Genomic DNA, 288,358 nt, shown 5'->3' on the forward strand with positions numbered 1-288,358 from the left:
AGTAGACCTGGACACATGGGAATCTGAGTAGGAGGGGACAAGCAGGGTTAGTGCCATGCAGTGTCTGCAAGCTCAGAGGCACATGTGACTGCTCAGGAATAACTGGGGGATGCTTTAAAGGAGATTCATTTCCAGCGATGCAGATCGCTGGTGGGCTCCCAGGCTATCATCATTTGAGTGCAAAATGGAAATGTGACCTCATTTTCTACTCATAGCCTCGTGAGGGCTGGGAATGCTGGGTTATACCTGGGGGGGGGGGGGGGGAGGGCATGAGTTGGCAATCAGAGTTAGATATAAAAGTGAACCGGGTAAATCAATCTTCAAAGTCATGGAGAGGGTCAAGAAGTCTTTAGTATATGCACCCCAAATTCTGCAACTACTTTCCTACTTTTCTTTCCTTAAATTAGCTTTCCCCTCAAACATCAGCATATTGGATTTGCTTCAAAAACTATATTCTTTTTTTCCCAGTTTTGTTTAATTACTAGGATTGTATTATTTTTTCATTGCAACTAATTGGTGTTTTGAAGATATTATTGCTGGAATGGTGTTTTGTGGGTCACCTTAGGAACTTTAAGTTCTTTGTGTGCAATCAGGTGTTTTTGCAAAGTGACCCCTGGAAGTTTTTGGAACATCCCTTGTTTATAAGTCAGAAACTGCTCAACAGTCAGGTTCGTTGCTTTTTTGTTTATTTGCTTTAGCACTGGTATCTACAATGAGTGGAATGATCTCAGTCAATTGATTTACTGTGGCCCAGAAAATTCTGCTTTTGGAGAAGAGAAAGTCAGGGAAGGGAGGGGCATGAAAGGATGGCTGAAGGCGACCCTTGTCCGTTTGGGACAACAGCATCCATCTTCCCCAGAAAAGTGGTTGTTGGAGGGTAGCCATGCTAAAGACCATTCATTCTGACCTATGGTGTCTGGTGGATTAAGAGCATTTCATGTCCCTTCAACATTTAGAGATTATCTCTTCCAGTGGTTCCAACCTGTCTCAAACCAACTTAATGGAAAAATAGCAAATGAACAAACTGTGCACGTGTGTGTGTGTGTGTGTGTGTGTGTGTGTGTGTGTGTACGCATTGGGGAGGCAGGCGGGATGGTCTAATTAACAATCTTTGAAAGTCTACTATGGCTGAAGTACTGCTGGACGACCTAGAAGTGGGAGGGGGAGGGGATACTTACAAAGGTAAGTCAAACTTGACCCCTACCTTCCAGACACTAAAAAATCCAGAGGGGGAAATGAACATGAATAGAAACAAGTTCATAAAGGATGTTCTTAGTAACACCTGAGGTCACTTTCACACCTGAGATTTTATTATTCTACTTATCCATTCACCAAATATGTATTCAGGTCACCTAAGGAAAATTGAAAGAGGGCCATGGGCAGAACAGAGAAGGTTGATTACTTCCAAATGTGGGGCAATAGAAGGTTATATGCAGATGGCATCTAAGCTGAATCTTAAATGGTGACTAGACATTTGGGAGGTAAATTTGTGGGAACAAGGGCAATGCAAGGAAAGGGTAGGGTATCGGTAAAGGCATGGACCAATTGGTGATTTAGTGTCCCTAAAGCATAAGTGGGGTTTGTGGTAGTTTCAAAACGTGTCTAACAATTCTTTGAAGCCCCTGCCACAAAGGGTGGGATCTAATTCCCCTCTCCTTGATTATAACAGTCTTTTAACCAATAGAATGCATTGGAAGTGATGATGCGTGACTTACAAAGCCAGACTAGAAAGTTCTATCAAACAGCATTGCTTGTATATTAAATGGTAAAAATGGGACTACCGTTTGGGAAGCTGGATCACCAAAATGACAAATGGTCCCCACAACACCCCCATTTTACAACTGTAAAAATAGGGTCATATGTGTAATGAGCGGTGGAACTTGGCTATGAGCCCTCTGGTCTGTCTGAGTCCAAAAAACACCCTCTTTCCACCACACAACATTCGCTTTTTATATATACAGTTAGTTTGTGCCTGAATGGATTTGCTCTTTGAAAACTTTGATCTACATATACTTGTAAATTTTTTTAAAAAAACCTTTTTAACTTTACAAGTATAATCGAGGTAGCCTTCCTTTAAATAAAGAATTCAGTGTAAGCATTAACATTCACTTGTACACAATTATGTTGTACCCAGCTTTTCAGGATTTGCTGATTATGCACATGCAGTTGTACCAGTAACGTGAACAATGTCATGGCCAAGAATCCCTCTCTGGAAATCGCCCAGAAATGCCTCATTGTTGCTCTTTACTCCAAATGTTCTTGTAGCCAGATTTACTTCTTTTTTCCCCCCCTCTGCTTCCTACATACAGAAGAGAAGCATAAACAGCTTCATAGTTTAGGAAAGTTGGCAGCATTTCATTCTTCTTGCTTTCTGGAAGGCACAGCCATCCCAGTACCTGGTCCAAGCACCCTTCTAGAGGAATGGCGTGTGGAATGTGATTACAAATACGTTGGGCACTTAGTTGATATAATGCTTGTTGATGTGTCGTTATGGAAATTAGATAATTACACCAATAGGTAATACTGTGCATGTGACACTGCATGTGTATGTGTGCGTGCACAGAAGCCACGAAATGCGTTCTGGTTTCTATTCTTGACCTGCCAATTCAGTGAGTCACTCAATATCCCTTGGGTTACCCGAAGCTTCAGTGCCCTAATAGACTGTGGGAGCTAAAAAAGAAACACACACACATTTTCTCCCGCCTTCTAAGTTCTTTTAGCTAAGCTAATAATCAAATCAACAGAGACAGGTTAACAGAAGAAAATCAAAATTTTAATCCTAAGACTAAGGTGAACATCCTAAGAGTTCCTTCCTGAAGCAGATTTTTCTGTCTGAATTTCTTGGGCAGGAAAAGGGGGAGGGTGGAATGTTCTTTTAAAGTCTTGTTTCTTAATGAACAGCTTAAAATCAATATCCCCCCCAAAGGAAGCTTCAGGGTGGCAAAAAAATAAACTTGATTCCCTTAAATACCTCATACTAGGACCCTGAGGAACTCAGCTAAAAGCTACACTATAGGCATCTGAATATTCAGGGCCCTCACTTTTTCATTCTCAAAAGTCACTATAATTAAAGTCCTACGTCACTTTGGGAAAGAATGCCTTTTCAGTTTATCACCAAAGGGAGGAAACCCTTAGAAGTCGCAGGTTGGGCAAAACGTGTTTTAAAAATGCAAGTAAATGCCCTACATGTTGACGTTTTAAGAACTGAGCTTGAGAGGAACTACTTAAAAAGTAAAGATCAGTGTTTTCCCACCCAGGATAAATAATGCTGACATACCATAGAATTTTAAATTAAATTACCTTTTTAAAATAAGGACCTTTTGCAAATGTATTCCTTCCTGTAATTTATATGAAAAGCTCCTTTTGTTTTCATGACTTTTAAAGATATGAATAAAAGAGAGATGGGAAATTTATTTATTGTGCAGTGTGAATGGTCCACCACCACTAAGGTATATTTAGGAGGACACACAATGATAAAAGTGGTGTGATTGTATTGGCACCGTGAAATTATATTAGTGACATCTGAATGAACACATTCTTACTGGAAAAGAAATAAGCCATTTGCATTTATATAAACGAAACCAGAAACTTCTCCCAACTTGCCTCCTAAACCGTTTGGAGAGTAATGTTTTCATCCATTTCTATGCATTTCATATGTATAAAATACATTATTTGTGCTCTCAAGAACAAGTTCTCTCTCAAGTTACAAATGGAATCACCACATAATCATTGTTCTAACTCACGTTTTTTATGTTGAAGATGCTATCTGAAGATACATTTCTTAATCTTTTCCTTTATGTCTTCTAAGTTGTGCCCTTTATTTTAGAAGTTCTTCCCCCTCTGGTTTTCCAACTGATGTTTAAAGTGAAGATCAAAATATTCAACCATGATTGAGCTATGAAGGCATTTAGAAAAGGACTGCCTGATGGCCCAGAGGTGGGGTAAAGAGCATGACAGTGTTGGCCAGGGCTCTGAATCATTTCTTTGGCTTCTCCTAAATGCTCCGTTGAGCATTGGTTCTGCTTGGCCCCTCCCACTTCCTGCCCAGAGTTGTCTCCACTGCTGCTGGTCCTCACTCTTTTTTGCTTTCTAGGGGACAACAGTGGTTTCCAGGTAAGTGGAGGGGACCCATGGAGGGTGAGGGGAAGGCACCAAGAATGTTTTTTTCTTTTAGTATGTGAGGGGTCAGGGTCTGGAGCTATGTCCTAGGTGTGAGGATACAAACAATTGGAATGAGAAATAACCTCCAATTTGATACTAATTCAATTCGGTGGAGTCAAAGAAAAACTAGTTTTGGTGCTTTGGAAACTCGATCAAGCATCAACATTTTGATTAACTTCAAAACTGGTAATGATCCAATTCTGCCTGATATTCAAGACAAAAAGAAGAAAATGACAAAATCTGCCAAAAAGGTGTGGTTACATTTTGTACATTCAATGACCAGTTTTCTAGTTTGTGCATTAGCCAAATTATTTTTATTCCTTTCACTTTATATTGCCCTTTCCTCCCCTTACTGAATTTTAACCTTTCCTAGCACCTTTAGATGAACAGGGGAGAAAAAGAGAGATGAGGTCCCATTTAACCAATTCTCCTACTTACAGTGGAGTCATATCTTATGTGAGGGGTTCGGTTCTAAAAGAACAATGTAAGGTCAAAATTATGTGCAATCAAAGTTATCCTTGATAGTTCCTTCAATGGGCCATGAGACCTGGGATACACCCCCGTGTTTTTGCCTACAGCATTGAAACAGATGTATGTTTCTTCAACTAGATAAAATAATTGCTTTGCATTTGGGGACAGGTTAAGGGAAAATAATTACCTGTAAACACTAGGCTCATAATCTGTGTGGTGAGATCAGGACCAGCTACGTCATTTGTGAGGTCCAGTGCAAAATGCAAATGTGGGGCTCCTTGTTAAAAATTACGAATGTCAAGATTGCGCCAGCAGAGCATTAAGAAGAACCAACACAGGATTCTTCCGAGCGTAGGGTCTGGTGCAACTTTACAGGTTGTACATCCAGGAAGCCAGTCCTGGGTAAGCAGCTTGGGACATAATGAGAAACTGAGATCAACTCAGGAAGAGAAGCCTCAAAACTCCCATACAGAGAATAGGGGCAACGTCACTGCCAGTGTTTAAAGTATTCTCTGTGCTCCACACACCCTGTCCCATCTGAGTAGTATGGTTAAACTTACATTATGCTAGATCAGCACACGGCTGCAGCTCCATTATGCAAGTTAAATGCTCGAGAGGCTGCAAATCCATATTAACACTGCAGTGTTGGATTCTCTTATATTTTCTCAAGGATTCATTGTCATTTAAAACTCAGATGTGTAAAAAGAAAATTCCTATTTACTTTTCTTTACTAAGCAAACATTTTTGACCTGTCCTTAATTACTTGCCAAAAGCAAGAGATCAAGTTTAGTCTATTGTGTGGTTATAGGAGAAAACAGACTGCATTACCATGAGTTCTCTAAGTGGTCCTCCCCCCAAAAAAGGTTAGGAAAATTAGGTGTGATAATACCTTCTTAAAGTAAAAAGCTAATTATTTTACTTCCTAAAGAGGTTGCCTTTTCAGACATTGTTTTCCCCCAGAAGGTCTTGAAACATAATCTGAGCAATGAGGATTTTATTCTCTGACTGCCTGAGCTCTCCATGCAAGAATGTGATACAGGCTCATTTTTTTTTTTTAAAGGAACTCCCCAATACTTTGCAGCACTACATTTTTTCAAAGTGCTTTTATATCTAAGTCAGGCTGAGGGCAGTTGGTCAGGTAACTGACCAAAAGGTTTCCAGATAGCAAGCTATTTAATGTCGAACTAACAGAAGTTCGTGTTTCCAGGATATTTTCTCTCCCTGGCTCGGGTCTCTGATGTTGCCCAACCTCTCCCACCTCAAGGTTCTCAACCCAAAACATGTTGAAACTTGACTCACCTGATTTGACAAAAATTGCTTCCTTGTGGTCTTGAGGGTTACTTATTTGGGCTTTAAAAGAAGTGCCATGCCCAGGGCCAGGCAGTTGGTCACGCAGGAAGACTGGTCAGCTCTCTTGACTCATGCTCACCTGCTCCAAGTTATGTAATAGAGCAAAAACAATATTTAAGCTCCCACAAAGCTAAACAAAGGAAGCAAAACTGAACGTGTCATTGTCACAGTGTCCAGAAGTTTGAAGGGTATTTTTGGTTAATCTTTCTATTGTGGGGATATTAGGGTGTTGATAGTCGTTGTTGTGTGGTGTTAATTTGGCAAGAATTGAAATTGGAGGCGTCTATTATCCTGACTGCTGATTCCAGCAACCTGTATAAACAAGCGCATGAAAGAACCTGGGTGGCAACGGCATTTTCTCTTTAATCTCTTGATTTGTATCAAGTTGTATATTTTTAGAGAAGGGAGGAGAGAATGGCATCAGGAGACACCAATACAGCTTTCTGCAGATCACCAGAGAAGTTTGTTCAGAGTGGTTTGTCAAATAGTTTCAATAACTAACACTAATGGAGTGCTTACTCTCTACAGCCCTAACCACTTGACATGCTTTATTTCATTTTCTCCTCACAATAACCCAATGAGACAGTTATCATTGTTATCCCCACTGACCAAGATCGCCTGGGTAGTAAATATCAGAGCCAGGGTTTGAATCCTAGACGAGTCCTTATTGTAACACTGAATTATTCCATCTAGGACAGTGGTCGGCAAACTCATTCGTCAACAGAGCCAAATATCAACAGTACAACGATTGAAATTTCTTTTGAGAGCCAAATTTTTTAAACTTAAACAATATAGGTAGGTACATTGTTATTAACTTAATTAGGGTACTCCTAAGCTGGCCTTAGCTAAAAACGTCCTCAATCTGATTGAGATACGTTCGCTGAGGTCGACCCCTTCCAACTCTCCCATCCACACTCGTCTTGTATGCTTGTTTCATCTGTCTCCTTTCCGCAAACCGACTTCTGTGCATGGGCCACGAAGATTCAGTCTCATGGTACGTGCTCGCCCGCATATGGTATTTTGTGGAAGGGCCACACTCAAGGGGCCAAAGAGCCGCATGTGGCTAGTGAGCCCCGGTTTGCTGACCACTGATCTAGGATAACTGGCTCTCTACCCTCCTTTAAAATGTTGCCTGTCTGGTTTGTTTCTAGAACCCATTTTGCCTCCACGACCCAGATACGATTTCAGCACTAAATAAAAATACTTTAGCCTATATAAAATTCATTTACATCCCTGCATGAAACTATCTCCTAAATAACACCAGCTTATACCTGGCAGAAGACAGAGTGGTTTTCATGTGTGTGTGAGATAGGGGGGTGGGGGGCGGGGGGAGGGTGTTTCTGAACACCCTGAAGCATGCCCACAAGAGCTGAGCAGCTGCCCTGCCTGCACAGAGCCCATGCTGGCCCTGCTTATTTACATTAACCAGTGTCGAAACGTCTCCCGGACATAGAACTAGGTGCTGCCAAAAACCCTAGAGGAAGTAAGATGCTTTATCTTTTGCCTGCACACAAGTGTACTCTTCAGAGAGAGCCCGGGTGGGTGTGACTCCCAGGAGCTAATCGTCTAGTCCAGCCATATGCAAATCTGGACCCGTGTTTATGTGGAGGTGCAGACACAAACGTGGGTGACACTGTTGGTTGCTGACGTGCGTGGAAACACACTAGCCACGTAGGCATTTGGGCTGTCTCTGTGTCCACGGTGTGACAGCGAGCACCTAATCTGGATCGTCCCGTCTAAATGAGGGGTGTCTGGGTAGTAAAAGTCCCACCCACTGGCAGCAATGTCCGCACGCCGGTGCGCACCCGGGGCTGCTAAGGGGGTCAGTCCAGCGCTTCTACCAGCCGATCGGCCTGTGCCCTCGCCGCGGCCCCAGCTCCCCCGCTCCGCCCCCAGTTCAGCGCACCCATCTCGGCCCCGCCCCTTAGGCCCTGACAGGCCCCGCCCCCGGCGCAGGCCGCTCTCGGCAGCACTGCTGCCCCAGTTCCGTAAACACTTTTCTCCCCGCCCCTCGGAGCCCCCGGACTGCACCACTCCTAGGACGCGGGGGGGGATGGCGTTCCCTCATGCATCAAAAACACCTTCAGTCCAAGCTCTCCTCAGCTACTTTCGTCCGAACGTGCGCGAACGTGTCCTGTAGTTGGAGATCTGTCAGAGTCCTGCTGGCGGAGCCGGGAGTGCCCTGGATTCCCCTCTCCCCCGTGCTGTTTCCCCCCTACTCTCAGTTCTGTTATGGTCACGCCGTGGCTGCCTCGTTAGAGTCCGTCCCGGCCCTTTAAATACCGCGTGGGGGGTGGGGTCGGGGAGGCTGGGGGTGGTTGGACTGGCGAGTTTTCCGGTGCTTGTGCCGTGCTGGGTGCGGGGACACCCGGAGACCCTCGACTCGGGCTCACTCAGTCGCCCTTCTCCTCCGCCGTCTCCGCGCCGGCCGGGTGCGTATCCAGCCCGGGGGAGGGTCGCCGGCTCCGAGGTGCTGGGCCCAGGCCGGCGGAGGGGGGACATGTTGGCGTGGGGCAGCCCGGAGCTTTTTGCCCCGCGTTAGAACTCAGTCCTGGGCCGCCAGGGCCAGGCGCGATAAAGCCCGGTTTCTTGCTGCCCCGAGTCCTCTTGTTTGACCTCGAACCGCCGTCCCTCGTGGGAGCGGGGCGCGGGCGCCGAGGAGCCCCGACGGGTGTCCGGGTGGTCGCGGGCGTCGGGCCCCGGAGGCGGCCGGGTCGCTGCGGCTGGGCCGCTGTGTACATCTAGCTGGGCCCGAGCCAGCGACCGCCCTGCCAGCCGCTTCCCACCATCTGGGCTCCGGGAAGGGACACCCTCTCGCCTGCGACCCCCGGCCCGGCTGGAGCGAGCGAACCGAGCCGCGGTGAGGGCCAGGCGGGGCCCGCAGTGTCTGTTTAGGGTTTGTTGCCGGGGTTTCCCTGGCACTCGGCTCGTCCTCCGCCGTCCCCTCCCCCAAGGGTTTGTTTTGACAGGAAACGTGCTGCCGGGGGACGTGTGTGTGATGGGGGTGGGGGGTGTTTTGGGGGGGTGGGTGTGGGGCAGCCTGTGCACACTCCAGTGCGCCCCTCGAGGTTACCCTCCTTAGGGGAAAGAGGCGGAGTGCCGTTCAGGCCCGGAGTCCGAGCCCTGGCCCCTCCTGGATGGCGTGTGCTTCCCAAAGCTGCCCCTCTGGTGGCACCTCCGGGGTTAACAGTGGTGATTGGAGATGGCACGCGGACAGACGTGGTTATGTGTTTTCTTTGGTATTAGGAAAAGCTGTTCCCTCAAATGAGCGATTTCACAGTGATATAAAGTTTCCTTTGCAACTGGATGTGTTTAAATGCAAAAACCTGGTGAGGATAAAGAGAAGTGATGGATAAATGAATGCATGGGGGAGGGTGGCAACGTGGAACCGTGTGTAGAGCGGTACCCCAATGACTGAAGGTTGGGAAATATTGCCTTGGATGGCTGCCCTGTTGCTTTTATTTTGAAGAAACGAGACAAATTGTCCTTGTCCCCAGTGGGCCCACCAGTCCCCCAAGATCCCCGTGGTCTCGTGATCTCCAGCCCAGAGACCTTGCCCTTTGCTACCTGCCAGCCATAATGAGGTTATGGCCGTGTTTGCCACTTCAGGAGGCTCCCTGCCTTTCTTTTCCTCTTGCCTCCAGGGATTTCATACAGCACCCTGGCAGCCCACAGAGGTGGCCTGACTTGAAGTGGCCCAGGGCTAAAGATACCCAGTCATGTGTGGAAGCGGCTTCCTTGCCATTGGGGGAGGAGGGGGGGAGGAAGAGGGGAGGGAGGAGGAGGGGAGGGCCCCAGAGGGCACAGGTACCAAAACTAGGCAGGGGGGGGTGGGAGGAGCAGGGTTTTCAAGGATGAAAAGTGCCTAGAAATCCTCCTCCCTGATGCTGTCATGTTGTGCGTAGTGTGAACATCTGCTGTTTTAGACAATGACTGGCTTGTTGTCTTTTATCTGGCTCTGTGTTGTCTCTAATTTGGTGAAGACGGGTATTCTCTATCAGCGGTTCTCAACCTGTGGGTCGCGGCCCCTTTGGCGGTCGAACGACCCTTTCACAGGGGTCGCCATCCTGCATATCAGATATTCACATTACGATTCATAACAGTAGCAACATTACAGTTATGAAGTAGCAACGAAAATAATGTTATGGTTGGGTCACAACATGAGGAACTGCGCTAAAGGGCCGGAAGGTTGAGAACCACTGCTAGCTGACTGGAGCAAGCACCTATCCCTCCGCTCCGTGGTTTTTGCTTTGCTGAGGATGGATACTTTTTAGAGCCGCTCTTTGGAATTGGTCCAAAAGCAGCATTTTGCAGAAGATGGAGATTTTCCACACCATCTGCAACTTTACTCTCTGACGCCTTCCCCTTTACTACACATATGTGGATGTTTGTCCTGGCACCTGACCTTGATTGGGTCTTCAAAGATGATACCCACTAGATGTTTCTTGAAATTTCTCTTTTCTATGACAACCTTAGGTGGATGGGTTTCATTCCTCAGGGCACGGCTGGATAATCTGAACAATTCACTTCAAAATCTTGTTGGCTTCCACTCGTTGAAAGCAGTTAACCCTTTTGATATTTGCATTTTAACTAGGGATTTTGCAGTGCTTAAAGAATGATTCCCTAATAGAGGATTTTTGGTCAGTCTAGTGGGGAGGTTAGAGTTATTTTGGACAATAGAGGCATTCAGTGATGCCCTTCACCACATAGCACTTGAGCAGCCACCCTGGGGTAAGGTCAGCTTGCTACCACATGTGCACATGTTCACGTGCTGATAGGTAGATCGATTTGGCAGGATGGGAGTGGAAAGAATGAGCAGCACACCTGATTTTCTCCAGCTGTCCTAGAGTGATGGAAGCATGGGCTTTAGGGATCCACTACCTGGATTTGAGTTGTGCTGCTGCTGCTGTGAACCCTTGGGCAGGTCATTTAACCTCTCTGAGCCTTAGGTGCTTATGTATAAAACTAGAGGCCAGGTGCACGAAATTTGTGCAGTGTGTGTGTGTGTGTGTGTGTGTGTGTGTGTGTGTGTGTCTTCCTCAGCCCAGCCTGCACTCTCTTGCAGTCCTGGAGCCCCGTGATAGATCAATAGATGCTGTGCAAGGGAGGCCCCACCCACCCATCTCAGCACCACCTGCTGGGTACTCTGGGCCTCCCCCTGGTGGGGGCTCCGCGATCCATCCCTCCTGCAGAGGGAGGCCCTGTCCACCCGCTGCAGCACCCCAGCTGGTGGCCTGGGCCTCCCTCTGCAGGGCAATCGATCACAGAGCCCCCTGACCCATTGCCCTGCAGAGGGTGGCCTGGGCCTCCCTCTTTGGGGTGATCGTGGACTCTCCCCTCCCATGGATCACCCTACCGGCCAGTGGCCTGGGCCTCCCTCTGCAGGGCGATTGTGGGGCGGTGGCGGGCTCCCCGACCAATTGCATCTGCCTTGGCTGGCCTGACACCAGTGCCTGTCATAGTGTGGTCACCCGGACAGTCGTTCTGCTGTTTGGCCAATTGGTTGATTTCCATATTACCCTTTTATTATTATAGATGGGGATAATAGAAGTACCTTGGCTACAATAAAGATTCAAGGAGATAAAACATTTCAAGCACTTTTCATGGGGGCTGGGTCAAAATAAGCACTTAATAACCATTAGCCTTAATTGTTATTATTTGCTACCAATGAGTATTGAATTATTGGTGCCTTATAAATTCAACACATTTCTAAGGCACTGGGAATTGAGAGTGGAGATAGCTTCTTCCTGCAAGCTGCTTAAAATGTAGTGGGGAAACAGAAATGCAGAAACAACTATAGTACTTTCAGTGACCACATAATGAGAATATGAGTGAGTGAGGCCAAAGAGAAGGAAACCCCAAGGTGTCTTGTGAATAGAGGCGTGGCTCAATTTGTTCTTCAATGATACTCATTGAGCTCTCTATCTGTCCTAGGACGGCTAATTTAGATGGATTGAGTGGGATATCAGGGAAACTGACTTTGAAGTTGTAACATTTAGTTTTAAATCTGAATGACAAGGGACCAATCCTGTGCTCAGGGAGAAGAGCATCCCAGGAGGAGAGAAAAGCAGGTGCAAGTGCTCTAAAGTAGGAAGTTTGGCTTGTCCGAGGAACCTAAAGGAGACCATTGTGTTTGGAGCAGGAAGGGTTAGCCGGGCAGTGGTACCAGGACGAGGTGGGCAGAGGCCGGATCACAGATGGATTGTAAACCACCGCCAGGAGACTTCTTAGGAAAAGGAAAACCATATGGCAAGGACTCTTAAAAAGGATGATTTATTTTTCCTCTCTGTAAGGGCTCTGGCCTATTTCCTGTTTTATTCTCTGCCACTTTTCAAGAAGGACATTGGGACAAGTTTGACTGTATAGAAGGACTTTTGTAGTAGAGTGGTATCTAAGCTATCACAGTGGTGGGAACAATCAAAATCTAAAATCTGCAGGAGATTGGACTGTTTTGAATTAGAGTTGAAGTTTCAGTTTAGTACTTTTTTCTTCTTTTTAACCTTTTGCTCAGAAATAATTTCAAACTTATAGAAAAAGTTGCGAGAATAATACAAGGAACTCCCTATTGCCTACCTTTTACTTATATTCACCTATTAACATTTTGCTCCATATGTTTTGTTTCTCTTTCTCTCATTTGAATAATTTGAGAGGAAGTTGCATACATTATGTCCTTTTATTCCTAAATACATACTCACAGTACATTTATCAACTTCTGTGAATTTAATGCTGTGATACAGAGGTAGATTCAAGGATTATAAGAATGTTCTCAATTGATCCAATAATGTCTTCCCCCAACCCCCACTCCAACCCCCTCTGGTGCAGGATCCAGTCTAGGATCATCTGTTGCACTCACTGTAAAGTATCTTTTCATCTAGAACATATTCTATCCTTTCTTTGTTTTTATGACATTGACATTTTCGTAATTCATAACTTTTTTTAGTAAGAATAAAATAATAATAGATAATCTATTACTAGGAGCTTAAGTACTTGACTATTGACGTTATCTTCACGACAATTAAAACCTGTCTTCCCTCCATCTGTTACGAAACATGGGACGTTATAACCCCTTCAGGTTCCTCTACCCATTCCTTCCTCCCTAAAATATCAGTGGTCATTCTGCCATTCGTTCATCCATCTATTCATTCAACAAGAAATACTTAAGTGTCTGCTACGTCCCAGTCTTTGGCCTTGGAAGGAATGATAGAATATTGCATTTATTATTATTAAATATGGGACACTTGCAATAAAAAACGTGATCCTCTTTGAATAGTGACCCACTGTAGTATTGGGAGCTTTGCTTAGAGTGATCTTCTGTTTTCACCTTTGACTTTACCTTTGGCCCGTGAGTAAATTCTGCAGGCTTGAGATGCATTGTTCCAGAAAAGTTGTGTGGTTTGCTTGTGAGTTGCAGTGTTGAAGGTCTAAGTTTCTGGGTATGAGAAGCACCGCCTTTCTCAAAAAGAATCAGCCTGGTTTTATTATCACTTGTTCTAAGAGAGGATCCAAAATAGTTTTCAAAGCAATCTAATTACCCTCAGTGTTTTTGTTTGAGTCAAGTAGCACTGTCCCCAGATGACTTACATGGAAACCCAAGACCAAGAAAAGTAAGAACAGATGTGAAGGAACTTAGTACAGAAGACCATTTACACCAGGACAGCCCCTTGCTTTTTTTTTTTTTTTTTGCTTTTGTGCAGGAGTTCTGTCCTAGGTTAACTACCAGCCTTCTTTATCTGTAAGGCAGGAGTAGGGAACGTCTGACCCACGGGTTGTGTATGGCCAAGAAATCATTTGGTCTGGCCCTGCCAAGGCATTAGGGGTGAGTTAATTGAATGTTTGACTAAATATAGCAGGCTTATTTTTAAGTTGATAATTTTGTGTGGCCCCTGACTGATGTTATGAATATCCAAGGGGCCCTTGGCAGGAAAATGGCTCCCCACCCCTCCTGTAGGGGGACATGCTTTTATCATCCTGGGATAAAACTGTTCTTCCCTCTAGAGTTTTTAATGTCTAAAATAATGATAATAACAACAACGAAAAGTAAATAATACTAATAATAGCAAACATCTGTATCCTGTTTACACTGTGTCAGACACGGTTCCAAAATCTCTCCATACATTGACTAAATGAAATCTCACACCAACTCTATGAGCTAGGTAGTATTAGCATGCCTACATGAGGAAACAGGCAATTTCCTAATAAAGTAATGATGGACATTTTGGCTTCAAAGAAAAGTTTCTGCTTAGATCCACGAAAGCCAGTGTCAGAGGAGGCTTCTGCCAAATAAACAGTTTTTTTAAATTGTCTGTTCCATTCCCTATGCCAGGAACTCTACCTTCAGTGAAATGTTGGAAGAAAGCATAGTTGCATGTTATTAACTCTGTCTGCCATGAGCACATTTAATTTCTCAGAACTTCTAGTGATGCCTCATGGAACTCTGGGTTTATAGCATTTTAGCAATTCCTCACTGAAAGGGAACTTATACCTGGTCAACCCCCTCAGAAAAACGAGGTGAAGAGAGCAGATGTGATGTGCGGAAAGTCACACAGGAAATTAATGACAGACCAGGCCTCATATCCTCAACTTGCAACTTCTTAGATCTTTTATTTTTTAAACTTTTTGTCCATTTATTTATTTTTAAATCAATAGTTATTTGATTTTTAGAGAGAAAGGGAGAGAGAGAAACATTGATGTGAGAGGGCAATGTCAATCGGCTTCCTCCTGCAAGCCATGCCCCCCACTGGGGGATTGAGCCTGTAATCTGGGCATGTGCCCTGATCAGGATTCAAACCAGCAACCCTTTGGTGCACAGAACGACACCCAACTAACTGAGCCACACCAGCCAGGGCTAGGTCTTTACTTTTTTAAATCTTTGTACTTTGCTGCCTTGTCAAACACAATTTATAAACCTATGAAGTGTGCTGTTCAGCTGGAATAGAAAAAAAAATGGAACATTCATAAATGCTAATGGATGAATCTATGGTTAAATAAATCCAGTGGATTAATATATGAATGAACCTACTTATAAATTCCAGTGGATGGAAGCTTTTATTCACCTTTACTTGGAAAAAACAGCCAAAGTGAAGAGAAATAAGAGCAGGCCAATACATGGCACAATTGTTACAGTGGAATGACTTGGGGGGAGGAGAGTGAAACAAAGTTTAAAATATTCAAATAAGAGTGTGATAAGGACCAGGGAATGTTAAGTCTTAAACCTAGTAAGGTAGCTTTTGGTGTAGGTTCTCTATTCTAGTGCTTGAACTTCGGCAGCACCAGGCCTGTAAATGTGTCCTGATATCAGTTTGCAAATGTTCTGGTTGAAGCTGCACCACATGGGATTCAGTGACTCCAATTCAGCTGACGCTGAATGAATACTTGTGACATACTTGGCCCTGGCATGGACGAGCCACAGTCCCTGCCTTATTAAGGAGAGTTGGAAGTAGCCATGGGAGGAAAACCACTGTACGAGGGACTAAGCATTCTCATGGAGATACGGGAAGATGTATAAAGAAGAGTGCCCTTGGTCTGGTCAGGGAGTAGAGGGAGGGCTTCCTGGAGGAGGTAGCATTTTCAAGAAATGCCATCAATGAGAAGTAGAATATTGGCAAAGAGCAACGCTAGAGGGAAGGGAAGCATTCATTCCCTTTAGGATCTGGGGTTTGGTGGAAGTGAAAGGATTAGGCAGACGCTTTTCTTTTATCCTCCCTGCCCCTGCCCAGCAGATGGGAGTTAAAGCTCAAGTTGAATCTAATTGGCACGGGGTAAAGGAGGATGCAGGGGTTCGGGGCCATTTTATAACCTGTGTTCCTGGTGGTTGGCCTTGGGACTCCAGGATAAGGTGAATATCTCTACCTGGTAGCTTCCTGGCAGCTACACTCAACTTCTTGCCCTTGGGTCTGCAGAGGCCACCTCCGAGTTGGTAGTTTTCTGTTTTCGAAAGTGGTGGGCCCAGCCAGGGTGCATTTCTGAGTGGCAGGTCTAAAGAAGTTTATTTAGGTGAGGTCAGGTGCAAATGCCTTTGGGCTTTTGACCCTTAACAAGTCCCTTTCAGGCCCATCCTTGTCTCTACTACCCAAGAAATGAAAAGTGGCACTATTTCTCTCAACAAAGGCTAGATTCCCCGTAAGTCCCAACCCCGCCTGCCTCTCCTCTCTCATGTTTCCTCAGCAGTGCCTTGTTTTGCCTTTTCTTGTCTTCTAGCATCTGGCACACACAGTTTCAGTCACTGGACTTGAGAGCCATGAGAACAGGACCCTGTCTGTTTTGTTCACTATTATTTTTCCCAGTGCCTGGTACACAGTAGGCACTCAATAAATATGCACGGAATCATTGAAGAAACTGTGCAGGTATTTCTAGACATACTATGTGTAGTTGTGGTTTCACATTCTGGCAGCTTTGAAAGCCCTGTGTACCTCATTTTGTGAGCTGGTTCAGGTTTAAAGACGCTCGGTGACCCCGTACTATCACCATTGTCCACTTAGGATTTGAGATGCCTTTCTCCTCGAGCCCAGGTTTCCCCTCGGTGTCAGCTGCCACCACTCTCATATGAAGGCCAGCTTTCTCACGGGCCTGGCTCAGGCTCCTGGGCTGACGCCTGGGCATCCCGTGTGCCCAGGATCTCCTTTCTAGGGGGTGGCTGGGCCCAGCTGCCCTGCCCTGGGAGGCACGGAATGTAGAGTCCAGGGACTAGTTTTAGGGCAGAGTAAGTCCTCTTGTTCCTCAGAGTCTGTTCCCCCAGCTTGTGAATCAGGGTTTGTGCTTATTTGTCCATTGGGTGGTAGTGGGTACTTTGTACATTGTCAAGTACCAGGCCTGACTCTTCACATCCTGGCAGTTCATGGGAAAATGGAGAAGAACATAATGACTGGGCAGTTGGAGATTTTAATTAGCCTTCTCCTTTCCCCAGGAGGCTCACAGACAAGGAATGAGGCTGATTGCAAAAATATTTTATTTCAAACAAAGACATAGGAACAATAGCAATAGCTAACAGCTGAGTGTTGTACTAAGAACTTTCTTTTCCTCACCCGAGAATATGTTTTATTGATATTTTAGAGAGGAAGGGAAAGGGGTGGGGAGAAGAGAGAAAGAGAATCATTGACCAGCTGCCTTTCGTATGTGCCCTGCCCGGGGGATAGAACCCACAACCTAGGTATGTGCCCTGATCGGAAATCAAACCCTCAACCTTTTGGGTGTATGGGATGATGCTCTAACCAACAGAGCCAACCACCCGGCCAGGGTCAGAGCACTTTCGCATGAGTCCTATTTCATCCTCAAGTAATCCTACGATTAGTCTTTCAGCCCAGTTTTACTGATGAGGTAGGTAGTTCAGTGCCTTCCTCAAGGCCACGTGACAAAAGACTGAAGGAGCTTCAAACCGAGGCAGTGTGACCTCGGAGCCCCAGACTCTTACTCCTGCCTCCCCATGATTTGGCAGCCCAGGCGCAGAGATTGTGTTCTGCACTCTGTGCTTTAAGGACCCGTGGTTACTGAGCGTCCACAGCCACACCAAGATGTCTTGAGTGAGCTCACACCTGTGGCTGTGGTTCCCTCTTCCGGAAGGCAGCCTTGAAGGCCTAGTGATAGCCTGGCTGGGGTGCTATGGGAAGCAGGGGCCGTCTTCTGGGCGCCTTTCCAACACTGTGACACCTGCGACACGGAGGCAGCACGGGTGAAGTACCACAGACTACTGACACAGGGCCTGTTTGTCTGTGCAGGTACCATCTCTTTACCCCACACTCAAGTGACACAAAATGCCCTTCAATGGTGGCGAGAAGCGGTGTGTGGGTGAGGACCAGCAGAGCGACTCAGATTCTTCCCGGTTTTCCGAAAGCATGGCTTCGCTCAGTGACTATGAGTGCTCCAGGCAGAGCTTCACAAGCGACTCCTCCAGCAAATCCAGCTCTCCTGCCTGTAAGCTGACGGTGCGGGAGGGAGTGGCAGGGGTGGGGGGTGGGGAGGGGGGCGCGCAGGGAGGGAAGGGTCTAGACCTGTGTGGTTCTAAAACTAAGAAAGGCTTGAGATCAGAGGGTACACTTCCCTTCTTTCTAGATCTACCGGAATAGCACTGCGGGGGCCCTGCGGCTACCTTTTGCAGACTCTCGGGAATAAATAGCCACGCAAGTTTACAACCTGCCCATTTTTTCTTTTCATCTCTGTCTCTGGTCTGCTTTGGTTCAGGTTTAAAGATGCTCAGTGAACCCGTACTAGCACAATTGTTTGACTATAAATCCACCCCACCTGTCTTTCTCAGTAGTGGAAACCCAGTCCTTGACATGACTTCTTGGACCACATTCAAGGATAAATTCAAATTGGTCTTTTCTGATCATTTCTGATTTACATGAAAGAAAAGTTGGCCCAATTCGAGGGTCATGGAGGAAGTGAAACAATCTGAAGAGTTTCCTGCTGATTTCAAAAACTGTTGTGCAAATCACCCCAGAAAAGTGCCCATGAGGAGAATTACTACACTTGGAGGGTGAGAAAGCATGAAAAGAGTGGCCTCGCCCCTGGACACAGACAATAGGGTGGTGCAGGCCTGGAGGGGGAGGGCAGGCTACAGGGGTCAATGGGGGAAAAGGGGAACATATATAATACTTTTAACAATAAAGATTTTTTAAAAAGAAAAGAAAAACAGAGTGGCCCTGCTGAAGGGAGACATCTTTTCCCTCCCCCTTTTTTGTGTGTGGGAGCTAGAGATGTATAAACAGGTGTGTTTGTCTTTTTTTTTTTTTTTTTTTAGTTGGCATTTTGTATAGAAAATAGAACACTTTAGCTGACAAAGCAAATGCAGAAAAAAGCAACTAATGTTTAATATGATCAGATGCCCACTTCAAAAAAATTAGTTCATTTGTATTTATTTTCAATTTGTGCATTCTCATTTTTAAAAATTGGAGAGTTGATAAGTATAGAGAAAAAACATTGCCTATGATATCATCTGAAGATAACAGCTGGAAGTGCTCAGTCATATCTTCATTCTTCACATAGACATTTCATTTGAATTATAACTAAAGCATTTACTCATGATAATCTATTGTTAAAACATAGTTTTTATGACTACTACTTTATCAAGTGAATATGATTATATTTATTTAACCATTGATTTATCATTGGACATTTAGTTCATTGGTTTTTTGTTTTGTTTTGCTATTATAGTGTTTTATGAATACCTTGGTGGTGCATAAAGCCTTTTCAGGAATTCTTTCGATATAATTGGATTATTGGACCAAAGGGTACAGACATTTTTAAGGAGATTTCTTTTGTTTGTTTTTTTAATCCTTACCTGAGGATATTTTTCTATTGATTTTTAGAGAGAGTGGAAGAGAGAGGGAAAGACAGAGAGAAGTATCGATGTGAGAGAAACACATCCATTGGTTGCTTCCTGCATGCTCCCCAACCAGGGCCTGGGCCAGGGAGGAGCCTGTAACCAATGTACGTGCCCTTGACTGGAATCAAACCAGGGGCCCTTAGGTTAGCAAGCCGACGCTCTAACCACTTAGCCAAAATGGCTAGGCCTTAAAGAGATTTCTTACTGGGACAGAGAATTGGCAAGATAATTTGCTAGCAGCCACCCAGTTTTCTGTGCTTTTTCATACTCTTTATACTATATTCAGGGTTGATGCCTCTAAAAGGGTACCTAGGAATCCTGAAGAAGGGTTTTACTAATTCTGTATATCACCATTCCCTCTTCTTCCTCTTCCGGCTCCTCCTCATCCTCTTCTTCTTAATATTATCTTAGGTAGCAAAATATTGCTAGTCAGTACTGTTATTTGAGGTAGTGATTTTTAGTTAATAGGAGCTAAGAGTTCCAACAGTGAGTTCAAAAGGGCCTGATTTATTAGGTAATTTTTAAAGAACAATCTTTAGAAATAAATAGATTGATTATTTACTACTTCTTTCTGAGGAGTACATTAAGAAGCTTATCAGATTTATTTTAATTATCTACATTTATTGAGTTCTTTTTTTACCAGAATTACCTTATTTAATTATCCCAAATCAGCCCTATGAGGAGGTCAGTTATGCCCCAGTGATGTCAAATAATAACTACCAATTGGCAAAATTTAGAACCAAACCTAAGCATTTTGCTATACTGCCTATATTTTTAGAAATTATAGCTTTAAAGTCAGTTATTTCATATTAAGTCTGCTTAAATTAATGAGAGTTATGAATTACAAAATAAAAAGTAGTCATCAATTTCCTGTATATTATATGTAATAAATACAGATATAGGCACAAATATGAGATGATTTAATTTAAAATTTAACTTAGCCTATATTAATAAGATTACCCCCAAAACATTGAAAATTTATCAATGCAGTAACTGAAGCTATCAAAGGAGTTCTTAAATTTTTGAAATCTTAAATATTAAGCAGGGGAATCCACCTAGTTTAGTATATAGTCTCCTTACTTATAAAACCCTGAAAATATATGTTGGAATAACTTACACTCTAGTTGCATCAGGAAGCTTCACTGGATGACAGCTTCTCTTCCACAACATTCACTGGTCTTTGCTTTTCTCTCAGCAGCAAGCCCTCCCAGGGTTGTAACGTTTGACGAAGTGATGGGTGCAGCAAGGAACTTAGAAAACATGACTCTTGTTCACGAAATTGCTGTAAATGAGAACTTTCAGTTGAAAAAAGATGCCCTCCCTGAGAACAGGTAACCTAGAGATGTTTGTTGTGCATAAACTGTACTGCAGATTGTGTGTGTGTGTGTGTGTGTGTGTGTGTGTGTGTGTGTGTGTATGCATGCATGCATACACATATTCACACTGATTCCTGGAAATTCTTGTATAAGGTTGAATGGGAGTAAACATTATCTGGTTCTCTAACAAAGCCCTATACTTGAATTGGAAACCATTCCTCTGGGTACATGTTACCCATAATCTTTAGAACTCAGCTTTTATGTCACTTCCTGGGTGAAGCTTTTCCTGACTTTCCTGAGCCCATTAGACTACATGATATCCCCTTGTTAAAGTCTCCTGTAGCCCCCTCTACCTCCCTGTTGTTGAGATACCTTATAATATTATGTTCAATGCCTGTCTTTCTCACTGAACCCAAAGCACCATTAGTGGAGGAACTATGTCTGTATGTTTGCTCTGTCCCTATTACCTAGCAGAGTACCTGACATAATACACGCACAAGAAATATATGTGGATCGACTTATTAAAAACTGATGTTTACATTGTGAAAAATAAGGAAATGCGGTTGAGTTGCCAACGTGCTAAGAAGAGACGTCCCCGAAGCCTCTGGATGAGGGAATGACAACTGCATAGGCGCCTGTCTTCAACCTCACGACAAGCCGCCTTCAGTTACAGACACACCCTTATACCCTCTCTCACGCTGTCTGGCTTCAGTGGCCGGGCCAACGAGGAGAAAGGCTTGTGGCCATGACTACAGATAAACCATCTTTAGAGGCAAAGTTGGCTCATGGGGAATGGCACTGAGCCTTCAACCTCACAGTGCCATTTATAAACCCAGAGGCATTCTCTCTATCACTTAAGCCAACATATTTTATTCCATTCAGAATTTTTTTGTTTGTTTTAAAGTAGGACAGTAGTAAACACGTTTTTAAAATATAAAATGTGGATCACATTCTTCCTGCTCCTGGGGATGTTGTTCCTAATAATTCTTAATATTGTTTAAGATAACTGGCCAAAGTAGGTGTGTCCGTTTGGTTTTCTGTGGTAGTCGCACTTCATCATGGTTGTTTATACCAGCCCTAGGTGAGGGGTGTAGAGACTGGTAAGTAGTTCTAGGGCAGGGAAATATGTGTTGTTCTCAGAGCTGTTGCAAAGTGGTGTCGTTCAGGAGGGATGTGTATTTTAGTGTGCACCTATTTTAGGACATGGACATAAGGGGTGAAGCAAGGCAGCCATCTATTCTATTGTGAGCTTTTCCTAGGAAGCTCCTATTTCAGCAGTTTGGTCTGGCTAACTTTAAATGGGACATGGAAGCTGAAATTGGCAGGCTTTCAAGTATATGTCTCCTTGGGGCCAATCTGTTCTGTTCTGTGCCACGAAATCTCAGCTGTTGAGGAAAGAGCAACTTTGCCATCTCATCCCAAAAATCTAGAACAAGTCTAAGAATCTGTGTAAAAGAGTAGCTAGGTAAATTCCGACATCTTCTTAGGCAAGAATTTTATGAACTTATTGAAAGCTATAGGAAGGAAGCATTTTAAAAGTCTAGGAGAAACACGACAGAATATTTAATGATGAAACAAGTATGTAATATTGTACAGTTTGGGTGCTCTGTTAAAACAACACATAAAAAAATGGAAATAGTGGGATGATGGCCAATTTTTATTCTCTGCTTTTCTCCATTTTCTAAGATTTCTACTATGAATATATTCCTTTTATAAACAGGGAAAACGATGCTCGTTTTAAAAAATAGTCCATTTCATTCCTATAGCTTGGCCAGCCGAGTGAAGCGCATCGTTCACCAGGCCTACTGGGATGTCTTGGAGTCGGAACTGAATGCTGACCCTCCTGAGTATGACCACGCTATCAAACTGTTTGAAGAAATCAGAGAGGCAGGTTGACATTGTCTGTATTAATTAGTAATTGTTTCCCCCCCAAAGACTATTTTCATGTACTCCAAAGAGTATTAGAGACTCTTCTTTAAAAACTGAGCAAGTTCAGTCACTGGGAGGGACTTTTCCTGCACCTCCTAGAGTAGGTTGGAAGCTGGGAAAAGAGGCAGTGGAGGGAACTCGGGGTGATGCTTATGCACAGAGTAGTGGTTTAGACCACAGACTCTAGAGTTAGATAGTTCTAGTTTGGTTATGGCCTCTCCCTCTTTACGTCTTATTTCCTGAGTCCTTTCAGGGTAATTGTAAGGACTAAATACGGTGACAGTTACAGTTTTAGCCAACATTAACAAGACACTAGCTCTGTGCCAAGCAGTAGACTGTTCGTTTATCCTTACCATAACACTGTGGTAGTTACACCTGTCATTTCATGTAAAGAAACCAAGTTCCCTCACTTGCCCAGGGTCACACAGCTTTGAGGGGTAGAAACTGAGGCACTCTGGCTCAGAGTGCTCCTGCAATGTGCTATGTGTATAAGTACTGTGTCTGCATGTACTGAATATGTTATACTAATGGAGCCCATGGGGAGGATTCCATTTGCCCTTCTTCAATGGATTCTTTTGGAGCTACAATCTGCAACTTGTTCTTTCTTTGCACAGATTATCTATAAACCTTTGGAAGTTATTTCAGTAACATTGCTTCCTTACTAGTTGCTTTCATTCTGAGAGAATCAATAATTTCCCATGAAAAGCAGGGGCAGGGAATGGGGGGGGGGACTTTAATTCAGAAGATAGATCTTTCTTTTTAGGGTTGAGACACTGGAGTGGTCTGATCCACCACCCAGTTCCTATAAACTTCTGTGGCATCCAGGGCATTAAAATATGGGGTGGGAGCTTGGTCATCTGGACATCGAGATAAAAAAGTGGCAACCTTTACTCGTGTAATGATGCTGCTAATTTCTCTTTCCTTTCCCTGTGTAGATTCTTCTCTCTTTTCTGATTCCTGGTAGTGGAAACCGGCTTCGCAACCAGATCTGTGAAGTTTTGGACACGGACCTCATTAGACAACAGGCTGAGCACAGTGCTGTTGACATCCAAGGCCTGGCCAACTATATCATCAGCACAATGGGAAAGCTGTGTGCTCCCGTGCGAGATGACGATATCAGAAAGTTAAAGGCCACTGGCAACATTGTGGAGCTGCTGAGGTTAGCACTTGTGCTGCTTGCCTTTTCTTAGAGTACCTCTGAGGTCACACAAAGGGGAAGTGTGGGGATTGAGGGACACAGAGTAATAACTGGCCTCTCAGAGGACTCCTTGGCCGTAGGACAACAAACAAACAAGAATTTAAGTCATTTGCTGTGTACATAGAGTTTTCAGATGGAATGATCTAACAGGCTTGTTAGTTGGCATATGTTGGGCATTAGGGATGCAGTGATGAAAAAGAGACAATCCCTGACCCCAAGGAGTTTACAGTTGAATGGGGAGACAGACCTTGAATAGGAATTACAATTGTGGTAAGTGTTGTGGAAGGGGAAGTAGAAGGGTTAATAGAGACCCTAGCAGGGATGTAGTCAAGGATCTAAAAAGGTCTCTTTATTAGGGTATTGTTCACTGTTGTGACACATAACCATGAATTCTCAGTGACTTAACCAATACAAATTTGTTTCTACTTCATGTCACAATCCAAGTCAGGGGTTTTTTTTTGGTCAGGAAACCTTCCACATGCCATTCGGTAACTCAGGTTCCTTCTTGTGTTGGCTCCACCCTTGCCCAGGTCCTCAGAGTCCTTTACATTCAGCTGGTAAATGGGAAGGAGATCATGGGGAAGGTGTATCCAGTGTTTAACCATCTCGGCCCACAAGTGACACCTTCTAGTATGGACTAACTAGTATCATGGTCCCACCTAGATTAAAGGAGGCCTGAGAAATGTGGTTGCCGTCTAGAAACACATCTCCCAGCCACAAATCCACACTGTGGATCTAACCATCCTGCCACAGCTTCCCCAAGGAAGTGAGAATCTAATCTGGCTTTGCAGATAATAGCTTCTTTGTGAGCCCAGAGGAAGGAGGAGTCTGCATCACTTTTTGCGATTGAGGGGAACTTTTCTTTGTGTGTGTGTATGAATATGGCCACGTTGATATGTAAGTTTTATATTATAGTACTAGAGGCCCAGTGCATGAAATTCGTGCACGGGGGCGGGGTTGGTTCCCTCAGCCCAGCCTGCACCCTCTCCAATTCAGGACCCCTCGGGGGTGTCCGACTGCCGGTTTAGGCCCGATCCCGGGGATCGGGCCTAAACCGGCAGTCGGACATCCCTCTCACAATCCAGGACTGCTGGCTCCTAACTGCTCACCTGCCTGTCTGCCTAATCACCCCTAACTGCCCCTGCCTGCTGGCCTGATTGCCCCAACAGCCCCCTGCTGCTGGCCTGGTCGCTCCCAACAGCCCCCTCTTGCCGGCCTGGTCACCCCTCACTGCCCCCCCACCCCCCGCCAGCCTGGTCGCCCCCAGCTGCCCCCCTGCCAGCCTGGTTGCCCGCAACTGCCCCCCCTGCTGGCCTAGTCACCCCACGCCCCCTGCTGTTCAATCATTCGGTCATTCCTCACTAACCCCCCTGCCGGCCTGGTCGCCCCATGCAGCCTGTTGTTCGGTTGTTACTGTTACTATGACGGCATCCCGGACAATTTGTGTATTTCTCTATTATTAGTACAGATTGGAAAGGTAGAAGAAGGAAAACTGCATGTAGCAGGTAACTTTATGACCTTGGGTGATAAGCTCTCGAAGTCACTTTTCCCCACCTGTAAAATGGGTTTCATGTATCCTTGGAGTTGTGCTCAGCTCTAGCGAATTGCAATTCTTCAGATGTAGATTCTTTGCTTCTAATTCTCTTATCATGTGTAATATCAAATCTGTGGTGTTCATCTTGGTCATTTATTGAACACACACTGGGTGCCACTGTCCCCTACATTTTACATTCATTATCTCATTGACTCTTCACAACATCCCTTTAAGGTTGATCTTGTCCTGTCCTTTCAAAGGTGAGGAAACAGGCTCAAAGAGATTAACCTGTGCCTGGCCACAGAGCTGAATTTGAGCACCAGGCTACCCAACTCTAAAAGGAACAATTTTTTTCCCTATACCCCATTCCTCCATCCTTTCTTTTCTTTTTTCTTAACCCCTTAGGAATAGAAACCATATACACTACATTTAGACTCCTTAACATTTCAGGGGTTTTCAAATGAAAATTTCTTCTTGAACCCTTTTTGTCTCATTGTTAAAACTCATCGTATATACTTCTTAGTGTGTTTCTGTCAGTTCAGGACTGGATGTAGTGGCTCAGCTGGAAGTATTATATTTGCTAAAGCAGTACTCTTGAGAGCTATTAAGAATACATTTGGAATGCATGTCTAATGCCTTCTATGAAAAATGACTTTGCCAAATGGCAATTGGAATTTAAAAACCATTTTGGGGATGTTTATTTTTCTCCAGTCTGGAAAATAGGTAAAAGTTAATGAATTTCAGGTTAATTTCTTAATCACCTCTCTAATTATTTTAACTCTAAAATTTTTAGGCAAATATTCCATGTTCTGGACCTCATGAATATGGACATGGCCAATTTTCTAATTAGGAGTTTTAGACCACATTTTCAACGCCAATTGGTGGATTATGAGAGAACTAAGTTCCAGGAAATTTTAGAAGAAACTCCAAGTAAGTACAAGATAATTGTATATTTACATTGAAATTAAGTGAAAATATGATATTTTATTTTTGACATCTTAAGAAGTGTCACTAAAGAATTTTGGCCTTTCTGTTAAACTTTTTTTTTTTTACTCTTAAAATTAACATCACAAATGTATAGCTGTGTACTATGTCCCAGGAACTGTGCCAAGCACTATTAATTTCTTAATGCATGAAAAACAGTATTTATTGAGCAACTGCTATATCCCACACACTGCTTAGGTGCTGTGGGCATTGCAGTGAACAAAACAATAAAGTTGTGACCACCAAGGAGCAGATATTCTAGTAGGCAAACTTATATTATCAGCTTTGTTGTTAAGTGCTATGAAGAAAAATAAGATAAAAGGGCAGACAGGAATGGTGCAGGAATGAGGGTGAGGAGTGTTTGTATTTGTGGGTTTTTTTAGGTGAAGTGGACTGGGAAGGTCTCTCTCACAAGTAGCATTTCAACAGAGTTTGCCAAGGAATGAGAAAGAGGAATGTATAGATGTGAAGGAAGAATATTCCAGGCAGAAGTAGCTGCAAACACAAAGGTCTTGAAGCAGAAATGTGTTTGTGACGTTGGACAAACATAGGCAGACAGTGTGGCTAGCATAGAGTAGGCAAGGAGAGAGTGGTTGAAGATGAGGACAAGAGGTAAACAGTTCATATAGAGCCTTGTTAGGAAATGAGAGGAATTTAGATTTCATGCCACGAGTGATGGGAAGTCCTTGGAGAGTTTTGAGCAGAGAAACATCTAATTTTCATTTTTAAAGAATACTCTGGCTCTCGGGTAAAGAATAGATTATATGGAGCAAAGAGGGAAGCCAGGGTACCAGTTATGTTGTATTGCAGTTGCCCAGGCAAGAAATGATGGTGGCTTGGTCAGGTGGTAGTGGTGGAAGCAGTAAGAAGAGGTCATATTCTGGATGTATTTTGGAATGGAGTAACAAGATTTTATGAAAGTTGGATGAGGGGGAAAAAGAGAGGAGTTGAGGATGACTTTAAGGTTTTCACCTGAGCACCTGGCTGAATAGTGATACATGTTAGTGAGATGGGGGAGATAAAGGGAAAGAAGGTTGGGGGAAGCTATGGAATCATGTTCAGTTTTAGATAACATAATCTCTGAGATCTTGTTTGACATCAACATGGAGATTTCACGTGGGCGTTTAGATACGAGATTAGAGTATTGGAGAATGGGGATATATGTTTGGGAACCCTCAGTATATTTATGGTAGATGAAGCCACGTAACTAGATAACATATATAAAAGCTTACCACATTCTAAGCTCTTCACCTGTGTAACTAATTTAATCTTCACAGTAACTTTAGGAAATCACTCCCTATTTTATGGATGAGGAAACTGAGGCACAGGGAGGTTAAACCACTTGCCTCCATAATACAGCTTGTACATTATAGAGCTGGGACTCGCCTAGGCCCATGGTCGGCAAACCGCGGCTCACGAGCCACATGTGGCTCTTTGGCCCCTTGAGTGTGGCTCTTCTACAAAATACCACATGCGGGCGCGCACATACAGTGTGATTGAAACTTCGTGGCCCATGCACAGAAGTTGGTATTTTGTGGAAGAGCCGGTATTTTGTGGAAGAGCCACACTCAAGGGGCCAAAGAGCCACATGTGGCTCGCGTGCCGCGGTTTGCCGACCATGGGCCTTGGCAGTCTGGCTTCACGGCCCCTGCTCTTATCCACAGTATTACACTGGATGGGATGACCTAGGGAGTGAGTGTAGATACAGAAGGGGCCTGACCTGGGACTCTAAAGCATTTGGAGCTGAAGAGAAGGATCTAGCAATTGAAACTGCAGGAGTAGCCAGAGTTAATGAATGCCAGGAGAGAGTGGTGTCCCATAAGACATGTGAAGAAAATGTTCAGAAGAGGAAGAAGTTAGCAGCTGTGATAAGTGCTGCCAAGTAGTCAAGAAAGATGAAAGCCACAGCTTGACCACTGGATATGACTACATGAGGATCCTTGGTAACCTTGATAAATTTGATGGGAGCAGTCAGTGAACTAGTGGGCCTTAAAACTGGACTAGAGGGGGTCAAGAAAGAACGGGAGTCAAAGAGGTATTACTTTGGATCCACACAGTTACTCAAGGAGGTAGATACTATTATACCCTCATTTCACAGGCAAGGAACTGATAACTTCACAGCTGGCAAGAGACGGGCTAACTGGTTCTCTCATTGGCAAACCCATCTCTGGACCTTAATTCACCACAGTCTAAGGCTGAGTTAGGGGGTTCACCCAGCTCATTCCACCCCTTGTGGACTGAGCTTTTCTGTCAAGATAGTCAATATGATAGCATTACGTACACAAAGCCAAGCAGGAGCCACTTGTAAACATTCAGGAAAGAGAGCATGTGTCATGGAGGGCCACAGGAGGAATAATCGAACAGCTGGGCACTTCTGCTTGACAACAAGGAGACTCAGGTGGGCCATGAGCTCTGCCCTGTTGATAGTCAGTCAGGGATTTTGGTTAAGCTCTGTAGGGCCAAGCAGGATCCATGGGAGGGAAGTAGCAGCCAGAACTATTTTAACATTGGAATGAGCCGCTCTTTTATATTAGTAGTCTATGTTATCTACATTTTATTTGAGCACTTATTAAGTGCCATGTCCTTACACTATGCCAAACACTACATTTATTAACCCATTCAAGCTCATAATAGCTGGTACTATTATCATACACTGTTTACAAAGGAAGAAATTGAGGTTAAGGTGCTTAACCCTAAGTGACTGCTAGTAAGTGGTAAAGCCTGGATAACCCAGTTATGTTTCTGCCCCAGTGCATGTGCATTCAACCACTGCAACACTGCCTCTCTCCCAACATGGTATTGAATGTCTTTGGGGGATTGGCAGAGGGCGCTCTGGCATCGGGGGGTATATAAGACTAGGTGACTTCTCAGGACCCTTCTGCATCAAAAGGCTATGACTTCAGGGCTATGTTGCTTTAGTTTCAAAGCGAGAGAAGGATCAAGGGAACTAGAACCCCACATAGAACCTGAATCTGAAACCTGAGCAATAGTTTGTTCTTAGCAGTGTTTTCCTGAGACTTAGTGGTTGGTTTTGTTTGTGTGCCTGTGTATGTGTGTATGTACACATATGTATAAATGTCTCCACGTTTTGAATAAAAATAGCTTGGAATTTTGAGCAAGTTCCTTAATATAGGGTTAAATTACGGTTTTGTTCATCTCAAATGGTTTATTTCTCTCCTTAAAACCTTGGCTTAGCGACCTGTAATTCACTTGCACCTTTCACATTGACTTGGATATTTTCAGAGGTTTAAGAATAGAATAAATCCTATTGTGCATATAGGTCATTATTGCCCAGGCTCCAGATATGTTCCCAGACAAGTCAAGAGTCCAGGAAGCAGAGTGTATGTCAGGTGTTAATTATATCCTTAACTGACTGCCAAAAGTCGGCCACTGTGCCCTAATATCAAAATAAGAGCCTCACAGTATCACACAGAAAGACAAAAGTGTTGGATTTTTGTGTGTACATGATTTTTATAAAATAATTTTTGGAAAATTCATATAGATAAGGACTGAGTTTCTGAATTGACTCCAAAAAGTTTTTACTTTGCCGATTTTATATATACATCTGCCTTACTTAAAATACACCCAAAAGATTTCACTTATATGAGGAATCTAAGAAAAAACAAAGTAAATGAGCAAACCAAACAGAAACAAACTCATAGAGAACATTTTGACAGTTGCCAGGTGGGAGGGGTATTGGGGGTATGAATGAAAAAGCATGGCTCAGTGGTTGATCATCAACCTATGAACCAGAAGGTCACAGTTTGATGCCTGGGTGCAGGCTCAATCTCCAGTAGGGGGCGTGCACGAGGACTCCGATCAATGATTCTCTCTCATCATTGATGTTTCTATCTCTCTCCCTCTCCCTTCCTCTCTGAAATCAATACGAATATTTTTTTTAAAGGGGGGAAGGACTAAGAAGTATAAATTGGGCCCTTGCCAGTTGGTTGGGGCATTGTTCCATACACCAAAAGGTTGCGTATTCAATTCCTGGTCAGGGCACATACCTACATTTCAGGTTCAATCCCTGGTCAGGGTGCATACAAGAGGCAACTGAGAAATGTTTTTCTATTTCTCTCCTTTCCTCTCTCTCTAAAATCAATAAAAACATATCCTTAGGTGAGGATTGAAAAAAAAGAGAAGTACAAATTGGTAGTTACAAGTAGTCATGGGCGTGTAAAGTATAGCATAGGGAATATAGTTAATAATATTGTAATAACTACAGCATGGGGCAAAAGTAGGTTTACAGTTGTTCATATGGAAAATAATATGATTAATAAATAATATAAGAATAAACTCTGTGTTTCATGTACTCAGAACTGTAATCTTACTTTTGCCTCACCCTGTATGTATGGTGTCAGATGGGCACTAAATTTATCATATGATCACGTCATAAGTTATATAAATATCTAATCACTATGTTGTAAAAATAGTTCATATGTGATTTTATTTTTATAAAACTGTAGACAAAGCGAATTGATATGACAGAAAGCAGATCAGTATGTTTGGGGATGGTGAGGGTGGATGGGAGGGAAGGAGAAGTGGTGATGATTAGAAAGACCACTAGGAATCTTTTGGGGGTGATGCATATGTTCATGGTTGTGTATATGTATACATGTATCAAAACATAAAATTGTGCACTTTAAGTATGTGCAGTTTATTGAATGTCAGTTATATATGTATTGTATGTAAAGGTATTTAAAATAAAGGAAAGAATGGGATAGGATAAAAATGAAATAAAACACACCAAAGAAAGCCTTTGGCAATGATTGGGTGCATGTATTAAGCATCAAAAAGATAACCAGATTAGATCCAAAAACTAAATTACCTGTGGAAAGGGTAATAAATTACCCCAGAGGGGGCCATGCCACAAGTAATTTTTAAGATACTCAGAAAGAAAAAGGTTTTACTTATTTAGATATTTTACATTTGATAAAAGGTTCTCATGAACTTCAAGTGCTTTTTTAAAAAACTCTATGAGACAAATATTTTTTTAAAACACATTATTATACTGCATTGTGATTGTCTTTGCCTGGAATACAGGGATTTCAGGATATATTTATTTTAAAATGGGCGAAGTGATGCTTAGCCATGACCTGCCCAAAGCCAGAGTCACACAGCGAATAAGTAGTGTGTAAACAAAGCCAGGCCTCCCATAGCCAAGCCAAGATTAAACCAAGCTGCTGCTTTGGCAACTTTGATTATTCAGTTTTGTGTTAGATCAGCTGGGTTATATCGCATCCAGCAGAAACCAACTTTGGCTGAATTAACAAAAAAAGGAAGTGAATGGAAAGATGGAGGCTAAAGCTAAAATACCTACTTTGTCCAGCGGGTGTGACTCAGTGGTTGAGCATCGACCTATGAACCAGGAGGTCACAGTTCCATTCTTGGTCAGGGCACATGCCTGGGTTGCAGGCTCAATCCCTGGGGCATGCAGGAGGTAGCTGATCAATTATTCTCTTTCATCATTTATGTTTCTACTAGAGGCTCAGTGCACGAAATTCATGCACTGGGGTGTGGGGGGAGGGGTCCCTCAGCCTGGCCTTCACCCTCTCGCAGTCTGGTATCCCTCAGGGGATGTCCACCGGCCGGCTTGTGGCTGGATGGCCTTTTGCTACTGCACGGCCTGCTGCTTGAGCTTCAGCAGCTGCTGCACGTGCACAGGTTGGGCCACTACGATCTGTCCTGCGAGCACCATCGAGTGGGTGAGTCAAGTGCAGAGGCAGGCTCACCCTAGTTCCCTGTGCTTCCCTGAGTCACTGAGTTGTTCAGACTGACTGACTGCCTTCTACAGAGAATGGCACTGGGATCGGGCCGAAGCCGGCAGTTGGACATCCCTTTGGCAGTCTGGGACCCCTCGGGGGATGTAGCGGTGTGCCAAACAGCAGGCGGCCAGGGATGAGCTCGAATCAGGGCCAAGCGTCGCTGGCTCTCATCCTGGCCCGCTGTGCCTGCTGCCCAGTAGTGCTGCCGCGGAGAAGTCGGGAGAGGCTCCTGCCATGGCAGCTGCACTCGTCAACCATGAGCCTGGCTTCTGGCTGAGTGGCGCTCCCCCTGTGGGAGCGCACTGACCACCAGGGGAAAGCTCCTTCATTGAGCGTCTGTCCCGTGGTGGTCAGTGTGCATCATAGCGACCAGTCGTTCTGGTCATTCTGCCATAACAGTCGCTTAGGCTTTTATTATAGAGATATCTCTCTCCCTCTCCCTTCCTCTCTGAAATCAATAAAAATAAAAATAAAAAAAATACCTACCCTGAGCAAGGCCAGAAACCAGGAGTGTGTCAGGAATCTGGGTTGGAAAAAAAAACAAAGGAAGACTCCTGGGCTCCATAGTCAGAATGGTTTATGTGTACTTCAAAACAGGTCATCCTTGAATGCTATAGTCACCATTCAGAGTCCAGGTAAAAGACTGATGGGCATCTGGCTCAGTCCAACTGCTGGTCAAGGGCCTCTTAATTGATAGTCACAAAAGAAAGGCTGGAGCAAAAGACAATGGTTTCTCAAGGAAAATAAGTACCAAAAGAAGGGAGATGAGGTGTTGCTAGGCATAAAAAAGCAAATATCATGGATAAGTGCTCTTAGGCCCCCACTGCTCCTGGTAAATTCTTAGGACAACACACCTATAAAGTCATTGTCTGCTCTTGTGTTTCTATCTCCGAGTAGAATAGGCGCTTCTTGAGTGCAGAGACTGTATTTACTCATCTCTGATTCTCCAGCACCAGTGCGATACCTGGCCTGTAGAGGTGCTCAGTTACCATGGAATAAATGAGTGGATAGAGAGGATTTATTACTGTCCACATGAAAGACCTAGGGTACAGGTGCCTCGTGGAGTTAACCTTGCTTTTAGAGCCACATAGAGCAGTGTACCAGGTTATGAAGTGCAGTCTCAGCCGATCCCTTAAAAAAACCCGATGTTTCACTCTAAACTCATGTTCTTTCTGCTTTACTAGTTGTACTCAATGCTGGCTACATAATAGGATCACTCGGGGTGTTTGAACAGAGATGGCTGTGCCCCATCTCAGATTGATTAAATCAGAATCTCTAGGAGCTGTGCCCAGAGGTTTTTTTTTTCCTTTTTAAAGCTCCCCAGATGATTCTAAAATCAGCAAGGATTGAGAACCACTATGCTACACTCTTGCTTTTGTTTGAACTAACTAAATGGCCTTTTAAATGTGTCAGCTGTAAATGATTACGCTTGCAGTATAAATGTTTATTATGGCCACATTGTAATTATATCCATGATGATTTCTGCACATACTCTCTGTTGGATATTCTTTTAAATAAAAGACTGCAAGTACTTTGCATCATTATAAACAGAACTAGAAAAAACAAGAACAACATTTGCCAACTGAGGAGAAACAAAATTGTGAAATGCTGGGGGTGGTGTTCCCTTAGTGTGGCAAACAGAGCTGCTGATAAATTACCCCTATTTAAGTGCTGGGTCTGAGGAAGAATTTCAGGGTGACTATTCTTTAGTTCGTTCTCTGGCTTTTTTAAAAATCTGCACTTGTGTTCAGTCTACATTTTTTTAGCAATTGCCACCTGATAAATTCTACCAAATACATAGTTTTATAAGAAACGAGGATGTGAAGAAAAGGAAACCCTCATACACTGCTGGTGGGAATGCAGACTGGTGCAGCCACTGTGGAAAACAGTATGGAATTTCCTCAAAAAATAAAAAATGGATCTCCCATTTGGCCCAGTGATCCCACTTCTGGGAATATATCCTAAGAAGTCAGAAAGAATATATGCACCCCTATGTTCATAGCAATGCAATTTACAATAGCTAAGATTTGGAAGCAGCCCGAGTGCCCATCAGCAGATGAGTGGATAAAAAAGCTGTGGTACATCTACACAGTGGAATACCACACAGCTATAAAAAAGAAAGAACTACTATTTGCAACAGCATGGATGGACCTGGAGAGTATTATGCTAAGCGAACTAAGCCAGTTAGAGAAAGAATAAGTATCACATGATCTCACTCATATGTGGAATCTAATGAACAGAATAAACTGATGAATAAAATAGGACCAGAGACATAGAAGCATGGAACAGACTGATGAATTTCAGAGGGAAGGGAGGTGGGGTGGGAAGAGAGTGATTAACAGGGGAACTTATTTGCATATATGCATAACCCGTGGACACAGACAATAGAGTGGTGAAGGCCTGGGAGGGGCTGGAACAGGGTGGAAGGGGTCAATGGAAAAAACAACAACCACAAACAAAGGGGACATCTATAATACTTTCAACAGTAAAGATTAATTAGAGGGGGGGGGGGGGAGAGAGAGAGAGAGAATATAAAAAGCAACTTGTTTCCAGTGGGGAACCTTAGTACTGGGTGGAAGTAAAATAAAGTGTGCACGCCAGCATGCATGTGCATTTTGGGAAAGACAGCTCTACTCAGACACTCAGAGGTGTCCAGGACCCCAACATGTTTAATAATGCTTTTCTTTTAAACACCTTCTCTGCACAAAACTCAAGGTCGTGTGTGAGCTGGTATGTCTCCTCATCCAGTGCCATGTGCTACCACTCTCTTTCCCTTAGTTCTTTATGAACCAGCCATAACAGATTTGCTTGTAGCATCCAGAAGGTGCCATATTCTCTCACTTTTTTGGGTTTTGTATGGGCTGTTCTCCCGGCCTGGGGTGACAGCCCTTTCCTCTGTCTGCTGTGTGTCTTCAGTGTCACAGCTCTTTCTCTTAGTCTCTGCTCTGGACATCCTCTGCTCCCTCCACTCCCACTGTGCCTTCTAGTCTTTATATTCTGCTGTAATTGTTGGTGTGCAGGTCTGTCTCCCCGTCTGGACTGTAAGCTCCTTGAGGGCCCTGCACCTAACACAGCATCTGTCTGAAGAATGCACGAATGCAGCGATCCATCAGCTGTAGGACAAATGTGTGGCCTTTTCACTTGTAGGTGCTCTTGATAAAACTACCAAGTGGATAAAAGAATCTGTAAATGAAGAATTACTTTCTGTTTCTGAGACCGGTTTAACTCCTGCGGCCGGAACCAGCTCCAAGCCACACCTGAGCCCTACACTGGTGCTAAATAACAGTTATTTGAAACTGTTGCAGTGGGATTATCAGAAAAAAGAATTTCCAGAGGTGAGTGATTTTTTTCTTCCCTCAAGTTTTCCATTATTTTCATTCCTAAGTGCTAACTATGAATCAGCTAGTCTGTCTGTGTTGCCAGGTGGTTTAATGACTTCGCTGAAATCAGATAAAAATGGGAGTGTGGATGTGATACTGCTTATTTTACATTTTCGTGGTATTGAGCTTCCCTTTCTATTTTTCCATTTTAAATAAATATGCTAGACACTGATCACAGATGAAGCACGTCTTCAGGAACTGACAGAAAAGCTGAATCAATTGAAAATTATTGCCTGCCTGTCCCTCATTACCAACAATATGTTGGGTGCTATCACAGAAGGCCTCCCTGAGCTGGCAGACCGGTTAAAGAGGGTCTCGGCTGTTCTGCTGGAAGGCATGAATAAAGAGTAAGTTCCACGTGTTTTTCTCTGTTCCCCCTGTGTTAGGCTCTGCATGCATTTCAGAGAATGTGAGTAACCTTGGACATTTGGATGTGACATTCAGAACTGTGTTTTAGAGAAGCTTATCTCATACATTTTTCTAGAATTTTTTAAAAAATATATTTTTATTGATTTCAGAGAGGGAGAGAGAGAGATAGAAACATCAATGATGAGGGAGAATCACTGATTGGCTGCCTCCTGCACACCCCCTACTAGGGATCGAGCCTGCAACCCAGGCATATGCCCTGACAGGGAATCAAACTGTGACCTCCTGGTTCATAGGTCAGTGCTCAACCACTGAGCCATGCCTGCCGGGCTAGAATTTCTTTTAATATCTCTGAAGGCTTAAGTGTCCTTTCATAGGAAGGGAGAGGTCTTTTCCATGACAAATGCCAGGGTGAGTGTAGTATTTCCACTGAGGATGGGTGTGTGCAAAAGCCCTTCTTTGATGGAGCTGTGGAAAAAAAACAAACAAAAGCCAGAAATCCACCTAGCTCAGTCTTCAGGATGCCCTGTCAAAGAGGCTTTCCAGATTAAGTAGTTCTGACACCTATCATTTTTCTATAATGAAATGTTTACCAACTTTACTGATCCCGCGAGCTACGAAGCCTTGAGAAGTAGTGACCTCTCTGTCCTTTGGAGATGTTACACAGGTTCACTGAAGGTTTTGTTTTGTGAAATTCATTTCCCAGTATCAACCTTCACTGAATAGTAGAATCCCATTGAGATTTTGCAGTTAGGTCATCCTGCTGGGAATCTGGTCCAAGTCAGAAAACTGCTGATCTTAGTCGGTGGCCACCTTTCCACGGGTCCTATATGGGTTAAGCGCCTCCTGCTGGTGGCTTCCCTTTGAGGTGTTTTCAGGGACACGAACTCTCCCTCTCATTGAAGGGAACGAGATGCACCTGTTCCCATATTCCTGCGCATTACTCAGAGAGCACATAAATTACCTGGTAAAATCCTAGAATATTAAGAGCCAAAAGGAGCCTGAGTGGTTAAAAAATCCAACGTTCTCATTTTGAACAGAAGCCCAAGGTTTTGCGCTCGGCTGCACAGCAAGAAAAGAGCAAAGCAAGGCCTGAGCCCTGGTCCAACTGTCTCAAGGCCCTGCCCTTTCTACTGATTTCTTTTTTAAATTGTTTTGAATATTTTTTAATATTATAAAATATTATAAAAGATACTAGAGAGTTATTGGCATAGTCATTCTCTATAAGAATAAATTCTGAACAAACCAAATCTTAAATATTAAAATTATTATTAAGGTTAAAAATACATTGTGGGTGGTTTTTTTTGAGTCTATGTTTTTTATTTTTCAATTACAGTTTACATTCAATATCATTTTGTATTACTTTCAGGTGTATAACGTAGTGGTTAGAAAATCATATACCTTACAGAGTGTTCCCCCAATACTTCCTTTCCACTGGTTTTTATGCTCCCTGACAGGCTCATTTATTTCATACGCAGGAACCAAGACCTATAATGAAAAGAAACCTCTGTTTTTGCCGTTGTTCTTACCTCAGCCCGTCCCCACACTGGGTACTCATTATTGTCCAGAAAAATTTTAAACCTTTACTGAACCCCCAATGCTGCTTATGTGTTAATATAAAACTACTAAGAGGACAGGTGTTTTTTTATCTGAATCTAGATTTTTAAGGCCTAGTTCTGCGATTGACTTATGTACGTACCCTTGAACAAGTTCCTGAATCACCCTGAGCCTTATTTCCCTTTTTTCAAAAAGGGGATAATATTTGTGCCTGTCTTAGAATTGTGAGAACTCAAGATAATTCATGTGAAATATTTCTACAGGTGTCTGGCATATAGCAAGTGCTTGTTAAAAGTTAACTCTTAATAACTATTTAGTTGTTAAATCATTCTCTTTATAGTTCTGATATCTGTTTGTTTTATTATTTTGTTTAATCCCCCCCCCCCACCTGTATTAGGAAATGATTGAAGTCAATTCTCAATTATCCTCGTTATGAATGGGTATTTACATCCACAATACTAAAAAAAACAAATGATTTCAATAGTCAGTAGACCCAGACGTCATTTATGTTTAGTTAGATGATGCATTTTGAAAACTAGCAAGAATTTTGCCTTCTTCATTGTGAATAGGAAGTCATGGCTTATGCTGAAATTTTTTTTCCTTTAGCCTAAGAACTCATGATTAAAAGCAGGAGGGAGTTAGGTAAAAGTCATAAGGTAAAAATTTTGCCATAAATAATTTAACTTTGGGGTGTGGAAGGGAGAAGGAAAAAGAGATAGAAACAGCAATGATGAATCATCGATAGGCTGCCTCCTGCACACCCCCTACTGGGGATCAAGCCTGCACCCTGGACATGCGTCCTGACTGGCATTTGAACTGTGACCTCCTGGTTCATGGGTCAACACTCAACCACACTGGCCAGGCTCTTATTGTTGTTGATGATGGCAATAATGATAAACAGTCTTTTATTATTATTATTATTGAGCATTTACTATGTGTCTGACAATCTGCCAAGCGCTAATATAATCTCATAGCAAGTTTAGCATTAGAGTCAGGATTTGAACCAGGTCTGTGTGACACCACATCTTATACTATAACGACATACATTGCCTCCTATCATTGGGTCTCTCATCCTTTAATTCCTGTTTTGAACAGGATTATTTTAAAGACCCTTTCTGGATAGTGAGATGCAGTTTTCAGTCATTATTCATAGACCCAACAAATGCACTTTCTAATTACCTTTTTCCTTACCTATTAAATAACCAACTGCTAATTACTTTGTACAATTTTTCTGAACTCTATATATTTGCATTATTGATCAGTTGCTTGAAAGTAGCAATGAGAAGGAGCTTCTTATCTTGGGTCATGATAAGTCAAGAGTTTTAGGTAATTTGCCTTTTATGGAATTGACCACTAAATCTCTTCATTTCTTGTTTTGATTGGTGTTATAGGTTTACAGCTCAGGCATAGATAAAGGAATTGATTTTACCTCATTTTCCAATCTAAAAAAAAAAAAAATCTATGAATGAAATCCACTCAGACCAAAGGTTTATTTTAAGAATTGGTATTTTCTTTCCTTTTCTAATAGCTCTGCATGAAAATAGGATTGCAGACTTATTTTCAAGGACCTCATTTTTCTGCCTGTGCTTTCCTATGTAAACACTATGCATAGAATTAAGTGGTTTTAAGCATGTAAAAACTTTAATTACAAAGGGTTGGTGATTGGGAAGAGTTACTATTTTTTTAGTTCATTCTAATAGATGTAACTATTGTTTTATATAAGAAAAAAATGGGTAAATGTTTGAAATTAGTTGGTATATTTTATTTTTATTGACTTCAGCGAGGAAGAAAGAGGGAAAGATAGAAACAGCAATAATGAGAGAGAATTATTGATCAGCTGCCTCCTGCATGCCCCACACGAGGGATCTTGCCTGTAACCCAGGCATGTGCCCTGATGGAGAATCTAACCGTGGCCTTCTGGCTCATAGGTTGATACTCAACCACTGAGCAATACCAGCGGGGCATTTTGGTATATTTTATTTTTATTTTATTTTATTTTTAAAAATATATTTTATTGATTTTTTACAGGGAGGAAGGGAGAGGGATAGAGAGTTAGAAACATTGATGAGAGAGAAACATTGATCAGCTGCCTCCTGCACACCCCCTACTGGGAATGTGCCCACAACCAAGGTACATGCCCTTGACCGGAATCGAACCTGGGACCCTTCAGTCCACAGGCTGACGCTCTATCTACTGAGCCAAACCGGTTAGGGCTATATTGGTATATTTTAAAAAACAACAACAATAAACTGGGGGACAAAAACTGTCTCTGATGGGATTTTGTTTTCTGTTTTGTAGGACCTTTAACTTGAAGGAAGTCCTGAATTCTGTTGGTGTTCAGACATGTGCTGAGGTTAACAAGACCCTGGTGGAGAGAGGCTTACCCACTTTAAATGCGGAGGTTCAGGCTAATCTTGTAGGTCAATTTTCAAGCATTGAAAAGGAAGACAATCCTATCCGGTCTCTGATTGGTGGGTCCTCATATTGTTATCATTTTCTTCTTCAATTCCACTTTGCTTTAACTTGCTGGTTTTGACTAATGTTAACTGTCAGTCAACATTTAGTTTTTAAACAATCTACCTGCTCCTTTTGGAGAATAAATATTGAAAATATGAAGCTAGTATTAATATTTTAAAAGGTTTGGGACTTGCTGCTTCTTCTGTGTGTATATGTAGTGGAGTGAGAGATGTTTCAGGGCCTTCTATCTTACTATCCAGACAGTAGATTTTTTTTTTTTTAAATATATTTTATTGATTTTCACAGAAAGGAAGGGAGAGATAGAGAGTTAGAAACATCGATGAGAGAGAAACATCGATCAGCTGCCTCCTGCACATCCCCCAATGGGGACGTGTCCGCAACCCAGGTACATGCCCTTGACCGGAATCGAACCTGGGACCCTTCAGTCCGCAGGCCGACGCTCTGTCCACTGAGCCAAACCGGTTCCGGCAGACAGTAGATTTTTATGAGGAAAATAACAAAATGCTGCCAAGTAATGTTAAAATCTAGAGTCTAGATCCACGTGACAGTCCAATCCAACTGACAGTATGTTCACAGAAAGTAGACATCAGTTGTGCGTGAGCTAGCCTCGGCCAACCAAAACCCCTCTCCTGGTCAGACATAAGGAGACAAAGAATGAGAACGCTATGGAACTGGGGGGCATATGGGTGGGCTTTTGTTGTACTTGCTTGCTAAGAACGTGAATATCTGGGTGTCAAGCTGTGTTGGTAAGTTGGGAAAATGGGGGATGTATCATTAGGACATTTCTGTTGCTCGTGACTGAGAATCTAAACTAGCTTAAGCAAAAAGAGAATGTATTTTCTCATGTAACTGAAATGATGAGAAGTAGGGCTGGCTGCAGGTATAGCTTAACCAAAGCTCAAACTGTGCCCCCAGCATTAGTTTCCCCACTTCCAGCCCTCGGCACTGCCTTCCTCTGGGCTGGCTGCCTCACAGGTCGTCTCTTCCCACACAGTGAGACAGCTTCAGCTCAAGCCTACATCTTCCCATGTTTATTTTTATTTTATTTATTTATTTTTGTTAATCCTCACCCGAGGATATTTTTGCCATTGCTTTTTAGAGAAAGTGGAAGATGGAGGTTGGGGAGGGAGGGAAGAGATGGAGAGAGAGAGAAACATCGATGGGAGAGAGACACATCAATTGGGTGCCAACTGGGGCCTGGTATGGAACCTGTAACCCTCTTTTTTCCACCCCTCTCTCCCCAGTCCAACTTTCCTGTTCTTTTAAAAATTTAAGCATTTTTTTAAACCTCATTCAAAGTATTGTTGCCTTGACTGGGAATCGAACCCGCCACCCTTTGGTGCATGGGCTGACACTCTAACTACTGAGCCACACCAGCCAGGGCTCTTCCCCTGTTTAAAACAAGGAGTTGGCTTCCCTGGTAGCTCATTGTCTCCAGGTGGCTGGACTGTGGGTCATGTCCCATTCTTGAATCAGTCTTGGTAGCCAGAGGGGAAGGAACTTAGGGTCCAAGACATGTGTTCACCATGGAGCCAGGGTGAGTCACTTTAGCTATAACACCTGGCCTGAGAATAGGGGACAGATGGTTTCCCCCCAAACAAAATCGGGTGCTGTGGTCAAAAGAAGAGGGAGCAGGTGATGTGAGGCACAAAGCAAGTGTCTCCTATCGAGAGTGAGAAATAAAGACTAGAAGGAAGAAGGGAGTGTAGAATAGAACACAGTAACATTCTGGGACTAATCTGCAAGTTTTTGAAATACAACATTGACTTCCCTAAGAATACAAATAATTATTTATTTGAGGCTCTCAAATAGTTTCTCTCATCCTTATCCCTGGAGACATGGAATGCTCGGGATCTAGGCCACACAGGCCACTTAAAAGCTCGAGGCCTCAGCCCTCCCCCAGAAAAGAGCAGTCTGGTGTGCAGCACTGCAGGCTGCTGGAGGGGGCAGTTGATCACAGTAACAGGCTCAGCATGACTACAGCGGCCTGTGGCTGAGCCCTCTGCTGCATAACCTTCACTGGTGACAAGTCTGTCCGCACAGCCCGTTATCTCTAGCTGAAGAGTTGATCCCTGGGAGTTGGTGTTCCTCAGAGGAAGAGGGGCAGACACTGCAGTCTCTGCCACATGTCGCGTGTCCCCCACAGGTGTGCAGGCCTCAGGACGGGGTGCATGTTTGTGCACTGCTGTATCCTTTGTACCACGCTGGGCGCATAGATGACACTTAGTAAATATTGGTGGAGAGGGCGAAGGCAGCGGAGACTGAGTGGTTAAGCGACTCTCCCCCAAGGTCACATAACTAGCTGGTTGCAGGGCAGGGAGTCTTACTGAGCCTGTCTGACTCTGGAGCTCATGTTCTTCACTGCTCTGGTTGGAGCCGAAGCCCTGCTGCTTGTTGGCAGGGTGGCCGGAGCATCCAAGTGTCCTCTGCGCCCTTGCTTAAATAAGGGAGGTACTTGCAATGCCATAAGAGAGGGGGAAGCTGGTAAAGCAACTTTTTTCCACCCCTCTCTCCCAGTCCAACTTTCCTGGTCTTTTAAAAATTTAAGCATTTTTTTTAAACCTCATTCAAAGTATTGTTGCCTAGCAACTTGAATGACTCACTTGAGCGGCTCTCTTGTGACTCTAGAAGCCAAGAGCACGCCTTTGGCAGGGACTCGGTTTGGCTGCTCCTAACTGGACAAATGCTTCTGTCATTTTAGTCTTGACCTAAAAACTGACTCGTCCACAGAGGAGACAGAACCACTTCTCAGCATAAATAACAGTTTTGAAAGAGTTTTATCCTTTAAGCAATCTTATGGGAAACTGTTTGGACCATATCTGTGATGACAATAGACCTGGGCTCTGGAGAGTCAGGCGACCAGTCGAACGGGATCTTTGGTACACGATTGATTCGTAACGTCCTGCCCACAGAGGAGTTAGGAGAAGCGAAGCACTTAGAGGACATAAACGGGCTTGGCCAGCATTAGCCATGTTCTCCTCCCCTGTGCACAGAGCCCACCGTGGTCTGCTGCTTCTGTTCCTAGTTGGTGTGCTGTTTATTTACAAGGCAATTACAACTCCTACTGTGTTCTCAGACTTTTAAAAAGATAATTAGAAAAGCTTTCTTTCAAGCTAATGTTTAAAAAACGCATACCCAAAGCAGGTACATATTATTTGTAGCTTACCTACTGTGTAGATTATTTGCATGCTTGTAGCCATCTGCATTTAAAAAAATAATTTTCAATTGTACGGGTTGTGCATACATGAGTAATTTCTTCTTGTTGACAAATTATGGGGAAGGCCCAAGTTACCTGTGACTGCCTTTTCCAGCCCCCATTCCTCCCTGACTCCCCTTGTCTTCAGTTTGGCATTGATCTTTATAGACCTTTTTCACTCCATTCTTACTTCAGTTCAGTCAGCATTTGCGACCTGCCTGCCACATGCCAGACCAGGGATATAAAGATAAAAAAGAGTAGCCCTCGCCCTCAGAGAGCTCACCTAAGCAGGGAGAGAGACACATATAACAGAAAACAATGATGTGGTGTGATAATCTGACAGGTGTTAGGGAAAGCCACAGAATGAGATAACTTTAGGCTTGGAATTGAAGGTTGCTTTTGACTTGGGGCAGAGGTCAGATGGAAGAACATTCTAGTAAGAGGAAGCAATTCTGGCTAAGACATGGACATGGGATATTGGGAACTTTGAGTTCTAGGACAGATCTGGCTAGCATGTGTGACTTTTGGGAGAAGCATTCAGAGATACGAATTTCATTAATGCCATAGTTGTCTGCATTTGATGGAGTTTATTCTCCTTAGTTCACCTTTTTTGTGAGATTTCTGTTTCCAAGGCCAAAGAAAGCTCTGGGAGCAGCATGAGCCATAGCAGGTCCGGTTTGTCCAGTGCAATTTTCCCAATACTTATACAGCCCGATTTATTTGTGCATTTGCTTGCCTTTGTGAAATAGTCTCAAATGTGGATCGTTGAAGCAGTGGGGTGCAAAGGGCGAAGAAGATGGCAAATTGGAGTGCCAGTTGGGGTGGCACTTCTTCAGTGCCTTCAGATTGTTGGCCACATGTTGGGTGAACATGTGATTTTTTTGTCGAAACCAGGACACTTTCGAGAGTGCTCTTTTTAATTATGCCAAGACAATAGGTGTAAACTTCAACTGTCCTGGGAAAACCTGGATGTGTGGTCACCCTTGCCATGTGGTAATTTGGGCCCCTAAGTTAACCAGATCTTTAGATTTTTTCAAGAGGAACCAGAAATTTAGATTTCTATTTGAATTCCCCTGACCTTAAGTGGTTTATTTTTTAAAAGCACTATGTGGACCGAACTGTCAGTGCCAGTTTACAAAGTCTGTTTTAGTGTACATAACTAAAATGATAAGCATTAAATATTGAGTTTTTGTAAAAGATTCCCTGCCTTACCCCCGAAGTGGTCTGCATTTTAATAAGTTAGCTATTGCCACACAACAAGTCACCCTCAGACTCCATAGCTTAAACAAAAAAGTAAATATTTAGTACTACTCACCAGTCTTTGGATCAACAGGGTAGTTCTTTTGGTCTTGCTGGACCCACACATGCATATATGGTCAGCTATGGCTTGGAAAGGTAGCCCTGCTGATGTTGGCTGGGCTCTCTCAAGTGTTTGAGAGTTAGTTGGCTCCAGGTTGATCTAGGATGGCCTCAGATAGAAGAGCTGCAGTCTTTCGTTAGGCCCAGGCTTGTTCAGGTGGTAGGTAGAGAAAGCAGATGCGAACCTGGCCTCTTCAGGCCTCTGCATGGAACTAACATACCAGCACTTATGCTGTGCTCTCTATTAGCCAAAGGAAGTCATAAGGTCAGCCACAATTCAAGACCTAGGGAAACAGACTCCAACCTGTAATGGGAAGAGCTGCAAATCTACCTTGTAAAGGGCATGGATATAGGCAGGGTAAAGAATTGGGAATAATGTTAAAACCCACCTACCATAATTACTATTCTCATGTTTTAAAAATTACATGCTTTAGTAATGGGACAGATAAAGATAATCTTCTTTTCTCCCAGATAAACGAATCCAGCTGTACTTGAAGAGCCTACTTGGTCTTCCAAGCCCTCAAAAATGCCTGCCTCCCATGCCCGGAGGTCTTGCTGTCATTCAGCAGGAGCTGGAAGTGCTCGGCTGTCAATATGCTAACATCGTGAATCTCAACAAACAAGTGTATGGACCATTTTATGCAAATATACTTCGAAAGCTGCTCTTTGGTGAGGAAGCCACAGGGAAGACAGATACTTCATCTTCTGCTAACTAAAGAGGAGCTGACGTTGGACAAGAGATTGGAAATCCATACTTCAGTATGGAGTCTGTTTCCATCAGAGGCATTACAGATGCGGCACATTCTCAGTCCTGTTGGTGGTGCAGTGTTAGCCCAAACCTGTATAACCCAGTAACGTTAGGATTGCAGGAGACACGCACACCATATACACTCTACTCGTGCATCATTTTCAAGTTCAAAAGAGAAGTTTCTCATGATCAGAAAGCAATTTGTAATTAATTATATTACCCACATAATACTTGTGTTTTCTTAAACATTTATATCTGGTTTATTCATTCAACACTTAAGGAGTTGTATTGCCTCACTTGTCGCTATCAAACCTAATGATTTTTAATATTGGTACAACTTAAAGGTTTGAAAGTTGTGATAATAACCAAGGGGATTGATGTTCTGAATACATGATGTAAGCATAATTGTATTTGAAATGTACAATGAAAAAAAAATAAATCAAAAAAGATGTACAAGGAAATTTTATTAATGTGTAATAGAAACTTACATAGTAAGTCCTAAAATTCCTCAAATGTGCCAGTTCACATTTTATAATACCAACTGTCAGTATTTGTGTAGAATTTAAATTTATTAAATATATTTTAAAGCTATATGCAAATTTTAGATAAAACCTCCATTGTTCACTTAGTGAAATTAGAAGCCAATCCCTTCTAAGATTGGTTTGTTCTGGAGGTTGGTTTGTTCTTGCAATTTATCCTGCCCTCTGAGAGAAACGATTTTTGCACAAATCTCTTAGTGAATGTCTTTGCATTTCTCAGGCCATTGGTAAGGTTTGTATACGATTTTAACATTTTTACATAAGGCAGGAATGGTTTGATTTGGTTTACCTGTAAGAAGAAGGGAAGTTTAACAATAAAAAGCAATGCCAGGAGATTCCCATTCTCATGAAGGAGAAGTAGTTGAACTTTGGATGTTTTAACCACATTGCTCCCTAGCAAATGCCTTGTGTGCTGATTAGATACATACCCTGCTATGACCTAGGTGCTCTTCTAGGAATCGTTATCATTTGACATTCTTGAGCATGAAACAATTTGGCCAAGTCGGCACTGGTTGTCATTAGAGAAAGCTGCTTGTCCTGGAATTGCATACTTTTTTGAAGTGTTCAGGGAAACATTTCAGTTTAGGCGGACTCAGTCGAGAAAAGTGCTTTATTTGCTAAAATACGTTTTTGATTTTTTTTCCCCCCCTAAGGACTCAGTAGCTTGCTGGGGAAGAGTGGGTATGACGTGGGTATGACTCACCCCTTTTGCCTCACCTCCACCAGGATGGTGCTGCTCCTTTATTTGACAAAGTTCTAGGAAATGATTGTGTGAATAAATTATCTCCAATCTTCACATTTTGGAGGGATCTGCCAAAATCTGAGGAAATTTTGAAAGTCAGTTTTTTCTCTCACCATGACCAATACAGAAATCAGCCAGTCTGTCCATTTCGGCGGGGTTTATAAGTGGAAACCTGCCGAAGAGCACGTCACTGGTCTTACCATGCCCTCTCCCTGTACTTCCACTCTGCCCGCGCTTTCCTATGCTCAGAAACCGTACGGTGCTGAAGATTTCGTTTTCATTTTCTCTTAAATTGAAGTCGTTTCAACTGTGTTCACTTTGGGGCATGGGCAGCAGCGGAGGTCTAATATAGCAACGTAATGTATTGTGTGATTTTTGTTGTTATTGCTGAGGTGAACTGTATACTTATCAGAAAGACCAGGTGCACTTTTTAATTATCGGGTTGGAATCCAGCTGGTGTTCTTATATACTTGATTATACTGCGATTGCCAGCAGGAAAACAATGTGCAAACATTTTTTAAAAATGTATTTTAAATGAAGGGCATTCTGCTTTTTTTTTTTTTTAAGTGGCAAAGTAAATCTCAATGTCTCAAGTCTGGATTTAGGCAACTACATTTATTAGGATTTTTGTATCATATCTCTTAGCATGTTGTTTATTTGGTTTTTTACCTAAATGTTTACTTCTGCTTTTAAGGTTTTCTTACCATGGTCTTGTTTTGTAATGTCAATTTTATTAAACACCATCATACATTTTCATTCTTCTGCTAAGACATGTATTGTGTGCACTGTTAAATTTTAAACATTAAACATTATTTCAACATAGCTAGTGTCTGTTTGTCTTCTAAACCAACTTTGGGGAGCTCAGGGCTAGAACACTGTACAGTCTTTTTTGTATTTGTTCTAGAGATCCTTCTGCTGATCTTCGGACCCTTACAGACACCAGATCATATTCAGTCAGTCAGTCAGTCAGTCAACAAACACCTATGAGCATTTTCTATGTGCCAAGAAGTATCCTAGGTGTAGTGATAGATGACTAGACAGACACTGTCCTCAAGGAGTTTATTACTGCCCAGCCGGTGTGGCTCAGTGGTTGAGCATCGACCTATTAACCAGGAGGTCACGGTTCGATTCCCAGTCCGGGCACATGCTGGGCTCTATCCCCAGCAGGGGGAGTGCAGGAAGTAGTGTTTCTATCTGTCCCTCTCCCTCTTTGAAATATTTAAAATATTTTAAAAATTAAAAAAGTTTATTACTAGGAAAGATGAAATTGTGAATAATTACAATAAAGTGTAACAAAGGCTATGAAACAGCTACACACAGTGCTAGAGGAAAAATCATCAAACTATTTCCTGGAGGTCATTCCTGAGCTAGAACATGAAAGAGAGCAGGAACCTGCCATGGAGCCAAGCATGAGAAAAGCGCAACAGGCCACGTGCACAGTGAATACAATGGCGTGGAGAAGGGGCGAGCCCAGGGGCCGGTGAACGGTAGAAGAGTGAAACAAGAAAGGCAAACAGGCTCTGGGGTGTCATGCTAAAATGTGTGGGTTTTGTCCTAAGATAAAGAATCACTGAATCTTCTGAACCAGGAGAAGGTTACCAACAAATGACTGTTTTGGAGAGAGTGCCCTGGCAAAGAACACTTGCTGCTGGTGCTGGAATAGTCCTGGGTTGTGTGCATATGCATACATGTACTTACACATGAGCACAGAGTACAGGCAGGAGAAGCAGACGCTGGCTCACCGAGGCAGACGGGGTTTACTGGGTAGGTTCTGAGCACCTCACAGAATCTACTTGACCTGGGGAATCAGGCTTGGGAAATGGGTAAGAACCAAGGCAATGCAAGCGGCAGGACGCCAGCCAGACTGGATCCGGTGTGTGGCTTCGGAGATTGCATTCTCAACTGTCCTTGCTTCTTGCTTAAGAGTTAGCATCCCAAATATCAACATTCAGTTGGAAGGAACTAAGTCAAGTAAGTGCCCAGACTCTGATTTGCAGGGGATGGAATGAGGGAGTAGCTGATCCTTAGACTCCCGTGGTCCCGACAAAGTCACCCAACTAGGGATTTCTCCTAAGTTGGAAGGGGATCGTGAGGAGCAGAAAGAGAAAAACAAGTCCGTTACAATGTACATTCGTAAGGTCTTTAAAATTTGAAAGTAGGAAATGTGTGAGACCGCCTAGTCCAGCATTGCCTCTGAGAATGACACCAAAAGATGATTCAAGGAAGGGCATAATCACAAGAAGTCAGCCTTTATTGCTGAACAAAGGCTCCCAAGTCATGGTGGCCTCAGTATAGCCTTATTTCTCCAGTTATAGTTCAAAGCAGGGGGTATGTTGCTTGGGGGTTGGGGTTAATCATTCAGCCAAAGACCCACTTCCACCCACCTTGTGACTCAGCTGAACCCTACATCTTCAGAGTCTTCTCCCTTCACTCGGTAGATGGGGAAAGAAAAAAATTGCCCACTTCCACACATGGCCCATTCCAGAACCCAATCCCATGGCCTCATCTAACTGCAAGGGAGGCAGGAAAATGTGCCCAGGAGAAAGAGGCTGACATGAATACTCGCAAGCATCCAGCTTCTTGAAGATGCCCCATGAACCTTCTTTTCATGAAAATAAGTTTATAATCGTGTGTCTGTTCTGATCTTCCAGTAGCTCCCCAGAGCACTATGTTGAGATGATTCTGAAGCCAGCCCCAGGACAAGCAGTAGAGAATTCTGGGTCCGGTTGGTAAAGTATGCCACGGGCATGGGGAACGCCACCTCTTGTGCAACATGTTTTTATTTCTCATTTGACCTTTTTGAAACTGGAGTTAAGCCTGTTCTACCTCTGAGGATGTTAAGATACAGAATTTTCCACTCCTTTAGTAAAAGTAGCATGGGACTGGGAGTCACAAGATCTGAGGTGGAATTCACTTTCGCTAGTTAACAGCTATGTGAACTCCAGCCAGTCTTTTATCTCCCTTAACCTCCCAGATGGAAGCTGCCTACCTTACACCTGCCTAACCTACTGCCCGCCTACCTCACAGAGATATGGTGAGAATCAAAAGAGATAATGTACTTGCAACTGTCTGCAAATCCTGAAGCACAATGCAGCCAGAATGCGTTATAATAACTGTAATTTATCAGTCCTAAATCTCTTTCAAGCTTCACGAGGTTTTAGTCTAGTGAGATGCAACGATTAAGTACTTACGTACACAAGAACAAAAATTGTCGTATCTCATCAGAACAATGGCTCATTAAGCTCAATATTGGCATTGGCAGAGAAACTCAAGGGTATGTGGAAGGCTGCGGTGATTGTCCTTGATGTCAACTTCAAAGGATAAGTGACAAAACCCAACATGTTCTGACTTCCTTTCATGAATCAAACGTGACTTTATCCTCCATGATTTAATCGAACGTTTGAGAAGTAGCTTTGTATTATCCACTTGTTCCCTCTTGTTCTGTTTTTGAAGTGAAGCTTTATCTTTTCGTTTCTAAGCTTACTATGTTAGCCTCTTTCGGATTTCAAAGGAAGGGACCTAGGGATTGGGTGGGAGGCTTTAGGAAAAAGAAAGGAAACCCAGGAATCTGTCCCAACAGCTGCGCTGGCAGACTTGGTGGAGAACCTGAATATAACTTTTCCCCTTCAGAATAGAATAAAATAGTAACAGCCACCAAGCACTTACCATATGGCAAGGACTACCCTAAGCACTTGATAGAAATGGTCTCATATATCTGCGTAATAGGCAGGCTCTCTCATTTTTCCATTTGTGCAAAATGAGACTGAGAGAGGCTAAGGCAGTCATCCAAGGTCACAGAGCTGTTAAGTATATTGGAACTTAAAGAGGTGACCCCTGGAATGCATGCTCTTAACTATTTGCTACATTGGTTTCCTTAGGTCACCAAAGGAAAATTTCTTTCTTTTTCTTTTTTTTTTTTTTTTTTTTTTGCTGTTGTTAATCCTCACCCGTAAATATTTTTCCATTGATTTTTAGAGAGAGTGGAAGAGAGGTGGAGAGACACAGAGAGAGAAACATCGATGTGAGAGGGACCCATCGATTGGTTGCCTCCAGCACACTCCCTGACCAGGGCCCGGGATCGAGCCTGCAACCCAGGTACTTGCCCTTGACCAGAATCAAACCCAGGACCCTTCAGTCTGTGGGCCAATGCTCTATCCACTGAGCCAAACCAGCTAGGGCAGAAAATTTACTTCTTATTGTCATGTTGCTACCAAATGCTGACTTGATATTTATTTCTCTGCTCCTGCTTTCTGTTGCTGCTCTCTCTTTTGGTTCATCTTCATGAAAAAGTCCCAGGAGAGAGAATGTGATTGGGTCTACCTGCCACTATTCAGTATGGACAGCCCCTGTCCTACTGCCCCTCAATGGGTAGGGGACCTCATGACAAACCACCTCAGCTCCCTTACGGGACTGTCTTTGGCAGATTCCTGGTCCCACTGCTTTGGGCAGGATGACAACGTCACAGGAGGCAAAGCAAGGCTTTTTGGAGCAAGGCCTGTGGGTATGGCAGGCAGCTGGAGGTGTTTGGACCACCCAGTCTTACTCAAAATGCAGAATGTTCTCTGCTTGCCGTAGAGCAGCGGTTCTCAACCTGTGGGTCGCAACCCCTTTGGCGGTCGAACGACCCTTTCACAGGGGTCGCCTAAGACCATCCTGCATATCAAATATTTACATTATGATTCATTACAGTAGCAATATTACAGTTATGAAGTAGCAACGAAAATAATTTTATGGTTGGGTCACAACATGAGGAACTGTATTTAAAGGGCCAGAAGGTTGAGAACCACTGCCGTAGAGGCTTCTGATTGTATTCCTCCTCACCTTGCTGCCTGTGAAATGACCGACTTCAAGGACCCCCCCGCCCCCCGCCCCCCGCCCTTGTCTGTCACACTGAAGAGCCCTTATCCGTTCTCCAACATTGTTCTGGTCTTCTCTAGTTCTATTATGAATTTATTCGGCTACAGAATCAAGTCCATACAGATTTTCCCAGCCTGAATGCACAGAGCTTTTGAAGAGAGGATAACTTTTTTCTTTTGTTTCTAGTCTCTGCCTTTTGCAGCCTCTCAGAAGGTCTACCTTTAACGTGGCATAAAAGCCACTAATGGTTCAGTCCCAGTGGATTTTTGCTAGCGTCATCCATAAATACAGCCCTTGGCAGCTCTACGGGAGAACCATACTCCATCACCAGGATGCGGCATTCTGTCATCGAAAGCCCCCCGCCGTTGCTCAGGCTGCTTTTCTCTGCTTGAAACGTCTCCCACCACCTCCTTTCAGCATGGCTAAAAGCACGGGCTCTGACATCAGATAATTATAAATCCCTACTCTGCTTGGCAAATTTCTTAACCCTATGAGCGTTTAGTCTCCTCACCTGTCAAGTGGCGATCATCCTACTTATCCCCCAGGCGTCCATCATTCAGTCAGAGCATGCATGCAGAGTGGGGGTTCCAATGTCTGGCCAAGAGTAAACACTCAGGAAACGGACGCTCTCTCCAATGTCTCAGGGCCCAGCCTGGACACCTCTGTTTTCCCCTTTCCTTTATTCTCTTTTAACCAATGTCGCTGCTCTTCCCCCTGACGTCATTGGTCACTTTCTCACCTGGCTACCCAAACACTTGACACATAAGGGATGGAGTAGTCCAAGATACCAACCACTTTCCCTTGGCATTTCCCTTTCCCGAATTGCTCAGCCCTCTATTCAAACCACCACTCATTTTGTACCAATACCTCAGGAAATGGATGTGGCAGCAGAAGACACAGAAGTCAGGAGACTGTTCCTGGCTTTTTGGTTTCTGATTTTTCTGGATTTTTTCCCCTTAGGACAGGGGTCCTCAAACTTTTTAAACAGGGGGCCAGTTCACTGTCCCTCAGACCGTTGGAGGGCCGGACTATAGTTTTAAAAAAAAAACTAGTTGGCTGCTAAGCAACAGGCAGCGGCGGCAAAAACACCCGGCGGGCCGGATAAATATTTTCGGCAGGCCGCATGTGGCCCGCGGGCCGTAGTTTGAGGACCCCTGCCTTAGGAGATCAGAAAGAAGTCATGGATTTCCTCTGGGGGTGCCAATGCCAATACCTCGGGGCCCAGCCAGATATCATAAAGCAGTTGTGTTGGGGTCCAACCCCAGCAGGTCCAGGGGTTCCCAAAGGTGTGGATGGAGTCGGCGAAGAAGGAATGACACAGAGACAGTGTTCAGTTGATCAGCAGCCTAGCCAGGTTCTCTAGCCAGGTTATCTAGCCAGGTTCTCTAGCTAGGTTATCTAGCCAGGATCTCCAGCCAGGTTCTGTGGTTTTTGTTTGTTTGTTTGTTTCTTTTTCAATTTGCATATTAGCCTTTTATTATATAGTATGTCTTATGTATGAATTAGAATTTTGGCAAAATAAAAATATCCTCACATGAGGTTTATACAACAAACAACAATTAATTACTTAAATTAAAACAAAGATACAATTTATGTTAGAATGGGATATAATAGCAAGTTCACTGAAGTCAGATTTGCATGAAATCAAAACATTCTTCTTCACTCCTGGCTCTCTGCCTCCCTGGCCAGCCTGTCTTCCCTCAAAGCCGCAGCCAGTCTCTCTCTTGCTTTCCTCACTCTGAGATTCTGTCTCTGGATGTCTCCACGGGTGACCAGTCGCCTGCACAGAAGCTGTGGGCCCCAGAGACCTGCTCCTGGGATCATCTCTACCTCATGTAACAATTGTGCTGCGCTGGGCTGGGGACTGGTGTGCAGAGACCCAGGACCAGCACGGCCCAGGGATTCGCCCGCACTTCCTGGTGCAGTTATTCTCATCACATTTGTCACATCCAAAGTATTTAGAAGTTCCCCTTCACTGCTGCAGGCCTGGAGCCCCTGCAGTCTCCTGTAGGCACTCATCTGCTGGGGCTTCTCCAAGGTCTCCTCCTGTTGCCTGTGCCTGACCACATTGTCAGGATGGGCAGTCACCTTGGTGACTGCACTTTTGAAAATGCAGCTGGTCAGCCTCATTGGATGTTCAGTCCGTTTCCGACGTCTCCGCTTGCTCATGGCTGAAACCAGTTGTCTCTTCTTCGCTAAAGTGTGGGGCATCAAGTTTCTCTGGAGCTTTCCCAGAGAAGGCTGGTTTGTCTTCATGATTGATCCAGGCTCCCCCATGGCTGCTGAGCTGTGTTGCTGGCCCACTCCTGACACGCGCACAGCCTGTGGCTTGCTCAAAACTGCCCAGGTTCTATGTTTTATTGTCTTGTTACATCTGTATTTATACCAGTTGATTTTAATCCTGTCAATTTCTATTCCAAAGGTTAGGGCGTTTCTTATCTCCATTCCAGGGGGTAAAGATTATGTGGCTTAATCGTAGTTAAAGTGATTAATTACCGGCCTGGCACTTAGTTAAGGGGTTTTATTCCCTCCCTAACTTCAGGGAAAAATCCCTACCTGGGGAAAAAATCTTTCTCAGAGAGGTGATCTTGGTTAAAACATATAGCGCCAGGAAGGGGAGCAAACATATTAAGAACAGTATGCCATATACGCCAGGTCCCTTGAAACATATGCTGTGCAGATGTTTCTTCCCTGAAGCGACTGTGTCAAGCAGCAAGGATGGACCGGCTTCCGGCACAGTGGTTCTCAACCTTCCTAATGCCGAGACCCTTTAATACAGTTCCTCATGTTGTGGTGACCCCCAACCATAAAATTATTTTCGTTGCTACTTCATAACTGTAATTTTGCTACTGTTATGAATTGTAATGTAAATATCTGATATGCAGGATGTATTTTCATTGGTACAAATTGAACATAATTAAAACATAGTGACTAATCACAAAAACAATATGTAATTATATATATGTTTTCCGATTGTCTTAGGCGACCCCTGTGAAAGGGTCATTCGACCCCCAAAGGGGTCGCGACCCACAGGTTGAGAACCACTGTCATAAAGGATTATGGTAGCTGTGGTCTAAGGGCTAACACTGCTCAGTGTCAGCCAACTATTGCCATGAAGGACTCTGGGACCATGTCCACCACACCCTCCTCTTTTCAAGAGAAAAAAAAAATTAGGATTTAAAAAAATGTGAAATTTAGTGTTGAATTTTTAAATCATTCACTGCATGTTTTTCTTTCAAATTACTGTTTCCACACAAATTTCTTGAGGAACAAACAGTGGGTTAGAACACAACAAAGACAGACAAGATGGCCCCTGTCCCAGAAGCCCCCTGCCTGAAGGAGAGCTAGACGTGAACAGAGGATATGGTATCGATACGTCTCACATTAGAGAGTGATTCTCAAAGTGTGATCACCTGGGAACTGATGAGAAATGCCTATCTGTAGGCCAGAGACCAAACCTACCAAGTCAGAAAGCCAAGGTTGTTTTAACAAGCTCTCCAGGTGAGGCGGGCTAATGGTAGAAGCCAAGGGAAAGCCAACACATCTGAGACAACCATGACATCTCTGCTACCAAGAAAATCACTTTACAGTCCCTTCCAGTCTAGATTCCACATAGGTTGCTCTCTGCGAATTCACAAGGATGACAGAAAAGTGTGTATGTCTCTAAGTGAAGTGTAACATCCTCAGGAGCAGAAGCTGATTCTTCCAGATGTCAGTCGGCCCCATACTTAGAAGATACAGGCATTAAAATTTACTTGAAGTCGCTAATTCAGAAATTAGCCTGGTGTGAGGCCTATACATTCATGAGAAAATGGCAAATGCATACTTAACAAATTTTTGTAATTTACTGTAGTAAAACATACATAAAACTTACCATGTCAAGTGTACAGTTCAGTGGCTATGAGTATATCCACATGGTGGTGCAACCATCGCCATCGCCCATCTCCAGAACTTTTGCATCTTCCTAAAAGGAAACTCCTCACACATTAAACAACTGTTGGTATCTTTGGCTTCGTTTTTCCCAGTGGGATATTTTTTTCTTATTGATTTGCATGAGTTCATTTTTTTTTTGATCCTCACCCAAGGATATGATTTTACTGATTTTAGAGAGGAAAGAGGGAGAGGGTGAGGGAAAGGGAGAGAGGAAGGGAGGGGGAGAGAGAGGGAGAGGAAGAGAGAGACAGAGAGCATATCAATGTGAGAGAGAAACATCATCAGCTGCCTTCCCTACGAGCTGGGTGTGCATGGAATGATGCTCCAACCAACTGGGACACTTGGCCAGAGCATGAGTTCATTTTAAATTAGGGAAACCAAGCCTTTGTCTTTTATCAACTTGTGTTTGTTTAAAAAAAACCAAACAATTCTTATTCATGGTGATTTTTAAAAATCTGTTCAGAAAACTTAAAGTTTTTAATGGAATCATGAAACTACGATGAGAATTATATTGCCAAGTCTATGAATATTTTCCCTTTATAATTTCTGACTGTGTTGCCACCCTCGAAGGCCCTCATCACCACAATGTTATGCATATATTCACTTGCATTTTCTTCTAATGTTTTGTTAACATTTAATCTATATAGGATTTACTTTTTTTTCTAAATGGCTAATCAACTGTTCTAACATCATTTATTAGATAACTCATTTTCCCCCTACTGATTTAAAATGTTATCTCTTCATACTCAAGTTCCCTATGTGCTGATATTTATTCCTGGACCTTATATCCAGACCTTTTACAATTTAACAGTCTTAATTACCGTTCTGTTGTACTCTACTCTTAAGTGAGTTAATACCTCCTCATTTTATGGTCATTTTAATAGTTGTATAATATTCTATCACATGCACGCATTATATTTTTTTAACCAATCCCGTCCCCTACTACTAGGCATTTGGTAAATTCCCTATTTTTCCATAATTTACAACGTGTCGTTGTGGATTAAATTACGTAAGTTCCCTGCCTCGGTGGCTCACGTTTCGCAAATTATCCGTTTGCCCCTTTCTCTGAATTATTTTTAAAATTACAACCAATATGCTCTATTGGTCTCAATTACTGGGTAACTGGCAATGAACCAGTCCTGTGGGGTTTAGGATTACCCGGCGAGACCTCCGAGCGACACTAGGGGGCGCAGTTTCCCAGCTTCGCTTCAGCCACATCCGGGTGCCACCTCAGGTTCAGGCTGGGAGCAGGCGGAACCTTTCTGTCGCGCCTTCCATCAACCTGCGCGGCGGGGACGGTTTAGGCCACGCGCACCGCTCCCCACGGGTGCAGCAGCTTGCTTCAGCCGGCGGAGGCTGGCGTGTGGGGCTCCTGTTGGCTTCTTCTTTCGCCGTGAGCAGCATGGACGTGCTTGCGGAGGAATTTGGGAACCTGACCCCGGAGCAGCTAGCTGCGCCAATACCAACTGTAGAGGTAAAGGCCGGGCACACGCGGAACGGAAGGGGCCGGCAGGCGTCCCCAGGAGGCGGTACCCTGAGAGCACTGGAGGGTCGGGGCGGGTCGGAGCTTCTGCGGATGCTCAGCACTTCGCGCATGCTCACTCCTCTGCACTGGGGGTCGTGCTTCCGAGTCGGTCGCTCGCGCCGGCTCCGCTCTCCCGTTTATCTCCCGCGCTGGGCCCTTTCCAGCGCTCGTGTGTTGGGGGAAGATTGGTCCTGGCGCCCACCTGTGGGGGACATACTCCATCTTCGCGGGCTTACAGAGGACACTGAGGCCCGGGAGTGTAGGCCCCTTTCGTGAGGTCCCACAGCTGCCTGTGGTGGTTAAACCAAATCGTCTCCATGCCAGGCCAAGGAACCTTGCCCTTTCAACCTGGAATTCAAAGTCGGACTGCAGGAGTATTTTAAACGCCCCGAAAATTCACTCCGAATTTCGCCTAGGTGTTTCTTGGGAAGTAGCCCCGTAGCTTTCGTTATATGATCAGAAATGAAGGTTAACTGCCCTGGAGTGGCAGCTGCCTCATGAAGTTCAGCTGTTGACATCATTTTATTTTCTAGAAAGGCACTATATATATATATATTAGAAGCCCGTTGCACGAAGATTCGTGCAATAGGCCTTCCTTCCCCTGGCTGCCAGCACCTGTTTTCCGCCGGGACCCAGGCCTTTGGTCCGGCCGCATACGGGAAGCCAAGCCTCTTCAGTGTTCAGTCCTCTTCAGTCTTTGCTCTGCTCCTGTGTATGCAAATTAACCCGCTATCTTTGTTGGGTTAATTTGCATACTCATCCTGATTGGCTGGTGGGTGTAGTGGAGTGATGGCCAATTTGCATGTTTCTCTTTTATTAGTGTAGATATAACCCCTCCAGGCGTCAGAATCATCCATGGTGTGGAGTGGGGAAATCCAGAGAAATGAGGCTTGGAACGATAGCAGGGTGATTTTGGGCGGAGAGAACCGGACACCTGAAAGGCTTTGAAGAACTGAAACAAGCACTAGAGTGGAGGGGAGGAGAGATACGAAGATGCAGGATGGGCACAGCTCCAGGTTATGAGAAGTTTTCTCAGACTTCTCACCTGAAGAAGCAATGAGATGCTGTCGGAGGGTTTAAGCAGGAAAGTGGCATGATGGGCGAACGCTTGGATTATAAAAACCTCTTTATAATCATTTGGCTGATGAATGAGATCGGATGATGATTATCAGCCCCTCAGATCCGGTCAGTGAGAGCCTGCAGGAAACACTGCTGGTCGCTAACCAGGCAATACTGGATTTTCACTCTTGAAGAGTTCGTAGGAAGAGCCAGCATTTACTGAGCACTTCCTATGTGCCAGGCTCTGTCAACCCAGCATTCATGGTTATTTAATTCTCTGAAATAAGTACTGTGCCCACCCCATGCCAGTGGAGGTTTTTGAGGCCCAGAGAGGTTTAAGTAACCCAACGTCAGAAGGCTGGTGAGGGGCTGATCTGGAATTTGGACTCTTGCAGTCTTGACTCCTGAGTCCTCATCCTTCATTGCTGACAGGACTGCTTCTCCAGAGAAAGTGGAAGGAATAGGCCTACATGATTGAAATATCTTGCCTGAATTTGCACAGCACCGGGGGAACTAAAACGGCAGTTGGAGTCGTCTGACTCAGGAATGGCCCCCCCAGCATCCCATCCACCATCCATCCCATCTTCAGGGGCCTGCCTACTAGGACTCAAATCTGAACTGTCATTCCCGCAGTTCTCCAAGTCTGAACCACTGTCATCTCTTGCTTCCCAGGCTCTTAACGTCTCTCAGGCCTGTCTCTCTGCTCGGTGGCAACAGCCATCAGTTTAAACGCGCAGATATGATCATGCTGCTCTGTTGGTTAAGCTTCTTCGGTCTCTTCCCATTGCCCTTAGGGTAAAATCTAGTGTTTACGTGTTGATATGGCCTTCCTCAGTCTGGCCACTGTTAGCTTTCCCAGCCTCTCTCTCCCTCGTTACCTTCACTACCTGCTTCCCCTGAGATATTTCTATTCTTCTCATTTAGTTCCTTTTGATCTTTCTCTCATTCCTCTGTAGATGTATATGCAGTAAAATACAGGAGTACTGAGTGTTCCGATCATTAGTGTTGACAGTTATGGATTCCCAAGTAACCACCACCCAATACAAAATAGAGAATATTTCCATCACTCCAGAAAGTTCCCTGTTCAGTCTGTCTCTACCCCCGTCCTTTGATTTCTATCGTGTAGATTAGTTTTGCCTGATTCCCTCTTTTTTATTGTTTTTAAGACTCAATTTTATGTAGAGCTTTTTAGGTTCACAGTGAAATTGAGAGGAAGGTACAGAGATCTCTCAGATGCCCCACACCCCCCTCCTTTTTTTCTTGAAAAATGTTTTTACTTTCTCCTGGTCGCCTCCTTCCTTGGCTTAATTTCCTTCTTCATAGTCTCCTTTGCTAGATCTGCCTTCTAAGTATTGGAAGGTTCCTGATGTTCTCTGTCTACACCTCTTAGGCAAGCTCATCCATTACGTGGCTATAATTCCCATCTGTTTGCTGACCTCTTCCTAATGTGTATCTCCAGGCCACTCTCTTCCCAAGTTCCAGACTCATATTTGTTGTCTATTTGACATCACCTCAGTGTCTAGTGGATATCTTAAACTAAGCATACCCCCAACCAACCTCCTCATAGCCCCTCCACACTTTAAACCTGCTGCTCTTGACAGCATCCCTGCTTCCTCATCTCCACAAATGGCAACTCTGAGGTATCAATCTTGACTCCTCTTTCTCTCAGAATATCTAATCTATCAAGGCCTGTTGGCTTGAACTTCACATTGAGTCTCCTAGCTAACAATTTCTCACTATTTCTACTGTTATCAGCCTGGAGTATTGCAGTGGACTTTTATTTATTTTTTTAAAAATATATTTTATTGATTCTTTTACAGAGAGGAAGGGAGAGGGATAGAGAGTTAGAAACATCAATGAGAGAGAAACATCAATCAGCTGCCTCCTGCACACCCCCTACTGGAGATGTGCCTGCAACCAAGGTACATGCCCTTGACCGGAATCGTGCAGTGGACTTTTAAATGATCTCCCTGCTTCTAACTTGTCTTTCCTCAGGCCAGCAGCTCGACCTATTGTTTTAACCGATCCAGTCAAAATGAGTCACATCATCATGTCACTCTTTTGTTCAGAACCTTCCAATGCTTCTCATGTCAGAGTGAAGGTCAAAAGTTTTGCAGTTGCTGCCAAGTCTAACGTGATTCTTAGGCCCTTATTCAGAAACAGCATATTCTTACTTTAGACTCAGTTCTACCCATTTGTTAGATTTCCCATTAGCAGATTAGATGCCATTCATGAAAAGAGCCGTATCATGGTGGGCTACTTAAAACCTCAGCTAAGTATAAATAACAGGCCTCAGAACAAAAGAAGTGTAGCAGTGTGCAGCTCTTTAATGTAGACGGCGAACGCTGTGTGTGCTGTCCTTCTACCGCCCTGAGATGCGCTCTGACCATGCACTAGTTGACAGAACGTGGGAGAGAGAAAGGACTCGAGAGACCTGGCTTCCCCACCAGACCCTCGGAAACTTGCTTTCCCTTTCTCAAACTGGCAGACCCACTTACTCAGGAAGCGTCATGAGAATAAAATAAAGTACTTGGAATCTTGAGTCATCAAGAAGAGACTAAATTAGATTCTATTTAAGAAATCTGTTGTATACGTATGTGTTTATACATATATTTGTATGCACATACATACCTATGTGATTTCCATAAAAGTGATTACTATGTAAAAATTGTTGGTTTCATTTTGATTTACTTTCTTTCACTTATTGTGATAAAGTGAGTCATTTATGGTACATTAAAATAAAATAAAAATATGTGGTTGCCGGCACACATCCTGACACTCTTACTATTTTGATTCACAGGAAAAATGGAGGCTGCTTCCAGCATTTTTAAAGGTAATGCATCTTTAGTAATAATTAATTTTCTGATGAAAAGTAAAGAAATAAGCCTTTTGTTAAGATTAAATTTTTATCACCATTACTTTACTATATACAATTGTGTATATTGCTAGGTTTGGGAAATACAAGGAATTATAAGGCAGTATTTCTGCTAGTTGGGGGAGTGGTAATTTTAGAGAGAAGTAGCGTGGCAGATCAGAAGAGACTATTAAGTCCAAGGGGTGGACATGAGGAAGGTAGACCTCATCATTATAAGGTTGAATTTTTACCCCCAACAATCAGGACTACTTTAAAATATGGGATGGTTGTTTTGTAAGCCAGTGAGATGCCCAATAAGGAAGTATAATTAAAACAAAAGTTCTATGACTATCTGTCAAGAAAGTTCTAGAAGTGTTGAACTAATTGTGTTTGAAGATTAACGTAAAGAAAATGAACATGTACAGTCCTTTTAAATCAAGATTTTGGAGTCTGTATTTATTATTTCACTATTTTCAGTAGCAGTACACAGCACTTTCTGTGTACAGTTATTACTGACTTCTGAAATAAAAGGAAGGCACTGCTAGTTGGTATCTGATCTTAGGTTTGTTGAGTTTCACCTGCTTTCAGTATCAAATACAAGTATTTTCTTAATAGAGATTCTTATTTTTCCTCCCTCATTCTTCTATAAAGTGATATGAAAGACCAGTTTGATGTGTGGAAATCATAAAATTGCCCAGGTAGGAGAAAGACAAAAAGTAAATGGGCATTGTTTGAGGGGGAAGAGATGATAGTATGCTCAATTGCTATATTTTTTTGAAAATTCAAAATATGCAGAGAAAATTCTACCTTATTTATTAGCTTATGTGGAGTTATTAGGTATATTCAAATACTTGTATCTTGATTTCCCAAAGTCAGGTTGCTTCTCAAGGAGGAAAATTTGAGGATATTCTAGTAAGATGGAGAAGAAATAGAATGAAGACATAAAATGTAAAGTTTTACTAAACAAAATTCATGAATTTTTTCCCCATCACTTTGGTTTTAAGACAAATTTGATGATTACCTATGATTAGAGTCTATTATATTATCTGCTAACCTACTTTTGTTGCTAATCTACTGTTTCCCCTTTTCTATTTAGGTGAAAGGCCTTGTAAAACAGCATATAGATTCATTCAACTATTTTATTAATGTAGAGGTAAGCATCAGATCTTAGAACTATACACAGCTAAGAATTAATTGAAAGCTAGAGTCTTTCCTAATGCTACTCTTTCCACTGCAGATAAAGAAGATCATGAAAGCCAATGAAAAGGTTACAAGTGATGCTGACCCCATGTGGTACCTAAAGTAAGAAATCCAACTATCAATTACTCTTTTGATACTTCTGATAATGTCTAACATTTTAAAAAGTGAATGTAGTTGCTACCAAAACTCTTTTTAATCTGTTTAATAAGTAATTATCAAGTGTTCAATTTTTAATTGGTAAGCTAATTACTAGTATAACACATAGCATTATGATTAAGAAGTTACTAAAACTATTAGGGTTTTAAATTTTTAAAAACAATTTTAGACTTAAATAAAAATTACAGAAATAGTACAATATTCCCATTTTATTCTTCACCCAGCTTCTGCTACTATTAACATCTTATATTATCTAGCACAATTAGCAAAACCAGGAAATTAGCATTGATACTATATTAGCAACAAATCTATAGATCTTATTTAAAGTTTTCCCACTAATGTCCTTTTTCTGGTTCAGAGTTCAATTCAGGACCCCACAGTATGTTTAATTGTTATGCCTCTTCACTCTTCTCCAGACTGACAGCTCCTTAAGCGTTCTTGGTCTTTCATGACCTTGACACTTTTGAGGAATTCTGATTGATTGTTTTATAGAAGTTCCTTCGATTTCTTTTGCACAAATGAGCATATATATTTTTCCCCTTATATCCTCTTTTTTTCTTATATGAATCATAGCATACTATAGATACTCTTTTGTACTTTGCTTTTTTCATTAAGTATCATTTTAAGGAAGCTATGTTTCTAGTATTTTTGTAGAGATTTACACTATTTTTATTTTTTTAAATATTTTTATTGATTTCAAAGAGGAAGGGAAAGGGAGAGAGAGATAGAAACATCAGTGATGAGAGAGAATAATTAATTGGCTTCCTCCTGCACACCCCACACTGGGGATTGAGCCCGCAACCTGGGCATGTGCCCTGACGGGAATTGAACCATGATTTCCTGATTCATAGTTCGACATTCAACCACTGAGCTGGCTGGACTACACTGTTTTTTAAAAAGATATTCTGTTAGAGAGTACTTTCCCTCCTTTGTAAAGTTATATGTACTATCACTTTAAGAAGTTCTCCAATTATGATTTTTAATTTGTCATCCTTAGCAAGATAAACAATTGTCAAAGCATAATCCTGTATTTAGGAGGAAACTGTCTTTTTTTTGTTTATATGTTATTTGGAGAACTATAATTGGTAATGGAATAATTTGATTTCAGATATCTTAATATCTATGTTGGGCTTCCTGATGTTGAAGAAAGCTTCAATGTAACCAGACCAGTGTCCCCTCATGAGGTAATTTTTAACCTTACTTTAATTGAATTTGTTTACTTTAACTCAAAGAATCTGTGCCCTTAATAGATACTCTTGAAAGATGATTTAAAAAGAGGTTAAAAAAAATCTCTTATGAGGCAGGTAACCAAAATAAACAAGCACTTATATAATACAATACTATATTAGGAAACAGTTTTGTACTGTTTAGTTTATCATTTAATGTTATTAACTTGCACTGTTATATAACTGTGCCCTATTTATATTGTTTCTGAGCATTTTAGTGGTACTTCCCAGCCCCTTGCCAGCCAATTGTGCCTAGCATGGTGCTCTTTCTTGCAGAGATTACTTGCTTAGTGCATTTTTTGAGGGTCAGCTGGCATTGTGTTAGGGAGAGGAGACTAATGACCAAGAGCTCACAGTCTAATAGAAGAGGTGGATGAGAAGAAATTTAAATACCAGATCATTAACAGAGATGCAGACAGAGGGTTATAGAATAGGTCTGTTTATTGGCTTTTAACAGATACTAGACTTCTTTTCAAATTCTTCCATTTGACATCCAGAATTGGGAATTGATTCAGGGAATAAAATGATTTTTGTAGCTTTATCTGGTTTGTATTAATATAATGCTAAAATAGCAATTATGGAACATAGCACAGGAATCTTATTAAACAACAATTAAGGTGTTAGATTGTATGATTGTCTAAGTAAGGTTACATAGGAAGTATAACAAGTAACCAGGCATTTTACATAAATAAATTTTGGTACTACTTAGTCACCAAATATTGAACATTTATTTTGTGTCTCAACATTGAGAGATACAAAAGAAATGAGACACATATTCTTCCTCAAGGAGTTCACACTCTTGTGGAGAGATTAAAATTATAAAACATGTGAAACGGAGACACCAGGGGTTACACACTTTGAATGTCTGGAATGATCAGGCAGGAAGGCAAATATGTGAAGTTGTACTGAGTAGGAAGTGGTGAGGACTGTGGGATATTGGAAGTGTGTGCCCCAGTTTGGCTTTCCCCACCTCCCGTTCCCTTTTGCTAGAACTTTCCAGTTTTTTGAGAACTAAGCAGCCAGTTAGCAATTTCTAAGTCATCTAAACTGTATTACTATAAACAATAAACTGAGTTCAGAGAAAGGAGAAGACAAAGTAGTCTGAAGTAGTTCAAGAAGGCTGAGGCTACAATTGTCATTATTATTCTTTCTTATGTTGAAAAACATGTAAGTATTATTGTAATTAGAGAGGGTGTGGAGATTTCTTGGAGAGATTTTGACTCCTGGAGAATTGGGGAGAGTGGGAGAGCAGATGGGTGGGCGGTCATGGGACCCACAGCAGGACTGGCGGGGTGCAGGTACTGCAGACTCCACCAGAGCAGTCCTACTCCTGCAATAGAGAGAGGCCGAGGGGGATGGAGGGGACCCACGGAAGTAGTTCGGGAACCTACAAAGTTTGGTTCCCAATTCTTACGACATCTGTTGATTTTCATTTCCATTTGAAGGGATAAGTTTGTTAAAACCCACAAATGTTTACCTATCATGGACATTATGTTGGTTTTATTAATAAAATTGAGATAATATTATATACTGTTCTATACTAGGCATCATTTTAAAAATACCTATTTATACTCTTGGGAATTAAAATTATTCTTATTCCCATTTTACATAGGAAGAGATGTAAAATTTAAGTGGTAGAACCAAGATTTGAGCACAGGCAATAGAATCCATACTTTGAACCACCGTGCCACACTACCTTTGGTCTGACCTGAAGGAGGAGACTTGATCTAATTAAATATAAAATAAATAATTTCTATTGGTCAATAATAGGAATATCTAATATTTTAAAATTTCAGGCGCATTGATAAAGACTAGAAAAAGTTTAAATCTAACTAGCTTTGGTTCAGTAGAAGCCACAGAGACGATTTAGCACCATAAATTGTAAGGTTGATGGTCAGAGAAATTTCTTTTGAGACTACAAGCCACTTGATGATCATCAATATAATGGGGAAGTCATTGGATGATTCTGATGAGGTTTCCTCTGTCTGATCAAGGCTCAGCAAAGGACATCGTTTTGCGAGCCACATAAAACTCAGCAGCAATTTCTAAAGTTCCTCAAATGATTCAGCAATTATTAGAACGATGTGATGAATGATTTGTGCTATAATCTATCATTTGTTAAGGAATTTTGTGATCTAGTTTTGTTTATTTGGAGAATAAAAGGTAGTATAGTTTAAACTTTTTAGTGTGTGTGTGTGTGTGTGTGTGTGTGTGTGTGTGTGTGTACTTTAGTTATTATACTGGTTAACTGTTTTGAAAAAGGCAGCAACAAAGATATGGGAGCAGATTGGTGATCGCATCAGATCAGAGAGAAGAAAATCAGTACCAGATTTATTGTTTCATATCTGGGCTGGCAGGGGCGGAGATGCTGTGGTGATGGCTAGATCTATAGCTGGTATCATTCCCCTCCAGGAGAAGGTAGGCTCATCATTCCCAGTGCCCTAAGGTAGCATATGTAATAGCTCAGTGTTCCATGGACAGATCCAAGTTCAACGTGAGCCATACTTCTACTAAAGAAGGAGCTCTTTGGAGCTCTCAGAACCTTTCTTTTCCAGAGAGGAGGAGCAATGACTGTCTGAATCTATTTTAGTGCCGCCTGCGGGACATGACATACTCTGCCCCCATTACAGTGGATATTGAATATACCCGGGGCAGCCAGAGGATCATCCGCAATGCTTTACCCATTGGCAGGTAAGAAATGATGTTGGTATTAGAGATACACTACCTGCATTCCAGCCCTGTGAGGTGTCCTTGAGCAACTAAAGTTCTCTTTGCCCATTTCCTCATCTGAAAAATGTGGGAAATGGTGCCTAGTTCATGGCTTATTTTCTGGATTCAGTGAGTCAGTAGATATAGAACACTTAAGCAGTATCCAGCACATATTTGTGGTTATTGTTTTTTAATTGTGAAATTTGTTGCCGAAACTGGTTTGGCTCAGTGGATAGAGCTTCGGCCTGCGGACTGAAAGGTCCCAGGTTCAATTCCGGTCAAAGGCATGTACCTGGGTTGCGGGCACATCCCCAGTGGGAGATGTGCAGGAGGCAGCTGATCGATGTTTCTCTCTCATCGATGTTTCTAACTCTCTATCTCTCTCCCTTCCTCTCTGTAAAAACTCAATAAAAAATATATATAAAAAAAATTAAAAAAAAAATTAATTGTGAAATGTTTTCTATAAAGTTAGGGAAAATGCTTTCATTTCCTCTATAATACCAGGCTGTTAGAAAAACATTAGGTAAGAAAGCATTTCAATGAAGTCTCTGGTCTGGTCTTCTTGGTGGATTCATGTATATCTTAAGTTTGACTTTCCTGGCCATTCAACTGTTTTTCATATAGCAGTATTTAAGGGAGAAGTTACTTATTTACCCAGAACAGATTTGGAAATGATCACTAGCATTTTTGCAGTCTGCATGTCCTAACTAGAGAAATATATTGACTCTCCTGTAGAAATGGACAAAACCCATAATAATAATAATAATAATAATAATAATAGTTATGAATGATGTTGGACTTTAAACTTACTCCACATAATTCCCATTCAAGTGTTTTTCCTCCTTCAAAAGTGCTAAGAGCTTAATAAGCAATCCGTTAGTTCAACAAATATGCACCAACTTCTCATTATTTGTCATGCACTATGATCGGTGCTCAGATAAATAGAAAGATAATCATATAGTTCTTGTCAGCTACACTCAGGCTACATGTCTTTTGATTGGAGTATTTTATCCATTTACCATTTAAGATTATTGATAGGTGCATATTTAATGCCTGTTTTATTTTTTTAATTTATTTTCCCTTTATTGATTAAGATATTACAAATGTGTCCTTATCCCCCCAATGTCCTCTCCCATTTTATTTTTTATACCTATGTTTCTCTCTCTCTAAACCTATAATAATAAAAGCATAATATGCTAATTAGACCAGTCAACTTTCCTGACAAAGTCAGGTCTGCGAGGGCCAAGGCAAGCCACTGCGGCTGCGAGAGCCAAGCTCCTTGCATGAATTTCGTGCTTTGGGCCTCTAGTATATAAATAAAAGTAAATAAGTAAATATAAACATATAAATATAAATAAAAATATATGTATTCTTCCTCTTACAGCAGTCCCTTTAATGTTTCTTGCAATATTGGTTTGGTGGTAATAAACTTCTTTAACTTTTTTTGTCTGAGAAGCTATTTCACCTTCAGTTTTCAGTGATAGCCTTGCTGGACAGAGTAGTCTTGGTTTCAGATCCTTGCTTTTCATTACTTTGATTACTTCATGCCATTCCCTTCTGGCCTGTAGTATTTCTGTTGAAAAATCAGCTGACAGCCTTATGGAAACTCTCTCTCTTGTTGCCTTTAAGTTTCTTTGTCTTTAATGTTTGCCATTTTAATTATGATGTGTCTTGATGTGGGTCTCTTTGGGTTCATCTTGATTGGGACTTTGTGCTTCCTAAACTTGTGTGACTTTTTCCTTCACCAGGTTACAAAAGTTCTGTCATTATTTCTTCAAACAGGTTCTCTAATCCCTTATTCACTTTTTTCTCCAATTGGCACCCCTATGATACAGATGTTGTTCTGTTTCATGGTGTCCCAAAGTTCCCTTAATCCCTAGAGTGCCGGGGAGCGCGATCGTGTTCCTCTTGTCTTTCGCCAAAAGTGCCGAGAGCGCTATCAAAGCTTCGAAATGGCGTCCAGTTCTAAGTCTGCTTTTATTAGTGATGATGATATTGCTAAATATGTCAATGTAGTAAAGGTTTCCTTAAGTTTTTGAATATGTAACTTCATTTTCTTGCAATTCATATTTTTTTTTCCTAAACTGCTGTAAAATCAGCAAAAATGCCTTGGCAATTTTAGCATAGTTCCTAGGATATTGGTTGGCACTCAAAGGGTTAAACTGTCCTCATGCTTTTAAAGCGTTTTTTTTCTTTTTGCTGCTCTGATTGAGTGATTTTTTTTCTGTCTTCTAATTTGCTAATTCAATCCTCTTCTTCTAACCTACTATTAATTCCTTCCAGTGTATTCTTTATTTCAGCTATTTTATTCTTCATTTTTGACTGGTTGTTTTTCATGGTTTCTGTGCCCTTTTTTATGCTGTTGAGCATTCTAAAAACCATTACTTTATACTCTGTTTCTAATAAATTGCTTGCCTCCATTTCATTTAGCTCTTTTTCTGGAGATTTCTCCTGTTCTTTCATTTGGGGTCTGTTTTCTTGTTTCTCCATTTTTGCTGTTTCTTTGTGTTTGTTTCTGTGTATTGGATAAGACTGCTGTGCCTCCCAGTCTTGGTGAAGTGGACTTCTTGTGGGACCCAGTGGTGTGTGTAGTCTCCTTGATCTTCTGAGCTGGGAGCACTAAGAATGTCCCTTGCTTGGATTAAATGGGCCCTCCTGTTATATTTGGGTCTTGATTGCTGTTGTCGCATTTGTGGTTGGGCTCAACCCCAACCACATAATGCCAACAGTTATATAGATGCTGACAGAACAAATCAAGACAAAACAGGACTGAATTGAAAACAACACACACACACACACACACAAAACAACAACAAAAAGGACCAAAATAGAAAAAGAAAAGAAAAAAAAGGATACTAAAATATATGAGGCCAAAAGAATTAGAGGAGAAAAAAGAACCCAAAAAAAGAAAATGTGAAAGGAAAAGAAATAGCATAAGATTAAAAAATAAAAGAAAAAATGAAATGAAATAATAATATTTTTTAAAAGTAACAATAATGAATAAATTAAAATATATAATAGGAAAAGAAAAATGGGAAAAGAAAACAAAAATTTTAAAAAAGAAGAAGAGGAAAAACAAATAAAAGGAAAGAGATATGAAAAGAAAAAAATATTTGGATCTGCTATTTGTGGAGTTTGCTGGATTTTGCTCTGATGTTGTTGAATCAGGTCCCTTGATATTTTGGTGCTGGCCTCCTGATAGGTTCTCTGGTGCCAGCCAATGTGTATTGCTGTCCCTGCCTGGCCTTTGGGCAACCTGACTGAAGCACTGGCAGGGCCGAGCTCCAAGTAGTCTGGTGGACGGGGTCTCCATAACCCAGAGGCTGGGTCTGCCTAGGGGCTCGCAGCTTGACTCTCCCTGTTCTGAGCTACTCTCCCTTCCTCCATGGAGCTGGGCTCTGTGTCCTGCCATGATGGTTTAAACCAGCGGTCCTCAAACTACTGCCCGCGGGCCACATGCAAATACAAATACTGTATTTGTTCCCGTTTTGTTTTTTTACTTCAAAATAAGATATGTGCAGTGTGCATAGGAATTTGTTCATAGTTTTTTTTTTTAACTATTAGTCCGGTCCTCCAACGGTCTGAGGTACAGTGAACTGGCCCCCTGTTTAAAAAGTTTGAGGACCCCTGTTTTAAACAGACTCGTTTTGGGGGTGGTATATGTAGCTTGTAGAAGGGTGATGGGTACTTCCTCTCCTTCCAATGCCTCAGCTCTGCCTGGCTCATTGGCACCTCCTTGCTACCTTCTACCTTCTCAAGCAGGAAGGGATAATAAATCATCCCTGCTTAGCACTCCAGTCTTTCAACGTGTCTGACCACTGGGCAAGGCATCCACCCAGGCTCTAACCAGGCTATTGTCAAAGTTCCCCACCCACCAGACCCAGCCACTGGCGTAGAGATTTCCAGCCCAGAGCTGGTCCCCCTTTTCTCGGGTTGCTGCAGCCATTCTGCAGGTGGGGGAAGGCATGCCTCCCCTGCACCTAAGTGGGCAGGACCAATGCTCTTTCCTGGGCCACACTGTCCAGCCCCTTTCCTGCTCTTCCAGAACTTTTGAGTCGTCCCTCAGATTCACTGCTGGGTGTGCGGGTGAGACCCCTCCCCATCCCTGAATTCCACCAAGTGGCTCTTCCTGCAGCACAGATCTGGGTGAACTTCCCAGGTGGGATGATGGCCGGGCGTTCTGGCCATTCCCTCCCGTGAGTCTCAGCCTTGGTCTCCTGCCACTGTGCTCCCGCCGCGGCCTTCTCAGGCAGCACTTATCCAGCCACCTCTCAGTGCTGGCACTCCTGGCTTCGTGACCAAGCTGCATCCTTCTCAGTCTCTCCAGCCTGTGGTTCCAGCCACCTGGAGGCGCCCAGGGCTGGGGAAGCGGGCGGGGAAAGCGACAGCCCCTCCCCAGCAAATACTGCAGTCCCTGGACCCTGACTCCTGGCAATGGGCCTCACGGCTCCTCTGCCAGGATAGCCCAAACTGCTCACCCCGCGTCCTTGCTCAGACACTCACAGGTACACTTGCCCTTGCACATGCTCACTCACACACACCCAGTGACAATCTTTATGTGATAATTTCTTTTGTTTTATTTTAAACAGAATGCCCATAATGCTTCGTAGTTCAAACTGTGTTCTTACAGGGAAAACGCCAGCAGAATTTGCCAAACTGAATGAGTGCCCTTTAGATCCAGGTATGTGTGAGTCCTTGGATTTGCTCCACTTCCTTCGTTTTTGTTTTTTGTTTTTCAACATTTTCCTTAAAACAATACCAGCCTTTCTGCTTTATAACGAACTTTGATAAAACTTTGTTTACAAAACGTCCAGAAATTTGGTTTCAACTTTATTCTATTAGTCTATATTTCTAAAAGATATATTGTTTCCTCTTTTATTTCAAGTTTAAAACTTTAATACCCCAAGTATTTATTGCTGTGGTTTGTCAGTATTTTCTTTGTCTCTTTGCTCCAGGGTAATGCTCTTTTGGTGTACTTAAAAATTCAAAAATAATCTCACAAAGTTACTTATCTAGCTGGTTTGTAAAGACTCAAACATCTAATTTCAGGCTAGTTTAAATGCATTGCAGGGGGGAAATAAAAGTCTTCTGTTTAAATTTTTAAAAATCACATTTTTGTACCTGTTTTTAGGAAGTTTCTTTTATAAAGTTTCAAGCTTAGCACTTAACAGAAAGTTTCTTTTAATTCCTTAACTCATATTTCACACTGATTTAATTTATAGTTGCTTTAATCTACTTCCTTTAAAGTTGCATTGATGTAGACTCCCAGAAGGTTTTGGAAAGAAGTTAACAAAGAACGTGACTTTTAGACTATAATAAAATGTTGCATAAGTAAAACATATTGCCCTGTTTCTACTTTATTCTGAAGGTAAAATGAAGTCTCACTTTGTCATATTCTGAATTGTGTGCAAAAATATATATGGTAATGTTTTATTGAGTATAGAATATTACAGAAACCTAGCTTACCATTATCACTGATTTGTTAGAAAACTTAGAGCAAATTTCAGTTTATATTGAAGATGGTTAGCTCTTTTTCTGCTTAAGAAATCTGCAGTCTAATTTATTTAACATAATTACTTGTATTCACCTCCTTATGTGTCAGGTGCTGGTGATGCATAGACACTAAGATACATTTCCTGTCAAGAAGTTTATTATCTTGTGCTTCATTTTATATAAAATCATGTGCTGACACTATCATTAATTAATAAAACAGCAAACCTCTTTGAATTAAGTGGTGGCCAAGTGCCATGAAGCAATGGAAGAATGATCTCTAATTCAGGAGATTACTAAAGCACACTGTTAGAAGACTAGATGGTGGAACTGTTCTTGTTTCCTTTGGGCAGGTGGCTACTTCATTGTTAAAGGAGTGGAGAAAGTAATTCTTATCCAAGAGCAGCTGTCTAAGAACAGGATTATTGTGGAGGCTGACAGAAAAGGGACAGTTGGTGCGTCAGTTACCAGGTATGGAAAGCAGAGATGGTGTTCTTAAGAAATATTGATAATTCCATTAATATCAAATGGCTGTCTTTTGATATGGAGGTACCCAGTTATTTGTCTCTGATAATAGGCAGGGAAATATTTAAACTATCTATATTCAATTTATTGTGTAACACTGTAAGCATAGAGTATTGATTTAAAATTTTCTGTGATGAATGTATGAGACATTGTTTGAAAGGCCACTAGTTATTTTAAAAGTTGAATTTTATGTTAATTTGTAGCATTAAAGGAACTTTAAAAAAAATAAAAAATATTTCCGGATTTTTACATATGTATTCCAGATTATTTTTATTATTGACTAGAGGCCCGGTGCACAAAAATATACTATGAGACTATTTTACACTTAATATTTAATGAATTATTTCATGAACTTAACATCTTCTTGTTAGTTTTTCAGACCAGCCTCTTTCACAGTATACTCATTTTTCTATAACAGTATCCCTTATATTACTACTGTAATTTTTTCCCCTCTGGCTTATTATCATATATAATTTGAATTTTGGAAGTTAATGGATTCTGGATATAAAAAATTTGTGACCTAGTTAAGATGTCAGTGTGTAGTAGAATTTTTCTTCTAACAACCTGTATTGAACTTCTTAACTCAGAGTTTCTTCATTTTTCTTTCTGATAGAGAGGCAACTAACAATAATGGCCATTTATTGAGCAGTGACTAGGAACCAGGCAGTATACTAGGTGCTTTACCTATGTTATTTGTCAGCTCAGTCCTCCAAGATAAGTGATGTTATCTCTGTTTTATCGTTGAGTAACAGACCTTGAGTGCAGGTCACATCCATCATCAGAGGTAATAAGCATTTGAACCCAGATCTAATAATTCTACAATATGTCTTCCCACTGTTTGCAGTTTTGGAACCAGGGCAATCAGGATTTGAATCCTAAAGATTTTGTTTTCTAGCTATGAGGTACTTGGGTGAGCAGTTACTTAGCTTCTCTGAGCCTTGGTTTCCTCATATGTGATTCGGAGGCAATACTTCAAAGTAAGTTTTAGTATGTATGAGAGTAGAGCTAATGTAAATAGATTGGTAAAGGTGCATAATATGTAGCTGATGATTAGTGTGTGTTACTTTTATGAATGAATAAAGTGTTGAAATGTTTTTAAATCCACTGGAAATTTTATAGTGAATAGAGATCTATAAGAGGAGATTGCTTTAGGTTTCTTGTTTTCTTCACAGTATACCCAGACTATAGGTATGTTTTATTGGATTATTAGTATACAAATTCATTTCTTCATAGTTTCTCATTATGGTACAGGTTCATTTTGAGGTTTTTCTCTTCTAATCTATAAAATTGATTGTGAATATATGCCCCACATTGGATCCAAGGAGTTCAGGTGGAATCAAAGTGAAGTAGGTTAAAACAAATTCACCCACCAAACTTCCACCATAATCTGAAAGCTAAAGAAACATTTATAGTGTTTAAAATGCAAGTGGCAGGGGCAGGAGAGGAGTTGGGCATCTTTAAAAAGCACCTATTAGATAGGACCTCACTGATTGTTATTGATCAGTTAAACCTTATTGATTGACATACATTTCTATTGCATGTTAGTAGCTTCAAACTAAATGGGGATGCAGTTTAACCAACTTGTATTTCCTTGTAGCTCTACCCATGAGAAAAAAAGCAGAACCAATATGGCTGTGAAACAAGGACGATTTTATTTGAGGCATAATACTTTATCAGAAGATATACCGATTGTAATTATATTTAAGGTAAGGTTGCAGGTATCTACTGAAAATTATAAAGAAATTTTTAAAATTTTTACTTTTTTCAATTACAGTTGACATTCAATATTATTTTAACTTCAGGTGTACAGCATAGTGGTTGGACATTTATATAACTTACAAAGTAGTGACCCCCCCCCCCCCCCGGCACCATACATAGTTGTTATGATATCATTGGCTATATTCCCTATGCTATACTTTATATCCCTGTGACTACTTTGAAAATACCAATTTGTACTTCTTAATCTCTTCACCTTTTTCACACAGCCTCCAACGCCCATCCCATCTGGCAACCATCAGTTTGTTCTCTGTATCTGAGTCTTTTTTTCTGGTTTTTCATATGTAATTAGAAATTTGGAGAGCTAAGAATAGAGAGACTTGTAGTATGGACAAGTTGTCAGTCATGTAATGCATTTTAAATGGAAAGCTAATAAGACCAGGGTTTATAAAAAATTCCAAAAGTACAAAAGGGTATATAGTGATGAGCAAGCCTCCCACCCACCTGTACCTAACCACGTAGTTCTCCGCCCAAAGACACCACTTGCTACTAGTTTCTTGTGCATCTCTCGAGAGCTCGTCTGTACATGTAGAAGCACATGAGTATATAATTTTATTTCTGTTGTTTTGTTTTTTATTTACATATATTTTACATCATTTTTCTCTCAGCTTTTCCTCTGTCTTTTTTTTTTTGGGTAACTTACATCTTGGCAATAGTGTTACGTTACTTCATACAGAGCTACTGTATTCTTTCCAACAAACTGTTCTATTTATAGCTGTACTATTATTTAACATTCTGCTATCAGTGGACATATCTCTTGCTATTACATAACTGAAGCAATATCATGTTACACATGGGCAAGGACAACCGTAGGCTAAATTTCTAGTAGTGGAATTTTCTAGGTCAAAGAGTGTGGACCAAGTTCATTGTTCTGTTTTATGGACTTCTGGATTCTAGCGAGTTTCTGCATAAATATTAATCTTCGATTTACAACTGATTTCCCCTCCACCCCCAGCTTGTTTGTGAATTGTTGGCTTAGAATCCAAAAATTTTCCCATAGAAATAATGTCTAAATGTTATCTTCTCAGATAATTGTATAGTAGCTCATTTAATCTTCTCTGAGACTTAAATATTATTTCCATTCTCTGAACAGTTAAATTATAGTATTACTATTTAGCAAAACAGAAAAATAGTTGACATGATATCATACAGTTGGTCCTCGGTATTCACAGATTCTATATTTTCCAATTCTTCTACTTGCTAAAATTTATTTGTAACTGCAAATCAATATTTGTGGTGCTTTTACAATTATTTATGGGCGTGCACATGCACAGAACAATGAAAAATTTCAGTCACCCAACAGGCACACTCCCAGCCGAGGTCAAACAAGGCAACACTGATTTCTCATTTCAGCTCTCATACTGTTAAAAGGTGCCCTTTTTTCTGTCTAGTGTTATGTTTTTCACGTTTTTGTACCTTTTGTTAGAGATTTTGCTGTTTAAAATGACCCGCAAGCATAGTGCTGAAGTGTCTCTAAGCGCAAGGAGGCTATGGTGTGCTTTATGGAGAAAATACTTGTTAGATAAGCTTTGTTCAGGCATGAGTGCTGTTGGCTGTGACTTCAGTGTAAATGAATCACACACACACATGTAAAATAAGGTATCTTTAAATAGAAACATACGTAGGTTCTGTATTAATCAGTTGAAGAAAATTTAACCAGAGGTTCACAAGAACCTGTTTCCCCCAGGAGCAGCTTCTTCATTAATTCAGTGTTTTCGGCAACTTTGTAAAACATAGCTACTGTGGATAATGATGATCTACTACATATGGGTATTAAATGAATCATGATGACTAGGTTGACTAAAATAAAGAGCTTAGATCAGGGGTGGGCAAACTTTTTGACTCAAGGGCCACAATGGGTTCTTAAACTGGACCGGAGGGCCGGAACAAAAGCATGGATGGAGTGTTTGTGTGAACTAATATAAATTCAAAGTAAACATCATTACATAAAAGGGTACGGTCTTTTTTTTCAATAGTCTTATTCATTTCAAACGGGCTGAATCCTGCCCGCGGGCCGTAGTTTGCCCACGGCTGGCTTAGATGATCATAGTACCCAGTGCAATCTCTTAGGTACATAGTGGTGTTTAGTAAAGAAAATTTTATGTAACCATGTAGAATCACATCTCCAGCAGAGGGCAGCATGCTCCCATGCATCAAAAGGAATTATTTGAAAGGTTTTGATGCTTGAAGATGCACAGGATTACCTACCTACCTTCCTTACACCAGAAATTATAAATTAATTATAATGCATGTAATCTTTTATCACTCACATGGAAGTAGTATCACTAGACACATGCATTAAAATCAGAAGATATATATTAACTGCTTTTTTTTTGCTAGGTGACAAATGCTTGATAAGAGTTTCTTCTGTCAAATTTATTTAATGTTTATTCTGTAAATGTAGCTGACTTAAATCCTTTTATAATGGGCTATTAATTAACAGTGTACATTTTTATGTAACCAGTAGTTGAGATTTCAAGCTTCTTCCTTTCTGGTTATAGTAAAACAATCCTTACATTGTAAAAATTTAAAGCCACTGAAAAGTATTACTATATTTTGGGGTATATTTTTTCTGACCTCTTTTTCCTTTGCTTTTGTAATGTACACATCCATTTTATTTTTCTCACTTAACAATGAATTGTGTACACACACACACACACACACACACACACACATATGTATTGATTTCAGAGAGGAAGGGAGAGGGAGATTGAGATAAAAACATCAATGATGAGAGAGAATCATTGATTGGCTGCCCCCTACTGGGGATCAACTTGAGCACGTACCATTGACTGGAATCAAACCCGGGATCCTCTAATCTGCAGGCCAGTGCTCTATCCACTGAGCCAAACCAGCTAGGGCTGTGAGTAGTTTTTGATGTCTGTAAATATGAGTCTACATCATTGCTTTTAGCAGGTATTATATAGAAATTGCATATGTGTGATATAATATATTTAACCAATTTCCTGTAGTTAGACAGACATTCAGGTATCACCCCCTCTCCCCCAAGTTCTCTCTCATACACAACCCTGGATGTCCTTATATATACATGCTTGTGCATGTTGCTGATTATTTTGTGAGACTTAATTCCTGGGAGTGGATTACATCTTTAAAAAAACAATTTGGTATATGTTGACACATTTTTCTTCTGAAATGTATCCATTACATTCTATGTATAATGTGTATTATACATAGTGTATCATCAATATATGAGAATTAAACATTTTAAAATTTCCAGACTTTTCAGTTTAAATATTCAGTTCAAATTTCAGTCACTTTTTTTGGTTTCCTACTATAGGGATATTTTAATAATTCAGTGGAAACTTGTTTGATAACCACTATTTAGACTTTCCCTCTGGGAGGTAGATTGGGTAAGGGATTGCTTATAATCAGACAGATTTAGGTTGAATTCCGGCTTCTCCACTTATTAGCTGTGTGACATTGGGCAAGTTTCCCAATCTCTTTGGGTCTTAGATAATTCACTTTTAAGTGAGAATTTCACCTAAGAGGATAGTGGTGAAGAACAAATGATAACATGTGTTTTTTTAAAGCTAAGACAACCCAAAAAGAGGATGCTTTTTCTCCTTCCTTAGTCCTCCTTACACATTTGATGCCAGAAGTCCAGGAAAATAAACTGGTTGCCAGAAAAGTCACATCATTTCTCTTTTTGTGTTCTGTGGCCTTAGCACAGACCTTGACAGTCATTAGGACTTGATGGTTGTTGATTGTAACCAACAATTGGCTAAAAGTGACAGAAACAGCAGGGTTTTAGAGTCCATGCTGAGTCTGAATATGATGGATAAAGCTTTTAAGACCTAGATCAGCTTTATTTATGGACTTGAATCACTACAAAGGTTCTCCTGCCCATGAATCTTCCCCACTTTGCATTTTGTATTCTCAAGTATTCAGCAGTTGTGCTATGATGGCATCTGCAGTCTGAAAGTTTTTGTGGAAAAGATCAAATTTCAGGGTGTGCTGGGCATTGTATTGTTTCTTGGAAGCCAACTTATATTGAAATTTTTGATCTTTAAAGAGGAAAAAATCACACAATTAAAGAGGGCTATCACAGTTCTTTTATTTTCTGCCAGGACTCCTTTTGGTAATATTAAGTTGACTTCTGTCTACTGTGAAGAAAAATTAGAGATTTCTGAATGTTAGATGTTTTAAGAAGTTATTCCCTTTCCCTCCTTCACATTATATATTCAGCATATCACCATTTGCCTGCATATCATTCTCTTTTGTTCATTAGTATTCTTTTTATCTCTTAAAAGTCACACTTTTAATCACACTCAGTAGATATTCAAGGAGACTGCCACTTTTTAAAGAACATGTCTCCTTATTTTTGTTTTTTGCTGATTGCTAGACTCTGCTGTTTTTTCATAAGGTAATTATATAGCATTCACTTTTGACTTAAATTAGGTGAAATGATTTCAGCTATCTAGAGTACAAAGAGCTCCATGTAAAGCTAGTTTTCAGATGTCTAAATTATGTCTGTAAAGCAAAATGGTTGGCCCTTTTGCTGTCGTTTCCATAGCAATATGCCTTTTATTTGTAGCTGTGACTTCTGAAGGCTAAGTAGTCATAAAGTCATTTTGGAACTGGAGCACTTTTGATGATACCCGACTGAGTTATCACCCTGTATTTCAGATACAGGAAGAGTTTGGTTCTTTTAGAGAAAAGCTTTGCCACTGATCATTCTTTCTGCACATATGTTGTTACTAGTATTTAGCATGTGTTTGGCATATCTTTGCTTCATAACTAAGACATACTTGGAGAGCTTAGAAATATTTAGGTCCATGTTAGGCCCCTTGAAAATTTTATGCAATTATAAAATTACTCCTTAGATTCAGCATCAGGGCAACTTGAAGTGGCAATTCATATGTTAAATGAGAATGGACTTTTATTAAATACCAAAATAGGCAATCAAGTATATAGTCTTTTTCACTTGGAAATTACTGAACTAATTATTAAGATAATCTGGGTGGCTTTAGTTCAGATGTTTTAGATATTAATGTACTCCAAGAAAGGGGATTGATCCAGAAAACTACTTCCATTTCAGCTCTAGGACTCAATTTGTCTCAGTGAGACCATTCTCTAGTCTCATTTTGCAGGCTTCATTTGGTATCTGTCCTTTATAGATCTCTTTTAGTGTTTGGGCTTTCCTCTGAGAAGTGATGTGCATTAGTCACATCTAGAGATTTTAGAGAGAGAAAAAAGAAAGATGGAAGAAAAGGAGGAGGAAGAGAAAGGAGGCAGAAGGTTACTTACCAAACTTGGCCTTAAATGATGCCACCAGCATCTCCCCTCCAGAGAGATCACTTCTACAGAATCTTTCTTTCTGCCGAGTTTATAGCTCAGTGCAATAACTCCCAGGCTCCTCAAAGGAGGAGAGCCCAACTGCTGCTGTCTTGGCTCAATCATATATATACAATTTTCATAAAGAATTATGTACTGACTGAATACATTTAAAAATATTTTTTTTATTGATTTCAGAGAGGAAGGGAGAGGGAGAGAGAGATAGAAACATCAATGATGAGAGGATCATCTATTGGCTGCCTCCTGCATGCCCCCTACTGGGGGTCGAGCCCACAACCTGGGCATGTGCCCTGACTGGGAATCAAACCATGACCTCCTGATTCATGGGTCCACGCTCAACCACTGACCCATGCTGGCTTGGCCTGACTGAATAAATTAAAAGAAAATATATTTTGAAATTTGTTCTGCTATGAACAGAAATGACATCTTTTTACTATGCTGTTCGTTTTTAAGTTAATCTTCCAATGCATAATAAGTTTGCAATGGATAAAAAAATAAAATAAAATTAGGAGTGATAATTTTTTTAGGATTACACTTCTTTAATCTATGAAAGGCTACGTGTTTTAATGAATGTCTAGTGTCCATTTTAATAAATGCAAAGTAGAGATAAAAGTATGCAAACATTATAGTACAAAAAGATTTGTATCCTGAGAACTTCGTTGGTTGTTCACTGAACAAAAACATTTTGAACAAGTTATACACTTAAAAAATGTTTTTAAGTTTAAATGCGAATGTAATTCCAAAATTTGGCCTATTAGTTATCTGTCCTAGGTAACAAATTATAGCACAGTTTCTGTTGGTTGGGGATTTGGGAGTTGCTTGGCTGGGTGGTTCTGACTCGGAGTCTTTCATTAGTCAAGATATCAGCCAAGGCTACAGTTATCTGAAGGCTGAATTAGAGCTGGTGGGTCCCCTTCCATGATAGCTCAGCACATAGCAGTTGGCATCAGCACCAGACCTTTCCATAGATTGCTCGAGTGTCTTCATGACAAGACTCTGGCTTCCCCCCGAGGAGCACTGTGAGAGGCAGAAAGCAGGAAGCTACAGTGCCTTTTATGACCAAGGCTCCAAAGTCACATATTGTCACTTCCACTTTTCTTCTGGAGAGGTGAGTCATTAACTTTGGCATACACTCAGGGACAGGAGAATTAGTCTTCACCTTTTGAAGAGAGTGTCAAAGAATTGGTGGATATTTTTTAAACCACTACAGTTGGCCTGAAAGGGACATAAGCATATATTTAGCTCCCCGCAAAAACCTCAAAACTTTCAGTAAATTTACCTCTGATCCTAAAGTATCCACGTCAGATTTACAGACTGCAGACTAAAATTCAGTTGTAGAATTTTGAGCTGAATGGGACCTAGTTGTGCCCTCTTGTTACAGAAATGAGAAAACAGGTGGAAGAGGCGACATGATAGCGGTGGTTATAAGGTTTGTTGACATTACTTTAGGACGGACACCTCAGGGAGGTGCCCTTTCCATTGCATTCAGGGTACTGTTCTTGAAGGTCTGCATTGGACCTTGGGATTCAACTTAACCTCTCTCTCTCTCTCAGGAAGAATTGAGAAACAGAGGATCAAAACCTAACGAGCCAGTTACTCCTGGTTCTGTTTCACTACATAGCTAAAGGAAGAATTTTAATGCAAACATAACTTTCCCCCTAACTTCTAAGAAGCAGATTATTTCTCTGCCAAAGGGAAGGTTAGTGCAATTATGCTGTATTTCTTGATATGGCAGAATTCCAGGCAAGTGTGTGAAGGAGCGAGCCTTCTCACCATATGGAATCTACAAAGACCTGCATTGCTGCTGCCACCTTGAAACACTTAAGATAAGTGGGTTTCTTAAACCTGTTAAGTGTGTTCTTAGTTTCTAAACGATCACTTTTAAAACCTGCATAAAGTATAGCTTAGTATCTAGAAGAGTGAGGTAAAACATCCCTTAGGAAAAATTCTTTTAGCCTGAATGTGAATTTTGACACTTTTCAGAAATATCATTCTTTTGACAAAGCTAATTGGGGTTCTGTTTATTTTCAGCATTGCACATTTTCTGATTTGCTCTTTGGCTATTTTTTTACATTTTTTCTTTTCTTTTTTTTTTTTTTTTTCAGTTTGCCTTTGTAATTGTGACCAGTGTCTCCACTGTATCTCTTCGCCTCCTTTTTTTCATGATGAAACTCATAGAATATTTATAAATTTTAGAAGATAGTACACATGCAAAAAGTGCTTGAGAATGTTTGTTTTCCTCTTCCTAATCAAAATTTCTGTTTCAGGTTCTTCTGCAGCTTGGGCTTTGGCTGCCAATGCCAGATGGCACCATTTCTGAGGAAAGAGCTAGCTTTTGCTTAGAAGTAATACCCACAAACAATGCCAAATTAGCATAAGCAAATGTCAGTGAGTTAACACAAAGCCAACACTCTTTCTCTCCTTTCTTTCCTTCCTAGGCCATGGGTGTTGAGTGTGACCAAGAAATTGTGCAGATGATTGGAACAGAGGAGCACGTGATGGCTGCCTTTGGGCCCAGTTTGGAAGAATGCCAGAAAGCTCAGATTTTCACACAGATGCAGGTGTGTCTTTTCATGTTGTCCTTTGCTATGAGAGGGAATTGGAGATTTAATGCTGCTCATTGATAAAGCATGGGATGCAGTGACTTTGGGGGCATAGGTTTGGGAGGGGTATTGGGGAGATGGGAGGAGTAATACAGAAGCATCTCTGACTCATTTATTTAGGGATTGGAGGAAGAAGTGGGCCTAGACAAATCATCAGCCTGTGGTGCCTAACTTAGAAGGGGCAATATGTGGCCAAGAGGCGTTTGTTCTGATATGATAGGAAGTACTCTTTTTTTCTTATTTGCCTGAGTTAAATCTTTTATAAAACTACAGCAACTCTAGTGTAGATGGCTTTTTTTTTTTTGCATTTCTCTTTCTTATCCATTTTTACTTCCTACTTCTAATTGCTTTTGACATCTAGTTGTATGTGATTTCTATCCCTTTTCCTTAATTCCCAGTGTTATCAGCAAGATCAGACCAGATCAGAGACCCCTTTGCCACTGCAGAGCCTTCATTGACCTGCTGAGGCGCTCCTAGTTGGAACCTGGGGATTTTAGGACAAGACACAAAGATGAAGATATATATATATAAACAGCCATACTTAGAATTCTTAGTACAACATTTGTAAAGTGCTTTGCTAAGTGGAAGTCAATGGTGACATCCTTGGGAGCCATCCTGCGAGGTGGGAATTCCCTACTATAGAGGCACATATCAGTGAGTTAACACAAAGTGAGTTTAATACTCAGGAACTGGTTCAGTTTGAGGAGATACACTCTATCTTTTAAAGCTGTGTAATGCACTGGAAGAGCAGTTTGCCCTAATGATACCCCAGCTTTTTATTGATCCGTATGTATGTTGTCTATTCTGTGGATTACTTGTAACAAGGTATAGAGTCTAGGCTTCTTTTTTCTTGTCACCTAGGATGCTTATAGAGATAGCATTTTCCCACTTATATTGGTTAGTGTGTGCTCTGAAAAAATCAAACTCATCTTGATATTTTCAAAGACTGAGTCTATCATTTAGGAGGTTAATATCATATGTAAGTACATGTAATTCCAAAGCACAAATCAGTAGTGATTATTCTCATCACCACCTTCCTCATTTTCTGCAGTTAATTGCCGGGAGCCGGTCCATGCTTGCTGTTTCAAGGGACCTGGCATATATGGCATACTGTTCTTAATATATTTGCTCACCTTCTTGGCACTATGTGTTTTAACCAAGGTCTCTGAGAAAGGTTGTTTCCCCAGGTAGGGATTTTCCCCTGAAGTTAGGGAGGGAATAAAACCTCTTAACTAGTGCCAGGTGGGTAATTAATCACTTTAACTACGAACAATCATGCTTAAGCTACATAATCTTTACTCCCTGGAATGGAGATAAGAAACGCCCTAACCTTTGTAATAGAGATTGATAGGATTGAATCAACTGGTATAAATACAGATGTAATAAGACAGCAAGACACAGAACTTAGAATACGGAACCAAGAGACTCAGAACCTAGGCACAGAACCTACACAGAACGTTCTCTAGAGACAGAAGAACTTCGCTGGAGAGAACATGGCAAAAGATCCTGGACAGAAACTGGCCTCAGAACCTAGAGACAGAACCTAGCAAGAGAACATGGCAAAAGATCCTGGACTGAACCTGACTACAGAAATTGGCAAGAGAACCTGACTAGAACCTGGTATCTGAACCTGGCTGGAGAACCTGGACAGAACCTGGCTGGAGAACCTAGTGAGGGAACTTGGCTACAGAACCTGGCTGGAGAACCTAGCAAGACAACATGGACACAGAACCTGGCTGGAGATCCAAAGCAGAACTTCGCTGGAGATCCAGACCAGAACTTGGCTGGAGATCCTGGCTGGAGATCCTGGCTAGGCTGCTGATCAACTGAACGCTGTCTCCGTGTCATTCCTTCTTCGCCGACTCCGTCCACACCTTTGGGGACCCCTGGACCTGCTGGGGCTGGACCCCAGCAGTTAATTAATAGTTGACTCTAATTATTGGGCAGGAAAAGTGGTTGGGATTTAGGAGATTCTATTTTGGGTCTTTACTAAAAATAAAATATTTAGTGAACATGAGTCTTTGTAACAAACTGAAATTATATTATCCAAGGGTTCCTAGAACATGAAGAGGAAAATGTTAAGAAATAACTCAGGGACAGGTTCAGGGTAAGGAGATACACTCTATCTTTTAAAGCTGGGTAATGCCCTGGAAGAGCAATTTGCCTTAATGATACCCCAGTGGATTCAATGAGATCTGTTATTCATTTTATTACACACATCATCATTGGTCACATAACCCTAACATCATAAAGCCGTTTGAGCAGGGGCTAACAGTGGGTTGGAAAATTACTCATTTATTTCTCTTAAATAGGTACTGACAGAAAATTTTAGCTAACTGAATCAGAGAAGTTACAGATGATGTATTATAGACTTGTATACCTGAAACCTATGTAATTTCATTAACCTATTTCTCCCCAATAAATTCAATAAAACGGAAGAAAAAGATGAGAGGAATATATAGTTAGTTAACAAGAAAGACAAATGTTTCTGACATGAGAAAAACAAACAGGAAGTTTAAATTTGAGATGGCTTGTACTCTATGCTGGATTAAGACATAGCTTAATTATTTGCTATTAATAAAAGGTTATAGAGATACGAGTAATCCAAAATGGTTAAGTTGAACATATATTAGGAGTTAGGGCAACATGAATATCTTCTGTTATTCTAAATGAAAATGTAACAAGTACACTTTATCTTATGTAATAGAATTTTTGATGACAGGGCATTTTAGTGGATTGCTTAAAACCAGTGTTTTGTTTTTAATGCCTCCCTTTTAGTCTCACCTCCTTTTTCTTCTGCTCACAAAGCCTTTTTGCTCTATATTGGTTATGTACATTTTATATTATCCTTGCCAAGGGATCTGGTATGTAGAGAAGAAATGATTTATTCCCTTTTGGGGAAGATTGGATGCATCTTGTCCTATTTGTAAATTGACTGGGCTCTGACCCTCACACTATGAAACCCTGGTAACGTTATTGGGTATTCTAGGGGAAAGGTGACTTTCTGCTACATTAGAAGTAGTACCAAGTGCCCCTGTGTTCTTTTGTTTCTTCCTCAAAAAGTGAAGAGCCTTTAGCCTTTTCCCCAAGGGAACTGGAAGAGCAAAATTTAACGAAGACAGCTCAGTTTAGGGAAAACCCAATTGCCCATCTATTCCTGGACACCTCCCTACCCCTCCACGGCTGAGTTAATCAGTTACTTAGTTACTACTTACAGCTAGGTTACTGCCACACGTATTTACAGCGTCTTAGTTAATCTTATGTTCTAATGGCCTTTTAATAGGGAAGATCCTAGGTTTGATGCCCAAATCTTATCACAGAGGAGTTCCAGGCGCTGTACTTGTCATTAGGAATCAAAGAAAAAGATGACACCACATTTAGTAGGAGAGAGACATACATGTAAATAGACAGTTAAAATGTAGTGTTATCTGAATGCTAATGAAAGTACTCAATTTTTCATATGTAAGGAATTAAAATAGATAAAGGAGTGGGCTTACGAAAGGCTTCAAAGAGGAAGTGATACCTCATCTAGGTTTGAAGCATGGAAAAGAAATATCTCAGGCAGGTAATTGGGGATAGGACTTTTAGGATAAAGCATCAGGAATCCCAACTTTTTCTTCTTACTAATTGAAAGTCAGTGTAAAAAAGAAAAATGCATTCATTGTTGTTACAAAGTAATAAGAACCACATGATCCCCTGCCGGGGTCCAACCCCAGCAGGTCCAGGGGTTCCCAAAGGTGTAGATGGAGTCGGCAAAGAAGGAATGACACGGAGACAGTGTTCAGTTGATCAGCAGCCTAGCCAGGATCTCCAGCCAGGATCTCCAGCCAAGTTCTGGTCTGGATCTCCAGAGAGATTCTGCTGTTTATTGTCTTGTTACATCCGTATTTATCCCAGTTGATTTTAATCCTGTCAATTTCTATTACAAAGGTTAGGGCGTTTCTTATTTCCATTCCAGGGAGTAAAGATTATGTAGTTTAAGCATGATTGTTTGTAGTTAAAGTGATTAACTACCCACCTGGCACTTAGTTAAGGAGTTTCATCCCCTCCCTAACTTCAGGGAAAAATCCCTACCTGGGGAAACAACCTTTCTCGGAGAGGTGACCTTGGTTAAAACACACAGCACTAAGGGGTGCAAACATATTAAGAACAGTAGGCTATATACGCCAGGTCCCTTGAAACATATGCTGTGCAGATGTTTCTATCCTGCAGCGACTGTGTCAAGCAGCAAGGATGGACCGGCTTCCGGCAATCCCCTTCTTTAAAAGCTTTTTATTAAAACATTTTAACATATACAGAATATACAGATATTCTGTATATGAGCCCTCATGTACCTGTCATCTAGCCTCAACAATTATAAACATTTTGCCATTCTTGTTTCATCTAATCTCCACTTACACTCCTCTCTCATTACTTGATTAGCTTTTAATATTTCATTTTTAAGTAAACTTCAGATATACTAAAATGTACCAGTTTTAATCATATAATTTTTGTAATATACAAAATATTGTCATTACCTCAGAAAGTTTCCGCATGCCCCCTCCCTAGTCAGTTTTTGCCTACAACCTCTGATTTTACCCCCACTGTTTTAATTTTTTTCACCATAGGTTAGTTTTGCATTTTCTAGGACTTTACATATATGGAATTATGCAATATATACTTTTTTGTGTCCAGCTTCTTTTGGCTGAGCATACTGTTTGATATTGGTCCAAGTTGTTTCTTTTTATGTCATTTATTCATGTGGTTTATGTCTTTTTATTGCTGAGTAGTATTCCATTATATGAATATACCACAGTTTGTCTTTTCCTGTTAATGGACATTTGGTTTCACTCTGGCTATTATGAATAACATTGCTATAAGCATTCCTGTGCAAGTATTTGCCTGGACAGGTTAGTATTTTTCTTGGATAAATACCTAGGAATAGAATTGCTGGATCAAAGAAGTTGTGTCTATAACTTTTATAAAGTTGGAACTACCAAATCTTTTTCCAAAGTGACTACCATTTTGCAGTCCCACCAGCAATGTATGAGAGTTCTGATTACTTCACATCATCATCAACATTTGGTGGTGTCAGTCTTTTTAATTTTAGCCATTTTGGTGGTATCTCCAAACTGGTTTTAATACGTGTTTCCCAGATGACTAATGACATTGAACACTTTTCATGTGCTATTTACTTTGTGAAGTGTCTGTCCAAATCTTTTGCTCATTTTCCTTACTGAGTTCTTTTATTATTGAATTTGAGTCCTTTAAAAAAATATCCTGGATATAAATCCTTGTCAGAATTATGTGTTGCAAATATTTTCTCCCAGTCCATTGTTTCCCTATTCATTATTTTAACTGTCTTTGGACGAGCAGTCTTTAATTTTGATAAAATCTAATTATCAAGAGGTTGTTTTTTTGTTCACTTGTATTTTATGGTTATTGATTTTTATGCCTTGTTTAAAGAAATGTTTGCTCACCCCCAGGGTATTTTTCTCTAGAAGCTTTATATCTTTAGTTTTTATGTTTCTGTATAAAATTCATCTTAAACTATTTTTTTCTATTTGGTGTGAGGTAGGGGTCAGGTTAATTTTTTACTTTAGGGAATTTAGTTTTTAATTGTTTCTTTTATTATTATTATTAAATTTATTGGGGTGACATTCGTTAATAGGATCATATAGGTTTTAGGTGTGGATTTCTATGTTACATGATCTGTGTGTCCACCACCCAAAGATATTTAGTTGTTTCAACATCATTTGTTGAAAAGACTGTCCCTTCTCCATTGGATTGCTTTGGCACTTTTATAAAAAATGAATTCACCATAAAAGCATAGCTTTATTTCTGGACTTGTTAGTCTCTGCCATTGATCTATTTGTCTGTCCTTACCCTAGTATCACACTGTCTTTCATTATAACTCTATAGTTGAAATCAGGTAATGTAAATCCTCCAACTTTTCTTTTTCAAGATAGTTTCAGCTATTCCAGGTTTTCTTCATTTTCATGTAAATTTTAGAATCAATTAATTTTGGTTTTTACAAAGCCTGCCAGGAATATAATTAGCAATTATAATGCATCTCTTGGTTATTTTGGAGAGAATTTTAACAGTAAGCCATCTTAACAGTATTAAATGTCCCAGTCTATGAAAATGGCATAATCATCAATTTACTTAGGTTTTGTTTATCTCAGCAATGTTTTGTAGCTTTCAGGTTAGAGGTTTTACATGGTGTGATTGCTTTCTGAGGGGAAAAAAGCAGTATCTCAAAATATTACCTGTAAACATGTTTTCTCTAGGTTGAAGATTTGTGGCTACTATATATATATGTATATTTACTCATCTGTATTTTCTAAATCTTCTACAATGATTATGTATCAGTTTTATAGTATGAAAACAGATTATAAAATGAAAGGGAATCAATGTATTAGATACTGTATAATGCTGTTTTGCTGTAGATTTGTGACAAATGTTGATTTTTGACTAGACCCAGCACAGCTTTTTCTTTTTTTTTTTTTTTATTAAATATATTTTTATTGATTTCAGAGAGGAAGGGAGAGGGAGAGAGAGATAGAAATATCAGTGATGAGAGAGAATCATTGATCGGCTGCCTCCTGCACACCCCCCACTGGGGATTGAGCCCGCAACCGAGAATGTGCTCTGACCAGGAATCGAACCATGACCTCCTGGTTCATAAGTCGATGCTCAACCACTGAGCCACACCAGCCGGGCACTTTTTCTATAACCAGGACCCTTGTCTTTTTGCTTATAGCTTTACATATGGGTAGGTGTTTTGTAAGTTGTCTTTGATGCTATCATTAAACATTATTATACTATATTCTGGTTTTTTATAGGCATTAAAATATATAGGGAACAAAGTAAGAAGGCAAAGGATGTGGGGAGGTGGACCAAAGAAAACCAAAATAGAAGAAGCAAGAGAGCTCCTGGCTTCTACCATCTTGACCCATGTACCAGTGAGTACCTTTGCATGTAGAAAAAAGATTTACCTAGTTTCCTAAGATTTTTGTCTTTCCAGACAAACCAGTACAATTACCCAGTGGTTGGCAAACTGTGGCTCAGCAAACTGCGGCTCACAAGCCACATGCAGCCCCTTGAGTGTGGCTCTTCCACAAAATACCATGTGTGGGCGCCCACATACAGTGCGATTGAAACTTCGTGGCCCATGCATAGAAGTCGGTATTTTGTAGAAGAGCCGGTATTTTGTGGAAGAGCCGCACTCAAGGGGCCAAAGAGTCGCATGTGGCTCGCGAGCCGTGGTTTGCTGACCACGGACTTAACCAGTTATGATTTAACTTACTGATTGAGCCAGATTTATTCATATGGATTTCAGGGTTTGTACTAGAGAAGATTGAATAGAACATTTGTGGTGGATTCATTAATCCAATAAATAATTGAGTGCCAGACGATGTTTTAGTACTATTCCTGTTATCTATTATTGCATAACAAACATTTCCTAAACTTAATGGCTCAACATAACTGTTTATTGCTATCTCTCATGGTGGTTTGACTGGGCTCAACAGTGGGAGAAGGGCTTTCTCATCATGGGTCTCATAAAGTTGCAGACAGATAGAAGCTGATGCTGGAGTTATTTGAAAACAATTGGGCTGGACATCTAAAATGTCTTTACTCATACTTCTGTCTCCTCAGAGCTTTTCCAAGAAGTCCCCTTTTCCCCAACAGTGTCCTGGACTTCTCATGTGGTACTTCAGGACTCTAAGAGGAAGTAGAAACTGCTAGTTTACAGGCCAACACAAGGAGATGATGGATTCTACCTCTAATGAAGGAGTAACATGAAACATTATAGAAAGGGAAGGAGTTGATAGTGGTTATCTTTAAAGAAAAGCTACTATAGGTACTGAATACAAACATGAAAAGTCATCATCTCAGCTCTCAGGAAGTTTATAGACTAGTTGAATTTCTTTGAATAGCAAGAATCACAGCAATTCATTTTTTTCTTATTTAAATATTATAGCATTGGTTCTTTTCTTGAGGCATCTTAAATTATAATATACATTGTCTCAAAAATTTTCTCTAATTTCTGAATTACAGGTTAAAGAATTCAATTTCCGAGCCAAATGTATCTATACTGCAGTGATGGTAAGAAGGGTAATTCTGGCCCAAGGAGATAATAAAGTTGATGACAGAGACTATTATGGTAACAAGCGATTGGAGTTGGCAGGACAGGTAATTTAATTATTTTATGTCAGAAATCTTATTTTCATTAATAAAAATTAATTTGGTATTAATTTTAAATAGGAAGAGATAGTTGAATGGAATATACGTTCATATATAAACATTTCACATATGACTTCCTATCTCTTAAGAATTTCTTTAACTATGAAAACTCTATCTTAATTCTTTAAATATGTTACCAGTATATTACTTATATTTTTTGTTGAGATGTTTACCCTCCTTCTATGTAATGTAGGAAGTGAAGTATGACTTTAAGTTATTTATTTATTTATTTATTTATTTTAATCTTCACTTAAGGACCTGCTCACTGACTTTAGAGAGGGAAAGGGGAGCAGAGAGAGATAATCAATCACTTGCCCTCTGCACACGCCCCTAATGGGGATCGAACCTGCAGAGCCACACCGGCCAGAGCAGTAATATTTATTATTGATTAGCTGCCATATGCCAGGCATAGTTCTAGGAATTGGGAATACAGAAGGAATAAGACAAAGTTCCCTTTTCCCTTAGTCCTTAGTTATTGAGAGAGGTGGACAATAAACAAGTAAACAATCCCCTAACTTTTGGTGGCATAATAGAAGTGGGTTAGTGAGAATGTCTCTAATTTCATTTTACGTCTTAGCTATCTTATTCTGAGAGCATGTACCCCTTTCAACTGGATAGTAAATATCTAAAAGTCTTCAAAACTTTATGTTTCAGCCTAGCTGGAGTGGCTCAGTGGTTGAGCATTGACCTATGAACCAGGAGGTCACGGTTTGATTCCCGGGCAGGGCACATGCCTGGGTTTTGGGCTCTATCCCCGATAGTGTGTGCAGGGCACAGCTGATTGATGATTCTCTCTTATCATTGATGTTTTATTTCTCTCTCCCTCTCCCTACCTCTCTGAAATCAATAAAAACATATTAAAAAAAACAAACAAGTAAAAACACCTTCATGTTTCAGCACTTAAATCAGAAATTACCTTTAAATCAAAGAGCTAGAATATGCCAGAATATAGACTTGGCTGCTTTTGATATTTTTTTTTATCTTTGGTTTTAAAGAATTGCCCTCATGTGGATGTACTGGGTTCGTTAAGTTCTTAAATCTGTAAATTTATGTCTTTCAGCAAATTTGAGAAATTTTTAGGGTTCATTTCTTTAGCTATCTTTTTTGTACTAGTTTCTCTTCTTCTGATTCAAATTATATTGTTAGACACTTGGATATTGAGGCTCTGTTAATTTTCAATTTTGTTCTTCAGATTGAATAATTTCTATTGATCTACTTTCAGGTTTACTTATTTCTTATGTCATCTCTAATATCCTCTTAGATAAATTGTCCAGTTTAGATAATTATTATTTTTCACTTCTATAATTTTCATTTGGGTATTTTTATAGCTTCTGTTTTTCTACTGAGACCTCTTTGTTCATTCATTGCAATCATATTTTCATTTATATCCTTGAATTTTATAGCTACTTCAGAATCCTAGCCTGATAATTCCAACATCTCTCATCTTATGATCAGTCTCTTAGTTTTTTCTCTTGAGTATGGGTCATATTTTTCTGTTTCTTCATATGTCTAGTAGTCTTGGATTGTATCCTAATGAACATTATGGATGATGAGTTGTAGTCTCTAGATTCTGTCCTATTCCTCTGAAGAGTGTTCTGCTTATTGTTTGTTTTAAGGCAGTTGAATTGGCTATAAACCTCTGAGTTCTTTCTCCTTGCATCAAACAGCTGAAACATTCCATTTAGTTTTTTAATCGCAGTTGGGATATAAGATGCTCTTTTTGCTATTCTCATGGTTATTTGTCTTACCAATTCAAACAAGTATTTTTAATTTTTAAATAAGCAGTGTTATGATTAAAAAAATAAAGCAGTAAATTAAGCATTAGCAAATAGCAGATATTAAAATAAAAATCACAATATACAGTAAAAATGCTTTTAAAAATAACATATTAGCATTACATGGGTTGCAGACAATTATAAGAAAGTTTACAGTGAAAATGAATCTCCCAATTCTGACCTCCCTTCCCACCTGACCCATGACCCAGTTTCCTAGTTCCTCTCGCCAGTGATAGTCACTTTGCCCTTTCTTTACTCTATCCTTTCAAAGGTATCTTATGTGTATACAAATATCTTTATCATTTTAAAGTTGTACTATTAGAAACTCTTGGCTTGCAGACATTCAGGCCTATGTGTGAATTTATGTTAATCTTTATGGGCCTCATTTTTGAGTCCTTTGTCAGAGGCAAGTTTGGAGGTCAGGCTTTGCAATTTTAGAAGAAATCACATGCTAAAACAATTTGTCCTCATTAATAGGAAACAGATATTCAGAGCAGCATGTCTCTGAATGTTGCTTGGCCATTACTTCCAGTCCTTCTTACTTAAGGAGGGATTTAATCAATGAAATGCATGTGTTTCTACAGAAATTGACATATGCCTGCTTTTATATATATACTTTTTAGTTATGAAAAATTTCATGCATACAAGATTATATATAACAAGAGGCCTGGTGCACGGCATTTGTGCATTGGGCAGGGAGAGGGGGTCCTTTAGCCCAGGCTGCGCCTTCTTGCAATTTGGGACCCCTCAGGGGATGCCCGCCTGCCGGCTTAGGACTGCAGGCAGACATCCCTCAAGGAGTTCTTAGCCCTGCTGCGGAGGCGGAAGAGGTTCCTGCCACCGCCGCTGCACTTGCCAACTGTCAGCCTGGCTTCTGGCTGAGCGGCACTCCCCCTGTGGGAGCGCACTGACCACCAGAGGGCAGCTCCTGCATGGAGCATCTGCCCCCTGGTGGTCAGTGCATGTCATAGCAACCAGTCATTCCACTGATCAGTCAGTTTGCATATTAGGGTTTTATTATATAGGACTAGAGGCCCAGTGCACAAAAATTTGTGCATTCGGGGGGGGGGGGGAGTCCGTCAGCCTGGCCTGTGACCTCTCGCAGTCTGGGACCCCTCGGGAGATAACGACCTGCTGGCTTAGGCCTGCTCCGGGTGGCAGAGGGCAGGCCCAATCCCTAGGTGCAGCCCCTGGTCGGACTCAGAGCAGGGCCGATTGGGGAGTTGGGGCGCCGCCCCCTGTCATGCACAGAGCAGGGCGGATCGGGAGGTTGCGATGCCACCCTCAGTCACGCTCAGGGTAGGGCCGATTGGGGGGTTGGGGCACCGCCCCCTGTCACACTCAAGGCAGGGTCGATAGGGAGGTTGTGGCGCCACCCCCTGTCACGCACAGAGCAGGGCCGATCAGGGGGTTGGGGCACTGCCCCCTGTCACACACAGAGCAGGGCCCATCAGGGGGTTGGGGAGCTACCCCTGTCACGCACAGAGCAGGGTCGATCAGGGGGTTGGGGAGCTCCCCCCTGTCACGCACAGAGCAGGGCCCATCAGGGGGTTGAGGAGCTCCCCCCTGTCACTCAGAGTAGGGCCGATAGGGTAGTTGGGGCACCGCCCCCTGTCACACACAGAGCAGGGTGGATCAGGGGGTTGGGGCACCACCCTCTATCACCCACAGAGCAGGGCTGATCAGGGGGTTGGGGCGCTGCCACTGTCACACTCAGCGCAGGGCTGATGGGGAGGTTATGGCTCTACCCCATCACACACAGAGCAGGGCCCGTTGGGGGGGGGGCATTGGGGCGCCGCCCTCTATCACCCACAGAGCAGGGTCGATCAGGGGGTTGGGGCGCCACTGTCACACTCAAGACATGGCCGATGGGGAGGTTATGGCTCTACCCCATCACAGAGCAGGGCCCGTCGGGGGGGGCGGGTGTTGGGGCGCCGCACCCTGTCACACACAGAGCCGCAGGGCGATCAGGGGGTTGGGGAGCTCCCCCGTATCAGGCACATAGCAGGGCTGATCAGGAGGTTGGGGCACCTTCCCCTGTCACGAACAGAGCAGGGCCGATAGGGAGGTTGTGGCCCCACCCCCTGTCACACACAGAGCCGCAGGGCGATCAGGGGGTTTGGGCGCTGCCCCCTGTCACGCTGATCCTGGTGCCGGGAGGCCTCGCAGCTCCGCTGATCCCGGTGCTGGGAGGCATATTACCCTTTTACTATATAGGATAGAGGCCTGGTGCACGTGTGGGGGCTGGCTGGTTTGCCCTGAAGGGTGTCCTGGATCAGGGTGGGGGTCCCCACTGGGGTTCCTGGCCAGCCTGGGTGAGGGTATGATGGCTGTTTGCAGCTGGTCACACACCCTTCAGGGTGGGGGTCCCAACTGGGGTGCCTGGCCAGCCTGGGTGAGGGTATGATGGCTGTTTGCAGCTGGTCACACACCCTTCAGGGTGGGGGTCCCCACTGGGGTGCCTGGCCAGCATGGGTGAGGGGATGATGGCTGTTTGCAGCTGGTCACACACCCTTCAGGGTGGGGGTCCCCACTGGGGTGCCTGGCCAGTCTGGGTGAGGGGCTGAGGGCTGTTTTCAGGCTGGTGGGTGACGGAAGCTCCCAACCACTCCTTTTTTTCTTTTTTTTTTAATTCTGGGCCAGCTTTAGGTCTGAGGCTCCAGCTCTTAGGCCTCCGCTCCTGAAAGCAGGTATCTGGTTTGTTTCGGTTCTATAATCGAAACAATCTATAACTCCAGCTCTGACATCCCGGCTCGCTGAAAGCAGGTTTCTGGGGTTTTGTTTAGCTTCTGTATTTGTTACAATGTTTCTTAAACTGCAGGCTCAGAGGCCGGCAAGGCAGGCGGGGAACGTTGGTTTCCTCCGTCACTGAAGCAAGCAAGCCTCATGTTAGTTTCAAGCTGCCTGGCTGCCGGCCGCCATCTTGGCTGGCAGTTAATTTGCATATTGCCCTGATTAGCCAATGGGAAGGGTAGCGGTCGTACACCAATTACCATGTTTCTCTTTTATTAGATAGGATGTGTATGTGTGTTTGTGTATTAAGACTCATAAAACAAGTATTCACATGTCCCAGCTCATCTTAAGAGTTAATATAGAACTAGTACATTTGACTTCCCTGTGTACCTTCTCTGATTCTTAGCTGCTCCTCCTATCTGTTTGTGACGGAGGCTCTGTCCAGGTGCCTGCCTATTCACCTAGTGGAAAGAAAGCAACCCTCACACATTCCTGAGCATTTATTTGAGATTAGTTGAAGCACGGGTCCTTTTCCCAGGAGCATCCCTCAGCTTGAGCTTCAGATGTGGATTTCAAGGTTTTTAAAGCATGAACTCTTAGAATCCCAACATTAAAATAAATAAAAGTTGAGCTTCTGGTTGAAGTGGGATGTAAGAGCTTGTTTCTCTGCCTATTTGCCCTTTCCCTGAAAACCCTGTGTGGAATTAATAAACTTTGTTCTGTCTGCTCTGTAGAACAAAATTTAGACTCTAGCAGGGCTAATGGGGTCCTTGATGATCTTGCCTCTATACACCTTTTTATAGCCTGATCTTGTGCCAAAGTGAGCACTTGCATCGCCTTAAACACACCATGATACTCTTTGATCTTAAGTGCCTTTGAGTTATGCCTTCTGCCCTAGTCTCCCTTCCCTTATCTCCCTTTCCCTTTCCCCCTGAGGAGCTCCTACCCATTCATCATTTAAAAAAAATTTTTAATCTTTATTGTTCAGATTATGACAGATGTTCCTCTTTTTTCCCCCTGTAGCTCCCCTCCACTCAGTTCACACCCCACCCCAATGCTTCACACTCCCTCCACTGACCTTGTCCATAGGTGTAAGATTTTTGTCTAATCTCTTCCCGCACCCTCACACCCTCTTCCCCCCGAGAGTTGTCAGTCCGCTCCCTTTCCATGCCCCTGATTCTATTCACCAGCTTATTCTGTTCATCAGATTTTTTATTCATTTGATTCATAGATTCACTTGTTGATAGATATGTATTTGTTGTTCATAATTTTTTATCTTTACCTTTTTCTTCTTCCTCTTCTTAAAGAATACCCTTCTGCATTTCATATAATACTGGTTTGGTGGTGATGAACTCCTTTAGCTTTTTCTTATCTTTGAAGCTCTTTATCTGACCTTCAATTCTAAATGATAGCTTTGCTGGGTAGAGTAATCTTGGTTGTAGGTTCTTGGTATTCATCACTTTGAATATTTCTTGCCACTCCCTGCATTGTTTCTGTTGAGAAATCAGCTGATAGTCATATGGGTACTTCCTTGCAGCTAACTAACTGTTTTTCTCTTGCTGCTTTTAATATTCTCTCTTTGTCTTTTGCCCTTGGCATTTTAATTATCATGTGTCTTGGTGTGGTCTTCTTTGGATTCCTCTTGTTTGGGGTTCTCTGCACTTCCTGGACTTGTAAGTCTATTTCTTTCACCAGGTAGGGGAAGTTTTCTATCATTATTTCTTCAAATAGGTTTTCAATATCTTGCTCTCTCTCTTCTTCTGGCACCCCCATAATTCGGATATTGTTATGTTTGAAGTTGTCCTAGAGGCTCCTTACACTATCTTCATATTTTTGGATTCTTTTTTCTTTTTGCTTTCCGGTTGGGTATTTTTTGCTTCCTCATATTTCAAATCTTTGATTTGATTCTTGGGATCCTCTAATCTACTGTTGAATCTCTGTATATTATTCTTTATTTCAGTCAGTATATGCTTAATTTCTGACTGGTCCTTTTCCATTTCTTTGGCATTCGCACTAAGATCCTTGAAGGTCTCACTAAGTTCCTCGGAGGTTTTTAGAAGATTCTTGAGTAACCTTATAACCATAGTTTTGAACTCTATATCCAGTAGTTTGCTTTCCTCTGTTTCTTTCATTCATGACGTGTTTCTTTGTCTCCGCGTTTAGGCTGCTTCCCTGTGTTGAAAGAGTGGCCTTGTGTGGTAGGTGTTCTATAGGGCCCAGTGGCTCAGCCTCCCCAATCACCTGAGGTGGACACTCTTGGTGCATCCCTTTGTGGGCTGTGTGCACAGTCTTGTTGTAGTTAAGCCTTGAATGTTGTAGGTATCACTGGGAGGAATTGACCTTCAGGCCAATTGGCTGTGAGGACCAGCTATGTCTACAATGGAAGGACTGCTGTGCAGGAGATACCCTTATGTGGCAGGACTTGCTTTAGTGGGGCTTTGATGGTCACTGAGTCTGCCCCTTGAGTGTGTCACTTATGGATGTGAAGAATTGTAATCTGGTGTGGTCTCACACTGACCACTGGGTACATTGGCTCTTGGATCTCCAAGGAGTTGCAAAGTCAGCCACTGCCTGAGACCACCCAGCAGGGGCTACAGAGAGATCCGCAGATTCCTCCTCTTTGTATGGGGTTTGGAAGTGCCCAGATGAGGCCCAGCTGTGAAGTAAGGCAGGCTGCTGCTGCTGGGCCTTGAGCCTGCTTTTGGAAGCTTTGGGTCTCTCTGATCCAGCTGCAGTTTGACAGGTTTTAGGCAAAGAAAGGACTGGCCATTCATATGCAAAAGCCGCTGTGCACAGCTTGGGTGGGGTTGTAAATTGGGTATGGTGGGGTCTCAGGGAATCACCAGGGTGGAGCAAACAGCAATGGCTGCCTGTCAGCCCTGCATCGGAGAGGTCCCCATGTCTTCGTGTCTGGCGCCCCTGCGCAGGAACAATGATTGCTGTGAGCACCTCTGAGAGAAAGCCGCCCTCGCGTTCTGGTTCGATGCCAGACAGTCCACTTTCTCTCCGTATGAGTCTGGGTCCCCAGAGTCTCTATCGGAACTGGAGTTCAGAGCAGACGGGAGCTTGTTTCTCCCTCCAAGTTGAAAAACAACAACAGCGCACCCAGTTGCCAGCCCGTTCAGTGTGCGCCTCCGCACCTCCTACCAGTCTCAATGCGCTTTTTTCTTTCCTTATAGTTGTAGAACTTTCACTCAGTCAGCTTTCCTGCAGTTCTGGGTGATAATTGTTTTGTCTTTTAGTTGTAGTTTTGATGTGGTTGTGAGAGGCAGCAAGTATAGGTGTTTACCTATGCCGCCATCTTGGTTCTCCCCCCATTCTTCATTCTTTGAGTCATCCTTTCTGAAACCATCTGTGAACCTCAGGAATAAGTTAATTGCTCTGTTTTCCAAATGCCCTCAGCACTTTGTTCAGGTCTTTATTTGCATGCTGAATTACTATATAATTCTTTACCTGCAGGCTCTTTCCATCTATAGACTGTAAGTTTATTGAGGGCAGGAACCATTTATATTCATCTCTCTATCTCCAGATAAAGTACTCTACACTGAGATACATTGGTGACTGAGATTTTATGAGTCACCTGCTCTCAAGAGTATGCATTTTGATAAAAGAGACAATGAACAAGTAAACTGTAAATAATGTGGTAATTTTAGATAGTTATAAGTATTTAAAGAAGACTAAAAATTGCTAATGCTAGAGAGGGGTAGGTGTTGCTGGGGGAAAGGGTGTTAGTCAGGATGGTCAGGAAAGATCTCTGAAAAAGTTACATGTTTAAGCTGAACCCTCGGCTATGCCAGCTAAGACTTGAATGAGGTGAAGCCATTCTTTCATAACCCTGGGAACTGCATTCCAGCAAGAGACCCAAGCAGGGGTATCCATCCCCAGGTAGTTTCTGGTGCTGGAGAAAGTGGAAGAGGGTCACTGTGGCTGAAGTGCATGGAGGTGGAGGTGGTGAGAGATGACATTGGAGAACTAGCTTGTAGGTCATGGAAGGGGGGTGTATTTAGTTTTACATGCAGTGGGAAACCATTGGAGAGTTTTAATCAGGGAAATGATGCAACCTGTTTTCAGTTTAGAGCAGTGATGGCAAACCTTTTGAGCTCGGCGTGTCAGCGTTTTGAAAAACCCTAACTTAACTCTGGTGCCATGTCACATATAGAAATTTTTTGATCTTTGCAACCACAGTAAAACAAAGATTTGTATTTTTGATATTTATTTTATATATTTAAATGCCGTTTAACAAAGAAAAATCAACCAAAAAAAATGAGTTCACGTGTCACCTCTGACACGCGTGTCATAGGTTCGCCATCACTGGTTTAGAGAGATCTGATTCGGAGATGAACAGGCCTGAGTGGAGTGGTTTGGAGGCTATGGCAGTATTCTGCATGGCTGATGGTGATAATTGGGATGGTAACCAGCAGATACTACCACAACTAAAATTTTAAAACTAAAATTAAAAATTTATAGCAATTTTAGGTTTGGGGGGAAAGTTAATATCTAAATACTTGGGAGGTTCTATTTGGTTAATGGCTGATGCTAGCAGGTGGGTATTGGCAGGTGACCACTGTTCAGGGGATTATGGGTATCCCCACCACCATCAGTCTCAATTTTTACAGTTTTTTAATTGGAAAAAAAATCATGTAGTTAAATGAGTTCATTAAAAAAAAAAAAAAGAGTCGGTTGTTTAGAGGAATAAGGAATGGAGTCAGGAGAGGGTAGAGGAGAAACTGTCCTGTTGCTTAAAAAATTAAAATTAAAATGAGGGTTCCCGTGTGCAAGAAAACATCACTTTCTAAACAATGTAAAGACATAAAAGGCATTGTGTTGGCTAAAATGTGTAAAAACAATAGCTGCTAATTTCCCACCCCCTGGGATGAGGGGGGATAAATGTGCTTTAGCTTTAGATAACAGAGCTGTATCCACCGGCCAAACGGGTCCACAGAGCTTTCCTTCAGTCTTGCTGCCACCTGAGGACTGGCAGGCCAGCTGCCAGTAGAGGTGTTAGCAAAACCTACCCAGTTCAGGCTTAATCTTTTCACCTACCTTTTCTTTTTCCGTAATGTGTTCATTATTTGCTGAGCATTACTCTATTCTTTGTCTGCAATTTTTTTGTTTCTAATGCAGCTTGCTTTGTATGGGTGAGATATGGAACGGCACCAAAATCCGGCACCCTGGAAAGCCAGGGATTTCCACCCTGTGACAAAAGAATGCCGTCTTGACTTCAGAGATTGCCTAATCCCAGCTGTTCTGATAATGTAATTAAGGCTGCCTAATGTCTTTAATTTTGCAACCAGTTTGTGTGAAAAGGAGAATTTGGCACTCTGAAAGCTTAAACACTAAATAGCATTCTCAAGATGCCTAATTAGAATTCTCTGACATTAAGCTAATTGGTGAAACTGTGTTTCAGCAGCTTAACTTCTTTATTAATTTTTTTAGGATTTTCATTGAAAATCAATTGATGAGCTGTCAGCATTTTTTCCTTAAATATGATGTGCTCTTTAGTACTCCTGTCTTAAGCAAACTGAAAGGCCTCATACTAGCAACGAAAGATATTGAATATTATCACCAGCATTCATTCCATCCCTTTTAATTATTTCACTGTTGACCTAAATAATGTGGCTTATTGTGTGATTTGGCCTTGTAGTGTCTCACTACACTGTGAACTGGAGAACATTTCTCTTAAATTGAAAATTCAGGGGTGGAGACATTTATTAATTAGGCAGTAGTTCTGATGAGTGTGCCCTTACTTTTTACCTGTTTAGTACCCGGAGCATTTCCTTGTGTTTGAATCAGGGGGCTGCAACACATTCAGCTGGGATTTAAAAAATCCTTGTCATAATTCGAGACACAAAAGTCTAAGTGTAAGAGACTAATTAAAATAGAGCTGAGCTGTTGTGGTGTAAGCTAAGGCCATTTGCTTCTGTTCAGAATGCTTATTCAAGTTCCTTTTGCCAGTTTCCACAGGAAGTTGCTGAAATGGGTTTCTTCCTCCCTTCACCCCTCTGCACCTGCTTCCATTCTCATAGTCTTTCTTTCCAGGAGTGAAACTGCTGGATCTGAGTGGAAGAAAGGATTAAGCTCTTTAGAGGAGGAAATTTTCTTTTTAGAACTGTTCTGACAGGGTAAATTCAAGTCCAGAATCTTGGCTTTCCTATCTGCAAAGTCAGTTCTAATAGAAAAGTGGAAACTGTGTCTAACTTAAGGGGAGAAAGCATAATATCACATTCTACTTAGGAAATTCTTTCTTCAGTAATGACTAAAGAAGATTCATTGGCTTTGAATTTTTCATTATGAGTCAAAAAAAACTGCCAATGGGTAGTAAACATTCAAGAACATAGTATAGAATTTAGAAAATCTTTAGCTTACAAGATTTCACTGAATTTCAGAATCCCTCTTTATGTAAACAATTAGTGTATATTTTCCTTTTTAAAAATATTAACATTCTTATTAATATCTTCTGGCATCCATATGCAAGAAATTACAAAAATAAGATTGCCTAGTCATTGGAGTCAAGTTAAATCTTCAACATAAGTGGAGAATGTCAAACTAGTTTTCCAAATATTTGTTCATTGCATTGTACATGAGTTGCTGATAATCTTCATCCTATGACTTAGTATCAAACTTTTCAATTTTTGTCTAGATTATCTAATGGGTGTAAAGTGGCATCTCCTTGTGATCTTAATTTGCATTTTCTTCATTACTAATGAGATTGAGCCTCTTTTACTTATGTTTATTGAGGATTCTTGCTTTTCTTCTTTGAAATACCATTTGAGTTGTTGCATTTTCCTTATTGATTTCAAGATTTTTTTATATACTTGGGTTTCTACTTTGGGTTATATGTTTTGCTAATTCTTTTTCTCAGTCTGGATTCTTTTTCTTTAAAACAACAAAACTTTGTGGGATCTTTGATGTCTAAAAGTTTATAATTTTGTGGTCAGTTTTGTCAAGCCTATATATTTTTAAATACTGTTTTTTTATTTTTAAACCTGTGCCTTTGGTATTTGTTCTTTAGTAATCTAGAATGGATTTTTGTGTATGGAATGAAGTAAGCCATCCAATTTCATTTGTTTTTCAAATGAATAGCAAGTTCAAGTACCATTTATCATATAGTCTTTATTTCCTCAATGATCTGAAGTGCCTTAAAATATGTGTGGGTTTCTTTCTGGACTCTTGGTTGTACTCATTGGTCAATTTGTCTATGCAGTCATCAGGCCCTTCACCTTTTTCAGGAGTGTCTTGGCTATTTTAGGGTCTTGGCTTTCCGTATAAAGTTTAGAATTAGTTTTCATTAAAAATCTTTAAACATGTACAAAATTTAAAATATATGTAAAAATAGAATTAGCTATTAAAATAATATTAAATATTTGAAATTTAATATTAAATATTTAAAATAGAATTAGCAAATACAATTTGCTCACATATATCCATCATGCAACTTCAGTTATCAATAGAAGTCAATCTTGTTTTATCTATGTCCTCCTTAATTCTCTCCCACTTCCCCTATTCCACAAATTGGGTTGTTTAAACAAATCTGATTATCAAATCAGTTCTTTTCTTTTTTTTTAATTTATGTAATTTTTTAAATTATAGTTTACTAGTAGCCGAAATTCATGCACATTAAAAGGGAATTAATTGCCCTAACCGTTTTGGCTCAGTGGATAGAGCATCGGCCTTTGGACTCAAGGGTCCCAGGTTTGATTCCGGTCAAGGACATGTACCTTGGTTGTGGGCACATCCCCAGTGGGGAGTGTGCAGGAGGCAGCTGATTGATGTTTCTCTCTATTGATGTTTCTAACTTTCTATCCCTCTCCCTTCCTCTCTGTAAAAAATCAATAAAGTATATATTTTTTAATAGGGAATTAATTAGTGGAGATATTTTAATATTGCTATTTGCCCTTTCTCTATAATAGAAGTGTGAGAGATGAAAGGAAATTAGTAAAATGTATATGAAAATAATATATAAATTTATTAATAAATAAACAGTAACAAAAGGATATAACAACAACAGAGGCATGATATAAAAACGACAAAAACATGGTATGAAAACAACAAAAACATGATATGAAAACAACAGTGATGCAAACAATGACTAGTAAAGTGATTAAACTTATTCTAATATCTCCCTGTACACCACATTAAGAGTGAAAACACTTTCAGAGTGCTTGACTAATTTCCCTTGTGATGAAGTATTTAGAACTTTAATTGTAACATCACATGCTCTTCAAACTCGAGAGAAAGCAACATATAACTGACTATGTGCAAAAACGGGTTCAGGTAGGAATATGCCTACTTTGTCTAAAGTTTGTCCTTGTGATTTATTAATAGTCATCACAAATGCTGGCATCACGGGAAACCGTCATCAAATCAATTTAAATGGGAGGCCAGTGTCAGATGGGGACAAATTAATTCTTGGAATCAGAACAGCCTCTCCCTCTGCAGATCCTGTTAATACTTCAGCTTTGATAATGTTAGGTCGTAATCTTTTGATAATAAATCTGGTACCATTACAAAAACCCCATTTACTATTGAGATTTCTCAATAGCATGATGATTGCACCCACTTTCAATTTTAATTTATGACACGGCATTCCCGGAGGAGTAATACTATTCAGAAATTTGATGGGGAAATTTTCCTTTGTTTCTTTGTTATGAGGTGGGGCCACAACATTAGTAACAAAGAAACAGAATTAGAACTTTATTGTGGGGAGCCGCTACAGTGTTTTGGACAGGTTCAAGCCTTGGACTGATGAGAGGGCACAATCCTCTCATTGCCACATGCAAGTCCCAGCTTGGAGGGCAGGGCCCTCCCAGCACAATTATAGCCAACAGCTGTAGTTGTAAGCTTGAATCTATGGTCCGAACACGTGGCCCCATGTGCCTGAGTGATGTGGGCTTGATAAAGTTCAGGTGCATGTAGTTGAGTAGGCTTGAAACCCAGGAGAATGTTGTAGACATCTTGGTCACGCCCTTACTTTGCCTCCTGGCATCTGCTATAAAATAAAGGCATGGCTGTGGGCGTGGTCGATGTCTCTCAGAGAAGCAGTGCCCCACCGAGACCCAGCTTTCATTCTCTTGTCTGTCTTTTCTAAGCCTTTCAGCCACCCCCACTCAGGTTCACCCCATGCTGGCGCAGCACACTTTAGAAAGATCTGCCTCCATGCTCCCAGGGCGGGTTCCTGCCTCAAACTCCGCCCTTACAGGAAACAGCTTGGGGGAGGGCATAGCCGTTGCCAAGACAACCCCTGTAGGACTGACTTCCTTCCGCTCAGCTCAGTCTCGGCTGTCCGTCTGTATGTGATGAACACCACCCATGGTTTTCATATAAGTAGATATTCAATACTATTTTGTATTAGTTTCAGGTATGCAGCATAGTGGTTAGATAATCATATACTTTACAAAGTGTTCACCCTGGTATTTCCAGTACCCAGCTGGTACCATATATAATTATAACAATAGTATTGACTATATTTCATATTCTGTACTTTACATCCCCATGACTGTGTTGTAACTATTTTGTAACTACCAATCTGAACTCAGTTCCTTCACCTATTTCATCCAGTCCCTCAAACCCCTCCTTCCCTCTGGTAACCATCAGTTTGTTCTCTTTATAAGTCTGTTTCTGTTTTGTTTGTTCTTTTATATTGTTCTTTAGATTCCACATGTAGGTAAAATCATATCATCTTTCTCTGACTGACTGACTTCATTTAACATAATACCATCTAGGTCCATCCATGCTGTTGCAAATTGTTAAGATTTTGTTCTTTGAATGGTCGAGTAATATTCCATTGTGTATATGTACTACAGTTTTTTTTATCCACTTGCCTACTGATGGACACTTGGGTTGCTTCCATAGCGTGGCTGTTATAAATAATACTGCAGTGAACATAGGGCTGCATATATTCTTTTGAATTAGTGATTGGGGTTCGTTTGGACATATACGCAGATGTGGAATCACTGGGACATAAGGCTGTTCCACTTTTAATCTTTCAAGGAACCTCTATACTATTTTCCATGTTGGCTGCCCGAATCGGCATTCCCACCAACAGTGCACGAGGGTTCCCTTTTCTACACATTCTCTTGAATATTCTTTGTTGATTTATTTATTTACTTTATTTTTTAATACATTTTTAAAAATTGATTTCAGCCCTAACCGGTTTGGCTCAGTGGATAGAGCGTCAGCCTGCGGACTCAAGAGTCCCAGGTTCGTTCCGGTCAAGGGCATGTACCTTGGTTGTGGGCACATACCCAAAGGGGAGTGTGCAGGAGGCAGCTGATCAATGTTTCTCTCTCATCGATGTTTCTAACTCTCTATCCCTCTCCCTTCCTTTCTGTAAAAAAATCAATAAAATATATTTTAAAAAATAGATTTCAGAGAGGAAAGGAGAGGGAGAGAGTGAGAGAGAGAAACATCAATGATGAAAGAGAATCATGGATCGGCTGCCTCCTCCATGCCCCCTACTGGGGATTGAGCCTGCAACCTGGATATGTGCCCTGAACTGGAATCGAACTGTAACCTCGTGGTTCAGAGGTCAGTACTCAGTCACTGAACCACCATGACCAGGCTTTGTTAATTCATTGATGATAGCCATTCTGACAGGTGTGAGGTGATAGCTCATTGTGGATTTAATGCACATTTCTCTGATGATTAGTGATATTGAGCATCTGTTCATGTCTATTAGCCATCTGTGTGTCCTCTTTGGAAAAGTGTCTATTCAGGTCCTCTGCCCTTTTTTCAATTTATTGTTTGGCTTTTTGGTGTTGAGTTATATGAGTTCTTTAAATTTTAGATATTAACTCCTTATCACATATATTAATGTCCTCCCAATCAGTTGGTTGTCTTTTCATTTTGTTGATGGCTTCCTTTGCTGTGTAAAAACTTTTTAGATTGATGTAGTCCTATTTGTTTATTTTTTCTTTTGTTTCCCTTGCTCAAGAAGATATTTCAGAAAAAATATTACTAAGAGAAATGTTTGAGATTTTACTGCCTATGTTTTCTTCTAAAATTTTTATGGTATTGAGTTTAACATTTAAGTCTTTAATCCATTTTGAGTTTATTCTTGTATATGGTATAAGAAGGTGGTCTAGTTTTATTTTTTTGTACATAATCTGTTAAATTTTCCCACCACCATTTATTGAATAGACTATCTTTACCCTATTGTATGTCCTAGCCTCCTTTGTCAAATATTAATTGGCCATTTAAGCCTGGGTTTTTTTCTGGGCTCTCTACTCTGTTCCGTTCATCTATATGTCTGTTTTTATGCCATTACCATGCTTTTTTTGATTACTGTGGTCTTGTAGTATAGTTTGATATCAGGTAGCATGATTCCTCCAACTTTATTCTTCTTTCTTCAAGATTGCTGTGGCTATTCAGGATCTTTGTTGGTTCTATATAAATTCTTAGATTGTTTGTTCTAGTTCTGTGAAATACACCATTGGTATTTTGATAAGAATTGTGTTGAATATATAGATTGTTTTGGGTAGTATGGACATTTTAACAATATTCTTTCTATCCATGAACATGGTAAGTGCTTTCATTTATTTGTATCTTCTTCAATTTCTTTTTTCAGTGTCTTATAATTTTCTAAGTAAAGGTTTTTTACCTCCTTGGTTAAATTTATTTCTAGGTGTGTTTTTATTTTTTTATGCAATTGTAAATGGGATTGTTTTCTTAGCTTCCCTTTCTGATAATTCATTATTGTTGTATAAAAATGCAACCGATTTCTGGATATTTATCTTGCTTCCTGCTACATTATTGAATTTACTTATCAGTTCCAGTAGTTTTTTGGTGGAATCTTTAGGGTATCAAATCATTTCAATATCTCAGATATCAAATCACATTCTGTAAATACTTAAAAATGTGTCTCTCTGTATGATACAACTTTAAAAAATTATACCACCACCCAGCTGGTGTGGCTCAGTGGTTGAGTGTCTTGACCTATGAACCAGAAGCTCATGGTTCCCATTCTCAGTCAGGGCACATGCCCGGTTGTGGGCTTGATCCCAATGTGGGGCATGCAGGAAAGCAGTCGATCAATGATTCCCTCTCATCATTGATGTTTCTATCTCTCTCTCTCTCCCTCTCCCTTCCTCTGTGAAATCAATTAAAATACATATTTTTAAAAAAGGTTCATCTTTGTCAAGTTTTACTTTAAAATATATTTTTTCAGTTTGAAGCAGTTTCTTCATTTTGTGTTTTTAACAGTTTAATAAGAACCTAAAGGGTATTAAACAAGCTAGTAATGCATTTTGAAAGTTCACCATATACTTTTTTTTTTTTTTTTAGCTTTTATCTCTTCTTTTTGAAGATTTGTTCAAGAAATTTAATTCTGAAATGAAGAAGATTGCAGACCAGGTGATTCCTAAGCAAAGAGCAGCCCAGTTTGATGTAGTCAAACACATGCGTCAAGACCAGATTACCAATGGCATGGTGAATGCCATTTCTACTGTAAGTCTTCAGTCATTCATTTCAGGGGTGGGGAGCCTTTTTTCTGCCAAGAGCCATTTGGATATTTATAACATCATTCGCAGACCACACAAAATTAACAACTTAAAAATGAGCCTGCAGTAAGTATTTGGTCAGACATTTAATTAACTCACCCCTAATGCCTTGGCAGGGCCAGACCAAATGATTTCTCGAGCTTTATATAGCCTGCAGGCTAGACAGTCCCTAGAGTTTTTTTTTAAAATCTATTCAGTAGAATGAAAATTTAAAGTACTTTAAGAATCTGTGTGGAAAAAAAAAAAAAAATATATATATATATATATATATATATGCCTAACCGACCAACCGTCCGACTGGTAGCTATGATGCGCAATGACCACCAGGGGGAAGATGATCGCAGGAGCTGCCGAACTGCAGTGACTTGGCAGCTGTGGTTCTCGGGTGACGCACCTGGAACCAGAGAGGAGGGAGCCCGATTCCGGGGTGCATCACCTGAGAACCACCCTCTTGCAATCTGGGACCCCTCAGGGGATGTCGGAGAGCTGGTTTCGGCCCAACCCCTGCAGGTCAGGCTGAGGGACCCCACCAGTGCAGGAATCCATGCACCGGGCCTCTGGTATATATGTAAAAGGATATTTACAAATCACAAATTGTCTACTTTGAAATATAGTCTACAGTTTAAATGTTATCAGTAGGAATTTTTGTTGCTATATGACTTTTGTTACCAAATTATAGTTTGTATTATACGAGGCAATAAGAAAATAGGTATATTCTTTGTTTCACCGTTAATAGTCATTCTTTTCATGTATACGTTCCCCATTTTTTTCTGTAATAAAATGAGCATTTTACACATAGGTTTATTAATGACAGCTTTTGTCCATAACAGTACAAAATGTTTCATTTCATTGTAGGTCTATATTCCTCAAAGGGCTATCAGTTCTTCCTCACATAGAGATAAATTCAGGCCTCTGCAGCTGCTGTGTTTCAGAGCCTCTGGCTGTTCATAAAGGGTTATCAGATAGGTTCTTTCTCCCTTTCCTAAAGTATAACAACTATAGGTCTATCTGATAAAGTCTGGTTTACGTTTTTGTGTGCCAGACATAAAATTAGTTTTATGGATGGGATTTTGCCTCAACAAAAGATTAGTATAATGTTACACATTGATTCCCTTAATGAAAGAATTAGTGGCAGATTTGCAGTCTTTGACTTTAGAAATTTGCAGTCTATGTGAGCAGCCCTTGCATTGACAGCTACCTCTAAACCTGAGAAGAGCCAGGCCTTTGCGTCTATTTGGACACATTTAGCTCTTGTGGCCCAAATTTGCCTGAAAGTAGATCCCTGATATTTGAAGAGAAGCCTCCAGAAACCATTTAAACACATTTCTGTTAGGATTACTTTTCCTTGCTTTCCCATGATTTTCAGGTCATAATAGCTGATCTAAGTAGTTCTTTCACCTTTAAGTAATACTGCATTATCTCCCCGAGAAGACTGCTTATTAGAAAAGTCAATAACAGACCTTGTTGCAGATGTACCCCAACTTGTAGACAACCAGAAGATAGTCAGTGTTGCCGTTAATAGAATATTTTCAACAAATAAATTTTCTCAGAAGAGCGATTTTAGACCCTGTCTGTTTCTGTCTCTCCCTTTTGTAATACTGCAGTATTTGTAGTATTCCTGCAGCATACTACACCAAATTCTCTTGCTGAACATCTTGGCTTCACTCCCCATCTACTTCCCTTTTGCCAGCAGCTGCTGCCTTATTTCAGTTCTGTGCAGAATATTTACTTACCTTACTCTTACTCTCTGGGCATAAGTCAGTTCATGAAGTTCATTCTCATTCAAAGCATAAAAGGAGTTAACAGGAAAAACAGTAAAGAAGTTAACTTATGTGATAAATGTATTTGCTTTATTTCTTTGCTTTGTAACAATAGTTTCTTAGAATTTAGCTCTTTTCCATGTTATCTTGAAGTGATAGACTTTCACAGTAATAATGATTAAATTTTAATTTGTGATGGAGCACACTAAAGTCACATATTTTAATTCAAACAAACTACCTCATCTGCTTCTGAAACCCTAGCAATTTTTCTGTGAGGGGTTTTAACACAGGATTCGTGAGTCCTCCTCGGAAACTGAATGAAAAATTTTGTGTTCATGATCTATGTGTATTTTTCTCAAGAAAACAGTCATAGATTTGATCAGATTTTCAAAAGAAAAATGAAGAACCACTGTTTGGCAGATGTAATTTTTTTTTCTTTTGAATCAAAGATCATTGAATTATTTTATTTTGCTTTTTTAAAAATACATATTTTTATTGATTTCAGAGAGGAAGGGAGAGGGAGAGAGAGATAGAAACATCAATGATGAGAGAGAATCATTGATTGGCTGCCTTCTGTACACCCACAACCCAGGCATGTGCCCTTGACTGGAATCGAACTTGGGACCCTTCAGTCCTCAGGCTGATGCTCTATCCACTGAGCCAAACTAGCTAGGGCTTATTTTGCTTTTTTATGCATACTATTTTCTACCATTAATTCATGTTATCAATGACTTTAAAAGTTAACAGTTTCTAACCTTAATCTTTAAATTATCATTGAGAATATTTAATATGTGCGGTTAATATAACTATTAAGTAGTATATTTAATATAATATATTTAACACATAAAAGATAAAATAAGTTTAATATTCAAGATTTATTTCATATGGATCTATTTTAAGATTGACATGATAGCCACAGAGGAGATAGACTATTTCTTAATATGAATATATATGAAGGTTTTAGCCTTAATTAAGAAGCCTACAGTTTCTTCATTATCCCTGATAACTGCTGTTAGAGTCATTTTTATGTTACTATATTTTTCTCTAAGACTAATTTTGGAAGACATTTAAATAATGGCACATTCCAACATGTGTAGAAATTGCTACTGTTCTCTTAGCTTATTGCTTCGAGTGGAAATCTCTAGTTGAACTGACTTGTTTGGGATATAATTAGTTCTTCAGAAAATAACTGCTTTGATGTGATAAGGTTGATCCATTAAAGCATTCTGCAATGATTTATAGGTAATATTCATTAAATTCCTAGAAAACCCCAGCAAGTGACCTGGCTAATTTTTATTTTAATTGTGACATTTTGATTCCCCAAATGTGAATATAATTTTGTAAACATGTAGTTCCTACAATGAACTTCTCAGAGTAACTGGAAAGTTTTAGACAATTTATTAATAATCAAGGGTTCTGCGTCTTCTCTCTACAGGGAAATTGGTCTCTAAAGAGATTTAAAATGGACCGTCAAGGTGTGACTCAAGTGTTGTCTCGCTTGTCATATATATCCGCACTGGGCATGATGACAAGAATATCTTCCCAGTTTGAAAAAACAAGAAAAGTGAGTGGTCCTCGATCGCTCCAACCATCCCAGTGGGGAATGCTCTGTCCTTCAGACACTCCTGAAGGAGAGGTAAGGTACCTGAGGGGTCTCTGTGCTGTGTCAGAGTTAATACCTGTTGGTGGTGTTCTGGTTCTGCTCCATTTCCCCAGGCCATATCCTTTTTTGGGTCAGCCACTTATCGGGCTGAAAAGTATTAATGCAGCTTGACAGGATAACATCAGTATCATTCCAGAATCAGTACCTACAAAAGCATTTGACTTAGTATCTCATCTAAATAGAAACATGGACCAAATTTTCTGGCTTGTTTAGTTAACCCGTGAATCCAACCATGCAATGGAGAGGAGACAAGAATGTGAAGGAAAATTGAGAGACCCATTACTTTTACTCATGAGGAGCTCTTTTAAGCTTCTCCTTATTTTCTTTAGGTGTCCTTAGCGAACATCATAGTTGCAATTGCAGCCAACTGGGAGCACACAGCCCAAGACCTAAAGTGGATTTCAGTTCAGTTATGTCGGATACACAAGCAATTACCTAAAATTAAACCAACAAGTTTAAATAAGTATTTCCATATAGCACTTACTGCTTCCTGTGTCATGACCCTTTCTCCTTCAGGTTAACCATTGTTGGTTTCACTTGATTGTATTCGTTCTAAACTGTAAACTTCGGAAGGAAGGAACCTTGTTGGGTTCATTGATGTATGCCAAGCTCCTAGCACAGAGCCTTGTTCAGAGTAAAGGCCTCATAAATATATGCTGAATGATTAAATGAGGTAATTATAACAAATAAAAGATGTAAGTTTCAAAGTGTAGGAATTCATTATGACTTGGGAGTGATGAAAAATAGTTTATGCAGGGGTATAATTTTTAGAAATTATTCTAATTTTTCTTAAACCATATGAAATTTACACTAAAATTATGTAGCTTGTTAAATTTGCATAAAAAACATCTTGAGCTTTGAAACTCTAAATTTCCTAAAGGTTGCTTCACTGATTCCAATGAGATACCTATTTTGTGTATCACTACAGCAGATGGTTTTTAATAATTGAAAATGCAATCTTTACATGTCTGTTTGCTATATTATATATTTACTTACATTTTTGTTTTAGATTTTGGTTGTATAGAAGTTAAATTTTTTTATTTCCTTTTTATTTTGAAATAATTTTAGACATGCAAATAGTTACAAAATAAAAGAATTTTCATAATCTTTCACCTAAATTCCCCAAATGTGAGCATCTTAAATAACGATAGCATAGTTATCAACCTCGTGAAGGTACCATTGCTAACAGTACTATATCCTCTAGATCTTATTCAGATTTGTCAGTTGTCCCACTAATGTCTTTTTTCTGATCCAGGATTATACATTGCTTTCCGTTGTCATGTCCTCTTAGTCTCTTAATCTGGAGCAGTTCTTCAGTCTTTCTTTGCCGTTTATGACCAAGAAGCTTTATAGAGTACTGGCTAATTATTTTATAGACTATCTCTCATTTCAGGCCAGAAATTTTGTGTCCATATTTATCAATGTTTTTATATAATGCATCTTAACGACTATGATGTTCTATTGTCTGGGAATAACAATTTATGGAATCATTTTCTTTTGGGGTTGGTGGTGTTTATCATACTCTCATTATTTGCACTTTCAAATAGTACAGTGCTAAGCAGTTCTGTGACTGAATCTATGTGTATACCCTTTCTTGTGACCTTAAGATACATTCCTCTGGTTAAAGGGTATGTACTTTTTTAAGGCTTTTGTGTAAATTGCCAACCTGTCCCCTACAAGGTTGCACTGCTTTACGTTGTATCAGCAAAAAGTCGAACTATTTTTGGACACAAACTGTACTTTGTATCACTGGTGCTCATTCTTAGAAATGACTATCTTTTGTTCTTTAGGCATGTGGTTTGGTAAAAAACTTGGCCCTTATGACGCACATCACGACTGACATGGAAGATGGACCCATTGTTAGATTAGCCAGTAACCTGGGAGTAGAAGATGTGAATTTATTATGTGGAGAAGAGCTCTCTTACCCAAATGTGTTTCTCGTCTTCCTCAATGGTGAGCATACTATGGAGACACGTTGATCATAAACAGTCTGTGGGGGAAGGGAAACCATTATTATTCATGTATTTAAAACACAAATATACTTTTATCCTGGGCCCGGGTTGATGTTAATTTAAAGGTATGAAAATGGTAACAGAAATCGTTATTCCATTGGCTGGATCATCCAGGTTCTGCAAGGATACAGCTATCAGAGCTAGAGGGTAACATGGCAAAGACTGGCTGCTTTCTGTACTTTTGCAGCTATCAGCATATGCACAGTGGAGTAAGCCTCAACATGATATCTTTAAGTTGAAGTTAAATATGTGTGGCATTCTGCAAAAATAAACAGATCAGCCCCGACAGTGAGTTGACTTATATTCAGTCACTTGATAATCGATTGTTAACAGCTTGTGGCAAAGGGTTCCTTTCCTTTCATTCATGCTCTAGTCGTTTCTTTCACCTACCCCTGGCAACCCCCTTCGGAGTCCTTTGAAACTCATTAGCAAATGTGCCCTTTCTACTTGAGATTTGGCGGTTTGGTTGCCTGTCCCCTCATCATTGTGCCCCATGTGCTCATCCTGACCACTTAGCCCCAACAATCCTCTTCCTCCCACCCTGGGAGGATTCAATCCTTTACTGCATGGGCTGGTGAGTAGGAAAATGTCCATTAACGGACTGCCTCATTTAGTGTATCCCAGTGGCCAACATTGAGTGAGCTATTACTCTTCACTTTCTGCCCGTACCTCTCTGAATCCTCAAGCTATCACATCGGCTCTTTGGAAATGGTAGAGCCAGTGTTCAAACCCAGGGGGTCTGAATCCAAGTTTGTGCCTCCAGCATGGTGCTGACAGATGAGGAAAATGAGACTAATTTTTCCAGGGCTACTCTTCTAGCGTCTGGTAGGGCTCACGCTAAACTCAGGTCCCTCAGGCTGCCCTTAACCACTCCACTCTGTTGCTTCCCTGCAGCCTTAGAGACTGGCTAGAGGTGTTAACAGTATTTTCAAGTGACTACTCAGTGCTGCTTATCATTTTTATTGGGTGTATATTTTAAATTCTCTTAGATTTCTTTTTTATTTCTGTCTTAAATATTCTTCTTTCTGCTTAGGTAACATCCTGGGTGTCATTCGAGACCACAAGAAGCTAGTGAATACATTTCGACTGATGCGAAGAGCAGGATACATCAATGAATTTGTTTCCATCTCAACAAATCTTACAGATCGATGTGTCTATATTTCTTCTGATGGAGGAAGGTTGTGCAGGTATAAGTTGCTAAAAAGAGTTTTTAAGAATCTATGTTTACTTTGGAAAGAAATAGACTTTTTTATTTTTTAATCTGCTTTAACTTCTTTCATTGTTAAGATAAATTTCATTCAGTTATGAATATGCATCCTGGGTACTGAAGATTCAAAGACTAATGAGTCTCTGCCGTCAGAGAGCTCAGCCTGCTGGCAAAAGCAAAAATAATTACTAATAACAACCAACTATGCTAGTAGTACATGATAACCATTATTTATTATTTTAATAGATGTTTTATATATAAGGCTTTACCTTCAACCCTTTATGGTTTGATTATTATTTTCACTTAACAAATGAAGTGGGTTTTGTGAAGCTAAGTAACTTACCCAAAGCTAGATACTGGTAGAGTTTGCTTTTTACTGGAAAGTATTTGGAGTTTATTTGACTCCAACACTCATTGTTTTACCCACTACGTTCTATCACTATAAACTGAGTTTTGAAGGATGAGTAGGATTGTGTTACTTGGAGGGAAGGAGAAAAGCTAAGGAATGGCAAGAATAAAAATCATGGATTGTAGTTAGTGCATGTAGGGTGCCAGGCACACGTATTAAGTGCTTATTTGTGGCTGACCTGGTCCATTTGGGGGGGTGGAGGGGAAGCAATGGCATTTTCTAGGTTACTCCTTTAGGATTTTCCTCTTTCCTTACATCTAAAATAATATGGCATAGTCTAAAAGAAAATGAATTCTTTTTTAGAAGTAATTTTATAATGGCATATCATAGATTTGGCAGGAAGAATTAGAATATACTGAGTAAAAGTAAAAGGTAACTGAAGTAGCTAAATGTGAACTTCTCCCTCCTACTGCTCTGTCATCACTTCTGGGTTCCTTAACCTGAACTAAACTGCAGCCCTTGAAGATTATTTCCACAAAAAGTTCACCCAGTTCATTTTTCAGCAACTTGTAATTGTACAGCTCCTCATAACTATTTAAAAGTGCTCATTAGTCCTCCAATAGTCATTTGGATTTAAGGTACGGGGCACAAGTGTCTGCTGGTGACTTGCTCCTCTGTAAGAGCTGCTTATCCAAATAAGAACAGCCCTTGACGTTTCAGTGCTGCATGCCATCCTTTGTGTCAGTGTTTCCTCGTGGTGGTGAAGCGCTCAGAGGCAAATCAACACTGACAGTTACAGTTTAATCTACCAGAACATGTAGACCCAAAGCTCCCTCTACCTTATACCCAGTATGCTGCTAAAATTACAAAGTAAAAAAACTTTATTCTCTGCAAACTGACTGCCACTCTTTTTGGTCATGTGTAGCTTTCGGTAGCCTGCTCTGTAGCCCAGTGATGTTTACCCTAAAGCAGATCACTCTAAACAGCTGATATTCATCAGGCCCTCACTACAAAATGCCATTGTAAACCTCAGTGACAGCTCTTCTCTGCCTGCTAACTTCTTGGGTAGAAGATGACATATTTCCAGTATGAAATAGGAGATGCTTTTAGTATGATGCATTTACACAGTTTAAAATGTGACACTAAAGGATTTATATCCTTTTTAGACTTCATTGAGTATCATTTTTGAATTGCCTTTCACTCAGAACCAAGTATTTCCTAAGATACTTGGAAAAGTACTGGATGTGTATACATGTATCTGTGCACACATACAGACATGGGCTGATGTGTCTGTCTGTGCATGTGCATGTGAGAGAGAGAAAAGAAGCCTCTGTGCATTCACATGTAAAAATTACCTGGTGTCCTCAAGCAGTGCAGAAATAAGTTTGCTTATATTTACAGGTTCCCGCATTTCCCTACAGTAAACTTTTTGCTGACTTAATTTTTCTGTTGAACTACTATGAATTTATTTTTTTCCATTCCAGACCCTACATAATAGTTAAGAAACAAAAGCCTGCGGTCACGAATAAGCATATGGAAGAGCTGGCTCAGGGGTACAGGTAAGTAAGTGGCCAAAAGCAAAACTTCTGAGTCTCTTTAGTATTCACATGATATAATCAACAGTAACATTATTTTTTTTAAATATATTTTATTGATTTTTTTACAGAGAGGAAGGGAGAGAGATAGAGAGTTAGAAGCATTGATGAGAGAGAAACATCGATCAGCTGCCTCCTGCACACCCCCCACTGGGGATGTGCCAGCAACCAAGGCACATGCCCTTGACCGGAATCAAATCTGGGACCCTTCAGTCCAAAGGCCAATGTTCTATCCACTGAGCCAAACCAGTCAGGGCAACAGTAACATTATTTTATCTGAGCTTTTAAGAATAGTGTATTTTCATTTTTAATCCTTTAATTCCTCCTCACTAAATATATTAGCCTATTAAAAATCCATTTTTCACTATGTGAACTTGCTTGGATATTGTAAAATATTTATCAACTTAGATCATGAGAATTCCAGATTCTTGGTGTAAATTAGTGTACTCTTAAGTGTTTGTAGTAAAAGACAGACTTTCATTAATATGTTGATATAGACACTGTGGGGCTCTCATCATATGGAGTTTCTAAAGTCATCAAAGATATTTTTAGATTGGGGACCAGATTGACAAGAATCACAGATGTTTTACTGATCAGTGATTTGTGATCATTGTATGACCCAAGAATAGCATGTTTCAAGTATCCCATTGTTCTGATACTCTCTGGGAGAGAAGGGTGCTTTGGGTAAATGAAAGCCAGATCTTCCATTATTACATGTATAATATTGTAATTAAATGCTTTTTAGTAATGTATGCTTCACCAATATTTTCCCAGGAATTTTGAAGATTTCTTACATGAGAGTCTGGTGGAATATCTAGATGTGAATGAAGAAAATGATTGTAACATCGCACTCTATGAGAATACAATTAATAAGTAAGTAGGATCCATAACAACCATAAGTAAAACCTATCTGCTTATAGAAACTACCTTCTCGTTCCATTTCATCTTCAATTTTTTTATTGTGTCCTTTGCTAGAAGTATACTGTTTTATAATAACGATAACCCATCATTTATCTCAATGTAAGAATATAACAAAACTGCGAACAAGTCATTTTTCGACTTAATTATCTTTTCTATGCATTTTACACTTAGTATTTATATTTTAAAAGGAGTTGCTGCTCTGATTTTAATATTTAATTACTAACAAAATTGAACTAATGAATCAGAATATGTACAAGATGTATTTATCTCTTCTGGAGAGGATTTTATCAGTGGGCATTTGGATTCTTATTATCAATGCAGGAATTCCCTACATAGTATGCAGTTAAGATGCCTCTAAACTTCTGTGTAATATAAACATGAAATGGTGCTATGTTTACAGTGTTTCTCCTAGAACAGTGATATTTTTAGAAGCATTAGAGGACATTTATATAACTTGCTGTCTGCTGCATGTTACTGATGTACTGCTTACCTGAAATGGGAATATATTGTTAAATAGTTAGGGAGTTTGATACTACCAGCTGATAACTACTTATGTCCTCTAGCGAGAAAGTACTTTTCTGTTTCCTGCTATCAAATGAAATATACTACTTTATTTTTGTCTAATTATAAGTTAGTTAATAATGCTTTTAATCAGAATTTTAATTCCTTAAAGGTATGAATCTCTCAAAGTACTTTTCTCTCTCCTGACAAAGTTCTAACATGTCTAAGAGGATTGGGGTTCATTCTATAACCGAACTAGAGACATAATTCAATACACAAAAAGAAAAAATAAGCAGGAGGTCCTCTGTCATGTGTGTTGTAACTATTCTTTTTATGATGGATTGGGTTATGTTGGAAATTACTTCTCTTCACAGGTACTATAAGCCATTGAAATGATTGAAGTTATGCTTCAGAAACACTTGAGGAAGGCATCCAGTGGTTCTCAACCTTCCTAATGCCGCGACCTTTTAATACAGTTCCTCATGTTGTGGTGACCCCCAACCATAAAATTATTTTCATTGCTACTTCATAACTGTAATTTTGCTACTGTTATGAATTGTAATGTAAATATCTGATATGCTATATGTGTTTTCCAATGGTCGCGGCTCACAGGTTGAGAACCGCTGGATAGACAGGCAACAGAGGCCACAGATCCTGGATGGGATATCTGTTACTTTCAGCAAAGACTTAAAAATAATTTGGCTGCTCTTTCTCAGATATTTTCTGAATTGCTTAATCATTTAGCCAAAACTGAGTTTTCTGCAAAAATGTATTATGAAAGTAACAAAGATTCTGACACTTAGTATGTAAAGTCTTACTTTGTGTTCAATGTCTGTAGTGGAGCTATCCAATAAAAATAAAATGCAAGCCACCTATATAACTTAAAATTTCTAGCAGCCACATTTAAAAAGTAAAAAAGAAACAGATGAAGTTAATTTCAGTTATTTTATTTAACCCAATACATCTAAAATGTTGTCATGTCAACATGTAATCAGTATGAAAATATGAACATATTTTACATTTTCTTTTAAGTTTTTAAAATCTGGTATGCACTTAACAGCACATCTCAATTTGGATGCTAAATTTTATTGGAAATACTTGATCTGATCTCATTAACACAGTTGAAAAAGTAGACTCACAAATGTTAAGTTGTTACAAACGTAACTATAAGGTTTAAAATGATTGAACTAAGTTATTTCAATTTAAATATGACTTTTAAAATTTAAGGTGATTAGCCCAGCCAGTGTGGCTCAATGGTTGAGAGTAAACCCATGAACCAAGAGGCCACCGGTTCAATTCTCATTCAGGGAACATGCCTGGGTTATAGGCTTGATCCACAGTAGGAAGCGTACAGGAGGCAGCTGATTGATGTTTCTCTCTCATCGATGTTTTTGTCTATCCCTCTCCCTTTATCTCTAAAATCAATAAAATGTAAGGTGATTAAAATTAAGTAAAATTTTAAAATTCAGTCCTTTAGTCGTACTAGTCGTAACTTTTCAAGTGCTTAATAGCTACACTTAGCTAGTGGTTATGGCATTGGCCCCTCTAGGACTATAGTAACTATTCTTAAAGGGGATGTATTTCTCCCTCTAAAATGGTGATACAGCCCTAGCTGTTTTGGCTCAGTTGATAGAGTGTCAGCCTGCAGACTGAAGAGTCCTGGGTTCGATTCTGGCCAAGGACACATGTCCAGGTTGTGGGCTCAGTCCCCAGTGGGGGGCATGCAGGAGGCAGCCGATCAATGATTCTCTCTCATCATTAATGTTTCTATCTCTCTCTCCCTCTCCCTTCCTCTCTGAAATCAATAAAGATATATTTAAAATAAAATGGTGATACAACTTTCTCATTGATCTAAGTTGGAAAAGTGAAGAAAAGCAAGTTATCCATGTGGATGTTTTTGGTCTGCATTCCTATATGCTTGATTAATAATTCCTTTATAAATGCTAGTTGTTGTTATTAGTAGTTAGTATATAATAATACTTTTTTATATAGGCATTCCATACTGTTTTCCTTCTCTTGTATTTCTACAAATAATAGAAGCTTCTATCACTAAAAAATTTGTTTTATTATATTTTATCAGTTTTATTAGCATCAAATTTTGTTATTGAGGTTTTATTATATAAATTTATTATATATATTTATATAAACTTAAATATTATTATCTAGGTCCTATAGGGACTTAGTAATATTTTCATACCCTTTCAGTGATATTTATTTTATACTTGGTGGTGCCTAAGATGTCTATTTTTAATTAACTTGCTAGAGATACCACCCACTTGGAGATTGAACCCTTTACTCTTCTTGGAGTTTGTGCGGGCCTGATTCCATACCCTCATCATAACCAGTCCCCAAGAAACACATATCAGTGTGCCATGGGAAAACAAGCTATGGGTAAGATTCCCTTCTTGAATTTGCTTCTAAATACTTGGATAAAAGATATGTCTTTTTTTTTTTTTTTTTTCCCTCTCCAAATATATTTTATCGATCTTCTACAGAGAGGAAGGGAGAGAGATAGAGAGTTAGAAACATCGATGAGAGAGAAACATCGATCAGCTGTCTCCTGCACATCTCCCACCGGGGATGTGCCTGCAACCCAGGCACATGCCCCTGACCGGAATCGAACCCGGGACCCCTCAGTCCGCAGGCCGACGCTCTATCCACTGAGCCAAACCGGTTTCGGCAAAAGATATGTCTTTATTCTACTTCACTAGTATTGCGTGTCTGGCCAGTCAGGCTTTGGTAACAACTAAGTGTTACCAAACTCAGAGGGTTGCCTATGGAATTCTGCAATACTTGCAGCTGCCCCTATCATGTCTAAAACTTAAACAAAAATGGAGAAAACTTCTTTGAACTTGTCCCCTTGACTAAGCAAAGGGACATACAATAAATGTCACAGAATTATGAAGGGGTAAGTATGAAAAGAAAGCCCTGTGAAATGTAAGTTATTAATCCAGAGAGATGGAAGAAAGAGCAGAAAACTCAAGGTTAAGGGTGGAGAGGAAGAGGAAATAAAGATGCATGATGTGTATTAGAATGTATTTAGTAATTGTCTGGATGACAGTCATTGAACTCATTATATCCATGCAATTACTCCTATAGCTCCTGAAACATCCAATTCATGTCACACCAATTTCTGAACTCATTTTCCTTTCTTCTTTATGTTTTGCTTCCTTTTCATCCGCCCATCTATTAATTTAGCTATATACCCATCTATAACATTTATTGAGCATCAACTAAAGATCATACAGTGGGGCTGAAACCTGAAAATTTAGAGATGAGAACACCTGTCCTCAAGGAGTTCACAATCTAGTAAGAGAGACTAACAAATAAGATGGTAATTCATATAGTATGATAAATTCTATAATAGACCCACAGCCAGAATCTAAGGGAAGAAGAGCAGAAAGGTCACTTAAGGTTAGAGAGTAGGCTGTTTTTGAAGAGGAGAATTGAACTAAGTCTTAAAAGACACTAGTATCCTTATGAGTATGGATATTATAAGCAACCATTTCATGAGGAAGTCTTGCTACTTTGATATGACTATTAAATATATTATAGGTGTAGAGATGCCATATATTAACGAGTTTGGCTTTTATCTTGAAGTTGATACAAAGAGAATACGAGGCAAAAAAAGTTTTGCTTATAAACATTTTGAAATGTTTTTTTAAAAATAATTTATATCCTAATAAGTGTAATAAATTTTACTTTCATATATGTCTATGCATCAATATGACTTGTCTCTGATTTAAAGTATGGTATAAGGAGCTTCATTTAAAAAAACCTGTAAAAGGTTTTTGCATTGTGTTTGGTTTACAACCAGAATGCAGTTAGCTCTCCGTTACCAAGAATCAGCTGCAGTTGACTATAATTTGACAATTAAGGAATTTTATTTCTCATTATGGATAAAGAGTCTGTATTTCTTTTCAAGTTTTTATATTGCCCTTTGGTTGGCCATAAAGAAATAAGAAGCATGTTGTCTTGCTACCATTTACCTGAATGATGTAATGCCTCGACAGTTCAGAATAATTCCCAGTGGGAAAATCTAAACAGTGGCTCATCAATTTAGCCTTTCCCATTCATCCTCAGCTGCAGTATAGGCTGATTTCCCGCTTGTGCTTCTGACTTGCTAACAAGTTGAAATATACAGTACTGAACCCTGTGTGTCATGAAAGGGCTATCACTTCTATTGGGTTTACCAAACCATTTTGTTTCATGATGTGAATCCCAGCTGAAACAATACACCTTTTGTGTAGAACCTTCAGCAGAATTAACGGAAGACTAATCACTTCATCGCTAATGCCACTCTTTAGTGTATTTGTTTGAAGATTGAAATAGAAAGGGCTGCTTCTATTCCACTTATTGAATGGTATGTGTGTGTTTTTAAAATAAGAGACTTGAAGGAAAGAAATAATATTTTTATTTTTGTAACTTCTCTCTCCACAACCCGCCCCCCCTCCCAAAGCCTTTATTTTGTGGCCATGAGTATCTGAAACATTCGGTTAGTTACCACACACAGTTAAGCAGGATCAGTGTGTACAGAAAGCCAATTCAGTGTCTGTAGAGTTCTTTTGTAGTTTTCTGTGTGAAGGTTTTTTTTCTCGTTTTGTTTTGAGTGTCATTTGCAATTCATTGTCTGTGTTTTCTGAGGTTGGTGTATTCAGCTGCTCTGACCCTGGGTCCTGCACATTTAGCTCCTTGGATACAATCCTCTGACGTTACTGCTGACGCTGGGAAGACAAAAGCCGCTGAATATCTTAAGTAATAAAAAAAAAAGCCTTTGTTACTGTTTGTTATTATAAAACACCTGACTATAAAGAAAAGCAGAGAGATAAAAGTATGTTTAAAGTTGGCACATAATGTGGCCACATTTCTCTTTGGACACTGAAATAGCTGCAGAAGTCTTGAGCGAGGTCTATATGAAAAATCACAAAAGGGGAAAGGCTGACAGAGGGCGAAAACCCACTGCAGAGACCTGGATCTCTAAAGCAGACCCAGCACTTTGAGTTGGGTTTCTCTGAGTCATTTTAATTCTATGCAGTCTTGACAGCTGATTAGTCAAAGGCGCACTTTCCCATTTTAAATATACACTGAAGACTATATGCTGTTCATCCATTAGTCCATGTGGAAGGCGGAGGACAGTAGCCCAGAATCAATTCAGTGAATATTCTAGTCACTCTGGAAAATTTGCTGTCTGCCTCTCACTACAAACTCCTCCCATTGAACAAAGTAAAGAAATGAGTGAAAGTCATTTTCTGTCACTACGAAGGAGACCAAAACTAGCAGAAACCACAGAGACTGAAAGCCTTACCTTATACATGAGAGAGAGCTGACTTTAATCCAACATGAAACACCAGCAGAGGGTGTTTCTTACATCTAAGGTTCTAATAAAATTTCCATACCGCATCTTACTGTGCTATTTAGCAACACCTCCCTTCCATGGCTACGGCTCTGTTTGTTGTGACATGGTTCAGAGCAAGAATCAAGGAGACGCGTGTGGACGTGGCAAGGTCTCCAGGTCACTCACTGCTACAAGTAAAGACTGTGTGTTGGAGCTGCATTGTATGTACTCTCCCTGGCACCAGACGCCAAGTTCACATGACTCACGCTTTCTTATCTGCCTGTTTTATTAGTTGGCAGTCCTCTAATGGGGCAGTTTCTCCTGTTTAAAAGGATCTTTCAGTCATTATCAGCTCTGTTAATAAATATGCATCACATACCTCCCCTAGTCTTGGCTTCTTCTCACTACCCCCTCCCCTTCAGTTTCAAATTGCTGGGGCTTTTTTTCTTTTTAACTCAGGACCTAATGCAGCTTCTGGTTTTGTTTTTGCTTTCAATAGATTCCATTCCTAAGCACATAGTCTCCTCTCTTGCATTTCCCTCTTAACAATAGGATGGGATGTCTGGAGATATTAAAAACACAAAATATTCAAAGATCCTCATAAAATTTTGTTTTATTTTACATTTACTCCCCCACTTTCTGTTTGAAATTTTAAAAAGAATTCTTTACCCACTTAGGGGTACAAAAATGAAAAGATGTCTTGCTCAATTTGTCCCTGGCAGTTCTTGTTTTAGAATTCCGCTATTGGTTCAAAAAAATTTAAAATCGTTGTTAACTAATTTAAATGTAAGCTGATATAATATTTCTTGCAACTAGCATGTTAGTAATGAGTACTTATGGAGGTGAAATTAAAGAGCAGTATATAGGTCAGAGTTGGAGGTATGCAGGGTGATGGGATATATACTTTTATTACTACTATTATTAATATTAGTCATGATGAATGTTGCCACTTATTGAATACCCAAATGATATATGTGCATTTCTTCGTCTATTCATAATAGTAATGCTGTCAGATAAAATGCATGCCTTTTTTGTTTCTGACTGAAAGGCAACTGAATCTTTTAAAAGATTACATCTTCTGTGCAGTGCCATCTATAAAACTTACTAAAATTCTTCTCAAGTGAAACTAATTTCTTTCCTCACTTTTTCCTATTCCCTGTGGATCATGATCCAGGTGCCTTTCCTGTTAGACTGTAGATTCTAAGCTCCTTGAGGACAGGGACTGGGTGTTATTTATTACTGGAGCACAGTGCCAGCTTAAGTAGGTAGAGCATAGGAAGTACTCAATCAATGTTTCCACAATGAATGAATGAAACTTTGAGCACATTAAAATTGTTAAGAAATTAGGTGATATTTTTAAAAGAATCTTTGAAACAAACTAAGTTGGAAGGCTTATACAAACTGATTTTAAGACTTACTCTAAAGCCACAGTAATGAAGACAGTATGATATTGACATGAGGGTAAATATGTAAATCAATGGAACAGAATTAAGAATCCAGCAATAGACCACACATTTATGGGCAATTGTTTTTTGATGAATGTGTCAGGGTAATTCAGGGGAAAGGAAAATCTTTTCAACAAAATAAAATATCTATGTAGAATAAAATGAGTATCATCTCCTACCTCATACCATACAAAAATTAACACAAAATGAATCATAGCCTTAAAAGTTAAGAGCTAATACCATAAAACATATAGAAGGAAATGGGCAAAAACCTTCATAATCTTGAATAACTTAAGATTTGTTAGATAGAATATGAAAAGCACAACTATAAAAAAGAAAAAAGTAAATACTTGGACTTTCTCAAAATTAAGCTTTTGCTCTTTGAAAGACACTGTTAAGAATATTAAAGAGACCTTAAACCACATAATGGGAGCAAGTTATTTGCAATACATCTATCTGATAAAGGATTTGTATCCAGTATATAGAAAGAACCCCTTTCTAATAGGACAACTCAATTAAAAGATGGGAAAAACAAAAGCCAGACATTTCACAAAGAGTAATAGGAATGATCAATAAGTCCATGAAAATATATTCAATATTATTAGTCATCAAGTAAATGTAAATTAAAACTGAGATACTACTACATACTCATTAGAATGACTAAAGTGAAAAGACGGACATACTGTATTGGTTAGGATGTGGAGCAACCAAAATGCGCATATACTGCTCTTGAGAATGTAAAAAATAATCAGTTTGAAAAATTCTTATGCAGTTTATTCAAGTTAACCCCACCCTTACTAAACCACCGAGAAATTCCACTGCTGTGTATTTCTTCAAGAGAAATGAACACACAAAGACATGTGCATGAACGTTCAGAGCACCTTTATTCACAATATCCCAAAAGTGGAAGCAGCCCAAATCCACCAGTAGGTGAGTGGATAAACAAAATGTATATTCATACAATGGAGTGGTACTCAGCAATAAAAAGCAATGATCTATGATACACACAACCACATGGATGAATCTCAGAATCATTATGCTAAATGAAAGAAGCAGCAGAAGAATTTATGTATTGTATTTTTCCATTGATGTAATGTTCTAGAAAATGCAAACTAATTCATAATGATAAAATCAGATTAGAGGTTGCCCCTTTGGGGTAGTTGGAAATGTTCTAGATCTTGATTGTGGTGGTGGTTTCACAGATGTATATATTGGTTAGCACTCATCAATTTGTACACTTTGAATGGATGAAGTTTATTGTATTCAATAATGTTGATTAAATGAAGGGAAATTGGGCAAAGGAAGACAGAAAAATAATTAAATGCATGAAACTTTTTTTTTTTTCAGTATACATTTTCTTTGCTAAGTGCATTCTTACTAACCATTTTCATCCCACCTTAAAAATAAATTTCTTCACTATTTTAACCTACATTTGGATACCTTGTTGTGCCAGCTTGTGACTTAAGAAAGTTATGGTCGAGAAAATATGACTTTGTAAGAAAAATTGTGCCCTGATAGTATGAAATTGATATCATTGGTGACCTACAGTTGTGGCAAAATGGGCTGTAAAAGGATAATTTAGCTTATAGATATTCTTATTGTTAATATCCTATATGATAAAAGGCTAATATGCAAATCAACCAAACGGTGGAACGACCATTTATGGCGCACACTGACCACCAGGAAGCAGACACTCAATGCAGGAGCTGCCCCCTGGTGGTCAGTGTGCTCCCACAGGGGGAGTGCCGCTCAGCCAGAAGGCCTAAGCCGGGCTTATGGCTGGCGAGCACAGCAGCAGTGGCAGGAGCCTCTCCCGCCTCTGCGGCAGCGCTAAGGATGTCCGACTGCCGGCTTAGGACATCCCCCTAAGCCATCAGTCGGACATCCCCCAAGGGTTCCTGGACTGCGAGAGGATATATATATATATATATATATATATATATATATATATATATAAAATGTTCTTTTAAGGAAGCTGAAAACATTAATAGAGACCTTCTAATTTGAACATGTGCTTCACCCAGACTAGTCTTAAATTTCTGTATGATATTTTCTCAAAAAGTTTATTATTGGCAAAATAGCTAGCTAGTCAGTTATGATTTTTATAACAATTATATGGGGTATGGTAGCATTTCGAAGTGTTTCAATATAGAAGTCATAGTTGATAAATCATATTTTAACCTGCACACCACTGTCAGTGCTGCTAAAAATGGATTTACATGTATATTCCTTCAATTTCTTTTAAAAGCCTTTAAAGAAAAATTTCTGATGAGATCATAAGCACCAAACATTTGCTAAACTGTTTTGCTGTGCATCCATTCAGTGGTCAGTTGTAATGTTCAAGAATTATGTTCTGGGCCTGATACAATTTACAACAGGATCCAGTCTCTTTCATCATTGTTTAGAGGTGCAGCCTTTATGCTCCCCTGCTGCATAATAATGCTTGTCTCGGGTTTCAGAAGACATGTTTGGCAGCCTGGTGGGATGGTGGCTAAAGTATACAATTGGAGCTGAAATCTCAACATAAATTTTAAATGATTTCATGTAAAAGGACAAACTTACTGCCAGTGAACTTTACCACGGTCCAAGCAGCAGTGATTTTATTTCTAAAACAGTAAGTGATCTATTACCAGGTATCCTGTCCCTTTTACTAGTTGGCACTAAAATAACAAATTAATTGGCAATGTATAGTGTAAATTTGACAAAAAGTTCATGAGGTTTTGAGTTTAGCTGTTGTTTTTCAGCTGAATTTTGATAAATTTTCTAGAGATTTAAGCACAGATATATACTGTCATAAAGAATATAATGCAGTTCTTCAGTTTCATTTACTTGACATTTATTGAGCATCTGTAGTGAACCCAGGAATGTAGTAGGTGCTCATTTCTTTAGTACTCTACAGATCCCAGAATTTCTTTCATCACATCCGAGCAGGTTATTTTCATCCCCAAATTGAAATCACCATTGATTTAATGACATGAGTACAGAGAAAAAGGTAAAGGAAGTAGTGAGTTTTGGTGTTGGCTTGCCTTAGAGCTTAACTCCATTAAATGGCACATAGGCATCTTGACGTATTTGGGTGTTGGGGATGTATCACTGTGGAAGCACATGCAAGAGAGAGACTTCTTTGCTACTCAAGGGGGGAAAAAAGAGATACTCCAGAGAAGTTGAAGAGGCTCAGGGGCCCACACTCAAGCTCAGCAGTAGGGTAAACATGAGTTTCCCAGTTCTAAGGTCTCTGAGTAGGAGCAAGCCCCCGAGAGCGAAAGCTTTTTTTTTTTTTTTTTTTTTTTTTTTTCCAGGCAAGTCCGTGAACCCTAATAAACCCCTAGAGCAGTGGTTCTCAACCTTCTGGCCCTTTAAATACAGTTCCTCATGTTGTGACCCAACCATAAAATTATTTTCGTTGCTACTTCATAACTGTAATGTTGCTACTGTTATGAATCATAATGTAAATATCTGATATGCAGGATGGTCTTAGGCGACCCTTGTGAAAGGGTCGTTGGACCACCAAAGGGGTTGCGACCCACAGGTTGAGAACTGCTGCCCTAGAGGGAAAAGGGAGAGGCAAGTAACACTCAGATTTAATTTCATTTTTAGTTGACAGTAATACCTTTTCAAGGTCCAGTCAGATGGACAGGCTGATTGCTAATGAGGGAAGAGCCCATCCCTGATTCAATGGGACCTTAGATTCCTTAAGGGAAAGGCATGTCCTTTTTATCTCCACTACTGGGCCGAGTCGGTGTTTAACTGCTTAATAAATGAATAGTTAGGCAAATGAATAAGCCTATTCTCTGCTTTCACTTTCCTCTTCTCTATTCTGTTTCTCCTGCTTTCTTTTTCATTTAAAACTTTTATTAATTGTTGGTCTCTTTTTATGTTTGCCTGCTGTATAAACTTCTTGCCTCAGCCCAGGGTGTGTTCTCCAGTTACCTTCCCCCAGCAACTGGACATATGCCTGGAATATACTAGTAGTAGAACCCAATACAGAATTGTTGACTGACTTACTATATTAACCAGTGGAGAGTAAATTCCTCAACTGGGATTAATTGTATAAATCTAAAACCTGAAATTATTTAGATTAGTATACCTGAGTGCGATTTTTCTTCTTTGTGGGGGGATTTTAATGTTGATGAGAAAAAAAAATGCTTTTAAAAGTTGTTAGCCACTATGAGGGTATTGCTTTTGAAATGTTTGACCTAAAGATTTTCTCCATTTCAATTAGTGAAATTAATATGTTTATCACTGTATTCATTGCTGCCTAATTATTTGACATAATAGAATATTGCATTCTGTTTTTTTCAATGTCAATGAAGGTACCATTGGATATAACCAGCGGAACAGAATTGATACTCTAATGTATCTACTAGCATACCCACAAAAACCTATGGTTAAAACAAAAACCATTGAGTTGATAGAATTTGAGAAACTGCCAGCTGGACAGAATGCGACAGTTGCTGTGATGAGTTATAGTGGCTATGATATTGAAGATGCTCTTGTTTTAAACAAGGCCTCCCTGGACAGAGGTAAGTGAATTTTCAAAGCTCTGACACCAAAAGTGCTTGGTACAGAATTAGATATAGGGATGATGAGTGTAAAAATCACTTAGTGTCAAAATGCTAATGTCAGTTGCAAGTGATTATAATTTTATAATATACAAACAAGAGGCAGTTATGTTGTGGTGTTGATTTAAAAAAAATGAACATTATATAGAGGTAGTTTGTTAAATGTAATCTTTTTTCTTTCTTATTTTACTTTATTGGTGACTTGAGGCAATTCCTCAGCAGAAAACACGTAAGAATTTGTTTATTTTCCAGCAGAAATTATAATAAATGAAATATGGTGGGGGGTTTTAATATATCTAGATATATATTCAACAATAAACCTGTTTGGTAGGGTGGTAGCAATATTTGTAGGTAAAAGGCTATTTTATTTATTGTATAACTCAACCTCATAATGTTAGACCTTTTTGTTGGCATAATGATGAAAGTTTAAAAATACACATATATCAACTCTGACTTACAGTTTTAACAATTTTCTTTCTCAGTTTCTTGATAGTTTGATTTTGCAGGTCACCACTTTATGGTTTGTTAGCCATCACCTGATCTGAAGTCTGACTTGTCTCTTCATAATCTGTATTTCTTTTTCTGCTCTCTGGCATACCCACTCTGCCTTCCCTTCACTCTTTGTAGTTGCTAGGCAGCCATAATAGTACTCCTAGACATGTGTCTTTGGCATTAATGTTGGCTGCACTTAATTTATGCCTCTTTTTTTCCTCCAAATGACAACAGCCATGCTTTGAAACTGGATGTTTTCTTTTCTGATTAACTGGTAACGTTTATGTGGAAATCTGAAGACTTTGTGATATCTGTCAGAAACTCCGCAGCACAATTTAACGATTAGAGTTTACTGTCCACTAGCTTTGAAGCTACCACCTGTAAATAAAATGTCCATTTACCCTTAGAAGAAAACACTTCTTGATTTCATGCAGTTCAGACTCACACTGCAGTCCAGCATGTTGCGGTTAATGGCCATTGTACGAAATCTGAAGATCATGTAATGTTTCCAGAGTAGCTGTCTCTTGGAGCAGTGTGTATTATGGCCATACACAGTTTACTAGGAGCCATAATGACCAAGACCTTTTTCAAAGATACACAAATGTCTTCATCTATTGTCTACTTGTAGAAATGCGTTGTTTCATTGAACAGTCACCTTCATATTTAAAAATTACGTTAGAGCACGGATAGTTTATTTAGAAATCCACTTTTCCCTGATTGATTTTCTAAATTCACATTCTTAGATTTCTTGAAAGTGTTCTGCTCTTGCTGGAGAATTTTAAATGAAGGATTTTACAGCCATGCATATATTTCATCAGCAATACCTAGCATTTAACTCTGAGACATTTTCCTGTTTAAGTAAACTCTTGATGTGGCTCAGTATGTCTAACTACAAGGCGGGAGCGGGGAGGGCGGGAGGGGAGCAGCCCTGGCTAGGTGGTTCAGTTGGTTGGAGCCTCATCCCGTACAACAAAAGATTGGGGGTTCAAGTCCCCACCAGGGCATATACCTAGATGGTGGGTTTGATCCCTAGTTGGGGTGCATACAGGAGCAACCAATCGACATTTCTCTCTCTCTCTCCCTTCCTCTCTAAAACCAATGAAAACATGTTCTCAGGTGAGGATTTAAAAAACACACAAAACAATAAATTTAAAAAAAATTTTTTTTAAAGAAAAGAAAATCTGCTTGACCAAACCAGGGTGGGAGAAGAAACAAATCAGTCACAGAGTCTTGGGAAAATATATTTAATGTTGAAGGAATGATAGCTCTTTTGGGCAATGCTAGAGCTGATGGATCTTTTTGTGGGATTCAGTGGTTGAGTTTTTTGTCCCATCTAAAGGTGTTCTTCTGCTCATTTTGCTTATTTTTATTAATGTTTAGATCGTTAGTTAGTCTCAGGCCTTTTCCTTCATCCACTAAATAAATGTGACCTAAAAATATAATCAAAGTAAACTAATCTTAAGGACAGGTGAACTATTTCTACCATTAAAGTCATTTGATTGCTTCTTTTCACTTTCTGTGCTCTTTGAAGAAAAATTAATTTTGTATGTGCTTCTTTGGGACTTCCTCTACATGCTAATATCAGAAAAAGAAAAACTTCCCAGAGAAGGTTAGCAAAAGTGATGCACCAAAATGATTTGTAGGAGAAACCCTGGATGATCAGTAAACTTGGTTTGTCTCAACTCTGCCACCAACTTGCTTGGTGACCATGACCATTTAATTTCTTTGGACTTCACTTGTAGCGCCTGATAGGTAGAGGGGTTATGCCAGGTGATCTCTAAGGTCCTTTCCATTTCTCACCTTCTGTGGCTCTGTGCTCTAAAAGAATCTCTCTCTCACCTTCCTCTGTGATAAAATATGTATAGTCCATGCTGAAAATGATTGTAGGGATTCCAGTGTTTGTATGGACAGTAGGTAGGAGGAGAAATCCTGAGCTAGTTCTTCAGATTAGTAGATTGTTATTTGGTTTGGCCAGTCCCAGATTATCCAAATATAGAACAGTTTTGTTTTTTTGGGAGGGAGAGGGGGAGTAGAATAGGAATGGGGTGGGTTGTTGATAACACAAATCTGTGTTTTCTCACAGTTTTGTATTACTGGTGATTCTGATACCCATTTTGGTTTCACTTTAGGTTTTGGGCGTTGCCTTGTATATAAAAATGCTAAGTGTACATTGAAACGATATACCAATCAGACTTTTGATAAAGTGATGGGGCCGATATTGGACGCTGCCACAAGGAAACCCATCTGGCGACATGAAATTTTAGATGCAGATGGTATTTGTTCTCCAGGTAAAAGCCTTAAAAAAAATTAATGTGTGCTTTTTGAAATTATGAAGGTTATTTAATAATATATCGGAATACTTGGTAAATGGAATAGAAAAATATCAACCTATAAAACCACTATCCTAACTCAGCCAGTATGTTCATTATTTGGTGAATTTCATTTCTGTCTTTTTATGCATATAATTTTACATAGCAGTAATCTATTCTAGTTCTACTTTCCTAGTTATAATTTGGAATCATAGAAAAGCCACTTTAAGGAAATATTTAAAATAAGAAGGTCATGTTCCAGCATCTACCTGAGTATATCATCATTTGTGCACTTAGCTTACACACTGACTTTAGAACCTAATGCCTCTAAAAAGTGTGACTCCATTGTCATTATAAGCTTATAATGAATTTTGTTGATGCAACCTACATTTCCTGCCCTGAGTCTTATGGTCTAGTGTGGGAAACACATTGATCAGAGAAGCACATATAAACATATGTCAAATAACAACCTGATTAAGGAAAGATATAAGGAGCTATGAAGCCATTTTACAGCAAGAGTATTTGACTTAGGAATATTGGGGCAGCCTTCCTTCTGAAGTGAGCTGAAATCAAGGATAAGTGGAGTCAACCAATGAAGAGGGGAGAGTGTGTTCTTAGCAGTGGGAAGGGCTTGTGCAAATGCCCTGCAGCTTGATAGTTAAAGGAACTGAAAGAAGGCCAGTGTAGCTACAACAAAGAGAGTATAGGGGAGCATGGTGAACATGAGTCTTAGAGAGAGAGAGAGAAATGAGGGCGGGGGGCGGGGGGTGCAGGGACCAGATGCAAAGCATTGTAGCCATGTTAGTATTTTCATTATGAAATGGTCATCCTGACTACCACGTGGAAAAAAAGAGTAGAAGGGGAGCCAAAATGGAGGAGGACCAACCGAGAGCTCTCACGGAGGACCAGACGACAGGAGCTGTGGTGATGTGGAGAGAAGGGCTGGGTGGAGGAGGTTCTTAGGAGGGGAAGTCTGCATGACCTTGCCGTGATGGTGCATGGGTGGTGAGTATTGCTCCGCTGTGGTGTCCTGAGCCACATGGTGCATGGCTTCCCCTCCTTGCTGCCTTTGCTCCTTAGAGAATTTCTCTCTCTCTTCACCCAGGTCATATAGCTGGGAAATAAGTGCTGTGACAGTACTATAGGAGTTGATTTTGGAGCTTACCATGAAAAGATGCAAAGCAAAGGTGACAACAGCAGGAAAATCAAAGAAATCTTTTTATTTCCTTTGCCCAAGTTAAGTTGGCAGTGACTTATTACTGGTTGAAATAACTATTAATAAAAATAAATGGTCCAAATCTGTTCTGACAACCTAAGAGATATATAAAATTGCTACATTTCTCTGGTTATGTGGTCCCCTAAAACTGCTTAATTTTATGTACACTGTAATCTGAATCTATGATTTTTTAAAATTGGGCTCACAGAATTACAAGCAAGCCCTGTTGAACTTTGGTTCCCACTATATGAACTCATTTTTTTTCCATGTTTAGACTTCATGGGCCAAGTCTAATCACATTGTTTTATGCCTCAATAATCTTTACATGTCACATAGATGGTAATGATTTGTCTAACCCTTGTTTCCTAGGTGAGAAAGTAGAAAACAAACAAGTGCTCGTAAATAAATCCATGCCCACAGTAACTCAGATCCCCTTGGAAGGAAGCAGTGTGCCGCAGCAGCCACAGTACAAAGATGTGCCCATCACGTATGTATTGATTGTGCCTTGGAAAGGCGCAGAAAGATTCACCCTCATAGTGCTCCACTCACTCTGCTTTTGCCGATGACTTCCAGAGAGACACCTGCCTGGTTTCAGCTTCATACTCGCACAGCTTTACAGGGCCCCATATCCAGACCAAAAGCATCCTCTCCACCCCAAACAGGCTCCTCCGGGGTCCCTCTCTTGATGAGTGGCACCACCATCCAGCCAGTCACCTGCAACACAAACCTGACTCTTTTCCTTTACCTGCCACACAAAGCCTAAAGCCTATAGGTTCAGCAAAATGTATAGGTTCTGTCTCCTTAGCTGTCCCCTTATCCTCTGGACGACGGTGCTTGCTGTCTGAGTTCTGGCCTTCCTCTCCTGCGGACTCCTAGTTAACTGTAACTGCACATCTGCTCCAGCCCTGCACCTCTCCATCTCTTAGGCTCTCTCTATTGGTACTACCAGAGGGATTTCCTTTTCTAAGTTACTTATCGGGTCATGTGATTCTCTTGAACAAATAGAATAAAACTTGAGTAGATTGAGTACAACTCCCAATGACAATGTTACCTGCAGTACAATACGTACAGGACTAGCTGTGATCCTCGGCACATCTCTCTAGCCTTACTCCTTTGCAGACTGGGCCCCATATTAGTGAATTGTCTCTTACTCTCCATAACATATCATCCTAGTTCAGGCCTTCAGCACTTGCTCCCACTGCTCCCCCTACCTGAATGCCCTTCCACTGGTGAAGTCGCAGCTTCAGGGTCACCTCCTCTATGAAGCAGTCCTTGACAGCCTGCCCTCCCCATCACTACTGTCATATCCAAACCCTAACAGGATTGATGGTTGTCTCCCTTGCATCTTTCCTGGCATCTTCACTGTACTCGCCTTTTTCTTATCCTTCGTTGTATTGTGAGTTCCTTTGGGCAGTAGCCATGTCTACTTAATCTTTGTATGTTCAGAGTCTAAAAGGGTCTGACAGACTAGACCAGCCGTGGGCAAACTACGGCCCGCGGGCTAGATCCGGCCCGTTTGAAATGAATAAAACTAAAAAAAAAAAAGACCGTACCCTTTTATGTAATGATGTTTACTTTGAATTTATATTAGTTCACACAAACACTCCATCCATGCTTTTGTTCCGGCCCTCCGGTCCAGTTTAAGAACCCATTGTGGCCCTCGAGTCAAAAAGTTTGCCCACCCCTGGACTAGACTCTTAATAATGTTTATTGTATGAAAAACAGGTAAGAGAAGAGGCAAAGTATGTGAAAAAGTTAATGGGAAAGCTCAGTCAGTAAAAGTGGTTAAGAACTTGGAGTCAAGTCTGACAGGCGTCAGTTCTAATCCCAGGGCCACTTCATATGTCCGGGGCACGTTCTTCTTTAAGCATCAGTTTTCCTTGTCTATAATAAGGGAATAACAATATATAAATACTATGTGTTGTGAAGATTAAGTTGCATTATGTCTGCCTCATAATAAATGCTTAGTAAGTGTTAGCCATTTTAAACTAGGAGTAGAAATGGGAAATTGTAATTGAATTAGTATTAAAAAGGAAAGTAATTTTTCGGAGCCCAAAATGGGAATGTCAAAATATTCTGGGGTAGGTATTAAGTAAAACCTGTGGTCTGGGGGTGATAGGTTTGGCAGTTTGAAACTCTGTTTTGTTGATTTCCTCTTAACACTAGCTACAAAGGGGCAACAGATTCATACATTGAAAAAGTGATGATATCTTCAAATGCTGAAGATGCTTTTCTAATCAAAATGCTGCTGAGACAGACAAGGCGTCCAGAAATTGGAGACAAATTCAGCAGTCGTCATGGGCAAAAAGGTAAATTGCTTCATTTCTCAGCTTGTTTATACTAGTAAAACTGAATATACTAAAATATTTATTAACCACATATGTAAGAGATGTTTGATAACTTTCCCCTATTAAAAAATGTAGTATGTTTGAAAAAATTATTACATTGTCATCAAAATTATTCTTATTTTATTTCTCAAATTAACCTGTTTATATTTTAAAGGCATTTTAAAATATACTGTAGAATTGCTTCTCTGTGCTATTTATTTCATTCTCCTGCAACTTCTTGGACCAAAGTTATAACTATAAATACATTCTAGATGACGTACCTACTGAAGTATAGGTAGCTGTTCAAAAAACCAATAGTAATACCTATTTTTTTATGAAAGGTACATATTTAAACTACTATATGTTCTGTTGGGTCATAATATCATAGGATGTCAGCACTAGAAGATACCTCAGAGTTACCTGCCCCTTTATGTAACTGATAAGGCAGTTGAGACCCTACATGTTAAGTAGCCAGTCAGGGGCACCCGACTAGTCAGTTACTGAGCTGGTGTAAGAACCCGGGTCTCCCAACTCTAGTGCAGTGCTTTGTCCACTGCACAGCGTTCCGCCTCCTAGATGGTGTTTCTCCATCGGATCCCACTGGCAGGCCTCACACTTTTCATTGAGGGTTACTGTTGGGTTTTCATCCATTTGTGGTTTTATTTTGTTTTGTTTTTTTATCTTCGAAAACCAAAGCATTGTGTCCCTATTAATGAACTCATTATTATTATGGCCTCTTTTAGTCAATATATATATTGTTTAAGAGAGGGAAAGTTCATCCTGGGGTTTGAATTTTGGCTTTGTCTGGCGCTTTCTAATTTCAAGAACATTAGCAGCAGCTAACACTTTTGTAGTACTGTGTGCCTTACTATGTTCTCAGCACTCACTTCTCTCACAGTACTAGGAGTAGGTACTGTTATGATCCTCATTTTACAGAAGAGGAAACAGAGGCACAGAAAGATTAGTAGTTCTCCCAAGGTCCCCAGTTTGTTGGCAAACTGGATTTTGAACCCTGGCAGACTGGCTCCAGAATCCATGCTCTTGAACTAACTACTATTCTGATTATTAAGCAGTGAGCATTGTGCCTGGCACATACGTATTTGATGGTAAAGAAAGGATAGCAAGATCATTAACAGTGGCTGTTACTCATTCTACTCTTCAACCTTGAATCTTACCCTCACCTTTGCTTATAAATTGCTAGTGTGATATCTTTTTTTTTTAATTGATAATATTATAATATTCTTACTGATTTTAACTGTTTATTTGCCAAGCAAGTATATCCAATATTACAATTTGTTTGGTCAAATCAATCCAGCCTTAATTGTCATTCCATCAATGAAAGTTTTTCAGACTAAGATACTATTTCATCAAAAGTATTTTAGTTCAGTTGACAGATGCAGAATTATTTTACCCTATCAGTATTTTATAAGAGTTGGTTCCAGTATAAGTCTAAATTTTTGACACCTTGCTTTGTACAATTTTCTAAGATGCTAACTCTTAATACCTTTTGAGTTTTTTAAAACATATCTTGAGATTTTAGTTTTTTCTGCTGCTTACCAGTGACAATGAAAATCTGTTTCTTCTTCTCTCTTGGTCTTGATAATTTCTGAGATACACTCCTAAGTCATTCTGGGGTCATCATAACCTTGTTTACAGGCTCAGTTTTACTTGACCTATTATCTGGACAAGAGCAAAGCTTGATATTCTTATAAAATGTCAGCACTGGAAGCTTTACAACAGTGTACACCATAAGAAAATATCTATTCTGAATCAGTTTACAAACTTCGCATATCCCAAATCCTTGTGCTTTATTCCATCAGAGTATTGTACATACCTGAAGGCTGGCATACATTTCAGTGATTATCCACTGTGTTCTAACTCCCCTAAACTTTCTGAAGACAAGGACTATGTCTTTATTCTCATGAAGTCTGACAGAGCCTCTTTTATAGTAGTTATGTAATAGATAGTTGATAATGGTTGAATATGTGAATGAATTGAAGGTAGAGGAAATAGAAAGGGACAGATTCTCTACTCTTAATGGATTGGTTTTACATAGGTTTTGATCTATTATATGTGACTATGTGTATGAATAATATGGACAAAGCAGTACTTTTGAAAATGGAAAAGCACACTTGATTAGTAAGTTCCTATAAATACAGTCCTCTACATAAAATGTCAGTAAATCTTTGCGCTATAGCATTTTTCAAACTATTAATATGATACAGATAATTGTATCATTGACAGAAGTGGTTTCCAACTTCAATGACCTAAAACTTCAGCTTTTAGAGATCTGTTCAGTCTTCGGGGGGCTTTGACTTGTACAGCTCTATGTGAAACCAAAAGAAGTCCTCCTGGGTTTAGATGACCTTTCGTTTGTGGTGAGGAGTTTATCTTGCTAGTTTTCCTTTTCCAGTTGGTTTTTAATCCAAGGTTGAAAACCTTCTGATTAGTCTAGATTTCCTTGGTATTTCCTCCTTTTACAGCTTCATCAGATTTATTGAAAAGATTGAGAAAAAAACAGCAAACAAAAAATAGATACTGTAACCTTTTAATAGAGTATTATAAGGAAGGAATGACATAGAACCCTTAACTGAACATAATTTTCATTTCCTTTAAGTATAATTTTTTATTAAATAATAAATGCACATGGTTTAAAAAGGTCAAATAGTACAGAAAAGGAGGATTTGTACTAAAGAACATCAGTCTTTGCCTTTCTTCCAGTTCTGCTTCCCAGAAGCAATTTCTTTTCATTTTTATCTTCACAGTTTGTAGTGAATTCCTTAGACAGCTATATATTCATTCTTCCATTTTAGATATTGATTTCCTATTATATGATAGATAGCAGGACCTACCACTTTGTTACCTCTCTTCCATACTCTTCACCTCTACTTCCAGCACAGACTTATTATAATTTGGGGGTATTTAATTATTTAGATTCCATTACTATTACTACATAAATATTCTTCACTTCCAAGCCAAACAGTTGTTGGATGCGTTTCCTTTGTTTTATAACTTTTTTTTTTTCTGAAGTTAATAATTTCATATTTTTATTTGCTTAATTTTTCTTACACCTATTACCATTCTTCTATACCATTAGCAGTCTCTCAACAATTGTCCACACAATCAATAGTTTTTTGGACCATATTTCCCCCCAGAAGATTTTCTTCATAATGCCCCCAAACACAAGGCAAGTAAAGGCAAAAATAAACGAATGGGATTTACCAAGCTGAAAAGCTTCTGCACAGCAAAAGAAACCACCAACAAAACATATAAAGACAACCAACCGAATAGCAGATATTTGCAAATAATAGCTCCTGCAGGGGATAGCCCATTACCACTCTGTCCCCTGGATTGCCATTTTCCCTGAGATTTCCCCTTGGGTAAGACATAGCCTTTTCCTGAGTCTTACTTGAATACTAATATTTCTTAATATATCTTTTCTGTTTCCTCCTTAAGTGGTCATCTTCTTAAAATTCCTATTCTTCCTGGATAAACAACTTTACATAGTACTTCTCAGCCACCAATCCAGAGTAAACCCTATTCCCCAGATACTTTGTTCCAGAATTGCCTGCCAAACTCATATAAAGACATACTCCTAACATAGAGCTGTGTTTTTCCGGTATCTCTTCTAAAATCAACTCATTGTAAAACATTATTCCCACTCCCTTTTTTGATTGGTGTTCTAGTCAGGTTTTATTTTTATTTTATTTATTTTTAATCTTTATTGTTGAAAGTATTACGTATGCCCCCCTCCCCCCATTGACCCCTTCTAGCCTGCCACCACCCCCCACCCCAGGTCTTCAGCACTTTATTGTCTTTGTCCATGGGTTATACATATATGCATATACTCTGGTCAGGTTTTAGTAGTCTTAGTTAAAATTCAAAATCTGTTAAGAATTTGAGCAGATATAAACGGAAATAAATTTTTGAGCCCTCAACTTTGACCATTCTCCTGTTCATCTGGCTAAGCTGTGATAGTTGAAACCAGAAACGGAACAGTGAGCTGTAGTCATGTGCAGTGGGCACAGCTGGCAGTGTCTCCAAGAAGCCACACAACAACCCAGCCCTTAGTGTGGGGGCCAGAGAGGAACTGGATCAGACCTAAAAGTTGGATGTTGGCAAGTAAAATGTGAATGAAATGAAAAATGTAGTTCACAATATTTATGCTATTTGTGGTTGTCATGACATGAGCTGATAAAAATTGATAGTGTTGTGAATTTTCAGGGTGTATGTGTCACACCATGATTCCTGCAGTGATTTGTTTGTGATTGGTCTAGATACATGCCACGGTAGGACCCGTAGTTAGTTGAACTTAGTTTTCACTCTTGATGTGGAAAGTTGTTTGGAAATACTGTTTTTTCTTTATAGCACCACCTGCAAGCTAACACATGTGAAAAATGTAAAGATTATTTTTATTTAGGGTCTCTTTATGCCTACCTCTTTTCCCCTTTGCATTAGGGCATTAAGTTTGTATTCTTGATGTTCAGAAAGCAACATGGCCGTGTGTGTTGCCTGATTTTTATCTTTTGTTAAAAGTTGACTTTGAGCCCTAACCGGTTTGGCTCAGTGGATAGAGCATGGGCCTGCAGACTGAAGGGTCCCAGGTTCGATTCCAGTCAAGGGCATATACCTTGGTTGCCGGCACATCCCCAGTAGGGGGTGTGCAGGAGGCAGCTGACCGATGTTTCTCTCTCATCGATGTTTCTAACTCTCTATCCCTCTCCCTTCCTCTCTGTAAAAAAAAAATCAATTATATATATATATATTTTTTTTTTTTTAAAAAGTTGACTTTGAGAGAGCTGTTGTTAAAGATTCTTTTGGTCTATGCATAGTGTATAGGTTGAATTTCTGCAGGTAATGCCTCTTAAAATATCTTCTCTAATAATCAGAGGAGACTTGATTTAATTTCACAGAACATGAGTGTCTATCCTTCTCAAGCCTGAACACTTCAAAGCTGGTAGGATAATTAATAGCTAAATGAAACAAATGTGAAGAGGAAACTAAACAGCAGTGGTTTATGTTATAAAAGAGCTGAGGAAGATTGAAGAGGACAGAATGAGTGGATGAACTGGAGCAGGAGAATTAGTACTAACTATTTGGGGATCAGTATCAGTGCTGTGCCATAAGCAAAGATTAGGTGTAATTGATCAGAGAAGTCCCACTAAAGTGAAAGTGTTTGATCAGTAGCTGTTAAAAATGTGACCCAATAAGTAGTGTTGCCTTCTATGACCTCAAGAATGGAAGATGACTAAACAGAAAGCCAAGCATGCAGGAAGGAGAAAGTGTTTCATAAAGAAGAGGGGTCCCAAATAACATAAAGACTATTCCAACTTGAGAAGCAGTCAGGGCTCACTCACAGCACACCTCCTAGATAATGGAATTCCAGTGCAGTTTTCTAATGAGAAATTCAAAGGTTAATAAAGTACAGTCCTCTTTGGGTCTTTAGAAGTCCATGATGTACCTCATCAATAAATGCACAGTGAATCCCCCCAAAGAGCTGCGTCTTTGATCAAGAATCTTTACAACAGTTCATCCTTTTGTGGAATGCAAAGTACTGAGAAAGGTGAGATGATCTATATATATAAAAGCCTAAGCAACTGTTACTACTGAACCTGTCGACCAGTTGCTATGATGCACACTGACCACCAGGGGGCATATGCTCAATGCAGGAGCTGCCCTCTGGTGATCAGTGCACTCTCATAGCCAACCTCTCACGGCCAGCCAACCTCCCCTGGTTTCTCCCACCGGCCGGAGGCCCCCAGACCCCGGCCAGCAGCCACCAGGCCCTGATAGGCTCTGATAGCCGGCCAGGCCTAGGGACCCACTCATGCATGAATTTTGTGCACCGGGCCTCTAGTTTAGTAATAACCTTCTATGCACCAAAGTTGTGAGTTTGTTGCGTGTTTGTTTTCAAGGGAAGGAACGTTTTTTAGTTTTGTTTTAATTTCAGTTGGAAATAAATATTAAAACCCTAAAGTCTTAATATCCTTTCCAAATGCTCTGGACTTCTGGACACCTTGAGGCCAGACTTATATGATAGATGCATAATCATGCTCCATAGAGGGAAACAGAGTAGAATGTAGGTCTGGAATGTTCTTCATGTTTTCTCTTCATATTCTTTCTTGATCTCTTTATGGAAAGAGTTAAAGTTAGGAAGAGGCATCCACATTTAATGTGGATTGGAGTTGTGTTTGGAACTAGACTGTTTATTAAAATCAAAATAACTTATGTAAGTCTCTTGAACCTTGGTATAAGTTCTGTGTGAAGGTAACTCATCAAAAGCAGACATCTTTATCTTGGGCCTTGCTTTTTCTGATGCTTAGTTCACTTATTAAAAGAGTGAGCAGCCCTAGCTGGCTTGGCTCAGTGGATAGAGCATAAGCCTGCGACTGAAAGGTCCCAGGTTCGATTCCGGCCAAGGGCACATGCCTGGGTTGCAAGCTCGATCCCCAGTGGGGGGCATGCAGGAGGCAACCAAGCAATGATTCTCTCTCATCACTGATGTTTCTAACTCTCTCTCCTCCCTTCCTCTCTGAAATCAATAAAAAAATATTTTTTTTAAAAAAGGGGTGAGCAGATTTCCAGCTCTTTTGTTTTTTAATTCTTTAACAAAAATTATCTGTCAGCCTAAGGAATTCCCAAGTTTCATTTCAGTGCTCAGGCAAACTAAATTATTATATTTTCCTCTTACTTTGCTGCCGTTCACAATGAGGGAGGAAACCGTGGACTCCTTTGATGTGTGGGGAAAGCAATATATCACTTCCCTGAAAGAACACTTCTCAGTCTCTCATGTGAAAAAGGATTAGCACCTCAACAAAGGTCCTGTAGATCACAGAATTGGGCAGCAATACCAAACAGTATTCCTAAGGAAAAGAACTGTATTTGAGCAAGAGTGTCCTGGCAAACAGAAGTTTTTTAATAACTGCAAATCTGAGATAATGGCACACACTCCTCAGTATCTCCCCTAAATCCTCAGATAGCTCTTTAAAATAGAGTAAAGTCACCCTTTGTTTTAAAGTAGAAGTACAGTCTTATCAAAAGACTTTTTTAATGGGATGATTCTGTGTATCTTTGGTTCATAAGGATTATGCATTTATGGATAAAAATGTTTGGAAGATTTTTCTTTGACCCTCTCATTAAAATTTTCATATGAGGTCACTTGCTTTCACTTTGCATTTAAAAAGTGATTCAACAACCTGGTGAATTAATTTATTAAGACTTTGATTAAAGAATCTTTATATACTAGGTATGAAGAGGCTGTGGGAAGTAGGAAAATTTTAATTTGTGTGTGGCAGAAAGCCGAGAGGAAAGTTTATTTGTTAAATAAGGTTTGGGTAAAAGTTTTGCTTTTTCCACACCTTTATTTATTTCCTTTTTCTAGATTATGCTTTCTAAAACAGAATGAAAAGACTCTGATTTAAAGTAATAATAATAATAACAACACCTTGTACTCATGTAGCACTTGAGACTGCCTAAAATCCTCTCTGCTAGACTGAAGCTTCAAAGTCGGATATCTTTGGCTCCCTACTTTGCTTGATCCTGCTTGAATGAAAGATTCCAAGTGGGAGGGGAGAAGGGGCCAATGGAGCTAATAGTGTGAGCCCCAAGATAAGGTGTGTTGCCAAACGATCCGTCAGAGTTTGGGTCCAAAAAGAAATTCTGGCAGCTGTTGCTTAAATGTTAGAAATCAGGATTATTTTGTCCACATAGACACCTTTATTATAAGGAGATTTTATTTAATTTACTATTTTAAGAACAAATTTTGGTCTTCAGCAGCTAGCCAGTAACCCTCTGACCTTTCAGTAAATATCCAACTAAAGCTTTGAAATTAGGGCAGTTAGTGTTTTATGGCCCAGAATAAAAATCTCCAATTCTGTTTCCAAATAGTGTAGCCCCAACACATTTTATTAAGCTCTTGACACATTCAGCCGTGTGTATTTTGTAAAGTTCCTATGGTTATTGTTTTACAATAGCTGCTTCCAGAAGCATTGTAAGGGTTTCAATTAATCAGCCCTTTGTGTGCTTCAGACTATGCAAATTTATCACATCAACCATTCAACTGCTCATGGGAAAGCCATGTAAAAACTGTATTGTCTTCTAGCGCCTCCTCTCATTTAGAGTGATGTTTTAATAAGAAAGCTAATCAAGTTTTCTTATGCATTATTTATCTGTTAACATGTAAGGAAGAGCCGAATTAAAATTATGTCAACCGGGATAGTGGCAAGTGATGTGATAGATCTGGAAGTGATTCAACAGCAGAACAAAGCTAATATGATTCAACAGTTTTGTCTCCTTCCCTCCCCCTTGGGATTATTTAAGGTGGTGTTGAGGAAAATAAAAGAAGGTTAATTCAATCACTGGAAAGGGGGAAAGGAAGAAAGGGAGTAACCACCTGTGTTAGCTTTCACGTTTTGATTTAGAGATTTACATTTCTGAATATAGAAAGGCTTATGGAGATGAGCTTATTCAAAGCAAAAACATTTTTTTTTTTTTTTTTTTGCTTAATACGAACAGTCAAACTTGAAAGCATTCCTGCTGCTTCTTTGGCTCCATTTACCACTATATTCATCAGCAGTAAACTGCTCCACACTGGAAATCCTCAGCCCCAATCCTGTGAAGTTCTTAAGTTATTAGGAGACACTGTCCTGGTCGTGTGAAATTATCTGCACAGCCCAACCAGAGTGAGCTTCTTTTCAGCTCTTCAACCAAAGTTAGTGCAACTGCACTTGATTCTTCCATTCATTGAGTTGGTCACCTTTGCTTTTGCTAGTTTGCTTCCTGCTGAGAATAATTAGGTTTCTTATATAATAATAATTCCTTGAATTTAGATGCCGCCTTTCTCTAAGGACCTTAAAGTACCTCTCAGACATTAGTACCCCTCATCTGTTCTTTTGACACAATTGCCCCATGAGATAGGTGCTAATTATCCCCATTACAAAGACCAAACAACTAAGTCTTGCCAGAAAGTGATGCTTTCCCTCCACCCGCTAGGAAACACCATGTCAGTGGAACAGCACAGAGTCAAATTAAGGTCACCAGATTCCTTGATCTCCTGCCCTACATAGATCTGAGAATCCAAGAAGTGATGAGTCCTTTACAGATGACATTCCCCACACACACATTTATGAACCTCATTAAGACCAGGCATTGCACAGTGATCACTCCTTTACTAAACATCAGTCCTCCTCCTGCACTATGACTGATAGAGAAAAATCACAGCATCATTTCACCCTTCATTTCGTGCAAAGTGTCAAACTGGGCAGAATAAATAGCCTTGTCTAACAGGCACTTGCAGAAAGCAGAGCATTAGAATGTGGCAAGCTGAATTGTATAAATGTTTTCATTTTCAGTATTCAGTCAGCTTAATCTGCAGGCCTCCTCTCAAGTGGAGTTGTGTCCCTGAGCCTCTTCCTATGTCCCCACCTCCATCACAGCACTTGTCACATAGCAGCTGCTTGGTAATTGAGGGAAATGATTCTCTCGCTCAAAAAAGGAAGAGTAAGAACATATATCACCCTCGGAACGGTACATTCAATCCCAAAGTGGTTATGGAAGGTAGTCTTGCTAAAGGGAAAAAATTTTAAGTTAAAAAGTGAAACAGTGTGATATTAAAATGAGACCTGGCTGTCGACAAAGTAGAAAACCATTTGCTTGTGGGTTGCTAAAACATTGAAGTCCCATCAGAACATCTCTTGAATCAGCGATGTTATTAAGTTGTCTTCTGTTATTAAGTTGCTTTCCTTTCTTGATACGGTATTAGAATGCTTTAGTTTTTCCTTACCATTTTTATTACATCCTTACCTTCTTTTTTTCTATTTGAATTGTGATAGGACCATTACACTAAAACTAATTTTTAAAAAAGACTTTTGAACAAGTCAGTTGCTGTTTATAATTAGAAACACTTTCTAAGAATGATTCATCAGATTAACTGGAGTTTTTTTTGTGTTTTTTTTTTTTTGCTGGGTAAACCTATTCTTTAAGTGATTTATATGTTGTTCTGCTAGGCCATGAAAATAGAAATAACAAATTGGTGTGAGAGCCTCTAGTGTCTGGGGCATGACGCTGAGGGAACTGTGACAGTGGGTCCCCAAATTTGCCTTTCCTGAGCGGCTTGGCAGTCAGACTTGTTTCTTTAGACTCCCTAAATTCTCACCTTTACAACTTGAAAATAAGATAGATGGTGATAGAATAATTTTATTTTGACTGGGTCTCTATAGAACCTTTCTGCTCTTTTTGTGTGCCAGTTTTTCCTTATTATCTATTTTCATTTGTTAAAATTTTGTACTATAGTCTATGGTCTAATTCCCAGTGGCCCCTATAAGTGCATTAAATGTTTTCGGGCCTGTTAAACTGTTGTATTTGCATTTCATTGCCAGGAGGTTGTGCTATATACAATGGGGTTGAGACACAGGCATGGGCCAGGGGATGAAATTTTATTTTAAAATCTGAAATGCTGTGTAAGCATTTAAGGTATGAATCAGTAGTTGTTCTACAACAGCTTCCATTAGATATGGTTTATTTGTAGTCCATCCTCTTTTCAAGGACCCAGGGAGTAGTAACACACTGAGGTGTACTGCATATCATTTACATTTTTAAACCAGCATTTAAAGAAAAGTGACTATAACCTTTAAGAGTTTATTTATAGAAAGAGATTTTATGCTCTGTCCCTGGAAATAAATTACAATTTTTTATTTGAAAATAAAAGGAAGCTTCCTGCTATGATTAAGGATTTAAATAATTCTGAAACAGAGAATACCATTTCTTAAAAAAAAAAAAAAAAAAAAGTTTGGGTCTGAGATTGAGAGCTCTCTTCTCCCCTAATGTATTCAGTAAAATGCAGACTTTTAACAATCATCTGTCTAATTTGAGATTTGAGATCATCAAATTCTGTCTAAATATTTTGTTTTAACTTCTAAGCTCATTATGTTTTCTTTGTGTTAACTTGTATTAAAATCTGTCAGCTATGACTGGTCTCATAAGCACAGTCAGCGGACCAGAATAAGTTAATTATTTACTTGTGTCACTAGTGCTCTTCATCTAATGAAATGCACAGCTGTGTTAGATCTGCAGTTGGATGTGTAGCTTCCATTGTTCTGCAAGTCAGCAGAGGGTAGAAGCCGCAATGATGGAGAGCCCTCAGTTCTTTCTGCTGTTCTGGCTTTCTGTGTCGATTTCATGGATCTTTTATCATTCACTTTCACACAAAACAAACAACACAGGGCTGTCTGCTATGGGAACCATCTTGGCATATAAAAGGGTTTCAGAGCCTAAAGTAATTTTAAGTTAGCTAAGATTTAATTTTTGGCTTACAGGTGCCCTTGATTCAGATGTGGCCAATGCGGCTCCTCTAATGGAATGAAAAAAATCTGAAAGTTACTTATATGTAGTTTTAAGTGCAATGTCAGAAAAGTGCTAGTTAGAAAATAACTTCCCCAAAAGGAAGTTCTATGCTAAATATTAATCAGATTTCAAGCAGAGTTATTAGAAATTCGGATTTTAGGGGGAAGAGCATTGCTTTCATTTTAAAGTTACATTTGCTGGAATTAACCTGCTGGCTAAAACTGAGAATGGAAAATGCAAATCATCCCTCTCCTTACCCCCCTCCAGTATAAGTATGCCATGCTTCCTCCTTGGGTTTGGTACCTCCTGCCCCTCACTCCACCTTCTCTTGTTGGAGGGTAAACAAGCAGCTTCCTCCTTAGCAGCCGCAGGCATCCATCCCCTGTAAACTACTGCTGGAGGGGTGCTGAAGTTTTTCTTTGGTTTGTTTTTAAGGGATGTAGCTGAACCCTCCAGAATGGCATTCTCACCCAGCCACATCCCACCACTGGCCTCTTTAAGATTTGCTATTTTTAACATTTTGTTCACTGCCAAACAGTGTTGTTATCTGTGCATCTACAATTTCATCTCTTTCAGAGTGGATTTCCTAGTAGCCCTAGTGTTTTGTCAGATAATTTCAGTGTGGATAAGATGGATTTTCAGAGGGAAGAAATGAGGGTCACACACTGTGCTTGATTTAAATTCTAACATGTTGTAGCTGAATTTGAAATAAAGCGAACTGAATGTTTCTGCTCTTCGTGTAGGAAAGCATACTTTCTTTATAACAAACAATGCAATTTCAACCAAAAAGCCAGTTAAACTACCTGCATACAATGGAATTCAAATCCATAAACCTAATTGCCATATTGTTGGCAACCACTAGAAATCAGAGTATTAATAACCAATGTTAAATAGGCAAATGGCGTCCTTTTTCTTTGAACATCACCAAACTTTTATTTTAAAATAGTGTAAGTGCGTATGTAGAAATCAAACTGAGCAATGAAAAGTTTCTTTGAGAGCAATTTCTTTTCAATCGGTACGGGTAATTTATATACCCAGGAAAAGGAATTTTACTAAATATAAAAGCATTTTTTGGGTCCAATGCCATTCAATAATAGTTTTTCAATTCTAGATTATATAGATTGTGGTTAACAATCTAAATTATACTCCTATTCCTCCTACCAAGAAAAGGATGTAAGAGGAATTACCAAGTATTTAATCAAAAAACTTCCTACAAGTTAGAATACTGTTAAAGGAGTAATAATGTACAGTTAATTTAGGAGTCTATTAGTGGTGTGTGGAGTTGGTAGATTTTTGTTTTGTTCTGTTTTCATTCTTAGGATACATTTATAATTTTAGTCTTTTCTTCCAAGAATACTTTGTTATTTAATTTTATTGTTCAACTTTACAACTTCAATCAAAGATCATTTTTGTAATGAGTTATAAGCTATAGGAATTAAAATTCTTTAGGGCAGTTTAGACTCAGCCAGGGAAGCCTGGCAGAAATCAACCAACCAGCTAGCACTCTGCAGCCAATAGGCAGTCCCATCAGCACGTCAGCCACACACGAGTACTTCTTGTCACAGGTTTTTAAAACCATAATTTAAACACACCCCTCATTCAATCAGTTCTGTGTTTGGTGGTCAGAGAACTTGGATTCCTGTGATTTGAGTGCAATGTGTAGCAAGTCATGGACAAGATGACAAGGACTGAAATTGCTGCTGACTTGAAGTTTCAGGGACATTGACGGGGCTAGGACCCAGTGAAGTTGCTGCTCTTCCATCTCGGTGGCACGAGAGGTTGGGTGAGCTGCCTGACAGCACCACTGAGTGTCGCGCCAGCAGGCCAGGCCACAGGCTGCACTGCCTTTCTGTAAGGACAGCCATTTTTGAACTATTCATCTAGTGGGATTATTGGATATTGCTTTTGTTACTCTTGATAGAGACCATGGGGCAGGTTTGAGAGTAGTAAAAATAGAGATGGCGGCAGGGCGGGCCCAGTTAACTACTGTATTCTTCCTTTCTGCCAGTTTGCTTTACGTGGCATGAAATCTTCTCTTCCCCCAGGTGTCTGCGGTTTGATCGTCCCTCAGGAAGACATGCCGTTTTGTGACTCCGGCATCTGTCCGGACATCATCATGAACCCTCACGGCTTCCCATCACGAATGACGGTCAGGATGGTTTTCAGAGGCACTGCTCTTAAGGAAGAAAGCTGGCAGTTGATTTGCAGTTAGTGGGTGTGAGGGGACCCTGAAACTGATATTTAGAAAGGGCTCTTTGACCCCTCGTCAAATAACTAGATTCTCAGCTCCTGACAATGCTGGACGACTCTCCTCTACAGAGCGAATGTGGAGCAAGTTTGCCCTTCCTTTTGAGAGCAGTCTTCTGGGTGGCACACTTACCCCTCGGAAAAGAGAGCCCTTTGTATTGAACCTAATGCAGCTTCCTTTCTATGGGTTTTGTTTTATAATCCTGGCTCCAGCACTTATTGGCTGTGTGACTTGGGGAAGTTGCTTAGCCTCTGTGTACTTCAGTTTCCTCATAGGTAAAGTCAGGGAAATAATAGTACCTGTCTCCTAGCAGTTTGGGAGGCATAAACTTAGATCACACATGTCAAGCTTTTCTAACAGTCAGTCACACAGTAGGAGAGAGATAAATATTTGCTATTAATTTATCACTCTTATTAATAGTAGTAGTTTCATAATTCTTTAGGGAAGTAGGCCAGAGTTAAATAAACAGACAGGATTTCTATACCACAGGAAGGTACTCACTTAATTTGTTCACATCCCACAGGTGGGAAAGTTAATTGAGCTGTTGGCGGGCAAGGCAGGCGTGTTAGATGGCAGATTCCACTACGGCACCGCCTTTGGAGGGAGTAAAGTGAAGGATGTGTGTGAAGACCTCGTTCGCCATGGTTATAACTACTTGGGGAAAGACTATGTTACATCTGGCATCACAGGGTAAGTGTGTGTTTAGGTGTTTTAAAGTAACAGTATGGCCGGTGTTGTTCAGTGCTTAGAGTGACGTCCCCGAGTACCGAAGGGTCGCAGGTTTGATTCCAGTCAAGGGCACGTACCTGAGTTGCAGGTTCAATCCCAAGCCCAGTCCAGGTGTATGTGGGAGTCAACCAATTGATGTGTCTCTTTGACATTGATGTTTCTGTCTCTCTCTCTCTCTCTCTTTTTCTCCTTCCCTCCTTTCCACTCTCTCTAAAAATTCAAAGGAAAAAATATCTTATGGTGAGGATTAACAAAATAAAAAAGTATGATTTTATTAGAAGCAAGAGCCCTTAAGACAGTGGTTCTCAACCTTGGCTGCACATTAGAATCACCTGGGAATCTTTTTAAAATCCTGATTTCTGGGCCTTATCCTCCAGAAATTCTGTTTCTTTATTATGGGGTAGGGCCACAACATTAGTAACAAAGAAACAGAATTTCCGGAGGATGAGGCCCAGAAATCAGAATTTTAAAAAGATTCCCAGGTGATTCCAATGTGCAGCCAAGGTTGAGAACCACTACCTTAAGATAATCAAGTTTACTCCTTTAAGAAATCTGATATAAGAAAATCCAGATTTATGATGGTGGTGTTAGCTAACGCTATGGTGGTAATCATTTTGCAATATATAAATGTATCAAATCAACATGCTGTACACCTTAAACTTGCATAATGTCTTCTGTCAATTATATCTCAATAAAATAGGGATGGGGAAAAAAGAAGATCCAAACTTAGAAAACTGATAAATTAAGAAGGGTTGTTTTACTGGTGGGGCTATTGTTTAAAATAAAGAAAACATAATTTACCAAAATAGGATTTCTACACAACTTTAAGTAACAAGTCAGTTATATATAATGTAAAACAATTCTTTAGCTGTTGAACTTGCTCTCTATTGATACGATGAATATCAGATAATTAGTGCTCTGTCAGAGGCCTGAGGCTTTACTTTGCAATCCACAGACTAAAGGCATGTTAAATACTGAGCATGAGCTAGGTGCTAAGTTTATAACAGTGAGCAAAATAGGCATGGTCCCTGACCTAAGGAGCTGACTGTTAAGATTTGTTATTAGACATCTATAGTAATAAAAGCATAATATGCTAATTAGACCGGACAGCCGAACAACCTTCTAGACAAAGCCGGGGCTGCGAGGGCCAAGGCAAGCCACCGAGACAAGCTGCTGCGGCTGCAAGGACCAAGCCCCTTGCACGAATTTTGTGCATCGGGCCTCTAGTTAAAAAATAACAGATAAAAGTTAACTTCTCTGCAGGGCCTACCCTGACTACTTAATTTAAAACAACAATCCAGTATTGCCTATTTCTGGCTTTATTTTTCTCTGTAGGATTCATCATTATCAAATATACTAGAGGCCCAATGCACGAAATTTGTGCAAGGGGCTCAGCCCTCACAGCCACGGCAACTTACCTCGAAGCCCCGCCCACTGGTTGTTCTGGAAGGTTGTTCTGCCATCTGGTCTAATTAGCATATTAGCTCTTTATTATATAAGACTAGAGGCCCAGTGCATGGATTCATGCACCAGTGGGGTCCCTCGGCCTGGCTTGCACCCTCTCGCAATCCAGGACCCCTCGGGGGATGTCAGATAGCCGGTGCAGGCCCAATCCAGACAGGAGGGAGCCTAATCCTGTGTGTTGAACATCTGTCCCCTGGTGGTCAGTGTGCATCATAGCGACCAGTTGACCGGTCGACCAATTGTTTGATTGCTTAGGCTTTTATCTATGTAGATTATCCTATATAATAGAGAGGTAATACGCAAATTGACCATCACACCCTTGCACAAGATGGCCCGCCCCCATATGGGCACAAGATGGCCAGAAGGGGAGGTCAGTTGTGTGCGATCAGGCCAGCAGGGGAGGGCAGTTAGGGGCGACCAGGCCAGCAAGGGAGGGCAGTTGGGGGTGACCGGGCCTGCAAGGGAGGGAGGGCAGTTGGGGGGGACTGGGCCTGCAGGGGAGGGCAGTTCGGGGTGACCGGACCAGTAGGGGAAGGCATTAAGGGGCAACCAGGCCAGCAGGGAAGGGCAGTTGGGGGTGACCGGGCCTGGAGGGGAGGGAGGGGAGTTGGGGGGAGGGACTGGGCTGGCAGGTGAGGGCAGTTGGGGGGGACCAGGCTGGCAGGGGAAGGCAGTTGGGGAGGGGGAACCAGGCCTGCAGGGGAGAGCAGTTTGGGGCGACCAGGCCTGCAGGGGAGGGCAGTTGGGGGCAACTGGGCCTGCAGGGGAGGGCAGTTGGGGCAATCAGGCTGGCAGGGGAGCAATTAGGTGTCAATCAGGCTGGCAGGGGAGTGTTTAAGGGGTGATCAGGCTGGCAGGCAGAAGCGATTAGGGGTAATCAGGCAGGCAGGCAGGCGAGTGGTTGGGAGCCAGCAGTCCCAGATTGTGAGAAGGATGTCTGACTGCTGGTTTAAGGGGTCCCAGATTGGAGAGGGTGCAGGCTGGGCTGAGGGACACCCCCCCCCCCCCCCACACACACACACACATATACACACAGTGCACGAATTTCGTACACCGGGCCTCTAGTATAATAATACTATGTAATATTATTATCTGTCTCCCCAAGTATAATGTACCTCCTTGAGAGCAGGGCTTGTCTGTTTTGTTTACTGTTTTATTTCCAGTGTTTAGCATAGAGCCTGACACACAGCACACACTCCATAAATATTTGTTGAATAAAGGAATGAAAACAAATAATAAATACAAAAAGCTCTCACCTGAATGAAGACAAAGAGTAGGCTAGAGGACCCCTGTGGGAAGGTGGGACCCCTGTGGGAAGGCAGAAATGTGAAGGATGAGAAGAGGGAAGCTTTTGAAGTGTTTCATGTAGAGCAGTGGTTCTCAACCTGTGGGTTACAATCCGTTTGGCAGTCGAACGACCCTTTCACAGGGGTCGCCTAAGACCATCCTGCATATCAGATATTTACATTACGATTCATAAGAGTAGCAACATTACAGTTACAAAGTAGCAACGAAAATAATTTTATGGTTGGGTCACAACATGAGGAACTGTATTTAAAGGGCCAGAAGGTTGAGAACCACTGATGTAGAGGAAAAGCGTATTTAACACCTCACAAGGGATAGATCTTGGTAGGTTTGGGAACTGGAAGAGGCCAGCCTGGCTGCCATGCAGTGAGGAGGTAGTGGTGCAGCCTGAAGTGAGGTTGGGGAAAGGCGAGAGCAGGTCACACAGGCAGAGGGACGGGATTTCTTTTTATCTGGGAGAAACAGATACCCCTGAAATTATTGTGAAGGACAAGGTTTTGAAACTTGGCTTGCACATGATTTTAAAGGATCAAGTTGGTTGTTTAAATTAAGACACACTTCAGTATTTTTATGCCAGGTAAAACTTTGGGACACAGAGTTTATACTGTTCTTCTGAGGTTTTAAACCTCAGAAATGCACGACTGAAACTCAGTGTGGAAGCATGTGTGAGAACACACAGCTTGATTTCAGTGCTGCAAATGGACTATCCAGATGTGATTAAAATGGTCAAAATCTGTATCTGTTAAAAGCATTGAGTGCTTTCTAAAATGATTTATCCAGCCTGTGATAATATGGATTTCTTTAGGTGTATCATACTTGAGATGTTATAGAAAATCACATTACAGGGAAAGAGTAATGGTCCATTTAAAAAATGATTCAGTAAAATAGCTGAGGTTCATTTCAGAAAACGTTGTTGTTATTGTAAACTAATCATCTTAGTCTTTGCTTCTCATGCAGAAATAATGCAAAGTTGCCCAGAAAGTGTGCAAAACAAATGAACCATTTTGGTGGACCTTCTGAACATAATTTTACTGAAAGATTTGAATGGCTTAAGCTCTGCTTCCTATAGATAGCTTATGGCTATGTCTACATCACTGTTCTCTATACTCCAGCCAGTGTTTTCATTTCTTTCCTAATTATCTCGGAGTTCTACAAAGGGCTTGCAAGCATATTCACCTACCAGCTTTCACCCTTTGTCACATTCTTCAGCATAGCTAGGAGGAAAAATTGCATATGGCCTTATTCAGTTGATGATGAAGTGGTGACAGAGTTCCATGAATTCTACCATGAGCAGTCATACTATGGAGGAATAGGATCATTCATTATTAGAGCTAGAAAGAAACTTGGTCCAACCACTTGGTTGTACAACTAAGAAAACTGAGATAAAGAAGTCATATAATTACTATGTGACAAACTGCGACAAGAATAGGGTCTCCTGACTGCCCTGTTCCACTCCACTTTGGGTCTTCCAAGAATCTGGTTGTGCTTAAGCTAACGGAATGGCTTGATAAGTGCAAAAGCCTTTGCTAATGAGACAGAAAGTATAAGGTATAGTAAGCAAGTGGGCACATATATATGTATGTGCTTCTCTGCCATGTCTTTTGCTCTTCCTACTCTTACATCATGCTGTGGCCCATATTTACCTGGCTCAAGACTGGCCAGCATGGCAGAGAGAGCCCTGGGTTTGGAGCTTCCTGCATCACTCACCAGCTCTTACTTAACCTCTTGGACACTCTGTGCCCTTTTCTTCATCTTAAAAATAGGGATGACAGATTTTTATACAGATTAAGTCATGGATTAAGTGACACATGGTAGGTGCTTCCCCCCCCCGCCCCAGGAAGGAAGCTCTGGGGCAGTAAAAATAATATTAAAGTCATCGATCCTCTGGCTACTCTTGCTCCAGACTTAAGAAAAAAAGTTTCTTCTGTCAAAGCACTTAAATATTCACTCCTTTAAACTCTTACTACAATATTTCTAAAAATTCATTGCTACATTTGAAGAACCATGAAGGGGCCAGTGTAAGGGAATAGAATGAGCGATGGAGAAAAGAAATAGTAAATGAGTCAGATGTGGGCAGGAGCCAGATTACCGTAGACCTTGTGGCTACATGCAAAATTTGGTTGGTACGGATTCTGAGTGCAATGGGAAATTATTGGGAATTTAGATCAGAAGAGTGACCTGCTGCTATTTACATTTTAGAAGGAATGGCTCTGGCTTATGAAGAAGAGATTGTTGAGAGAGGAAAGTAGAAGCAAGGAGACCAACTAGAAGATTATCTGCAGTAGTCCAGGCAGAAAGGATGGTGGCCTGGCTAGGGTGGGAGCAGTGAAGGAAGCACCGTTCCGTACACAGTTTCACAAGCTGTTTAAATTTTATTTCTTAATTAAACACTGTACCTTTTAATGCAGGGGTGGGGAACATCCAGCCTGTGGGCCATATAAGGCCTGCCAAATCATTTGGCCTGGCTCTGCTAAAGCACTAGGGGTGAGTTCATTAAACGTTTGACCAAATATAGCAGGCTACTTTTTAAGTTGATAATTTTGTATGGCCCATGAATGAGGTTATAAATATCTAAATGGCCCTTGGCAAAAGAATGGCCCTACCCCTGCTTTAATGTATCCATGGTACTTTTATATTTTCAGATCTAGCCTTTTCATTTTCTTTCACTCACTCATAAACCTGTTCATAAACAAGTAAGGGCCTGCCAGTGCTGAGACCTAGAAAAGGCTGTCTCCTGTTAGCCCAAACTTAGTTTCTTAACCCCAAACTCTGACCCTTCTTTCAGGGAGCCTTTGGAAGCATACATTTACTTCGGCCCCGTGTACTACCAGAAGCTGAAACACATGGTGCTGGATAAGATGCATGCCCGTGCCCGGGGACCACGGGCTGTCCTTACCAGGTAAGAGGAGAGCACTCACAGGAGGGATTGACAGTGCAGGCGAGTCTCCCTTGCATTTCCAAGTACAACAATAAGCAGACTCAGCAAAGTTTCTGTTTCCCTGAGATTTCAAACTTTGGGGTATTAGGCATCCACAAAAATTATATATGTCTTGATTTACATTAAAAATGGCAGCCAATTGCCTAGCCCCGTGGTCGGCAAACCACGGCTCGCAAGCCGCATGCGGCTCTTTGGCCCCTTGAGTGTGGCTCTTCCTAAGCCTTAGGAGTACCTTAATTAAGTTAATAACAATGTACCTACCTATATAGTTTAAGTTTAAAAAATTTGGCTCTCAAAAGAAATTTCAATTGTTGTACTTTTGATATTTGGCTCTGTTGACTAATGAGTTTGCCAACCACTGGCCTAGCCGGTTTGGCTCAGTGGATAGAGCGTCGGCCTGTGGACTGAAGGGCCCCAGGTTCGATTCCGGTCAAGGGCATGTACCTTGGTTGTGGGCACATCCCCAGTAGGAGGTGTGCAGGAGGCAGCTGATCGATGTTTCTCTCCCATCTATGTTTCTAACTCTCTATCCCTCTCCCTTCCTCTCTGTAAAAAATCAATAAAATATATTTAAAAAATGGCAGCCAATTAAAAATCATTTTACAGGCACAAGAGCAAACCCTCTGTAGGTCTTCATAGTGTTCTTCTATCTAATCGTTTACTGTGTACCAGTTTACAAGTATGGTCCTGTTCAAAACAGTTCCTTCATAAGAATGTAGGTACACTTACACACACATATGCATATCAGTACACCTCACACTCCCGTGTGTGCACAGAAAACATATGCACGCATTATTTGGTAGCCTAAGCCACAGCTGTCATTTTTCTTAAACTTCTGTGGTTGGAGCATAAGACACCTGTACTTGCATGCTTATTTGCATAAGCTCCAGGGTCCATGTATGCCCCTTCACCAGTGTATCCTCAATTCAAGCCCAATGTCGGATTTAACGAATGGGTATAATTGTTGGGAAAAGAAATTTACAAATACCAAGTTTATGTGTTCTCACTACTACATTTTCCAGTTGGAGCAGTAAAGGCTAAGGCAGTGGTCCTTAACCAGGGCAATGTTGCCTCCCTGGGGACATTGGAAAACATTTTGGGGATGCCACAACTTGGGGGCAAGGAAGGAGCTACTGGCATCTATAGGTCAGGAATGCTGTTAAACATCCTGCCATGCACAGCACAGCCTTTACCTCAGAGAATTACTACCCAGCTCAGTATGGCACTACTGCCAAGGATGAGGAACTCTGAGCCAGGGGAGGGAACACGGGCCCTGGGGTCAGAATGACATAGATGTGAACTCATCACCACCTTGTATTACTATCATGAGCCTTGGACAGATCTCTTACGTCTCTCAGCTTCATTTTCCTGTATATGAAGTAGAGACAATAAAACCCACTACACAGCATGCTGGTGAATGTCAGGTGTTTGAATATAGACTGTGTACAGTGTCGATGGGAGATGCTCAATAAATATCCAGGTCCCTGTCCACTGTCATGGAGCATTGCTTAGATGTTACAGTGTAGTGGAGGGAGCAGAGGATGAAGCAGCTAATATTTGGGTCTTTGTTTTGTTTTGTTTTCCAAACCACAGGAGAGGTATAGATGACTCAATCCCTTGACCATGTAAAACTGAGCAAATGCACATGCCTATTGAAATGATAGGCATTTGTGTACTTAAATTACAGAAGAGGGAAGAGAAGTTGAGATTCTCAAGCCAGTATTGACTTCAGCACTGAGACCCTACTTGGGTTAGGTATATCTTTCCCCTGCATACTGTTCCCTCCGGAACTTGTATTTCACTTACAACATCCAAAAACTATTTCAGAGTAATATAAATGTCAAAGCAGTTATTTCCTATGTTTTACTTGGTTGTATAAAAAAAGTTATTACTTTAGTATTACTTTTGTGTATTCCATATGAAGACCGCCTGGAGTGCATTTGTCTATAGTCGGTTATCTCAGTTGGTTAAAATTCAAGTTGTGGGTTCTGCCCACATGTGATCTGACCACCTTCACTTGTCCAGTGGCCACAGGTGGAAGGGTCCTTCCCCTGTCCCAGGGAGGTTCTATCAGATAAAAGCATATATATGTTGTGCTCAGCTATGAACTTTCCACTACAGTGTGTTCATTGAGATCTACTTATAAATTTTTCATATGTAGGTTTTCTTTCAACAAATAATATACAACTTAAATTGACTTCCCATTGTAACTATGAACAATACAAGTTAACATTTCAGCATGTGCTGGCAATCGTGTGTTTACCTTCTTAACTCTTTGGAAATCTGGCAGCAACAATAGCAGAGATTAAAAGATGCTGTGGAATAAAGCAAACAAGAGCTTTATAGTCCACCCCTGCTCACACTACCTCCAAGGAGTGTCACTCCCACATCAGCTGGCCAGGGTGCTCGTGACTCTCTCTCTCTCTGTCTCTCTGTCTCTCTCATTGATCATTTGTGTCACCAGTACCTAGGTGGGGTTGCCTAAGTTGTTTCAGAATCTCTAAATTTTACCTGCATCTCTGGATCCTGGATCCTTAATCTTTTAAAGTATTCTCAAGCCCAGCAGATATATAAACTACAGGGAGTCCATTCAGGGGCTAGTAGCCGCCCAGTTCCAGTGCTCCCCCTAAAAAGGAATGGAGCATTTTCACACACGAAGGAAGAACGTGTATGGGACACACACAACTGGGGGCAGGGAGGTAGGTCTCTAGGGAACCTCCCATCTGGCTCCAGGTGACTCCTGATCTATTCCAAATTTTATAAAAATCCATTTGCTTCTTTCCAGGTTTAATTTATTTAATAGTAAATAATTAAACATGGAGGCCTGGGGCTAACTGCTAGAGGACCGGGTTTCTTCCACACTCTGTTCTGCTCACTTTTTCTGTTTTTAAATAACAAAGAACTAAGACATCTCTGAAAATACTCAAAAGACATCCCTCCCTAATAATAATGATAGTGATTGTAATAGTAATCGTAATGCTAGCACTGGTACTTTATATGCTGTATGTTTATTATTATATCATTATTTAAATAATTACTTATTATTTCTATTTAAAAGTAAAAATAGCAACCAACCTCTAGGATCACATCTCTGCTCATTTAAGGCTCTTTGGAACAGGTAGTCTTATGTACGTTTTACAAATGAGGCTGAGAGGCTGAGCAGCATGCTCAAGGTCACTGCCTAATAAGTGATTTGAATCCAGGTGAGCCCTGCTCCAAAGCTCTGTGCTCTTAGCCAGCATGTGATGCGGCCTCTTTGTGTAATATAATAACACATTTGTTTAACTTGTTTCAAAGGCAGCCCACTGAAGGTCGATCTCGTGATGGTGGTTTGCGTCTTGGAGAAATGGAACGTGACTGTTTAATTGGTTATGGAGCCAGTATGCTTTTACTAGAGCGACTAATGATTTCAAGTGATGCCTTTGAGGTTGATGTCTGTGGGCAGTGTGGACTTCTGGGGTATTCCGGCTGGTAAGTGGATACCATATGTCTTTCATATTACACCCCCTGCCTCTTAAAGCACAGCTCAGAATTGACTAGATCATACCTACATATTCTCCAACCTTCCGGTCCATGCTTTCCTGGAATTGCGGATTCTGTGTGTACATGTTCACTTTGTCTACCTAATGTCCTGCTCTGTACACAGCCGGAGTTTAAACTCCTAAGGACTAAGGACTTGATCATCTTGTTACTATTATCTCAAGTACCTTTTATAACACTTCACCTGTAAAAATCCTAGCAGAGTCATTGGTAGGTGTTATAATTATAGCATATTGTTAATAGAAACATTTTAGAGAAGATTGTGTCGAATGCCCTCATTTAACTTCAAACCTAAAGAGCCAGGTGTGTTGCCCCAGATCTTATAGCAAATTAGTGACAGACCAGGACCAGAACCTGGTACCCTGATTCCTTGTCTGTACTCTGTCTGCACAGCAAGCTGCTTTCCACTTGGACTGTGACTCTCATGATGGCAGAGACCATATTGCTAACTGGCACTAGGATTGTCAGTAGGTAAACTGTGATTCAGTCTGTTAGCTCAATGCAGTCAGTACACAAAGTCCAGTTTAAAAGGTGATGCTGCATACCTTTTGTTTGTGTTGTTAGAGCATCTTTTCTCCTTGCAATGGTTCCGCTGCACCACCAAAGAACCACTACTCTGCTTAGAGCGTTGGTCATGATCCAGGACCCTGAATACCCCTATAGACAGGAGGGCCTGCGTTCCCCAGTCTCTACTCACTTTTCTATCAGAGAACAGGTCTAACAACATCTGAGGCAGGTGCTGCAGGGATGGGAAGTAGCTTCATCTTCCTCATCACCTCTCACTTCCCTTCCGGAGCCCCTTTCCCTAGGGATGGGCAGTCCCCAGAAGGGCAGTTAGGCACAGGTGAGCATTCATTGCCAGAGCTTGAGGGTTAGTTACATGGGCCACGTTTTCCTTATGAGTCCCCCGACTTCTTGCCATCTTAAGCTGCCAGTTCTTGGTTGAATAAAGCAAATTAAGAGTCAGAATGATGGGGGGAAATAAAGGGGACATCTGTAGTACGCTCAACAATGAAGGGGGGAAAAGGATAATGAGTGGCCTTCTTAGAACACAGTGTATACCTTGTTAGTTAGATGTCAAATCCTTTTAGCCAAAATCAGTTATTTTATAATTTTGATGTAGAAGAGTCAATGAAACCTGTCTGTGAAGAAATCATCTCATTTTAAAATCTGACACAAGAGGTGGCCATTTGCCTTTCATAAGGTTGCAGAGATGGGGTGACAATATTCTGAGCGTAAACTTAGCTCTTTCTTGTATCAGTGACATGGGTCTTTTGAAATGCATATTGAGTTTGTGTTTTATTGACCTGTGTAACAACAACAGGATGTAATGTAATAGGAAGATCCTGAAACTTAGTTCCACTATGCTTAAATCTTCAAATTTGGCACAAGGATTTTTAAGTAATTTACTTTGAAAAGATGGTGCAGAAGAGTCATCTTATTACCAATAGGGATCATGAAACTTCAAAAAAGAGTTTCTTTTCTTCTCCATTCCCCCTGCATACTCTCGAGTCCCCCCCCTCCCCCCAAAAAAAAGAGGAAGAGTGAGGAAAAGGAAAGGAAAGAGGGAGGGGAGAGGCAGGGGAAAAAAGAAAGAGGGAGGAAGGCTAAGAGGAAAAATAAAAGAAGAAAAGAAAGAGAGAATGAGGGAAAGAGGAAAAAGAGGAAAGAAGGGGAAAAAGGAAGGAGGGAGGGAATGAAAGAAAGACGAAGGAAGAAAGGAAGGAAAAGAGAAAGAAAAGACGATCATATTTACTCATGCACTTTGAAAACCTTGCTCTCTTATGCTGAATACTCGGGGAAACTAAGGTAAGCAGTAATTGGTCTCAGCGTTATTCTGTTAATTTCATATCTTCTTTCCTGCTTTGCTTCTGTCACATTTAAAGATTATCCGATAGCAGTGCCTGATTTTGAAGCTCATGTGTTCAATGTGTATTGTATTTGAAATCCTTTCAAAGAGCACTAAATCAGGTTACACGGTTAAAGGGTCTTGACTGTAATTAAACAGACCTGGTACTGTACTGTATGTCTGATTTTGAATGGCCTGCTTTATCCCTTGTTGCCAACAGGAAAGCATCCTCGTCCAGTCTGGAAGGCTGGCAGGCTCCGTGTGCTGCTCTCAGGCAGAGGCGCATAATGATGCTGTCCTTTTCCCATGTTACCTGGCGTGTGTGCTGGGCTGTGTGGGAGGGAGCACGGGCGTTTGTTGGAGGAAGTCGCTCTTTAATGAACAGCACAATGGAGGCTGAGTAATTAGAGCAGTTCAGAACCTTGAGACTGGCCTTTTGTCGCTGATTTGCACATTAGTAAGGCATTGCTATGGGGATATTTACAGCAAGACTGTTCTACAGAAGACACGAGGGGTAGAAGTCACAAAAGAGAGGTCCAGAAGGAAAACTGCAGAGACAAGAAAATCCCTGTTAAGATAATTAGCTCATGGAGGATATTTCACTGGACAATCATTTCTCATGTGAATCCACAGCCTCCTCCTTTTGCTGGCTTTGCCCTGAAAAATCAGTTTATTTTATTATTGTTTGGGTCAAGTTTCTTTCTTTGGGAGTTGTTGAGACCAGGGAAAGGTAATTTATATATTTCTACTTATATAGGTATATATTTTTATTTGTGTATGCATGTATGTGTATATACGCATTGGAACATTTTAAATAGTGGAGAAATAGTTCATAGAAGAGAAGGTTAGTGGGCTTTCTGGATCGTGAATCAGCACACACAGAAGTTTTAAGTAGATTAGCCTGGATTGAATTCACAGGATGATGACAGGAGAATCTGCAAGAAGTTGCTCCAGCTAAATCCATTTCTCCTATTCAGTTAAGGCATAAACACGATACTTAGATAAATTAGACCAACCCAGGCACATTAAAAACATAATTCATAAACTGTCATGCATTAAAAAGACCTTTAGGTAATCTTTTAGGAAAAGTAATTCTCATGTTTATATTATTGTGGATAGAGTCAGATACTCCGCACTTTAAGCTCCCACAGCCCCCTGGTAGGGGCCCAAGCGTGGATCCCATTCTCTTCTCCTCAGGAGCTCCTATCTGCGGAGTCACTCACCAGCACGTTCATTCTCAGCCCTGGTGATTTCCTTTTCTGAAATAATACAAGCTTTATTTTGCTGATTGCAAAAATGATCCCTGCTCTTTATAAGATATTCAAAGTTACAAAAAATATTAGTCAGAATTCCCGCCACTCAGAGATGACCCCTGTTAATATTTTAGTGACTTTGGGGGACATCTCTGTTTGCCAGTAGTTCTGAACCATTTTCGTTTCTAAATCATGAATTTTTTTGATGTTTTTAATAGCAGGGAAATACAAATAGATACCAAAAATATCTTGGTACATGTGATTTTGGGAACTTCATACATTTACTGAAACCCATTTGAGGACCCGCTTGGGACCATGCTGTCTAGCAGACTGCTTTTTTCACCTCACAGTGTGCCCTGGGCACCTTTACATTTCAGTAAAGAGGTGTCTGCAGCATTGCATTCAGTGTCTGCACAGGTTCTCCTGCATACATGTCCTGGACTCACAGAACTATGAGCAGTCTTCTGCTTCATGCTGCTGTAAATAGTGTGACCGTGAACATTCTTGTGCACATCTTTGCCACTTTTGTGATCACTTCAATAATATGCGTGTTTACATTTTTTACCCATGTGCCTTACCACCCTCCAGAATGGCCTATATTGTTCCCTGAGGGATCTCCCTCCAGTTCCCAGTTAGCACTGCATCTTCCAAGCCTTGGTGCTATTCCTCTTGCACTCCTGTTCTCCCCTGTTACCTGGGAGGACCTAGTTTTCTACCTATTAAGTCTCAGGATTTGTACTGGATACCTACTGTCCCAGGTGCCCCAGATCCTTGAGGTATAGGGTGAGGCTCTGTTTTGGTCTGAAACCTGACAGAATAGTTCTCCCCAGGGACCCTTTCTTCAGTTGTAGCCATTGATTAAGACCTAATCAATGGCTTTAAGTTCCCTGGCTGAAAGAAAAGATAATCCTACTAGCATAGCAGGCATATTGATTAGGAATGTGGGCTGTTGTAAGGATTAAATGGGAATATGTGCATATACACAGGGCCAGTAACTAAAGTAGCTCCAATGCTAATAGAAATAACCAACTTTGTAGAGCCTTGCATACCACCTTTCTATATGGAAGTTCCATCTTTCCCAGCCTACTTCAAGTCTCTCAGTGACAGAAGTCAAATGATAAATGTTGAGCTCTTGCCTAGATGCAGTAGATGCTTATCAATACATGGATACTGAATCTGTTTAAAATGCTTTCAACAAGGAAAAGTCTAAATCTGAGTAACTTTCAGATGGTTCACATTTCGGGGGCTTATTCAAAACAACTATATTGGCAGCTGTTTTGCATTTTAAGGAGAAAGCTCTAAGAAGTATGGTGCTAACTGATTAAAAGTACGTGGTTTTAAAACCGGGGGAGTGATCGTTGTTTTGTTTTGGTTTTTGCTTCTTTGAGGGCTTCTTTTTACTTTGGGGACACAAGTACATTTTGGATAGTGTGGCTGAACACTGAGGAGTAGAAAACCAACTCAATGGAGGAATGGCGGTAGAATTTGTTAGAGAGGATTCTCACTTCCTGCGTGCAGGCCTTTGTTCTGAGTCATTGTCCCTCTAATACATGCCGACTTGGGTTTCAGGTGCCATTACTGCAAGTCGTCCTGTCACGTGTCTTCCCTTCGTATTCCGTATGCCTGCAAGCTGCTCTTCCAGGAACTGCAGTCTATGAACATTATCCCCAGGTTAAAACTGGCCAAATACAATGAGTGAGGATGGGAAGGTGACTGTTTAAAGAGAACAAACCATATTTTGCAACGCAGTGCAAAATAGAAGGGACTGAGGACCATATCTGCTCCTGTGAATAATTCCTTTGAATGTTCTCTCGGAAAAAAAGCAAAAATCGATGGAAAGGCTTTTTTAACACTAGAAGACTGACTGAACACCCTTGATCGGTGAGCCTCGGGTCGTGGAAGAGATGCCAGCAGTGTGGACTATAATGCCGTTCTTCGTTCATGTACTGAATTTGATTTGCAAATGGACATGACCTAAAAGATAAATAAACTTTTATTTCTCTTCTGGTATCTTGAAATTTACTTGTTAGAAACACCGTCCTTCTTAAAAAGAATGTTTGGGGTTAAATAAAACTCAAAGGTTTGTATGAAACTTGAGGGATATAAAGAATCTGTTTGAGCCCGGCCAGTGTGGCTCAATGGATTGAGCATTGTCTCATGCACCAAGAGGTTGCTGGTTCAATTCGCAGTCAGGGCACATGTCTGGGTTGTGGGCTCAATCCCCAGTGGAGGGCATGCAGGAGCCAGCCAATTGATGCTTCTCTATCAATGTTTCTTCTCTCTCCCTTTCTCTCTAAAAAGGTCAATAAAAGCTTTTTTTAAAAAAGAATCTGTTTGAATTAGTTGTGATCTCAGCAATATGTGAAGGAAAGAACTGTGGGAAGCCAAGGGTGTCGTTGATAGAGCAGTGGCTTTCTTATCTGCTACTGTGAGAGGATAAGTTTTTCCAACAATTGAATCCTGCCTTTATACACCCAAACTTCTTAACTTTAAGCTTGATGAAATATAATAAACACATTCCTACCATCTGAAGCAAGTTTGCCAAGGATGTCACTTTGTCTTATGGACTTAATTGCTACTATTTTGAACCTCCATGATCGTACCACATGCAGTGTTGAATATTTGAAAATAATTCCATGGATGCGTTAATATTTTTCTGTTCCTTTCATTCCTGCCAAGATGTTAGCTGTCCATATTCTTTTTAATTTGACAGCCTTCTCCATTTCTAATTTGTTCTTAATTGCTCTGCCCTGAAACCAGATAAATACTTGTACTAAGGGTTGTTTAGAAAATAAGTCAGAAAAGCTCCAAGTAGCTGTCTGAGGCTGCATTCCTAGCACGTCACAATGAACATGTTTCATAGAATATTAATAAGTTTTTATATACTGACAGGAAACACATGCCAGTGTGAAATAGGGTTGAGAAAATGGTTATAACCAAGTTAAACATACTAAGGACTTTTTCAAAGCCTTTACCAAGCTACCGTGGTCCAGGACTCTCCAAAAGAGGGATGTTCCGGGAAACAGGCTAGTCATCGACTTGAGAACCAAACCTCGACATCAGCTGGTGTAAAAGTCCTAGAGACTTCACGGTAAAAGGAGAATGAAGGAGACACTGCGGGTAGTAGGCCTTACTTAGCCATCACCACGGGTCTCCAGCCACTTCAAGAAACATGAGGTGTAATAAAGACTGAGAGGTTCGAATGCACCAAGGTCTTGGGTTATACCGATCGCCCTTTCCTTTCGTCTGGCTTTGTCATTCTCAGAATTGAGAGTGCCTAATGATGACTGTACTGGATGGAGTGTACAAAACATGTTCTGTACTTCGTGGGCCATTTAATGAGTTTTCTTGGGTGACTTTGACCATTTCCTATTACGTGACAACTCCACTTACCAACTTCACGGAAGACGTAATTGCCTTGTAATGTGTGGCTCACCATTTCAGTGACCACTCGATGGGTCAGTTTGGGAAGAGCTACCAGTGTGCCGGGTTCATAATGACCTGCCATGTGTGAGGCACTGCACTAAGGACAGAAAGAGAGCAGCAAGTGCCTGTGTCTGAAGGAGCCAGACTCAGCTGAGGCCTAGACGTCAGCTAGTCAGAGCACCATCGGTGATCAGTGCCGAGGACGAATCTCGGCCATGCTGAGGGGGCTCCAGGCATAATGATGAACTGCTCTGGAGATTTGGGAACGATTCTTCACAGGCATGATCATTCCCTTCATACAGCTGGAGAAACTGAGGCACTAAGTGTCTGACACCCCAGCACCATACCCACCAGTAATGGAAACAGTGTGGGCCTGGAAACCAGGCTCTCTGAGTCGGCTTTGTTTGGGCTTCATCTGTGATCCTCTTTTCAGTTACCGGATGTGACCATTTTTTTTATTGATTTTAGAGATAGAGGGAAGGAAAGAGAGAAACATTAATTTGTTGTGGTTGATTCTTGTATGTACCCTGACAGGGGATCGAACCCATCACCTTGGCATATCAGGACTGCACTCAACCAACAGAGCTACCTGGCCAAAGCCCAGATGTGACAGTTTTGTTTTTTTTTTATTCAAGTGTCACTGAGTGGTTGTTTTCCTTAAACTTTTCCCCCTAAAAAAACCATTCTAGGCAATTCTGATCATATTGCAGGGAGTCACCTAACTAGCCTTCTAGGAAATTCTCAGTTTCTAAGCTAACAAAGATTAAAGAAAGTGTGGGTTCCAAATTGAGACATCCTTAGAAGAAAAATTTGTGTTGGGTTGCTATTTCAAAAACTAGCAGCCACTGCATTGGAATAGCATTTGATTTATTATGTGTACATGCCTTGTTTTAAAAAACTACCAGTTGGATTTCCATTTCCAGTAATGATAGAGTAGACTTTTACAGACCACCCTTGAGCACTTTGTTCTCAGGGTCTTGCCAGGTCAGAGGTGGCCCAGGGATGAGAGGCTACAAAACCGCTAAGAGGGTGCAGCCCTGACCTGAGCCTTGGCAGAGCCGAAGAGCTGGGGAGACAAACCTGTGGCCTCAGAGTTACCAAGACACCAGGACCAGGAAGGCCACAGTCCCAAATAGGAAGCAAGCTCATCGAGGTGAGGCCAGCTTCCCCACTTCTCCCCTTCGGTGAGTCTGCTCTGGCTGTCATAACAGAATACCTCATACTGGGTGGCTTAAACGACAAAAATTTATTTTCCCATAGTTCTGGTTGCTTGAAGTCCAAGATCAAGGTGCTGACAGGTTTGGTTTCCGGTGAGAACTCTGTTCCTTCCTGGCTGCAGATGGCTGTGTCCTCATGTGGCCTTCCCTCCATGAGTGCTAGGAGAGAGAAAGAGTGCTGTGTCTCTTGCTCTCCTTAAAAGCACACCAGTCCTATCGGGTTAGGACCCTTGTGACCTCATCTAATATCAGTTACCTCCTTCAAGGCCCTGTCTCCAATACGAACACACTGGGGGTTGAGCCTTCAGCATGCGAATTTTGGAGGGACCCAACTCAGTTCATAATAACCCTCAGGTCATATAGCAACACAGGCTGAATTGCTAACAGTATTTATTAAAGCTGAATGTACCCAGCAATTCATTCCTCGGTGTATGTATGCCCAGCAGAAATGTGTGGAAATGTTATCAGTAGGCATGTACAAAAATGTTTCTAGTAGAGTTGTTTTAATAGCCCCAACTTAAAAATAACCCCTGCAGCCCAACAGGTGTGGCTCAGAGGTTGAAGGTCCACCTATGAACCAAGCGGTCATGGTTCGATTCCTGGTCAGGGCAACATGCAGGAGTGAGCCGATCAATGATTCTCTCTCATTGTTGATGTTTCTATCTCTCCCTTCCTCTCTAAAATCAATAAAAAATATATTTTAAAAAATATAACTCCTGCATATTAACAATAGAACAGATAAATTGTGCCATGTTCACAATGGAATACTATACAGCAGTGAAAAAATTGCCTACAATAATCTCAATCCTCTCACAACTATAATAGTGGGTTGAAAAAGTTAAACAGGAGAATGCACACTGTATTGGTTCCATTGAAGTTCAACGACAGGCATGATCTAAGGAGTTATGGTCACAGTTCCCTGGGCAGAGTGGGTGGCTAATGACTGTGTGGTGGAGGAAGGGGGCTTCTCGGGCGTGGCTGATCCTTTCCTGACCTGAGTGCTCGTTCCATGGGTGTGTTTATTTTATGAAAGCTCATTGAGCTATATGCTCTCAGGACTTTTCAGTTTTCTGAAGGCATGTTATACTTCAGTAAGTTTTAAAAAAAGAACATAGATCCTAAATTTAATAGCTTTGTCACCCCAAATAGTTTTCCCATCTTCAAAATGAGAAGTATAATAGTACCGGCACCTAGGGCCATTTTAAAGACTCAATGAGTTGATACACCGAAAGGGCTCCATGCCTGGTACGTAACAGGTGTTCACAAATGTTTATTATTGTTTCCACTGATAATATCATACTTCTTACCATCCTTATCCTGAACAGCTTCTTCAGGGAAGGGTTAGGAGAGGCAATCCCGAGTTTCCTTTAGAAGAGGGAGTTGGGGAGCCAGCACCAAGTGCAGAAACCGTAGGGTTTTGCAGCAGTTATTTGTGAAAGCCGCCCTGTTTCACCGTGGTGGGGAGGAAGGACGGTGGTGGGGTTTGAGAACCCACTTCCTTGGAACATCCATTTACCGCTGACATCAAAGTGAGGCCTGTTGTCGGCACCGGAGTCCCAGAATAGTTTCATGAAGCCCACAGAACCAGTCCTCAAAACACTTCCATGTGCTGAGAGTCAAGTAAAGGATTTTGTGTTTTGTGTTTTTTCTAAAAAAAAAAAGGGGGGGGGGTGCGGGGAAGGCCTTGATTGGCTGCTGCATGATGAGATAGTTTTCAGCTGCTTCAGAGCATTTTGGGCCAACACCTTCGCTGCAGTAATGAGTCACACGAGAATGAGCACATTAGGGCCAGCGGCTGGGCCCGGCGGCTTCCCAGCCGGCTGAGTAATAGAGAAGCCAGTTTCTGGGAGACCTGCAAATAATTCCTTTGCGAAACGGATGGTCAGAAAAGTGACTGTAAAAGTAGCACCTCTTTACCATCCATATTTACTCCATATGTGTCTTGAAAACAGTTTGTTTCATTTGCTGACCAAAAGTTGAATTTTTTTACTACATCAGCCCACAGGGCCAACGTTGTGAGAAATTAAAGTCAAGCCTGAAAGAGGCCGTTTTAAATGGGAACAAAAAAATAAGCGTGTGCCGTCTGTTAACCGCAGCCAAGCTGCCATTTGGGTTTCAGACACAGGCTCCGGAAGCAATTAGGAGATTTGCTTCAGCAAATCAAATTTATTGTGATCAGGATGCCATGGCAGGATATTTCAGAACAGCCTGAAACTCGCATTTTCACTCAGAAGTCTGAAATCTCAGCCCGTGGTCAAAGGAGTTAAAGCGTTTTTCAAGTGCAGGTAATAGCTCGTTCCATGCATAATAAATTTTAAGTCTGGTTAACTCCCAATCATCCACGTTAACGCAGGCAAGGAGCGGTGTGAATAAAGCAGATGATGGATTCAGACCCTTTTGTATTGGATACTGGGGTGAAGTTCACACTCACATTTTTAACAGAACTGGGAGGTTTAGTGAATTGGCTCTACTTTAGTGGCTTCTAGGAACACTGTATTTGAAAAAACTGGAGTAATATTGCCCTTTAAGGTTAAGTAATGATGACAGATCTTTGGAGGGAGCAGGAATGCCTGACAACTGGGATGCTCCTAGGCCAGGAGTTCTCAGAGTGGGGTTCCTGGACCAGTGTCATCAGTATCACCAGGGAACGTGTTAAAAATGTGGGTGGGACCCGGCAGTCTGTCTTAGCAAGCCCTCCAGGGGGTTCCCACGCAACCTCAAACTTGAGATCCACTGCTTCGGCTGCATGAAGAGCTCTGGATCCCCCCTCTCTTAGAGCCAGTGTTTAGATTCTTAGGGGTTCAGGGGACCCACCCCTTGGGAACTAGCTCCCCACTCTTCTCTCATTCTTGCTGCTGTGACTTTCCTTAAGCAGCAGGTTGAATGGGCCTGTTCCACCCACTGAGCCTTGGCCCCACTTTCCTGTCTCCCCCACTCCTACCCCTGCAGGTGAGGAGGCTGAGTGGAGGAAATGGGCATTAAAGGCCAGATTTATACAGAATCAAGATTGTCTCCAGACATGGCCAAATGTCCCCAGGAGGGCAAAATCAGCCCCAGTTGAGAACTACTGAATTAGACAATGCATATGAAAAGTAGATTAAATTACAAAGCAAGTGAGAACCATTTTAAATTGCAGTTATTTGGATTTGTCCTCAGTAAACTGACAGCCCTTGTACTTTTGGAGAATCTAGTGATTATCCAGAATTATTAAGTATAACTGTTACTCTATTATGCCAACAAATGTAAACATGAACCACAGAGCCCTTATTTTTTCGTCAGTGTACAAATTATAAACAGCATTACATAAAACAGATGTCTATTGTGCTGGTCATTAAGTTAAATAAGTTTCATTCCTATTGTAAATGTGCTTTTATATATCTAACTAGAGGCCCAGCACAGGAAATTCATGCACAGGTACAGTCCCTCGGCCTGGCCTGTGATCAGGGCCATCTTCCCCGGCAGTTGGCCCTGACCTCTCCCCCCTGCCCCCCCACCCCGCCAACCACCCCTGGTTCCCTGTTTGCCATCGGGCAATCAGAGCCTGCCGGCTGGGGGGAGGGACCAAGAGGTAGGCTGTTTCTGCCCACTTGCTGGCCCTGCCCCCACTGCGGGTTGCCCTCTGTGTGTGGGTGACTGGCGGAGCAGGGCCTTGGCCTGGTGTCACCTGTGTCCCCACCACCCACCCCAGTTCCCCATTCACCATTGGGCAATGGGAGCCTGCCGGCTGGGAGGAGGGACTGAGAGGTGGTCAGTGTGCCTCATAGTGACTGGCCGAGCTGTTGTTCTGGTCAGTCCACTGTTAGGGTCAATTTGCATATTACCCTTTTATTTTATAGGATGGTACTATCACAGATAGTAAAAGATAAGGTTAGTTATAATCTGCATTTTTATTCACATTTGCCCACAGCCTGATTCATTTTTATATCTAGTCAGTTTTTGTTTTTTGTCAAGGACACATACTGATTTTCATCATTTACCCAATAATATGTCAGCTTTCCATCTGCCTGGCTACCTCATGCCAGGGACTGTTCAGCTCCCAGTCTACCCCAATGCAGAAACTCTGCCTTCCCTTTGAATGGTCCTGTACAAGTAAATGGGGTCATATGTCCTGGGAGAGCTCTATCCTAGCAAGCTCAAGACTGCCTGCACTTTAAGATGACAGGAACAGGGCTGGGTCCCCAAGCAAAATCTCAGCAGCCTCAACTGTCTTTCTGAGTGACTGGAAATTGTCCTTCCTCATTAGTCTTGGTCTTGATGTCCCGAGTAGGCCTACAATCTGTCAGGAGCTGAAATACATAAACTTCGGTCCAGAAACTGAAACGGGGCTGTTAATGATTCATCACCTGCTCTGCCAGCAGGGAGTTATTCTAATTACCTTACTCAGTGTCAGATGTTACAAAAATCAGGAGTGAATAATTGTATAGATTGTGGCAGTTACGGTTCTGATCGTACAGATGTTGTAAGGACCTTTTAAATAAAGTCAGGGATGCAAATACACATACATATGCTCCCATTCTGTGTCTGGATCCCCTTGGCAGCCCCCTAATCAGTCATAGCAGCCTCGCCTGCTAAACCTGAATTTGACCTCAGGCCCTCGAACACCAAGCTCAGAGCCACAACCCTTCAGCTGAGAGGCAGGAGCTGCTGTGGTTGAGAGCAAGGCTGCCTGCCTTCACATCCCAGCTCCACCGCCAACTAGCTATGGGACCTTGGACACGTTGTTTGCCTCAGTGTCCTCATCCTTAAGAAGGAGGTAATAACAATACCTACTCATGGGGCTAATTGAATCGATTCATGTGACCCACGTCGGTGCTCAATAAATACCAGCTATCACTGTGGTTAATTGGAGGTGGCTTCCATATGGAACCTATTTGCCATCCTGGTAGCATACAGCCGTTTCTCTCTCTCTTAATTAATTAAGTCTATTTCATCTGTGTGACTTATTACCTGTGTGGGTGGCCTGTTGTGCCAATAATGCTAGGGTTTGATCCTTGTTGGAGTAGTAAGTTTAAATGTGCCCCTCACTTTTATTCAAACACTCCTCAACGCATGCCCTTGGGTACAGTGGCAACTGGGTCAGAAGGTGTGTTGCAAGTGAAGCCATTTCCACTCTCAGAAAACAAACAGCTTAAAGTACTTACCTAAGAGTGGGTTAGGAGTGCAGTCCTCTTGTGGGAAAGAAATTCAAGACATGCATATGGCATTATGGGCCTTCCCATCGAGGATCCCCACTCCATCGAGTTACCAGATTGTACGTAGATATATATTCATATTCAGCTGTGTGCACTGAACTCAGCATTAATGTCCCCCACGTAAGAATCTGATGACCTGCCTACGAAAAGAATTTGTGTATGAAGGAATCTTTGGCTGATGTGCAAAGGAAAAAGTCTCCCCTGGAAAAATGCAGGCCTTACACATTTAGCAGACCCTTGTGTCCACAGAAACAGTCATCGGCAATTAGGCAACTGCGGAAAGATCAGAGGCAGGAGCCCGCACATGAAACAGAGGCGGCACATGAGGATCGCCGCCTTCTATCTCTGAGTTATGGGCGGCCGGGGCTGCTTCCCCCTGGGCCCAATCTGCTCTGAGCTTTTCCTGCTGCGGACAGAGGCCCCCGGGACGTTTATGCACCCCAGTTTTCATGCAGCTTACTGATCCCTTTTCACATGAATGAAAAACGCCTTTGATTTTGAATTCTCACGTCTGGTTTGTGTAACACTTAACTGATGTGCCAGAATCATTCTGTACCTTAAAGGGGGTCTCGCGCTGGGTTATTAAAATCAGTCCTTATGTGAAGAGTCACTTTGCTCACTTAAAGGATAACGGCCCTGCCTTTCTTAATGACGCTCATCTCGTTAAACCTGGATCAGGGAAAAGAGGGGCCAGCAGAGCAACCGTTGGAACCCGGCCAGAACCCATTGATGCGTTAGTTGGTCCAGCCACACCAGCGGCTTCAAACAAATAGCATCTGCTGGTCAGCCGAGCTGGAGCCCTCTCAGCCTTTCAGCCCTGAACCCTGCTTCAGAGCATTAGTTCCTGTTAGAATCCTGATAGAGACCTTGAACCGGTGGGTCCGCTTCATTTGATCAAATGATGGAATGGACTGTTTTATTCCTGTGAAAGTCGCCATCGCCGGAGAGGTCCACACCGTGAATCCATTTACCCCGCCCTTGGTTTCTCCCAGGAGGAAGGGCGTTCTACTGCGTCCTGGGAATGCCATCATGACTTAGATGCTCAGGATTGGGAGGGAAGACAGAGAAGCTGCCACACAAGGAGGGGGAGGCTACCATTCACGTGTGTAACTTTCATGAATTTAATACATGCTTGGCGTTGGAAAAGAGAAGGAAGAGTAGTGTTTAAACAAAGCAGACAACTGCTTTCACCTCCCCATGGTCAAGTCGAGGTGAAGTGAAACGTAATCTGCTGCCTCCTCATGCTTTTCACAGCGTGAGCGTCTCTAGCGTTCAAAAGGTTGTGGATGGGTTTCGTGTTTTTTTTTGTGTGCATTACAGACCCTACGTTGAAGACACTGTCCCATTAGGTGCTCAACCAAAGACATAGCCAGCTGTTCCAGTGCTTAGTGGTTAAAGTTGCCTTCAAGGGTGATTCTGACTTTACGGGGTTTCCCCTTTAAATGCTGACTAGAAGCTAATGCCCCAATGACACTGGGTTCCTCTATCACAGCAGGAGGGGGGCCAGCCTGTGACATCAGGAGTGGGAGCTCCTGAGTAGTCAGGGCAAGTTTCTCAGAGGAGGCGACAGCCACAGCTGACGTTTGAAGAACGAATGGACATGAATCAATGCAAGGATAGTCTGGGGTGGCACTGAAAGTCAGGAGGAGAGAGAGGAGGACGATGATGAACTAACCTGTCTTCTCAGGCCCCTCAGGAAATGCACAAGGATCAGGAGGAAGGGGCGAAGGCAGCGAGCGGCAAAGGGAGCAGACGCAGCGAGGGGTCTCCTTGATTCTTTTCTTTCACTTACCATTTTCAAAATAATGAGTTAGTTCCCTAGCATCCTTCAACAATGAGCTTTGGTGAGGTATCATTATGGACTCATGTATTAACTATATTTCATGTGTCCCAATCCATAGCAGTTTTATCATTCTGAGGCTCAAAGTGTCTCATCTTTGGCCACGAGAGGCTGTTCAAGTTTGCTCCTGAGTCCTTTGGATACACCCCAGCAGTCCTTGAAACTTGCTTGCTTTCAGGTCTGCAATGATGTCCCAGTCTCCTATTGTACATGTGCTGTCCCAGGACAGGACTCAACCATTTCTCCTAAGAGGCCAGTTTCTTTTTTATGGGAAACGTTTCAAGACCACAATCCAGGTGTTAGGAATGCTCATTACTACTGAGTGGGTAGTTGTTTCTAGGTTTTTTGGATGATTAAAGGTAAGATAGAAGATGGAAGGAAGAAAATGAAGGAAGGAGGGAGGGAGAGAGGGAGGAAGAGTAGAAGGGAGGAAAGAAGAAAGGAGGGAAGGAAGGAATCATGAGTCCATACTAATTATTCCAATTCCAATTCAGGGCTACACGGTTTTCTTAATTGCAAGAATCTTACATCTATTTTCACACCAAAGTTCCAAGTTCTCAACACCAACATAATTACTATCCCAGAACATAAGCACAACAGTCTCAGAACAGCACTACCCACATTACCACAAACAACACAATTACTGAAGAACGTTTTTGTGGCTTTAGGAGTCTTTCTGTTTATTCAGAATATCTCACTAGGGATATATAGTCAAATTACTGGTAGGGCAGTAATTTAGAATTGTTCTCTGTGTGATTTCCACTGACGATATATGAAGTTAGGTTAATTTATTTCACTTAATTTTGTTTTTTAGGAATTTGTTTCTTATTTAATTTTATTTTATATTAAGTCTAGCTTCTAATCCTGTCTTCTCCATTCTATTCGCTTCCTTCTAGAGTTGGCCATTTACCTTTTTTATGTTTATATTGTTATTGTTTTGTAAATATATGCACATATCCTCTTCTTCTCAGTGGTTGACTATTGACCTATAAACCAGGAGGTCACGGTTCAATCCCCAGTGTGGTCACATGCAGGAGGAAGCAGATCAATGATTCTCTCTCATCATTGATGTATCTTTCTCCCTCTCCCTTCCTCGCTGAAATCAATAAAATGCATTTTTAAAAGAACAACAAAAAATTGACGCATCTACATATACTTTACCTTGTGTATTGTTGTTTTTTTCACCCAATGTTACATTCATGAGAGCCCTGCGGTGTAGTATGAAAAGGAAATAGATCTATCAATGGGATCAGATAGGACATACTCTGGAGCCTGCCTCTTATCACTTAACACCCAGGTGCTCCTTTCTGTCTTCCCCTAATGTTTAGGAAATGCAATCCAATTCACACCCTTTGTGGCAGGGCTTCCGTGACAACACTGCTCAGGTTTTGGTTCCATCCATCACTTAAAAACTACATACATGTAGTCCACCAGTTTGAGGTCAAATAATATGTAGAGTTTGAACACATTTTGTAAACAATAAAACATTTTAAATTACTCCCACTTGTTTAAATCTGTGACAGGAATGATATTCGCCATTTTCCACCCAGTATTCACATGCAGCTTAATGACGAATGACTGGAGAACCTTAGGTAGGGTTCCCATCAGTCTTCTCTTGTTTTTTCCTCAATTATTAATTTTTGCTCATTAGAAATGCCTAACTCACGCGTTTTTGGTGGTTCTAATAGACAGTTGTGAATGCTCCTTGTGGAAAGTGTTTCTGTGGCTGCCTCAGACCACCTCAGGACTAAGCAGCTTCAAACACAGGTTACTTCTCATGGTTCTGAGGGTGGGGGTCAGGGCAGGGCTTAGGCAGGCAGTTCTTCAGCTCCTGGAAGAGCCGGGTCAGCAGGGGTGTCTCCAGTGCGTTCAGCCGGTGGCTGGAAGGCCTCACTCTCGTCTGGCGCCTCAGCTGGATTGTCTGGAAAGACTGATAGCCTTGCTCACTCCCTCTTCCTGTGGCTCCCCAGCAGGGGTCCAGATGCTTTACAAAAGCTGCTCTGCTCCGGGGGAGTATTTCTAAGGACAATCCCAGGCACTTATGAAGGACAGCCTAATTATCATTTGCTGATGTCCCATTGGTCAAAACAAGTCCAGAGTCAATGTGGGCAGGGACCACACAGGTGTGTGAACACCAGGGGGCATGATTGGGAGCCACCAATGGAACAGTCCACCCAGCCTCCCTTCAGCTCTACCTTAGACTCGAAGCTCCCGCTTGTGTCATGCTCAACAGCTGGGGGAGTACATGTTTGTTGGGATGCAGTGATAAATGCACCCCTTGATGCTGTCTTAGGATTTCACCCTGGAAAATATTTCATTTTCATTGCAGCATTTGGATGTAGCTTTTAAAATAAGTCTGGAGACCTACTCTTACCAGGAGCAGTCATGGAATGTTGGCCCTGGAGTGATAAGCTCTGGCCACACAGAACACTTGCTATTTCACTGAGTTGATTCCTTTGAGCAAGGCACTTGACATCATTGAAATGGTCCTAACTGGCATCATCAGCATCATGAAAAATGTTTTATCTCATCCCCTATTTTACAAAAACACCACATAATAGTTATCTCCTGGGAAGGACGAAGGATCAGGGATGGTGGTCAGGGATCTAACTTTATCTGTCCTGTTTGGTTTTTTATAGCCAGAGTATTCTTGTGTACTACTTGTATAATTAAGGATAAAGTTAACAGAGAAGAGACAGTTTACATGAGCTTTTCACCTCCCAGCATGCATTCTCAGCGTAGCAAAGCCCAGTCCCCTGCTTCGTGTGGGTGTCTGAGGTTGGGGCATAGCCATGATTTTCACTTTCCTTCAAAGGTGAGTCCAGATCCAGAGGCTGGTTATTACCGCTGATTGTTCCGTGTGTGTGTGTGTGTGTGTGTGTGTGTGTGTGTGTGTGTGTTGGCCTTTAGGGGCAACTCCTTGGTAGCGGATATTTTTCTTGTTTTTTTGTCACTACTGGTCCCAGCACACCTCATTCTGTCCACATCATCTCAATCAAGAACTAACCATTACTCAAGTGGGGAAAACATCTTGTCTCCTGTGTCAGGGTTTTCACGAATAAACCCAATTTCAATACGCAATACACTTTTGCCTCACGTGTGTACTACAATACACCACGAGCAGAAGTACTCTCTGTATGTCAGAGGTTTTGTCCAGCTGAGCAGACACGTATCTTAGAGCATGTTCATCCAAGAGCAGTGGCTGGTCCATATTGTGCACCCCTGATAATATGGGCCATCCAACAGATCATTCGAAAAAGAAAGCTACCAGGTGCTCACTCCACTCTTGTTTAGAGCATCATCTTAATGATGTGGTTTGTTTTAGAAGCTTTTTCTCAGGAGTGTGACTCAGGTACTGAGGACAGCAATAGGGGAAGTTAAGAGATTCAGGAGGTAGAAGTTCAAAACCCAGCTCTGCCACTTACTAGCTACACGCATGGACTACTGGACAGGTGACCAGGGCCAACCAGTCAGTAGGTCACATTTTTGAGAACTTCCTGCAGCATGACAGGTGGAAATAAATGACAGCAATGCCATAAGGTGCTGAGTGAGAGGGTACTCTGTTATAATGAGTTGCTATGCACATGAAGTGGTATAGTGTTATTTGAAGATGGACGTAGATTAGTTAAAAATGTATTTTGGAAACTCTAAGGCAACCCATAACAATGTTTTAAAATAAGTGTTAATTGATATACTAAAAAAGAAAATAAAATGAAACCATACAAAATGCTCAATTAAAACCAGAGAAGGCAGAAGAGAGACAAAGAAACAAAGAACAAGTGCAAGGAATGGAACACATTATAAACATGGTAGATTTTTTTAAAATATATTTTTATTGATTTCAGAGAGGAAGGAAGAGGGAGAAAAAGATAGAAACATCAATGATGAGAGAGAATCATTGACTGGCTGCCTCCTGAAAGCCCCCAACTGGGGATCGAGCCCACAACCCGGGCATATGCCCTTGACCGGAATCGAACCCTGGATTCTTCAGTTTGCAGGCTGACATTCTATCCACTGAGCCAAACCAGCTAGGGCAGTGATGGCGAACCTTTTGAGCTCAGCGTGTCAGCATTTTGAAAAACCCTAACTTAACTCTGGTGCCATGTCACATATAGAAATTTTTTGATATTTGCAACCATAGTAAAACAAAGACTTATATTTTTGATATTTATTTTATATATTTAAATGCCATTTAAAAAAGAAAAATCAACCAAAAAAATGAGTTCATGTGTCACCTCTGACACACGTGTCATAGGTTCACCATCACTGAGCTAGGGCAAACATGGTAGATATTAATCGAACTATACCTGGAATTGATTTTAATGTGAATTGTCTAAATAAATGCAAGAAAAGACAAATTGCCAGAGAAGGGCTAGAAAAACTAAAAATCCTATCTAATAATAGAGAAACATGGTAATTAGCCGTACCTACACTACCCTTCCAATTGGCTAATCAGGGTAGTGCAAATTAACTGCCAACCAAGATGGCGGCCAGCAGCCAGGCAGCTTGAAGCGAACAGGAGGCTTGCTTGCTTCAGTGACGGAGGAAGCCAACCTTCCCCACCTGCCTTGCCGGCCTCTGAGCTTGCAGTTTAAGAAACATTGTTACAAATATAGAAGCTAAACAAAACCCCAGAAACCTGCTTTCAGCCAGCCGGGATCTCAGAGCTGGAGTTGAAACAGTGTTTCAATTATAGAACCCAAACAAATGAGATACCTGCTTTCAGCAGCCGAGGCCTCAGAGCTGGAGCCAAGCCTCAGAGCTAAAGCTGGCCCAGAATAAAAAAAAAGAAAAAAAGGATAGGTTGTGAGCTTCAGTCACCCGCCAGCCTGAAAATGGCCCTCAGCCCCTCACCCAGACTGGCCAAGCACCCCAGTGGGGACCCCCAACCTGAAGGGGGTGTGACCAGATGCAAACAGCCATCATCATCTCATCAAGGCTGGCCAGGCACCCCAGTGTGGACCCCCACCCTGATCCAGCACACCCTTCAGGGCAAACCAGCTGGCCCCCACCCGTGCACCAGGCCTTTACCCTATATAGTAAAAGGGTAATATGCCTCCCAGCACCGGGATCAGTGGAGCCACGAGGCCTCCCAGCACCTGGATCAGCGTGACAGGGGGCAGTGACCAAACCCCCTGATCGCCCTGCGGCTCTGTGTGTGACAGGGGGCGGGGCCACAACCTCCCTATCCGCCCTGCTCTTTTTGTGACAGGGGAAGGCGGCCCAAGCCCCTGATCAGCCCTGCTCTGTGCCTGATGGGGGGAGCTCCCCAACCCTCTGATTGCCCTGCGGCTCTGTGTGTGACAGGGTGCGGCGCCCCAACCCCCTGATTGGCCCTGCTCTGTGTGTGACAGGGTACGGCACCCCAACCGCCCCCCATGGGCCCTGCTCTGTGTGTGAAGGGGTAGATCCATAACCCCCCCATCGGCCCTGTCCTGAGTGTGACAGTGGCGGCACCCCAACCCCCTGATCCGTCCTGCTCTGTGTGTGACAGGGTGTGGTGCCCCAACTCCCCTATCAGTTCTACTCTGTGATTGACAGGGTGGAGCTCCTCAACCCCCTGATCAGCCCTGCTCTGTTCATGACAGGGGGGAACTCCCCAAACCCCTGATGGGTCCTGCTCTGTGCGTGACAGTGGGGAGCTCCTCAATCCCCTGATCGGCCCTGCTCTGTGTGTGACATGGTATGGAGCCCCAACCCCCCTGATGGGCCCTGCTCTGTGCATGACAGGCGGTGGCGCCGCAACCTCCCTATCGACCCTGCCTTCAGTGTGACAGGGGGCGGTGCCCCAACCCCCCAATCAGCCCTACCCTGAGCATGACTAGGGTTGGCATTGCAACCTCCCGGTCCGCCCTGCTCTGTGCATGACAGGGGGCGGCGCCCCTGCTCCCCAATCGGCCCTGCTCTGAGCCTGACCAGGGGTTGCACCTAGGGATTGGGCCTGCCCTGTGCCACCTGGGAGCGGGCCTAAGCCAGCAGGTCATTATCTCCTGAGGGGTCCCAGACTGCGAGAGGACACAGGCCGGGCTGAGGGACCCCCTCTCCCCGCCGAGTGCACAAATTTTTGTGCACCGGGCTTCTAGTCATAACATAATTAACTAAAATGTTATGTACAATTGACTGAAAGTTGGTGGTAGAGGGAAAGAACTAATGGGAGGTGGGAGGAAGTGGAAGCATAGTAATGTTTTTATTTTACATAGTCAAGAGTTAATAATGATACTTGAGGAAAAAGAGGACTAATCACATAAATTTAAACCACTAAAATAACTTTAAAAACATTAAACCATTAAAATAACTAAAAAAAAGCTAAAAACCTTCCAAATTATCAGGAAATCCATGCACAGAATGAAATACAGAAAATACAAATCACATAATAAAAAGATTTTTTAAAGGGCATATCAGAACAGAAAAGACTATTGAAAAACACCAAATGTATTTGTTGCTAATCCTATCTAATAAAAGAGAAACATGGTAATTGGTGTACAACTGCTACCCTTCCCATTGGCTAATCAGGGCGATATGCAAATTAACTGCCAGCCAAGATGGCGGCCGGCAGCCAGGCAGCTTAAACTGAACATGAGGCTTGCTTGCTTCAGTGACGGAGGACTGCAACGTTCCCCACCTGCCTTGCCGGCCTCTGAGCCTGCAGTTTGAACATTGTAACAAATATAGAAGCTAAACAAAACCCCAGAAACCTGCTCTCAGCGAGCCGAGCCGGGATCTCAGAGCTGGAGTTGATACAGAGTTTCAAATATAGAACCTAAACAAACCAGATACCTACTTTCACAGCTGAGGCCTCAGAGCTGGAGCCACACCTCAGAGCTAAAGCTGGCCCAGAATAAAAAAAAAGAAAAGAAAAAAAGGAGCAGTTGGGAGCTTCAGTCCCAGCCTGAAAACAGCCCTCAGCCCCTCACCCAGACTGGCCAGGCACCCCAGTGGGGACCCCCACCCTGAAGGGTGTGTGACCAGCTGCAAACAGCCATCACCCCCTCACCCAGACTGGCCAGGCACCCCAGTGGGGACCCCCACCCTGAAGGGTGTGTGACCAGCTGCAAACAGCCCTCAGCCCCTCACCCAGACTGGCCAGGCACCCCAGTGGGGACCCCCAACCTGAAGGGTGTGTGACCAGCTGCAAACAGCCATCATCCCCTCATCAAGGCTGGCCAGGAACCCCAGTGGGGACCCCCACCCTGATCCAGGACACCCTTCAGGGCAAACCAGCCAGCCCCCACCCATGCACTAGGCCTCTATTCTATATAGTAAAAGGATAATATGCCTCCCATCACCAGGATCAGCGGAGCCATGAGGCCTCCAGGCACTGGGATCAGTGTGACAGGGGGCAGCGCCCAAACCCCCTGATCGCCCTGCGGCTCTGTGTGTGACAGGGGCGGGGCCACAACCTCCCTATCGGCCCTGCTCTGTTCCTGATAGAGGGGAGCTCCCCAACCCCCTGACCGCCCTGTGGCTCTGTGTGTGACAGGGTGCGGCGCCCCAACCCCCCCACCCCACAGGCCCTGCTCTGTGTGTGACGAGGTAGAGCCATAACCTCCCCATCGGCCCTGCCCTGAGTGTGAGAGTGGTGGCGCCCCAACCCCCTGATCCGCCCTGCCCTGAGTGTGACAGGGGGCGGTGCCCCAACTCCCCTATCGGCCCTACTCTGTGAGTGACAGGCGGGATCTCCTCAACCCCCAATCGGCCCTGCTCTGTGGGTGATAGGGGGGAGCTCCCCAACCCCCTGATTGACCCTGCTCTGTGCGTGACAGGGTACGGAGCCCCTACCCCCCTGATGGGCCCTGCTCTGTGCGTGACTGGGGGTAGCGCCCAACCCCCTGATTGGCCCTGCTCTGTGCATGACAAGGTACGGAGCCCCAACCCCCCTGATGGGCCCTGTTCTGTGCGTGACAGGGGCAGCGCCCAACCCCCTGATTGGCCCTGCTCTGTGCATGACAGGGGGTGCTGCCGCAATCTCCCCATAGACCCTGCCTTGAGTGTGACAGGGGCGGTGCCCCAACCCCCCAATCGGCCCTACTGAGCCGTGACTGAGGGTGGCATCGCAACCTCCCAATCTCCTCTGCTCTGTGCATGACAGGGGAAGGCGCCCCAACTCCCCAATCGGCCCTGCTCTGAGCCCGACCAGGGGCCGCACCTAGGGATTGGGCCTGCCCTCTGCCACCCGGGAGCAGGCCTAAGGCAGCAGGTCGTTATCTCCCAAGAGGTCCCAGACTGTGAGAGGGCACAGGCCGGGCTGAGGGACCCCCCCTTCCCCCCGAGTGCACAAATTTTTGTGCACCGGGCCTCTAGTTTATAATAAGGGGCAAACTGCACAATGAAGACCTTACATTTATATTTGATTATACACAAACTAGAGGCCTGGTGCACAAAAGTTTGTGCACTCGGGGGGGGGGGGCGGTCCTCAGCCCGGCCTGTGCCCTCTCGCAGTCTGGGACCCCTCGGGAGATAACGACCTGCTGGCTTATGCCTGCTCCCGGGTGGCAGAAGGCAGGCCCAATCCCTAGGTGCGGCTCCTGGTCGGGCTCAGAGCAGGGCCGATTGGGGAGTTGGGGCGCCTTCCCCTGTCATGCACAGAGCAGGGGAGATTGGGAGGTTGTGATGCCACCCTCAGTCACGCTCAGGGTAGGGCCGATTGGGGGGTTGGGGCACCGCCCCCTGTCACACTCAAGGCAGGGTCGATGGGGAGGTTGCGACGCCACCGCCTGTCACGCACAGAGCAGGGCCCATCAGGGGGGTTGGGGCTCCGTACCCTGTCATGCACAGAGCAGGGCCAATCAGGGGGTTGGGGCACTGCCCCCTGTCACGCACAGAGCAGGGCCCATCAGGGGGGTAGGGGCTCCGTACCCTGTCACAAACAGAGCAGGGTCAATCAGGGGGTTGGGGAGCTCCCCCCTTTCAGGCACAGAGCAGGGCCGATCAGGGGGTTGAGGAGCTCCCCCTGTCACTCACAGAGTAGGGCCAATAGGGGAGTTGGGGCACCGCCCCCTGTCACACTCAGGGCAGGGCGGATCAGGGGGTTGGGGCTCCGCCCTCTATCATCCACAGAGCAGGGCTGTTCAGGGGGTTGGGGCGCCGCCACTCTCACACTCAGGGCAAGGCCGATGGGGAGGTTATGGCTCTACCCTGTCACACACAGAGCAGGGCCCATGGGGGGGGGGGTTGGGGCGCCGCACCGTCACACACAGAGCAGGGCTGATCAGGGGGTTGAGGCGCCGCACCCTGTCACACACAGAGCCGCAGGGCGATCAGGGGGTTGGGGAGCTCCCCCCTATCAAGCACAGTGCACGGCTGATCAGGGGGTTGTGGCGCCTTCCCCTGTCACGAACAGAGCAGGGCGGATAGGGAGGTTGTGGCCCAGCCCCTTGTCACACACAGAGCCGCAGGGTGATCAGGGGGTTTGGGCGCTGCCCCCTGTCACACTGATCCCAGTGCTGGGAGGCCTCACGGCTCCGCTGATCCCGGTGCTGGGAGGCATATTACCCTTTTACTATATAGGATAGAGGCCTGGTGCATGGGTGGGGGCTGGCTGGTTTGCCCTGAAGGGTGTCCTGGATCAGGGTGGGGGTCCCCACTGGGGTTCCTGGCCAGCCTTGATGAGGGGATGATGGCTGTTTGCAGCTGGTCACACCCCCTTCAGGTTGGGGGTCCCCACTGGGGTGCCTGGCCAGTCTGGGTGAGGGGCTGAGGGCTGTTTTCAGGCCGAATGAAGCTCCCAACTGCTCCTTTTTTTCTTTTTCTTTTTTATTCTGGGCCAGGTTTAGCTCTGGCTCCAGCTCTGAGGCCTCTGCTGCTGAAAACAGGTATCTGGTTTGTTTGTGTTGTATAATTGAAACTGTGTATCAACTCCAGCTCTGAGATCCCAGCCGGCTGAAAGCTGGTTTCTGGGGTTTTGTTTAGCTTCTATATTTGTTACAAGGTTTCTTAAACTGCAAGCTCAGAGGCTGGCAAGGCAGGCGGGGAACGTTGGAGTCCTCCGTCACTGAAGCAAGCAAGCCTCATGTTAGTTTCAAGCTGCCTGGCTGCCGGCCGCCATCTTGGCTGGCAGTTAATTTGCATATCTGCCGGGAGCCGGTCTATCCTTGCTGTTTCAAGGGACCTGGCATATATGGCATACTGTTCTTAATATGTTTGCTCACCTTCTTGGCACTATGTGTTTTAACCAAGGTCTCTAAGAAAGGTTGTTTCCCCAGGTAGGGATTTTCCCCTGAAGTTAGGGAGGGAATAAAACCTCTTACCTAAGTGCCAGGCGGGTAATTAATCACTTTAACTATGAACAATCATGCTTAAGCTACATAATCTTTACTTCCTGGAATGGTGATAAGAAACGCCCTAACCTTTGGAATAGAGATTGATAGGATTGGAATCAACTGGTATAAATACAGATATAACAAGACAGAACGAAGAAGACAGAACCTACACACAGAACTTAGAGATAGAACCTAGAAGACAGAACCTACACAGAACCTAGAGACAGAAGAACTTCGCTGGAGAGAACATGGCAAAAGATCCTGGACTGAACCTGACTACAGAAATTGGCAAGAGACCCTGACTAGAACCTGGTGACTGAACCTGGCTGGAGAACCTGGACAGAACCTGGCTGGAGAACCTAGCGAGAGAACATGGACACAGAACCTGGCTGGAGAACCTAGCAAGGGAACATGGCTACAGAACCTGGCTGGAGAACCTGGAGAACCTAGCAAGAGAACATGGACACAGAACCTGGCTGGAGATCCTAAGCAGAACCTCTCTGGAGATTCAGACCAGAACTTGGCTGGAGATCCTGGCTAGAGTTCCTGGCTAGGCTGCTGATCTGTCTGTCACTGAACAGTGTCACTGTCTGACACTGAACGCTGTCTCCGTGTCATTCCTTCTTCGCCGACTCCATCCACACCTTTGGGGACCCCTGGACCTGCTGGGACCCCAGCACATATCTCCATGATTAGCCAAGGGGAAGGGTAGCGGTCATACACCAATTACCATGTTTCTCTTTTATTAGATAGGATTACAATTGCATCCAAATTCATAAAGCAAAAACATAAGGAAATAAGAGGTAGATCTAAACGTAGGAGATTTCACCTCTCTTACCCTATTTCAGATAAAGTTCACAAAATAATAAATAAGCTGAAAGAAAACTTACATAAAATATTATGACAAATTTAATGCATTGAACCCTATACAACCAAAGAAGATAGTCAATATCTGCTCAAAATCATACAGCATGTAACATTTTCTAGCCACAATGCAATAAAACTAAAAACCAATGACAACACTTGAAAACAAAGAGAAACAATAACTCTTAAATCAAAGAGGAGCTCAAACAAAAATTATAGGATATTAAAAAAATAATATAAACTTCATATTCAAATTTAGGAGATATGACTAAACTAGTATACTGTAAGAGAAAAATTAATAGCCAAAGACATTAATATTTATACATAACAAAAATTAAAATTAATAATATAACCCAAGAAATTAGAAAAATAACAATAGAATAAACATAAGGAGAGAAGGAAAAACTAATATATAGAATTTAATATATTAGAAATTAAAAGTGATATAACTGATAAGTAAAAGATTATTTAGAATAAAAACAAGAATGTAATCAAATAAAAGGACAGAGCACAAAAAACACAAAGGAGAATGATGAAAATAACCTTAGACTTAGTGTAAACTAAAATAATTATATGTCAAAGTTTTAAAGATGTAGCCGGCCATCTTCCACCATGCATGGCAGCTGGAGGTTTATCTTCTGCGGGTTAACTGGGTCTGAACATGTTCCTGTGCAGCCGGGATCATCCCAAGAAACCAGAGATTGTACCAGGGCTCCTTCGACTGTGAAAGGAGGCTGAAAATCCATTGCAAACTGCTGCCTGCTGCAAGGCTTCCATGAAGCTGTTGTCCTCAGGAGGCAAAAAACACAGCACAGTTTATGACCAGGATTTAAATCAAGCTGTTCCCTGACGACTTGGCAGCATATTTGCCGTTGCTTCAATATCACCATGGGGCAGGAACCCTACATTGCCAAGTAAGACCTGGTTCAGGACCGAGAGAACTGGGAGGAACCGAGAGATGGCTGGTAGAAAATAGGGGTGGGGGCGGGGGGGGGCAGTTGGGGAGTGATGATAAAATAGGAACTTTCCAACATACAAAGACGAAGAGTTTATTACCCATTAAATGTATTCTTTAACAAGAAGAAAGCTGTGAGATTCAAGGCACAATGGTGAACACAAATTAATAAATGTGGGATAAATTTAATTAACCATAGATTATGCAAATCATTAACTTTTGTGTATAGAATAGTGAAATAAATTATAGGAATCAATATTAGGTAGGGGTTATGTTCAATGGGCAATTAAAGCCCATGTTAAGATTCTTGTTTTGTGACTTCAGGCTTTTTGTAGGAAGATTAAGTATATTTGCTAAAACTTCAAGGGCAACTATTAGAAAAACAGAAATACAGCGAGCACAGAGGGAGGTGAATGAATATAGGCAGCCCTATCAATTCAGCAGAAACCAGGAAAGATGATAAAGCAGAAAAAGAGATGGTAAATAAAATACAAAAATAGATGTCTAAAATACATTTAAATGTGCTATTTATCAGATTAAATAAGTTATATTAATTTTCTAAGGCTGCCATAACAAATTACCACAAACTTGATAGCTTAATACAACTAAAATTTTATTCTCTCAGTGTTCTGGGGGCCAGAAGTCCAAAAATCAAGTTGTCAGCAGGGCCATGCCCCTTCCTTGCATCTTCCAGCTTCTCATGGCTTCTGGCATTCCTTGGACTGTGGCTATATAACTCCAGTCTCTGCCTCCTTCACATGGCCTTCTCTTCTCTGTGTCCCTGCCCTGTGTGTCTCTGATAAGGATACTTGTTATTGGATAATCCAGGATGATCTCATCTCAAGAGCCTTTATATCTGCAATGACCTTTTGTCCAAATGAAGTCACATTCACAGGGTCAGGAAATGGACCTGTCTTTTTAGACGTCACGGTTTAACTCACTACACAGGTTAACATACCTATTATAACAAAAAAAGAGAAACTAGAAATTGGATTTTTAAAGTTCAGCTATACGCCAATTATGAATGATATATCTAAAGGTAAATCATATATAATGATTGAAAATCAAGGAAAGGGAAATATATACCAAGGAAATGCTAAAAAATTTGATATAGCAATATTAAGGCAGACACCTTATAACTTTCATTTTCATTTTATTGTCAGTGTCTTTGATGAATAGTTTTTAATGTTATAGAGTCAAAATTTTATCAATATTTTCTTTCCTAGTTAACACTTTTTGTGTCTTGTTTAAAACATTTGTATCTACCCCCAGATTAGAATAATATTCACTTACAGTTTCTGTCAAATCTTATAAAGCTTTGCTTTTGACATGTAAGTTTGGTATCCAAGTTAAAATTATTTGTATGGTGTGAGGTAGGGATCTATTTCATTTTTTCAATATGAACAATTTTTTAAGATCCACTTATGAAATAATACCTCTTTTCACCACTGATCTGTCATGTTAGATAGGTAAGTCTGTTTCTGGGATCTCTATTCTATGTTTAAATTGTTTATCTCTGCTGCTATACCATGGTATCTTTATTTTATTTTATTTTATTTTATTTTATTTTATTTTATTTTATTGTTTAAAGTATTACAGATAGTAGTACATATGTCTCCTTTTTTTTCCCCCATTGACCTTCCCCCAGCCTCCCCCTATACTATGTTATCTTGATGACTATAGTTTCATTATAAATTTTAATAGTTGGTAGGACAAGTCTCTCCTTACTTTTTTTCTGTAGAAGATATTGACTTCTATATGTCAAGAGACAATAAAGATATAAATAAAGAAATCTATTATGTTCTTGAATAGGAAGATAATAACATAAACATGCCAGTTTTCTATAGATTCAGTGAAATTCCAGTCACAATTCTAACAAGATGTTCATGAAACTCGATAAGCCAATTTTAAAATGCATGTTCTCTTTGACCTCTCAATTTTATGTCTGCTTATATAACCTACATATACTTGCACATGTAAGCAAAATGAATACACAAAGAAATTCACTGTAGCATTGTTTGTACTAGAAAGAAAAGATTAGAAACAATCTAATATCAACAAATATGGAATTGATTAAACTGCAGAACATCCATATGAAGAAATATTATTTAAAAAATTCTAAAGACCAAGGCAGCTCCATGTACATAAAATATCTCATGAGCTCCAACATACATGAGATGAAAATGAAAGCATACTAATAATTTAAATAGGCTTTTAAATTTTTAATTATCATTAGTATTACATATATTTATTGAACATTTATTATAAGACAGACAGTCTTTTTAGTGACACAGTGGGACTGAGATGGTTTTACCCTGATGGAGTGTTGAGAGGCGGCATCATCGGTCATCTACCATTGCCAGAGAGCAGAGTGGTGCAAAAGAGGCAACACACACCAATATGTAACTCGGAGAATTCAACCCTGTATTCAGGAAAAGGGGGACAAGCAGGAAGACACCATGCAAATAGTGTGGGCACTCCTATTCACCACCCCACTCTATGAGCACAGACAGGATCATGGGAGAGAGACCCATGAGGGAGATCAACATTGAAATAGTACTAATTGGAAGACATTGACCAAGTGTCCCAAAGGAAAAGAACAGGATATGATGAAAGTCGACGACATTAGACATTATTTATCTGGAGCCTTTTGTTTGCAAGGAGCAAAAACCAAACTCAAACTGCCTTAATCAAAAAAAGTGAATTTACTGGCTCTCATAACTGAAAAGTTTGAGAGAAGATTGAACGTCAGGCATGGTTGGGCCTACTCAAAAGGCATCGTTTGGACTTTCTCCCTTCATTTCTTGGCTGTGCTTCATCTGTGCAGGACTCAGTCAGGGAGGCTCTCCTCAATGGCCTCCACATACCCAGAATTTCACCCTTCCTGTTTAAACTCTCATTTGCAAGAATTCTAGCAAAAGCCTAGACTACGTGTGGGCCACATGTCCACCCCCTGGAATGGGAAGGGGGTCAGTTCCATATACTCCAACCACGTAGGCTGAAGTAGATGGTACCAAAGAAAAATGGTGCTGTTTCTAATAGAATGAATGTGATAGATAGATGCTGAACAGGCAAAACCTACAGATGTCTACAATTGGGGCTTAACTTAGTTAAAAAAAAAAACACACACACACAAAACCCTGGAATGGCAATTTTTGGAATGTGGAATTTAAGATGAGGATTTAGAAAAACTCTACCAAATATAAAAATATTTGCCACTCTTCTGAATAAAGGTTCTTGTTGTTAGCATAGCTAAGCTGCCTTTTATTGCTTCTATCCTTATGTAACAGTAGGGAAGGGTCCCCTAAATTAGAAAGTGGTAGAGGAGGAGGCATGATAGCCGTGTGCTTTATTTTGCCTTTACCTTGCATCTATCAATGCCTTATTCTTGTTATATTTTAGCACTTGGTCTAGTTGCTTGTAGTGGGGAATAGATAAGTATTTGACAACCAGTGATGAATAAAATATAATGTGTAAAAGTATATTTTATCACCAGATTTGCTAAACTGTATTGTTGAAATGAACTGTTTTGTCTTCACTACGCTTGCCATTCTTTTTTCTGGACTCCCTGGTCTTCCAACCCTTGATCTTGCATCCTGGTTCCTAATAACCACTTCAGGCCATTCATGTTGTGGTGACTCGTTTCAGCTCTGTGGTAGAGATTCCTCATTCTTCCATAGAGGTTGGACTCCAGTTTTTATTCAGGTACATGGATGCTCAGTTTACAAACTTTATTTCCCAGGCTTTCTTGTAGCTGTCATGTGTCTTGGTTTTAGATAATGGGAAGTACACAGAGGTATCCTATGACAATTTCCAGGAAATTTCTGTGGTTGCTAGCCCTCAAAGACTTCTCCCAACAATCAATCCCTCCCCTCGATGTGCATGTGTGGAGTATGTCCACCAACACTCCTGTCCTGGGCTGGCCCTGTGACTGCTTTGACCAATAGAATGCAGCCGGAGAGACATTCAGGGACTTTCAAGCTCAGGTCTTAAGAGGACCGGAGCTTTTATCTTATTCATGGGATACTCAAGCCTGGAATGGGCTTTTATGAACACAGCTTCCATACTGTGAGGGAGCCCAAGCAGCTGTGAGGAGAAACCCTAATGAAGGAGAAGTGAGGCTTCAGCCAATGACCCCAACTGAGCTCTGAGCTAACAGCCCATGCCAGTTTGCCAACCATGTGGTTGAGGTCATTTTAGATCTATCAACTGTTCCAGAATGCTGGCCAATACCTTGTAAAGCAGAAGAACTCTGCAGTCTACTCACAGAATCATGACATATAATAAATTACTGTTGTGTTATGCCATTAGGTTTTAGGGTGGTTTACTACGCTACAGTAGAGAAAAAAAAACATGTACCTTTGCCTCTTCCACCCCCCCTCCCCCTTTTCTCCTTCCTGTTGTCTGCAATATATACATGATAAATGGAGTGGAAGCAAACATCTGAACTATGAGGTAATCTTAGGAATACAGGTCACACAAGAGAAAAATAACTTGAAGTATCTTTACTTCATATATACATAAAAGAAACAAACTTCTATCTTGAATAAGCCAGTTATTTTGGGTCTCTTATTCAAATTGAACCTAATTATAACTTTACTGACTCATTCTCAGGGGCCACTCAAATGGTAACTTTTGCACCTCCCCTCCTCGGTTTCTTCAGTTTACTTGTCCTGTTTTTAAATTAGTTTTTGTTTTATCAAAGAAACACTTATACTAGTATAGTTTTAAAATCCAAGCCATTGGGGAGTCTAGTTCCTGCCAAAACGAAGGATCAGCTTAGCCTCGCTAATTCCTCCAAATTCTACCTCGTAAATGCCACAAAAATCAGAAGGAAGTTGTGTGAAACTAGGATAAACTCATAAAAAAAATCTCTGATATAGCCCTAGCCGGTTTGGCTCAGTGGATAGAGCGTCAGCCTGTGGACTGAAGGGTCCCAGGTTCAATTCCAGTCAAGGACATGTACCTCGGTTTCAGGCTCCTGGCCCGGGTAGGGGGCATGCAGGAGGCAACCAATGGATCTCAACAAACATTTTATTGAAGTTTGCAATACATTCAGAAAAATGCATAAAATCATAGTGCACACAGAAAATCAATGGATTTTCACCCTGTCACCAGCACTATTTTAAAGCTGGAATGTTACCCCTACATAACACTCATCACCAGACAAACTATATAATCTAATTATGTATTTTATATATTAGCTACCTCCCTTCACCCCAATTTAAGCTCCAGAAGGGCCAAAAGTTCTTTTTTTATTTTAGTCCATTTTGTTCACTGCTGCATCCCCAGCTCCTAGAATAGTGCGGGGCATATAGTAGGTGTGCAAGAAAAAATTGCTGACGAATGAATAAGTGCTTATTTTCATCTCTTTAAGCTCTCAGGTGCTGAGTCACAGAGGTGGCTGAGAACTGCTGCCCTCCCAGGTTAGATAGCTCCGGGCAGGGGCCGGATGCCCCCCGGCCCAGCCAGCGTCCTGAGCCCTGCAGGGCAGCACCCCACCCTGCGCAGCCCACTTTATCTTCATTCCCCACCCCCCCCCCCAGCAGCATAGCCCACCCCACCTCCATTTAGAGTGAATAATAATTAAAATAATAATAACAAACAACCGTAATCATAGTGTCTGTCACCCGCCCTCTCGAGTCTACCCGCCTCCCCCCCCCTCCCCCCAGCATTCCTCAAGGATTCTTCCCCGGGACCCACGCACTCAGGGTGATCTCCAGACTGAGGACCTGCTCCCAGCGGACTCTGAAATGCACCTGATCAAGATCCGCCCCTGCAGCCAGTGCAGGAGACAGGATCATTCGCCCTATTGCTCCGAAAGGGAAACTGAGGCTGCGGGCGGTAGACCCAACCGCTCAGATCCGACTCCAAATCCCGCGGTCTTTGCCCTCACGCACACCGACACCACGACCACTTGCGGCTGTGGGCACCGGCGCCTGCGGTTGCCAAAGGTTTTCATGGACCCCTTTCTCTTCACCAACCGTCGCAGCCGGAAACAAGGCGCCTGTCCCGGCAGAAACACGGGCGATGAACCCGGCGGCGGCCGGAGCAAGAGGAGACCCTCCCTGAGCGTCAGGCACAGGCACCCCGAGGCGGCGACACTGAGCGGAGCCCCCGCGGTGGGAAGGAGCCGGCCACGCGGAGACGTGCCGGGCGGGGCAGACGGCGAAGAGAGTTGCAAGCAGAGGGGACAGCAAATACTCCGCTCCTTTTGCATCCACCGCCTCGTTTGATCTTCCCCAAACTTTGGGAGGGGACGTCTTAGCCAAATCTTCCAGTTTACAGACGAGGGAGCTGAGGCCCGGAAAGACGAAGGAATTTACGGAGTCTGTCTGGATTCGAACCCAACGCTCTGCAACACGCCACGCCAGGCTCTGTCCAGCCCGCATTCCGCCCCGCCGCCTCCCTCCCTCCCTCCCTCCCATACCCTGACCTTAACTCGGCACGTGCTGGGCCCTGGCCCCCCCTCAACCCCCCCACACCTCCACCTTGTCCCAGTTAGCCCTGCTGGGGGAAGGCGGACTGGGGGGCTTCGCAGGGCCGGTGGGGAGCCGCGCCCAGCTAGGGGCCCGGGTTAGAGACCCGCCTCGTCCGGCCTTCGGGACCCGCCGTGCGCCCCGCCCCTTCCGCGCCGGCCGGCGCTGCCTCTGTCCATGGTCAAAGCACCCGGGTAATCCGCCTTTCTCTTCCGCCCGCCGAGCCCCATTCATATTCTAATCACAGCGCGGCCGGCCCGCGAACGGCCACTTCATCGGGCCGCAGAGGCGCACCCGCCCCCTTCCCCACTTCCACTTCCAGCCCCCAGCCCCTCGCCCCCTCTTCCCGCACTTTAAACCCAGCCGAGGAGGGGGTCCCTGGGAAAAGCGCGTCCCCACTTGGCCGCCTGAGCTTCTCACAAACTTCGCTGCTGGCGGGAGGTTTGGGGGGTTGGGGGGGGGAGGAGGCGGGGGGAGGGCGGGAGGCCGGAGGGAGGGGCTGAGACGCAGACCGACTGACAGACAGAGTTACGGGAAGAGGCGGGGAGGGGGTGTCAGAGTGACCAAGGGGGATAGAGACAGAGGGACAGAGTCCTAGGGAGAGACAAAGAGACGTGGGGGCAGGGGCTGGACAGAAAGGCAGCCAAAAACAGGCGAAATAGAGGGACACAGAGAAAGAGAGAGAGAGAGAGAGAGAGAGAGAGAGAGAGAGAGAGAGAGAGAAGACAGAGTGAAGAAGACAGATCTAGAGGAAGACAAAGTTCTGGAGGAGTCAGCCCCTCGCACCCTCTCGGCTAAGCGGTCTTCTCACCGCCCAGGTTGGGGGATGGGGTCTTAGGGCTGTAGTTCTCCTCCCCCTGTGCCCCCTCAGCTCTGTCCTCCACGCGTGTCCGCGAATCCGCGCGGAAGAACCAAGACATACCTCCTCCCGCATTCCCAGGACCCCCCCCCACTTAAATCCAACCCGGGATCAAACTGGGGGGGGGGGCCACTAGAGGAGACGGAAAGGAGCGGGGCCCACCCGTGGCCACGTAGGCGACTCCAAGGCTCCCCGGAGTCCCCTGCCGCCGCCACCCCCACGCCTGCGCCTCGCCTGGCCGGTCGGGAGGGTGGGAAGGGGAGAGGGGGCCACATCTAAGCCAATTTTGATTTCGCCTATAATGAGTGCCCGGCGAAGGCTGGAGAAGGCCTCTGGAACTTTAAATAAGAAAAACGTTGCTAATGCTATAATAGAAGGGGGAAGTCGGAGGGCTGGGATTGCGTCGCTCCGAGCCCCCCTTTTCGGAGGCGGCTTTTCTTATTCAAAACAGGCCCACAATGGGCTTCACAGTGCGCCTCGCCACGGCCCCATCTGACGAGCGGCCATTCATCAGGCCGGCTGGCCTATCAATGACATTGCTCCCATCGGGGCTCCTATAAAATGATGCTTTTTCCCATGAAACATCCGCAAACATTTTGACGGGTTTGGCTTTGCCCGGCTGGATTTCTGCGTGTCTCCTCGCTCGCTGGCTTTCTCTCTCCCCCTTCTCCTCTCTCTCTTCTCTCTCTCTCTCTCTCTCTCTCTCTCTCTCTCTCTCTCTCTCTCTCCTTCTCTTCTTTCTCTTTTCTTTCTTCTTTCTCTTTCTTTTTCTTCTCCCCTTTATCCTTTTCACTTTCCACTCTCTGCGTTCTCTCTCTCCTTCTCCCCTTCTCACTCCCTTCCTCCCTGGGCGGCTCTAGCACAGGGGATCCCCAAACATCAAGACTTTTGGGGGGCGCCTGTGCTGTCCATGGGAAGAGCATGCATTGTGGGTTACTGGAGGAACCCGACATGGATTCCACAGGTTAGTCCTACTGGTGGGGGTTGGGGGGAGACATTGGGAGGGAAAGAGAGGGAGAGGGGAAACTTCAGAAAGAGTTGCAAAAAGTTCAGAAAGGCCAACTTGACAGTGGAACCCCAGGAGATAACGGAAGGCGTGTAGAAGTTTTCAGTCCGGCACGATGCGTGCAAGTGGATGCTTGCAAGTGTGTGAGTGCAAATGTGAGTGTGTATGCACGCGCGCACGCGCCGAGGAGCGCGCTTTCGCTTGCTCGGGACACAAAGTTACGTAAAGATTCGCTGGCTCGTGGCGAGCTCGAGGTGCCACTTGCAGAAACTTTGCGAGCGGACTGCCCCTTCCGGGCGCGCTTCCTCCCCCAGGTGGGGGCTCCGGAATAGCGGTGCGCTCTGGGGCTGGTGGCGAGGGCCAGGAGGCCGAGCGGAACGCCCCGGAGGCGGAGTAGGGCTACGGCTTCGCACAGCGCCTGGGAGGTGGGGACCGAGGCTCCAGCTGGCGGAGACTCGCCGCTGGAGGGAGTGGCGACCGGCGAACCCGGTGGTCCTGGGGAATCGCGCCCGGTTGGGCGGTGGGAGCTCCAGGCCGTCCGAGGCCGGCTGTAGCCTCCCTGCGGGGAAGGGGCACCCACCGAGGCGCAGCGGTTGTGACTGCCCGAGGGAGGGAGGGACGCAGCGGAGCCTGCGAGGCCTGGCGGCGGGGTCTGCCAACTGCTCGGCACTTTGGCGGCTGTTGGCTGTTAGTTTTGGGGTCGCGGCGGTCTGTAAAAACCGAGGAAGCCAAAGAATCTCTTCCAACGAAAAAGCCGGCGCTTCTGTTCTTTCTCCAGCAGAGCCTTCGCCACCTCCCATTTCTAGCGCCTTTAAAGAGCCGCCGAACTTCTAAACCTGAACGATGCTCCCTACGTCCCTTCCAGGTGGAAGAAGTTCACCCCCTTCCCTGGCCGCAGTCTGCTCCTACCCGGACTCCGCGGCAGCCTCGGGATTTCTTGGGGAGATAGGATTGGGAAGGAGCAGAAACCGGGCGGTGAGGGCAGCCGGGGCGAAGGCAGCAGCTTGACGCCAGACTTGGGAGGATGCGCTGCGCAACAAGTGCCTTCCAGCGTCTGCCACCCCCAACACACGCGCGCGCGACCGGGTCTTCCCTGAGCAAATCACCACGCGGATGTTTCCCACCTCCAGCCAAATGGGTGTGGGGAGGTGCAGGGGTCATCCGGCATCGCCCCAGATGGTCTATCTTTGGTCCCTGTAGACAGATTTCCAGGGACTAAAGGCTCCTGCCGAGGCCCTGGTGGCCAGGACACCCACCCCCTTTGGCCAGGCCGATCTTTGGTTTTCCAGGAGAGTTGTCTCTCTCTGATTCCCAAGAGCCAATTTCCTCTTCCATAGCGCTCCCCGGGGTGGGTGTGGACCCCCTGGGAGTGGGGACAGGCTGAGCTCCGCGGGCCTCCTTCCTAGATGCGATGACAAACCAAGGCAAGGAGAGGCGGCTCCTGCTGCGCGCCCCGGTTGCTGGCAGAGGCGGGCCCTGCTGGGTTCTCTCCGCTGGCGGCAAAGAAGGTGCCCAGAGAGGGAAAGAGGTCCTCCCTCCACACTGTCACGTCCAGTGCTTTCTCCTCTGCGCACCTTTTGAGCACCCCGACTTGAGAGGTGAAGATCCTCGAAGGAAATGAAATTAAACTCATTCTGCACTGTATTTGCAAGGGGCCTACGGAGGGACTTGGGGTCTCACGGCACCGACTCCCGCCATGGTCCAGCGGGAGTGTCAGTCGCCCCTTCCGCATGCCTGGAGCGCTTCCCTGCGTTCCTGGGGCGATGGAAACCTTCTGGTTTCTGCCTTCCCCGCAGCTGATGGCCGTGGGACACCTGGTCACTTGACCTCAACTGCAAACATCCTAAATGGGGAAACTGAAGTCTTTCCCTCATCCATTCTCCTCTCCCTTTCGAACAACGGAGACGTCTAGATAGTTTTCCTAAACTCACAACCCAGAGGCTTGGCAAATAGGAGCATGAGGAAATGACACGAGGCGCCCCAGGTGACACTTCCCTCGGGCTTGCACCACCGAGGACCAGGGCAGGGCGGCGTGGCGGGGTCCGGCCCAGGAGCCTTCCCTCACCTCCCTTCCAGAGAACTTAATCCAATTAGCCCTTCTTGTGAGCCTCCCTTGTTATGTAAAGGTCCTTGCTGCCCGGCCGGCGGAGAGGGGCGCTCCCCGGAGCAGTTCGATTCTGCTCCTTTCCCAGCAGATCGCGGGCGACCAGAACCACGAGCATCACTATTGTCATCTCCTTCCGAAAGGGCTCCAGCAGCCGCTTCGCAGGAGTGCGGGGGCCACGTCGGGAGCGTCCAGGATCAGAGAGGCGGGCGAGCCGGGCCTCCGTCCTCTCTTCTTAAAAGGAAAATCCCCGCCAAGTGCCTCGGGCCGGGGAGGACAATTTTGCAGGGGCCGGGCTCTCGTGGTGGCCCCGGGGCCACTTCAGCGTGACCTCGGGAAACGCGCCCCTTTGTTCCGAGTACCGAGCCGGTAATATATGCCTCCAGTTTTCCCAAAATACTCCACAAGTGGGGGGCTCACACAATGGCGCCGTCGGGGGAGGCCGGACAGCCGGCGCGCGCCTCGGGGGCCTGCAGCGAGCGAGCTGCAGAGCGCGGCAAGCGGAGACCCTCTCCCCCGAGGCCGGCCTCGCGGCCGAACCGGGCCGGCGGCGCAGGCCAGGGGCGCGTGCGTGCGTGCGTGAGGCCGTCGGCGCGCCCTGCGGCCCGTGCGCCCTTTGCCGCGGGCGCGGCGCACGTCTCCCGGGCCGCGCCGCAGCCCCCGAAGCACCGACGTGGCCCACCCTGCGCGCGCGGGCCGCCCGCGTTTCTGGCCTGTGGGTCCAATCCAGGCTGCCCTGCCCCGGCGAGCGTCGCTCAGTTCCTGAAGGAATCCGAAAATTCGAGAACGAAGGGGGAAAGGAGGTGGAATTTTAGGTCACGCAGAACTGGTGCGAACTGGGCCGGGGCCAGGGCGCTCGCCTACGCAACAGAAGGGTTGTTGCTCGGTACCCGGGATGGCGCCGTAGCGAGGGGCACTGCGGAGCCGGCGTTGGAACCTTCGGCCTGTACCCGCCTTCTGGCCCCGTCTCCGGAGTCCAGAGCTGGGGCGGCCAAAGTTCCCCCTGGAGCCGGATTTGAGCCCCGCGGGCCGCGCCGGCGGGAAGGCGCGCTGCTTCACAGGTGCCGGCGCAGCACCGGGCCCGACCTGGCCCCGTGGGCCCTCAGGGCAGGACACGCGGTGGCTGTGCGCGAAGCCCACGGGGCAGTCAGAGCCCGGTAAGGACGGGGCCCTTGCCTCTTGCATTCTCTCCCAGCTCGGCCCTAGGCAAGGAGCCGCCTTCTCCGTCCTGGAGACCAGGTCTGTGGGGGTTAAGGGGCCAGGGTGTCGGCTTTGCTCCCGCACCTCAATGAGATAGTCTCTCCCTTCACACGTGTGTGTGGCCGGCGATGGGGGGAATGCGCGCCCCCACTCTCGCCACCTGCCAAGCGCCTGCGTCTGGGTTTGGCAGCGGGGTCAAATGAGAGTCGCTTGGTCCCAGGGTCCCCAGGCCCCGTGGCTGCAGCCTTCACCAGCGCGACACAGCGCGTAGGCCGGGCCAGGGAGCCCCGCACGCGACTCCCCGCGGCTGCGCTCTCCTACCCGGCCTGCGGGACTCGGAGACCCGGAAAAGTTTGCCGGGGCCGCCCGGCCGCTAGGCCCTGGGATTTCCATAGACGCGCTCTCCTCCTCCCCAGTGCGTTGCCATGGAGACTGTTGGAAGTTGGTGGCAGAAAACAGACCCGGCGCAAAGCAAAATATTATGAGTGCAGTTGGGGTGACTTCAGCGGGGCGGGGGGCCGGAGGGCAGGAGCGGGAGCCAACGGCAGAGGCCGACAACAAAGGGTCGAGTGCAGGAGAGAGGAGTTTGCAGGGGCCTCCCCGCCGCTCCGTGAGAGCGGACCGTCCAGCTTCCCAGAGGCGCCCAGGTCTCTAATTTCTCTCCTGCAGCTACACCTTTTTCTCACCCTCCTGCGCCCCCACCCTTCTCTCCGGGTTCTCTTCCAGGCACTCTCCCCATCTGGGGTTAGAGGCCCGCTGGCCAGTGCGCCCGCCGCCCCCCGGGAGCCACAGGCTCGCCGCCACCGTGAAAGGTTCTGGCTTTTCTTCCCCACGACCTGTGGATCACCCAGGGTGAATTTCTCACCCCCTTCTCCAACCGGATCTCAAAGCGGGAAGGGATAGGATAAGGCAGGAAAATCTTGGAGGGTCTGACTTTTTCTGTCCTTTGTACAATGGGAAAAGCTGAGTTATAATCCCACTCAACCACTTGCAGTGTTCCTTCAGGCACATCTAGCCTTTCCAAGATTCATTTTCCTTGCCTGTAAAATGAAGGGGGAGGGGGGGAACAGCTGGGATTCTCCACAAGTTAAACATACCCTCTTTACTCTAGAATCCAGGAAGCATGTGTGTGCTGGTTGCCACTGTCTGACCTGTGATCCACTACACAATAGGCGAACCCTCGCCAAACTAATAATAAGCGAAAATGTTTTTAAAAGTTATTTAGGATTTTAGGAATCAAGAGCCTCGGATAACCATTTTCAAAGGTCCATTATTTCCTTTCTCAGGGACACCTGAGGCACATCCCTTAAGTCTTTGGTCAACTCCTTGCATCCCAAAGGAACTTACTGTAAAACACTAGATTTTATGGGGCTGTGTGCAACGTCAGTTTAGGAAACACTGAAATGCCTGTGGATGATGGTCAGCATCATAGAGCCACACAGATGTTGGGGAGAATAAACACTGGCCAGTGTGACAAAATGTTGCCGTCAAAGGAACACTACACTCTACCCTCCCTCCCCCCACCCCCCTTGCTCGAACTTTTAGAAAGAGGTGAGGCTGTTGTCACAGAGCCACCCCTCCTGGTGATCATTGGAGCAGGTGGCAGGTGACCTCTTCCCTTCTGCCCTCGGCTGGAAATGAATGGATTGAACTTAGTGATCATGGTGGCTATGGTCTCTCTAGACGTCTTACCACTCAGTTACATGGCTGTGTCCGTGCATGTCTTCTGCATATATGTGAATCTGCCTGGTACTTTGTTTATAAAGTAGTTTTGTGGTCATTGATCCTCACAAGTGCTCCACGAGAGAGGCATTACTGTGACCTGTGTCCAGAACAGGGTTTGTCTTCCACCTCCAACATTGTAAGGTGGTGATTCTAAGTCAGGTTCTGTTTCTGTTTGCCATGGTGTCGTTGCCAGAAGGGCTGAGAAGGTATAAAATGGTGCATCACAAGTTGGGATACCAGGTCTCTGCTTGCATAGAGCCTTGCGAGCCTACCTACCCCACATGTCCGACAGGTCCCCGGGGACACTCTTCCTCTGTCCCTGCTGGGTTCCAGGGGCCAGTGGATGGAAAACGTGGGAGAAGTCCCTGATGTTGTTCTCACTCCTGTCACTCTATTTTATGTCTTTGCAATTTTGTTAAGGTCTAGGGGACCCAGAATGAACCCAAGACAGATTATTTGGAAGTGCTCGGTGAAAGTTAAAAACTTCTTTGGGCAAATTTAACAGGTTTTATCCAGTCTTTCTCCCTGAGCACGTGCTGGTGGCAGACCTGAGGGATGGACAAGGCCACGGCTCCTGCCTTCAAGGACTTTAGAATGTGTTTGATGAGAGAAGATGAGAACACACTGAGGGTGATGAGCTAGCTCTCCCAGGACATAAAAACAGTCCCCTTGGAGCCTAGAAGAAAGGGTGCTCTCACTTGCCGAGTACCCACCAGGAGTCAGCCCGGAACCGGCACTTTTCCACACGTGGGCCATTTAAGCCTTTCCACAGTTCTGCGTTGTCCATTTCTAGAGTGAAAGAGGGTCTGGACCTTGCCTGGGGTCACAGTATATGGTAGAGCTGGGTGGGAGACCAGACTTGGGAGGCGTGTTTCCTTGCCCCACCCGACATACTTCATCTGGGCACTGCTGGAGTGCCAGCTGGGCAGGGGTGGGCCATGCCTCTGACCTCGAGGTGGATTTGAGTCCCACTTGGTGAGAAGGGGGATGTATGGATGAGAGTGGAGAGGCACGGAATGTTGTCATCTCTGGGCTCCTGAGAAAACCGCTGGGAAGGAGTCACGTGATTCTGCATTTGAAGAGGATTTTAAATGATGGCCTTAATCGGAGGCAGTGCATCAGAGTGGTTGAATATAGATTTTGGACAAATTTAGCTTGCCTCATTCATTAATTCATTAATTCAAGGAAACTGTGTGTCTCCTATGTGCCCAGCACTCTGCTAGATGTTGGGCTTAACAAAAATGCCATCTCTTCCTCTGGAGCATAAACTGTAGACAGACAAACAAGAAAACAAGAAAAATAGATAATTTCAGAGCACGTGAAGAAAATAAACGCTACCTGGAGTAATGAAGAGAGAGCCCGGTGATGGGGAGGTGGCTGCCTTTCATAGGGTGCCCTTTGCCACGTAAAGCCATGTGCCCTTGGTCTGGAAGCTTAATAGCTGCTGAGCCTCAATTTTCTTAGGAAACTGATACAACCATCTAATAGGGCTGTTGAGCATGAAATGTGAAAGTGTTAATAGAGCCCTGACCGGTTTGGCCCAGTGGATAGAGTGTTGGCGTGCGGACTCAAGGGTCCCAGGTTCGATTCCGATCAAGGGCATGTACCTTGGTTGCAGGCACATCCCCAGTGGGGAGTGTGCAGGAGGCAGCTGATCAATGTTTCTCTCTAATCGATGTTTCTGACTCTCTATCCCTCTCCCTTCCTCTCTGTAAAAAAAAAAAAATCAATAAAATATATTTAAAAAAGAAAGTGGTAATAGATACCATATCTTCAACACTTACGCTGTGTCTTCACTTTGCTAATAAGCATTTTTTATTTAAATACCTTATTTATATGATGCTCACCTCAATCCTATAGAGAAGGAATGTTGTTCATCACAGTTTAAATGAGCTAACGGCAGAAATGAAAGCCAGTGAGGTGTTCGGTGAGTTTCGGGCTCCTGTGGCCTGGCTGGCAAAACATACCTTGATGGTATGGGAAAGAAGGTCAACCTCAACGGCATGCGCCTAATTTTCCCAAGGCAGAATGCAAATGATAAATCTAGTTTTTCTTAAAATCAATGTTTATTAAATGCTTTTCATGGACTAGGCAAGTATTCAGTGCTTTCAATGCATTATTAGTTATATTTTAATATTATATGTATGGGCGCTATTATCTACTCCATTTTTTTGTGTGTGTTAATCCTTATCTGAGGATATTTTCCCTTTGATTTTTAGAGAGAGTGGAAGGGAATGGTGGGGCGCAGAGAGAAGTATCAATGTGAGAAAGACACATAGATTGGTTGCCTCCTACACAGGGATCAAGCCTGCAACCAAAGTACGTGCCCTTGACAGGAATCGAACATGGGACCCTTCAGTCCTTGGGCTGATGGTCTATCCACTGAAATAAAACCAGCTGGGCTATCTACTCCATTTTCTGGAATGGGAAACTGAGGAATATAGAAGCTATCCATGAAGGGGGTAAGTGGCCGAACCCATGGGAGATCTATACTCTTAGTCACAAGGCTATATACTGGTTCCCTCTTTTCTGGTTTAGTAAGGGAGAAGGTAGGGAAAGGGATGTTCAATAAAGCATACACCATTCTAGCAAAAGCAAAGGACTTGCTGTTTTCTCCCGATAAAAAGGTGTTAGGGTAGTTCTTTAAACTGTGGAGACAAAATTTTAAATTATTGTTGGCAAAGATAAGGGATATAAAGCATTTGTATCTGTATTACAGATATGAATGTGCTGTAGTCTTTGGGATTCATGTGAAGTTCAGTTAACATTTGATTCATTTGAACTGTAGTGCACACTTGCTTAGTCTCTAAAGATGTCTCACATACAGACGCCTCAGTAAGAACAAACTAATGAAGCAAAAGCGTGATGTGATAATACATGTAGCTGTTAGGTAATTTAACAAACAGTATGTTGCAGCTAGAAGCCATTCACAAATATGTGTTAACGTGACTTCAGATGAATGTGGTGGGACTTAATAAATGAGCTCTGCCATGACACAGACCAAGGTTTCAATCCCAGATCGGTCACTGTCTAGCTGTGTGACCCCGGCAAATGACCTAACTTCTTTAAGCCTCGTTTCCCTTCTTTGTGAAAACATCCACTCCTTACTTTCTTAGGTTGGTTTAGAGATTATAGTGAGATTGTGTATGTTCAGCTAAGCCCGGCTCACTCTGAAATTGCTCAGTAAATGGCAGATTTTATTTTTACTAATAATTATTATCTGGAGTTTCTAGGCCTAACCCTAGGTGTCTAGTCAGGAAAGGAGGTTAAGAATCCTGAAAAAAAAAAGAAAAAGAAAAAGAAAGAAACCTGAAAAAAAATATTAGCCTGTTTCCACACATCTAGATGTTTTCTGTATTAGGAAGGCAGCATCCCAGTTCGAATGTCAAGAGAAATTATTCTTTTCTAAAGTGTTTAGACTGAGGGATTAATTTCATATCTCAGCCTTTTGCGTGAAGAAGGCATTTGATGTGCTCCTGTTGGCCATGATTTCATCTTTGTGTTTAAGGAAGTGGAAAATGTGTCCTTGTAGAGGCAGCACCTTCTAACTGGAATTTGAATCCTGGAGGAGAGTTCCATAGATCACTCAGAGGACATAGGCTGCACACCTTGGACGGGGGCCCCTCCACAACTCTGGGGGCCCTCCCAGTTCCAGAATGTGATTGTCTCCCCCCCCCCCCCCGATACTTACAAGCATCACTGTGTTAAAGACTGAAGCATTCATTTTACACTTGATGTTCAGGAAATGTAAAACCCAGTTTCACGTGAACTGGTCTCTGAAACTCCTTTTAGCAGGATGCAGAGAAAGTACCTAGTAGTTCCTTTGTATTTCTTGCATATTTTTAATGCAACAAATGTCCATTTGTTCTGTTTCTGTCTTTCTAATTTGATTTTTTACCTACATGTAGTTTTTGAGTTTTTGAAATGTTAACAGCTTCCTTAGAGAGAGAGAGCGTATAAAAAGCAGAAAAGAATTAAATTCAGTCATTGTTTTCCATCGCATATGGTCCAGATTTAGGCAACGAGGGCTGGATTGACCTGTGCCAGGAGATCATGTGGTTTCAGGGTGTCATATCCGATAAGCAGAGCAAAATTATTTTAAAATATATATATACAGTTTCTATTTTTGTGGTTGCTTAATTTTCAGCAAAACGTAAAAGCATAACCTGTTGCTGAGCCGTCAGTAATTCTTAGTTGACAGGTGAACTTGGAACTGTTGTGTTTATATTGTTGCGGTTGTCTTGTCGGAATTTAAAGGGATAATAAGAAAGCTTTTGAAAAGCCTGCAGCCCCGTGAAGGTTGGTTAGCGCTTTGTGTCCTGAGTGTTTCCCGACTACCCAACTGTGCTGAAGGTCAGCGCGATTTAGGCGCAACCTAAGTGAGATTGCTGCATTTAGCAGATTTGTATTTACTCGGAACAGACAGTTAGCACTTCATAAGCACTGATCCCCTGGATCCATCCTGTGGAGTGAATGCACCATCAGGCAACTCAGTGAACTCCTGGGGAACTAGAGTTTGAACTGTCATTTGAATAACCTAAAAAGCGATGAGTGCCCTGGCTGGTGGGCTCAGTGGTTAGCACACCAGGTTCAATTCCTGGTCCCAGTTGCCCAATCCAGGCCTGTGCAGGAGGCGGCCAATTGACGTGTCTTTTTCACATCGATGTTTCTCTCTCTCCCTCTCCCTTTCTCCCTTCCGCTCTATCTTAAAAATCAATGGAAAAATATCCTCAGGTGAGGATTAACAACACCGAAAATAAAATTAGTGATTAGCGATTGGTAATTAGACCTCCAGCATCTCATTTTTTGAGGCACAAATGCATTTCATGTTTGTTTTGACTCTTATGAGTGCCATGAAATCATCTTAAGCTAATATTAGACTTTTGAAGAAGGAAGTATTTCTTTGAAGATTGCAGTTCCAGAATTCGTAATTTAAAAAAATGAGCATGAGTGTTTTTTTTTGGAGTTCCACTTCATCTTTTTCTGAATGATTAATCTAAGTTTGGGATGCTGATACATGTAACATATTTATACTTTGTGTACCAACTCTAAATACTCATGGGTAGGTCAAGTTGCTATTGAAATCATTAGGATTTTATAAAGTTTCAGAACCGGGACCACGACACAAATGCAAACCTATTTCTGGTGGAATTGTGATTACTTTCAACATTTGCTGTGTTTTCTGTGCAGTGTCAGTTCTACTGCTGATAACACAGCTTGAGTGGGGAAAGGCTCTGGGAGCCTCTGTAAGTTCTTCGAGCCACCAAAACCAAAATCAGCTAATTTTGTATCACCCGTATATGACTACTAAAAGGCTAAAATTTCTGTTTCTAGGAGTTTTATTTCTTTAATTGGATGACTTCTTTAAAAAGCAAAACCGTTTGCCCCTAAGCATTATTTGACATCATAGGAGATAAATAACGTGGGCTGAGAAAGCCCTGGGAGTTTACCAGGAAGAACGGCTCCAGAGGCTGGAGGCCCTCCATTAAAACATGACAACTTCGACGCTTTGGAGAGATTTCTAAAGCGCTGCGCGGTTGTTGTGAGAGGGCCTTTGGTCTGCATGCACTTTTATTTTCAATTCAGTGGGCAGAGGTTTTGAGGTCGCTGTGGTTGGGTAGGGGAGCTTTTCAGAAATGCCAGGCTTTTAGAAAAAAAAAAAAACACCGCTTTTCTTCTCATCAAGGCTCCGTTTTAAAGTTTGAAAACTTTGCTGTGATTAGAAGAATGAATTATTTCTCAGCTTCGTTGGGGTTTCCTCCGTGTGCCCAGGCTGCAGGGCATCCACCGCACAGGGCACCGCTGGGGGAGCGTGGGGAGCGGGAGAGCTGCCTGCCCAGGCCTGGACCCGCACACACCAGGCGTGGGACCCACACAGAGGCTGGGTGAGCCAGAGCACAGCCCAGAAAGCATGAAGGGCAGAGGGGTCCAGAGGGATCCAAGAAATGAGGAACCTATGAAAAGGATTCCCTGTGGATCCTGTTTTATTCAAAGTTTTTCTTTGTATTGAAAGATATTTTCAAAAAGAAAAAAGAAACATCAAAACTGTATGATCGTAGATAATTCCTATTTCATTTTTCAGTTAGAGTTGGCATTCAGTATTTTTTATATTAGTTTCAGGTGTACAGCATCGTGGTTAGACAGTCATAAACTTTACACATTGAGCCCCCTGATATTTCCAGTACCCACCTGACACCATACACAGTTATTACAATATTATTGACTATATTGCCTAGGCCAGTGATGGCGAACCTTTTGAGCTCGGCGTGTCAGCATTTTGAAAAACCCTAACTTAACTCTGGTGCCGTGTCACATATAGAAATTGTTTGATCTTTGCAACCATAGTAAAACAAAGACATATTTTTGATATTTATTTTATATATTTAAATGCCATTTAACAGAGAAAAATCAACCAAAAAAATGAGTTCGCATGTCAGCTCTGACACGCGTGTCATAGGTTCGCCATCACTGCCCTCGGCGGTACTTTACATCCCCATGACTGTTTTTTAACTACCAATTTGTATTTCTTAACCCCTTCACCTTTTTTACCCAATCCCTTAATCTCCCCTCCATTTGATAACCATCAGTCTGTTCTATGTAGAAAAAATAGATCATTTTTGAGATGGAAGGAAGGGAAAATAGCAAGGAAGGAAGAGACCCAGGGAGGATGGGACAAAAGGAGAAAACAACATTGAAATCATTTTTGGTAATTACTGGCAGGCTGACTTAATGAGTTATTTTTGAAAGTATTACTTAAAAAAAAAATAAAGTGACTCCCTTTTTTAATTGGGTAGTGAAGTCATGAAATTTATAATCTTTTCCAGGCACTTTGCTACATGCTAAAGCGTGTCTTACCCCATTTCATTCTCATGCTGAGTCTATGGCATTATTACCCCCATTTTACAGATGAGGAAATGAGATTCAGAGAGCCCAATTAACATGTCCAGGCCAGACGGCTGGTGTCAAACCAGGATTTGAACACATTACTCTGATTTCGAAGCCAGGTTGCCTACTTGCCCGCTAAAGCCAAGAACTGGAAGGAAGACCTCAGAGAAGTCCTTCCTCGCTCACCTGCTCTACCGATAAGGGCATTCAGGAGGTCTGGTGATCCCTGATCCTGGTGGGAGACGGCAGCTCACACTGCAGGTCTTTGGAGCACACTGCCCAAGGTGACCTTGGCAGCAGGCTGCTGACCGAGGACGCCCATAGGTGCTCCTTCCTGCCGGGGAGCCTTCATGCAATGTGTGCCTTTCATCTCGAATCATTCTCAGAGCTTCTGAGTCCAGCCTGGCACCACCGCTGGGTAGTGCTCCCCCCACCCCCACCAGTTACTGGCAGATTTGGCATCTTACACACATTATCAAGGGCTTCATATCTGTTTATTTACAGATATGATTCTTCTAATAGGGTTTCAACATAAAAACCTTGGTATTAAAATAGCAGTGTCTTCCATTTGCACAGCATGCTCGTTTGCAATCACTGATTCAGTCATTAATAGCAGGGAGTTTGCTGTCATTGAATCATTAACAGATGCGGCATCCCATAGGTTTGGTGAGAATTGGCTTTGCATGCAGCGGTTCTCAACCTGTGGGCCGCGACCCCTTTGGGGGTTGAACGACCCTTTCACAGGGGTTGCCTAAGACCATCCTGCATATCAGATATTTACATTACGATTCATAACAGTAGCAAAATTATAGTTATGAAGTAGCAACGAAAATAATTTTATGGTTGGGTCACAACATGAGGAACTGTATTTAAAGGGCCAGAAGGTTGAGAACCACTGGGCTAGAGGTTTGAATGAACTCAGCAAGTTAGGTAACCTCTCCAAGCCTAAGTTTGTCAGTGAAGTGGGGCCACATATAGTGCCCACCTTGTAGGGTATTGTGAGAATTAAGTGAAGTGATTCATGTAAAGGGATCAGCCCGGGGCCACGGCACGTTGTCCAAGCTCCATAAACAGAAGGTGCTGTGAGAGCCACCAGCTTCTCCTGGTGTTGCCCTAGTAGCTTCCAGGACCTACTGTCTCCCTGCCCCCATGGACCGCCGAGAAGAAGAAAACAACACGTATACAACACTTCTGCTGTGCTCAGCCTTTTTTTAATTTTATTTTTTAATTAGCGTTTACATGCGGTATTCTTTTGTATTAGTTTCAGGTGTACATCATAGTGTTAAACAATTGTATACTTCACAAAGTGATCGCATATATATATATATATATATATGTTTGGTTCATCCTCACCCGAGGATATTTCCCACTGATCTTTTAGAGAGAGTGGAAGAGAGGGAAATACAGAGAGGAACATCGATGTGAGAGAAACACATGGATTGATTGCCTCTTGCACGCAACCGATCAGGGGCTGGGCTGGGGAGGGGCCTGCCTGCAACCACAGTACACGGTTCATAGGCCAGTGCTCTATCCACTGAGCTAAACTGGCTAGGGCGCCCCAATATTTCAAGTACAAAATCTTACCATTTGCAACAGCATGAATGGACCTAGAGGGTATTATGCTAAGTAAGATAAGTCAGAGAAAGACAATTATCATATGATTTCACTTCTGTGTGGAATTAGAGGACAAAATAAATGAACAAACAAAATAGAAACAAACTCAGAGATACAGTGACCGGACAAGTCGTTGCCAGAGGGGAGGGGTGAGAGGGTGGGTTAAAAGGTAAAGAGATTGAGAAGTACAATTTGGTAGTTAACACAGTCACAGGGATGTCAAGTACAGCACAGGGAATATCGTCGATAATACTGTGCTCAGTCTCTTCGGTTCGTGGCCTCATGAACGTGTCTGCTAGGTGGGGTCAGTCCCACTTTATACTCAGTGAAAATGCCCTGCAGTGGGATTGAGTCACATGCACTGTTTCCTTTTAACGAGTGAGCATCTAAACTGAGGTTTGTTCTGGCGACAACACTGATCGAGCTTCCTTTCACCCAGGCCCGTGGTCGGCAAACCGTGGCTCTCGAGCCACATGTGGCTCCTCCACAAAATACCACGTGCGGGCGCACACGTACAGTGCGATTGAAACTTCGTGGCCCATGTGCAGAAGTTGGTATTTTGTGGACGAGCCACACCCAAGGGGCCAAAGAGCCGCGTGTGGCTCGCGAGCCGCGGCCCACCGAGCCGCAGTTTGCCGATCACTGACCCAGGCCATCTCCACACCAGCTGCAAATGTGTCGTCAGAAGGGTGGGGCGGGTGGTGTGCCTCCCTCGTAGGGTCTGACTGTCCTGAGCTGCACCCATGCACGTGGGCCTGAAGGGTGTGTACTGCCCATCCTCCTTTTGTGTGTTTACTTAACGTGTCTTCCTTTGTTTCTCCAGATTCCCACGCGTATCTTTACTATCTGGGCTCAGTGCAGAGCACCCACTAGAGTGTCTTGCACAAGTCAGTGGTCCATGAATATTGACTTGATACAAATCACTCCATCCTCATATCATGAAGGATGCTGAAACTCGGCTTGCTTTTGGGGAAGGCTGGCTCAAGGCTCTGTGAAACAAGTACTTCATAATTAACTGCAGATGAACTGACACTCTTTTGAGACTGCTGCGTGCCAGGCATGGTGCTTCATTCATCCTTCTTTCCCCTCCCTTTTCTCCATCCTTTCCTTCTCGTCTCATCGGTCTGCTCTGTTGTGCCCAGCACCATCCACAGGCAGGGGATGATGGGTGAAGAAGGTACAGTCAGCTCTCAAGGAGCTTAAATTATGTCTCCTAATCCTCATAACAACCCATGGGGTAGATTCTTAAAATACTATATAGGGAGGAAACTGAGGCCCATGAGGTTAAGTAATTTTACCCAGGGTTGCAGAGCCGACTAGTCACTTGTAAGGAGAGGATTAGCTAGCGTGTCCTCCTGGCTTCCAGGGCCACTCCACCAAGAGACCCAAGAGTCAAACTGAAAGACTGATGACAGGGAAGGGACTAACATGGGATGCTTTGGGCTGGGCATGATATAAAAATTACAGAAGCTGGGAATTACAGCGCTTATCATGTAGGCACACTCTCTGCCTTATTCTCTGCATTCTCATACAAGTTCCATGAGGCGCTGTATTACTGCCCCATTTTGCAGATGAAAAAAACTGAGGCTCCTGGAGGTTGAGTCACTCGCCCAAGGTCATACAGCGAGGAGGTTGGACTTGAACCTGGCAGCTGAGCTCCAGAGTGCATGCTGTTGACTGCCGCACTGTGATTAAAACCAAGTGCCTCTGTCATAGCGGGTACCTGGAGTCATCGCGGTGCCACGTATGTAGACCCTGCTCAGTGCCGGGCACTGTGCAAAGTGCTTTCCCTGCCTCTGTTCTCTGAAGCCTGGAGCCACTAAGATGAGATGGGCAGCTTATCATCATCCACCTTCTACATGAGGGGACCCCGAGGTTTAGAGACTTGGCCTGAAGTCATTCAACTAGGAAGTGCTAAGGCAGGAGTGCTGACCATACACACACAGCTAGTTACTAGACCCACATGCTTCTGTTCATTCTCCTAGATATTCTCAGGAAATGGTTCAAAAGAGAAAACATGATATGCACCCAGTTGTTCACTGAAATGTTATAAAAAATAGGAGCATTAGCTCAGTGGTCACTGGGCAACTTTTAAACAATAATAAGTGTGGAAGACATGCCACATAGGACAAATCTGCACCATAGCATGTTAAAGGGAATGGAAATGGCTTGTTCGCTGGGGTTACAATCACACATGTGCACAAGTAGTTCATATTATGAGGGTGGCTTGTGGGTGAATGTTTTCTTTTTAACATTTTAAAATACAATTTCTATGATAGCTTAGCATAAGGAAGAAAAAAGGAGAAGGCCATCTTGGGATTTATTTTAAAAGTTCAGGCTAGTTTGAAGTCTCTTTGGGAAAGAGGGTAAAAAAACACACAACAACCTAGGAAAGAAGTGATGTCAAGAATCAAATAATATCAGATGCTGTGCATAGTGGGTAACCTTGGCTTCAGTAGCCGTTTCAGATTTTTATGTTTTAATAATAATGTAATGATAGAGAAACAAAAAGTCCACTGACATTAGGAAGTGGTGGGTATGCCCTCCTCAAGTCAAGAGAAATGAAATTTTTACAGCCTAGTTATGCAACTAGGTACATTAATCTGATGCTCCCAGGAAGATTTTCAGAGCAGAGATCTGCTTTTACATTGAATTTATCTTCGACAGGAGATGGCACTGAATACCTTAGCATTGACTTCCTCTAGTCTGCAGGGACTGTGGTGAGCTCATGATCTGTGAACTGATGGCTTTGGTGTACCCTCAGGGTTCACTCGCTAATTCTTGTATACTGCAAATAATGATGCCAGAACGAAGCTCCTAGCCTATTTTAGAGTTTTATATATTGAGTTTTCTAAAGTGAGACAGGGCAGTAACATTACTGAGCACCTATTGTGTGTTTGGTATTTTGTTAGACACAGCTTCGTACTCACAGTGAGACTTTCAGGCATATATAATCATGGGTGTTACAGTATACATAATGGTTAGGGTAGAGTCAGAGTCAAATCCTGTCTCAGCTGCTTCCCGCTGTGTGATCTTGGGCAGGTCATTGCTGTGCTGATGCTGTTGATGAAGATGACGGTGCTGGCATTGGGAGGCCACATTCTAGGAGATGTCATTATTGTCACCTTGGACTCACCTGCATTGTGCGTGATTGAGACTCCAACTGATGAGGAAGAGACACAGGGCCACTGGCCACTGGCTGGGGCAGTGAGGACAGTTAGCCAGGAAGAGGGCAGGGTTGTCATCTTTTTTCAGTCGGGCCTTTCTTTCTCCATCTGTAATAGGGGTGGGGAACATTCCGCCGGCGGACTGTATAAGGCCCTCAAAACCATTTGGTCTGGCCCTGCCAAGGCATTAGGGGTGAGTTAATGAAATGTTTGACCAAATATAGCAGGCTGATTTTTAGTCGAGAATTTTGTATGGCCCGAGAGTGATGTTATAAATACCCAAGTGGCCCTTGGCAGGAAAAAGGTTCCCCGCTCCTGCTCCAAGCCTTAGTTAGAATCTTGCAGTGGCCTCCTTTTGCATAGGACCAGTAAGTCCTGGGCTTTGCCTGGGTCAGTCCTGGTTTACACATGTGGTCCTGGCAGAATTATTAATACTGTCAACCTCAGAAGTGTCAGGCTTGGATGGTGAGTGACGTGGTCTCCTGCTTCCCTTTCTCTTCCCTCCAGCGTTGCATTTAGCAGCAGCAGATGGAGCTGCCCACACAGCTCTTGTGCTTATGCCACACACTAGTAAAAACATTCAGAGTTTCCCAGCCTCCCCCTGAATAAACCTCAGACTCCTTGACCCCGTCCCAAACACAGAGGCAGGGCTCCGACGTGTGCACGCCCCATAGCGTCTCACAAAGTGCTCGTCCAACGGGCTGGTCTCGATGAACACGTGTGAATTACTGCCTGAATGAATGTGTGCGTTCACACTCAGGATGCTTGTCAGTTTCCGGACCGGACTGCATCGTTCTTCCACCAGCTGAAGGGCCTTTGCACTGCTGGTCCTTCTGCCAGGAACACCCCTCCTCCATCTTCCCTCCCTCCCTCTCTCCCTCCCTCCCTCCCTCCCTCCCTCCCTGGGTGGTAGCATCATGCCTTCTCATTCTTACTGCTCCTTCCTCTGAGAAGATTCCCTGGCTCTCACAGATTAAGGACAGGCCTCCCTTTTCCCTCGCCCGTGGCTCTCTGGGTAATGGCACCTCTACGTGTGTGATTATGTAATAGCTGGCTCCCACCCTAAAGTCTAACCTTCCATGAAGACAGAAACCGTGCCCTCTTCTTCACTGCTAATGTCCCTGCTGTGTAAGTAGCCCAGTGCCTGGCACATGGGCCTCCATAGTGGTTGATAAGCAAATAGTGGGATGAATGAATGTAAACACCCCAGGAGGCGACCCTTTCTGAGCCAGTGGAGTTCGTATCACCTGTTTAAAGCCCTTCGGTAGCTTCTTAGCACCCTTGGGATAAATGCCATGTTCTTACTATGTCCAGGAAGGCCCTACACAGTTGGGGCCATTCCTAACGTCCTGGCCTCATTTCCTACTGCTCGCCCCTCCTGCCCCTCCTCTGCCATTCTGCCTCCCACCTCCAGGCCCACGCCCACCTCAGGCCTTTGTACTTGCTCTGACATCATCTCACCGGAGAGGCTTTCAGTGTCCCCATCACCAACACACCACCCCATCCCTGCCTGTCCCTTGCCACGGCTTTGTCTGTCTGCCCTCCAGAATCTAAGCTCCCTGAGAGCAGGGACCTAGCCTGCCATGTTCAGCACTTAGTCCCCAGAGCAGACAGTTGGCGCCCAATCCATATTTGGTGGGCAAAGGAAAGGATGAAAGCAGGGACAGGAGGGGGGACTGCCCCTTGGAGGCAGGGCAGGGGCCCCTTCCTGGAACCCAGCGGCCTCTGGGGCAGGGCCTCTGGTGTCGCCATGACAACCCACTGACCTGAGTTCTCCCCAGGAGAGGCCACAGCTGCCCACCTCCTGGGCCCAGACTTTCCGACTTTCCATCCGATCCTGCGTGTCTTGTGTGTCACCACTGTGGGGAGAGAGGAAAAGGGGCTGGGAGAGAATGATCAAGAGGAAAGCACAGCCTGGTGCCGGGGGAGAAGGAAGCAGGCCACGCTGGGGTGGCTCCACTGGTAACAACCAGGGCCCGAGGTGGGTGGGGGAGGGGGGCATGGGGCCTGGTCCTCCCTTGGTAGCTTTGAGTGTGGCACGTCAACTCTTTTATGTGGCATTTCTCAAGCTGTGAGTTCCTAAAATAGGCTCAGCACAGCCCGAAAGACTGTTGATAGCAGGAATCTGAATAATGCCTTCTATTAAAACCGGGTGACACTTTCTAAGTCAGGCAGCGCTTCTGCAGGTATTGCATAAGTCAAGAACTCCCCGTTCTCACCCAGTTGCTCAGAAACAAAGCTAGTCGTGCTACTCCCCCACGGCTGGAAACTCACGCCTGCTCCCAGCTGCCTGCAGGCTCTGGGCCTGTCCGGCGAGGCCTTGGCGATCTGCTCCCAACCAACCCTCCCAACCAACCGTCCCACCTGTCGCCCACCACTCCCTGGGTCCCCGGTCAGTGAACTCCTCACCTTTCCCAGAACCCACTTTGTGCCTTTGCCCCTGATGGCACCCCCTTGTCCAAAATGCCCTTCTTGCCTCCTTGGTCCGGCAGATGCCATATCCTTTAAGGGCCCCTTGTGAAGCAGCCAGGCCAAGCGGGAAGCTCCCTCCTGTGTCCCACAGCCCCTCATGGTCATAACTGACGTGTTCCTGGTCCCTGCCAGCCTCTGGAGCAGTGTGCCAGGGGAGTGCCAACCAGCTTTGGAGGCAGACAGACCTGACCCAGCTCGGCCACCAACTAGCGGGTAGAGGAGGGCTTCACCAGGCTTCTCTGAGTCTGTTTCCGCCTCACAGACCGAGTTTAAGGCGCTGTTGCTGGGAGGAGGAGATGAGGCATGTGAAGCAGGGTGACTGGTGTGGGGAGGATGCTCAATAAACGTTCAACATCACCCCTGCTGTCTGTCCCTGTTGCTCAACTGGGGGCCCTGGTGGACAGAGACCACGCTTTCCTCGTCTTTCCATGGCCCCCAGAGCCAAGCGAGGCGCTTCCCCTGTGTTATTTTAATCTTTGGAAATCCTGGAAGCAGGGCTTTAGGAAGGTTCAAGAACCATCCCAACGTTACATAGCTGGTACATGGCAGGGCTGGGATTTGAAATCCAACTGTTCTCACTCCAGTTGTTCTAACTCCAAAGCCCATGCTCTTCCCTGCCTGCCTTTGTCTTCTCTGTCATCTGTGCTGCCCCAGCTTTGTCACTCCACATCCGCCCGGGCCTTCTTGCCATTCCTTAAACGGTCACACAGGATCCCTCCTTGGGCCTGTATGGTCACCACTCTCTGACCCTTTGAAGGCCTTGCCCCTCACTGCACTGTCTCCAGTGATGTGTTTTTTTCCTCAGAGGCATCCTGGGGGGAAGGAGTGGGCAGGGAAATCTGTCCACCCTTCTCTGTTCTTCACCTGCTTCGTTCAGTCATCACCCCAGCTCTGTGCCTGTCACCGTTCCCGGCTCTTGGGGAAAAAAGCACTGAACAGGATAGGCAAGGTTGTTAGAGCTTACATTTTAAAGCTGGGGACAATATATACTTAAAAAGAATACAGAAACATACAAGATATTTTCAGGTCCTGAGAGCCTGGTCCTCCAGGGGTATCTTGCTATCATATATTGGCTTCCAGTTAAATAGCATTTGTCTGTCCATCTCTTCTGTTGGAACTTTACACTGAAGGTACTTGATGATGATTTGCAAGATGGATGGACAGACGGATGGATGATCTGAGGGAACAGTTGGTCTGTGCCCAGTGTGGGGCAGCAAGAAGCAGCGGCATAGGCTGTGGAGACGGAAGGTCTGGGTTTGAATTCTGAGCCTAGGCCCCCTGCCTGACCTTGGTTCTACGCCCCCGTTTCCTTCTCTGTAAAGTGGGATGAAGTCCCACCTCATGAGGTGGCTGTGAGGCTCTGATCAGGTTCTGTATGTCACGGGCTCTGTGGCCATCAAGGACGACCTGCCTTTGGAGAACCATCCCAGCCGGCTCCTCCTGCCAGACCAATGCCTGTGGGCGAAGCCCTGCTTCCTGGTGGCGATTTTTTCCTGTTGCTGCGAAGGGAACCAAGCCTCCTGCAAAACCCGATAACCGTGTATGGCTCTGTTCAACCTCATTGTGTGAACTTGAAGTCACTTCAAGTTGGGGTTTCCAAATCTTCGATCCAAAGTGGGAGACGTGAAGAACTGCCTCAGAGGAGCATGGTGAGACTCCTTGCAAAGTGAACACCCACAAGGCATCATCACGTCCTGCTTCCTGCTTCCTGCCCATGGCCTTGGAGGAGTCAGGAAGGGGTGCTTTGCAGCCCCGGAGCCTACACTCACAGCCGTCAGTAAATCCCGTTGGCGCTCAGAGCAGGCTGGGTCCTGGTGAAAAGGTCAGATGATTTTTATGGATCTAGAACAATGGTTCTCAACCTTCCTAATGCCGCGACCCTTTAATACAGTTCCTCCTGTTGTGGTGACCCCCAATCATAAAATTATTTTCGCTGCTACTTCATAACTGTAATTTTGCTACTGTTATGAATCGTAATGTAAATATCTGATATGCAGGATGTATTTTCATTGTTACAAATTGAACATAATTAAAGTATAGTGATTAATCACAAAAACAATATGTAATTATATATGTGTTTTCCGATGGTCTTAGGCGACCCCTGTGAAAGGGTCGTTCGACCCCCAAAGGGGTCGCGACCCACAGGTTGAGAACCGCTGATCTAGAATGAGGCAACTGGGAGCAGGGAATCATCTGAGTGTGAACTGAGCTCTCCTCCTGCATCTCCGAACACAGTGCCTCTGTTCCGGCATCGATCACAGTCTGCCTTGTGTTAGAACTTTTGCTTCAAGCCTCAGTTTTCACCTCTATAAACAGAGATATTAAAACCACATAACATTGTTCTGAGGTTTAATTTAAACCAGATATGTGAAAATACCTTGTGTAGTACCTGGCACACGTAGGAATTTAGTGTTGCTTTTCGAAAAAGTAATGCGTTCAACAACATATTTATTCTGCAACATCTGTGGGGCCAGGCACAGGGCCAGCCACTGGTATAAGGTAGTGAACAAAAACAGCAGAATCTTTGCACTCATGAGCTTGGGGAGTAGCATCTGCTTCACTTCCTAGAGGGCAGAACCCCACTTACTCATGTCTACATCACTCACAGCTTCTTGTATCTAGAAGGCACAAAATACATGGTTTTTGAATTTTGTTTGTTTAGAAAATCGCCTTTGGCTTTGGCCTGGCCACAATGGCTCAGTGGTTGAGCATAAACCTATGAACCAGGAGGTCATGGCTTGATTCTGGGTCAGGGCACATGCCTGGATTGCGGGCTAGATCCCCAGTGGGGGGGCGGGGCATGCAGGAGGCAGCCGATTGATGATTCTCTCTCATCAGTGTTTCTATTTCTCTCTCTTTCTTTCTGAAATCAATAAAAATATATTTTTTAAAAAAGAAGATCGCCTTGTATGTAGTGTACTTTTTCATGCCTATGTGGTAAAGAAGAAAATGGTTAGAAAGTCCTGTAGATAAGTAGACATATTGATCTATATGTTGTATATTTTTTGATATCACATGTATCGGTAACGTAACATTTTTTGAGGCCAGGTTACAGGAAAAACTTTCTACCAGGCACTAGTGGAGAGTCAAAAGAAATAGGATAAAGTGGACTCCATTCTAAAGATGTTTCAGTTCTAAACTGAAGAGCCTGCTATGTATAACAAAGGCTGGCAAAGAAAAACATAAATGCGTTTAGCAAAAGTTGTTATGTCTAAGAGTTTTAGCAAAAGTTCTGATGCAAGGCAGACTGTGACCGACGCTGCCATGTTGGCACTGTGATCTGCAGACAGTATGGGACGTGGGTGAAGGAGGGCCCGGTGCACACAGGGAGAGAGCACCGTGGTTAGGACCCGAGGGTGAATGCTGGTCCTGCCTCTGACGAGCTGGGTGACTGTGGACAAGCAACCTGGTCTTTCTGAGCCTTAGTTTCCTCATCTCTAAAATGTGTATATTACTAGCACCCGCCCCAAAGGGTTGTTATGAGGATTACATATGATGGTGATGTAATGCATTTGCCTAATGCTTGGCCCACAGGGCCTCAATATATGGTGGCCTCTATTGTTAAATCATATAATTCTAAATAAATAAGACAGATGAGCACAGTGTGTTATTAGAAGTTCTATATGAATGTCATCTGGCTGAGTAAATCTTGATCTTTGCAAGACCAAAATCCATTGTTAATAGTTTTAAAGTTTACTTCTGGTGACCTAAATAGGGGCCTTCCAGTCATATGGAGCAACCTGACCAATGGGACACGAGTTGCAGATGCCACTGTCGGTCCTATGAGGGAAGAAGACAGAGGTCAAAGAGCAGCTGTGGCTGCAAGGCCATGGCCTGTTGGGATATTTCGGAGTGTCGCCCCATGCACTCTGGAATGCAGGGCCTTTGAATGCTCTGAGAACTCCAGGCAGGTCCCCAGAACAACAGAGTGATGGCTCTGCCATTCTGGGCACCATCTGGACCCTCCAGGAGTCCATCCTGGGTGCTTGTTCAAGTGGACGTTGATTAACTAGAAGATAGCCAGAAGCAGGTGAATTGGGTGGCAAAGAAGTGAGAACAGTTTCTTCCACGAAAGAGCTGAAGCAGGCAGGGTACTTTGATCGGAAAAAAGGAGATGGGATGGCTATCTTCCTATTTCAGTGATGGCGAACCTATGACACGCGTGTCAGAGGTGACACGCGAACTCATTTTTTTGGTTGATTTTCCTTTGTTAAGTGGCATTTAAGTATATAAAATAAATATCAAAAATATAAGTCTTTGTTTTATTATGGTTGCAAATATCAAAAAATTTCTATATGTGACACGGCACCAGAGTTAAGTTAGGGTTTTTCAAAATGCTGACACGCCAAGCTCAAAAGGTTCGCCATCGCTGTCCTATATCATCCGTGTGCAAAAGCGACCAGGTTGCTCTGTGTTGCTCTCAGGAGCAGAGCTGGGTAACAGAGTGCCTGCAGGCACAGGTCATGGGGTCAGAGAGACCTAGTGGGTGCAATGGGGAGGGGAAAGGCTTCCTTGATGAGATCTCTTCTTTTTTTTGAATGGCCCTTCCAACCCTCTCTCCCTTCTTGTAACCTTGCCTTCAACTCTCCAGTGTCGGGGGCGAGCAGTGTGGAGGACAGGCACGGCCATCAGGAAAGTTTGTTCTTGACTCTGGTGGGCAGGCGCTGCCCTCCCTTGCCCACCTGGGGTTGAGTCCAGCTCCTCTCCAGAATGTCTCCACGGGTTCTTCAGAGAGGGCCCGCCCATTACTGGGCGTCTCCCTGCAGGAAGAGGCCCTCTGAAGGACTCCAATTGTAACAGGCCTAATCCTGGCACAGGCAAAGTGGGCGCGAGAGAGCGAGCATTTCTCTGAGGTCCCCGTTTCTGTGGAGGGGCTGGGGTGGTTAACGTGCTGGTGTGTGTCCACGCACGTGAGAGCAGGTCGGTAGGAATACCTAGGTAGCAGGACCGGGGACTGGCCCAGAACAGCAGAAGCGGCTGTTGGTGGGAGGGTTTGGCGGAGGAAGAAGCTGCACATTTCAGTAGATGCCCTTTAAAAATCAGCCACAGCTGCTGCCAGGGAAAGTGCGCCAGGATGGAAGGGATTAGAAGGTCTGTGCGGAGACATTCTGGGGAGTCCTGAAAAGAATTCCGGAGATTTGTATTCAGATGCGGTTTTCAGTATGATGTGATGACAGACGCCCACCTTGTGCCATCGCCGCTCTGAAAACATGGCAAGCCATGTGTTTCTGGATGCGCATTTCCTCTCTGGAAGGGGTAGCGCTGTAACATTTTGAATTTCTCTGCTGCGTGTTGCTTCCTCAGAAATAACAGATTTTCATATCCTCGTAACAAGCTGGCTCCTGTCCCTCCCCTTGGATATTCCGGTACTTATTTACAGTAGTAGAAGCAGCTTTTAAAAGAGCGGTTTGTCGGAACATAAAATACAAAACAAACACCCAACATGTCTCCTTGCTGGGTGCGTTTGCTCCCCCGCCCCCCATAGTTTACTCAGGAGCGTGGCTGCTTTTTACAATATGTTACGAAAGGGGTTAACTAACCATCTTTGCCTTGGCTCTCTGAATCATGAGGAGTCACATTGCTTAATCTCTCTAAGCTTCAGTTGCTTTCTAGGAAACACGGAGATTAAAATCTTCACTTTTGGAGCTGTCAGCATTCAATGAGATAACATATGCAAAGGGCCTGGCCTATTCAAGTAGATGTCCAGTAAATGCTAGTTCCCATATTGTAGAGACGGCACCGGGAGACTGCCCCGTCCGTGCAAAAGCACACGGCCATAGCTCTAGTCCGTTCTGCCGTAACACCACATATGCATTCCTAAAAATCACCACCGCGCTGCAGAAACTCACAATAGAAACCACAGGGTTTACTGGAAAGGTAAGCTAGGGGCCCAGCACTCAGAAACTTGGTCAGTGACATATTGAAAACAAAGTAATAGAATGGTAATACAGTTTGCACATGTTAAATGGTTAAGAGATAGATAAATACAGTAAATAGGACACTTTATGCTGGGAAAGACCTGAAGTTTGCTTTTGGAAGTGGACGTGTGAAGGGCCGGAACATGGGTTAGTTATCTGGGCGGGTGTGGCTCGTAACACACATGTGACCTTAAAGTGGCTGACAGAACTTAAAGTGGCTTGAGGTGTGAGCATCTGAATTTTGCATATTCCTTTGGGGCTACATGCGGTTTTCTGTATTCACCTCCTCTTCCTTACAGAAGAAATCAAGCATAAGCAACCATATGACTTGTATTGGACCGCATTTTTATTTTCAAAACAAGCATTATAGCAGAACTGACTGTACTTGGCTAATGTTGAATGAATGAATGAATGAATGAAAGATGGGTGGGGAACGTCTGGCCCAGAGGCCATATAAGGCCCACGAAAACATTTGGTCTGGCCCTGCCAAGGCATTAGGGGTGAGCTAATTAAATGTTTGACCAAATATAACAGGCTAATTTTTAAGTTGATAATTTGGTATGGCCCTCGAATGATGTTATAAATATTCAAATGGCCCTTGGAGCCCTCACCTCTGGTCTAGAGGATGGAATAGAATTTGTGGAAAGTACATCAGTAGCCTTTGGAATGGATTTTAAAAACCATAGTCTTTTGGATTTTAAAAGTATTACAAAGCTGCCCTGGTCAGGTAGCTCAGTTGCTTAGTGTCATCCCAATATGCCAAAGTTGCAGGTTTGATCTCCAAACTGGAAACAGGCAAAATAAGCAACCAATGAATGCATAAATAAGTGGAACAATAAATCTCCCTCTTCTTCCCCCTCCCCCTTTCTCTCCTTTTCCTCTCTTTCAAATCAATAAATACTTTTTAAAATAAAAATAAAAGTACTACACAGCTGTCAGAGATCTTGTTATCTCCTCATGCAGTGACTTATGGTCTGTGCTTCGAAGAGTCCCTTTCAGGCTCACTGGGCAAAGAGAGGAGAGCTGCAGATCCCTACCCTCCCTCTCCACTCCCACCGGACCACAGGGTTGATCTGCTCTCCTATTTGTTTGTGTTTAAGACAGTGGTTCTCAACCTTGGCTGCACGTTAGAACCACCTGGGAATCTTTTTAAAATCCTGATTTCTGGGCCTCTTCCTCCGGAAATTCTGTTTCTTTGTTACTAATGTTGTGGCCCCACCCCATAACAAAGTAACAGAATTTCCAGAGGATGAGGCCCAGAAATCAGGATTTTAAAAGGATTCCCAGGTGATTCTAATGTGCAGCCAAGGTTGAGAACCACTGGGTTTAAGGGAAAGGTTCTGCTGTGCATTTACAAGTCTGCAAACCTCTATTAAGGAGTCATTTGACCAAATTTGGTTTTACATACTACTTCTCAAAAACATATCTTCCTTTTGAAGAAAGACAATCCTCAGTAAATACTATTGGGAAATGAATACTCCAGAATTAGTAGAATTTGACCAAGAATTACTCAAGTGGGGCTTCAAATTACCATTTTGCCTTCACTCTACCTGGCAAATGGTGCACGTGGAGCCTCTTGTAAAACCCAGTCCCAGTCACAGCACTTCTCAGATGAAAGTTGGGCATTCACGAAATCTAATGCATCAGTGGTGTTCCTGTCAGCAGCAATTCTGCAATTTTGTGATTTTCTTTCTTTTTTCAGAGAGCTGGATCGAAAGATGTCTCAACGAAAGCGAAAACAAACGTTATTCCAGCCACACATCTCTGGGGAATGTTTCTAATGATGAAAGTAAGTGCTTGGAACTCAGTTTTCCAGGATGTCCTAGACTCGGCTACCGTCCTGACAGGAGGAATAGCACTTCTAGAGTGCTGGGCTGGCCAGTCCCCGGACCCAGAGGCTCTGGCCCTCCCCAGAATGTTCCGAAATAGGGAGTGCCACTTAGGTGGGTGTGGAAACTGAGGCCACTGCAGAAACTGGCTGTGGGAACATTTGTATTGTCTGAGACCTCAGAGACCCAGTTACAGCGCTGCTCCATCGAGCAGATGTGGCCCCTGAGTGGGAGAGGCCATTCTCTGCATCCCCGTAGTGCACCAAGGGATGGTTGTTTTAGAGCCTCGAAGGCCCTTGCTATTGGAAAGTAAAAATGTCTCCTGGATCTTGGCCTAGAGAATTAGAGTAAATGGAAGGATATGGACTGCTGTGCTTTATATTAAGAGTAGAAAAGCCCAACTGGTGTGGTTCAGTGGTTGAGCTTTGACCTATGAGCCAGGAGGTCAAGGTTCAATTCCAGGTCAGGGCATATGCCCAGGTTGCTGGCTCAATCCCTAGTGTAGGGGTGTACAGGAGGCAGCTGATCAATGATTCTTTCTCATCATTGTTATTTGTCTCTCCCTCTCCCTTTCCCTTCCTCTCTAAAATCAATAAAAACATATTTTTAAAAAAAGAGCAGAAGACTACCACCCTCTGGCCAGGTCGCTCAGTTGGTTAGAGCGTCATCCCTTGAACTGGAAGGTTACAGTGTATGGGAGGCAACCAATTCTTGTTTCCCTCTCCCCCTCCCCCTCCCTCTCCCTCACAAGGTCAATAAACACATCCTTGGGCGAGGGTTTATTTCTAGGCTCTCTATCCTATTCTGTCAGTCCATATATCCGTCTTTATGCTGGTAATAAACTATTTTGATTACTGTACCTTTGTATTAAAGTTTTGAAATCAGAGAATGTGAAACCTCCAACATGGCTATTTTTTTCAAGATTGTTTTGGCTATCCAGGGTCCCTTGAGGTTCCATATGAATTTTAGGATGTATTTTAACATTCTGCAAAACATGTTATTGGGATTTTGATAAGAGTTGCATTGAATCTGTAGTTTATTTTGTGTAGCATTGACATCTTAACAATACTAAGTTTTCCAATCCACGAACATAGGAGGTCTTTCCATTCATTAGTGTCTTCTTGAATCTCTTCCAGAAACATGTTGTAGTTTTTCACGTACAAGCCTTTCGCTTTCTTAGTTGAGGTTATTCCTAAGTGGTTTATTATTTTTGATGCTATTGTAAATAGCATTCTTAATTTCCCTTTTGGATTGTTCATTGTTAGTATGGAGAAATGTAGCTGCTTTTTGTATCTTGCAACTTTGTTGAATTTGTTTATCAGATTTGACAGGGCTTTTGTGTGCATATGAGTAATCTTCTTGTCTGATTGCTCTGACTAGGCCTTCTAGTGCTACGTAGAATAGAAATGATAAAAAGTGAGCATCTTTGTCTTGTTCCTGATCGTAGAGGAAAAGCTTTCAGTCTTTCATCGTTGGGTATGATGTTTGCTGTGGGTTGTTCATAAAGGCTTTTACTATGTTGAAGTAGTTTTCTTATTTTCCCACTTTCTTGAGTGTTTTTAATCACAAAAGAATTTTGTCAAACGCTTTCTCTGCATCAGTTGAGAAGATCATGTGGATACTTTGTTCCATGGTGTATTACATTGATTGATCTTTGTCCGTTTAACTATTCATTCATTCAGCAAATAAAAGAAATCCCACCTTGCGATGATGTTTAATCCTTTTTAACAAACTGTAGAATTCTGTTTTCTGGTATTTGAGAATTTTTGCAACAGTATTCATAAGGGATATTGATCTAGAGTTTTCTTTCTTGAAGTGTCTTTGTCTATATCTTTGGTATCAGGCGAGTGCTGGTCTCATAGAATGAGTTTGGAAGTGTCCCTCCTCTTCCATTTTTTGGAAGAATTTAAGAAGGATTGGTGCTGTAGACATTCTTGTGCATATCCTCTTTTGTTAACTACCTGTTCAGGTCTTTTGGCTGTCAGTTTTTAAAAAAATTATTTATTAAGTTTATTGGGTTGACATTGGTGAATAACATATAGATTTCAAGTGTACAATTCTATAATACATCATCTGTATATTGCATTGCAAAGTCTAGTCTTCCTTTATTTTTAAGATGGTGCTGTTTGTCTTTTCATGATCTGTAAGAGGTGTCTTTATGTTCTGAATAGGAGATGTTTATCAGATAAAAGTACTGCAAGCACCTCTCAGTTTGTGGTCTGCCTTTTCATTTTTCTTAGTGGTATCTTCAGATGAGCAGAAATTCTCTTTCTTTCCCCCCTAGAAATAGTTTTAATGTTTGAGGTAGAATATATTATCAAACAGAAATATAATGTAAAGTGATTTACAGATATGGGTAAGTATATATATTTTATATATGGCTAGCATATTTGAAAGGATATATATAAGATATGTATAATTATTTCCAGCTTAGTCTGTGGATGATCACTTATTTTAAACCTACTGCCCTGGTCTTCTGATTGCTGTCTGGCCCTTCCTGTTCGGTGCCCTTTAGCAGCCCAGAAAAGAGTGCGTTGGTTGGTTAAGGAGAGCTTCAGTGAGCACGAGGAAATGGGACATTTTGATGGAATGCAGTTGGGAAGGAAACCTTGGACCAGGGAGGTCAAACTCTAAATGCTTGAGGAGGGGAGCCTGAGCACGAGTGGGTCGGCTAGTTACCATAAATCAGGCTCATCAATTCTCCTTTACAACCTGAGCAAATGGAATTATGCCCTGGCAGATGTCAGTAGGTTTTATATGTTTCTGATGGCATACTCACCACAAAGAGGAAGACTGTGATGAACTCTCAAGTGTCATCAGGTCCATGACCCGTTGGAACATCCTATCCCGAAAGACAAGCTCTACTTGAACAGATTGTAGAGCAGATGTTCCTGCCGAAGTTGGGCCCAGAAGGTTCCAACTTACTACATACAAGACTATGCAAAGCCCAGTTACACAAGGAAGGAAAGAGCAGGGAAGCCAAAACTGAAATATTTTCAGCATCAGGCAGTATGCTAGGCATCATCACAGCCACTGTTTCCGTTAATCCCCTGAGAGGGAGGTAATTTTTATCCCCATTTTACAGATGAGGAAACTGAGATTCAGAGGTCCTGGGATTAGTCACTGTCATAGCAGTCAGTGGTAGAGTGAAACTGAAACTTAGAGCTGTCTGATTTAACTCTGGCTCTTTCTACTACATAAACGCCTCCTCTGGGTCACTGCTCTCAAGGTATTTTCAGTCTAGAAGGGAAGTTAAGGTCCAGTATTAATAATACGAGGCCTCGCCGAAACCGGTTTGGCTCAGTGGATAGAGCATCGGCCTGCGGACTGAAGGGTCCCAGGTTCGATTCCGGTCAAGGGCATGTACCTGGGTTGTGGGCATATCCCCAGTAGGAGATGTGCAGGAGGCAGCTGATCGATGTTTCTCTCTCATCGATGTTTCTAACTCTCTATCTCTCTCCCTTCCTCTCTGTAAAAAATCAATAAAATATATTTTAAAAAAATAATAATAATACGAGGCCTTGTGTGATCAATTCCATTTGAATGATGCAAGGTGTTCTCCTTGCCCCACCAAGTGTTCCTGGACTGCAGCACGGCCTCACTGGAAGCCTGTTAGGAATGCAGGTTCTCAGGCCCACTCTAGACTCCCTGAAACAAGACCCATAGGTGGTTAGAACACATTCTGAAGTTTGGGAGACGTCACAAGGTCAGAAGGCGACTGGAGAAGGCATTGTGAAGGAGGTGGCATTGATGCTGGGCCTAAAGGATCCGTGTGGTTCCTTTCGGGGGCGGGGGAGGGGGTAAAGAGCTTGGAGGCAGAAAATCACCAGGCAGGCTTTGAGGTTGTAGAATTTTCTATTGGCTTGAACCAAGGTGGATCATGGGAGACAGGGCTAGGAAGGGATGTCTGGGCCTAATTGTTGAGAGACTTAAATTCCACAAGAGGGGTTTGGGATTTCATAGCTCAGGTGCCACTGAAGGAACTGGGGAGGGGTTCTGTTTCTCCTGAAATATTCCTGCACTCTGACACTAAGGACTGCTGTTGTCCTCTTGTCCTGCCTGCCTCATTCAGAGTGCGGCCTCTTCCTTTGCCCTCCCCAGGTCTTCCCAGCTCCTCATGGCTGTTCCTGCCTGTGGTGATGGAAGGTATTTATAGCACAAGGAAGGGAAAGGTTAGAAATCCATGGCATGATGGCATAGACTTGGCATCACAGAGGGCTACCACGTCATGTGACTCATTATCATGTTAAAATCTCATTGTATTTCCGGGCTATGTATGTGAACATTCACTCCACTCAGCTCACCCAGCATGTTAGTTTATTATATAATTTGGGGTTCCAGAGAAGAGGAGATGTAGTTGAACTGTTTCATATTCCCATTACACTGTGGACAACCTTCCCCCTTACCCCCTGCCAATGTGGTAGGGCCTGGTACATAGTAGGTGCTCAGAGCGTGTTTTTTGAGTAAATAGATATCAGGAAAGCAAGCTAGGCAGAGCCATGCAGGGCACACATATTTGTAACTGGCTTTCGGTTTGGGCACTCTGTGACTACTTAACCGTTCAAACACATTCTTCCTTCAGGTGTTCCCTCCCCAGTTGGGTCTTTCAATTCGTTCAAATTTAATTAGAGTACTTGTGAATAGCTAATACATTTATAGGGTTCAGAAATCAAAATGCTTTATAGATACCCATTGCAAAGTCTGTGTTCCACCCCTATTTCCCCCCTCAACTCCTAGTGGTGAGCACTTCTATTCATTTATTGTGTATTTCTCCAGTATTTCCAGTGTTTATTCTTCTGGCATTTTATCCCTTTACACAAATACAAAATTCAAATATATGTAGTTTTCTTACACAAAATATTTGCACCCTATGTGCATTGTGACTTGCTGTTTTCTCTTAATAACGAACCCTGGAATGTTCATTATATAGTCAGAACATGATGAGGATCCTCACACTTGGCTTGTTTTTAATCTTTTGTTCCCCCAGCCGTTGTAGTCTTCCACTGTGAGTGTAAGTTATAATTCAGTTAATCAGGTGAACATGGGCTGCCTCCAAACCTTTGCTGGTATGGACAACTGCCCCCAGTAACGTGGTGTCGGGCCATTTCCTCTGTGTCCAGACGCAGCTGCAGGATGTGGGACTGTGGGTACCGCTGGTGGGGTTTCAGTAGATTCTGCCAAGTGACCTTCCGTCCGGAGAGGTGCAGTTTTGCCCTCTGCCTGCAAGGTAGGAGGGCGGGCATGTTTCCCACAACTTCACACAGAGTTGTGTGGTCCTGGTTTGGACTTTTGCTAATCGGATAAGTGAGAAATAATATTTTAGTGTAATTCCCATTCTCCCCAATTGAGAGTAATTGTCTTTCCCCATTTCGGGAAAATTTGTATTTTTTCCATCAACTGTGTATCCTATGTTTTGCTTATTTTTTCTCTTGGTTTTTGGTCTTTTCCTCTTAGTTTTCTGTGGTGCGGAGACGAGATGATGGTCAGTGCTACAACTGCTGTTTTCCCGTGTGGATCGTTACCTTTGTACTTTGGGCTCGTTTTCCCTCCACCTAGAAGCCTTGGGTTTTTTATGCAGTGAAATTTATCCATATTTTCTTTGCTGGCTTTGGGTTTCGTATCAAAGTTAGGAAGGCCCTTTCCTACTCGGGGTCGTGAAGGAATTCACCCAGAGGAGGCGAGAGGAAGCAGGTGTGCAGCCCGCCAGAGCAAAGCTGCCAACATCGCAGTTTTGTTTGAGACACAGCCCCGTTCCCACGGGGAGCACGGTTTGCTGCCAGGGGCTGATGCCCACGCCAAAGGCCTGGGTCCAGGCACCCTGGTTTTCAGCTGGTACCTTTTGCAGGGGCTGGGAAGGAGGTGGGTAAGGGGATGAAGTGTTTGGCAGCCCCGTGTTCACAACAGGTGAGGTCTGTCCAGGTGCAGTCAGGTTAGTATAATGAAAGGAAATAGAATTAAAATTTTGAAGTGAAACCTGAGACTTGCATAAACTTGAACCTTTTCTGAGATTTGAAAAGAAGTAATTAATTTAGAAACTTTTCCCCCTAATATGAAACTCTGCCACTGGGTCCAGGCAGGAAGTAGTGTAGAATATGTTTCCAAATATGGTGAGTCCAATCGAGACAGAAAAGATATGGTTAGTCAGAGAATATGTTTCCTAAAATCTTCAGTCCAGCGCTCCATGTTGGAAGACAGAGTGAGACTTATAAATGTTGGGGTTAAGGGAGGTTTGGATGCCAACTAGTCTGGGTCCCTCTCCTGATGACTCTGCTAACAGCGTGACCTCTGACAAACTGCTTCACTTCTCTGAGCCTCGGTGTCTTCCTCTGTAAAAGGGGATAATACTGATTATTAGGACTAACATTGATTAAACACTAAGTATGCATCACACGCCATATTTGATGTTTCACATGCATTTGACTGTTCACAGTCTCAGGTCGCTGTGAAAATTAAAGGCAATGATGTGGAGAGCTCTGCACAGTGCCTGGCATGTGACCAGTCCTCAGTAAATGTTTTCTTTGTTTTCATGCTTACTGAAATCAGATGGGTGAGCTCCGCGTTTAATTGTGGTATTACCTTGGCCACTCAGCCATTCCACAAATACTTTGTGAGCCCCTGCCTTGCGTGGGTGCTGGCGACTCAGTGGTGAGCAAGGGCTGTGCCCTGCAGAGCTTACAAACAAGCAGAGCACGGCGGTCAGCAAGCAGCAACCACACCCTGCGACAGGGACCTTGTTAGGGACCAGCCTGGGTGCTGTGGGAGCACAGGGGAGGAGTGAGTAGCCCTGTCCCAGACACTGGGCTTGCCAGATGCTGCCCTGTCTAGGATGGGGATCCAGGCCCAGTCTCCCAGGGCTGTGACAACTATTCCAGTTGTAGGGAACACGTAGAAAGCACGTGCCTTGTGCCAGGAGGGGTTCCGTTAATCCTCACAGTATGCGCTTGCTGCTGTTATTACCCCTACTTTACAGATAAGGAAACTATGGCACCAAAAGGAGGTCACACAGCCAGCAAGTGGTGGAGCCAGGATTTGAGCCTGGAAATTTGGCCCCAGAGTTTATATTGGGAGGTGGATCCAGAGAGGGGAGCAGAGTTGCCCACCACTGGGAGTTGGAGCAAGGTCAGAACCTTAACTGCAACGTGGGAGCAGAATGGAACAGCCAGGGGAAGACCCGGCACCAGGTGGCGTCTTGGTGGGAGGTCTTAAGCAGACTGCTGCTTCCCGGCTTTGGTAGGATGAGCAGGGTGGGCGTTGATTGATGGTAGCTGGTCCAGAATGTACTAAGGATGGCCCCAGGAATCTGGCCTGAAATGCTGCCTTCGGGGTGAATCTTGTTTGGTTTGAGGCATTTCTGCCCATTAAAGTGAAAAGGCGCTTGGCAGGGCCAGTTCCTAAAGTCCCTGTCAGCCATGGCTGTTTCCCTCTGCCTGAGAGGCGTCCTGTCCTGGCCGCCTGGATGCTCCTGCTCTCCAGCTTCCAAGGCGGGCTCACGTTCCACAGTGGTGCTGCCGGAGCACCTGGGCCCGTCCACCCAGCTGTAACCCAGAGCTTACATTTTGTTGGCTGACATTTGAGTTCAAGAGACCCTGTCTATGTTATCTCACCCTTTAGCCCATGGCACAGGGCTGGAATGTAGTAGACACTCAATAAATATTTGATGAAGGAGTGAATGAGTACCCAACACTGCAGGTGAATTAGGATGGAGAGCCATCAGTTAGGAGGGCATTCGGACCCTGGGCACGAAGTCACTTGTGGTCTAGAAAGGGGCCTGCTGAAGTAGAAGGCACGCGTGTGATGACTGAGTGGAGGGTCCATGTTGGCACTGGGTGTACCAGTTCTTGTCTAAGTCCTGTCAGTGGCCGCCATATGCTGAGCACCAGGTGAGCCCTGTCTCCGCTCCCAGGCTGTGTGGCCTCCTGCAGGTTATTCAAACTTGCCAATGCTCTGCTTCCTTATTTATAAAATAGGGGTAGAAAACATCTTCAGAGAACTGCTAGGAGGAATAGAATAAGATGGCATATGGAAAGAGATGCCCAGTGCCTGGCTTAAGTACTTGGCCAATATGGTATTCTTTTTAAAGTGTATGTATCTGCCTGGCCAGTGTGGCTCACTGGTTGAGCGTTGACATATTCTGAACCAGGAGGTCACAGTTGGATTCCTGATCAGGGCACATGCCCAGGTTACAGGCTCGATCCCAGGTAGGGCACATACAGGAGGCAGCCAATCAGTGATTCTCTCTCATCATTGATTCTATCTCTCGCTCCCTCTCCCTTCCTCTCTGAAAGAAATAAAAATATATTTAAAAATAAATACAATGGATGTAGTTTTTAACATATATTTAATCCTCAAACCACCGTTGTGATAGAAGTTGTTATTCTTTTAGATAAGGACCCTCAGGCTTGGATGAATCAGGCTCCCACATGGAGTTAGGGGCAAAGCTGGGGTTCAAACCCAGGTCCGCCTGCTCCCAGAGCCAGTTCACTTTCCATTCCAGGTATCAGAAATGGGTCATAACAAAGTTTAGTTGGGAAAATATCTGGCACAGGAGAGACAGGTGTTGCCTGAGTTGAAGGCACTGCCGTGGAATCCCAGAATGAGAACTGTTTCTGGCTTCAGCCAAATGGCATGCTGGTGCTGTCCCCCATGGCCCCAGAGTCCCTCCTCCCCCATTTTCTCTCCTGGAGCCCCCCTCTCTCAGTGTCCTTCTCCCAGAGTCTCACCTGTGCCTGTAAAGGTGACAATCCAGGATGTGCTGTGCGGCCCTGGTGTTAAGTTAGGGGTCCGTGTGTGTGCCTGGGTGTGAGAAAGAACAATGAAAAAGGATGGATACATAGGACCAAAAGTTAATAATCGTTCTCTCTGTTGAAATGGGCTTGAATACCTAGCGATTTCTATTTCCTCTATATTTTTCCAAATTTAAAAAAATGAACAGGTCTCACTTTTGCGAACAGAAAACAAAGTTGTTTTAAAAACCCTGACCATCTCTTCAAGGCCAGCTCAAGTGCCACCCGTGCTTTGGAGCTGTGGTGTCCCCTGGTGTGTGTTTGCCTTGCAGGGTCCTATCCACATGGCTGTCTTTGCTCCTGTGAGCCCTCCTGAGTATAGAGAACGCCTCACTGGCCTGCTTCCCCAGCAGATCCCCCCTGAACAGAATTGCCCCAGGGCTCCCCTAGACAAGCAGAGGAGGTTTCTGAGCTCTTAGCCTCTATTAACTTCATTTGACTTAATCTTCCCAACCACCTTTCAAGGTAGCCATCTTTATTATCCTCAGTTTAGAGACAAGAAACTGTCTTGAAGACTCAACAAGGATTGCTGGGTTGTCAAACAGCCCCTCCACCGCCCCTGTGCTCCACGCACCACGACAAGGACACCTGCAGCAGCCACCCTGCTTCTGGGGAAGGTGGCATGATCTTCCGGGTCTCCAAGCTTTGCCTGTCTCTTGCCTCTCAGCCCTACACCCTGACTTGGCCCCGCCTTCCTTGCCATCCGGTTCCCATCTCTGGCCTGCTAGGGACTCAGCTTACTTACTGCTTCTTCCAGGAAGCCTTCTCCCACGGCCCTGCGTTTCATGCCGCTTGGGTTGGCGGGCTCCTCTCTGCCCACCCGGACCTCAGCCTTTACCACTTGTTATTGAACTTGGCCTCTCTCTCTCCACTGTTGGTCTTTCTCTTTCCCAACCAGAATCAAGGACAAGTATTTGATTTCTTTATTCCCAGTGTCTAGCTGGCACAAAGTAGGAATTCAATGAATATTTATTGAATTAATTAATATGATCCCTACAATAGCCCTGCAAAATGACCATTTTACAAATGAAGAGAAATGAAGCCAAGAATTGAGTGGTTTGCCCAGTCAGGGCCAGTAAGTTTTTTAATTGATTCTAGAACATGGGTCTTTGAAATCTAACCCAGGTTGGCAGAACAGCTGAAATGTAAAGAAGCAGGGGGGAAAAAATAAACCAACCCAGCCAGTTCTAGGGGGAACATAAATGTTAATCATGTTCCAGCATAGCTAGGCAGAGGTATATTTAAGTTGTTTATGTACTTTTCTAGTTGGTCATGTTTTTTAATATAGACTTTTCTTTCTTGCTGATTATTGCTTTGTGGGGTCAGGTGACTGGACATTTAAATGGCTCTCAATATGATTGCTTCATTGCTTACCAAAAACATTGTTATCAGTTAAGACTACTTTAAGAGAAATACGAGCCTGCCAATTTTACCATTTACACACCAGCATTGGGGGTTATCATTAGGTTAAGTTTTCGTTACTTCCAAAGATGTAAAGTTGTGCCTCGTTATTTTTTTTCTAATTCTTTGTGAACAGCTGAGATGAGTGTTGCTCTTTGTGTCTATTTATGTACTTTCTTGGGAGACTCCTGCGTTCATGCTCCTTATGGTAATATTTTTTAAAAGATTGTTGAAGACATTTGTGGAAGACACACTTAGCTATTTAAGTGCAAGTTGGAAGGCACTGGTGGAAGGGTAAACAAAGATGACTAAGAGATCATCCCTGCCTTTGTTGTTGTTGTTGTTAATCCTCACCTGCGGATATTTTTTTCCATTGATTTTTTTGACAGAACGGATGGGATGGGGAGAGACAGAGAGGGAAACATCAATGTGAGAGAGACACATTGATTGGTTGCCTCCCACACATGTCCTGACCAGGACTAGGAAGCAAGCCTGCAACCCTTGACCGTAATTGAACTCATGACCCTTTAGTCCACAGGCTGTCACTCTATCCATTGAGCCAGTCCAGCTAGAGCCATCCCTGCCTTCTTAAGTAGGACACTCAAGTCACCAAGGTGGGTGTGTACAGAAATAATGATCTAGGTGGCTAAACTGTTCAACTAAGAAACAAGTAAAGTAATAGGTTGTAGGAGGACAGAGTTAGGATCAATGATTCCTGACTTGGACTGTATCAGGGAAGGCTTCAGAGAGGTGGTGTCATTTATTCTAGGCTGGAGAAGAGGAGAAATATTTAGAAGGAACTCGAGGTTGACAAAGCAGATTAACAGGCATTGAGCCCATGCCATTTTGGGACATTTTGTCTCTGAGAACATTTAGTGTGTTTATATCAGGATGGTTTTGGTGACAGGGAAGAGAATACCCAATAAAAACGAAGTTTTTTAAACTAAGAAAACGGTCTGAGCTCATGAAATAGAGAGGCAGCTCTTTTTAGGGTTGATGAGTCAGAGACACACACAACATGACATTCAGGACCCACAGTTTCCCCCTTTTCCTTTCACCTGCCTTGGCGTTGACTTTGTCCTCAGCTGCTCTTTTCTCAGTTGAAAGTTTGCTCCCTCACTCCAGTTATCCTTTTCAAAGGCAGGCCAGGCCAGAATCCCTCCCCCCCTCCCTCCCTCCCTCCCTCCCTCCCCCATCCCTCCTTTCCCTCCTTCCTTCCCTCTCTTCCACCCCTCTCTTCATTCCCCTCCTGTCTTCCTCCCTTCTTTCTTTCCTTTGTAAAACACCAGACATTTGTTTTTTTCCAACTTTGGAGCCAGAAGTTCAAAATCATGGCCCCATTCCTTTTTATTAGAGAAAATATCTTTCTCAGAAGCCCCCAGAGAGCTTTTCCTTACGGCTGATAGGCCAACACCATGTCACATGCCCCGCTGATCCATCCGTGGCTAGATGGCAGAAATTCCATGATGGATTCAATCAACATTCACCTCTCAGGGAATTGCGAGGGGTTTGCCCTCCCTGAACACTTGGTCCCCTCTAAATCGGCCTCCATTAATGTGGAAGCAGGTGTGTGTGTACAATATCTGCCATAGTGTTTAAGAGCAGACATTTTCATCTGAATTACACCAATATTGATAAATTTCCATTGAGAAAAATATTTTCTGAACTCAACTTTGTTAAGGTAATTTATTTTTTAAAATTTTGACACAGCTTATATCATTTACTTTCATTTTTGTTTTACTTAAATTCTTTTCATGGGTACAAATTCTTTTCCATATAATTTTTATACCACAGCTTTATTTCATTGACCATTTCACAAGTTCTTATTAAATTTTGTTGATTATACTTGTAGGTTTGGACATTGATAATTTTCTTTTGAGAATGTTACGTGTGGATCAAGAACTTTATTTTATATTGACCATTTCTATCAGAATCTTCATCAGCAGTTGGATGAGACTATATCTATTTCTCTGTTCATCCTGATAAAATGTGAGCAATTCCTCTTAGGGATGCAAAAATCGATCTGTTCAGATTGTTGGATTTGCAGAGGTCAGCAAATGAGAACCTCACAGGTCAGATCTGGACTGATGCCTGTTTTCCCAGGCTTTTCTCTCATAGGTGAATATTTGTAATCTGTTTGATGATAGGGATTGTGAACTTTGAACCCCAATTAAGAAAAATGGTACCCGCTTCCCCCTAAATAATTTCATTTTTGTCATTAATAGGCCAGTATTATAAAAGTTGCACTCAATTACTATTATTTTGAATTTTGTCAATAAAAGTTTTGTGGAATTTGTTTTCTCTCATTATATAAATATCACATACTATTCTTTTTTTAAAATTTATTATTTTCTAAAAATATCTTTATTGATTTCAGAGGGGAAAAGAGAGAGAGATAGAAACATCAGTAATGAGAGAGAGCCATTGATTGGCTGCCTCCTGCACGCCCCACATTGGTGATGGAGCCTGCAACCAGGGATATGCCCTGACTAGAAATCAAACCCTGACCTCCTGGTTCATAGGTCAATGCTCAACCACTGAGCCATGCCGGCTGGGCATTACATACTATTCTTGATTTTTGCTTCTTGGCCTCAAAATTCTAAAATATTTACTGTCTGGCCCTTTACAGAAAAGGTTTGCCGACCCTTGCTCTTCTGTTTGCTAACCTGATTCTTCTGCACACTCACACTCTCCCTACCTTTTCCCTCACTTTCTGTTCTGAAGAAGTTAAAAGGAGAAAATGGTGAGTGAGGTCAGTATGTTCTTAGGGTCAAAACTGTTGAGAGAAATGTCCAGCTTCATTTGGGAAAAAAGCAAGTTGGATGAGCGCAGTCCTATTCAGCTATGAAGAGCGAACTCTTCAAACTGTTACATATTGCGTCAAACAAAAATACAAATCGGTGTGAGAGTTTCCTGTAAAAATCAATCCCCCCCCCTTTTTAAAAAAAATTAAGGTATAATAAGTCTGAATTGTTGAAAAAGCCAACATCTCATTGCTTTCAGAGCATCAACACTTGAGGGAAACAATGTTTTGAGAGCTGAGCGGCCTTTTACTTTTTCCTACTGAAGTTAGCTTCTTTTTCTTTCCTTTAACAGATGAGGAAAAAGAAAATAATAGAGCCTCCAAGCCCCACTCCACGCCTGCTACTCTGCAATGGTAAGTTCCTTTTTTAGTAAGTTCTGTCTTGATGGGATGCTCATGTAACTCTATCTTCACACTGCTTGGCGGGCACGTGGCTTGGCTGGTTTGACATTGTCATGATAATGCGACATCTAATAGCCCGTCTGCAACCTCTTGAATTTGCAGGGATGTGTAAAATACTCAGGCTGGATCTAGGCTGGAGATTTGAATTTTGATATTTTATTTTGAGGTAGATTCCACCCCTTCTCCCCCCGTCATCCAAACACTGGCAAGGACTAAATTCCACATGGATGCTATTAATTGATTTTAATGGAATCCATACTTCAGTTAATAATGTTGCAGCAGACTATATAGAAACATAGGTCTAGTCACCCCGTCAATCAGCCTTAATGAATTAACAGTTACTTGCAACTACAAAGCAATTATGTTAGCATTAATAAGAATTATCTATTAGAGTGGCTTTCTCTTTAGTATTTGGAATTTCTGGGCTCGATGTAATATTTAGTGATGGTGTTTAAGAGGCTGCACTCACGTTTGGAAGAAAAGCAGAGAAAAATCAGGAAGATGGAGGAGAGAGCCAGAAAGCAGATGGGCGTTAATGAGCAAGTCGTATTAGATTCTCTCGTCTAATCCAGCCACGGGTGAGGGGAAAACAGCACCGGGAGAGCATTCAGGAACGTAACTCAATCTTCTCTAAGGAGAGTCTCAATGCTCACCTTGCTTTGCTCCAAGGCTAGCCAAGGTTGTTTTCCAGCCTCTGTCTGGTTCCCGTCGATGTGTCCCTATATCCTTTTTCTCGTTTCACTTGCTGCTTTTTTGCTTTATTTAAAATTCTATTCTTCCTCTTTGGTCAGATCATCCTTTTCCTCTTCCCCCTGAATGATGGTCACACAAATTCCCATAATGTCAGGACAGCCAATGAGGCATCAACATAAAAGACTTTGGGGCTGAGAGATTCTAGAAATGCAAGGAATCGACACTCTTGCTTTAATAACTGGGACATGTTGCACATTTTAGAATAAAAGATTTGAAAGGGACTATAAGGAAATCACCTTGTTTGTGTCTGTTGCCTGTGATTCTCTGACATCTGCCAAGCGACAGCGAGGCTGTGGAAAGTGTGGTCTCTTAAGTCAGACTGCCAGGAATGAACTCACAGCTCTGCTTCTTTCCAGCGGTGGAACCTTGGGCAAGTTCCTTAACCTCTCTGTGCCTCAGTCTACTCCCTTGTGAAATGGGGACAGCAGTGGTATCTACCTCATAGGGTAGCCATGAAGAGGAAGTGAGTGAGTACAATAAAGTGCTAACAGTGCGTGGGAGAGTGAGTGCTTGGTAAATCTCAGCCACCATCAGTGGCTAGCCATGCCCCTTCCTCTGAGTCCCACAAGGATGTCCTGGAACAGTGCTTCTCTCTTCCCTGACATGCGCACAGTCCGTGCTCTTTCTCTTGTGCCTAATTCTATACAAAATATCTGTTTTTCTAAATAAAGGGACACATAGATCATCCCAAAAGAAATTTCATCCTCCAATTCACAAAGTTAGGCAGTGGATTATTTTAATGATATATTGGCTTTCAAGGGCAAATCAGATTTGAAAATATATAAACTTTAGTCTTATTATTATAAACTAGTGACCTGGCATGTGAAATTGCGCGGCCCCGCTCACCCGCCACCCCGCCTTGACACCCTAACCTCTCCACCCAAAGCTCAAGAGCGCCTGGTCCCACCCTTGACCCCTCTGGGCTTCTCTGGCACCTTCAAGCCCCGCCCTCGGTCCTCACAAGTCACCTTGGGCTGGTCCCGCCTCCTCTGCCCTGTCATGGCACCAGAGGAGAGCGTGGAAGCCTCCCGCCTGCTGCAGAGTTTTGAGCGCTGCTTCCTGGCGCTGCATGTGCTGCACTCTTTCCCCTGGCAGGTGGGCAGCAGGCGTGCTGAGTGCGAGCAGTGGGTGGTGAAGGACTGATGAGGGGGGCACTATGGGCTCTCACCCCCGCTCTCCCTACCACAGGATGGTCCTGCCTCCTCAGGACGCCTCCCCACTTCCGGCTCCTCTCCAGAACAATGCAGCGGCTCTGCCCCACTGCGCAGGCGCACGCAGCTTCCTGCTGATTGGTTGTTACAGTGTGAGGGTGTCACGACCATTAGCATATTAGCTCTTCATTATATAGGATAAAATATATAAACTTATTATTTGCCAAAAGCATCAAGTTATTCAGACCTTAAATTTTCCTTTAATTCCTATTGTATTGTATTGTATTGTATTGTATTGTATTATACTATACTAGAGGCCCAGTGCATGAAATTCTTGTACTCGGTGGGGGGGGGGGAGGGGATGGGGGGGGGGGGGAGGGGCTCCCTCAGCCTGGCCTGCACCCTCTCACAGTCCAGGAGCCCTCAGGGGGAGCGGGCCTAACTAAGCCTTCAGTCAGACATCCTTAGTGCTGCCAGCTTCTGGCTGAGCCCGGCTTCTGGCTGAGCGGCACTCCTCCTGTGAGAGTGCACTGACCGCCAGGGGGCAGCTCCTGCATTGAGCATCTGGCCCCTGGCGGTCAGTGCACGTCATAGCAACTGGTTGTCTGCCGTACTGTCAATTTGCATATTAGCCTTTTATTATATAGGATTTTTAAGATGGAATGTCAGTTATTAACAAATTCAAGAAACGTTTACTGAGCACCCACTATTTCCTAGGCTGTTCTTGGGACAGCACTGGTGGATGAAGTGGACTGAGAATAGGGGCTGATGATGCTCAGCAACCCCACAGGGAGTTCTGAAGCTGGGACGGCACTTCAGAGAGGATTGGAATGGAGGCCATGGGTCTGGTCCTTTATTCCCCACCTTGCCCATCTCTGGAAACAGGCTGCCCCAAGGAGAGGGTGTAACTGAGTGAGGCAGTTCCCTTCACCTCCCAGCAGCGGGAAGGCCTCCTCAGCTCTGAAGAGTAAGCTGGGCACATGCCAGGGCATCTGCTCTGCCTCCGAGTTGGGAGCAGGCTAAGCTTGTCCAAGGAGCTGCAGAAGGCGGCCTGTGTGGTTGGAGCATAGTGAGCAAGGAGCGGGTGACACAGCTGAGGTGGCAGAGGGAGGCCGGGGGAGCGTCTGTAAACAGCAGGGAAGAAAAAGTAAGCCATTTCTTTAAACTTAAATAGGAACAATCATGCTTAAAAGTGTGGTGGAGGACATGTGACATCATATAAAATTCCACATGAGTAACTATTTTTAAGACACAGTTTCAGTATAAAAACTGTCTCAAAGGGAACTGGATGCACCCTCCACTTTATAAAGAAATGTGACATAATTTATAATGTGTCCCCTTTCTGCTCTGACCGCCAGGGAGTTCAGAGCAAAATCTGATGCTTATGTACTTTAAAATCTCTTTCCTTTGTCTGATTTTCTTCTTTTTAAAAATGTCATAGCTTTTTATTAAAAAGGCAAGATACAAATACATTGAGTACATACTTTTATTTTCCGTACACAGTAATGCATTTCCTTATTTAAAAACAAAAGCATTACAGATAAGGCGGAATTCTTCCCTTCATGTAATTCCTTGCTTCCTTCTTCAGGGCAACCCCGTTACCGGTGAGAAATTCCCACATGTGTACATACATATGTATATGTGCGGTCTTTGCCTGTGCATTTACATGCACATGTACTGATAAAAGTTTCTGAACTGTGATTTTCTTATTTAGTATTTTCTTCTTTTTAAGACATATAACACTAAAACAACAAAAAAATAAAAAACAAATAAAAAATAAGACATAACACTAAAAATACTGTCACACAACCGGGCACACTCTGTTGGCCCACACTCTCCTCCTCAGGGCAAGGTCCAGGAGCTCTGCCCATGATAGTCCGTGAGGAACAGCCTCACTGTGACTGCTGCCCAGGATCCCCTGCCCCCAAAGGCAGCCCAGCATTTACTTCCCCCTTCCCCTCTTGGTGGACACTTCGGTTGTGTCCAGATCTCATCTTTGCCATTACAAATACGGGCCCAGAGAATGTCCATGTGTCCCCCGTGCACACCTGCTGCGGCGTTTCTCCTGTGCGAGAATCAAGAGGTGGAAGAACCTGGTGTCCAGGAAATGGTCAGGGGTGGCACACTTGCCCTCTCGATGGCTTTGCCATTTTATATCTTCACTCGCAGAATAAAATGCTTTTTGTGAAAATGGGAACCAGGCTCCACAGCGCGGCCTCTCATTCTCTGAGGCGTTTATATCCTTCACGGTGTCCCCTCTCTCCCGTGGCCGTGGGCAGCCCGGCAGGACGCTGTGGAAACAGAGGCCTCACCGCCATGGTGGCTGCCACCCACCCGACAGTGCCACGCTCTTCTGGGACGTTTGGCTTGTTTTTGGAATTGGATGGGAGCTATTTGCCTCACCACCTTCTCCCTATCTTGTCATTAGCCTCTTCCCATCTCCTTAGACGCCATCCCCGCTCTAAGGACAAATAACCCAGCAGCCAAGCAGCCTGGAATCCTCGAGGCCACGTGATCGGGAGGCAGCTCCCAGCAGAAAACAGACAAATATTGTCCAATGCCTCCTGCCGCACACTTTCCAGCATCCTCGGTCACGAGGGTGAGTAAAGCCTCGCTCGCTGGGGAGGCAGCCCTGCTGGAGCCCTGGCCGCACAATAACCTCTATTCACGGGAGGATTTGGGAAGGGAAAGCAGCCTGTCCCACCATCCTGGCCTCCTGGCTGCCAGCACAAGTCCTCTCCCGGCCCCGCCCTCTCACACCTCCCAGCTCCTTGTCACTTTCTGGTGGATCTACTTTCCCTTTCGGGAGTTTTCAGAGGAAGTCAGGCCCTTTCCCTAAGGTGAAGGACACAAGACCAAATTGTCATGTCCTTGGGCGGTAGGGGTGGGGGTGGGGGGCATTTTCTTTTCATTTGAAAAATAAAAGTGAAGCCTTGGGTGGTTGATGGGCTTTCAGTTTCAAATTCATATGAAACAAAGTAAATTAGAGTTTCTCTTTCAAATGTTCCTGGAGGCCCAAGGTAGAGGATTGGGCTGGATACTGTTGTTGAAGTTTTAGACCCGGCCAAGCTCCTAGGCCAGACTCATTGGCTGTGACCAATACCTGATGTTTTGCGCTCATTTCTGACCTGAGTCTTTATTCAACGGTGACATAACATTATTTACTTTAATAATGCGAGTCTCAGAAAGGAAGGCTGAACATTTCTAGCTCTGAAAGCAGCAGAGGTGCTAGATAATGTGAAAGTGTGGGTGTGTCCTGTTAGAAGCCGTAGCTACAGGTGGAGAAAGGACGGTTAAGCAGACCAACACGAAGGGTGGAAATGTCTCGGAGAATGAGATGCTATGTTGTGGGGCTCGGTTCCTATTTTTTAAAAGGGGCTTTTTGTGCTGTAGTTAAGGTATAAGGTGATAAAACTATTATTTTTAATTTTTATTGGTTTGAGAGAGAGAGGGAGGGAGGGGAAGCAGGCAGGGAGGGGATTTGTTGTTCCACTTATGCATTCATTGGTTGATTCTTTGTTTAAATATATTTTTTATTGTTGATAGTATAGATATCTTCCATTCCCCCCCTTTACCCCCATTTCTCTGAGTCCCTACCTACTCCCCCAGGTCTTAATTACCATATTGCTCATGTCCATGGGCTATGCATATAAGTATATAAGTTCTTTGGTTTATCTCTTCTTGTCCCCCCAACCCCAGTGGAAGGGAGGGAGAGAGAGAGAGAGTGAAACATTGATGTGAAAGAGACACAAGATTGGTTGCCTCCCACACACACCCAGACCAGGGCTGGGGATCCATCCTGCAACCAGGTATGCACCCTCGACCAGAATCAAACCTGGGACCCTTCAGTCCAAGGACCAGCGCTCTACCCACTGAGCAAACCAGCTAGGGCTTCTTTGGTTGATTCTTGTATGTGCCCTGACTGGGGATCAAACCCTCAACCTTGGCGTATTTCAGGATGATGCTCTAACCAACTGAGCTACCCATGATGATGTCCTTAGAGCCCTGTTTGTTATGTACAGACAGGGAATAGATGGAAAGGGATGGTTTATGACAGTGAATGGTGTCTCTGACAACCTCAATTATACAAGTTATGACATTCAACATTTTTTTTAAAGTCCTGTTGTCATTTCTTCTGGTAAAATACGGGGAAAAAAGTTCTGTTTTAGACATGTGTGCAAGGACGGGAGAAGTGGAGCCTTTGAGCTGAAAGCCCAGGTGCACATGTAAGAAAACAGGTTTAAAATGAGAACCGAGGGGACAAGTATGCCAGGTGCTCTTTGCTCTTCATTGTAAAGTACTAATGCAGAGCTTCCCCCGTGTGCCCTCGGACGCCACATGCCGAAACCTCGCGAGGAGGTCTTTTAAAAACGTACACCGTGGTTAATGACTCACGCTGGCTAGTAGACGGAGTTCATTATCTCCATAATAGGATAGACTCAATTCAAATATGACCAAGTCGTTGAATAGAAGATCAGAAAATGGAAGACATGGGAAATTGTTTTGTGATCATTAAAAATACCCAGGTATAATGGAGTATTGTTCATCAGGTCAGACTAATGATGTCCTCTGGGAATTTCATCAGATAAGAAGAGAAATAATGAACTGCCTTTCTTTCTGCCATGCCTTGGCCGGGAAGCGGGCATTCCAGTTAGCGACGTCAGCACACCCCAGGCCCGCTGGACTCTGTGAGGAGGTTTGGGGTAAGGTGTCATGATGCTATTCCTGGTGGTAGCAACTCATCAGATGTCAACGCTGCCCTTAATGCCAATTACATCTGTGTCTTCATAGAGCTTATTAAAATGCTTCGCCCAGATACCTGGAGGCGGAGAAGCTCTGGTGAGAGGAATAAAACGGGTGGAAATGTAGTTGTTTAGAAGCTGCTGGCCTTGGGCAGGTAACTGCTTAATTAACTCAGCCTGTGATCTCTGACTTACATCCGACTCAAATAGTTGGTTGCTGCTATGGGTTCATTTAATGAGATGCATTTTAATCTTGATCTTATATTTTACCCCTGATCTCTTGGCCAGATTTAATGAGCAGACAGGCCACAAGAACAACCAGAAACTGAGCACAGGGGTCCTAAATAAAGTAATGAATGGGGGACCCGGGAATGTACCGGGAGCCTGTGCTGACACCGAGTTTGGGAGCATCATTTCCCCCTAACTCAGCACTCCTGCGTTTTTTAATCTTGGGGAGTGAAGCCCCCATTCATCCATTCAGCCCAGTTAGGAGCCTAAGAACCTGCCCTGGTTGCCCCTACCCTGCTCACATCTGACGACAGAAAACGCACACCCTAAATGTTCTCTCTGCCCCGTGGCCACTCCTTCGCTTCATGCTCCTTCGTTTCTTGCCTGGACTGTCAGAGTACCTCCCAACTGGTCTCAGTTGTTCGCTCGTTCATTCATTCAACAAATACTAAGTAGTCGGCCACTCTGTGGACTAGGCCTCACTAGTCTACCTTGTTCACCCCCCATAGAGGTGCCAGAGTGAACTTTCCAAAACAAATTTGATTGTGCTACTCCCATGCTTAAAAATCTTAACTGTCCCCCCCCCCCCCATCATTTTAAAGGCTCAGATGCCTTTTATAATAGGAATTCTGAATAGTTTGAAATGCATGTTTGTTGAATGTACCTATGGATTTTTCTGGATGGAATTAATTTTAGGAACTCATTAGCAAAACAAGCAAAAAGGGGATACTTCTCCCCTCCCTGCAGCTTGTCGTGCACAAAGTTCCTGATGCCCAGTTGTTCGTGTGTGTGCCTTCAACCAGAAAATGTCCCACTGCCGTCTAAAGAGTTGAAGTCAATGCTTTTCAAAGGGAGTGGTTGATGGAACTGTCAGTAATCTAAGAAGAAACCTATGACATGGATTTTTTTTACATCTTTCTATATTCAAGACATTGCTGGCAAAAAGGACATACTGAGCTTTAGATTAATGTTAGTTACTGTTGTTATTGATGACATTATTATTATTCCTACAACATCCCAGAAACACTCAGGTCTTCCTGCCTCTGTGTCTTTATTGTTTTGATCAGGGGTCCTCAAACTTTTTAAACAGGGGGCCAGTTCACTGTCCCTCAGACCGTTGGGAGGGCCGGACTATAGTTTAAAAAAAAAAACTATGAACAAATTCCTATGCACACTGCACTTATTTTGAAGTAAAAAAACAAAACGGGAACAAATACAATATTTGTATTTGCATGTGGCCCACGGGCTGTAGTTTGAGGACCCCTGGTTTTGATTCTCTGGGCATCCCTTCATTGCCTTCTGAAAATAATGCTTTCGTAGCAGCTCTTCAACTCCCGGGGTTGCTAAACTCTTTAAGCCAGGCCCTATTCCCTTGTGGGGATTGAACGTTTCTCACACCCCCTCTGCCATGGTTCTCTCCCTTTAGATACTCCTTCACAAGCCCCCTGCTCCACACAGACCAGCAGCTCCATCACCCAAAGCACATGCCACGTTTGTCTCGCATCCTTTCTGGTTCTCTTGTCCGCGACCCCCTCCCTCTATCTTGGCAAATACCACAGTGGTGAAGAGTGAGACAAGCTCTCCCATTTCCTAGCTAGCTGCATGATCCTGGGCAAATGAGTTCCACTCTTACAACCTCAGTTTCCTCATCTAAAACATGGGTATAATACCTACTGGACAGGGTTATTGTGAGGATCAAATGAGATCCTGTTGCCCAGAGCCCCTGCCTAATAGCTTACCAGATGCTGGCTGCCGCTGCTGTTGTTCCAAAGTTGCAATCCCAATTCAGCCATGAAACCTAATCAGCTGCTCTCATCTAGCACTAATCTCTCTGTTTTCCCACCTTCCGCTGCACCTGTGGTCAGCAGGTTGTAGTGCTTAAATATTCTTAGTTCTGTGCATTATTCTCCCCAGTTAAACTGCACCGTGAACTAGGGCATAGGCCGTGTCTTATGTCAACACAGGAGCCAACAGAAGCCAGACCAGCACAGAAACTAGATTGGGTGTAAGAAAAACAGGAGGAGTGAGGCCTCTGGCCAGTTTGAGGGCACATGTAACTCGGGCCCATTGTTGTCATGCGGGAATATGGGCCCCGTGTTGCCAGACCTCAGCCTTTTTCAGAGAAGCCAGAAATCCAGATTCCAATGTGAAATGTCCTGAGTTTTCAAAGTTGGGCCAACACTGTTCAGCCCAAACAAAGCGTGTCTGTGAGACCCCAGCTTGCGAGCGCTGTCTTACTCAGATGGCCCCTACGGGTTTGTGTGTATGCTTGTTATTTAGACCTCTGAACTCCCTTTTACAGAGAAACAGCACTGTGAGTGGCATTTGGGGCTGATGGCTAAGCTGATTCCCATCCCTAGCAGACCTGATGCTCAGGTAGCCCTAAGGAGCCTCATCTCTACATGAAACCACTTTCCCACAAAAAAAACACATTTAGGGTTTTGAGTTACGGTGCTGGGGGCACACATACTTGAATGGAACCCTCTCGGGACAGGGCCTTTGTTTTATTCACTGCCATTTCCTTAATGTTTAGGATGCTGCCCGGCATCCAGTAAATATTGTTAAAGGTTACCTGTGTCTCTGTCCATCTGCCCACCATCAACCTGTTCTCTGTGTGCAAGCACGGACCATGTTGCTCACCGTGGTGTCCCCAGCACCTGCCGGGTGACCGACCGGTATTCGCTGAATGACTATATGAGTGAAACCGTCTATTCATCAGACACTTACTGAGCACCTGCTCGGTGCCAAGGGATATGCTGGGCTTTAAGGGTGCAGAAGTGACTCCAACTCCAGGAATTGGGTTGCCCAGAAAGGATTGCATAAGTGTTTCCCGAAACACTTTTAAAAACTGTCCGGAGTTACTCAGTGTTCCCCTTCCCAGAAAAGGAGGCTGGATGGATGAGGTGACCAGGGACCCCTCAGCACCGGGCTTCCTCATTTATCTGAGCATCCTAGGGCTGTGTGCATCCATGGGGTTTGACTACGAAAGACTGATCTTTCAACACGTCAGAGTGAGCCAATGAGCGCTGCCTTTCAAGTGGGCACCTCAGGAGGCCGTGCCCTCGTTCCACTCCGGGTACGACAGCGCTGGACCACTTCCTGGGCAAGTGCCTCAGGGAAAGTTAGGAGCCAGTTGAGGACATTTGTGTTATTGCTTTAGATTCACGCCTTATTATCGACCCCCCGCCCCTCAAAAAGTGTTTTAGCCCTCAAACTTGATTCTAAATGACTTCGGGTTGTTTCCTAAAATCCAACTCATGATCAAAGGAGGACTGTTTTCTATTGGTGAGTTTATTGAACCTGTGTGCCCCGGCCTCTGAAGGTCGCAGGGCCCAGGGAGAAGCCACATGGCCGTGTGCCCCAGCAGCTCTGCTGGGAGAAGTGGTGAACCTTCCCGTGTGTCCGTGGGAAAGGAGGCAGGAGTTGTCTTGATGCCTGCATTGTGGTGTGTGGGTCAAAGAGGAAAGAATCTAGTTTGCTTTCATGTTCCCAATATCTAGAACACATTCTTGACCTAGAGGAGCCAACAGAGGCTTTATGAAGCGAAAAGTGGATGGTGATGATGAGGTCCAACATCTAAGTACTTGCCGGGTGCCAGGCAGCAGGCCGGCACATGACACAAATTACACGATCGTCACAACAACCTGATGAGGTGGTTATCATCATCACCTACCAGAGGACACTGAGGCCCACGGCTGAGTAACTTGCCCAAGGTCACCAAGCCCACAGGTGACAAGGCTGGGGTTTGACCCAAGTTGATAGTCCCTGCTGTGAACCCTGATCTGTGCTCATGAAGAAGGTAACAGGATAGAATCATGCAATCCTAGTGCATCCCAGAAGGCGATCCTAGCGGAACCAGGCGGTGCAGCTCCCTGCTGTGGCTGGAAAGCCTCCCACAGTAGGTGGTCAGTGACTGTCCAGCTGCCCAGTCTCTCCTGGGCGCTTGCTTCCCAGGCCATCCCCACCCACTGCTACGAGTCAGCCAAACATGCTCTGTGATTGTGACACCCATTAGAAATGGCTACACAGTGAGTGTGTGGTTCGAAGCTTGTCTGAATGGGGCACCTGCAAGACCCTATATCATTTCTGGAATTTCAGGGAGCCCAATCCACCCAGAATGTAGCCATGCCAAAGACAGCACCGAGGAGGAGGACTGGGAATTTGGTTTGAAAACGTGACCAGCGGGCATTCCCACAGGGTCCAGGAGTCCGCTAACCTCCTCACTCCATCGTGACCTTGGGCAGGTTGCTTTGTCCTCCTGGGCCTCAGTTTCCCAACTGTGGGAAGTTAGTTATTTCTGAGGTCTGCCCAGCTCTGGAGGAGGCCCAGGAAGACCCCATCCCTGTCTGACTGGGGTTTGCTCACTGGGCGTGTATTCATCTCCCCAGGCTGGAGGAGAACTATGAGATTGCGGAAGGGGTCTGCATTCCCCGCAGCGCCCTCTACATGCACTACCTGGACTTCTGCGAGAAGAACGACACCCAGCCGGTCAACGCTGCCAGCTTCGGAAAGGTGAGTGCTGCCCCTGGCTCGTTCTTCCACCCTTGTCAGTAATTTATGTGTCGTTCTTCATCCTGTAACTCGGATCTTTGTAAGTTACCAAACTTTGATAACTTTGCTGTGATACTTCACTGCAAAAGGTTTAAACACTTGTTAAAGGAATACAAAACGACAGACCGAAACAAAGTAATTCCAGAGTGTTAAAAACTTCAAATAATTCAGGCAGGTTATAAAGGAAAAAGCGGATGTCTAACTTGAATGTCCTCAGTCTTTAATTGGCAGGAAGTAACTTCTTTCCTCTGCGAGGCAAATACTGAACTCCCAAGCGTGTCGTATGTATGTCAGTGAGCCTGGGATGGGCAAACTGCTCAGCTTTGTAATGGGAGTGCCCTGGAGACCCTGGGAAATGGCCTTGTGTCATTCGCTTGGATGTTTGGGAGGCGTCCACGGGCGGCGGGCGGGGGGGAGTGTTTGTCATGTCACTGCAGGCCTGGCTGTTCTCTATCCATCTTTTGATGAAAATATATTGATGAAAATATATTCCACACTTAGTACTGTGTCTACAAGAAAAATTGTTATCCCTGGTCATTCATATTTACCAAGGAAAGCTGTTGGAGCAATTGGTGACTGATTGTTTGTATGATAGATTCTAGATTTTTACCCTTCCAAAATACCCAATGTAGCTTGAGTCAATACATCTGAATCCTTTCTCCTTTTATTAGCTTCTTTTCTCTATGTCTAGTTTTTACTGCATCTGATAACAGAAACGGCCTGTCTTTTCCTTACCTATGAGTGCAGGCATAGCCAGGACTGGAGTGGAGAAAGAGGTCAGTGTGTAAGTGTCAGGAGTTCCCTTCACAGGCCCCCAGCAGATAAATCCAACAGGAGAGGAAAAAAAGAGAGGCGTCAGCCCTCAGCCAACCTCCCTGGAGAGTCCCCAACAGAGTGGCTGAGAATTGGCTCCACTTGATAAATGGGAAGATGCTCTGGCGACTTAAGGAGGGTAAATGTTGTGATGCTATTTCTCCAAAGTGAAAAGAGTCTTTTTACAAGGCAGTGGAGAAACCACCTTTGCCATTTCATTCATTCATTTCTCTAGTCCAGTGGTTCTTAACCTTCTGGCCCTTTAAATACAGTTCCTCATGTTGTGACCCAACCATAAAATTATTTTCGTTGCTACCTCATAACTGTAATGTTGCTACTGTTATGAATTGTAATGTAAATATCTGATATGCAGGATGGTCTTAGGCGACCCCTGTGAAAAGGTTGTTCGACCGCCAAAGGGGTCACGACCCACAGGTTGAGAACCGCTGCTCTAGTCCCTCGGTATTAGCGGAGATGGGCGGTGTGGCAGGCACTATTAGGCCACAGAGACCCAGCCGCGAACCCACGTGGGGTCTCACGTGGAGGGGCTCACAGGCCGGGAGAGAGACCGTGGCAGGTGGGAGAAGGAACAGCACACCAGGAATGCGTGGCACCTTGGAGCTTGGTCACGTGTCTGTGGTCCTGAAACATTCATTTGCATCCGCACAGTCTCACGCAGTGGCCACAGTGGAAAGTCCAGCTCAGGCCTCTTAGATGGAGAGGCAAGTTGGGTGAAACCAAAGACCAAGAATCGTGCCTCTCCTGGACTTACCTGAACCTCTCTGAGCCTCAGCCCTCTGGGCTGTGAGTGGACTTTACACCGCCCTTCTTCGGGGGGATGTTGTTAGATTCGGGTGAGCGGGCGTCAGTGGGTGATGCAAGGCCCTGTTCACTCAGCCAGTGAGGGGCTCAGATATTTGCTAACACCTCCCATGTCCCATTACAACTGTGTTTTTTTGTGAATTCTCCAGGAGATGTTTGTGCAGAAAAAATAGCCACTCGTTAGCTTAGATTCTGGAACAAAAACAAGCAAAAAACAAACAAACAAAAAACCCAACCCTCCCCATTTCTAGAATCTCTAATTTGCCTGTGTGAGGACTCTCTATTCCTTTTTCTCAAATAATTCTGTAACTCTGTTGTCAGCTTAGGGTTGTCAGCTTAGGGTTTCTGAATATCTGGACCTCACCATGGTCCAGATAAAATTGATTTAACTCTGCCCCTCCTCCCAGAACCCCAGTTCCATTCCTAGTTTAAGTCTCAAGCCTGCCACCAAGATTTCAGCAAATCCCAGAGCACTTACGTTCTCAGGCTCTCCTTGAGTTGAGGACTCTTCCTTCTGCCTGTTCCTCCTCTCTCTACACCTGTGCTGCTCAGTACGGTAGCCACTCGCCACATACGGCTGGTAACTTACAGTGAAATACAATCAAGTTCTTCGGTCACATGAGCCATATTTCAGGTGCCCAGTGGCCACATGTAACTCGAGGCTGCAATATCGGGTCCACAGATAGACATTCCCATCATCACAGGACGTTCGCTCGCACAGCTTTGCTCTGAACATCATGAGTCAGGAGTGAATTCAGGGCCCTCCGCACTGTGCACAAGACAGCCCCTAGTGATCCTAGTAGACGGGAGTTTGTAGGGGGCTTTACACCCCAGACTGCCGTAAAGCATCTCAAAACACTGTTCCCCCCCTACGTCCCCACACAGGAGGCTCGCTGGTCCTCCACCTGCCAGTTCCCCTCTCGCTCAGCCCTCTCTATCCTGCTGTCTCCTCCTTCCTCCCTTGCCTCCTTCTCCTGCTCCCCTCTCTCTTCCTTCCACCAGGTTTCCTCTGTTGCCTGATCTTTGGTTTCTGCTGATATCCATGCCCACAAGTCTCATTTACCCCAAACGGCTACTCAGAATATTTTTCCAAATATTGTTTTCTCCCGAAGAAGAAGTGCAGTGCCAGCCGCTTCCAAATAGTAATTAAAATAAATACCCAACCGTCCAAACAAACATCCTCCTTCTCTTCAGTCCAAAAGCAAGGACCTGCTCTAATGGTATCAGCAGCACCAAGGCAAAGGCTCTGCCGCTGCCTGGCCATCGATTGCAAATGCCCTGGGACCTGGGGCTTCCTTGCAGGTGCCTGCTGAGGGCGGGCTCCACGTGAGCTTCTTTTTTTTTTTTTTAATAAATCTTTATTGTTCAGATTATTACAGTTGTTCCTCTTTTTCCCCCCATAGCTCCCCTCCACCCAGTTCCCACCCCACCCTCTGCCCTTACCCCCCCCCCCACTGTCCTCATCCATAGGTGTACGATTTTTGTCCAGTCTCTTCCCATACTCCCCACACCCCTCCCCCCCCCGAGAATTGTCAGTCCACTCCCTTTCTATGCCCCTGATTCTATTATAATCACCAGTTTACTCTGTTCATCAGATTTTTTATTCATTTGATTTTTAGATTCACTTGTTGATAGATATGTATTTGTTGTTCATAATTTTTATCTTTACCTTTTTCTTCTTCTTCCTGTTCTTAAAGAATACCTTTCAGCATTTCATATAATACTGGTTTGGTGGTGATGAATTCCTTTAGTTTTTTCTTATCAGTGAAGCTCTTTATCTGACCTTCAATTCTGAATGATAGCTTTGCTGGGTAAAGTAATCTTGGTTGTAGGTTCTTGCTATTCATCACTTTGAATATTTCTTGCCACTCCCTTCTGGCCTGCATTGTTTCTGTTGAGAAATCAGCTGATAGTCATATGGGTACTCCCTTGTAGGTAACTGACTTTTTTTCTCTTGCTGCTTTTAAGATTTTCTCTTTGTCTTTTGCCCTTGGCATTTTAATGATGATGTGTCTTGGTGTGGTCCTCTTTGGATTCCTTTTGTTTGGGGTTCTCTGCGCTTCCTGGACTTGTAAGTCTATTTCTTTCACCAGATAGGGGAAGTTTTCTATCATTATTTCTTCAAATAGGTTTTCAATATCTTGCTCTCTTTCTTCTTCTGGAACCCCTATAATTCTGATGTTGGTACGCTTGAAGTTGTCCCAGAGGCTCCTTACACTATCTTCATATTTTTGGATTCTTTTTTCTTTTTGCTTTTCTGGTTGGGTGTTTTTTACTTCTTCGTATTTCAAATCTTTGACTTGATTCTTGGGATCCTCTTGTCTGCTGTTGGATCTCTGTATATTATTCTTTATTTCAGTCAGTGTATGCTTAATTTCTAGTTGGTCCTTTTTCATATCCTTGAGGGTCTCACTAAATTTACTGGCGGTTTCTAGAAAATTCTTGAAAAACTTTATAACCGTGGTTTTGAACTCTATATCCAGTAGTTTGCTTTCCTCCATTTCTGTCATTTGTGATCTGTTTCTTTGTCTCTGCTTTTTTTATGCTTCCCTGTGTTGATAGAGTGGCTTTCTATGCTAGGTGTCCTATAGGGCCCAGTGTCTCAGCCTCCCCAATTACCTGGGGTGGACACTCTTGGTGCACCCCTTTGTGGGCTGTGTGCACAGTCTTGTTGTAGTTAAGCCTTGATTGTAGTAGGTATCACTGGGAGGAATTGACCTCCAGGCCAATTGTCTGTGAGAATCAGCTGTTTGTACAGTGGGAGAACTTCTGTGCTGAAGGCACCCTTATGGGGCAAGACTTGCTTCAGTGGGGATTTGGTGCTCACTGAGTCTGCCCCCTGAGTGTGTCCCTTATGGTTCTGAGGAGTTGTAATCTGGATGGTCCCACTCTGACCACTGGGTCACAGGCTCTTGGATCTAAGGAGGTGCTAATTTAGCCTCTGTCTGAGGCTACCCAGCAGGAGCTACAGAGAGAACTGCAGGTTCCTCTTCCTTGTTTGGGTTTTAGAGGTGCCCAGATGAGGCCCAGCTGTGAAGCAATGCAAGCTGCTGTGGGGCCTTGGGCCTTCTTTTGGAAGTTCTAGGTCTCTCTGACCCAGCTGCAGTTCGTTAGGTAATTTTAGAGCTCAAAGGGCCAGGTCATTCATATGCAAAAGCCTCTGCACACAGCTTGGGTGGGGCGGGGTCTCAGGGAATCAACAGGGTGGAGCAAACAGCTATGGCTGATCCTCAGCCCTGCCCTAAGAGGCCCGGGTCTCAGTGTCCTGGTAATCGCTGCAAGCACCTCTGAGAGAAAGCCGCCCTCGAGTTCCAAGTTCTGCCCGCTGCCAGACAGTCCAGTTTCTCCCCGTATGAGTCTGGGTCCCCAGAGACTCGCCTGGAACTGGAGTCAGGGCCGTTGGGAGCCTGTGCCTCCCTCCCGGTTGCAAAAGACACCGACATCCTCCATTGCCAGCCCTTTCTGTGCGCAAGCCTCCGTACCTCTGCACTTTACTTCCGCACCTCCTCTGAGTCTCAGTGTGCTTTTCTCTTTCCTTCTGGTTGTAGAATTTCCACTCAGCCAGCCTTCCTGTGGTTCTGGATGATGTCTGCTTTGTCTTTTAGTTGTATTTTTGAAGTGGTTGTGCGAGGCAGCAATTTCCGGTGCTTACCTATGCCGCCATCTTGGTTTCTCCAGGTGAGCTTCTTGAATTGAAATCCCATACAGTTAGTTGCCCTTCCTGAGGCTCCCAGCGCACGGCAGCTGCCACCTCCTGGTGACCTTGGAGTGTCACTTTGAACAGGTCCCTCCGAACTTAGGATTCATCTATGAACTTTCAACTCAGAGCAAACGAGGTTCAATCTTTTAAATTAGTTTAGAGGGAAAGATTAGATTGGTGATGGTCCCTCCACTCAGCTTGCACCGGGGCTGAGGTGAAACAGACATCAGGGCTGAACCCCCACCCCACCCGTGTCCTCCCGCTGGGGTACTGCCTTGACAGAGTGGGTGGCAGCAATTGCTCTGCTGCAAGTAAGAGCTGAAGCAGAGTTCCTCTTCCTAGCCTTGGCCAAGCTTCGTCAGCACTGGCTTCCAGTAATGGTTATTGACTTTAGGTCACGGAGTAGCGTAGGGTCCACAGAGAATGCTGAGGCTCCTAGCCCAACAGGCTTTGCCCACTCTTACTGCTGGCTCAGGTCAGGGAAGGTCCCCGACTGGACTCAACTTTTCTGAGTGCCGTTTCCTTATCTTTAAACCAGAATAATCCCTCTCCAAATTACTCTAGGGAGAAAATGGGACAGAGCTTAGGAGAGCATTTTTAAAAATGCAAAGCGCTCTACCAACGGAAGAAATTGCTGTTATCTAGAATTGGCCCCACTCCATCCTAGCTCCTCTATTTCCTCACCATGCTTTACTTCTCTTTACAGCACTTAGTACGGTCTGAATATATCACATCACTAATATATAGTATATATAATTATCTATTATATCATATATGTTGAAGTGATATATATGATATAATTTGTAGTGTAGTTACCTATGTAATATAATATATTATAATGTAATATATTATATATCTACATATTATATATTATTACATATGTTTGCATATATTGAAATTACTATAACTATCATTTATATGATTAATATATACTATATATTTTATATATATTAGTTACTGTGTTTTGTCTGCCTCCTTCTATAGAATGGAAGCTGCATGAGGACTGTTTTGTTCACGATGAATACCTCGCTTCCAGAATAGTGCCTGGCACATAACAGACCCTCAGATATTTGTTAAAAGTTGAATGACTTTTTTTTTAGTAGTATTTTCCAAGGGGCCACATGAATCATTTGAACATGTGAATTGTGTTTACCTCCTACGGTAAGGATATGAAGTTGGCATTGTGCCCATTTTCCATGAGCCTGTTTGCTGAGTAGGGGTGAACTTGTTAATGTACCAGTGGCAACTGACTGTATTTTTACTTACTTTGAAGAGCCCACCTTGAAAGTCCTGTGTCCGACCTTCCTGCCCTGCCTCCTGACAACAAGGTGGGGAAATCCCACAGCATCTGACCATGCTCAGCCTCACACCAGTCGTGGTTAGATAATTTAGACTCATTCTCAGCTATGAAAAAGTCCAGTTTGGTCCAAGTTAAAACTTCCATCTCACATAAAAGTCAGAGCCCCCCCCCCCCCCCCCCGCCTCCCGGTGGCTCAGAATCTGCTTTGTGAAAGGTGGGGCTGACTCTTTCTCTCTCCTCTTCTGGCTCCTCCCTCCCTGACCGAGAGTCACATGCACACCATGGAGGCCACAGCAGAGGGCAAAGGAGCATCCTTAGGCTCCGTCAGGGATGGTCTTTTTTCACTTTTCAAGGAAAAAAATTAGTACAGGGAATGTACTTATAACATTCTTGCATATGTTATTTAAATTGATTTTTAGAGAGAGAAAGAGAGGGAGTGAGAGAGAGAGAAACATTGATCAGCTGCCTTCTGCACGCTCCCTAGCAGGGATCAAGCCTGTAACCAGGCATGTGCGCTGACCAGAATAGAATTGGCAGCCTTTTGGTGCACGGGAACGATGCCCAACCAACTGAGCCACACTGACCAGGCCTCGCATATGGCTTGCATACGTTATCCTTAACCTTTAGTATCTGCTGTGGAGTGTCCGTGTCAGGATGTCTGATTTCACACTAGACTCCACATTTTGTTACTTCAGGTGCTGTTAGTGTCATGCACTGTAAAAGCTCTGATATCAAATTGTTCGGGTTTGAATCGCCTTTCCACTACTTACCAGCCATGTGAGTTTAGGTGATATAATAGCTCTGGGCCTCAGTTTCCTCATCTGTGAAACGGGGAAATGATAGCTACCACCTGAAGAATTGTTGAGATATGGACTGTTAAAACGACGCCCTTAGCACAGTACCTGGTAAATACTAGTATAAACACTCAGTTCACGTTAGCTATAATTACGACTTCAGTTTATCATAGCAACACTTCATGATTTTAATACCTGATGCTTTTAATATATCATCACTAACATCAATTTTCAACTCTTCTAGCTGCTCTTCCTTCTGAACAATTGTGAGAACAATTGTTCTAAAAATGTCCTACATCACACACACGTTGCCATCACCACCCTCACCCTCTCTTATTACCGTCTTCAGAATTATTCCATTTTTTACTTAACCTGTATCTTATGTAACTCACCTCATTCTAGCTAAATCGGTGAGTGATAACTCTCTTTTCTCAGACTCGTACATGTGACCATCATCCAGCCAGCTTAAGGACAACCCTGGGCTCACATATGGGCTTTAGGACTTGATGGGATTGTCATCCATGGTACCCTGCAAGGGACAGCAGATTAACCATCACCTTCCTAGCCAGCAGGTTTTCATCCTTCACCAATCCATATGCATGATTTGAAATCCATTTCTGTCTCATTGCACTAGATACGGATTTCTTGTAAATTTTGGCAATTTCTCTTGAGGAATTTTCTATGGAACCTGCAGCATTTTACCCTGTGGACCACAAGTACCTGGCACCCAGTGGGTGCTACCAAGACAAGAGATTATTGAATGGCCCTGGCCAGGTGACTCGGTTGGAGCATCATCCTGTACACAAAAGGGTTGCAGGTTCGATCCCCAGTGAGGGAGCATATGGGAGACAACCAGTCGATGTTGTTGTTTTTTTTCTCTCTCTCATCAATAAATATATGGAGTGAGGGTACAAAAAATTATCCAGTGGATAGAGTTACATCAGCATACTAAGATTCTTTTTGCAAATACCTATCTCAGGATGGTAGCGGCGAGGTGCTTTTAAAATCCTTATTCATACCACAGGATTCATTATTTTTTCTTCTCTGGAAAAGGGGCTATAGGTCTGTTATCAACAAAGAAAGTAAGAATACCACGTTCAAGCTGAAAGTTGTGACCGTTAGAATCCCTTTAACCAACTTCTTTCCCTAATAATTTCTCTCTCTTGTTCAGAAAATTGTGTTTTTTAAGAGCAGGCACAAGACTTCTGCAATCATTGTTGTAAAACAGTAACTTGTCATTATACAAATTCCTTGCTGTTTGAAAAGCCCATCTTCTCCCTCCCCCCCCCTCCCCCACCTGAATGGCCTCTGAAATAATAGCCGCAGCTCTTACGTTTACACTGGGCTAAGCATAGTTGACTTATTTTACACACGGGCGTTTGTCTCCTTCGAAGTATGGGGCGAGCTGCACTTACCCTGTTACTTTGAAACTTCTTTGGAATCAGTTCTTGTTGGTGGCAAATCTTTGCCTGCCAAGGTTGGGTTGAATTTGTGGAAGTAGCCAAAAGCCTTTGTTTATTCAGAGCCGTTCTGATGACTGAGTTTACAGAGCAAGCTGGACCCAGATCATGTGATTTGGGTCAAAATTAAAACAAGGCCTGTCTGTAGAGTCACGAGACTGAGTGGCTTTCCTGTGTGGCTCCAAAGGTGTCTCTTGAGGCGACACCTGGAGAGGACGTCCAGGGTTTCATGCACAGGTAGTGGGCAGGGTGCTGGCTCCCAGGGGTGTGGGCTACAGTGAAGAGAAGGGGAGAGAGTGGAACAGACTCCTGCTTCTCCCGCGGCCGGAGTCTGTGACTATGAGCAGCCTCGAATCAGTCACTTTGGATCCCAGCCTCTTGTCTGTGAAGTGAGGTCATCCTATTCTCTCTCCTCCAGGGTTGTTAGGATAAAACACCCCGTTAGTGCCCTGACTGGTTTGGCTCAGTGGATAAAGCGTCGGCCTGCGGACTGAAAGGTCCCAGGTTCGATTCCAGTCAAGGGCATGTACCTTGGTTGCTGGCACATCCCCAGTGGGAGGTGTGCAGGAGGCAGCTGATCGATGTTTCTCTCTCATCGATGTTTCTCTCTCATCGATGTTTCTAACTCTCTATCTCTCTCCCTTCCTCTCTGTAAAAAATCAATAAAATATATTAAAAAAACCACAACAAAACACCCCGTTAGTGCCCAGTGATGCCCAGTGGGTATCCGTTCCTCCTCTCCCTCTTTCCCTTATTTTAAAATAAGGTGGTTCGAATATGCCGTTTCAGGAATGTTTACCTAAAACTCACTCATGTTTTCTGAAAGCCGAATCCCCCAAATTATGTCAGGAAAGCCGGCATGCTGAGTCTCCTTCAACCTGGAGCAATGGATTGGGGAGATGGCCATATGACCACCACCACCCGGAAAAGAATCCCAGCAACTCCAGAGAATAGTTCTCCTGGGATTCCCCACGTCCCACCCCGGCCTGGAGCCCCAGCCCCGGCTGCCCTGCCGGCTGAAAGGGAGAAGGTGGAATTCCCGAGTAATTAAGGGAATTTGGAAGGCTGGGTGTTGCGGAATGTTAGATCACTAGCGAGAACAGCATGTGGCGTTCTTTAGGCAGGCTTCATTGAATCCACACAAAAAGAGAGAGAGGGGCTGCCTGCCGTCTGCTCATTTATCAAACAGCGAAGCTCGGCTCTCACCGCTCCACAAAAGTGTCGGGCTGTTCGCTGAGTTTTGCTCCAGAAATTAAAAGCCGAACAGCCTTCTCAGGGCTGAACCGACCCTGCATTTTGCGACTCAAACGAAGTGGTGCTGGGCTTTCAGATTCGGGGACCAGTTGATGATTTGGTGAAAGGAGAGGAGAATAATTTGTGATGTGCAACCCATCAGAAACAGTTAAAAAGGAAAAAAAAAAAAAAAGCCAGCCCCCTTCCCACGGGTTTTGTTGGGCGGGAAGGAGGAGGCCTGCTGCCGCAGCCTTTCTTCGCTCGAGTGGGAAAAGTCCTGACCTCCATTTGGGCAGAAAGGGATGTGGTTCAGCAGAGCCTCCCTTCCCCCACCCCAGCCCTTCCCACAATTCCTCTCCTCTGAGCACTTCATGTGAAATCACCTTTTCCTTTTTTTCGGGGAGGAGGGGAGGAGTTGGCCATCAAATACGTTCAGATCAAAAGCATTTTCACAAGCAGAACTGAGTATTCCAACCGCACACGTGTATTGCTCAGGACACCAGACTCTACCGCAATGGCCTGAGAACTGGTTTGCATGAGGATCCTCTGAAAATCCATCAAAGTACTAAAGGACAGAGCGCTGGGTCTGTCAGTGGGAGGCTGGGCTAGAAAAGGATGATGACTAGTGGAAGGCATAGTGAGGGAGGCAGAGAAAGGTGTTAACAGACGTGGACCCCTTGCTCCAGCCCCTCCCTGACAGCTGGCCATCCTTCCCACCCCCACATCCAGGGACAAGTCAGTGAAAGCCCCACTGGGGCAGAACTTCTCCCCGCCACCCTTCTACTTCCAGCTAATGAAGCCCAGAGACAAACCCAGGGTCCACTCCCTACTCCCTTGACCCTGCTACAAACCTATAAGCTGAGCAAGTGTTACCCCTGTTTTATACATCAAGAAACCTGATGTTCAAATAAAGGAGGAAAAGATCTTTTGGGGTGTGTTGGGGCGGGGGAGGGGCGGCACTTTTCAGTTTAGCACACTTTCAGAAGTGATAATACCCATCTACACGTCATAGAAAACAATTGACAGTATAGTATGTTTTAGGACCCTTGACATGTTTCTTTCCTTTAATTAAGCTCCTACCCCAGGGCCTTTGCACTGCTGTTGTCCCAGCTTGCAGTTTTCTTCCCCGAGATATCCACAAGTTTTATTCCCTCACTGCCTTCAGGTCACCACTCAAATGCCACAATTGATCACTGAGTCCTTATCACCTTAAATAAAAACACCACCTCCTCCACATTCCCTGTTCCCCCCCACCCTGCTCTTTTCGTTTTTTTTTGTAGTACCTCATATAAGACATGTTGACTTTTTGTTTATTTTTGGTCTTTTCCCACTAGAATGTAATCTTCCTAAACAAAGGCTGTTCCTGTTTTGCTCAGTGTTTGATCCCTCAGTGCCTGGCAAAATGTCTGGCATATAGTAGAGTTCAATAAATATTTGCTATTGATGAATCCAGGCTGTGTCCCATTAGGCAACCCATGTGGTTACTGAAGCTGTAGCTTCTCAAACATAGGGAAGAGCAGTAGAAAATGAGGCTGGAGATCCAGTTCCTGTAGAGCAGGGGTGGGGAATGTCTGGCCCGAGGGCCTATCAGGCCCAGGAAATCATTTAGTCTGGCCCTGCTACTTTTAAAGTTGATAATCTGGTATGGTCCGAGAATGATGTTATAAATATCCAAATAGCCCTGGGCAGCAAAAAGGTTCCCTACCCCTGATGTAGAGTCTCGTAGGCCTAGGCAAGGACTTTGTAGGGCTGAGTAGACTATTAACTAGTTATAATGATAGTATGGGCTACATAACTACCTATGGACACTTAAACAAGTGGCCCAGGGAAGATTTCTGGAAAGAAAATAAGGTACGAGCTAAGATTTGAAGGATGAATAGACATTATGCAGACAAAGGGCATGGAACAAGGGTTGCAGAAAATGAGAACAGCCTGTGGGAAAGGCCAGGGGGAGTGAGAACACAGTGTGTTCACAAATTTGAAAGACGTTCCATGTGGCCGGAGCATGGAGAGCGGGAGAAGAGGACAGGGAGAGGTGAGCTGGAATGAAGGCAGGACTGATCCGGCAGCTCCAGGTGAGTTTGAACTTTGTCTAGAGCAGCGGTTCTCAACCTGTGCGTCGTGACCCCTTTGGAGGTTGAATGACCCTTTCACAGGGGTCGCCTAAGACCATCGGAAAGCACATATATCATTACATATTGTTTTTGTGATTAATCACTATGCTTTAATTATGTTCAATTTGTAACAATCAAATTGGGGGTCACCACAACATGAGGAACTGCACTAACGGGTCGCGGCATTAGGAAGGTTGAGAACCACTGGTCTAGAGGTTTCATGGAGACGTGATTGTGTTGGGGCATGACCGGAGCAGAGGCAATGAGGAGACGCGTGTAGCAACCCAGGTTCGAGAGCATTACCCTGGGTGGAGATGGGAGTGTGGGTAGAGTTAGGATACATCCAACATAGAGGGAGGGTGGAACTTGGTCACAGACGGGAAGTAGCAGGTGCCATCATCTTTTAGAGCAGGAAGAGCTGTTACCTGGTCAGGGACTCAAGAAGGCTGTTCACGGAGAAGTGGTACATGCTGGGTGGGTGGGGATGATGTCACAGTCCAGCTTGAAGGCACAGGTGATGAGGAGGTGGAGATGGTTGTAGGAGGCAGAGAGAGTAGTGGGTAGAAGGTACAGAGGGTGGAGCCCGACTGGGATCGAACCCGCAACCGACGTACATGCCCTTGACTGGGAATCAAACCTGAGATCCTTCAGTCTGAGGGCTGATGCTTTAACCACTAAATCAAACTGGCCAGGCTTATGGCATATTTTTGGTGCTTCTTTCAAATTTAGCTTGTTGCCTTTGTCAATTAGGAATATTTGTAGTAATAAAATTCTGTTTGCTAAAATGTTGATTTCTTGCATAAATGTTATACAAAAACCTTTTTGTTCTATCCTAACAAATACCTAGTTTTATTTTTCCATATTCCCTTTCCATTCCTATATTTGTACAAACATAAACTATATAACAGCGGTTCTCAACCTGTGGGTCGCGACCCCTTTGGCGGTCGAACAGCCCTTTCACAGGGGTCGCCTAAGACCATTCTGCATATCAGATATTTACATTACGATTCATAACAGTAGCAAAATTACAGTTATGAAGTAGCAACGAAAATAATTTTATGGTTGGGTCACAACATGAGGAACTGTACTTAAAGGGCCAGAAGGTTGAGAACCACAGCTATATAACGACAGCGTAAATGTAGTTTGAGTTCTGCTCTTTCATTTAACATGATATCATAAGCATTTTCTGTGTTGTGAGAGTTTTTGTTATCATTTTTAAAAAAATATATTTTATTGATTTTTTACAGAGAGGAAGGGAGAGGGATAGAGAGTTAGGGAAACATGGATGAGAGAGAAACATCAATCAGCTGCCTCCTGCACACCCCCTACTGGGGATGTGCCCGCAACCTAGGCACATGCCCTTGACCGGAATCGAACCTGGAACCCTTCAGTCCACAGGCTGACGCTCTATCCACTGAGCCAAACCGGTTAGGGCTGTTATCATTTTTGATGCCTTTATATTTTACTGAGTATATATCTAATCATTTATTTAGCCAGTTATCTATCACTGGACATTTATTTTGTTTGATGTTTTTTCAGTTTTGCACTCTCACTGTGCATAGCTTTTTCTTATTTTAGGTTATTTTCTTGGAATTCATCGATCAAAAAGTGTGAATAATTTTTATTGTAAAAATGCTCTGGGGAAGGGACGTACTAATAATGTTATCAGCCACATATGAGCATTTCAGACCTGCCACGCCTAGACAGCACTCAATATTATCATTTTCTAACTGTTAGTTGGTATCAGAGCATTGAACGCGGCCTTGTTGTTGTTCCTATTTGCATAGGAGAAATTTCCCAGACTGAACTATAGGAAAGTCTCTGCTTTTCCTCAGCAGCTGGTATGCGTCTATCTTATAGATACATGGACTCTTGTAACTTTATTGCATTCTCTTCTTTGCTTGGGTTAAGAGGAGACTCAGTACCCAAATCACAACCCACTTTTAACCAACGAGAAAAATCCCTTGGCCCCCCCCCCCCCCCCAGTTTATATGCTTCCAGTATTTACCCTCAGTCTCTGTTGGCATTTCTCTATCTGTCCATCATTGTAGCTTTGTGAACAGCTGCAGATCTCAGCTCTGGAACCAGTCATGTGATGTGAGTCTGGAGGGCTTACTTGGCCAGAAGTTCAGAGTGGCCCTCGGTGCTGGGGCCACGAGATCCTGTGGCCTTAGACTGCCTAACGCAAGCATGTCAAACTCAAAGGCCAACATGGGCCAAATAAACAAGGTTTAAGCTTATGTGGGCTGCAAAAAAAACAAAAGCCTCAATTTTCATAGAAACGTAGGTTTATTTCGATAGAGACATGCTGAATACAAAGGGCTGAAATAAATGAGTCATCGTTAACATAAAATAATAGAACATTTTTATAAAAATTAATCTTTTTTTCTTGAACATTAACTTACCAGACACTGAATAACTGCACCAAAAAAAGCGTAACACAAATAAACCTATTTTTCTTGTTCTTTGAAAGCAAAATATTTCTTGTTGTGCACACCAAACAAGTCAGTCCAAGACTAATGACGTGGCCATCGGCTGCTAATATATTCGCTGCTGGTATTAGTGGAGAGAAATGGTGTGCCTGTGCGGAAGGCGCGCAAGGGAAATGAATGCAACACGATTATAGTCATCAGTCGTTAGCGAACATTGTAGTTCGTTAATAATCATGTATAACAGAATATTGTAAAAATTAAGTTACAAAATTTTTATTAAAACGTTTCTGGGCTGCAATAATATTCGTTGTGGGCCGCATGTGGCCCTCATGCGGGTTTGACATGCTTGGCCTAACGGGACTGAGTACTGGAGAGCCCTGCCACTGGCCCTGGTCAGACCCCTTCTCAATACACTGCCTTTTCCTCGGGTCCCAACAACGAGAGGGGCGTACTAGTAGACAACGTGAGAAGCCCAGGTCCTTAGCTTACAGAGGGTAGGGTTGAAGAAACCAGGGGTATGTTGCCTACAAAAGTGACACCATTAGAGAATTCAGAGAATCATCGTATCATTTTCTTAGTATCCACACTGTGAGATAACATTTTTGAAGCCCTTTTTACCTTCAAAAGTGGTCTCTGATGTGATCTTACTAGATTCGCTAACCTTTCCTGTGGGGAATGCAGATTTTTTTTTTAAATATATTTTATTGATTTTTTACAGAGAGGAAGGGAGAGAGATAGTTAGAAACATCGATGAGAGAGAAACATCGATCAGCTGCCTCCTGCACAACCCCTACTGGGGATATGCCCGCAACCCAGGCACATGCCCTTGACCGGAATCGAAACTGGGACCCTTCAGTCCGCAGGCCGACACTCCATCCACTGAGCCAAACCGGTTTCGGCTTTTTTTTTTTTTTTTTTTTTTTAACCCATTATTGAGGCATTACTAAGTTTCAGGCACTGTTGCAAATTATTTACATACATTTACTTTATTCAATTTTCACAAAAATTCTCTAAGATTGGGGTTATTAGTCCCATTTTACAAATGAGGAAACTGAGCCATTTGAGTGTTAAATCACTTGCCCAAGGGGCGTCCTGCTCACCAAAGGCTGAGCTGGGATCTGATGCAGGTGGCCCAGCCCCAGCACCTTCGCTCAGGACCTGCACTATCCTGCCTGCCCACAGACACCAGTGCTGGGAACCCCAAGACCAGGCCGAGGCCCTTATGGGTGTTTTCACCTTGCCCGACGGCCCCTCCTCCCAGGCTTCTGGCAGGTCTGTGTGGCTGTCCTGGGCAGCAGCAGTTCCCTTCCTCCACTCTGCAGACGACTAGTGATATCCTAGCGCAGCAAATAAGGATCCAGCTCTTTGCATGTGCTAAGCCCTGCACCAGGTCTCTGCTCTCATGGAGCTTTCGGTCTACTGAGGGTCGGGTGGGGTGAGAAGACATAAAGCAGGGCCGCATGATAGCCAGGGGCTGCTGTGCCACTCTGCGTGGCTGGTCGGAGAAGGCCACTGGGCCGAGGGCCCTCACCCAGAGGCCCACGTAATGCAAGAGAAGGAGCCCATCTGGGATGGACAGTTGCGTGAGATTCCATGTGGGCACGGGGAACTGTGGTGCCAAGGCCCCCAGTGGGGAGCAAGCCTGGTTGTGTTTCGGGACTAGGGGGCAAAAAAGCCAGTGTGTCTGGGCCCTGGTGAGTAAGGGTGAGAGAGGGAGGAATGAGGGCCAGAAGGTGAGCAGGGACCAGGTTACAGAGGCTGGGGTGGGCTTTAGTTCCAGGTGGATGGAAGCCACTGGGGTGCTTTAAGCAGGGGAATGACAAGTTCTGGGTGCACGGTTCTCTCCCTACATTGTGAGTAGGAGGGGTGAAGGACAGAGTGCCAAGTGAGACCCTCAAGAGCTAAGGCCCCACTATCACTCAAGTTCTCCCCCCTCCCCGACCCTGGTCGCCTTCTCGGGGCCCGGGGGCTCCTGATAAGTCACTGCAGCCAGCGATACCCGCGATGCCTGTTTTCCTCCCTTCCTGAGATTGCTGATTGTGAAACCCAGTCCCTGTGCTCCCATCTCTTCCCACGGTAACTGATTCTTGTGTTGCCTTACAGATCATAAGGCAGCAGTTTCCCCAGTTAACCACCAGAAGACTCGGGACCCGCGGACAGTCCAAGTAAGCACCGGGGCCCTTCTGCCAGAGGCCCCCACCCCAGGCCAAGCGAGCTCTGCCTGCAGGCCTGGCGGGAAGCCTGTGTCTGGCCATGGCACAGGGCAAGGCTGGTGAGGCGGGGAGGGAGGGTGGGGTAGGGGGAGGTGGTTTGAGACAGCAGGGCCCTCTCTTCCAGCACCCCTGAGAGAGGCTGTCCAAAGCCCAGGACCATCTGGGCCTGCTAAGGAATCCGGCTTTTTGCCACCCTGCCTTTAGGCATTTGTGTAAAATCGTCTTGAGCATTATTTACAGAAGCACCTTGTAGCTTCTTGGTCAACCTCCAGGTTTACCTGGATTGTTTCGCTGAGCGAACTCTCTGCTCTCATAGCATCCAGCCGGCCAGAGGAGCAACCTGCCCCAGGAAACCTGAGGGGGAGAAGGGGGATAGGTGTACCCACACTGTCGTGCACAGGGCATACGGCGTACCTTTCAGCAGTCCGTGAGCCAACCAACCACTGTTTGCTTCTCGCTTCCTGTGTCAGAGAGAGGGCGCTGCGGGTCGGGAGCACAGGAGCAGACAGGACTGCCTTCATGGAGCATATGTTCTCGTAGGGGAGACGACAGGAAAAAGACAATTTGGTTGCAAAAAGAGGGTTGTCCTAGCGAATAACAGCGGGGGAGTGGCCCAGGACAGCCTTTCCAAGGAGGTGCCCTGAGGAGCGAGAGGGATGGGTGGACACCTGCCGACCAGCTGTGAGCCAATGGGAAGGGAACCTCCACCCATACTGCTCAGGCTTCACTAAAATCTGCAGCTGTAAAACTTGCCTCACAGAGTGTTCCAAAATTGCTGGACATCGGTAACTGGTCCACGAAAAGGGTGTGAGGGCCATGTAAGTTTGGTAAGCGCTGAGTTTTGAACAGATTCCTGGAGGCAGGACTTCTCGGAACCTTTATTATGCTAATGCGCATGGTGACTCCATTAGAGGGTGCCTTGTTATGCAACATTTCTAAACATTTTGACATGTTAAGTTGCAGGTCAGCACATAGTGACTTAGAAAATACTGAAAATTTTTTCAATAAAAACCACCACAGAAGACTCGTAAGACTTGTGACCAAGGGTGATCCAAAAGCAGCATGTCCAGTGCTGCCCTCCCCCCCCCCCCCGGTCCCCCCCCCCCCCCACACACACACTCCTGCCAATCCTCCCAGTGTGGGCTTAGCTTTGGGGCCAAGTTAAAGAAAGTGGATGATCAAACTGGGAAAACCCATTGTTTGCTAAAGTCCTGAAAACACCGAGACTGATTTATTTGTGGGGCTCAGAAGCTCTGGGGGTGATGTCCAAGGAGATGTACAGAACAGCTTTTGGCCAGGGACGTTTTGGAATAAATTTCGCATAATCTTCCATGGCGACTACTCTGGAGAACAAATCCTGTTTATAGTGAGAAATTCCAGGGTCTGTTTTAGAATAAGGCTTCAGCCTTGGTAAGGGTAGAGAGTACAAGAGCCGCATTCTCCCTTTCTTGTTTGCCGGTTGGCACCCAAAGGGCAGTTTGAGAACCACTGGTGTGGTGGTTGGTTGAATAGATAGACAGTGGGTGGATGGAAGACAGCTGAGTGCGTGGAAATGAATTCTTTTTCTTCTGCTCCTGGTCTGAGGAGAGTCATTGACCCCAATACATTGTTGCCCATTTATTTCTAAGAGTAGAAATAGACAGTGAAGCTAGAACAGGAAGCTTTCCGGTCTCCATACACTTGGAGGAAGTTTCCCTCTGTCTACAGGTGAGAGCCTGGGTGTTTTTTGTTTGTTTGTTTTTCTTTAACCTCAAGGTTGGCAAATTGGGCAGCACTTCTTTTAAAATTCCACGTGATTTATTTCATGGTTTCCTCTCCATAAGGATCATCCAAGGTTGGTCACACCTCCAACCATTTGAAAGGTAATAAGAAGCTCTAGTCTCCGACCTGCTGGTTGGTTTTATTAAAAAAAAAAAAAATCCCTCTGCAAGTATACCTGGGCAGCCTAAAGGGGCTGGGGCTGGGGCTGCGGGTGGGGATGACCAGGGAGGGTTGTTGACCTGCCCTACAAAACTAAAATACATAGGAGAATTCAGAAGCCATCAGAGCTATAGCTTCCTGTCGTCGTGGATTTGAGCAGCACACACTCTGAAACATCAAGCAACGGTCTGATCTGAAGTGTTGCTGCTCTCTCGGTCTTAAGAGGTTATGGAAGGGAGCTCTGTAACCTGGGGGAGGCTGTCATAACTGCCTTTCCCCTGAAGGGCACTCGGAATGGCACAGCCCCTCCCCCTCCCGCTGGGCTGGGGGGGGGGGTGGGGGGGCAGGAAGGGCAGTTATGACAGTTGGGAAGTAGAAGGCGCAGGAGGCAGATCAGCTCCCCACAGAGAGAGCTTTCTGGGAACTATCCGGACCTGAAATGAACTGGGCTCCCTTGGGAGGGCCTGGGTACCTCGTCCCAGGAGGCATTCAGATAGAGGCGAGATGCCCACTAAGCAGAAATATGACAGAATGGTACCTGGAGGAACGGGGGTGTGGGGGTGGGGGAGGGGGGGTTACGTGTGCTTGTCCCTCCTCCCCGTGACGCCTTTGTGTTGTGTTGTGACTTCTGTGGGTGGAAAGGAATCGTTACCGTGTTGCCGTGGTTCTGAAAGCTAGATGGGCATTGCTGTGTGATTGTGAAAATCTCCTCTCCAGAGTCTCTGGGGCGGGGCCCAGGAGTCTGCACTTTAATATGTTGTGTAGGGGATTCTTGCTGTCAGTGAAGTTTGAGAACCACTGGCCGGGTGGTTAAAAGCCCTTTGGAGGTTCAAATCCTGCCTCTCCTGCTTACGGGGTGATCTTGGTGTATTATTTAAATTCTCTGGGCCTCCGGTCCCTCGTCTGTACAGGGGGATGATCATTAGTTCCAGCCTCACGGGGTTGTGTGAGATTAAACAAGGAATGTGCGTGGAAAGCACTTAGCAGCCTGTGAGCCGCTGTGGTGGGCACCCCGTGTACAGTGGCAGAGAGCGACAGTCCCTCCGGGGTTGGGGAGCCCAGAGCCGGAGTGGAATGCAGGTGCTTCCCCAGCAGGCTGGCCGCCTCTAACTGACGGCCGTCAGGGCTACCCGTGACGCTGTGTCAGTGCTGGTCGTGGGCCCCATCCCATGCATGGTTCAGATCCGTTGGCCTGGGAAGGGGCCCGGGACGCCCACTTTTTCATTATGCTCCATGAATGGCCCTGACAAACGTCCAGGTTTATAATTCCCTGCGCAGTGGTCCTGGCGAGGGCTCTGGTGGGACAGACCTGTGTGCGAGACCCAGTTCTTCCCTGAAGCAGCCGTGTAGCCTTGAGCAGACTAAGCTTTCTTGCCTCCATTTCCCCATCTGTAAAAAGACTGTAATAGCTCCCATTTCATAGTATAGTTTTACAAATTAATGTGCAGAAAGCACTTACCAAAGTGCCTAGCACAGAGCAAGTGCTCAACAGGTTGTAGCTAAAATCTTAAAAACCTCAAATTAGGTTTAATGGGAAATACTGCTGTCAGTAAACCCATTTTGAGTTCACAGAAAGTTCCGGGCTTTGCTTTACATTCAGTGTCAGCAGAAGCACTGAATTTATCTGTTTAAGGGTACAATTCTTTATGACCACCATCCATTAAGGAAAACAGACCCAGTGAGTTTCTCTTGGTGGTTTGCAGCCATAAACCCACCTTCTTCGTGGGTCTTCATAGAGGGGGAGGCCCACATGCCCTCTATGGCTCGATAGGAGAGATTAAGTACAAATGGAAATTTTTTTTTCATCCCCCTTTCTGCTTTGCAAAGTATTTGACTTAAAATTTTCTGTGGGAGGCAATTTTGGTTATTTTTACCTGCGTGATTGATGGCTGGCAACATGGAACTCTGGTTTAATTCCAGACTTCAGAGATGTCAAGCCTCACCAGAGAGTTAGCGCTTCTGGCCCAGGGAGGACGGGCCCAGGCGCCCGTGGCCTTGGGCACCCCTGCTCAGGAAGCGCCACCTGATAACGTGCCTGGGCTCTCTCTCTCCCCCACTGTGGCCCAGGTATCACTACTACGGCATTGCTGTGAAGGAGAGCTCCCAGTATTATGACGTGATGTATTCCAAGAAAGGAGCCGCCTGGGTGAGCGAGACGGGCAAGAAAGAAGTGAGCAAGCAGACGGTGGCATATTCACCCCGGTCCAAACTTGGAACGTTGCTGCCGGAGTTTCCAAATGTCAAAGATCTCAATCTGCCAGCCAGTCTGCCGGAGGAGAAGGTGATCACATCCGAAGGGTTCAGGGGAGGGTGGTTTATTGCTATCTTTTTCACACCACACACGCACACAACACACATGCACACACACACTTAAACTGCAAAATGGTGAGTTTAAAAATACAAAGCTAGAAATCTGAATCAAGCATGGACTTTCACTGATAGTAATGTGTCAGTTCGTTAGTTATGACAAATGCCCCATATTAATGTGAGATGTTAACAACAGAGATAACTGGGTGTGGGGTTATAATATGGGAACTCCCTGCACTATCTTCAAAACTTTACTACAGATCTATTATTATTCTAAAAGAAAAAGTTTACCTACCTACAACCTACCCACCTACCAACCAACCTACCCACCCATCTCTGAGTTACACGGCCTCCTGCCCTCTCCTCTAATGGCTTTGTTATAAAGCTGATTTTCCTGTGTGCTGCCCAGGATAAGGTGAAATCACAGTTCCGTAGACAAGATTTTCTAGGTATAGCGATTCATTTTGGGCCATAGGGTACCTGGAGGAAGTTATTGAAAACACAAATCTGGGGACTTTTCCCTGGGTCGTCACAGGTCTCACACACCTATCCTGGTGCAGCCAGTGCGCCAATAGGTGCGGAGCTCCTACTGTCCCCACGTGACGCTGGGAGTTGGGGTGGCGGTGGATGAGGCAGGAGGCCTGCTCACAGTCAAGCAGGGAGCCAGATGGTTCCAAAGCAAACTACGTTTATATTAAGCACATGTCTGCAAGAAAAAGAATGCAAAGAGTACTTTCCATCTAAGAACTAGATAAATCCTTATTGTTTCTCAAATGTGCTTTTTTTCCTCCACAGACTTCTTACACCATAGCTTTGAAATTTTTGGATAAGAGGAGAGGGGAGAGAAAATTCTTTTGCTAAGCAGATTCCAGAGGATTGCCAATGTCTCCCTGATTGTGGCAAAAGCACCTCTTATAAATACACACTGGGTTTTAACTTTTCACTCTCTGAACTGATGAGGGGAGTTTAATTCATAAGCGCTGCTGAGCTCTCCTATGTGCCAGGCCCTGTGCGAAATGCCGGATAAAAAAGCACGAATAATGTGCCATTTTATTCTCCCAGAGCCCACAGTTTCATGGGATGGAGAATGGGGACAGAGAGTGCAACCTGTGTTTTCCATACCAAAAGTCAGTGTTCTGTTAGAGAATCACTCCGCACAGCAGGTGCTGTGTGAGGGTCAGTGAGCATCACCTAAGGAAAGCGAGTCTCTGTGGGGTCTTGCAGGATGAGTAAGAGTTAGGTGGACTTCATCCCCTCAGCAGGGAATAAGTGAGTTGAAAATTGAAATTCCAAGGGCAGCAGTAACATGTACTAATGCATCCCGTCCTTGTTGGTCCCTCCCCCACAGGTTTCTACCTTCATTATGATGTACAGAACACACTGTCAGAGAATCCTGGACACTGTGATCAGAGCCAACTTCGATGAGGTAGGTCAGCAAGCGCCTGTGTTACAATAAAACGACTCCTGTTTCATGAGCTGCTGCTCGGTGCCTGACCCGGAAGCCCCTGATGCACATTGTCAGCTCACTTAATCCTCACAGTGATCCTAGGAACCGGGCACCGTTGCTGTCCCCACTTCATAGACCTTCGGTGTGGCTAGCAGGTGGTGTGGGCTTTTCCCAGTCTAACCAGTGAGCTGCATCCTGCCTGATTGGCCTGCGAGGAAGACAGTTTTGTCAGGGTAGCATTACATCCAGAATTACAGATTCAGGAAAGCTGGAGGAAAGCATTTCTGTATTTTGGATTTAATTTCTCCTGAGGCTCGTCCACTGCGGCGCATTTGGAGTTGGCTACCGGTCCCCTCCATTCTCAATATGGTCCACGTATGTATCAAAGCCTAGCGCTAGTAGGGGACTGAAAGAGTTAATTCAGGAAACTAACTTTATAGATTTTTTTAAAAATGTATTTTTATTGATTTCAGAGAGCAAGGGAGAGGGAGAGAGAGAGAGAGAAACATCAATGATGAGAGAGAACCATGGATCAGCTGCCTCCTGCACGCCCCCCCTCCCCCCCACACACACACACACTACTAGGGATCGAGCTGGCTGGCAACCTGGGCATGTGCCCTTGTCCGGATTGAACTTGGGACCCCTCAGTCCGCAGTTTGACGCTCTGTCCACTGAGCCAAACCAGATAGGGCAGGAAACTAACTTTAAATAACCACTTTCAATTATTTGCCTCTGATTACTTCACCTCTTATGCTTGCCAAGAGTCAGAACTTCTTCCTTCTGTCTAATAATGTTTCCACTTGTTAAATGCCTACATGATCCAGGCATTTTATAGAAGGGGTGCGATTTCATCCTAACAATAGGTAGACACTATTATCTCCATTTTATAAAAGCTGGTAACTCTCATCTCATATACTTAGTCCTGAGCTCCAGATTCAATTGACATCTAAGTAAACGGCCAAACCAGAGTGCTAACTTTCTGCCCCAAATTTGCTCTCCAAGTCTTAGCTTACCACCACCATCCACCTAATCACTCGGGCCACAAACCTCGATTCTTCTCTTTCCCTCACTTTTCATGCCCAGTCCTGTCGGCTCTGCCTCCAGATACAAACACTGTCTGTCCATTTCACACCCAACTTCCAAGTGTCAGCTCCTAAGCTTTGCACTGTTCCCTCTCCCTCCTTTTTCCTCTCACTCCGAGGATCCGATACCTTTGGACATTAAATGGTCTAACGTGCACAGAGCAGGAAGGGAGGTCTGGGTAAAACACCCCCTACAAAGGCGGCTCCAGAGAAGGAGTGCTGCTCAGGACAGATGCCGCAACAGACATTGGTTTTCCACAGATTTGTTTTACACACGCAGCCACTGGTCTTTACAGAATTTCTGCTGGAAATCAACTGCTCACATACTAAAAGACTAGGGCTGCATGCAAGGAACACGTGGAAAGGCAAATGAATTCAGAATGTACCAGATCTTAGGAATCAACTGGGCTGAGCTTCCTCCTTGGAGTTGGAAGGGCAGGCAGAGGCTCAGGACTCAGCCTGAGACCAGTGCCCGGGGGGGGGGGGGGGGGGAGGAGAGGGTGTCAGGGGACAGCAGGGGGTCCTCTGGAGGGCAAGCACCTTGTGCACACAATGTGGCCATCTCTCAGGCCCACACAGAACAACCGCCAGCCACCAGGTGTCCCAGTGACAGGTGAGTGGAGCCACAGAGGATTCTGGCTGGCCGACATTCAGATTTAGGCAAGGGTGTGCCAGATGCTTAGGATGGAACACTGATTTGGGCCTAGTAGTGCCTCCATGATATAATAGTGATAGCTAACCTTTATTAAGCATCTAGGACATGCCAAGCACTATAATAAGTACTTTTAAGGAATCATTACCAAAACCTATGCGGTAAATAGAAGTAATTCCCATTTTCCAGTGAGGAAACTCGGGTGTAGAGACACCACACCCTGGTTGGTAGTGGTGCTAGGACTGGAACCCTGACCGGCGATCTTCACCCATCTGCACTGTCGTAGTTTTAATGTTCAGTCTGGATGAGAACTTTGCCATATTTTCACTGTCATGGAATTAACAGAACTGTGACTAGAGTTTCACAATTTACAAACCTGACTGCATCCACCACTTTGATCATGTTTTTGGCAACTACCATTTTCCCTGTAGGAAGTCAGGGACATGCTTTTCTCCCCATTCCTCACCCCCGAAGCCTCCCACACAGTGTCGACACTGGGAAGTCCAGGCAGGCCATGGATGTCGGAGAAGTGAGAGCAGGTCGCCAGGCTGGGGTCGGGGGAGCCTGGTGAGGAGAAAGCAAGACCCACTCCTCGGAGGGGCCTGAAGGACACTGCAGGTCACCAGGGCGGGGGCAGGAAGCAGGGAAGCGGGCAGTCTCAGGAAGTGTAGAAGCCCAGTTACCATGTGACGAACAAGGCATCCACAAGAGACAGGCAGACAGGGGCTCTATGTCACCCATTGCCTGGCTTGCTCTCTGGCTTTGGACAAGTAGGTGAATGTCTCTGCAGAATGGGAGTAATGAGTCTCACTGTAATAGTATTACGAGTATTAAATGAGAGAACCTATGCAAAGTATCTGGCATATAGTAGGCACTCAGTAAATAAAGCTAATGCCAGTAAGGGTACCACCTCCAAAGTACTGGGCGGGGGCACTGAATTTTCCCCTGCCTTGGTTCAGGATGGATAGGGGAGCCAGGGATGTGAATAGTGCCGTGGGTGGGAGAGCGCCCCCTCTGGAGGAAGGAAGGATACAATAGTCCAGGAGCCAAATGGAACCCATGAGAGCACAAAAGTTCAGTTATTCCCCCACTTCAAGATGAGCCAATGTTGGCTAAAGTCTACTCTGGTAGACATTTTTACATGTTATTATATGTACAGGTTAACCATCTTCTACCATGTCCCTTCACTCACCTTATCTTGTTCCACCCCTCTCCCCGCTACTCTGCTCTCTCCCTGACCTCCAAGTCACACACTAAAAGACAGGTGTCAGGGCCATCGGGGGTTCTCTGCTTTGGAAGTTCACTCAGCCATTAGTTCATCAGCACTCAGCTTGCGTTCCTGCTGTCATATTAACAGTACCTCCACATTTGAGTGCTACTGTAGTCCTGATCTGTGCCATGCTGCTTACTGCCCAGATACCAGCGTCCAGCATCCTTTAATGGCACCACCCCGCAGGGCTCTTTGGGGAAAGGGAGGCATTTGGATATGAAGAAAGCCTTGCACTTTACCCAGTTCGAGGCTCACAGGTTTGAGTCAGGAGATTTTTGTTGGTAGCACCTACTCTCTTCTCTTCCAGACTTATTCCTCTTACTAGCAACTCATGGCCCCGGTTTACAGATAAGCCCATAGAATAGTAAATTCTAGTAATCTGAGCTTTTTAAAAACAATACCCCACCTTCCCTTCCTTAAATTCTCCCCAGACCACAGTAAGCACGAAGGGGGTGAGGGGTTAAGGAGCTAGTCCTCTCCCAGGGCAGAATAGACCCAGGCTGCCAGGCCACACACGTGGGCAAGGAGGTCCTTCTGGGCCTCCCGAGCCACACCAGGCTGGGGTGGCCTTGGCCGAGTCCCAGGCCTCTGTTGGGAGGGCCCGGTGTGACCTCATGGATCTTCTCTCTTTGGGTCGATACAGGTTCAAAGTTTCCTTCTGCACTTTTGGCAAGGGATGCCGCCCCACATGCTGCCCGTGCTGGGCTCCTCCACGGTGGTGAACATCGTCGGCGTGTGTGACTCCATCCTCTACAAAGCGATCTCGGGAGTGCTGATGCCCACCGTGCTGCAGGCGTTACCCGACAGGTGGGCACACTTCTCATCTCCCCTCAGGCTGGTCCCCAGCATTTACTGCTCCTGCTTCTCTTTATTGGGTTCTAATCATGCACTGTCTGGGGCCTTCCTTGTTTGGAAAGTCTCTAACACAAAGCCATAAAAGGAAAACCCAGTGGTAACAGTAAGCACCATTAACATTATGGGTTTTTTAAATTAAAATTTAAAAATGGTTAAAAATTCAAAGTGTATAATATGGTATACAGTGAAGAGTCCCTCCTCCCCCTCTCTTTTTCTCCAGACACCAGGTCCCCTGCCCAGAGCATCATCATTTTCTTTAATGTGTTGCAGGATTTTATTTGTTAATGTTTTATTTAGGTTTTCTGCATCAAAAGTCATAAATAAGGTTGGTCTGCATTTTCTTTTTGTGTTTAATCTTTGTCAGTTGCTGGTATCATTGTTTTTTGTTTTTTGTTTTTTTGTTTTGTTTTTGTTTTCATTTTTGTTTTCGCTTCATAAAAGGAAGCTGGCAGTTTCCTGCCCCCTTTTCCTAAAGTCTAAACCAGTTTAAATTGTATTGAAATGACTTCTCTTGAAGATTGCATAGGATTCATTCCCTTTTGAAGCCATCCGGGCCTGGTAAATTTTTTTATGGGGGAAAATCTTCAAAAACTTGCTTCTTTTTTTCATATAACAAGTGCTCAGTTTAGATTTTCTATTTTCTCTGAGGCAAGTTTTGATAAATTGTCCTAGAAAATTATCCATTTATTCCAGATCTTTAAATTAATTTGCTTAGGGTTGAGCAAAGTGGGTTTGTGCACTCACTGAATTTCCTCTGTGTCTGGTTATTTCTGCTTTACTATATTTTAGTTTGTGTGGTTGTGCTTTCTGCCATTTCTTTGTAGTTAGCTCACCTAATTTTATTATTTCAAGAAAAAAACCTTTTGGATATACTTATTGATGCCATTATTTTTTCTAGTGTATTAATATCTGCTTTTATTTTACTAACCCGCTCCTTTTCCTTTCTTAAGTTTACCGTTATTCATTTACTCAACAAATACTTATTGAGTGCTTCCTGTGTGCCTGTTCCAGTTCTAGGAGCTTCAGTTCTATTAGTCACCCCCCCCCCAAATTAACCAAAAAATAGATGCCTGATTTATTTACACTTTTTACCCTTGCTTTATAGCATAAGTATTTCAGGCTTAGATTTTTCTTTAAGCACTGTTTTAACTGTATTCCATAGGTTTTGATATGTAATATTTTAATAATTGTTCTTTTTTAACTATATTGATTTGGGGTTCTTCTGTGGCCTAAGAATTTAAAAAGAGCATTTAAAATTTTCCAATTGTTAGGAGCTAGTGTTTTCTGGTCATGTTATTTTCCCTTTTATTGCTTTGTGATTAGAGATTTCTAAACTATCTCTTTGAGACTTAATTTAGGTTTCCCCGGTGTCTAACATATGGTCATTTTGTTACACTTGAAAAGAAGGAGCACTGTCTTCAAGGTACCACTTTCACATTTATGTATTTGGACCAAGTTTGTTGTTGTTTAGTTCTGAGACGTCTTCCCACTTAGAAATTGAATAAAAGTGGCAACAGTAGGCACCCTTGCCTTCTTTCTGATCTTAGAGGAAAAGCTTTCAGCTTTTTACCATTGAGTGTGATGTTAGCTGTGGGTTTGTCATAAATGTCCTTTATTGTGGTGAGGTATGTTCCCTCTTTATCCACTTTGTTGAGAGTTTTTATCATGGATATTGAGTTTTTTTTCAAATGCTTTTTCTCCATCTTATTGAAATGATCATGTGATTTTTATCCCTCGTTTTGTTGATGTGTTATATCACGTTGATTGATGTGGGGGTATTGAACCCCATCTCTGGCACTTGATCATGGTATATGATTCTTTTAATGCACTGTTAAATTCGGTGGGCTAATACTTTGTTGAGAATTTTTACATCATGCTCCTCAGGAATATTGGCCTATAATTTTCCTTTCTTGTAGTGTCTTTGTCTATTTTAGGTATCAGAGTAATGTTGGCCTCATAGAATGAGTTTGGAAGCATTCCTTTGTTTTCAGTTTTTTGGAACAATTAGAAAAGAATAGGTATTAATTTTCCTTTAAATGTTTGGTAGGATTTGCATGTGAAGCCATCTGGTTTTGGGCTTTTGTTTTATTTAGTTCCTTCCTTCTACTAACTTTGGGCTTTATTTGTTCTGTTTTATATTTCTTTAGGCACAACCATAGTTATTTTAAATTCCCTGTTTGATAGTCTGGTTCCATAGATTGCTTTATCTCTTGGGAGTGGGTTCTTCTTCTTAATTTTTTGTGTATCTTACAATTTTATATTGACTGCCAAACAGTATGTGGAGCAGTACAAACTGAGGTAAGTAGTATGTATGCCTGGAAATGAGCATGCCTTTTCTTCTCCCAGGCTCTTAATGTGAGGAAGTGAGCCAGGTTATTCAGGAGTTCACTGGGGTTGGGTTTTACTGTTGCTATGGTTACCTTTCGTATCCCAGCAGATTTAAATTCTTTTGGAGTGCCTGTGCTTAGGCTGGAAGTTTGTTTGTTGAGGGGGGTTTTTCAGTGTTACTGCTGCATCCTCAGCATTAGGTCTCCCGTGTACCACTACTACACTTGTGAGCCTGTTTGGGGATGGGGTGAGGGCGGGGTTCTCTGTTATCCTGACGCAGTCTCAAGTAAGCCTGTGGTTTTGGCAATCAGAGTTGGGCATTTTCAGTGATCATATCCCACTCCAGAGATAAATCTCTAGTAGTTTGAGCCCATGATGGTTTCTGCCAAGGTTAGAAAGCTTTTCCTTTTCTTCCTCCCCTCCCCGGCCACCTGCAGTGAGTCTCTCCCGGCACCCAGGCCAACAGTATTTCCTGCCCTTCCCCTGGCCACTGGAGGCTTTTGTTCATAGGGAGGGTGGTCTGAGTAGGGCTGCATGCTTCTCTACAGCAGTGGCTGCTCCCCTCTTCCAAGCTGCTCCTCAGAGGTGGGCTTCCTCCTTCTCCTCTCCTGCCCCAGTTCTTTGTGAGCACCTGGCTGGGCCCACGGAGAAGACCTTGTAAATAGATGTGAATGTGAATGTCCTTTGCCTCTGTGGCTCCCAGAGCTCCATGTACTCATGCTACTTCACACTTGGCCTTTAGCAATTTAAGCTGAATTCTTCCTTGGCTATGGGATGTCCTGCTTTCCTCCCTCTAACACAGATGAGCCAGCTCCCAAATCCTGTCTTTCCACAAATTCCAGGCTAGGTGGTTGTGACCTCAGTTCTCTGATGGGTTAACAGAAAAATATGATTTTATAGATTATCTGGCTTTTTCTTATTATGGTGGGAGTGATGCTCTTTCCCATTTTCCACATTCTAGGTAGAACAGCAACACACCTAAATAGGCCAATAAAGGTTGCCTCCAGGTGGGATTGTGGTCCAACTTTAATGTCGTGCTTTTATGCATTTTTCAAGTGTTCTACCTTAAGACTGAATTATTTTTATAATCATATGTCTAAGCGTATGCATGTACCAAATTATATATATATATATTTAATGAATGAATGAATATTTGAGTCCTGTGCACATGCACGCGCGCGCACACACACACAGGCCCCTTTAGGTTTTGAGTTATTAAATTCTTGTACATTGATCAAGTGAATTAGATAATAATTAAATCTCTGTCTCCATTTTTCTAAGAAGGAACCTCCTGCAGGATCTGTATAAGTGTACACATCTTTATAAGAGAGCTTCACATGCTGCTAATACTGCTTACTAGGTGCTGCACACACACAAGGCATTCATAGTTTATTATAAAGCAGTGCATGGGGTACAAACAAAGACTAACCCCTGCCTCCTCCTCTGTAATTGTCTTGTTTTTGTAGAAGTGAACGTTGAAGCTTAAGAGCTGAAATCACTTGTCCATCTTCACCTGCAAATAAATGAAACAGCCAGAACTCAATATTCATTCATTCATTAAACAAAGGTGTATTGATTACTATACTGTGCTAGGTCCTGGAATGCAGCATTAAAGAATATAAACGTGCACCCTGCCCTCACTGAACTTACAGTCTGCCAGAGGAGACAGTTCTTTAAAATTACATAGTTAATTACCAAAATGACCTTTGGCTTATAAATCCAGTGCCTTTTCCATTAAATCAGGAAGACAAAGTTATTGAAAAGACCAGCTGACTTTTCAGTTGTTTATATTCATTTGTCCCTCACTTCTTTGCACGCCTTCTGTGTGCCTGGCCCTGTGCCAGGCCCGGGGTGGGATGAGAATCAGGTCTAGCAGTTCTCACAGCCCTCCTTGCCCAGGCTGGGGTGCGGCTGCCAGACCATCCGCCCCTTCCTTCCCTGCTCTGCAAAGCATTTTGAAATATGCTTTCTGGTGAGTAAGTGACAACATAATAGAGATAACCATGAATCATGCACTCTTATTTGCAAAAAAAGATAGATCCTTCTCAAACTTGGGCTTTTCACCTCTGTGACCTCTCAAGGGGAGCTGGCACAATGGTTGTTAATAACCATTGGTCTAGCAGATGTAAGGAAGCATGTTTGGGTGTAGGGGCTTGGGGATGGATGGGCAAGAAGGGTAAGGTATCAGTGAAGCAAAGAGAAGACTGAAATTCTAAGCAATAGCCAGGCCTGTGGCCGAAAAGCAGCAGGAGGCCCTGGTCTGGACGAGGGGAGTCCAGCATCTCAGGTGCCTGCGCAGTGTGGGTGTTTCCATCACCCAGCCTGCAGCCAGGCTTAAATCTTGGCTCTTGCACTTATTGCTGCATCTCCTTGGCAAATAAGATAACTTATCTGAGCCTCAGTTTCTCACCTCCCTGCTGGGAATAACAATCGCACCTACTTGTTGGGGAGGGGTAAGTAAGAAAATGCGTGTGAAGTGTTTAGTGCTTGTCACCTTGCACTCATTAAAAAGTGGCTGCTATTAGCACGCTTTGCTGTTGTACCAGCATCACTGCTGGAGGTCATTCAGGCAGTTTCAAGTGTGGAGCTAAGATGCAGGGGGAGGGCGGAAGATGTGGGAGCATCGGCAGGAAAGGGAGGGAAAGGATAGGGATTATGCACCCCTGTGCCTGTGCCTGTGCCTAGCAGAGTGCCTGCTACAGAGGAAGTGCTGAATAAATGTTGAAGACTGAGTGAACCCAAAGCCCTGCATGTGCTGGGCAGGCCCTGGGAGAGCCAGCCTGGGGAGGAGGAAAGGGGAGGGAGTGGCCCAGGAGGGAGGCAGGATAAGTCAGCAGAGGAAAAAGTCAGGCTGCAGCAAGTGTACTGTGGGAGGAGGTATGTCAAGAAGCGGTGTGGTCCTCATCCCCTGATGTTACAGGAAGGAGGCGTGGGTGGGGAGGCATCTCTCAGACCAGGTGATGAGGGGAGGCCAGCTCCTTGGACCCCCTACCCCCATCAGGGCAGCCTAGATGTTTAGGTTACTCAAAGTCCTGCAGCCCCACGTCTGAGTCCCAAAATAGAAACTTTTCCAGGCAGAACTCCCCTTGCCTTTCTTCAGCTTAAGCCAATCAATTGCACCAAGTGAAAGGCCCCATCAGCAATCCTACTGCTTACTTGCTGCTCCCAGACAAAGGCCAGCTCCCCACTCCAGCCGCGAGTAATCCTCTTGGATATGTGTCATGGACGGAGAATGGCAATGTCCCCACCAGTCCAGTAGCCACAGGAGGGTCACTCTGGACACTTCTCTAGATTCTGACCTCCGTTAAGAGCAGCCAAATGTTCTGAGATTTAATCTCAGAAGTCGGGTCCAATGTGCTACTAACTGATACTGGTTTAGAAGCTTTGCTTTGTTACAAGTGGCAGGGCTTTGGGTCCACTCAGTCTTCAACATTTATTCAGCACTTCCTCTGTGCCAGGCACTCTGCTAGGCACAGGCACAGGGCGCATAATCCCTTTCCTTTCAGGAAGACATACTTGACTTCCTTCTTCCCTCACACACCCACATCCACTCACCGGAAATCCTGTTGGCTCTGCCTTCAAAATATTTTAATCTGACCATATCACATTATTTCCACTGGTACCACCCTCGTCCTCCCTCTTGCCCGGACTCTTGCAGTAGCTCTGCACAGCTCTCCCTGTCTGTCCTCACCCTCCTACAATTGATTTGCATCACAGAAGCCAAAAGAATCTTTAAAACATATGGCAGGATTGAGAGTGTTGAGATGGTGGGGAGAGCTGGGAAGCTGGTCGGGAAGGGAGCCAGGCTGCTATCTGGGGCAGCGGCTTTCTAGGCAGAGGGAGAGGGAGCAGCAAGTGCAAAGGGCCTGGTGAGGCTGGCAGGGGTTTGGAGACACAGAAAGGGGGCTAGTGCCCGTGGGAATCAGGGGAGCTGCGGGGAGGGGCTGAAATCAGAGAGATAAAGGGGAGCATTTGGGTAGGGCCTTGTGGGGAATACATCTGAGCTGGGTGCACCGGGGGTTGGGAGCCATTAATCCATTTGTTTCACTTAACAAACATTTCTTGAGAGCTTTTTTGGAGGTTCTAGCAGGGGAGCGCAGCTACTCGTATACCCTTGACTGAAGACCAGTCCTCTCCTGGGGGCGGGGGGGGGGGGGGGGGGGAGGGAGGGGCTCGTCCTCTTTGACCGAGCAGCTTCCAGCTTCGGGAGGGACGCACATGGATCAGTGAGTGAGGAGGGGGACACCCGCCTAGCCAGCCAGATCAGCCCAATCAACCCTGGCGATCAATGGGGTGACAGATGTCGCAGCCAGATCGCCCTCACATCCAACAAACATTTCTTACGTGCCTACTAGGTGCCTGGCACTCTGCCAGGTGCTGAGGCTACTGTGGCACACACAGTCCAGTGGGAAGGATGGAAGTTAGTAGATAATCGCACAAATGAGTGCATGATGACCAACTGTCACAGCTCAGGGCCCGTCCAGAGGAATCCTTGGGGGCTCTGACCCAATGATGGGGCTTCAGGGAAGGCTTTCCTGTGGAAGTAACACCTGGTCTGAGATCCGATGGAGGAAGGGGAGCTGAGTAGGTAAAGAGGAGTGGGATGAAAGGTTGCCAAGGTCACAGGCCCTGAGGTGGCAAAGACGGGGCAGAGGCCCGTGGGGCTGAAATGTGGATGAAGGGAGGAACCACACAGTGAGGCTGGAGTGGGAAACAAGGCTAGAGTGTGAGCTTTGGGTGTGAGGATGATGGTTTTCAAGCAGAGGTGAAACAGATCAGGATTGCAAGTGCTTTGGCACAATCCCTCTGACTGAAAGATCGGGTGGAAGTGGGAAGGTGAGCAGCACAGGGAGGCTCTGAGGAAGCTGTTACAGGGGCCCAGGTGAAGGATGAGGACAGCTTGAAGTGGGAGAAACCTGGAGGGGGCTGAGAGGTAACTTAAGATAAAATCTGTAATGCCTGGCAGTGGGAAGAGAGACTATTTGAGTCTCACACTAGTTGCACTAAAAGAGGAACAAGGAGATATTATAAGCTTCATAATGTGATGCAGTGGGCAGCCACCTATGAAGCTTTCTATGCCTAAAAGAAAAAAAATCATAACTGAACTTAAGTCTTTAGACCTAATTGCCACTTTGTAGAAAGCACACAGGATAGGTGAGCAGGTAAAATGCACCACGAGGAAGAAATCAGACTGTGGGGCATTCCAGGGAATAAATAACATGAGGGTGCCCATAAACCAATGGCATGAAATAAACTTTTAAAGAGACTTAAGAAATAGAACAAGGCAATGTTATATTTTTTATACAATGTGTGGACTTTGTTTGGATCCAGATACTAACAAACTAGAAGATTTATTTAAGAGAAATTTGAGTACAGACTGAACTTTAGATAATCTTAAAGAATTACTGTTCATTCTGTTAGGTATACTAATAGCATGGTGATAAATTAAAATGACAAACCGTTTGCTAATTATTGAAGCTAGGTCATAGATATTTGGAGGTTTATTATGCTATTCTCTTTATCCTGGGGTATATTTGAAATTTTTTTTATAATAAAGTTAAAAACAAAGTTCATGGAAAGTAGAATCTCCACGAAGTAGGGAATACAAGAAAAGAACCAGCTCTGACGGGGAAATGATGAGTTCAGTTTGCATATGTTGAGTTGGATGTGCCTTTGCACTTCCAAATGGAGGAGTCCTGAGTCCTGCTCTGGAGATATCACAGTGACTGTAGATGGTGATTGATGCTGTGGGCATAGAGAAACTACCCAGGGCAGGAATCCAGAGGGATGAGAGGACCCAGGTCTAGTCTTGAAAGAACTGGAAGACATAACGGCCAGGTAGAGGGGGCTGAGCTTTGTGATTGAGGGGGAGGAGCCAGAATTCAGAGGGTCGCAAATGCCAAGGGAAGCAAATGTGTCCAACAGGAGGAAGCAAATGTGTCTAACAGAGCCGAATGCTGCTCAGATGTCAAGCAAGATGAGAACCAAAATGAGTCCACTGGGTTTGAGTCAGGGATGGAGGTTGCTCCCTGGGTGAGGGACAGGAGTGAAGAGGAGATGACAAAGGGGAGACAGAATCTAGACAACTTTGAAGAAGTATGTCTGTGAAGAAGAAGAAAGAGGGTCGTAGCTTGAGGAGTGAAGAAATGAGAGGGTTTTTTTGTTTTGTTTTGAAGACGAGCCAATGTTGGAGCACTAAAATGTAGAGAAGAATGACCCAGGACAGAGGAAGAGGTGGGGCATAGGGTGGAAGCGGCAGTCAGTAATGTGAGATTCCTGAGAAGGCAGGAGGGGCTGAGATAGGGGATTGGCTCTTTGATTCTATCAAGAAATAGGGGGTGGTGAGACCTGCTGGTAAAGAGTGGGAAGTAGGCGGATTGGAGGTGTGAGAGTCTTGGGAGAAGGTAGGACTTTGTCATGGAAAAAGGAAAGAATGTATGAGCAGAAAAACATGGTAGGACTGCCCAGTGGGCTGGAGGTTGGTGATCATGGTGGAACAGGAGAGTCGGTGGGAGACTGAACAGGGTAGCGTTGGTGGAAGGCAAGGATGGTTGTATGTCAGTGTGTGGAGAGGTCCCTGTGGCCCGCATGACTAAGGAGGACTACATGGAGGACACTAGAGTGAGGGCTCTGTGCAGGTGGGATCCTGAAAATGGTGCTCAATGTCTTTTCAACTCCAAATTTCCATCTCACATTGTAACCTACTGCCCTTCCCTGACCTTTCACCCCTCCAGCCCCCTCCCACCTCCTGCTCCAAAAAAATCCTTAACTTCCCAAATCTGAGTTCAAGGTCCATGTCAGGATTGCTTGCAAGTTAACAATACGCTGTTGCTTCCTAGTCCTTTCCAAGCAGCAAGCAGTTTGGTAAGCCTGGGCCCAAGCCAGGTGGGCAGGCATGCCCATATGCTGCCAGGGTTCCTGTCCGACTGGGGGCTGGGACAAGCTGGGCAGCATGAGGAGGAGGGGCCAATTGCAAATCGGTGCTGGGAGGCCCACTGGCCACTGTCTTCACCCCTTATAACAGGCTCTACAGAAACACGGAGGATGATGCTTTGCTTGCAGAAAGTTCTGATGGCTGCCCAGCCTTGCACTGTGCCTGCAGGGTCTCCTTGTCCACCAGCACGGGCACAGAGCACATTCTGCTCATGCCCTTCTCAGACCCACCAGCTCTGCAGATCGGGGCTGCCAGCCTCGCCTCTGAGGTTGCTGCTACGAGTGGCACCTGTTGGTTGCAGTCTGGTGGAAGGACTGGGCCACACACGAGGCACTTAAAATGTATCCTTCCTCTTTCTAGCTTAACTCAGGTGATCCGGAAGTTTGCCAAGCAGCTGGATGAGTGGCTGAAAGTGGCTCTTCACGACCTCCCAGAAAACCTGCGGAACATCAAGTTTGAACGTAAGTGCTGAGTTTGGGAGTGGAGGGGAAGGGGGAAAGCAGTTTTGTGCCAAACATCTTACATAAAATAATAACAACAATAGCTTCCATTTACTGTGTGTTACTACAAAGCACCAAGTATTATGCTTAGCACTTTCCATACATTAACTTGTTTAATCCTCACAAAATGTTTCTTACGGGTGGTACACCTGCTTTCATAGAAAAGGCAACAGGCTTAGGGAGGTAGTAAGTAGCAGGGGCCAGATTGCTCCCAGATCTGTCTCCCAGCACAGAAACACCAGCGTTTCTGCTCATCACCTCCATGGGCCTTCTCTCACTCATTCTTATGCCACCTCTTCGGTGTCGGACACAGTGTTGCTGTTCACAGATGGGGCTTCAGTGTTGCTGTTCACAGCCAGTCACTAGAGTTCCGGAGTCCAACTCCCGTCTGTCTAGCCCCCAGACCCGGAGATTCCCCTGAGTGCCTGCCCACAAACGAAACTGGTCGCAGGAGACAGAAAACAGCGTGGGTCTCACATATCTAATGGCCTGCCTAATGAGCAAGCCAAATTAATATTTCTCATAGGGGTTGGGACTGCAAATCTTCTCTCTGCTGAGTGGTGCCCTTACTCCCCAGCGTTGTTTTTGCCTGAGGAAACTGGTCCAATTTCTGTCCTGATGTGTCTGCACTAGTGGGAAGACTCACTATTAAACAAAGGCGAAATGATTTCAAGCAAATCAAAGTTTTAAGATATATGTTTCTTAAAACCGCATTTGAATACAACCTGCCTTTGCCCTAAATCGGTGCCCCCAGTAAAAGGAAGGAGATCAAATTACCTCTCTCCGCAGGCGGAGGGGCCCTTTCAGCGGCTCTGAGGCCGCCTGCGGTGCCCATCACCTACTGATAAAGCCCACTTTATTTCACGGCTCTCAGTTCTTTTCTTTCCCCCAGCACTAAATTCCACATCACAAAGTTAAAGAAAAAGTAATTAAGGAGAAGGATTAACGATTGATCAGCCTGGAAAATTAGAAGTTCTTCTGTCCCCTTCCCCCACCCCCCCCATTCCTCCACCCCACGCCTTATTTTTCAAACCAAGCTGGCTCCAAGTCCAAATTACAATAATCCCAGGGCCACTTCTGATTGTTTCTTGACCAGTTCAGAAATTAATGAGAAGAATACCCGTGCCCGTTTTAATTACGCTGACAAAACAAACCTGTTGAAAGTTGGCAGTGAGGAGCTTTTGGGACCTTCCACCTGTGGGTGCCCGGGGACACACACTCTTCCCAGGGAGCCTTGGGGTGCACCTTGAAAATGGGCAAGGAGTGGAAACACACACCACTCCAAATGATGGTAAGAATGAAGACCCTGGGCAGGCACGTGGCTTGTCTGCTTCAGAATTCACGGAACAGGACCACACCACTTCAAATCATCGGCCCACTGTGTCACCATAGGACACAGAACCATCAGAACACGCACTGGGTCATGGAGTTCATTTGCTAAAAGGGACAGATGACCAAGGCAAAGCCATGTTCAAGGAGCAGGTCGGGGTTCCATCGTCGGAGCCACCCCTAGCAGCTCACGCCCCCCGAGGCTCGCTCAGGGCTTCCTATTAGACAGACTGCATTGTAAGGACCTTCTTCAAAGCTCCCACTTGATTCTTGCAATTATTTATGGGGAGTAGGGATTGAGCCTGCAATTAGCTAAATGAAAGACAAGTAAATAATTGCTTTTACTCACGGTTGATTGACACCACGATTTCTCACACCTGCTAGTGTGACTTTGAAACATATGCCCCAGATATCGCCATTTTAGGAAATAGTTGTCCAAACGGGAAAACAAAGACTCAAACACTGGGTTTTGCCAGTGGGCTTCTAAAATGAGTTGGACAGTGAGACAGACTTAGGTAAATACGAAAGTTACTTTTTGAAATCTGCCCCTGGAAAATCTGAAGCAGGACCATAAAGCCTGCAAATATTTCAAACTGCCTCTTCTTCTTTCAGTGTCCAGAAGGTTTTCCCAAATTCTGAGACGGCAGACTTCACTAAATCATCTCTGCCAGGTATGTGTCCTGCGCTGTGTTCTAACTACTGCTGAGTCATTACAAATGAGGGCAGATCAACAGACCAGCTGCCCATGGGATGTCGGGGTGCAGCTGTTACCTTTAGTTTCTACAGACAAGGAATAAAAACATTAGCCAATCACGAAATAGCTTCAACTAACAAAATAATGTCTGACATTAGTTGCCCCTTAACCTGTTCTAGGGTCTCAAGTTTGTTTCCCTTCTGTAAATTGGGGTTTCTCTGACACTGGATAATTCTTTGCTGTGAGAAGTTGTTTTGTGCCTTGTAGGTATTTAGTAGCATCTCTGCCTTCTACCCACCTGATGCCAGCCAGTAGCACCCCCTCCCCAGCCCCCAAGTCCCACCTGGATGTCACAGTCAGGAATGCCCCCCCCCCCCCCCCCCCCGACCCTGCAGTGTAGCTTGGGCAGGGTATGCCTGGTTGTGAGCCACTGAAATGGGTGATTCAAACAGATATGGAGGATGACTTACTTGTTGTTTTTGTGTCATCCAAAAGAGTTCAAAGCCACGAGGCATGTTAAATATTTAGCCAATTTTATTTGTTCTTCTAGATTTCTGTTCTTTGGAGCACGAAAGTGACATATGCTTACCATTTACAAAGTTCAAAAATAGCAAAAGTGTAGCACAGTAAAAAGTGGAAGATTCTGCTATAACTCCATACTTATAACTGATGGCATAAAGCTTTGCATTTTTATTAATTTTGCACCTTAAGGAAGGGACTGTGAGTAGCCCGTTAACATTCATTCATTAACATTTTAATGATCTAAAAGCAGAGGGAGCAAGCTGGTGGCTGCAGGTCAAATCAGCCCTCAGATGTGTGGGGTTATTTTTACTTGATTTGCATGTGTTCAAAGACATTTTTTTACTCAGCCACCAATAATTGAAACTTGTAGATGACAGCTGAACACCCAAATTTTCTGTAGAAAAATGTTAAGAGCTAGCACTCTCAGCGCTACACCTCCCCGAGGCTGTGATCAGCTGGGCGGGCTGAGCACCTCTCCAGCGGCACTGTCCTCGTCTCCCACCTTCTCGTTCACTGACCCTCACGCGTGTGTCACCTGCCTGCTTTCTGTGTTTGGGTTTGCAACCCCCCCTTATAGTGTTGGTTCTGGGTTGGTGCCAGCTATTGAAGGTCAAGGTGGGAGGGAGCGCTTTCGAGTTAGAGTGCCTGAGGCAGGCTCCAGGCTGGGAACCAGAACGGGTAAAACTGCACCCACACACCTCCCTGTTCCTGCTCTGCCCCTGGCATGAACAGCACAGGGAGGGATTTGGAGACCAGAGGGAAACCGTTCCACGTTCCTGTAGGCAGGTACAGAGGCCACACTGGGCATTGTTCTGGGACGTGGCAGAGCCTGACAGATGAATGGGATTCAGTGAAGAAAATAATATTGGCAAATGAAAGACACACTGCCGTGTTTCCCAGGGAGCATGCCTCTGGTCACATCAGGGAACTAGACATGGTCTTGGTGCATACCTGGGGTTCAAAGAGTTTAGGAAAGCCTTTGGCCCTCTCTACTGCACAGGTAGGTAAAAGCACCTACACTTACGTGTAAGGGTGTGCGTGTGCTCACACTTCCTCTCTACTTTCCACGCTGACATGTGTAATTTAATCAGCAAATGCTACCTTTCCATCTCACTATCAGACACGTTCCTGGATCAGCCAGAGGACTGGGGTTGGTACTAAGAACATTTCTTGGAACATCTTAGTATCCCAGCGAGCTTTCCTAAACACACACGGCAAGTCAGACTATACAACACCCGACCAAAAACACACCCCTCCCCAACCCAGTACTTACACCTGAGATCTAAATATCCAGACCCTTTTGGATATACTGAGCAAGCAAATTGGCATTCATATCTCAGCCATTCACTCCACAAAATCTTTTTGAGTGCCTACTGTGTGCCAGGCATTATGTATGCTCAGTGGTATTTGCCCTCAGCAGACAAAAAAGTAAATAAAAAATAATCCAAAGTGGTTAAGTGCTATGAAGGAAACATAATGGAAAGAGAGAATGATGGGGCATTGAGGTCCTGCTGAGATAAAGTGATTAGAGAGAGCCTGTCCATGGAGTGACAGCTAAGTTGGAGTGTACATAATGGGAGGGTTGCTGGGATGGGCAGGGTGAGAGAAGAAAGTTCCAGACGGCACACTGACCCCGTGCAAAGGCCCTGAGGTGTCATTGCAATCACTACAAAGAGAACCTGAATAGCAGTTGCCTCTTTCATCCAGCTCTTACTCCTTGAACTGTGCCCTCTTCGAACATAACCTTAATAAATCCTTGACAGCATTCCTCCATGAGAGGCAGGTCCTATGACACGTCCATTTTATAGACCAGGAAACAGGTGGTTCCACAAGCCTGCCCCAAGTCCCTCAGCTGGTCAGCAGCGAGGCCAGGATTTGATCTAAGTATATTTGTATGCGGAATCCCAGACCTTCACATTTGGTTGTTTTCATTACCATTAGAGACTGACTCAGTTCACATACTCATATATTCAGGCCTCTGTGACCTTCGGAGTTCTACGATGATCTAAGCTAGCTTTTACTTGAGTTCGGACAGGCCGGGTGTAAAGGTTGTTAATATTTACCTTTGCCTGGAAATTCACAAGCATTAGGAGACATATAATGTCCATGTGTATTTGAAATATATATATATTTGCGTTTTACTAAAGACTCCTTTGAAAACATGCAAGTAAAGGAAATGTTTTTCTTTGCTTTTATCAATATTGTTCTGACTTGGTGGTTCCAAGTATTAGTGATCCAAGTGTTGCTTCAACCTGCAAATCTAAGTTCTACCAATGAGGGTTTGCTGAGACAGCTACAACTTACACACACACACACACACACACACACCCATAAACTACCAAGTCTTAAGGTTTAATTTCCCTTTTACTCCATCTTAATTATATTTGTTATAATCATTACAGTTACATGAAAAACAGAAAGCAAAATCAGAAAGCTAGACTACAAACTGCGTCAGAATGCACTCACATGTAAACACACACAAACTGAAAGGTTCCTGGGTCAGAGCTGTGGTGGGCCCGGGCAGCAGGACCGTTCCTGCTCCAGGACTGGCACTTGGGCGAGGGAGACATAGAGGTTACTCAGCGCAGAGCTCCCGTCCTACAGGCTGGCATCAGAGAGCTGGCAGGTCTCCGGGCCCCGTCCCATTGTTCCAAGGGCTCAAGACCACGGGGCTGGGAACAGCATGGTTGGCGCTGGCCTAGGCCACCATGAGGTCGTTTTTTAGCAAGAAAAGGAGGTCTGTGTGAGAGAGCCTCAGAGAAAACGGGTACAGATCTTGAGTTATGGACTCACCTACTTATTTGCTAAAACTATTTTTCTGAATTTCAAAGTAGTTTGCAAAATACCCTTGGCAGATTCATTTAAAAGGCTTAAAGGAAATAAAGTGAAGGGCTTCTCCCCTGACAAGCCCTGAGCTAAGGAGCTGGCTGGATTGGATTACAGGCCTCTCGAACGGTGATCCACAGCGCGGACATCACATTCCAGATGCTGGAAGACTGGAGGAACGTGGACCTCAACAGCATCACCAAGCAAACCCTGTACACCATGGAGGACTCCCACGAGGAGCACCGCAAACTCATCATCCAGCGTAAGACGGGCTACCAGGGTCATGTCATTTTGATTTTTTTTTTTTTTTAAGAGAAAGTATCCTGGGGGAGATACTTGGGAGAAAATATCTTGGGAGATAGTCATGCCTGGGAACGCTCTGCTTACTTTAAATTAAAAAGTGCATGCCGGGACTTGAGCGTGCTGGTGGGAATGAGTAAGTGCTGCTCTGGTAGGAGCATGGGCTTGGGGTGCCCAACAGACCTTGACTCAACCCCTGGCTCTCCTGCATGGTGACTTGGCTTCCGAATCTGTAAAATGGGGGTAACGCAGAGGGATTAAATGGGACAGTGTGTGCCCTGTGCCTGGGGCCCTATGTAGTGCTGGTAGATGAGGTGGTTAGAGGGCAAGCACTCAAGTCAGGCCATGTTTTAAACTTGCCTCTGCCATTCACTATCTCTGCAACCTTTAGAAAGTTGTGTATTCCATAGTGCCTCCGTCTCCTCATTTGTAAAGGAGGGTAAGCATAGCATCTACCTCCTTGGGATGCTCATTCATTCATATTCAACAAACACTTGAGCACAAAAGGCACTTGAGCAATTGCTACGTACCGCGTACCGTTCTAGGCTCTGACATTCACATTCTAGGGATGGTCTAAGGTTAACGTGTGCACGCACAGCACTTAGAGGAGTGCCTGGCACATGGCAAGCAGTGGATATCCATTAGCAGTTAGTGCTCACTGCCACCACCAGCCGCTCAGATGCCCAGAGAGTGGGACGAAGGGCGAAAAAACACAACGAGAAGCTCAGAGACCTGGGTCCAGTCCCTGCTCTGTCCCTAACTTCGAGTGTATCATGTCACCTCATTAAGACCTAGCTTCCTCCTCTGTAATATGAGGCGGGTCAACTAACCAGACTTTTAAAGCCCCCGCTCATTCTGCAATGTTAGGACCGTCCGGTAGTCCTGGAAGCTGACCTTGTTAGTGGCTATCAACTAAGTAAAGTGGGACAACCAGCCATTCCAGAGAAATGAGGAAATAAAACCGCTCCAACAAGTGAAAACTACAGACGTGTGGATCTTGAATTGTGGTTTGATTTACAAAAAACAAAATAAAACACACACAAAAAGTAATGAAAAGAGACGTTTCAGATTGGAGACCACCGCAGAGATGTTTCTCTTTCCTCAGTGCTCCTCTGCTTGCAAAGTACTTCCCGATCCATGATCGGACTTGCAGCTGAAACCAGGGGGGGAGTGGTTCGATTATCCACCTTTTCCTGTTGCAGAACTGAGGGCACAGCAATTGCTTCCTTTAATGCAAAAATATTTATTAAGCATCTACTACTTAGGTCGCAGAAGCTGGTCAGGCTACTGCCCAGTATAGTTGTGGTTTAAAAACATTTGAATGATCAAATGCGCCCTATCACAGGGCACAGAGCAAGAGAGCAACAGCGCTGCTGTCCACTCAGGCCAGCCAGCACCCACGGGTAACAACTGCATCACAGGTCACGTACCAGCTAACGAAGACAGTGGACAAAAACGCACGCATAGCCCTGACT

At 43.5% G+C, this 288,358-nt stretch overlaps 4 protein-coding genes across 14 annotated transcripts in view; 3 read left to right on the top strand and 1 right to left on the bottom strand.

The window, feature by feature from the left end:
• Positions 1-8,258: 8,258 nt before the first annotated feature.
• TCP11L2 (t-complex 11 like 2) lies at positions 8,259-46,568 on the top strand. 3 transcript variants are annotated; one of them, XM_036297572.1, is made up of 10 exons: positions 8,259-8,414; positions 17,694-17,889; positions 20,496-20,631; positions 22,383-22,503; positions 23,481-23,704; positions 26,071-26,207; positions 35,174-35,361; positions 35,572-35,753; positions 39,628-39,800; positions 44,834-46,568. In XM_036297572.1, exons 2-10 carry the CDS (start codon positions 17,730-17,732, stop codon positions 45,076-45,078), a joined length of 1,566 nt encoding a protein of 521 aa, XP_036153465.1. In that variant the 5' UTR covers positions 8,259-8,414; positions 17,694-17,729; the 3' UTR covers positions 45,079-46,568. The 3 variants fall into 3 exon arrangements, with proteins under 3 accessions (XP_036153465.1, XP_036153466.1, XP_036153467.1); XM_036297573.1 differs by having other exon boundaries at positions 20,499-20,631; XM_036297574.1 differs by lacking the exons at positions 8,259-8,414; positions 17,694-17,889 and adding an exon at positions 18,305-18,451 and having other exon boundaries at positions 20,499-20,631.
• Positions 46,569-52,907: 6,339 nt separating this feature from the next.
• On the bottom strand, positions 52,908-53,525 carry LOC118650750 (putative methyl-CpG-binding domain protein 3-like 3). Its single transcript, XM_036299045.1, has one exon. The coding sequence runs from the start codon at positions 53,523-53,525 to the stop codon at positions 52,908-52,910; it is 618 nt and encodes a 205-aa protein (XP_036154938.1).
• Positions 53,526-56,443: 2,918 nt separating this feature from the next.
• POLR3B (RNA polymerase III subunit B) lies at positions 56,444-163,221 on the top strand. 9 transcript variants are annotated; one of them, XR_004966001.1, is made up of 29 exons: positions 56,446-56,655; positions 60,566-60,598; positions 61,716-61,772; positions 61,857-61,921; positions 63,084-63,159; positions 65,792-65,892; positions 70,500-70,591; positions 71,754-71,871; positions 73,523-73,631; positions 81,285-81,362; positions 81,456-81,578; positions 88,445-88,564; positions 89,661-89,795; positions 106,637-106,798; positions 110,047-110,247; positions 112,065-112,227; positions 113,320-113,473; positions 115,327-115,401; positions 116,212-116,310; positions 119,123-119,250; positions 127,953-128,162; positions 130,823-130,981; positions 132,588-132,705; positions 134,385-134,527; positions 147,931-148,034; positions 148,657-148,823; positions 154,417-154,530; positions 157,871-158,040; positions 162,781-162,919. XR_004966001.1 is itself a non-coding variant. In XM_036298701.1 (29 exons), exons 1-29 carry the CDS (start codon positions 56,584-56,586, stop codon positions 162,908-162,910), a joined length of 3,480 nt encoding a protein of 1,159 aa, XP_036154594.1. In that variant the 5' UTR covers positions 56,448-56,583; the 3' UTR covers positions 162,911-163,221. The 9 variants fall into 9 exon arrangements, 6 of the variants coding, with proteins under 6 accessions (XP_036154598.1, XP_036154597.1, XP_036154599.1 ...); XM_036298701.1 differs by having other exon boundaries at positions 56,448-56,655; positions 157,867-158,040; positions 162,781-163,221; XM_036298702.1 differs by having other exon boundaries at positions 56,448-56,655; positions 110,047-110,175; positions 157,867-158,040; positions 162,781-163,221.
• Positions 163,222-193,058: 29,837 nt separating this feature from the next.
• Positions 193,059-288,358, top strand: part of RFX4 (regulatory factor X4) — a 131,711-nt gene continuing 36,411 nt past the window's right edge. The window contains exons 1-11 of the mRNA XM_036300786.1: positions 193,059-193,266; positions 220,096-220,182; positions 233,503-233,563; positions 244,874-244,997; positions 261,808-261,869; positions 265,905-266,118; positions 267,493-267,570; positions 271,239-271,402; positions 281,073-281,173; positions 283,154-283,212; positions 286,701-286,845. Coding sequence (XP_036156679.1) covers positions 193,224-193,266; positions 220,096-220,182; positions 233,503-233,563; positions 244,874-244,997; positions 261,808-261,869; positions 265,905-266,118; positions 267,493-267,570; positions 271,239-271,402; positions 281,073-281,173; positions 283,154-283,212; positions 286,701-286,845 — 1,138 coding nt within the window. The 5' untranslated portion in view covers positions 193,059-193,223. The remainder of the gene's footprint in view (positions 193,267-220,095; positions 220,183-233,502; positions 233,564-244,873; positions 244,998-261,807; positions 261,870-265,904; positions 266,119-267,492; positions 267,571-271,238; positions 271,403-281,072; positions 281,174-283,153; positions 283,213-286,700; positions 286,846-288,358) is intronic.

Source organism: Myotis myotis, unplaced genomic scaffold, assembly GCF_014108235.1.
Source record: "Myotis myotis isolate mMyoMyo1 unplaced genomic scaffold, mMyoMyo1.p scaffold_m19_p_3, whole genome shotgun sequence".
Taxonomy (NCBI): Eukaryota; Metazoa; Chordata; class Mammalia; order Chiroptera; family Vespertilionidae; genus Myotis; species Myotis myotis.

Bases quoted from the DNA above. Each gene is read 5' to 3' on its own strand.
- POLR3B (XM_036298701.1), top strand. From the start codon at position 56,584: ATGGACGTGCTTGCGGAGGAATTTGGGAACCTGACCCCGGAGCAGCTA. The intron at 110,248-112,064 runs GTAAGGTACCTG...TTTGTTCTTTAG, and splicing joins CAGACACTCCTGAAGGAGAG to GCATGTGGTTTGGTAAAAAA. The intron at 132,706-134,384 runs GTATGTATTGAT...TCTTAACACTAG, and splicing joins TACAAAGATGTGCCCATCAC to CTACAAAGGGGCAACAGATT.
- LOC118650750 (XM_036299045.1), bottom strand. From the start codon at position 53,525: ATGGGGGAGCCTGGATCAATCATGAAGACAAACCAGCCTTCTCTGGGA.
- TCP11L2 (XM_036297572.1), top strand. From the start codon at position 17,730: ATGCCCTTCAATGGTGGCGAGAAGCGGTGTGTGGGTGAGGACCAGCAG. The intron at 17,890-20,495 runs GTAAGCTGACGG...CTTTTCTCTCAG, and splicing joins CAAATCCAGCTCTCCTGCCT to CAGCAAGCCCTCCCAGGGTT. The intron at 20,632-22,382 runs GTAACCTAGAGA...TCATTCCTATAG, and splicing joins GATGCCCTCCCTGAGAACAG to CTTGGCCAGCCGAGTGAAGC.